The sequence below is a fragment of the Amblyomma maculatum genome, unplaced genomic scaffold (assembly GCF_055883805.1).
Source record: "Amblyomma maculatum isolate TAMU_Amacu unplaced genomic scaffold, ASM5588380v1 scaffold_23, whole genome shotgun sequence".
Taxonomy (NCBI): domain Eukaryota; kingdom Metazoa; phylum Arthropoda; class Arachnida; order Ixodida; family Ixodidae; genus Amblyomma; species Amblyomma maculatum.
In genome coordinates this window covers 2,713,560-2,985,046 of record NW_028146748.1, presented here as the reverse complement: position 1 = coordinate 2,985,046, position 271,487 = coordinate 2,713,560, and the positions used below count along the sequence as shown (strand labels likewise).

Below are 271,487 nucleotides of genomic sequence, written 5' to 3'. Positions count from 1 at the left end.
TATTAAAAGTTTACCTAGCCATTGTGGTTGGTTTTACAGTGTGGTAATAATTAGTAATTATATTTACGCAACTGTAAATAATTAGTAATAACAGTTTACCTCGCAATTGTGGTTGGTTTTACAGAGTGTGGTTATAATTAGTAATTATATTCACGCAACTGTCAATAATTAGTAATAATTGTTTACCTAGCCAATGTGGTTGGTTTTAAAGAGTGTAGTAATTATTTACGACTGTAAATAATTATTAATAATTGTTTATGTAGCCAATGTGGTTGGTTTTACAGAGTGTGGTAATAATTAGTAAGTACACTATGCAACTATAAATAATTAGTAATAATTGTTTATCTAGCCAATGTGGTTGGTTTTACAGTGTGGTAATAATTAGTAATTATATTTTCGCAACTGTAAATAATTAGTAATAATAGTTTACCTAGCCATTGTGGTTGGTTTTGCAGAGTGTGGAAGTAATTGGTAATTATATTTACGCAAATGTAAATAATTAGTATTAAAAGTTTACCTAGCCATTGTGGTTGGTTTTACAGTGTGGTAATAATTAGTAATTATATTTACGCAACTGTAAATAATTAGTAATAATTGTTTACCTAGCCAATGTGGTTGGTTTTACAAAGTGTAGTAATTATTTACGCAACTGTAAATAATTATTAATAATTGTTTATGTAGCCAATGTGGTTGGTTTTACAGAGTGTGGTAATAATTAGTAAGTACACTATGCAACTATAAATAATTAGTAATAATTGTTTATCTAGCCAATGTGGTTGGTTTTACAGTGTGGTAATAATTAGTAATTATATTTTCGCAACTGTAAATAATTAGTAATAATAGTTTACCTAGCCATTGTGGTTGGTTTTGCAGAGTGTGGAAGTAATTGGTAATTATATTTACGCAAATGTAAATAATTAGTATTAAAAGTTTTCCTAGCCATTGTGGTTGGTTTTACAGTGTGGTAATAATTAGTAATTATATTTACGCAACTGTAAATAATTAGTAATAATTGTTTACCTAGCCAATGTGGTTGGTTTTACAGAGTGTAGTAATTATTTACGCAACTGTAAATAATTATTAATTATTGTTTATGTAGCCAATGTGGTTGGTTTTACAGAGTGTGGTAATAATTAGTAAGTATACTATGCAACTATAAATAATTAGTAATAATTGTTTATCTAGCCAATGTGGTTGGTTTTACAGTGTGGTAATAATTAGTAATTATATTTTCGCAACTGTAAATAATTAGTAATAGTTTACCTAGCCATTGTGGTTGGTTTTGCAGAGTGTGGAAGTAATTGGTAATTATATTTACGCAAATGTAAATAATTAGTATTAAAAGTTTACCTAGCCATTGTGGTTGGTTTTACAGTGTGGTAATAATTAGTAATTATATTTACGCAACTGTAAATAATTAGTAATAATTGTTTACCTAGCCAATGTGGTTGGTTTTACAGAGTGTAGTAATTATTTACGCAACTGTAAATAATTATTAATAATTGTTTATGTAGCCAATGTGGTTGGTTTTACAGAGTGTGGTAATAATTAGTAAGTATACTATGCAACTATAAATAATTAGTAATAAAAGTTTACCTAGCCATTGTGGTTGGTTTTACAGTGTGTTAATAATTAGTAATTATATTTACGCAACTGTAAATAATTAGTAATAATAGTTTACCTAGCAATTGTGGTTGGTTTTACAGAGTGTGGTTATAATTAGTAATTATATTCACGCAACTGTCAATAATTAGTAATAATTATTTACGCAACTGTAAATAATTATTAATAATTGTTTATGTAGCCAATGTGGTTGGTTTTACAGAGTGTGGTAATAATTAGTAAGTATACTATGCAACTATAAATAATTAGTAATAATTGTTTATCTAGCCAATGTGGTTGGTTTTACAGTGTGGTAATAATTAGTAATTATATTTTCGCAACTGTAAATAATTAGTAATAATAGTTTACCTAGCCATTGTGGTTGGTTTTACAGTGTGGAAGTAATTGGTAATTATATTTACGCAAATGTAAATAATTAGTATTAAAAGTTTACCTAGCCATTGTGGTTGGTTTTACAGTGTGGTAATAATTAGTAATTATATTTACGCAACTGTAAATAATTAGTAATAACAGTTTACCTAGCAATTGTGGTTGGTTTTACAGAGTGTGGTTATAATTAGTAATTATATTCACGCAACTGTCAATAATTAGTAATAATTGTTTACCTAGCCAATGTGGTTGGTTTTAAAGAGTGTAGTAATTATTTACGACTGTAAATAATTATTAATAATTGTTTATGTAGCCAATGTGGTTGGTTTTACAGAGTGTGGTAATAATTAGTAAGTACACTATGCAACTATAAATAATTAGTAATAATTGTTTATCTAGCCAATGTGGTTGGTTTTACAGTGTGGTAATAATTAGTAATTATATTTTCGCAACTGTAAATAATTAGTAATAATAGTTTACCTAGCCATTGTGGTTGGTTTTGCAGAGTGTGGAAGTAATTGGTAATTATATTTACGCAAATGTAAATAATTAGTATTAAAAGTTTACCTAGCCATTGTGGTTGGTTTTACAGTGTGGTAATAATTAGTAATTATATTTACGCAACTGTAAATAATTAGTAATAATTGTTTACCTAGCCAATGTGGTTGGTTTTACAAAGTGTAGTAATTATTTACGCAACTGTAAATAATTATTAATAATTGTTTATGTAGCCAATGTGGTTGGTTTTACAGAGTGTGGTAATAATTAGTAAGTACACTATGCAACTATAAATAATTAGTAATAATTGTTTATCTAGCCAATGTGGTTGGTTTTACAGTGTGGTAATAATTAGTAATTATATTTTCGCAACTGTAAATAATTAGTAATAATAGTTTACCTAGCCATTGTGGTTGGTTTTGCAGAGTGTGGAAGTAATTGGTAATTATATTTACGCAAATGTAAATAATTAGTATTAAAAGTTTACCTAGCCATTGTGGTTGGTTTTACAGTGTGGTAATAATTAGTAATTATATTTACGCAACTGTAAATAATTAGTAATAATTGTTTACCTAGCCAATGTGGTTGGTTTTACAGAGTGTAGTAATTATTTACGCAACTGTAAATAATTATTAATAATTGTTTATGTAGCCAATGTGGTTGGTTTTACAGAGTGTGGTAATAATTAGTAAGTATACTATGCAACTATAAATAATTAGTAATAAAAGTTTACCTAGCCATTGTGGTTGGTTTTACAGTGTGGTAATAATTAGTAATTATATTTACGCAACTGTAAATAATTAGTAATAATAGTTTACCTAGCAATTGTGGTTGGTTTTACAGAGTGTGGTTATAATTAGTAATTATATTCACGCAACTGTCAATAATTAGTAATAATTATTTACGCAACTGTAAATAATTATTAATAATTGTTTATGTAGCCAATGTGGTTGGTTTTACAGAGTGTGGTAATAATTAGTAAGTATACTATGCAACTATAAATAATTAGTAATAATTGTTTATCTAGCCAATGTGGTTGGTTTTACAGTGTGGTAATAATTAGTAATTATATTTTCGCAACTGTAAATAATTAGTAATAATAGTTTACCTAGCCATTGTGGTTGGTTTTACAGTGTGGAAGTAATTGGTAATTATATTTACGCAAATGTAAATAATTAGTATTAAAAGTTTACCTAGCCATTGTGGTTGGTTTTACAGTGTGGTAATAATTAGTAATTATATTTACGCAACTGTAAATAATTAGTAATAACAGTTTACCTAGCAATTGTGGTTGGTTTTACAGAGTGTGGTTATAATTAGTAATTATATTCACGCAACTGTCAATAATTAGTAATAATTGTTTACCTAGCCAATGTGGTTGGTTTTAAAGAGTGTAGTAATTATTTACGACTGTAAATAATTATTAATAATTGTTTATGTAGCCAATGTGGTTGGTTTTACAGAGTGTGGTAATAATTAGTAAGTACACTATGCAACTATAAATAATTAGTAATAATTGTTTATCTAGCCAATGTGGTTGGTTTTACAGTGTGGTAATAATTAGTAATTATATTTTCGCAACTGTAAATAATTAGTAATAATAGTTTACCTAGCCATTGTGGTTGGTTTTGCAGAGTGTGGAAGTAATTGGTAATTATATTTACGCAAATGTAAATAATTAGTATTAAAAGTTTACCTAGCCATTGTGGTTGGTTTTACAGTGTGGTAATAATTAGTAATTATATTTACGCAACTGTAAATAATTAGTAATAATTGTTTACCTAGCCAATGTGGTTGGTTTTACAAAGTGTAGTAATTATTTACGCAACTGTAAATAATTATTAATAATTGTTTATGTAGCCAATGTGGTTGGTTTTACAGAGTGTGGTAATAATTAGTAAGTACACTATGCAACTATAAATAATTAGTAATAATTGTTTATCTAGCCAATGTGGTTGGTTTTACAGTGTGGTAATAATTAGTAATTATATTTTCGCAACTGTAAATAATTAGTAATAATAGTTTACCTAGCCATTGTGGTTGGTTTTGCAGAGTGTGGAAGTAATTGGTAATTATATTTACGCAAATGTAAATAATTAGTATTAAAAGTTTTCCTAGCCATTGTGGTTGGTTTTACAGTGTGGTAATAATTAGTAATTATATTTACGCAACTGTAAATAATTAGTAATAATTGTTTACCTAGCCAATGTGGTTGGTTTTACAGAGTGTAGTAATTATTTACGCAACTGTAAATAATTATTAATAATTGTTTATGTAGCCAATGTGGTTGGTTTTACAGAGTGTGGTAATAATTAGTAAGTATACTATGCAACTATAAATAATTAGTAATAATTGTTTATCTAGCCAATGTGGTTGGTTTTACAGTGTGGTAATAATTAGTAATTATATTTTCGCAACTGTAAATAATTAGTAATAGTTTACCTAGCCATTGTGGTTGGTTTTGCAGAGTGTGGAAGTAATTGGTAATTATATTTACGCAAATGTAAATAATTAGTATTAAAAGTTTACCTAGCCATTGTGGTTGGTTTTACAGTGTGGTAATAATTAGTAATTATATTTACGCAACTGTAAATAATTAGTAATAATTGTTTACCTAGCCAATGTGGTTGGTTTTACAGAGTGTAGTAATTATTTACGCAACTGTAAATAATTATTAATAATTGTTTATGTAGCCAATGTGGTTGGTTTTACAGAGTGTGGTAATAATTAGTAAGTATACTATGCAACTATAAATAATTAGTAATAAAAGTTTACCTAGCCATTGTGGTTGGTTTTACAGTGTGTTAATAATTAGTAATTATATTTACGCAACTGTAAATAATTAGTAATAATAGTTTACCTAGCAATTGTGGTTGGTTTTACAGAGTGTGGTTATAATTAGTAATTATATTCACGCAACTGTCAATAATTAGTAATAATTATTTACGCAACTGTAAATAATTATTAATAATTGTTTATGTAGCCAATGTGGTTGGTTTTACAGAGTGTGGTAATAATTAGTAAGTATACTATGCAACTATAAATAATTAGTAATAATTGTTTATCTAGCCAATGTGGTTGGTTTTACAGTGTGGTAATAATTAGTAATTATATTTTCGCAACTGTAAATAATTAGTAATAATAGTTTACCTAGCCATTGTGGTTGGTTTTACAGTGTGGAAGTAATTGGTAATTATATTTACGCAAATGTAAATAATTAGTATTAAAAGTTTACCTAGCCATTGTGGTTGGTTTTACAGTGTGGTAATAATTAGTAATTATATTTACGCAACTGTAAATAATTAGTAATAACAGTTTACCTAGCAATTGTGGTTGGTTTTACAGAGTGTGGTTATAATTAGTAATTATATTCACGCAACTGTCAATAATTAGTAATAATTGTTTACCTAGCCAATGTGGTTGGTTTTAAAGAGTGTAGTAATTATTTACGACTGTAAATAATTATTAATAATTGTTTATGTAGCCAATGTGGTTGGTTTTACAGAGTGTGGTAATAATTAGTAAGTACACTATGCAACTATAAATAATTAGTAATAATTGTTTATCTAGCCAATGTGGTTGGTTTTACAGTGTGGTAATAATTAGTAATTATATTTTCGCAACTGTAAATAATTAGTAATAATAGTTTACCTAGCCATTGTGGTTGGTTTTGCAGAGTGTGGAAGTAATTGGTAATTATATTTACGCAAATGTAAATAATTAGTATTAAAAGTTTACCTAGCCATTGTGGTTGGTTTTACAGTGTGGTAATAATTAGTAATTATATTTACGCAACTGTAAATAATTAGTAATAATTGTTTACCTAGCCAATGTGGTTGGTTTTACAAAGTGTAGTAATTATTTACGCAACTGTAAATAATTATTAATAATTGTTTATGTAGCCAATGTGGTTGGTTTTACAGAGTGTGGTAATAATTAGTAAGTACACTATGCAACTATAAATAATTAGTAATAATTGTTTATCTAGCCAATGTGGTTGGTTTTACAGTGTGGTAATAATTAGTAATTATATTTTCGCAACTGTAAATAATTAGTAATAATAGTTTACCTAGCCATTGTGGTTGGTTTTGCAGAGTGTGGAAGTAATTGGTAATTATATTTACGCAAATGTAAATAATTAGTATTAAAAGTTTTCCTAGCCATTGTGGTTGGTTTTACAGTGTGGTAATAATTAGTAATTATATTTACGCAACTGTAAATAATTAGTAATAATTGTTTACCTAGCCAATGTGGTTGGTTTTACAGAGTGTAGTAATTATTTACGCAACTGTAAATAATTATTAATAATTGTTTATGTAGCCAATGTGGTTGGTTTTACAGAGTGTGGTAATAATTAGTAAGTATACTATGCAACTATAAATAATTAGTAATAATTGTTTATCTAGCCAATGTGGTTGGTTTTACAGTGTGGTAATAATTAGTAATTATATTTTCGCAACTGTAAATAATTAGTAATAGTTTACCTAGCCATTGTGGTTGGTTTTGCAGAGTGTGGAAGTAATTGGTAATTATATTTACGCAAATGTAAATAATTAGTATTAAAAGTTTACCTAGCCATTGTGGTTGGTTTTACAGTGTGGTAATAATTAGTAATTATATTTACGTAACTGTAAATAATTAGTAATAATTGTTTACCTAGCCAATGTGGTTGTTTTACAGAGTGTAGTAATTATTTACGCAACTGTAAATAATTATTAATAATTGTTTATGTAGCCAATGTGGTTGGTTTTACAGAGTGTGGTAATAATTAGTAAGTATACTATGCAACTATAAATAATTAGTAATAATTGTTTATCTAGCCAATGTGGTTGGTTTTACAGTGTGGTAATAATTAGTAATTATATTTTCGCAACTGTAAATAATTAGTAATAATTGTTTACCTAGCCAATATTGAGTAATTAGTGCAATAACCAGGACATAGCATATAAATAATTATTTACTTATTTATTTCCTTTTTAATTAGTAACTGCTCATTGATTGACATATGGACATATAAGCTATGCATTTGCACATACTGTGGTGTTGCTCTGTGATTGGTCGACACCTCCACGACGTCTTCCCTTCGCGACCAATAAGTGCTGTGGCAAAAATGTGACACTTTTGCTAACGACAACTATGAGGCAATAAAGGCTTTTGCCTTAATAGCAGTAGGTATCTGCAATAAAGCATTGCTTGCAAATGTACAAAACATTTCTGGAAAACACTGTTTTAACAGCTTGATATCAGTTGCCAGTTGTAATTTGTAACCCTGATATTATACTATTTTTTGTAATGCGGCAGAGCATTCTGGGCTTGCTGTACCTCTGCCACGGGTCTACCCGGTACTGCACTACTTCCGGGACTAGCTAAGCGACTCACGGTTTTTGGGGGAGGACAATCACAACTCAAAGATGAGGCCAACTAACTTTTTTCATTCGAGCTCACTGCTATCCATGTGCCTAACACAGCAATCCTCTCAATGCCTGTCTTATTGCATTGTTGGGCGCCTCGTGCATGCAGTGACACCTTGGGTTACTTTTTCCGCATGTCATTGCATGTGAGTCCATTATTTGAGGCAATAAAGAATGGTTTGATTAAGAATCCCCTTCAAGGGATGTGTCGAGATTTGGTAAACCATAGCTCAAGTGCTACAAACAAAAAACGGTGGACCGACGCTGTTTCTGCAACAACCGATAAGTGGCACCACTTGGGCATACATTTTTGATGGGATCGAACTGCAGTTCCTTGTCAATTTATCGCTTCTCGGCCTTTTGGCTAAGATCAAAGTGTAGTATCTGTTCTTAACAGCTTAATATCTGTTACGGGTTCTAATTGTACCCATGATATTAAACTGATTTTTGTAGCGCGGCGGAGTGTTCGGGGCTTGCTCCAACTCCGCCACGGGTCGACCCGGTACTGCACTACTTCCGGGACCGGCCCAGCATCTCCCCCTTTTGGGGGGAGAAGGCACAATTGAAAAAAAACAGAAAAACTGCTTTGTTTTGTTCTAGAAATTTTTGGACTTTTTTTTTCCGACTTTTTTTTCCGACTTTTTTTTACGACATTTTTTTCCGACTTTTTTTTCCGACTTTTTTTTCCGACTTTTTTTTCCGACTTTTTTTTCCGACTTTTTTTTCCGACTTTTTTTTCCGACTTTTACTGTTATGTGGTTGGTTTTACAGAGTGTAGTAATTATTTACGCAACTGTAAATAATTATTAATAATTGTTTATGTAGCCAATGTGGTTGGTTTTACAGAGTGTGGTAATAATTAGTAAGTATACTATGCAACTATAAATAATTAGTAATAAAAGTTTACCTAGCCATTGTGGTTGGTTTTACAGTGTGGTAATAATTAGTAATTATATTTACGCAACTGTAAATAATTAGTAATAATAGTTTACCTAGCAATTGTGGTTGGTTTTACAGAGTGTGGTTATAATTAGTAATTATATTCACGCAACTGTCAATAATTAGTAATAATTATTTACGCAACTGTAAATAATTATTAATAATTGTTTATGTAGCCAATGTGGTTGGTTTTACAGAGTGTGGTAATAATTAGTAAGTATACTATGCAACTATAAATAATTAGTAATAATTGTTTATCTAGCCAATGTGGTTGGTTTTACAGTGTGGTAATAATTAGTAATTATATTTTCGCAACTGTAAATAATTAGTAATAATAGTTTACCTAGCCATTGTGGTTGGTTTTGCAGAGTGTGGAAGTAATTGGTAATTATATTTACGCAAATGTAAATAATTAGTATTAAAAGTTTACCTAGCCATTGTGGTTGGTTTTACAGTGTGGTAATAATTAGTAATTATATTTACGCAACTGTAAATAATTAGTAATAATTGTTTACCTAGCCAATGTGGTTGGTTTTACAGAGTGTAGTAATTATTTACGCAACTGTAAATAATTATTAATAATTGTTTATGTAGCCAATGTGGTTGGTTTTACAGAGTGTGGTAATAATTAGTAAGTATACTATGCAACTATAAATAATTAGTAATAAAAGTTTACCTAGCCATTGTGGTTGGTTTTACAGTGTGGTAATAATTAGTAATTATATTTACGCAACTGTAAATAATTAGTAATAATAGTTTACCTAGCAATTGTGGTTGGTTTTACAGAGTGTGGTTATAATTAGTAATTATATTCACGCAACTGTCAATAATTAGTAATAATTATTTACGCAACTGTAAATAATTATTAATAATTGTTTATGTAGCCAATGTGGTTGGTTTTACAGAGTGTGGTAATAATTAGTAAGTATACTATGCAACTATAAATAATTAGTAATAATTGTTTATCTAGCCAATGTGGTTGGTTTTACAGTGTGGTAATAATTAGTAATTATATTTTCGCAACTGTAAATAATTAGTAATAATAGTTTACCTAGCCATTGTGGTTGGTTTTACAGTGTGGAAGTAATTGGTAATTATATTTACGCAAATGTAAATAATTAGTATTAAAAGTTTACCTAGCCATTGTGGTTGGTTTTACAGTGTGGTAATAATTAGTAATTATATTTACGCAACTGTAAATAATTAGTAATAACAGTTTACCTAGCAATTGTGGTTGGTTTTACAGAGTGTGGTTATAATTAGTAATTATATTCACGCAACTGTCAATAATTAGTAATAATTGTTTACCTAGCCAATGTGGTTGGTTTTAAAGAGTGTAGTAATTATTTACGACTGTAAATAATTATTAATAATTGTTTATGTAGCCAATGTGGTTGGTTTTACAGAGTGTGGTAATAATTAGTAAGTACACTATGCAACTATAAATAATTAGTAATAATTGTTTATCTAGCCAATGTGGTTGGTTTTACAGTGTGGTAATAATTAGTAATTATATTTTCGCAACTGTAAATAATTAGTAATAATAGTTTACCTAGCCATTGTGGTTGGTTTTGCAGAGTGTGGAAGTAATTGGTAATTATATTTACGCAAATGTAAATAATTAGTATTAAAAGTTTACCTAGCCATTGTGGTTGGTTTTACAGTGTGGTAATAATTAGTAATTATATTTACGCAACTGTAAATAATTAGTAATAATTGTTTACCTAGCCAATGTGGTTGGTTTTACAAAGTGTAGTAATTATTTACGCAACTGTAAATAATTATTAATAATTGTTTATGTAGCCAATGTGGTTGGTTTTACAGAGTGTGGTAATAATTAGTAAGTACACTATGCAACTATAAATAATTAGTAATAATTGTTTATCTAGCCAATGTGGTTGGTTTTACAGTGTGGTAATAATTAGTAATTATATTTTCGCAACTGTAAATAATTAGTAATAATAGTTTACCTAGCCATTGTGGTTGGTTTTGCAGAGTGTGGAAGTAATTGGTAATTATATTTACGCAAATGTAAATAATTAGTATTAAAAGTTTACCTAGCCATTGTGGTTGGTTTTACAGTGTGGTAATAATTAGTAATTATATTTACGCAACTGTAAATAATTAGTAATAATTGTTTACCTAGCCAATGTGGTTGGTTTTACAGAGTGTAGTAATTATTTACGCAACTGTAAATAATTATTAATAATTGTTTATGTAGCCAATGTGGTTGGTTTTACAGAGTGTGGTAATAATTAGTAAGTATACTATGCAACTATAAATAATTAGTAATAAAAGTTTACCTAGCCATTGTGGTTGGTTTTACAGTGTGGTAATAATTAGTAATTATATTTACGCAACTGTAAATAATTAGTAATAATAGTTTACCTAGCAATTGTGGTTGGTTTTACAGAGTGTGGTTATAATTAGTAATTATATTCACGCAACTGTCAATAATTAGTAATAATTATTTACGCAACTGTAAATAATTATTAATAATTGTTTATGTAGCCAATGTGGTTGGTTTTACAGAGTGTGGTAATAATTAGTAAGTATACTATGCAACTATAAATAATTAGTAATAATTGTTTATCTAGCCAATGTGGTTGGTTTTACAGTGTGGTAATAATTAGTAATTATATTTTCGCAACTGTAAATAATTAGTAATAATAGTTTACCTAGCCATTGTGGTTGGTTTTACAGTGTGGAAGTAATTGGTAATTATATTTACGCAAATGTAAATAATTAGTATTAAAAGTTTACCTAGCCATTGTGGTTGGTTTTACAGTGTGGTAATAATTAGTAATTATATTTACGCAACTGTAAATAATTAGTAATAACAGTTTACCTAGCAATTGTGGTTGGTTTTACAGAGTGTGGTTATAATTAGTAATTATATTCACGCAACTGTCAATAATTAGTAATAATTGTTTACCTAGCCAATGTGGTTGGTTTTAAAGAGTGTAGTAATTATTTACGACTGTAAATAATTATTAATAATTGTTTATGTAGCCAATGTGGTTGGTTTTACAGAGTGTGGTAATAATTAGTAAGTACACTATGCAACTATAAATAATTAGTAATAATTGTTTATCTAGCCAATGTGGTTGGTTTTACAGTGTGGTAATAATTAGTAATTATATTTTCGCAACTGTAAATAATTAGTAATAATAGTTTACCTAGCCATTGTGGTTGGTTTTGCAGAGTGTGGAAGTAATTGGTAATTATATTTACGCAAATGTAAATAATTAGTATTAAAAGTTTACCTAGCCATTGTGGTTGGTTTTACAGTGTGGTAATAATTAGTAATTATATTTACGCAACTGTAAATAATTAGTAATAATTGTTTACCTAGCCAATGTGGTTGGTTTTACAAAGTGTAGTAATTATTTACGCAACTGTAAATAATTATTAATAATTGTTTATGTAGCCAATGTGGTTGGTTTTACAGAGTGTGGTAATAATTAGTAAGTACACTATGCAACTATAAATAATTAGTAATAATTGTTTATCTAGCCAATGTGGTTGGTTTTACAGTGTGGTAATAATTAGTAATTATATTTTCGCAACTGTAAATAATTAGTAATAATAGTTTACCTAGCCATTGTGGTTGGTTTTGCAGAGTGTGGAAGTAATTGGTAATTATATTTACGCAAATGTAAATAATTAGTATTAAAAGTTTTCCTAGCCATTGTGGTTGGTTTTACAGTGTGGTAATAATTAGTAATTATATTTACGCAACTGTAAATAATTAGTAATAATTGTTTACCTAGCCAATGTGGTTGGTTTTACAGAGTGTAGTAATTATTTACGCAACTGTAAATAATTATTAATAATTGTTTATGTAGCCAATGTGGTTGGTTTTACAGAGTGTGGTAATAATTAGTAAGTATACTATGCAACTATAAATAATTAGTAATAAAAGTTTACCTAGCCATTGTGGTTGGTTTTACAGTGTGGTAATAATTAGTAATTATATTTACGCAACTGTAAATAATTAGTAATAATAGTTTACCTAGCAATTGTGGTTGGTTTTACAGAGTGTGGTTATAATTAGTAATTATATTCACGCAACTGTCAATAATTAGTAATAATTATTTACGCAACTGTAAATAATTATTAATAATTGTTTATGTAGCCAATGTGGTTGGTTTTACAGAGTGTGGTAATAATTAGTAAGTATACTATGCAACTATAAATAATTAGTAATAATTGTTTATCTAGCCAATGTGGTTGGTTTTACAGTGTGGTAATAATTAGTAATTATATTTTCGCAACTGTAAATAATTAGTAATAATAGTTTACCTAGCCATTGTGGTTGGTTTTACAGTGTGGAAGTAATTGGTAATTATATTTACGCAAATGTAAATAATTAGTATTAAAAGTTTACCTAGCCATTGTGGTTGGTTTTACAGTGTGGTAATAATTAGTAATTATATTTACGCAACTGTAAATAATTAGTAATAACAGTTTACCTAGCAATTGTGGTTGGTTTTACAGAGTGTGGTTATAATTAGTAATTATATTCACGCAACTGTCAATAATTAGTAATAATTGTTTACCTAGCCAATGTGGTTGGTTTTAAAGAGTGTAGTAATTATTTACGACTGTAAATAATTATTAATAATTGTTTATGTAGCCAATGTGGTTGGTTTTACAGAGTGTGGTAATAATTAGTAAGTACACTATGCAACTATAAATAATTAGTAATAATTGTTTATCTAGCCAATGTGGTTGGTTTTACAGTGTGGTAATAATTAGTAATTATATTTTCGCAACTGTAAATAATTAGTAATAATAGTTTACCTAGCCATTGTGGTTGGTTTTGCAGAGTGTGGAAGTAATTGGTAATTATATTTACGCAAATGTAAATAATTAGTATTAAAAGTTTACCTAGCCATTGTGGTTGGTTTTACAGTGTGGTAATAATTAGTAATTATATTTACGCAACTGTAAATAATTAGTAATAATTGTTTACCTAGCCAATGTGGTTGGTTTTACAAAGTGTAGTAATTATTTACGCAACTGTAAATAATTATTAATAATTGTTTATGTAGCCAATGTGGTTGGTTTTACAGAGTGTGGTAATAATTAGTAAGTACACTATGCAACTATAAATAATTAGTAATAATTGTTTATCTAGCCAATGTGGTTGGTTTTACAGTGTGGTAATAATTAGTAATTATATTTTCGCAACTGTAAATAATTAGTAATAATAGTTTACCTAGCCATTGTGGTTGGTTTTGCAGAGTGTGGAAGTAATTGGTAATTATATTTACGCAAATGTAAATAATTAGTATTAAAAGTTTTCCTAGCCATTGTGGTTGGTTTTACAGTGTGGTAATAATTAGTAATTATATTTACGCAACTGTAAATAATTAGTAATAATTGTTTACCTAGCCAATGTGGTTGGTTTTACAGAGTGTAGTAATTATTTACGCAACTGTAAATAATTATTAATAATTGTTTATGTAGCCAATGTGGTTGGTTTTACAGAGTGTGGTAATAATTAGTAAGTATACTATGCAACTATAAATAATTAGTAATAATTGTTTATCTAGCCAATGTGGTTGGTTTTACAGTGTGGTAATAATTAGTAATTATATTTTCGCAACTGTAAATAATTAGTAATAGTTTACCTAGCCATTGTGGTTGGTTTTGCAGAGTGTGGAAGTAATTGGTAATTATATTTACGCAAATGTAAATAATTAGTATTAAAAGTTTACCTAGCCATTGTGGTTGGTTTTACAGTGTGGTAATAATTAGTAATTATATTTACGCAACTGTAAATAATTAGTAATAATTGTTTACCTAGCCAATGTGGTTGGTTTTACAGAGTGTAGTAATTATTTACGCAACTGTAAATAATTATTAATAATTGTTTATGTAGCCAATGTGGTTGGTTTTACAGAGTGTGGTAATAATTAGTAAGTATACTATGCAACTATAAATAATTAGTAATAAAAGTTTACCTAGCCATTGTGGTTGGTTTTACAGTGTGTTAATAATTAGTAATTATATTTACGCAACTGTAAATAATTAGTAATAATAGTTTACCTAGCAATTGTGGTTGGTTTTACAGAGTGTGGTTATAATTAGTAATTATATTCACGCAACTGTCAATAATTAGTAATAATTATTTACGCAACTGTAAATAATTATTAATAATTGTTTATGTAGCCAATGTGGTTGGTTTTACAGAGTGTGGTAATAATTAGTAAGTATACTATGCAACTATAAATAATTAGTAATAATTGTTTATCTAGCCAATGTGGTTGGTTTTACAGTGTGGTAATAATTAGTAATTATATTTTCGCAACTGTAAATAATTAGTAATAATAGTTTACCTAGCCATTGTGGTTGGTTTTACAGTGTGGAAGTAATTGGTAATTATATTTACGCAAATGTAAATAATTAGTATTAAAAGTTTACCTAGCCATTGTGGTTGGTTTTACAGTGTGGTAATAATTAGTAATTATATTTACGCAACTGTAAATAATTAGTAATAACAGTTTACCTAGCAATTGTGGTTGGTTTTACAGAGTGTGGTTATAATTAGTAATTATATTCACGCAACTGTCAATAATTAGTAATAATTGTTTACCTAGCCAATGTGGTTGGTTTTAAAGAGTGTAGTAATTATTTACGACTGTAAATAATTATTAATAATTGTTTATGTAGCCAATGTGGTTGGTTTTACAGAGTGTGGTAATAATTAGTAAGTACACTATGCAACTATAAATAATTAGTAATAATTGTTTATCTAGCCAATGTGGTTGGTTTTACAGTGTGGTAATAATTAGTAATTATATTTTCGCAACTGTAAATAATTAGTAATAATAGTTTACCTAGCCATTGTGGTTGGTTTTGCAGAGTGTGGAAGTAATTGGTAATTATATTTACGCAAATGTAAATAATTAGTATTAAAAGTTTACCTAGCCATTGTGGTTGGTTTTACAGTGTGGTAATAATTAGTAATTATATTTACGCAACTGTAAATAATTAGTAATAATTGTTTACCTAGCCAATGTGGTTGGTTTTACAAAGTGTAGTAATTATTTACGCAACTGTAAATAATTATTAATAATTGTTTATGTAGCCAATGTGGTTGGTTTTACAGAGTGTGGTAATAATTAGTAAGTACACTATGCAACTATAAATAATTAGTAATAATTGTTTATCTAGCCAATGTGGTTGGTTTTACAGTGTGGTAATAATTAGTAATTATATTTTCGCAACTGTAAATAATTAGTAATAATAGTTTACCTAGCCATTGTGGTTGGTTTTGCAGAGTGTGGAAGTAATTGGTAATTATATTTACGCAAATGTAAATAATTAGTATTAAAAGTTTTCCTAGCCATTGTGGTTGGTTTTACAGTGTGGTAATAATTAGTAATTATATTTACGCAACTGTAAATAATTAGTAATAATTGTTTACCTAGCCAATGAGGTTGGTTTTACAGAGTGTAGTAATTATTTACGCAACTGTAAATAATTATTAATAATTGTTTATGTAGCCAATGTGGTTGGTTTTACAGAGTGTGGTAATAATTAGTAAGTATACTATGCAACTATAAATAATTAGTAATAATTGTTTATCTAGCCAATGTGGTTGGTTTTACAGTGTGGTAATAATTAGTAATTATATTTTCGCAACTGTAAATAATTAGTAATAGTTTACCTAGCCATTGTGGTTGGTTTTACAGAGTGTGGTTATAATTAGTAATTATATTCACGCAACTGTCAATAATTAGTAATAATTATTTACGCAACTGTAAATAATTATTAATAATTGTTTATGTAGCCAATGTGGTTGGTTTTACAGAGTGTGGTAATAATTAGTAAGTATACTATGCAACTATAAATAATTAGTAATAATTGTTTATCTAGCCAATGTGGTTGGTTTTACAGTGTGGTAATAATTAGTAATTATATTTTCGCAACTGTAAATAATTAGTAATAATAGTTTACCTAGCCATTGTGGTTGGTTTTGCAGAGTGTGGAAGTAATTGGTAATTATATTTACGCAAATGTAAATAATTAGTATTAAAAGTTTACCTAGCCATTGTGGTTGGTTTTACAGTGTGGTAATAATTAGTAATTATATTTACGCAACTGTAAATAATTAGTAATAATTGTTTACCTAGCCAATGTGGTTGGTTTTACAGAGTGTAGTAATTATTTACGCAACTGTAAATAATTATTAATAATTGTTTATGTAGCCAATGTGGTTGGTTTTACAGAGTGTGGTAATAATTAGTAAGTATACTATGCAACTATAAATAATTAGTAATAAAAGTTTACCTAGCCATTGTGGTTGGTTTTACAGTGTGGTAATAATTAGTAATTATATTTACGCAACTGTAAATAATTAGTAATAATAGTTTACCTAGCAATTGTGGTTGGTTTTACAGAGTGTGGTTATAATTAGTAATTATATTCACGCAACTGTCAATAATTAGTAATAATTATTTACGCAACTGTAAATAATTATTAATAATTGTTTATGTAGCCAATGTGGTTGGTTTTACAGAGTGTGGTAATAATTAGTAAGTATACTATGCAACTATAAATAATTAGTAATAATTGTTTATCTAGCCAATGTGGTTGGTTTTACAGTGTGGTAATAATTAGTAATTATATTTTCGCAACTGTAAATAATTAGTAATAATAGTTTACCTAGCCATTGTGGTTGGTTTTACAGTGTGGAAGTAATTGGTAATTATATTTACGCAAATGTAAATAATTAGTATTAAAAGTTTACCTAGCCATTGTGGTTGGTTTTACAGTGTGGTAATAATTAGTAATTATATTTACGCAACTGTAAATAATTAGTAATAACAGTTTACCTAGCAATTGTGGTTGGTTTTACAGAGTGTGGTTATAATTAGTAATTATATTCACGCAACTGTCAATAATTAGTAATAATTGTTTACCTAGCCAATGTGGTTGGTTTTAAAGAGTGTAGTAATTATTTACGACTGTAAATAATTATTAATAATTGTTTATGTAGCCAATGTGGTTGGTTTTACAGAGTGTGGTAATAATTAGTAAGTACACTATGCAACTATAAATAATTAGTAATAATTGTTTATCTAGCCAATGTGGTTGGTTTTACAGTGTGGTAATAATTAGTAATTATATTTTCGCAACTGTAAATAATTAGTAATAATAGTTTACCTAGCCATTGTGGTTGGTTTTGCAGAGTGTGGAAGTAATTGGTAATTATATTTACGCAAATGTAAATAATTAGTATTAAAAGTTTACCTAGCCATTGTGGTTGGTTTTACAGTGTGGTAATAATTAGTAATTATATTTACGCAACTGTAAATAATTAGTAATAATTGTTTACCTAGCCAATGTGGTTGGTTTTACAAAGTGTAGTAATTATTTACGCAACTGTAAATAATTATTAATAATTGTTTATGTAGCCAATGTGGTTGGTTTTACAGAGTGTGGTAATAATTAGTAAGTACACTATGCAACTATAAATAATTAGTAATAATTGTTTATCTAGCCAATGTGGTTGGTTTTACAGTGTGGTAATAATTAGTAATTATATTTTCGCAACTGTAAATAATTAGTAATAATAGTTTACCTAGCCATTGTGGTTGGTTTTGCAGAGTGTGGAAGTAATTGGTAATTATATTTACGCAAATGTAAATAATTAGTATTAAAAGTTTACCTAGCCATTGTGGTTGGTTTTACAGTGTGGTAATAATTAGTAATTATATTTACGCAACTGTAAATAATTAGTAATAATTGTTTACCTAGCCAATGTGGTTGGTTTTACAGAGTGTAGTAATTATTTACGCAACTGTAAATAATTATTAATAATTGTTTATGTAGCCAATGTGGTTGGTTTTACAGAGTGTGGTAATAATTAGTAAGTATACTATGCAACTATAAATAATTAGTAATAAAAGTTTACCTAGCCATTGTGGTTGGTTTTACAGTGTGGTAATAATTAGTAATTATATTTACGCAACTGTAAATAATTAGTAATAATAGTTTACCTAGCAATTGTGGTTGGTTTTACAGAGTGTGGTTATAATTAGTAATTATATTCACGCAACTGTCAATAATTAGTAATAATTATTTACGCAACTGTAAATAATTATTAATAATTGTTTATGTAGCCAATGTGGTTGGTTTTACAGAGTGTGGTAATAATTAGTAAGTATACTATGCAACTATAAATAATTAGTAATAATTGTTTATCTAGCCAATGTGGTTGGTTTTACAGTGTGGTAATAATTAGTAATTATATTTTCGCAACTGTAAATAATTAGTAATAATAGTTTACCTAGCCATTGTGGTTGGTTTTACAGTGTGGAAGTAATTGGTAATTATATTTACGCAAATGTAAATAATTAGTATTAAAAGTTTACCTAGCCATTGTGGTTGGTTTTACAGTGTGGTAATAATTAGTAATTATATTTACGCAACTGTAAATAATTAGTAATAACAGTTTACCTAGCAATTGTGGTTGGTTTTACAGAGTGTGGTTATAATTAGTAATTATATTCACGCAACTGTCAATAATTAGTAATAATTGTTTACCTAGCCAATGTGGTTGGTTTTAAAGAGTGTAGTAATTATTTACGACTGTAAATAATTATTAATAATTGTTTATGTAGCCAATGTGGTTGGTTTTACAGAGTGTGGTAATAATTAGTAAGTACACTATGCAACTATAAATAATTAGTAATAATTGTTTATCTAGCCAATGTGGTTGGTTTTACAGTGTGGTAATAATTAGTAATTATATTTTCGCAACTGTAAATAATTAGTAATAATAGTTTACCTAGCCATTGTGGTTGGTTTTGCAGAGTGTGGAAGTAATTGGTAATTATATTTACGCAAATGTAAATAATTAGTATTAAAAGTTTACCTAGCCATTGTGGTTGGTTTTACAGTGTGGTAATAATTAGTAATTATATTTACGCAACTGTAAATAATTAGTAATAATTGTTTACCTAGCCAATGTGGTTGGTTTTACAAAGTGTAGTAATTATTTACGCAACTGTAAATAATTATTAATAATTGTTTATGTAGCCAATGTGGTTGGTTTTACAGAGTGTGGTAATAATTAGTAAGTACACTATGCAACTATAAATAATTAGTAATAATTGTTTATCTAGCCAATGTGGTTGGTTTTACAGTGTGGTAATAATTAGTAATTATATTTTCGCAACTGTAAATAATTAGTAATAATAGTTTACCTAGCCATTGTGGTTGGTTTTGCAGAGTGTGGAAGTAATTGGTAATTATATTTACGCAAATGTAAATAATTAGTATTAAAAGTTTTCCTAGCCATTGTGGTTGGTTTTACAGTGTGGTAATAATTAGTAATTATATTTACGCAACTGTAAATAATTAGTAATAATTGTTTACCTAGCCAATGTGGTTGGTTTTACAGAGTGTAGTAATTATTTACGCAACTGTAAATAATTATTAATAATTGTTTATGTAGCCAATGTGGTTGGTTTTACAGAGTGTGGTAATAATTAGTAAGTATACTATGCAACTATAAATAATTAGTAATAATTGTTTATCTAGCCAATGTGGTTGGTTTTACAGTGTGGTAATAATTAGTAATTATATTTTCGCAACTGTAAATAATTAGTAATAGTTTACCTAGCCATTGTGGTTGGTTTTGCAGAGTGTGGAAGTAATTGGTAATTATATTTACGCAAATGTAAATAATTAGTATTAAAAGTTTACCTAGCCATTGTGGTTGGTTTTACAGTGTGGTAATAATTAGTAATTATATTTACGCAACTGTAAATAATTAGTAATAATTGTTTACCTAGCCAATGTGGTTGGTTTTACAGAGTGTAGTAATTATTTACGCAACTGTAAATAATTATTAATAATTGTTTATGTAGCCAATGTGGTTGGTTTTACAGAGTGTGGTAATAATTAGTAAGTATACTATGCAACTATAAATAATTAGTAATAAAAGTTTACCTAGCCATTGTGGTTGGTTTTACAGTGTGTTAATAATTAGTAATTATATTTACGCAACTGTAAATAATTAGTAATAATAGTTTACCTAGCAATTGTGGTTGGTTTTACAGAGTGTGGTTATAATTAGTAATTATATTCACGCAACTGTCAATAATTAGTAATAATTATTTACGCAACTGTAAATAATTATTAATAATTGTTTATGTAGCCAATGTGGTTGGTTTTACAGAGTGTGGTAATAATTAGTAAGTATACTATGCAACTATAAATAATTAGTAATAATTGTTTATCTAGCCAATGTGGTTGGTTTTACAGTGTGGTAATAATTAGTAATTATATTTTCGCAACTGTAAATAATTAGTAATAATAGTTTACCTAGCCATTGTGGTTGGTTTTACAGTGTGGAAGTAATTGGTAATTATATTTACGCAAATGTAAATAATTAGTATTAAAAGTTTACCTAGCCATTGTGGTTGGTTTTACAGTGTGGTAATAATTAGTAATTATATTTACGCAACTGTAAATAATTAGTAATAACAGTTTACCTAGCAATTGTGGTTGGTTTTACAGAGTGTGGTTATAATTAGTAATTATATTCACGCAACTGTCAATAATTAGTAATAATTGTTTACCTAGCCAATGTGGTTGGTTTTAAAGAGTGTAGTAATTATTTACGACTGTAAATAATTATTAATAATTGTTTATGTAGCCAATGTGGTTGGTTTTACAGAGTGTGGTAATAATTAGTAAGTACACTATGCAACTATAAATAATTAGTAATAATTGTTTATCTAGCCAATGTGGTTGGTTTTACAGTGTGGTAATAATTAGTAATTATATTTTCGCAACTGTAAATAATTAGTAATAATAGTTTACCTAGCCATTGTGGTTGGTTTTGCAGAGTGTGGAAGTAATTGGTAATTATATTTACGCAAATGTAAATAATTAGTATTAAAAGTTTACCTAGCCATTGTGGTTGGTTTTACAGTGTGGTAATAATTAGTAATTATATTTACGCAACTGTAAATAATTAGTAATAATTGTTTACCTAGCCAATGTGGTTGGTTTTACAAAGTGTAGTAATTATTTACGCAACTGTAAATAATTATTAATAATTGTTTATGTAGCCAATGTGGTTGGTTTTACAGAGTGTGGTAATAATTAGTAAGTACACTATGCAACTATAAATAATTAGTAATAATTGTTTATCTAGCCAATGTGGTTGGTTTTACAGTGTGGTAATAATTAGTAATTATATTTTCGCAACTGTAAATAATTAGTAATAATAGTTTACCTAGCCATTGTGGTTGGTTTTGCAGAGTGTGGAAGTAATTGGTAATTATATTTACGCAAATGTAAATAATTAGTATTAAAAGTTTTCCTAGCCATTGTGGTTGGTTTTACAGTGTGGTAATAATTAGTAATTATATTTACGCAACTGTAAATAATTAGTAATAATTGTTTACCTAGCCAATGAGGTTGGTTTTACAGAGTGTAGTAATTATTTACGCAACTGTAAATAATTATTAATAATTGTTTATGTAGCCAATGTGGTTGGTTTTACAGAGTGTGGTAATAATTAGTAAGTATACTATGCAACTATAAATAATTAGTAATAATTGTTTATCTAGCCAATGTGGTTGGTTTTACAGTGTGGTAATAATTAGTAATTATATTTTCGCAACTGTAAATAATTAGTAATAGTTTACCTAGCCATTGTGGTTGGTTTTGCAGAGTGTGGAAGTAATTGGTAATTATATTTACGCAAATGTAAATAATTAGTATTAAAAGTTTACCTAGCCATTGTGGTTGGTTTTACAGTGTGGTAATAATTAGTAATTATATTTACGTAACTGTAAATAATTAGTAATAATTGTTTACCTAGCCAATGTGGTTGGTTTTACAGAGTGTAGTAATTATTTACGCAACTGTAAATAATTATTAATAATTGTTTATGTAGCCAATGTGGTTGGTTTTACAGAGTGTGGTAATAATTAGTAAGTATACTATGCAACTATAAATAATTAGTAATAATTGTTTATCTAGCCAATGTGGTTGGTTTTACAGTGTGGTAATAATTAGTAATTATATTTTCGCAACTGTAAATAATTAGTAATAATTGTTTACCTAGCCAATATTGAGTAATTAGTGCAATAACCAGGACATAGCATATAAATAATTATTTACTTATTTATTTCCTTTTTAATTAGTAACTGCTCATTGATTGACATATGGACATATAAGCTATGCATTTGCACATACTGTGGTGTTGCTCTGTGATTGGTCGACACCTCCACGACATCTTCCCTTCGCGACCAATAAGTGCTGTGGCAAAAATGTGACACTTTTGCTAACGACAACTATGAGGCAATAAAGGCTTTTGCCTTAATAGCAGTAGGTATCTGCAATAAAGCATTGCTTGCAAATGTACAAAACATTTCTGGAAAACACTGTTTTAACAGCTTGATATCAGTTGCCAGTTGTAATTTGTAACCCTGATATTATACTATTTTTTGTAATGCGGCAGAGCATTCTGGGCTTGCTGTACCTCTGCCACGGGTCTACCCGGTACTGCACTACTTCCGGGACTAGCTAAGCGACTCACGGTTTTTGGGGGAGGACAATCACAACTCAAAGATGAGGCCAACTAACTTTTTTCATTCGAGCTCACTGCTATCCATGTGCCTAACACAGCAATCCTCTCAATGCCTGTCTTATTGCATTGTTGGGCGCCTCGTGCATGCAGTGACACCTTGGGTTACTTTTTCCGCATGTCATTGCATGTGAGTCCATTATTTGAGGCAATAAAGAATGGTTTGATTAAGAATCCCCTTCAAGGGATGTGTCGAGATTTGGTAAACCATAGCTCAAGTGCTACAAACAAAAAACGGTGGACCGACGCTGTTTCTGCAACAACCGATAAGTGGCACCACTTGGGCATACATTTTTGATGGGATCGAACTGCAGTTCCTTGTCAATTTATCGCTTCTCGGCCTTTTGGCTAAGATCAAAGTGTAGTATCTGTTCTTAACAGCTTAATATCTGTTACGGGTTCTAATTGTACCCATGATATTAAACTGATTTTTGTAGCGCGGCGGAGTGTTCGGGGCTTGCTCCAACTCCGCCACGGGTCGACCCGGTACTGCACTACTTCCGGGACCGGCCCAGCATCTCCCCCTTTTGGGGGGAGAAGGCACAATTGAAAAAAAACAGAAAAACTGCTTTGTTTTGTTCTAGAAATTTTTGGACTTTTTTTTTCCGACTTTTTTTTCCGGCTTTTTTTTCCGACTTTTTTTTCCGACTTTTTTTTCCGACTTTTTTTTCCGACTTTTTTTTCCGACTTTTTTTTCCGACTTTTTTTTCCGACTTTTTTTTCCGACTTTTACTGTTATGTGGTTGGTTTTACAGAGTGTAGTAATTATTTACGCAACTGTAAATAATTATTAATAATTGTTTATGTAGCCAATGTGGTTGGTTTTACAGAGTGTGGTAATAATTAGTAAGTATACTATGCAACTATAAATAATTAGTAATAAAAGTTTACCTAGCCATTGTGGTTGGTTTTACAGTGTGGTAATAATTAGTAATTATATTTACGCAACTGTAAATAATTAGTAATAATAGTTTACCTAGCAATTGTGGTTGGTTTTACAGAGTGTGGTTATAATTAGTAATTATATTCACGCAACTGTCAATAATTAGTAATAATTATTTACGCAACTGTAAATAATTATTAATAATTGTTTATGTAGCCAATGTGGTTGGTTTTACAGAGTGTGGTAATAATTAGTAAGTATACTATGCAACTATAAATAATTAGTAATAATTGTTTATCTAGCCAATGTGGTTGGTTTTACAGTGTGGTAATAATTAGTAATTATATTTTCGCAACTGTAAATAATTAGTAATAATAGTTTACCTAGCCATTGTGGTTGGTTTTGCAGAGTGTGGAAGTAATTGGTAATTATATTTACGCAAATGTAAATAATTAGTATTAAAAGTTTACCTAGCCATTGTGGTTGGTTTTACAGTGTGGTAATAATTAGTAATTATATTTACGCAACTGTAAATAATTAGTAATAATTGTTTACCTAGCCAATGTGGTTGGTTTTACAGAGTGTAGTAATTATTTACGCAACTGTAAATAATTATTAATAATTGTTTATGTAGCCAATGTGGTTGGTTTTACAGAGTGTGGTAATAATTAGTAAGTATACTATGCAACTATAAATAATTAGTAATAAAAGTTTACCTAGCCATTGTGGTTGGTTTTACAGTGTGGTAATAATTAGTAATTATATTTACGCAACTGTAAATAATTAGTAATAATAGTTTACCTAGCAATTGTGGTTGGTTTTACAGAGTGTGGTTATAATTAGTAATTATATTCACGCAACTGTCAATAATTAGTAATAATTATTTACGCAACTGTAAATAATTATTAATAATTGTTTATGTAGCCAATGTGGTTGGTTTTACAGAGTGTGGTAATAATTAGTAAGTATACTATGCAACTATAAATAATTAGTAATAATTGTTTATCTAGCCAATGTGGTTGGTTTTACAGTGTGGTAATAATTAGTAATTATATTTTCGCAACTGTAAATAATTAGTAATAATAGTTTACCTAGCCATTGTGGTTGGTTTTACAGTGTGGAAGTAATTGGTAATTATATTTACGCAAATGTAAATAATTAGTATTAAAAGTTTACCTAGCCATTGTGGTTGGTTTTACAGTGTGGTAATAATTAGTAATTATATTTACGCAACTGTAAATAATTAGTAATAACAGTTTACCTAGCAATTGTGGTTGGTTTTACAGAGTGTGGTTATAATTAGTAATTATATTCACGCAACTGTCAATAATTAGTAATAATTGTTTACCTAGCCAATGTGGTTGGTTTTAAAGAGTGTAGTAATTATTTACGACTGTAAATAATTATTAATAATTGTTTATGTAGCCAATGTGGTTGGTTTTACAGAGTGTGGTAATAATTAGTAAGTACACTATGCAACTATAAATAATTAGTAATAATTGTTTATCTAGCCAATGTGGTTGGTTTTACAGTGTGGTAATAATTAGTAATTATATTTTCGCAACTGTAAATAATTAGTAATAATAGTTTACCTAGCCATTGTGGTTGGTTTTGCAGAGTGTGGAAGTAATTGGTAATTATATTTACGCAAATGTAAATAATTAGTATTAAAAGTTTACCTAGCCATTGTGGTTGGTTTTACAGTGTGGTAATAATTAGTAATTATATTTACGCAACTGTAAATAATTAGTAATAATTGTTTACCTAGCCAATGTGGTTGGTTTTACAAAGTGTAGTAATTATTTACGCAACTGTAAATAATTATTAATAATTGTTTATGTAGCCAATGTGGTTGGTTTTACAGAGTGTGGTAATAATTAGTAAGTACACTATGCAACTATAAATAATTAGTAATAATTGTTTATCTAGCCAATGTGGTTGGTTTTACAGTGTGGTAATAATTAGTAATTATATTTTCGCAACTGTAAATAATTAGTAATAATAGTTTACCTAGCCATTGTGGTTGGTTTTGCAGAGTGTGGAAGTAATTGGTAATTATATTTACGCAAATGTAAATAATTAGTATTAAAAGTTTACCTAGCCATTGTGGTTGGTTTTACAGTGTGGTAATAATTAGTAATTATATTTACGCAACTGTAAATAATTAGTAATAATTGTTTACCTAGCCAATGTGGTTGGTTTTACAGAGTGTAGTAATTATTTACGCAACTGTAAATAATTATTAATAATTGTTTATGTAGCCAATGTGGTTGGTTTTACAGAGTGTGGTAATAATTAGTAAGTATACTATGCAACTATAAATAATTAGTAATAAAAGTTTACCTAGCCATTGTGGTTGGTTTTACAGTGTGGTAATAATTAGTAATTATATTTACGCAACTGTAAATAATTAGTAATAATAGTTTACCTAGCAATTGTGGTTGGTTTTACAGAGTGTGGTTATAATTAGTAATTATATTCACGCAACTGTCAATAATTAGTAATAATTATTTACGCAACTGTAAATAATTATTAATAATTGTTTATGTAGCCAATGTGGTTGGTTTTACAGAGTGTGGTAATAATTAGTAAGTATACTATGCAACTATAAATAATTAGTAATAATTGTTTATCTAGCCAATGTGGTTGGTTTTACAGTGTGGTAATAATTAGTAATTATATTTTCGCAACTGTAAATAATTAGTAATAATAGTTTACCTAGCCATTGTGGTTGGTTTTACAGTGTGGAAGTAATTGGTAATTATATTTACGCAAATGTAAATAATTAGTATTAAAAGTTTACCTAGCCATTGTGGTTGGTTTTACAGTGTGGTAATAATTAGTAATTATATTTACGCAACTGTAAATAATTAGTAATAACAGTTTACCTAGCAATTGTGGTTGGTTTTACAGAGTGTGGTTATAATTAGTAATTATATTCACGCAACTGTCAATAATTAGTAATAATTGTTTACCTAGCCAATGTGGTTGGTTTTAAAGAGTGTAGTAATTATTTACGACTGTAAATAATTATTAATAATTGTTTATGTAGCCAATGTGGTTGGTTTTACAGAGTGTGGTAATAATTAGTAAGTACACTATGCAACTATAAATAATTAGTAATAATTGTTTATCTAGCCAATGTGGTTGGTTTTACAGTGTGGTAATAATTAGTAATTATATTTTCGCAACTGTAAATAATTAGTAATAATAGTTTACCTAGCCATTGTGGTTGGTTTTGCAGAGTGTGGAAGTAATTGGTAATTATATTTACGCAAATGTAAATAATTAGTATTAAAAGTTTACCTAGCCATTGTGGTTGGTTTTACAGTGTGGTAATAATTAGTAATTATATTTACGCAACTGTAAATAATTAGTAATAATTGTTTACCTAGCCAATGTGGTTGGTTTTACAAAGTGTAGTAATTATTTACGCAACTGTAAATAATTATTAATAATTGTTTATGTAGCCAATGTGGTTGGTTTTACAGAGTGTGGTAATAATTAGTAAGTACACTATGCAACTATAAATAATTAGTAATAATTGTTTATCTAGCCAATGTGGTTGGTTTTACAGTGTGGTAATAATTAGTAATTATATTTTCGCAACTGTAAATAATTAGTAATAATAGTTTACCTAGCCATTGTGGTTGGTTTTGCAGAGTGTGGAAGTAATTGGTAATTATATTTACGCAAATGTAAATAATTAGTATTAAAAGTTTTCCTAGCCATTGTGGTTGGTTTTACAGTGTGGTAATAATTAGTAATTATATTTACGCAACTGTAAATAATTAGTAATAATTGTTTACCTAGCCAATGTGGTTGGTTTTACAGAGTGTAGTAATTATTTACGCAACTGTAAATAATTATTAATAATTGTTTATGTAGCCAATGTGGTTGGTTTTACAGAGTGTGGTAATAATTAGTAAGTATACTATGCAACTATAAATAATTAGTAATAATTGTTTATCTAGCCAATGTGGTTGGTTTTACAGTGTGGTAATAATTAGTAATTATATTTTCGCAACTGTAAATAATTAGTAATAGTTTACCTAGCCATTGTGGTTGGTTTTGCAGAGTGTGGAAGTAATTGGTAATTATATTTACGCAAATGTAAATAATTAGTATTAAAAGTTTACCTAGCCATTGTGGTTGGTTTTACAGTGTGGTAATAATTAGTAATTATATTTACGCAACTGTAAATAATTAGTAATAATTGTTTACCTAGCCAATGTGGTTGGTTTTACAGAGTGTAGTAATTATTTACGCAACTGTAAATAATTATTAATAATTGTTTATGTAGCCAATGTGGTTGGTTTTACAGAGTGTGGTAATAATTAGTAAGTATACTATGCAACTATAAATAATTAGTAATAAAAGTTTACCTAGCCATTGTGGTTGGTTTTACAGTGTGTTAATAATTAGTAATTATATTTACGCAACTGTAAATAATTAGTAATAATAGTTTACCTAGCAATTGTGGTTGGTTTTACAGAGTGTGGTTATAATTAGTAATTATATTCACGCAACTGTCAATAATTAGTAATAATTATTTACGCAACTGTAAATAATTATTAATAATTGTTTATGTAGCCAATGTGGTTGGTTTTACAGAGTGTGGTAATAATTAGTAAGTATACTATGCAACTATAAATAATTAGTAATAATTGTTTATCTAGCCAATGTGGTTGGTTTTACAGTGTGGTAATAATTAGTAATTATATTTTCGCAACTGTAAATAATTAGTAATAATAGTTTACCTAGCCATTGTGGTTGGTTTTACAGTGTGGAAGTAATTGGTAATTATATTTACGCAAATGTAAATAATTAGTATTAAAAGTTTACCTAGCCATTGTGGTTGGTTTTACAGTGTGGTAATAATTAGTAATTATATTTACGCAACTGTAAATAATTAGTAATAACAGTTTACCTAGCAATTGTGGTTGGTTTTACAGAGTGTGGTTATAATTAGTAATTATATTCACGCAACTGTCAATAATTAGTAATAATTGTTTACCTAGCCAATGTGGTTGGTTTTAAAGAGTGTAGTAATTATTTACGACTGTAAATAATTATTAATAATTGTTTATGTAGCCAATGTGGTTGGTTTTACAGAGTGTGGTAATAATTAGTAAGTACACTATGCAACTATAAATAATTAGTAATAATTGTTTATCTAGCCAATGTGGTTGGTTTTACAGTGTGGTAATAATTAGTAATTATATTTTCGCAACTGTAAATAATTAGTAATAATAGTTTACCTAGCCATTGTGGTTGGTTTTGCAGAGTGTGGAAGTAATTGGTAATTATATTTACGCAAATGTAAATAATTAGTATTAAAAGTTTACCTAGCCATTGTGGTTGGTTTTACAGTGTGGTAATAATTAGTAATTATATTTACGCAACTGTAAATAATTAGTAATAATTGTTTACCTAGCCAATGTGGTTGGTTTTACAAAGTGTAGTAATTATTTACGCAACTGTAAATAATTATTAATAATTGTTTATGTAGCCAATGTGGTTGGTTTTACAGAGTGTGGTAATAATTAGTAAGTACACTATGCAACTATAAATAATTAGTAATAATTGTTTATCTAGCCAATGTGGTTGGTTTTACAGTGTGGTAATAATTAGTAATTATATTTTCGCAACTGTAAATAATTAGTAATAATAGTTTACCTAGCCATTGTGGTTGGTTTTGCAGAGTGTGGAAGTAATTGGTAATTATATTTACGCAAATGTAAATAATTAGTATTAAAAGTTTTCCTAGCCATTGTGGTTGGTTTTACAGTGTGGTAATAATTAGTAATTATATTTACGCAACTGTAAATAATTAGTAATAATTGTTTACCTAGCCAATGTGGTTGGTTTTACAGAGTGTAGTAATTATTTACGCAACTGTAAATAATTATTAATAATTGTTTATGTAGCCAATGTGGTTGGTTTTACAGAGTGTGGTAATAATTAGTAAGTATACTATGCAACTATAAATAATTAGTAATAATTGTTTATCTAGCCAATGTGGTTGGTTTTACAGTGTGGTAATAATTAGTAATTATATTTTCGCAACTGTAAATAATTAGTAATAGTTTACCTAGCCATTGTGGTTGGTTTTGCAGAGTGTGGAAGTAATTGGTAATTATATTTACGCAAATGTAAATAATTAGTATTAAAAGTTTACCTAGCCATTGTGGTTGGTTTTACAGTGTGGTAATAATTAGTAATTATATTTACGTAACTGTAAATAATTAGTAATAATTGTTTACCTAGCCAATGTGGTTGGTTTTACAGAGTGTAGTAATTATTTACGCAACTGTAAATAATTATTAATAATTGTTTATGTAGCCAATGTGGTTGGTTTTACAGAGTGTGGTAATAATTAGTAAGTATACTATGCAACTATAAATAATTAGTAATAATTGTTTATCTAGCCAATGTGGTTGGTTTTACAGTGTGGTAATAATTAGTAATTATATTTTCGCAACTGTAAATAATTAGTAATAATTGTTTACCTAGCCAATATTGAGTAATTAGTGCAATAACCAGGACATAGCATATAAATAATTATTTACTTATTTATTTCCTTTTTAATTAGTAACTGCTCATTGATTGACATATGGACATATAAGCTATGCATTTGCACATACTGTGGTGTTGCTCTGTGATTGGTCGACACCTCCACGACGTCTTCCCTTCGCGACCAATAAGTGCTGTGGCAAAAATGTGACACTTTTGCTAACGACAACTATGAGGCAATAAAGGCTTTTGCCTTAATAGCAGTAGGTATCTGCAATAAAGCATTGCTTGCAAATGTACAAAACATTTCTGGAAAACACTGTTTTAACAGCTTGATATCAGTTGCCAGTTGTAATTTGTAACCCTGATATTATACTATTTTTTGTAATGCGGCAGAGCATTCTGGGCTTGCTGTACCTCTGCCACGGGTCTACCCGGTACTGCACTACTTCCGGGACTAGCTAAGCGACTCACGGTTTTTGGGGGAGGACAATCACAACTCAAAGATGAGGCCAACTAACTTTTTTCATTCGAGCTCACTGCTATCCATGTGCCTAACACAGCAATCCTCTCAATGCCTGTCTTATTGCATTGTTGGGCGCCTCGTGCATGCAGTGACACCTTGGGTTACTTTTTCCGCATGTCATTGCATGTGAGTCCATTATTTGAGGCAATAAAGAATGGTTTGATTAAGAATCCCCTTCAAGGGATGTGTCGAGATTTGGTAAACCATAGCTCAAGTGCTACAAACAAAAAACGGTGGACCGACGCTGTTTCTGCAACAACCGATAAGTGGCACCACTTGGGCATACATTTTTGATGGGATCGAACTGCAGTTCCTTGTCAATTTATCGCTTCTCGGCCTTTTGGCTAAGATCAAAGTGTAGTATCTGTTCTTAACAGCTTAATATCTGTTACGGGTTCTAATTGTACCCATGATATTAAACTGATTTTTGTAGCGCGGCGGAGTGTTCGGGGCTTGCTCCAACTCCGCCACGGGTCGACCCGGTACTGCACTACTTCCGGGACCGGCCCAGCATCTCCCCCTTTTGGGGGGAGAAGGCACAATTGAAAAAAAACAGAAAAACTGCTTTGTTTTGTTCTAGAAATTTTTGGACTTTTTTTTTCCGACTTTTTTTTCCGACTTTTTTTTCCGACTTTTTTTTCCGACTTTTTTTTCCGACTTTTTTTTCCGACTTTTTTTTCCGACTTTTTTTTCCGACTTTTTTTTCCGACTTTTTTTTCCGACTTTTTTTTCCGACTTTTACTGTTATGTGGTTGGTTTTACAGAGTGTAGTAATTATTTACGCAACTGTAAATAATTATTAATAATTGTTTATGTAGCCAATGTGGTTGGTTTTACAGAGTGTGGTAATAATTAGTAAGTATACTATGCAACTATAAATAATTAGTAATAAAAGTTTACCTAGCCATTGTGGTTGGTTTTACAGTGTGGTAATAATTAGTAATTATATTTACGCAACTGTAAATAATTAGTAATAATAGTTTACCTAGCAATTGTGGTTGGTTTTACAGAGTGTGGTTATAATTAGTAATTATATTCACGCAACTGTCAATAATTAGTAATAATTATTTACGCAACTGTAAATAATTATTAATAATTGTTTATGTAGCCAATGTGGTTGGTTTTACAGAGTGTGGTAATAATTAGTAAGTATACTATGCAACTATAAATAATTAGTAATAATTGTTTATCTAGCCAATGTGGTTGGTTTTACAGTGTGGTAATAATTAGTAATTATATTTTCGCAACTGTAAATAATTAGTAATAATAGTTTACCTAGCCATTGTGGTTGGTTTTGCAGAGTGTGGAAGTAATTGGTAATTATATTTACGCAAATGTAAATAATTAGTATTAAAAGTTTACCTAGCCATTGTGGTTGGTTTTACAGTGTGGTAATAATTAGTAATTATATTTACGCAACTGTAAATAATTAGTAATAATTGTTTACCTAGCCAATGTGGTTGGTTTTACAGAGTGTAGTAATTATTTACGCAACTGTAAATAATTATTAATAATTGTTTATGTAGCCAATGTGGTTGGTTTTACAGAGTGTGGTAATAATTAGTAAGTATACTATGCAACTATAAATAATTAGTAATAAAAGTTTACCTAGCCATTGTGGTTGGTTTTACAGTGTGGTAATAATTAGTAATTATATTTACGCAACTGTAAATAATTAGTAATAATAGTTTACCTAGCAATTGTGGTTGGTTTTACAGAGTGTGGTTATAATTAGTAATTATATTCACGCAACTGTCAATATTTAGTAATAATTATTTACGCAACTGTAAATAATTATTAATAATTGTTTATGTAGCCAATGTGGTTGGTTTTACAGAGTGTGGTAATAATTAGTAAGTATACTATGCAACTATAAATAATTAGTAATAATTGTTTATCTAGCCAATGTGGTTGGTTTTACAGTGTGGTAATAATTAGTAATTATATTTTCGCAACTGTAAATAATTAGTAATAATAGTTTACCTAGCCATTGTGGTTGGTTTTACAGTGTGGAAGTAATTGGTAATTATATTTACGCAAATGTAAATAATTAGTATTAAAAGTTTACCTAGCCATTGTGGTTGGTTTTACAGTGTGGTAATAATTAGTAATTATATTTACGCAACTGTAAATAATTAGTAATAACAGTTTACCTAGCAATTGTGGTTGGTTTTACAGAGTGTGGTTATAATTAGTAATTATATTCACGCAACTGTCAATAATTAGTAATAATTGTTTACCTAGCCAATGTGGTTGGTTTTAAAGAGTGTAGTAATTATTTACGACTGTAAATAATTATTAATAATTGTTTATGTAGCCAATGTGGTTGGTTTTACAGAGTGTGGTAATAATTAGTAAGTACACTATGCAACTATAAATAATTAGTAATAATTGTTTATCTAGCCAATGTGGTTGGTTTTACAGTGTGGTAATAATTAGTAATTATATTTTCGCAACTGTAAATAATTAGTAATAATAGTTTACCTAGCCATTGTGGTTGGTTTTGCAGAGTGTGGAAGTAATTGGTAATTATATTTACGCAAATGTAAATAATTAGTATTAAAAGTTTACCTAGCCATTGTGGTTGGTTTTACAGTGTGGTAATAATTAGTAATTATATTTACGCAACTGTAAATAATTAGTAATAATTGTTTACCTAGCCAATGTGGTTGGTTTTACAAAGTGTAGTAATTATTTACGCAACTGTAAATAATTATTAATAATTGTTTATGTAGCCAATGTGGTTGGTTTTACAGAGTGTGGTAATAATTAGTAAGTACACTATGCAACTATAAATAATTAGTAATAATTGTTTATCTAGCCAATGTGGTTGGTTTTACAGTGTGGTAATAATTAGTAATTATATTTTCGCAACTGTAAATAATTAGTAATAATAGTTTACCTAGCCATTGTGGTTGGTTTTGCAGAGTGTGGAAGTAATTGGTAATTATATTTACGCAAATGTAAATAATTAGTATTAAAAGTTTTCCTAGCCATTGTGGTTGGTTTTACAGTGTGGTAATAATTAGTAATTATATTTACGCTACTGTAAATAATTAGTAATAATTGTTTACCTAGCCAATGTGGTTGGTTTTACAGAGTGTAGTAATTATTTACGCAACTGTAAATAATTATTAATAATTGTTTATGTAGCCAATGTGGTTGGTTTTACAGAGTGTGGTAATAATTACTAAGTATACTATGCAACTATAAATAATTAGTAATAATTGTTTATCTAGCCAATGTGGTTGGTTTTACAGTGTGGTAATAATTAGTAATTATATTTTCGCAACTGTAAATAATTAGTAATAGTTTACCTAGCCATTGTGGTTGGTTTTGCAGAGTGTGGAAGTAATTGGTAATTATATTTACGCAAATGTAAATAATTAGTATTAAAAGTTTACCTAGCCATTGTGGTTGGTTTTACAGTGTGGTAATAATTAGTAATTATATTTACGTAACTGTAAATAATTAGTAATAATTGTTTACCTAGCCAATGTGGTTGGTTTTACAGAGTGTAGTAATTATTTACGCAACTGTAAATAATTATTAATAATTGTTTATGTAGCCAATGTGGTTGGTTTTACAGAGTGTGGTAATAATTAGTAAGTATACTATGCAACTATAAATAATTAGTAATAATTGTTTATCTAGCCAATGTGGTTGGTTTTACAGTGTGGTAATAATTAGTAATTATATTTTCGCAACTGTAAATAATTAGTAATAATTGTTTACCTAGCCAATATTGAGTAATTAGTGCAATAACCAGGACATAGCATATAAATAATTATTTACTTATTTATTTCCTTTTTAATTAGTAACTGCTCATTGATTGACATATGGACATATAAGCTATGCATTTGCACATACTGTGGTGTTGCTCTGTGATTGGTCGACACCTCCACGACGTCTTCCCTTCGCGACCAATAAGTGCTGTGGCAAAAATGTGACACTTTTGCTAACGACAACTATGAGGCAATAAAGGCTTTTGCCTTAATAGCAGTAGGTATCTGCAATAAAGCATTGCTTGCAAATGTACAAAACATTTCTGGAAAACACTGTTTTAACAGCTTGATATCAGTTGCCAGTTGTAATTTGTAACCCTGATATTATACTATTTTTTGTAATGCGGCAGAGCATTCTGGGCTTGCTGTACCTCTGCCACGGGTCTACCCGGTACTGCACTACTTCCGGGACTAGCTAAGCGACTCACGGTTTTTGGGGGAGGACAATCACAACTCAAAGATGAGGCCAACTAACTTTTTTCATTCGAGCTCACTGCTATCCATGTGCCTAACACAGCAATCCTCTCAATGCCTGTCTTATTGCATTGTTGGGCGCCTCGTGCATGCAGTGACACCTTGGGTTACTTTTTCCGCATGTCATTGCATGTGAGTCCATTATTTGAGGCAATAAAGAATGGTTTGATTAAGAATCCCCTTCAAGGGATGTGTCGAGATTTGGTAAACCATAGCTCAAGTGCTACAAACAAAAAACGGTGGACCGACGCTGTTTCTGCAACAACCGATAAGTGGCACCACTTGGGCATACATTTTTGATGGGATCGAACTGCAGTTCCTTGTCAATTTATCGCTTCTCGGCCTTTTGGCTAAGATCAAAGTGTAGTATCTGTTCTTAACAGCTTAATATCTGTTACGGGTTCTAATTGTACCCATGATATTAAACTGATTTTTGTAGCGCGGCGGAGTGTTCGGGGCTTGCTCCAACTCCGCCACGGGTCGACCCGGTACTGCACTACTTCCGGGACCGGCCCAGCATCTCCCCCTTTTGGGGGGAGAAGGCACAATTGAAAAAAAACAGAAAAACTGCTTTGTTTTGTTCTAGAAATTTTTGGACTTTTTTTTCCGACTTTTTTTTCCGACTTTTTTTTCCGACTTTTTTTTCCGACTTTTTTTTCCGACTTTTTTTTCCGACTTTTTTTTCCGACTTTTTTTTCCGACTTTTACTGTTATGTGGTTGGTTTTACAGAGTGTAGTAATTATTTACGCAACTGTAAATAATTATTAATAATTGTTTATGTAGCCAATGTGGTTGGTTTTACAGAGTGTGGTAATAATTAGTAAGTATACTATGCAACTATAAATAATTAGTAATAAAAGTTTACCTAGCCATTGTGGTTGGTTTTACAGTGTGGTAATAATTAGTAATTATATTTACGCAACTGTAAATAATTAGTAATAATAGTTTACCTAGCAATTGTGGTTGGTTTTACAGAGTGTGGTTATAATTAGTAATTATATTCACGCAACTGTCAATAATTAGTAATAATTATTTACGCAACTGTAAATAATTATTAATAATTGTTTATGTAGCCAATGTGGTTGGTTTTACAGAGTGTGGTAATAATTAGTAAGTATACTATGCAACTATAAATAATTAGTAATAATTGTTTATCTAGCCAATGTGGTTGGTTTTACAGTGTGGTAATAATTAGTAATTATATTTTCGCAACTGTAAATAATTAGTAATAATAGTTTACCTAGCCATTGTGGTTGGTTTTACAGTGTGGAAGTAATTGGTAATTATATTTACGCAAATGTAAATAATTAGTATTAAAAGTTTACCTAGCCATTGTGGTTGGTTTTACAGTGTGGTAATAATTAGTAATTATATTTACGCAACTGTAAATAATTAGTAATAACAGTTTACCTAGCAATTGTGGTTGGTTTTACAGAGTGTGGTTATAATTAGTAATTATATTCACGCAACTGTCAATAATTAGTAATAATTGTTTACCTAGCCAATGTGGTTGGTTTTAAAGAGTGTAGTAATTATTTACGACTGTAAATAATTATTAATAATTGTTTATGTAGCCAATGTGGTTGGTTTTACAGAGTGTGGTAATAATTAGTAAGTACACTATGCAACTATAAATAATTAGTAATAATTGTTTATCTAGCCAATGTGGTTGGTTTTACAGTGTGGTAATAATTAGTAATTATATTTTCGCAACTGTAAATAATTAGTAATAATAGTTTACCTAGCCATTGTGGTTGGTTTTGCAGAGTGTGGAAGTAATTGGTAATTATATTTACGCAAATGTAAATAATTAGTATTAAAAGTTTACCTAGCCATTGTGGTTGGTTTTACAGTGTGGTAATAATTAGTAATTATATTTACGCAACTGTAAATAATTAGTAATAATTGTTTACCTAGCCAATGTGGTTGGTTTTACAAAGTGTAGTAATTATTTACGCAACTGTAAATAATTATTAATAATTGTTTATGTAGCCAATGTGGTTGGTTTTACAGAGTGTGGTAATAATTAGTAAGTACACTATGCAACTATAAATAATTAGTAATAATTGTTTATCTAGCCAATGTGGTTGGTTTTACAGTGTGGTAATAATTAGTAATTATATTTTCGCAACTGTAAATAATTAGTAATAATAGTTTACCTAGCCATTGTGGTTGGTTTTGCAGAGTGTGGAAGTAATTGGTAATTATATTTACGCAAATGTAAATAATTAGTATTAAAAGTTTTCCTAGCCATTGTGGTTGGTTTTACAGTGTGGTAATAATTAGTAATTATATTTACGCAACTGTAAATAATTAGTAATAATTGTTTACCTAGCCAATGTGGTTGGTTTTACAGAGTGTAGTAATTATTTACGCAACTGTAAATAATTATTAATAATTGTTTATGTAGCCAATGTGGTTGGTTTTACAGAGTGTGGTAATAATTACTAAGTATACTATGCAACTATAAATAATTAGTAATAATTGTTTATCTAGCCAATGTGGTTGGTTTTACAGTGTGGTAATAATTAGTAATTATATTTTCGCAACTGTAAATAATTAGTAATAGTTTACCTAGCCATTGTGGTTGGTTTTGCAGAGTGTGGAAGTAATTGGTAATTATATTTACGCAAATGTAAATAATTAGTATTAAAAGTTTACCTAGCCATTGTGGTTGGTTTTACAGTGTGGTAATAATTAGTAATTATATTTACGTAACTGTAAATAATTAGTAATAATTGTTTACCTAGCCAATGTGGTTGGTTTTACAGAGTGTAGTAATTATTTACGCAACTGTAAATAATTATTAATAATTGTTTATGTAGCCAATGTGGTTGGTTTTACAGAGTGTGGTAATAATTAGTAAGTATACTATGCAACTATAAATAATTAGTAATAATTGTTTATCTAGCCAATGTGGTTGGTTTTACAGTGTGGTAATAATTAGTAATTATATTTTCGCAACTGTAAATAATTAGTAATAATTGTTTACCTAGCCAATATTGAGTAATTAGTGCAATAACCAGGACATAGCATATAAATAATTATTTACTTATTTATTTCCTTTTTAATTAGTAACTGCTCATTGATTGACATATGGACATATAAGCTATGCATTTGCACATACTGTGGTGTTGCTCTGTGATTGGTCGACACCTCCACGACGTCTTCCCTTCGCGACCAATAAGTGCTGTGGCAAAAATGTGACACTTTTGCTAACGACAACTATGAGGCAATAAAGGCTTTTGCCTTAATAGCAGTAGGTATCTGCAATAAAGCATTGCTTGCAAATGTACAAAACATTTCTGGAAAACACTGTTTTAACAGCTTGATATCAGTTGCCAGTTGTAATTTGTAACCCTGATATTATACTATTTTTTGTAATGCGGCAGAGCATTCTGGGCTTGCTGTACCTCTGCCACGGGTCTACCCGGTACTGCACTACTTCCGGGACTAGCTAAGCGACTCACGGTTTTTGGGGGAGGACAATCACAACTCAAAGATGAGGCCAACTAACTTTTTTCATTCGAGCTCACTGCTATCCATGTGCCTAACACAGCAATCCTCTCAATGCCTGTCTTATTGCATTGTTGGGCGCCTCGTGCATGCAGTGACACCTTGGGTTACTTTTTCCGCATGTCATTGCATGTGAGTCCATTATTTGAGGCAATAAAGAATGGTTTGATTAAGAATCCCCTTCAAGGGATGTGTCGAGATTTGGTAAACCATAGCTCAAGTGCTACAAACAAAAAACGGTGGACCGACGCTGTTTCTGCAACAACCGATAAGTGGCACCACTTGGGCATACATTTTTGATGGGATCGAACTGCAGTTCCTTGTCAATTTATCGCTTCTCGGCCTTTTGGCTAAGATCAAAGTGTAGTATCTGTTCTTAACAGCTTAATATCTGTTACGGGTTCTAATTGTACCCATGATATTAAACTGATTTTTGTAGCGCGGCGGAGTGTTCGGGGCTTGCTCCAACTCCGCCACGGGTCGACCCGGTACTGCACTACTTCCGGGACCGGCCCAGCATCTCCCCCTTTTGGGGGGAGAAGGCACAATTGAAAAAAAACAGAAAAACTGCTTTGTTTTGTTCTAGAAATTTTTGGACTTTTTTTTCCGACTTTTTTTTCCGACTTTTTTTTCCGACTTTTTTTTCCGACTTTTTTTTCCGACTTTTTTTTCCGACTTTTTTTTCCGACTTTTTTTTCCGACTTTTACTGTTATGTGGTTGGTTTTACAGAGTGTAGTAATTATTTACGCAACTGTAAATAATTATTAATAATTGTTTATGTAGCCAATGTGGTTGGTTTTACAGAGTGTGGTAATAATTAGTAAGTATACTATGCAACTATAAATAATTAGTAATAAAAGTTTACCTAGCCATTGTGGTTGGTTTTACAGTGTGGTAATAATTAGTAATTATATTTACGCAACTGTAAATAATTAGTAATAATAGTTTACCTAGCAATTGTGGTTGGTTTTACAGAGTGTGGTTATAATTAGTAATTATATTCACGCAACTGTCAATAATTAGTAATAATTATTTACGCAACTGTAAATAATTATTAATAATTGTTTATGTAGCCAATGTGGTTGGTTTTACAGAGTGTGGTAATAATTAGTAAGTATACTATGCAACTATAAATAATTAGTAATAATTGTTTATCTAGCCAATGTGGTTGGTTTTACAGTGTGGTAATAATTAGTAATTATATTTTCGCAACTGTAAATAATTAGTAATAATAGTTTACCTAGCCATTGTGGTTGGTTTTACAGTGTGGAAGTAATTGGTAATTATATTTACGCAAATGTAAATAATTAGTATTAAAAGTTTACCTAGCCATTGTGGTTGGTTTTACAGTGTGGTAATAATTAGTAATTATATTTACGCAACTGTAAATAATTAGTAATAACAGTTTACCTAGCAATTGTGGTTGGTTTTACAGAGTGTGGTTATAATTAGTAATTATATTCACGCAACTGTCAATAATTAGTAATAATTGTTTACCTAGCCAATGTGGTTGGTTTTAAAGAGTGTAGTAATTATTTACGACTGTAAATAATTATTAATAATTGTTTATGTAGCCAATGTGGTTGGTTTTACAGAGTGTGGTAATAATTAGTAAGTACACTATGCAACTATAAATAATTAGTAATAATTGTTTATCTAGCCAATGTGGTTGGTTTTACAGTGTGGTAATAATTAGTAATTATATTTTCGCAACTGTAAATAATTAGTAATAATAGTTTACCTAGCCATTGTGGTTGGTTTTGCAGAGTGTGGAAGTAATTGGTAATTATATTTACGCAAATGTAAATAATTAGTATTAAAAGTTTACCTAGCCATTGTGGTTGGTTTTACAGTGTGGTAATAATTAGTAATTATATTTACGCAACTGTAAATAATTAGTAATAATTGTTTACCTAGCCAATGTGGTTGGTTTTACAAAGTGTAGTAATTATTTACGCAACTGTAAATAATTATTAATAATTGTTTATGTAGCCAATGTGGTTGGTTTTACAGAGTGTGGTAATAATTAGTAAGTACACTATGCAACTATAAATAATTAGTAATAATTGTTTATCTAGCCAATGTGGTTGGTTTTACAGTGTGGTAATAATTAGTAATTATATTTTCGCAACTGTAAATAATTAGTAATAATAGTTTACCTAGCCATTGTGGTTGGTTTTGCAGAGTGTGGAAGTAATTGGTAATTATATTTACGCAAATGTAAATAATTAGTATTAAAAGTTTTCCTAGCCATTGTGGTTGGTTTTACAGTGTGGTAATAATTAGTAATTATATTTACGCAACTGTAAATAATTAGTAATAATTGTTTACCTAGCCAATGTGGTTGGTTTTACAGAGTGTAGTAATTATTTACGCAACTGTAAATAATTATTAATAATTGTTTATGTAGCCAATGTGGTTGGTTTTACAGAGTGTGGTAATAATTAGTAAGTATACTATGCAACTATAAATAATTAGTAATAATTGTTTATCTAGCCAATGTGGTTGGTTTTACAGTGTGGTAATAATTAGTAATTATATTTTCGCAACTGTAAATAATTAGTAATAGTTTACCTAGCCATTGTGGTTGGTTTTGCAGAGTGTGGAAGTAATTGGTAATTATATTTACGCAAATGTAAATAATTAGTATTAAAAGTTTACCTAGCCATTGTGGTTGGTTTTACAGTGTGGTAATAATTAGTAATTATATTTACGTAACTGTAAATAATTAGTAATAATTGTTTACCTAGCCAATGTGGTTGGTTTTACAGAGTGTAGTAATTATTTACGCAACTGTAAATAATTATTAATAATTGTTTATGTAGCCAATGTGGTTGGTTTTACAGAGTGTGGTAATAATTAGTAAGTATACTATGCAACTATAAATAATTAGTAATAATTGTTTATCTAGCCAATGTGGTTGGTTTTACAGTGTGGTAATAATTAGTAATTATATTTTCGCAACTGTAAATAATTAGTAATAATTGTTTACCTAGCCAATATTGAGTAATTAGTGCAATAACCAGGACATAGCATATAAATAATTATTTACTTATTTATTTCCTTTTTAATTAGTAACTGCTCATTGATTGACATATGGACATATAAGCTATGCATTTGCACATACTGTGGTGTTGCTCTGTGATTGGTCGACACCTCCACGACGTCTTCCCTTCGCGACCAATAAGTGCTGTGGCAAAAATGTGACACTTTTGCTAACGACAACTATGAGGCAATAAAGGCTTTTGCCTTAATAGCAGTAGGTATCTGCAATAAAGCATTGCTTGCAAATGTACAAAACATTTCTGGAAAACACTGTTTTAACAGCTTGATATCAGTTGCCAGTTGTAATTTGTAACCCTGATATTATACTATTTTTTGTAATGCGGCAGAGCATTCTGGGCTTGCTGTACCTCTGCCACGGGTCTACCCGGTACTGCACTACTTCCGGGACTAGCTAAGCGACTCACGGTTTTTGGGGGAGGACAATCACAACTCAAAGATGAGGCCAACTAACTTTTTTCATTCGAGCTCACTGCTATCCATGTGCCTAACACAGCAATCCTCTCAATGCCTGTCTTATTGCATTGTTGGGCGCCTCGTGCATGCAGTGACACCTTGGGTTACTTTTTCCGCATGTCATTGCATGTGAGTCCATTATTTGAGGCAATAAAGAATGGTTTGATTAAGAATCCCCTTCAAGGGATGTGTCGAGATTTGGTAAACCATAGCTCAAGTGCTACAAACAAAAAACGGTGGACCGACGCTGTTTCTGCAACAACCGATAAGTGGCACCACTTGGGCATACATTTTTGATGGGATCGAACTGCAGTTCCTTGTCAATTTATCGCTTCTCGGCCTTTTGGCTAAGATCAAAGTGTAGTATCTGTTCTTAACAGCTTAATATCTGTTACGGGTTCTAATTGTACCCATGATATTAAACTGATTTTTGTAGCGCGGCGGAGTGTTCGGGGCTTGCTCCAACTCCGCCACGGGTCGACCCGGTACTGCACTACTTCCGGGACCGGCCCAGCATCTCCCCCTTTTGGGGGGAGAAGGCACAATTGAAAAAAAACAGAAAAACTGCTTTGTTTTGTTCTAGAAATTTTTGGACTTTTTTTTTCCGACTTTTTTTTCCGACTTTTTTTTCCGACTTTTTTTTCCGACTTTTTTTTCCGACTTTTTTTTCCGACTTTTTTTTCCGACTTTTTTTTCCGACTTTTTTTTCCGACTTTTTTTTCCGACTTTTTTTTCCGACTTTTACTGTTATGTGGTTGGTTTTACAGAGTGTAGTAATTATTTACGCAACTGTAAATAATTATTAATAATTGTTTATGTAGCCAATGTGGTTGGTTTTACAGAGTGTGGTAATAATTAGTAAGTATACTATGCAACTATAAATAATTAGTAATAAAAGTTTACCTAGCCATTGTGGTTGGTTTTACAGTGTGGTAATAATTAGTAATTATATTTACGCAACTGTAAATAATTAGTAATAATAGTTTACCTAGCAATTGTGGTTGGTTTTACAGAGTGTGGTTATAATTAGTAATTATATTCACGCAACTGTCAATAATTAGTAATAATTATTTACGCAACTGTAAATAATTATTAATAATTGTTTATGTAGCCAATGTGGTTGGTTTTACAGAGTGTGGTAATAATTAGTAAGTATACTATGCAACTATAAATAATTAGTAATAATTGTTTATCTAGCCAATGTGGTTGGTTTTACAGTGTGGTAATAATTAGTAATTATATTTTCGCAACTGTAAATAATTAGTAATAATAGTTTACCTAGCCATTGTGGTTGGTTTTGCAGAGTGTGGAAGTAATTGGTAATTATATTTACGCAAATGTAAATAATTAGTATTAAAAGTTTACCTAGCCATTGTGGTTGGTTTTACAGTGTGGTAATAATTAGTAATTATATTTACGCAACTGTAAATAATTAGTAATAATTGTTTACCTAGCCAATGTGGTTGGTTTTACAGAGTGTAGTAATTATTTACGCAACTGTAAATAATTATTAATAATTGTTTATGTAGCCAATGTGGTTGGTTTTACAGAGTGTGGTAATAATTAGTAAGTATACTATGCAACTATAAATAATTAGTAATAAAAGTTTACCTAGCCATTGTGGTTGGTTTTACAGTGTGGTAATAATTAGTAATTATATTTACGCAACTGTAAATAATTAGTAATAATAGTTTACCTAGCAATTGTGGTTGGTTTTACAGAGTGTGGTTATAATTAGTAATTATATTCACGCAACTGTCAATATTTAGTAATAATTATTTACGCAACTGTAAATAATTATTAATAATTGTTTATGTAGCCAATGTGGTTGGTTTTACAGAGTGTGGTAATAATTAGTAAGTATACTATGCAACTATAAATAATTAGTAATAATTGTTTATCTAGCCAATGTGGTTGGTTTTACAGTGTGGTAATAATTAGTAATTATATTTTCGCAACTGTAAATAATTAGTAATAATAGTTTACCTAGCCATTGTGGTTGGTTTTACAGTGTGGAAGTAATTGGTAATTATATTTACGCAAATGTAAATAATTAGTATTAAAAGTTTACCTAGCCATTGTGGTTGGTTTTACAGTGTGGTAATAATTAGTAATTATATTTACGCAACTGTAAATAATTAGTAATAACAGTTTACCTAGCAATTGTGGTTGGTTTTACAGAGTGTGGTTATAATTAGTAATTATATTCACGCAACTGTCAATAATTAGTAATAATTGTTTACCTAGCCAATGTGGTTGGTTTTAAAGAGTGTAGTAATTATTTACGACTGTAAATAATTATTAATAATTGTTTATGTAGCCAATGTGGTTGGTTTTACAGAGTGTGGTAATAATTAGTAAGTACACTATGCAACTATAAATAATTAGTAATAATTGTTTATCTAGCCAATGTGGTTGGTTTTACAGTGTGGTAATAATTAGTAATTATATTTTCGCAACTGTAAATAATTAGTAATAATAGTTTACCTAGCCATTGTGGTTGGTTTTGCAGAGTGTGGAAGTAATTGGTAATTATATTTACGCAAATGTAAATAATTAGTATTAAAAGTTTACCTAGCCATTGTGGTTGGTTTTACAGTGTGGTAATAATTAGTAATTATATTTACGCAACTGTAAATAATTAGTAATAATTGTTTACCTAGCCAATGTGGTTGGTTTTACAAAGTGTAGTAATTATTTACGCAACTGTAAATAATTATTAATAATTGTTTATGTAGCCAATGTGGTTGGTTTTACAGAGTGTGGTAATAATTAGTAAGTACACTATGCAACTATAAATAATTAGTAATAATTGTTTATCTAGCCAATGTGGTTGGTTTTACAGTGTGGTAATAATTAGTAATTATATTTTCGCAACTGTAAATAATTAGTAATAATAGTTTACCTAGCCATTGTGGTTGGTTTTGCAGAGTGTGGAAGTAATTGGTAATTATATTTACGCAAATGTAAATAATTAGTATTAAAAGTTTTCCTAGCCATTGTGGTTGGTTTTACAGTGTGGTAATAATTAGTAATTATATTTACGCAACTGTAAATAATTAGTAATAATTGTTTACCTAGCCAATGTGGTTGGTTTTACAGAGTGTAGTAATTATTTACGCAACTGTAAATAATTATTAATAATTGTTTATGTAGCCAATGTGGTTGGTTTTACAGAGTGTGGTAATAATTACTAAGTATACTATGCAACTATAAATAATTAGTAATAATTGTTTATCTAGCCAATGTGGTTGGTTTTACAGTGTGGTAATAATTAGTAATTATATTTTCGCAACTGTAAATAATTAGTAATAGTTTACCTAGCCATTGTGGTTGGTTTTGCAGAGTGTGGAAGTAATTGGTAATTATATTTACGCAAATGTAAATAATTAGTATTAAAAGTTTACCTAGCCATTGTGGTTGGTTTTACAGTGTGGTAATAATTAGTAATTATATTTACGTAACTGTAAATAATTAGTAATAATTGTTTACCTAGCCAATGTGGTTGGTTTTACAGAGTGTAGTAATTATTTACGCAACTGTAAATAATTATTAATAATTGTTTATGTAGCCAATGTGGTTGGTTTTACAGAGTGTGGTAATAATTAGTAAGTATACTATGCAACTATAAATAATTAGTAATAATTGTTTATCTAGCCAATGTGGTTGGTTTTACAGTGTGGTAATAATTAGTAATTATATTTTCGCAACTGTAAATAATTAGTAATAATTGTTTACCTAGCCAATATTGAGTAATTAGTGCAATAACCAGGACATAGCATATAAATAATTATTTACTTATTTATTTCCTTTTTAATTAGTAACTGCTCATTGATTGACATATGGACATATAAGCTATGCATTTGCACATACTGTGGTGTTGCTCTGTGATTGGTCGACACCTCCACGACGTCTTCCCTTCGCGACCAATAAGTGCTGTGGCAAAAATGTGACACTTTTGCTAACGACAACTATGAGGCAATAAAGGCTTTTGCCTTAATAGCAGTAGGTATCTGCAATAAAGCATTGCTTGCAAATGTACAAAACATTTCTGGAAAACACTGTTTTAACAGCTTGATATCAGTTGCCAGTTGTAATTTGTAACCCTGATATTATACTATTTTTTGTAATGCGGCAGAGCATTCTGGGCTTGCTGTACCTCTGCCACGGGTCTACCCGGTACTGCACTACTTCCGGGACTAGCTAAGCGACTCACGGTTTTTGGGGGAGGACAATCACAACTCAAAGATGAGGCCAACTAACTTTTTTCATTCGAGCTCACTGCTATCCATGTGCCTAACACAGCAATCCTCTCAATGCCTGTCTTATTGCATTGTTGGGCGCCTCGTGCATGCAGTGACACCTTGGGTTACTTTTTCCGCATGTCATTGCATGTGAGTCCATTATTTGAGGCAATAAAGAATGGTTTGATTAAGAATCCCCTTCAAGGGATGTGTCGAGATTTGGTAAACCATAGCTCAAGTGCTACAAACAAAAAACGGTGGACCGACGCTGTTTCTGCAACAACCGATAAGTGGCACCACTTGGGCATACATTTTTGATGGGATCGAACTGCAGTTCCTTGTCAATTTATCGCTTCTCGGCCTTTTGGCTAAGATCAAAGTGTAGTATCTGTTCTTAACAGCTTAATATCTGTTACGGGTTCTAATTGTACCCATGATATTAAACTGATATTAAACCCATGATATTAAAGCTTCTCGGCCTTTTGGCTAAGATCGGCCTTTTGGCTAAGATCAAAGTGTAGTACTGTACCTTCGGGTCAGTATATCTCGGCCTTTGGCCGAGTGTTGCGCTTTGACTGATGCCAGGGGTCGGGATTCTACTCAAGGTCTTGGTTCTTAGAACCAGCCTTTAACCATTCCCTTTCCGGGAATGCTTGGGACCCCCCTTGCCCTTCGGATGATTGGGTGCCCTGAATGGCTGGCGTGAGGGCTCGGTGCTCCGGCACCGGTTCTTCATGCCACCGTCACGACACTGCCCGATCGGCTGATCTCTTGTGCGGCCGGGTCTTTTGTATGCCACTGCAATTGGTCTCCCATTTGCATTGACATTCCGAAGACTTGGTAAACCTGGAGATCCCCCCCCCTATGGATGTTCCCGCTCTAGGGGAACCCATGACCATTTTCTTGTTCCAATGTCCCAAGCATTGTCGAAAGCCATCTCTGTTCTTAACAGCTTAATATCTGTTACGGGTTCTAATTGTACCCATGATATTAAACTGATTTTTGTAGCGCGGCGGAGTGTTCGGGGCTTGCTCCAACTCCGCCACGGGTCGACCCGGTACTGCACTACTTCCGGGACCGGCCCAGCATCTCCCCCTTTTGGGGGGAGAAGGCACAATTGAAAAAAAACAGAAAAACTGCTTTGTTTTGTTCTAGAAATTTTTGGACTTTTTTTTCCGACTTTTTTTCCGACTTTTTTTTCCGACTTTTTTTTCCGACTTTTTTTTCCGACTTTTTTTTCCGACTTTTTTTTCCGACTTTTTTTTCCGACTTTTACTGTTATGTGGTTGGTTTTACAGAGTGTAGTAATTATTTACGCAACTGTAAATAATTATTAATAATTGTTTATGTAGCCAATGTGGTTGGTTTTACAGAGTGTGGTAATAATTAGTAAGTATACTATGCAACTATAAATAATTAGTAATAAAAGTTTACCTAGCCATTGTGGTTGGTTTTACAGTGTGGTAATAATTAGTAATTATATTTACGCAACTGTAAATAATTAGTAATAATAGTTTACCTAGCAATTGTGGTTGGTTTTACAGAGTGTGGTTATAATTAGTAATTATATTCACGCAACTGTCAATAATTAGTAATAATTATTTACGCAACTGTAAATAATTATTAATAATTGTTTATGTAGCCAATGTGGTTGGTTTTACAGAGTGTGGTAATAATTAGTAAGTATACTATGCAACTATAAATAATTAGTAATAATTGTTTATCTAGCCAATGTGGTTGGTTTTACAGTGTGGTAATAATTAGTAATTATATTTTCGCAACTGTAAATAATTAGTAATAATAGTTTACCTAGCCATTGTGGTTGGTTTTGCAGAGTGTGGAAGTAATTGGTAATTATATTTACGCAAATGTAAATAATTAGTATTAAAAGTTTACCTAGCCATTGTGGTTGGTTTTACAGTGTGGTAATAATTAGTAATTATATTTACGCAACTGTAAATAATTAGTAATAATTGTTTACCTAGCCAATGTGGTTGGTTTTACAGAGTGTAGTAATTATTTACGCAACTGTAAATAATTATTAATAATTGTTTATGTAGCCAATGTGGTTGGTTTTACAGAGTGTGGTAATAATTAGTAAGTATACTATGCAACTATAAATAATTAGTAATAAAAGTTTACCTAGCCATTGTGGTTGGTTTTACAGTGTGGTAATAATTAGTAATTATATTTACGCAACTGTAAATAATTAGTAATAATAGTTTACCTAGCAATTGTGGTTGGTTTTACAGAGTGTGGTTATAATTAGTAATTATATTCACGCAACTGTCAATAATTAGTAATAATTATTTACGCAACTGTAAATAATTATTAATAATTGTTTATGTAGCCAATGTGGTTGGTTTTACAGAGTGTGGTAATAATTAGTAAGTATACTATGCAACTATAAATAATTAGTAATAATTGTTTATCTAGCCAATGTGGTTGGTTTTACAGTGTGGTAATAATTAGTAATTATATTTTCGCAACTGTAAATAATTAGTAATAATAGTTTACCTAGCCATTGTGGTTGGTTTTACAGTGTGGAAGTAATTGGTAATTATATTTACGCAAATGTAAATAATTAGTATTAAAAGTTTACCTAGCCATTGTGGTTGGTTTTACAGTGTGGTAATAATTAGTAATTATATTTACGCAACTGTAAATAATTAGTAATAACAGTTTACCTAGCAATTGTGGTTGGTTTTACAGAGTGTGGTTATAATTAGTAATTATATTCACGCAACTGTCAATAATTAGTAATAATTGTTTACCTAGCCAATGTGGTTGGTTTTAAAGAGTGTAGTAATTATTTACGACTGTAAATAATTATTAATAATTGTTTATGTAGCCAATGTGGTTGGTTTTACAGAGTGTGGTAATAATTAGTAAGTACACTATGCAACTATAAATAATTAGTAATAATTGTTTATCTAGCCAATGTGGTTGGTTTTACAGTGTGGTAATAATTAGTAATTATATTTTCGCAACTGTAAATAATTAGTAATAATAGTTTACCTAGCCATTGTGGTTGGTTTTGCAGAGTGTGGAAGTAATTGGTAATTATATTTACGCAAATGTAAATAATTAGTATTAAAAGTTTACCTAGCCATTGTGGTTGGTTTTACAGTGTGGTAATAATTAGTAATTATATTTACGCAACTGTAAATAATTAGTAATAATTGTTTACCTAGCCAATGTGGTTGGTTTTACAAAGTGTAGTAATTATTTACGCAACTGTAAATAATTATTAATAATTGTTTATGTAGCCAATGTGGTTGGTTTTACAGAGTGTGGTAATAATTAGTAAGTACACTATGCAACTATAAATAATTAGTAATAATTGTTTATCTAGCCAATGTGGTTGGTTTTACAGTGTGGTAATAATTAGTAATTATATTTTCGCAACTGTAAATAATTAGTAATAATAGTTTACCTAGCCATTGTGGTTGGTTTTGCAGAGTGTGGAAGTAATTGGTAATTATATTTACGCAAATGTAAATAATTAGTATTAAAAGTTTTCCTAGCCATTGTGGTTGGTTTTACAGTGTGGTAATAATTAGTAATTATATTTACGCAACTGTAAATAATTAGTAATAATTGTTTACCTAGCCAATGTGGTTGGTTTTACAGAGTGTAGTAATTATTTACGCAACTGTAAATAATTATTAATAATTGTTTATGTAGCCAATGTGGTTGGTTTTACAGAGTGTGGTAATAATTACTAAGTATACTATGCAACTATAAATAATTAGTAATAATTGTTTATCTAGCCAATGTGGTTGGTTTTACAGTGTGGTAATAATTAGTAATTATATTTTCGCAACTGTAAATAATTAGTAATAGTTTACCTAGCCATTGTGGTTGGTTTTGCAGAGTGTGGAAGTAATTGGTAATTATATTTACGCAAATGTAAATAATTAGTATTAAAAGTTTACCTAGCCATTGTGGTTGGTTTTACAGTGTGGTAATAATTAGTAATTATATTTACGTAACTGTAAATAATTAGTAATAATTGTTTACCTAGCCAATGTGGTTGGTTTTACAGAGTGTAGTAATTATTTACGCAACTGTAAATAATTATTAATAATTGTTTATGTAGCCAATGTGGTTGGTTTTACAGAGTGTGGTAATAATTAGTAAGTATACTATGCAACTATAAATAATTAGTAATAATTGTTTATCTAGCCAATGTGGTTGGTTTTACAGTGTGGTAATAATTAGTAATTATATTTTCGCAACTGTAAATAATTAGTAATAATTGTTTACCTAGCCAATATTGAGTAATTAGTGCAATAACCAGGACATAGCATATAAATAATTATTTACTTATTTATTTCCTTTTTAATTAGTAACTGCTCATTGATTGACATATGGACATATAAGCTATGCATTTGCACATACTGTGGTGTTGCTCTGTGATTGGTCGACACCTCCACGACGTCTTCCCTTCGCGACCAATAAGTGCTGTGGCAAAAATGTGACACTTTTGCTAACGACAACTATGAGGCAATAAAGGCTTTTGCCTTAATAGCAGTAGGTATCTGCAATAAAGCATTGCTTGCAAATGTACAAAACATTTCTGGAAAACACTGTTTTAACAGCTTGATATCAGTTGCCAGTTGTAATTTGTAACCCTGATATTATACTATTTTTTGTAATGCGGCAGAGCATTCTGGGCTTGCTGTACCTCTGCCACGGGTCTACCCGGTACTGCACTACTTCCGGGACTAGCTAAGCGACTCACGGTTTTTGGGGGAGGACAATCACAACTCAAAGATGAGGCCAACTAACTTTTTTCATTCGAGCTCACTGCTATCCATGTGCCTAACACAGCAATCCTCTCAATGCCTGTCTTATTGCATTGTTGGGCGCCTCGTGCATGCAGTGACACCTTGGGTTACTTTTTCCGCATGTCATTGCATGTGAGTCCATTATTTGAGGCAATAAAGAATGGTTTGATTAAGAATCCCCTTCAAGGGATGTGTCGAGATTTGGTAAACCATAGCTCAAGTGCTACAAACAAAAAACGGTGGACCGACGCTGTTTCTGCAACAACCGATAAGTGGCACCACTTGGGCATACATTTTTGATGGGATCGAACTGCAGTTCCTTGTCAATTTATCGCTTCTCGGCCTTTTGGCTAAGATCAAAGTGTAGCACGCAGGCAGCCAGTACGAGCCATGTACCCGGCGCTGCAGAGCCTGCGCCTCCTGCTCTGGGAATACCTGTCAGAGCGGCTCGAACTAGACGGGGAGGCGCGGTTTCTGCAGCGTTGGCACACACGGTTCTTTGTTGTGAGACCAAATGGGCTAACGATGCCGACATTGTTGTATTGATGACCACATGTAACGCGCGTTGGATCATAACATGTATGCATGTACATCCCCCCCCCTTTTTTTTTCCCTTTCCCCTTCTAGTGCATTGGGATGGAGAGATTTGAGTGGTTCTCCCATTATTATTGTATATCCCTTTTTTGTACCAATTGATTGAAATTGTATAAAGGATAAGCAGACTCTGATACGAAGATAAGACTGTTAATGTAAAGTGACTTACAACATCTGTATTGTATTGGCACATTATTCGGTATCCTTTACATATAAGTGTATGTATATTGTGGTTCACATTGTCAATGTATCGTGCTCTATCAGTTTGGAAGTCAATAAACTTCTCTTTGTGTGTAGTATCTGTTCTTAACAGCTTAATATCTGTTACGGGTTCTAATTGTACCCATGATATTAAACTGATTTTTGTAGCGCGGCGGAGTGTTCGGGGCTTGCTCCAACTCCGCCACGGGTCGACCCGGTACTGCACTACTTCCGGGACCGGCCCAGCATCTCCCCCTTTTGGGGGGAGAAGGCACAATTGAAAAAAAACAGAAAAACTGCTTTGTTTTGTTCTAGAAATTTTTGGACTTTTTTTTCCGACTTTTTTTTCCGACTTTTTTTTCCGACTTTTTTTTCCGACTTTTTTTTCCGACTTTTTTTTCCGACTTTTTTTTCCGACTTTTTTTTCCGACTTTTTTTTCCGACTTTTACTGTTATGTGGTTGGTTTTACAGAGTGTAGTAATTATTTACGCAACTGTAAATAATTATTAATAATTGTTTATGTAGCCAATGTGGTTGGTTTTACAGAGTGTGGTAATAATTAGTAAGTATACTATGCAACTATAAATAATTAGTAATAAAAGTTTACCTAGCCATTGTGGTTGGTTTTACAGTGTGGTAATAATTAGTAATTATATTTACGCAACTGTAAATAATTAGTAATAATAGTTTACCTAGCAATTGTGGTTGGTTTTACAGAGTGTGGTTATAATTAGTAATTATATTCACGCAACTGTCAATAATTAGTAATAATTATTTACGCAACTGTAAATAATTATTAATAATTGTTTATGTAGCCAATGTGGTTGGTTTTACAGAGTGTGGTAATAATTAGTAAGTATACTATGCAACTATAAATAATTAGTAATAATTGTTTATCTAGCCAATGTGGTTGGTTTTACAGTGTGGTAATAATTAGTAATTATATTTTCGCAACTGTAAATAATTAGTAATAATAGTTTACCTAGCCATTGTGGTTGGTTTTACAGTGTGGAAGTAATTGGTAATTATATTTACGCAAATGTAAATAATTAGTATTAAAAGTTTACCTAGCCATTGTGGTTGGTTTTACAGTGTGGTAATAATTAGTAATTATATTTACGCAACTGTAAATAATTAGTAATAACAGTTTACCTAGCAATTGTGGTTGGTTTTACAGAGTGTGGTTATAATTAGTAATTATATTCACGCAACTGTCAATAATTAGTAATAATTGTTTACCTAGCCAATATGGTTGGTTTTAAAGAGTGTAGTAATTATTTACGACTGTAAATAATTATTAATAATTGTTTATGTAGCCAATGTGGTTGGTTTTACAGAGTGTGGTAATAATTAGTAAGTACACTATGCAACTATAAATAATTAGTAATAATTGTTTATCTAGCCAATGTGGTTGGTTTTACAGTGTGGTAATAATTAGTAATTATATTTTCGCAACTGTAAATAATTAGTAATAATAGTTTACCTAGCCATTGTGGTTGGTTTTGCAGAGTGTGGAAGTAATTGGTAATTATATTTACGCAAATGTAAATAATTAGTATTAAAAGTTTACCTAGCCATTGTGGTTGGTTTTACAGTGTGGTAATAATTAGTAATTATATTTACGCAACTGTAAATAATTAGTAATAATTGTTTACCTAGCCAATGTGGTTGGTTTTACAGAGTGTAGTAATTATTTACGCAACTGTAAATAATTATTAATAATTGTTTATGTAGCCAATGTGGTTGGTTTTACAGAGTGTGGTAATAATTAGTAAGTATACTATGCAACTATAAATAATTAGTAATAATTGTTTATCTAGCCAATGTGGTTGGTTTTACAGTGTGGTAATAATTAGTAATTATATTTTCGCAACTGTAAATAATTAGTAATAGTTTACCTAGCCATTGTGGTTGGTTTTGCAGAGTGTGGAAGTAATTGGTAATTATATTTACGCAAATGTAAATAATTAGTATTAAAAGTTTACCTAGCCATTGTGGTTGGTTTTACAGTGTGGTAATAATTAGTAATTATATTTACGCAACTGTAAATAATTAGTAATAATTGTTTACCTAGCCAATGTGGTTGGTTTTACAGAGTGTAGTAATTATTTACGCAACTGTAAATAATTATTAATAATTGTTTATGTAGCCAATGTGGTTGGTTTTACAGAGTGTGGTAATAATTAGTAAGTATACTATGCAACTATAAATAATTAGTAATAAAAGTTTACCTAGCCATTGTGGTTGGTTTTACAGTGTGGTAATAATTAGTAATTATATTTACGCAACTGTAAATAATTAGTAATAATAGTTTACCTAGCAATTGTGGTTGGTTTTACAGAGTGTGGTTATAATTAGTAATTATATTCACGCAACTGTCAATAATTAGTAATAATTATTTACGCAACTGTAAATAATTATTAATAATTGTTTATGTAGCCAATGTGGTTGGTTTTACAGAGTGTGGTAATAATTAGTAAGTATACTATGCAACTATAAATAATTAGTAATAATTGTTTATCTAGCCAATGTGGTTGGTTTTACAGTGTGGTAATAATTAGTAATTATATTTTCGCAACTGTAAATAATTAGTAATAATAGTTTACCTAGCCATTGTGGTTGGTTTTGCAGAGTGTGGAAGTAATTGGTAATTATATTTACGCAAATGTAAATAATTAGTATTAAAAGTTTACCTAGCCATTGTGGTTGGTTTTACAGTGTGGTAATAATTAGTAATTATATTTACGCAACTGTAAATAATTAGTAATAATTGTTTACCTAGCCAATGTGGTTGGTTTTACAGAGTGTAGTAATTATTTACGCAACTGTAAATAATTATTAATAATTGTTTATGTAGCCAATGTGGTTGGTTTTACAGAGTGTGGTAATAATTAGTAAGTATACTATGCAACTATAAATAATTAGTAATAAAAGTTTACCTAGCCATTGTGGTTGGTTTTACAGTGTGGTAATAATTAGTAATTATATTTACGCAACTGTAAATAATTAGTAATAATAGTTTACCTAGCAATTGTGGTTGGTTTTACAGAGTGTGGTTATAATTAGTAATTATATTCACGCAACTGTCAATAATTAGTAATAATTATTTACGCAACTGTAAATAATTATTAATAATTGTTTATGTAGCCAATGTGGTTGGTTTTACAGAGTGTGGTAATAATTAGTAAGTATACTATGCAACTATAAATAATTAGTAATAATTGTTTATCTAGCCAATGTGGTTGGTTTTACAGTGTGGTAATAATTAGTAATTATATTTTCGCAACTGTAAATAATTAGTAATAATAGTTTACCTAGCCATTGTGGTTGGTTTTACAGTGTGGAAGTAATTGGTAATTATATTTACGCAAATGTAAATAATTAGTATTAAAAGTTTACCTAGCCATTGTGGTTGGTTTTACAGTGTGGTAATAATTAGTAATTATATTTACGCAACTGTAAATAATTAGTAATAACAGTTTACCTAGCAATTGTGGTTGGTTTTACAGAGTGTGGTTATAATTAGTAATTATATTCACGCAACTGTCAATAATTAGTAATAATTGTTTACCTAGCCAATGTGGTTGGTTTTAAAGAGTGTAGTAATTATTTACGACTGTAAATAATTATTAATAATTGTTTATGTAGCCAATGTGGTTGGTTTTACAGAGTGTGGTAATAATTAGTAAGTACACTATGCAACTATAAATAATTAGTAATAATTGTTTATCTAGCCAATGTGGTTGGTTTTACAGTGTGGTAATAATTAGTAATTATATTTTCGCAACTGTAAATAATTAGTAATAATAGTTTACCTAGCCATTGTGGTTGGTTTTGCAGAGTGTGGAAGTAATTGGTAATTATATTTACGCAAATGTAAATAATTAGTATTAAAAGTTTACCTAGCCATTGTGGTTGGTTTTACAGTGTGGTAATAATTAGTAATTATATTTACGCAACTGTAAATAATTAGTAATAATTGTTTACCTAGCCAATGTGGTTGGTTTTACAAAGTGTAGTAATTATTTACGCAACTGTAAATAATTATTAATAATTGTTTATGTAGCCAATGTGGTTGGTTTTACAGAGTGTGGTAATAATTAGTAAGTACACTATGCAACTATAAATAATTAGTAATAATTGTTTATCTAGCCAATGTGGTTGGTTTTACAGTGTGGTAATAATTAGTAATTATATTTTCGCAACTGTAAATAATTAGTAATAATAGTTTACCTAGCCATTGTGGTTGGTTTTGCAGAGTGTGGAAGTAATTGGTAATTATATTTACGCAAATGTAAATAATTAGTATTAAAAGTTTTCCTAGCCATTGTGGTTGGTTTTACAGTGTGGTAATAATTAGTAATTATATTTACGCAACTGTAAATAATTAGTAATAATTGTTTACCTAGCCAATGTGGTTGGTTTTACAGAGTGTAGTAATTATTTACGCAACTGTAAATAATTATTAATAATTGTTTATGTAGCCAATGTGGTTGGTTTTACAGAGTGTGGTAATAATTACTAAGTATACTATGCAACTATAAATAATTAGTAATAATTGTTTATCTAGCCAATGTGGTTGGTTTTACAGTGTGGTAATAATTAGTAATTATATTTTCGCAACTGTAAATAATTAGTAATAGTTTACCTAGCCATTGTGGTTGGTTTTGCAGAGTGTGGAAGTAATTGGTAATTATATTTACGCAAATGTAAATAATTAGTATTAAAAGTTTACCTAGCCATTGTGGTTGGTTTTACAGTGTGGTAATAATTAGTAATTATATTTACGTAACTGTAAATAATTAGTAATAATTGTTTACCTAGCCAATGTGGTTGGTTTTACAGAGTGTAGTAATTATTTACGCAACTGTAAATAATTATTAATAATTGTTTATGTAGCCAATGTGGTTGGTTTTACAGAGTGTGGTAATAATTAGTAAGTATACTATGCAACTATAAATAATTAGTAATAATTGTTTATCTAGCCAATGTGGTTGGTTTTACAGTGTGGTAATAATTAGTAATTATATTTTCGCAACTGTAAATAATTAGTAATAATTGTTTACCTAGCCAATATTGAGTAATTAGTGCAATAACCAGGACATAGCATATAAATAATTATTTACTTATTTATTTCCTTTTTAATTAGTAACTGCTCATTGATTGACATATGGACATATAAGCTATGCATTTGCACATACTGTGGTGTTGCTCTGTGATTGGTCGACACCTCCACGACGTCTTCCCTTCGCGACCAATAAGTGCTGTGGCAAAAATGTGACACTTTTGCTAACGACAACTATGAGGCAATAAAGGCTTTTGCCTTAATAGCAGTAGGTATCTGCAATAAAGCATTGCTTGCAAATGTACAAAACATTTCTGGAAAACACTGTTTTAACAGCTTGATATCAGTTGCCAGTTGTAATTTGTAACCCTGATATTATACTATTTTTTGTAATGCGGCAGAGCATTCTGGGCTTGCTGTACCTCTGCCACGGGTCTACCCGGTACTGCACTACTTCCGGGACTAGCTAAGCGACTCACGGTTTTTGGGGGAGGACAATCACAACTCAAAGATGAGGCCAACTAACTTTTTTCATTCGAGCTCACTGCTATCCATGTGCCTAACACAGCAATCCTCTCAATGCCTGTCTTATTGCATTGTTGGGCGCCTCGTGCATGCAGTGACACCTTGGGTTACTTTTTCCGCATGTCATTGCATGTGAGTCCATTATTTGAGGCAATAAAGAATGGTTTGATTAAGAATCCCCTTCAAGGGATGTGTCGAGATTTGGTAAACCATAGCTCAAGTGCTACAAACAAAAAACGGTGGACCGACGCTGTTTCTGCAACAACCGATAAGTGGCACCACTTGGGCATACATTTTTGATGGGATCGAACTGCAGTTCCTTGTCAATTTATCGCTTCTCGGCCTTTTGGCTAAGATCAAAGTGTAGTATCTGTTCTTAACAGCTTAATATCTGTTACGGGTTCTAATTGTACCCATGATATTAAACTGATTTTTGTAGCGCGGCGGAGTGTTCGGGGCTTGCTCCAACTCCGCCACGGGTCGACCCGGTACTGCACTACTTCCGGGACCGGCCCAGCATCTCCCCCTTTTGGGGGGAGAAGGCACAATTGAAAAAAAACAGAAAAACTGCTTTGTTTTGTTCTAGAAATTTTTGGACTTTTTTTTTCCGACTTTTTTTTCCGACTTTTTTTTCCGACTTTTTTTTCCGACTTTTTTTTCCGACTTTTTTTTCCGACTTTTTTTTCCGACTTTTTTTTCCGACTTTTTTTTCCGACTTTTTTTTCCGACTTTTTTTTCCGACTTTTTTTTCCGACTTTTTTTTCCGACTTTTTTTTCCGACTTTTTTTTCCGACTTTTACTGTTATGTGGTTGGTTTTACAGAGTGTAGTAATTATTTACGCAACTGTAAATAATTATTAATAATTGTTTATGTAGCCAATGTGGTTGGTTTTACAGAGTGTGGTAATAATTAGTAAGTATACTATGCAACTATAAATAATTAGTAATAAAAGTTTACCTAGCCATTGTGGTTGGTTTTACAGTGTGGTAATAATTAGTAATTATATTTACGCAACTGTAAATAATTAGTAATAATAGTTTACCTAGCAATTGTGGTTGGTTTTACAGAGTGTGGTTATAATTAGTAATTATATTCACGCAACTGTCAATAATTAGTAATAATTATTTACGCAACTGTAAATAATTATTAATAATTGTTTATGTAGCCAATGTGGTTGGTTTTACAGAGTGTGGTAATAATTAGTAAGTATACTATGCAACTATAAATAATTAGTAATAATTGTTTATCTAGCCAATGTGGTTGGTTTTACAGTGTGGTAATAATTAGTAATTATATTTTCGCAACTGTAAATAATTAGTAATAATAGTTTACCTAGCCATTGTGGTTGGTTTTGCAGAGTGTGGAAGTAATTGGTAATTATATTTACGCAAATGTAAATAATTAGTATTAAAAGTTTACCTAGCCATTGTGGTTGGTTTTACAGTGTGGTAATAATTAGTAATTATATTTACGCAACTGTAAATAATTAGTAATAATTGTTTACCTAGCCAATGTGGTTGGTTTTACAGAGTGTAGTAATTATTTACGCAACTGTAAATAATTATTAATAATTGTTTATGTAGCCAATGTGGTTGGTTTTACAGAGTGTGGTAATAATTAGTAAGTATACTATGCAACTATAAATAATTAGTAATAAAAGTTTACCTAGCCATTGTGGTTGGTTTTACAGTGTGGTAATAATTAGTAATTATATTTACGCAACTGTAAATAATTAGTAATAATAGTTTACCTAGCAATTGTGGTTGGTTTTACAGAGTGTGGTTATAATTAGTAATTATATTCACGCAACTGTCAATATTTAGTAATAATTATTTACGCAACTGTAAATAATTATTAATAATTGTTTATGTAGCCAATGTGGTTGGTTTTACAGAGTGTGGTAATAATTAGTAAGTATACTATGCAACTATAAATAATTAGTAATAATTGTTTATCTAGCCAATGTGGTTGGTTTTACAGTGTGGTAATAATTAGTAATTATATTTTCGCAACTGTAAATAATTAGTAATAATAGTTTACCTAGCCATTGTGGTTGGTTTTACAGTGTGGAAGTAATTGGTAATTATATTTACGCAAATGTAAATAATTAGTATTAAAAGTTTACCTAGCCATTGTGGTTGGTTTTACAGTGTGGTAATAATTAGTAATTATATTTACGCAACTGTAAATAATTAGTAATAACAGTTTACCTAGCAATTGTGGTTGGTTTTACAGAGTGTGGTTATAATTAGTAATTATATTCACGCAACTGTCAATAATTAGTAATAATTGTTTACCTAGCCAATGTGGTTGGTTTTAAAGAGTGTAGTAATTATTTACGACTGTAAATAATTATTAATAATTGTTTATGTAGCCAATGTGGTTGGTTTTACAGAGTGTGGTAATAATTAGTAAGTACACTATGCAACTATAAATAATTAGTAATAATTGTTTATCTAGCCAATGTGGTTGGTTTTACAGTGTGGTAATAATTAGTAATTATATTTTCGCAACTGTAAATAATTAGTAATAATAGTTTACCTAGCCATTGTGGTTGGTTTTGCAGAGTGTGGAAGTAATTGGTAATTATATTTACGCAAATGTAAATAATTAGTATTAAAAGTTTACCTAGCCATTGTGGTTGGTTTTACAGTGTGGTAATAATTAGTAATTATATTTACGCAACTGTAAATAATTAGTAATAATTGTTTACCTAGCCAATGTGGTTGGTTTTACAAAGTGTAGTAATTATTTACGCAACTGTAAATAATTATTAATAATTGTTTATGTAGCCAATGTGGTTGGTTTTACAGAGTGTGGTAATAATTAGTAAGTACACTATGCAACTATAAATAATTAGTAATAATTGTTTATCTAGCCAATGTGGTTGGTTTTACAGTGTGGTAATAATTAGTAATTATATTTTCGCAACTGTAAATAATTAGTAATAATAGTTTACCTAGCCATTGTGGTTGGTTTTGCAGAGTGTGGAAGTAATTGGTAATTATATTTACGCAAATGTAAATAATTAGTATTAAAAGTTTTCCTAGCCATTGTGGTTGGTTTTACAGTGTGGTAATAATTAGTAATTATATTTACGCAACTGTAAATAATTAGTAATAATTGTTTACCTAGCCAATGTGGTTGGTTTTACAGAGTGTAGTAATTATTTACGCAACTGTAAATAATTATTAATAATTGTTTATGTAGCCAATGTGGTTGGTTTTACAGAGTGTGGTAATAATTACTAAGTATACTATGCAACTATAAATAATTAGTAATAATTGTTTATCTAGCCAATGTGGTTGGTTTTACAGTGTGGTAATAATTAGTAATTATATTTTCGCAACTGTAAATAATTAGTAATAGTTTACCTAGCCATTGTGGTTGGTTTTGCAGAGTGTGGAAGTAATTGGTAATTATATTTACGCAAATGTAAATAATTAGTATTAAAAGTTTACCTAGCCATTGTGGTTGGTTTTACAGTGTGGTAATAATTAGTAATTATATTTACGTAACTGTAAATAATTAGTAATAATTGTTTACCTAGCCAATGTGGTTGGTTTTACAGAGTGTAGTAATTATTTACGCAACTGTAAATAATTATTAATAATTGTTTATGTAGCCAATGTGGTTGGTTTTACAGAGTGTGGTAATAATTAGTAAGTATACTATGCAACTATAAATAATTAGTAATAATTGTTTATCTAGCCAATGTGGTTGGTTTTACAGTGTGGTAATAATTAGTAATTATATTTTCGCAACTGTAAATAATTAGTAATAATTGTTTACCTAGCCAATATTGAGTAATTAGTGCAATAACCAGGACATAGCATATAAATAATTATTTACTTATTTATTTCCTTTTTAATTAGTAACTGCTCATTGATTGACATATGGACATATAAGCTATGCATTTGCACATACTGTGGTGTTGCTCTGTGATTGGTCGACACCTCCACGACGTCTTCCCTTCGCGACCAATAAGTGCTGTGGCAAAAATGTGACACTTTTGCTAACGACAACTATGAGGCAATAAAGGCTTTTGCCTTAATAGCAGTAGGTATCTGCAATAAAGCATTGCTTGCAAATGTACAAAACATTTCTGGAAAACACTGTTTTAACAGCTTGATATCAGTTGCCAGTTGTAATTTGTAACCCTGATATTATACTATTTTTTGTAATGCGGCAGAGCATTCTGGGCTTGCTGTACCTCTGCCACGGGTCTACCCGGTACTGCACTACTTCCGGGACTAGCTAAGCGACTCACGGTTTTTGGGGGAGGACAATCACAACTCAAAGATGAGGCCAACTAACTTTTTTCATTCGAGCTCACTGCTATCCATGTGCCTAACACAGCAATCCTCTCAATGCCTGTCTTATTGCATTGTTGGGCGCCTCGTGCATGCAGTGACACCTTGGGTTACTTTTTCCGCATGTCATTGCATGTGAGTCCATTATTTGAGGCAATAAAGAATGGTTTGATTAAGAATCCCCTTCAAGGGATGTGTCGAGATTTGGTAAACCATAGCTCAAGTGCTACAAACAAAAAACGGTGGACCGACGCTGTTTCTGCAACAACCGATAAGTGGCACCACTTGGGCATACATTTTTGATGGGATCGAACTGCAGTTCCTTGTCAATTTATCGCTTCTCGGCCTTTTGGCTAAGATCAAAGTGTAGTATCTGTTCTTAACAGCTTAATATCTGTTACGGGTTCTAATTGTACCCATGATATTAAACTGATTTTTGTAGCGCGGCGGAGTGTTCGGGGCTTGCTCCAACTCCGCCACGGGTCGACCCGGTACTGCACTACTTCCGGGACCGGCCCAGCATCTCCCCCTTTTGGGGGGAGAAGGCACAATTGAAAAAAAACAGAAAAACTGCTTTGTTTTGTTCTAGAAATTTTTGGACTTTTTTTTCCGACTTTTTTTTCCGACTTTTTTTTCCGACTTTTTTTTCCGACTTTTTTTTCCGACTTTTTTTTCCGACTTTTTTTTCCGACTTTTTTTTCCGACTTTTACTGTTATGTGGTTGGTTTTACAGAGTGTAGTAATTATTTACGCAACTGTAAATAATTATTAATAATTGTTTATGTAGCCAATGTGGTTGGTTTTACAGAGTGTGGTAATAATTAGTAAGTATACTATGCAACTATAAATAATTAGTAATAAAAGTTTACCTAGCCATTGTGGTTGGTTTTACAGTGTGGTAATAATTAGTAATTATATTTACGCAACTGTAAATAATTAGTAATAATAGTTTACCTAGCAATTGTGGTTGGTTTTACAGAGTGTGGTTATAATTAGTAATTATATTCACGCAACTGTCAATAATTAGTAATAATTATTTACGCAACTGTAAATAATTATTAATAATTGTTTATGTAGCCAATGTGGTTGGTTTTACAGAGTGTGGTAATAATTAGTAAGTATACTATGCAACTATAAATAATTAGTAATAATTGTTTATCTAGCCAATGTGGTTGGTTTTACAGTGTGGTAATAATTAGTAATTATATTTTCGCAACTGTAAATAATTAGTAATAATAGTTTACCTAGCCATTGTGGTTGGTTTTGCAGAGTGTGGAAGTAATTGGTAATTATATTTACGCAAATGTAAATAATTAGTATTAAAAGTTTACCTAGCCATTGTGGTTGGTTTTACAGTGTGGTAATAATTAGTAATTATATTTACGCAACTGTAAATAATTAGTAATAATTGTTTACCTAGCCAATGTGGTTGGTTTTACAGAGTGTAGTAATTATTTACGCAACTGTAAATAATTATTAATAATTGTTTATGTAGCCAATGTGGTTGGTTTTACAGAGTGTGGTAATAATTAGTAAGTATACTATGCAACTATAAATAATTAGTAATAAAAGTTTACCTAGCCATTGTGGTTGGTTTTACAGTGTGGTAATAATTAGTAATTATATTTACGCAACTGTAAATAATTAGTAATAATAGTTTACCTAGCAATTGTGGTTGGTTTTACAGAGTGTGGTTATAATTAGTAATTATATTCACGCAACTGTCAATAATTAGTAATAATTATTTACGCAACTGTAAATAATTATTAATAATTGTTTATGTAGCCAATGTGGTTGGTTTTACAGAGTGTGGTAATAATTAGTAAGTATACTATGCAACTATAAATAATTAGTAATAATTGTTTATCTAGCCAATGTGGTTGGTTTTACAGTGTGGTAATAATTAGTAATTATATTTTCGCAACTGTAAATAATTAGTAATAATAGTTTACCTAGCCATTGTGGTTGGTTTTACAGTGTGGAAGTAATTGGTAATTATATTTACGCAAATGTAAATAATTAGTATTAAAAGTTTACCTAGCCATTGTGGTTGGTTTTACAGTGTGGTAATAATTAGTAATTATATTTACGCAACTGTAAATAATTAGTAATAACAGTTTACCTAGCAATTGTGGTTGGTTTTACAGAGTGTGGTTATAATTAGTAATTATATTCACGCAACTGTCAATAATTAGTAATAATTGTTTACCTAGCCAATGTGGTTGGTTTTAAAGAGTGTAGTAATTATTTACGACTGTAAATAATTATTAATAATTGTTTATGTAGCCAATGTGGTTGGTTTTACAGAGTGTGGTAATAATTAGTAAGTACACTATGCAACTATAAATAATTAGTAATAATTGTTTATCTAGCCAATGTGGTTGGTTTTACAGTGTGGTAATAATTAGTAATTATATTTTCGCAACTGTAAATAATTAGTAATAGTTTACCTAGCCATTGTGGTTGGTTTTGCAGAGTGTGGAAGTAATTGGTAATTATATTTACGCAAATGTAAATAATTAGTATTAAAAGTTTACCTAGCCATTGTGGTTGGTTTTACAGTGTGGTAATAATTAGTAATTATATTTACGTAACTGTAAATAATTAGTAATAATTGTTTACCTAGCCAATGTGGTTGGTTTTACAGAGTGTAGTAATTATTTACGCAACTGTAAATAATTATTAATAATTGTTTATGTAGCCAATGTGGTTGGTTTTACAGAGTGTGGTAATAATTAGTAAGTATACTATGCAACTATAAATAATTAGTAATAATTGTTTATCTAGCCAATGTGGTTGGTTTTACAGTGTGGTAATAATTAGTAATTATATTTTCGCAACTGTAAATAATTAGTAATAATTGTTTACCTAGCCAATATTGAGTAATTAGTGCAATACCCAGGACATAGCATATAAATAATTATTTACTTATTTATTTCCTTTTTAATTAGTAACTGCTCATTGATTGACATATGGACATATAAGCTATGCATTTGCACATACTGTGGTGTTGCTCTGTGATTGGTCGACACCTCCACGACGTCTTCCCTTCGCGACCAATAAGTGCTGTGGCAAAAATGTGACACTTTTGCTAACGACAACTATGAGGCAATAAAGGCTTTTGCCTTAATAGCAGTAGGTATCTGCAATAAAGCATTGCTTGCAAATGTACAAAACATTTCTGGAAAACACTGTTTTAACAGCTTGATATCAGTTGCCAGTTGTAATTTGTAACCCTGATATTATACTATTTTTTGTAATGCGGCAGAGCATTCTGGGCTTGCTGTACCTCTGCCACGGGTCTACCCGGTACTGCACTACTTCCGGGACTAGCTAAGCGACTCACGGTTTTTGGGGGAGGACAATCACAACTCAAAGATGAGGCCAACTAACTTTTTTCATTCGAGCTCACTGCTATCCATGTGCCTAACACAGCAATCCTCTCAATGCCTGTCTTATTGCATTGTTGGGCGCCTCGTGCATGCAGTGACACCTTGGGTTACTTTTTCCGCATGTCATTGCATGTGAGTCCATTATTTGAGGCAATAAAGAATGGTTTGATTAAGAATCCCCTTCAAGGGATGTGTCGAGATTTGGTAAACCATAGCTCAAGTGCTACAAACAAAAAACGGTGGACCGACGCTGTTTCTGCAACAACCGATAAGTGGCACCACTTGGGCATACATTTTTGATGGGATCGAACTGCAGTTCCTTGTCAATTTATCGCTTCTCGGCCTTTTGGCTAAGATCAAAGTGTAGTATCTGTTCTTAACAGCTTAATATCTGTTACGGGTTCTAATTGTACCCATGATATTAAACTGATTTTTGTAGCGCGGCGGAGTGTTCGGGGCTTGCTCCAACTCCGCCACGGGTCGACCCGGTACTGCACTACTTCCGGGACCGGCCCAGCATCTCCCCCTTTTGGGGGGAGAAGGCACAATTGAAAAAAAACAGAAAAACTGCTTTGTTTTGTTCTAGAAATTTTTGGACTTTTTTTTCCGACTTTTTTTTCCGACTTTTTTTTCCGACTTTTTTTTCCGACTTTTTTTTCCGACTTTTTTTTCCGACTTTTTTTTCCGACTTTTTTTTCCGACTTTTACTGTTATGTGGTTGGTTTTACAGAGTGTAGTAATTATTTACGCAACTGTAAATAATTATTAATAATTGTTTATGTAGCCAATGTGGTTGGTTTTACAGAGTGTGGTAATAATTAGTAAGTATACTATGCAACTATAAATAATTAGTAATAAAAGTTTACCTAGCCATTGTGGTTGGTTTTACAGTGTGGTAATAATTAGTAATTATATTTACGCAACTGTAAATAATTAGTAATAATAGTTTACCTAGCAATTGTGGTTGGTTTTACAGAGTGTGGTTATAATTAGTAATTATATTCACGCAACTGTCAATAATTAGTAATAATTATTTACGCAACTGTAAATAATTATTAATAATTGTTTATGTAGCCAATGTGGTTGGTTTTACAGAGTGTGGTAATAATTAGTAAGTATACTATGCAACTATAAATAATTAGTAATAATTGTTTATCTAGCCAATGTGGTTGGTTTTACAGTGTGGTAATAATTAGTAATTATATTTTCGCAACTGTAAATAATTAGTAATAATAGTTTACCTAGCCATTGTGGTTGGTTTTGCAGAGTGTGGAAGTAATTGGTAATTATATTTACGCAAATGTAAATAATTAGTATTAAAAGTTTACCTAGCCATTGTGGTTGGTTTTACAGTGTGGTAATAATTAGTAATTATATTTACGCAACTGTAAATAATTAGTAATAATTGTTTACCTAGCCAATGTGGTTGGTTTTACAGAGTGTAGTAATTATTTACGCAACTGTAAATAATTATTAATAATTGTTTATGTAGCCAATGTGGTTGGTTTTACAGAGTGTGGTAATAATTAGTAAGTATACTATGCAACTATAAATAATTAGTAATAAAAGTTTACCTAGCCATTGTGGTTGGTTTTACAGTGTGGTAATAATTAGTAATTATATTTACGCAACTGTAAATAATTAGTAATAATAGTTTACCTAGCAATTGTGGTTGGTTTTACAGAGTGTGGTTATAATTAGTAATTATATTCACGCAACTGTCAATATTTAGTAATAATTATTTACGCAACTGTAAATAATTATTAATAATTGTTTATGTAGCCAATGTGGTTGGTTTTACAGAGTGTGGTAATAATTAGTAAGTATACTATGCAACTATAAATAATTAGTAATAATTGTTTATCTAGCCAATGTGGTTGGTTTTACAGTGTGGTAATAATTAGTAATTATATTTTCGCAACTGTAAATAATTAGTAATAATAGTTTACCTAGCCATTGTGGTTGGTTTTACAGTGTGGAAGTAATTGGTAATTATATTTACGCAAATGTAAATAATTAGTATTAAAAGTTTACCTAGCCATTGTGGTTGGTTTTACAGTGTGGTAATAATTAGTAATTATATTTACGCAACTGTAAATAATTAGTAATAACAGTTTACCTAGCAATTGTGGTTGGTTTTACAGAGTGTGGTTATAATTAGTAATTATATTCACGCAACTGTCAATAATTAGTAATAATTGTTTACCTAGCCAATGTGGTTGGTTTTAAAGAGTGTAGTAATTATTTACGACTGTAAATAATTATTAATAATTGTTTATGTAGCCAATGTGGTTGGTTTTACAGAGTGTGGTAATAATTAGTAAGTACACTATGCAACTATAAATAATTAGTAATAATTGTTTATCTAGCCAATGTGGTTGGTTTTACAGTGTGGTAATAATTAGTAATTATATTTTCGCAACTGTAAATAATTAGTAATAATAGTTTACCTAGCCATTGTGGTTGGTTTTGCAGAGTGTGGAAGTAATTGGTAATTATATTTACGCAAATGTAAATAATTAGTATTAAAAGTTTACCTAGCCATTGTGGTTGGTTTTACAGTGTGGTAATAATTAGTAATTATATTTACGCAACTGTAAATAATTAGTAATAATTGTTTACCTAGCCAATGTGGTTGGTTTTACAAAGTGTAGTAATTATTTACGCAACTGTAAATAATTATTAATAATTGTTTATGTAGCCAATGTGGTTGGTTTTACAGAGTGTGGTAATAATTAGTAAGTACACTATGCAACTATAAATAATTAGTAATAATTGTTTATCTAGCCAATGTGGTTGGTTTTACAGTGTGGTAATAATTAGTAATTATATTTTCGCAACTGTAAATAATTAGTAATAATAGTTTACCTAGCCATTGTGGTTGGTTTTGCAGAGTGTGGAAGTAATTGGTAATTATATTTACGCAAATGTAAATAATTAGTATTAAAAGTTTTCCTAGCCATTGTGGTTGGTTTTACAGTGTGGTAATAATTAGTAATTATATTTACGCAACTGTAAATAATTAGTAATAATTGTTTACCTAGCCAATGTGGTTGGTTTTACAGAGTGTAGTAATTATTTACGCAACTGTAAATAATTATTAATAATTGTTTATGTAGCCAATGTGGTTGGTTTTACAGAGTGTGGTAATAATTACTAAGTATACTATGCAACTATAAATAATTAGTAATAATTGTTTATCTAGCCAATGTGGTTGGTTTTACAGTGTGGTAATAATTAGTAATTATATTTTCGCAACTGTAAATAATTAGTAATAGTTTACCTAGCCATTGTGGTTGGTTTTGCAGAGTGTGGAAGTAATTGGTAATTATATTTACGCAAATGTAAATAATTAGTATTAAAAGTTTACCTAGCCATTGTGGTTGGTTTTACAGTGTGGTAATAATTAGTAATTATATTTACGTAACTGTAAATAATTAGTAATAATTGTTTACCTAGCCAATGTGGTTGGTTTTACAGAGTGTAGTAATTATTTACGCAACTGTAAATAATTATTAATAATTGTTTATGTAGCCAATGTGGTTGGTTTTACAGAGTGTGGTAATAATTAGTAAGTATACTATGCAACTATAAATAATTAGTAATAATTGTTTATCTAGCCAATGTGGTTGGTTTTACAGTGTGGTAATAATTAGTAATTATATTTTCGCAACTGTAAATAATTAGTAATAATTGTTTACCTAGCCAATATTGAGTAATTAGTGCAATAACCAGGACATAGCATATAAATAATTATTTACTTATTTATTTCCTTTTTAATTAGTAACTGCTCATTGATTGACATATGGACATATAAGCTATGCATTTGCACATACTGTGGTGTTGCTCTGTGATTGGTCGACACCTCCACGACGTCTTCCCTTCGCGACCAATAAGTGCTGTGGCAAAAATGTGACACTTTTGCTAACGACAACTATGAGGCAATAAAGGCTTTTGCCTTAATAGCAGTAGGTATCTGCAATAAAGCATTGCTTGCAAATGTACAAAACATTTCTGGAAAACACTGTTTTAACAGCTTGATATCAGTTGCCAGTTGTAATTTGTAACCCTGATATTATACTATTTTTTGTAATGCGGCAGAGCATTCTGGGCTTGCTGTACCTCTGCCACGGGTCTACCCGGTACTGCACTACTTCCGGGACTAGCTAAGCGACTCACGGTTTTTGGGGGAGGACAATCACAACTCAAAGATGAGGCCAACTAACTTTTTTCATTCGAGCTCACTGCTATCCATGTGCCTAACACAGCAATCCTCTCAATGCCTGTCTTATTGCATTGTTGGGCGCCTCGTGCATGCAGTGACACCTTGGGTTACTTTTTCCGCATGTCATTGCATGTGAGTCCATTATTTGAGGCAATAAAGAATGGTTTGATTAAGAATCCCCTTCAAGGGATGTGTCGAGATTTGGTAAACCATAGCTCAAGTGCTACAAACAAAAAACGGTGGACCGACGCTGTTTCTGCAACAACCGATAAGTGGCACCACTTGGGCATACATTTTTGATGGGATCGAACTGCAGTTCCTTGTCAATTTATCGCTTCTCGGCCTTTTGGCTAAGATCAAAGTGTTATTGAACGGGGAGTTGCTCCCCAATTTTGCGGTAACCCGAGGAGTGCGGCAGGGTTGCCCATTGTCTCCAGCACTGTTTGTCCTGTCACTGGACCCACTGCTGCGGCGCGTCGTCAGCGAGCGTCGCATCCGCGGCTTTCCGGGGATAGGACAAGACGAGGTGAAGATAATGGCGTACGCCGATGATATCTCCCTGTTTGTGCGTGATGGACAAAGCCTGCAGAGGTTCATGACAGTCTTTAGAGAATATGCAGCGCTCTCGGGAGCAAAACTGAATGTAGGAAAAAGTCACGCTCTCCGCTTTGGCAGCTTCCAAGAGGCACTACCAGAACCGATCCCCTTGGTAGAAGCTGTTAGGGTACTGGGAGTACTCTTTCAAGAAGGAGGAGTATCCCCAGCTACTTGGACCCTGAGTATCGACAAAGCCAACAGGGTTTTCGCAAACGCTGCGCGGTTTGACTTGTCAACGGCCGCCAAAATTGCGGTAATTAAGAACAGCGCGCTTGCCTTTGCGTTCTACGTGGCAAGAGTGGCAGTGATGCCAAGGCGCACGGCAGGGAGACTCTCCTCCCTTGTAGGCACTTTCCTCTGGGGAGGACAGACAGCCCTAGTGGCGCGACATCTTGTGCAACTTCCCCGTAGTAGAGGAGGCCTCGGTGTACCGTGCGTCCAAACGGTTGCGCGGACTATGCTGACCAAGCTTGTCGTCGGCCTTTTGGACCAAGCAGATTACCCAGGACGGCCCCTGCTCTTGTACTGGCTAAGCACTGCGAGGAGGGCCTTCACCCCTCAAAGACATTTGGGGCCGCGAGCAGAAACGCCGCACCCTTTCTACCAAGCGGCCGCCAGGTTCCAGGAAACGCTTAATGTAGAGCTGCCAGAGGTAAACATAGAGGAAGTGCCGCCAACCGAGATAAGCGCCCTCATGGCGTGTGCTCGCCTCAGCGCAGAAGAGGCGGAGCGAACCGATTCTAGGAGATGGAGAACATGGACCGCAAGCACAATGCCAGACCAAGTTAAAGACTTCGAGTGGCGACAGCGGTGGGGCGTACTCCCGACCCGGGATCGCCTCTATCGATGGGGGGTTGTCCCCAACAATCAGTGCCCGCAGTGCGGAGCACCGGAGATTGGCGATCATTTCGCTTTTGAGTGTCGGGTGTCAAAGGTTATGTGGCACCTAGTACACCGTATGTTTTCGGTGCGGAGAAACCAACCGCGGGGTGCATTCGCGCGGCTAGTTGTGGCATGTACCCTTTTTGTCTTGTGGAAGCGCCGCTGCCTGGCGGAAGCACGCAGGCAGCCAGTACGAGCCATGTACCCGGCGCTGCAGAGCCTGCGCCTCCTGCTCTGGGAATACCTGTCAGAGCGGCTCGAACTAGACGGGGAGGCGCGGTTTCTGCAGCGTTGGCACACACGGTTCTTTGTTGTGAGACCAAATGGGCTAACGATGCCGACATTGTTGTATTGATGACCACATGTAACGCGCGTTGGATCATAACATGTATGCATGTACATCCCCCCCCTTTTTTTCCCTTTCCCCTTCTAGTGCATTGGGATGGAGAGATTTGAGTGGTTCTCCCATTATTATTGTATATCCCTTTTTTGTACCAATTGATTGAAATTGTATAAAGGATAAGCAGACTCTGATACGAAGATAAGACTGTTAATGTAAAGTGACTTACAACATCTGTATTGTATTGGCACATTATTCGGTATCCTTTACATATAAGTGTATGTATATTGTGGTTCACATTGTCAATGTATCGTGCTCTATCAGTTTGGAAGTCAATAAACTTCTCTTTGTGTGTAGTATCTGTTCTTAACAGCTTAATATCTGTTACGGGTTCTAATTGTACCCATGATATTAAACTGATTTTTGTAGCGCGGCGGAGTGTTCGGGGCTTGCTCCAACTCCGCCACGGGTCGACCCGGTACTGCACTACTTCCGGGACCGGCCCAGCATCTCCCCCTTTTGGGGGGAGAAGGCACAATTGAAAAAAAACAGAAAAACTGCTTTGTTTTGTTCTAGAAATTTTTGGACTTTTTTTTCCGACTTTTTTTTCCGACTTTTTTTTCCGACTTTTTTTTCCGACTTTTTTTTCCGACTTTTTTTTCCGACTTTTTTTTCCGACTTTTTTTTCCGACTTTTACTGTTATGTGGTTGGTTTTACAGAGTGTAGTAATTATTTACGCAACTGTAAATAATTATTAATAATTGTTTATGTAGCCAATGTGGTTGGTTTTACAGAGTGTGGTAATAATTAGTAAGTATACTATGCAACTATAAATAATTAGTAATAAAAGTTTACCTAGCCATTGTGGTTGGTTTTACAGTGTGGTAATAATTAGTAATTATATTTACGCAACTGTAAATAATTAGTAATAATAGTTTACCTAGCAATTGTGGTTGGTTTTACAGAGTGTGGTTATAATTAGTAATTATATTCACGCAACTGTCAATAATTAGTAATAATTATTTACGCAACTGTAAATAATTATTAATAATTGTTTATGTAGCCAATGTGGTTGGTTTTACAGAGTGTGGTAATAATTAGTAAGTATACTATGCAACTATAAATAATTAGTAATAATTGTTTATCTAGCCAATGTGGTTGGTTTTACAGTGTGGTAATAATTAGTAATTATATTTTCGCAACTGTAAATAATTAGTAATAATAGTTTACCTAGCCATTGTGGTTGGTTTTGCAGAGTGTGGAAGTAATTGGTAATTATATTTACGCAAATGTAAATAATTAGTATTAAAAGTTTACCTAGCCATTGTGGTTGGTTTTACAGTGTGGTAATAATTAGTAATTATATTTACGCAACTGTAAATAATTAGTAATAATTGTTTACCTAGCCAATGTGGTTGGTTTTACAGAGTGTAGTAATTATTTACGCAACTGTAAATAATTATTAATAATTGTTTATGTAGCCAATGTGGTTGGTTTTACAGAGTGTGGTAATAATTAGTAAGTATACTATGCAACTATAAATAATTAGTAATAAAAGTTTACCTAGCCATTGTGGTTGGTTTTACAGTGTGGTAATAATTAGTAATTATATTTACGCAACTGTAAATAATTAGTAATAATAGTTTACCTAGCAATTGTGGTTGGTTTTACAGAGTGTGGTTATAATTAGTAATTATATTCACGCAACTGTCAATAATTAGTAATAATTATTTACGCAACTGTAAATAATTATTAATAATTGTTTATGTAGCCAATGTGGTTGGTTTTACAGAGTGTGGTAATAATTAGTAAGTATACTATGCAACTATAAATAATTAGTAATAATTGTTTATCTAGCCAATGTGGTTGGTTTTACAGTGTGGTAATAATTAGTAATTATATTTTCGCAACTGTAAATAATTAGTAATAATAGTTTACCTAGCCATTGTGGTTGGTTTTACAGTGTGGAAGTAATTGGTAATTATATTTACGCAAATGTAAATAATTAGTATTAAAAGTTTACCTAGCCATTGTGGTTGGTTTTACAGTGTGGTAATAATTAGTAATTATATTTACGCAACTGTAAATAATTAGTAATAACAGTTTACCTAGCAATTGTGGTTGGTTTTACAGAGTGTGGTTATAATTAGTAATTATATTCACGCAACTGTCAATAATTAGTAATAATTGTTTACCTAGCCAATGTGGTTGGTTTTAAAGAGTGTAGTAATTATTTACGACTGTAAATAATTATTAATAATTGTTTATGTAGCCAATGTGGTTGGTTTTACAGAGTGTGGTAATAATTAGTAAGTACACTATGCAACTATAAATAATTAGTAATAATTGTTTATCTAGCCAATGTGGTTGGTTTTACAGTGTGGTAATAATTAGTAATTATATTTTCGCAACTGTAAATAATTAGTAATAATAGTTTACCTAGCCATTGTGGTTGGTTTTGCAGAGTGTGGAAGTAATTGGTAATTATATTTACGCAAATGTAAATAATTAGTATTAAAAGTTTACCTAGCCATTGTGGTTGGTTTTACAGTGTGGTAATAATTAGTAATTATATTTACGCAACTGTAAATAATTAGTAATAATTGTTTACCTAGCCAATGTGGTTGGTTTTACAAAGTGTAGTAATTATTTACGCAACTGTAAATAATTATTAATAATTGTTTATGTAGCCAATGTGGTTGGTTTTACAGAGTGTGGTAATAATTAGTAAGTACACTATGCAACTATAAATAATTAGTAATAATTGTTTATCTAGCCAATGTGGTTGGTTTTACAGTGTGGTAATAATTAGTAATTATATTTTCGCAACTGTAAATAATTAGTAATAATAGTTTACCTAGCCATTGTGGTTGGTTTTGCAGAGTGTGGAAGTAATTGGTAATTATATTTACGCAAATGTAAATAATTAGTATTAAAAGTTTTCCTAGCCATTGTGGTTGGTTTTACAGTGTGGTAATAATTAGTAATTATATTTACGCAACTGTAAATAATTAGTAATAATTGTTTACCTAGCCAATGTGGTTGGTTTTACAGAGTGTAGTAATTATTTACGCAACTGTAAATAATTATTAATAATTGTTTATGTAGCCAATGTGGTTGGTTTTACAGAGTGTGGTAATAATTACTAAGTATACTATGCAACTATAAATAATTAGTAATAATTGTTTATCTAGCCAATGTGGTTGGTTTTACAGTGTGGTAATAATTAGTAATTATATTTTCGCAACTGTAAATAATTAGTAATAGTTTACCTAGCCATTGTGGTTGGTTTTGCAGAGTGTGGAAGTAATTGGTAATTATATTTACGCAAATGTAAATAATTAGTATTAAAAGTTTACCTAGCCATTGTGGTTGGTTTTACAGTGTGGTAATAATTAGTAATTATATTTACGTAACTGTAAATAATTAGTAATAATTGTTTACCTAGCCAATGTGGTTGGTTTTACAGAGTGTAGTAATTATTTACGCAACTGTAAATAATTATTAATAATTGTTTATGTAGCCAATGTGGTTGGTTTTACAGAGTGTGGTAATAATTAGTAAGTATACTATGCAACTATAAATAATTAGTAATAATTGTTTATCTAGCCAATGTGGTTGGTTTTACAGTGTGGTAATAATTAGTAATTATATTTTCGCAACTGTAAATAATTAGTAATAATTGTTTACCTAGCCAATATTGAGTAATTAGTGCAATAACCAGGACATAGCATATAAATAATTATTTACTTATTTATTTCCTTTTTAATTAGTAACTGCTCATTGATTGACATATGGACATATAAGCTATGCATTTGCACATACTGTGGTGTTGCTCTGTGATTGGTCGACACCTCCACGACGTCTTCCCTTCGCGACCAATAAGTGCTGTGGCAAAAATGTGACACTTTTGCTAACGACAACTATGAGGCAATAAAGGCTTTTGCCTTAATAGCAGTAGGTATCTGCAATAAAGCATTGCTTGCAAATGTACAAAACATTTCTGGAAAACACTGTTTTAACAGCTTGATATCAGTTGCCAGTTGTAATTTGTAACCCTGATATTATACTATTTTTTGTAATGCGGCAGAGCATTCTGGGCTTGCTGTACCTCTGCCACGGGTCTACCCGGTACTGCACTACTTCCGGGACTAGCTAAGCGACTCACGGTTTTTGGGGGAGGACAATCACAACTCAAAGATGAGGCCAACTAACTTTTTTCATTCGAGCTCACTGCTATCCATGTGCCTAACACAGCAATCCTCTCAATGCCTGTCTTATTGCATTGTTGGGCGCCTCGTGCATGCAGTGACACCTTGGGTTACTTTTTCCGCATGTCATTGCATGTGAGTCCATTATTTGAGGCAATAAAGAATGGTTTGATTAAGAATCCCCTTCAAGGGATGTGTCGAGATTTGGTAAACCATAGCTCAAGTGCTACAAACAAAAAACGGTGGACCGACGCTGTTTCTGCAACAACCGATAAGTGGCACCACTTGGGCATACATTTTTGATGGGATCGAACTGCAGTTCCTTGTCAATTTATCGCTTCTCGGCCTTTTGGCTAAGATCAAAGTGTAGTATCTGTTCTTAACAGCTTAATATCTGTTACGGGTTCTAATTGTACCCATGATATTAAACTGATTTTTGTAGCGCGGCGGAGTGTTCGGGGCTTGCTCCAACTCCGCCACGGGTCGACCCGGTACTGCACTACTTCCGGGACCGGCCCAGCATCTCCCCCTTTTGGGGGGAGAAGGCACAATTGAAAAAAAACAGAAAAACTGCTTTGTTTTGTTCTAGAAATTTTTGGACTTTTTTTTCCGACTTTTTTTTCCGACTTTTTTTTCCGACTTTTTTTTCCGACTTTTTTTTCCGACTTTTTTTTCCGACTTTTTTTTCCGACTTTTTTTTCCGACTTTTTTTTCCGACTTTTACTGTTATGTGGTTGGTTTTACAGAGTGTAGTAATTATTTACGCAACTGTAAATAATTATTAATAATTGTTTATGTAGCCAATGTGGTTGGTTTTACAGAGTGTGGTAATAATTAGTAAGTATACTATGCAACTATAAATAATTAGTAATAAAAGTTTACCTAGCCATTGTGGTTGGTTTTACAGTGTGGTAATAATTAGTAATTATATTTACGCAACTGTAAATAATTAGTAATAATAGTTTACCTAGCAATTGTGGTTGGTTTTACAGAGTGTGGTTATAATTAGTAATTATATTCACGCAACTGTCAATAATTAGTAATAATTATTTACGCAACTGTAAATAATTATTAATAATTGTTTATGTAGCCAATGTGGTTGGTTTTACAGAGTGTGGTAATAATTAGTAAGTATACTATGCAACTATAAATAATTAGTAATAATTGTTTATCTAGCCAATGTGGTTGGTTTTACAGTGTGGTAATAATTAGTAATTATATTTTCGCAACTGTAAATAATTAGTAATAATAGTTTACCTAGCCATTGTGGTTGGTTTTACAGTGTGGAAGTAATTGGTAATTATATTTACGCAAATGTAAATAATTAGTATTAAAAGTTTACCTAGCCATTGTGGTTGGTTTTACAGTGTGGTAATAATTAGTAATTATATTTACGCAACTGTAAATAATTAGTAATAACAGTTTACCTAGCAATTGTGGTTGGTTTTACAGAGTGTGGTTATAATTAGTAATTATATTCACGCAACTGTCAATAATTAGTAATAATTGTTTACCTAGCCAATATGGTTGGTTTTAAAGAGTGTAGTAATTATTTACGACTGTAAATAATTATTAATAATTGTTTATGTAGCCAATGTGGTTGGTTTTACAGAGTGTGGTAATAATTAGTAAGTACACTATGCAACTATAAATAATTAGTAATAATTGTTTATCTAGCCAATGTGGTTGGTTTTACAGTGTGGTAATAATTAGTAATTATATTTTCGCAACTGTAAATAATTAGTAATAATAGTTTACCTAGCCATTGTGGTTGGTTTTGCAGAGTGTGGAAGTAATTGGTAATTATATTTACGCAAATGTAAATAATTAGTATTAAAAGTTTACCTAGCCATTGTGGTTGGTTTTACAGTGTGGTAATAATTAGTAATTATATTTACGCAACTGTAAATAATTAGTAATAATTGTTTACCTAGCCAATGTGGTTGGTTTTACAGAGTGTAGTAATTATTTACGCAACTGTAAATAATTATTAATAATTGTTTATGTAGCCAATGTGGTTGGTTTTACAGAGTGTGGTAATAATTAGTAAGTATACTATGCAACTATAAATAATTAGTAATAATTGTTTATCTAGCCAATGTGGTTGGTTTTACAGTGTGGTAATAATTAGTAATTATATTTTCGCAACTGTAAATAATTAGTAATAGTTTACCTAGCCATTGTGGTTGGTTTTGCAGAGTGTGGAAGTAATTGGTAATTATATTTACGCAAATGTAAATAATTAGTATTAAAAGTTTACCTAGCCATTGTGGTTGGTTTTACAGTGTGGTAATAATTAGTAATTATATTTACGCAACTGTAAATAATTAGTAATAATTGTTTACCTAGCCAATGTGGTTGGTTTTACAGAGTGTAGTAATTATTTACGCAACTGTAAATAATTATTAATAATTGTTTATGTAGCCAATGTGGTTGGTTTTACAGAGTGTGGTAATAATTAGTAAGTATACTATGCAACTATAAATAATTAGTAATAAAAGTTTACCTAGCCATTGTGGTTGGTTTTACAGTGTGGTAATAATTAGTAATTATATTTACGCAACTGTAAATAATTAGTAATAATAGTTTACCTAGCAATTGTGGTTGGTTTTACAGAGTGTGGTTATAATTAGTAATTATATTCACGCAACTGTCAATAATTAGTAATAATTATTTACGCAACTGTAAATAATTATTAATAATTGTTTATGTAGCCAATGTGGTTGGTTTTACAGAGTGTGGTAATAATTAGTAAGTATACTATGCAACTATAAATAATTAGTAATAATTGTTTATCTAGCCAATGTGGTTGGTTTTACAGTGTGGTAATAATTAGTAATTATATTTTCGCAACTGTAAATAATTAGTAATAATAGTTTACCTAGCCATTGTGGTTGGTTTTGCAGAGTGTGGAAGTAATTGGTAATTATATTTACGCAAATGTAAATAATTAGTATTAAAAGTTTACCTAGCCATTGTGGTTGGTTTTACAGTGTGGTAATAATTAGTAATTATATTTACGCAACTGTAAATAATTAGTAATAATTGTTTACCTAGCCAATGTGGTTGGTTTTACAGAGTGTAGTAATTATTTACGCAACTGTAAATAATTATTAATAATTGTTTATGTAGCCAATGTGGTTGGTTTTACAGAGTGTGGTAATAATTAGTAAGTATACTATGCAACTATAAATAATTAGTAATAAAAGTTTACCTAGCCATTGTGGTTGGTTTTACAGTGTGGTAATAATTAGTAATTATATTTACGCAACTGTAAATAATTAGTAATAATAGTTTACCTAGCAATTGTGGTTGGTTTTACAGAGTGTGGTTATAATTAGTAATTATATTCACGCAACTGTCAATAATTAGTAATAATTATTTACGCAACTGTAAATAATTATTAATAATTGTTTATGTAGCCAATGTGGTTGGTTTTACAGAGTGTGGTAATAATTAGTAAGTATACTATGCAACTATAAATAATTAGTAATAATTGTTTATCTAGCCAATGTGGTTGGTTTTACAGTGTGGTAATAATTAGTAATTATATTTTCGCAACTGTAAATAATTAGTAATAATAGTTTACCTAGCCATTGTGGTTGGTTTTACAGTGTGGAAGTAATTGGTAATTATATTTACGCAAATGTAAATAATTAGTATTAAAAGTTTACCTAGCCATTGTGGTTGGTTTTACAGTGTGGTAATAATTAGTAATTATATTTACGCAACTGTAAATAATTAGTAATAACAGTTTACCTAGCAATTGTGGTTGGTTTTACAGAGTGTGGTTATAATTAGTAATTATATTCACGCAACTGTCAATAATTAGTAATAATTGTTTACCTAGCCAATATGGTTGGTTTTAAAGAGTGTAGTAATTATTTACGACTGTAAATAATTATTAATAATTGTTTATGTAGCCAATGTGGTTGGTTTTACAGAGTGTGGTAATAATTAGTAAGTACACTATGCAACTATAAATAATTAGTAATAATTGTTTATCTAGCCAATGTGGTTGGTTTTACAGTGTGGTAATAATTAGTAATTATATTTTCGCAACTGTAAATAATTAGTAATAATAGTTTACCTAGCCATTGTGGTTGGTTTTGCAGAGTGTGGAAGTAATTGGTAATTATATTTACGCAAATGTAAATAATTAGTATTAAAAGTTTACCTAGCCATTGTGGTTGGTTTTACAGTGTGGTAATAATTAGTAATTATATTTACGCAACTGTAAATAATTAGTAATAATTGTTTACCTAGCCAATGTGGTTGGTTTTACAGAGTGTAGTAATTATTTACGCAACTGTAAATAATTATTAATAATTGTTTATGTAGCCAATGTGGTTGGTTTTACAGAGTGTGGTAATAATTAGTAAGTATACTATGCAACTATAAATAATTAGTAATAATTGTTTATCTAGCCAATGTGGTTGGTTTTACAGTGTGGTAATAATTAGTAATTATATTTTCGCAACTGTAAATAATTAGTAATAGTTTACCTAGCCATTGTGGTTGGTTTTGCAGAGTGTGGAAGTAATTGGTAATTATATTTACGCAAATGTAAATAATTAGTATTAAAAGTTTACCTAGCCATTGTGGTTGGTTTTACAGTGTGGTAATAATTAGTAATTATATTTACGCAACTGTAAATAATTAGTAATAATTGTTTACCTAGCCAATGTGGTTGGTTTTACAGAGTGTAGTAATTATTTACGCAACTGTAAATAATTATTAATAATTGTTTATGTAGCCAATGTGGTTGGTTTTACAGAGTGTGGTAATAATTAGTAAGTATACTATGCAACTATAAATAATTAGTAATAAAAGTTTACCTAGCCATTGTGGTTGGTTTTACAGTGTGGTAATAATTAGTAATTATATTTACGCAACTGTAAATAATTAGTAATAATAGTTTACCTAGCAATTGTGGTTGGTTTTACAGAGTGTGGTTATAATTAGTAATTATATTCACGCAACTGTCAATAATTAGTAATAATTATTTACGCAACTGTAAATAATTATTAATAATTGTTTATGTAGCCAATGTGGTTGGTTTTACAGAGTGTGGTAATAATTAGTAAGTATACTATGCAACTATAAATAATTAGTAATAATTGTTTATCTAGCCAATGTGGTTGGTTTTACAGTGTGGTAATAATTAGTAATTATATTTTCGCAACTGTAAATAATTAGTAATAATAGTTTACCTAGCCATTGTGGTTGGTTTTGCAGAGTGTGGAAGTAATTGGTAATTATATTTACGCAAATGTAAATAATTAGTATTAAAAGTTTACCTAGCCATTGTGGTTGGTTTTACAGTGTGGTAATAATTAGTAATTATATTTACGCAACTGTAAATAATTAGTAATAATTGTTTACCTAGCCAATGTGGTTGGTTTTACAGAGTGTAGTAATTATTTACGCAACTGTAAATAATTATTAATAATTGTTTATGTAGCCAATGTGGTTGGTTTTACAGAGTGTGGTAATAATTAGTAAGTATACTATGCAACTATAAATAATTAGTAATAAAAGTTTACCTAGCCATTGTGGTTGGTTTTACAGTGTGGTAATAATTAGTAATTATATTTTCGCAACTGTAAATAATTAGTAATAATAGTTTACCTAGCCATTGTGGTTGGTTTTACAGTGTGGAAGTAATTGGTAATTATATTTACGCAAATGTAAATAATTAGTATTAAAAGTTTACCTAGCCATTGTGGTTGGTTTTACAGTGTGGTAATAATTAGTAATTATATTTACGCAACTGTAAATAATTAGTAATAACAGTTTACCTAGCAATTGTGGTTGGTTTTACAGAGTGTGGTTATAATTAGTAATTATATTCACGCAACTGTCAATAATTAGTAATAATTGTTTACCTAGCCAATGTGGTTGGTTTTAAAGAGTGTAGTAATTATTTACGACTGTAAATAATTATTAATAATTGTTTATGTAGCCAATGTGGTTGGTTTTACAGAGTGTGGTAATAATTAGTAAGTACACTATGCAACTATAAATAATTAGTAATAATTGTTTATCTAGCCAATGTGGTTGGTTTTACAGTGTGGTAATAATTAGTAATTATATTTTCGCAACTGTAAATAATTAGTAATAATAGTTTACCTAGCCATTGTGGTTGGTTTTGCAGAGTGTGGAAGTAATTGGTAATTATATTTACGCAAATGTAAATAATTAGTATTAAAAGTTTACCTAGCCATTGTGGTTGGTTTTACAGTGTGGTAATAATTAGTAATTATATTTACGCAACTGTAAATAATTAGTAATAATTGTTTACCTAGCCAATGTGGTTGGTTTTACAAAGTGTAGTAATTATTTACGCAACTGTAAATAATTATTAATAATTGTTTATGTAGCCAATGTGGTTGGTTTTACAGAGTGTGGTAATAATTAGTAAGTACACTATGCAACTATAAATAATTAGTAATAATTGTTTATCTAGCCAATGTGGTTGGTTTTACAGTGTGGTAATAATTAGTAATTATATTTTCGCAACTGTAAATAATTAGTAATAATAGTTTACCTAGCCATTGTGGTTGGTTTTGCAGAGTGTGGAAGTAATTGGTAATTATATTTACGCAAATGTAAATAATTAGTATTAAAAGTTTTCCTAGCCATTGTGGTTGGTTTTACAGTGTGGTAATAATTAGTAATTATATTTACGCAACTGTAAATAATTAGTAATAATTGTTTACCTAGCCAATGTGGTTGGTTTTACAGAGTGTAGTAATTATTTACGCAACTGTAAATAATTATTAATAATTGTTTATGTAGCCAATGTGGTTGGTTTTACAGAGTGTGGTAATAATTACTAAGTATACTATGCAACTATAAATAATTAGTAATAATTGTTTATCTAGCCAATGTGGTTGGTTTTACAGTGTGGTAATAATTAGTAATTATATTTTCGCAACTGTAAATAATTAGTAATAGTTTACCTAGCCATTGTGGTTGGTTTTGCAGAGTGTGGAAGTAATTGGTAATTATATTTACGCAAATGTAAATAATTAGTATTAAAAGTTTACCTAGCCATTGTGGTTGGTTTTACAGTGTGGTAATAATTAGTAATTATATTTACGTAACTGTAAATAATTAGTAATAATTGTTTACCTAGCCAATGTGGTTGGTTTTACAGAGTGTAGTAATTATTTACGCAACTGTAAATAATTATTAATAATTGTTTATGTAGCCAATGTGGTTGGTTTTACAGAGTGTGGTAATAATTAGTAAGTATACTATGCAACTATAAATAATTAGTAATAATTGTTTATCTAGCCAATGTGGTTGGTTTTACAGTGTGGTAATAATTAGTAATTATATTTTCGCAACTGTAAATAATTAGTAATAATTGTTTACCTAGCCAATATTGAGTAATTAGTGCAATAACCAGGACATAGCATATAAATAATTATTTACTTATTTATTTCCTTTTTAATTAGTAACTGCTCATTGATTGACATATGGACATATAAGCTATGCATTTGCACATACTGTGGTGTTGCTCTGTGATTGGTCGACACCTCCACGACGTCTTCCCTTCGCGACCAATAAGTGCTGTGGCAAAAATGTGACACTTTTGCTAACGACAACTATGAGGCAATAAAGGCTTTTGCCTTAATAGCAGTAGGTATCTGCAATAAAGCATTGCTTGCAAATGTACAAAACATTTCTGGAAAACACTGTTTTAACAGCTTGATATCAGTTGCCAGTTGTAATTTGTAACCCTGATATTATACTATTTTTTGTAATGCGGCAGAGCATTCTGGGCTTGCTGTACCTCTGCCACGGGTCTACCCGGTACTGCACTACTTCCGGGACTAGCTAAGCGACTCACGGTTTTTGGGGGAGGACAATCACAACTCAAAGATGAGGCCAACTAACTTTTTTCATTCGAGCTCACTGCTATCCATGTGCCTAACACAGCAATCCTCTCAATGCCTGTCTTATTGCATTGTTGGGCGCCTCGTGCATGCAGTGACACCTTGGGTTACTTTTTCCGCATGTCATTGCATGTGAGTCCATTATTTGAGGCAATAAAGAATGGTTTGATTAAGAATCCCCTTCAAGGGATGTGTCGAGATTTGGTAAACCATAGCTCAAGTGCTACAAACAAAAAACGGTGGACCGACGCTGTTTCTGCAACAACCGATAAGTGGCACCACTTGGGCATACATTTTTGATGGGATCGAACTGCAGTTCCTTGTCAATTTATCGCTTCTCGGCCTTTTGGCTAAGATCAAAGTGTAGTATCTGTTCTTAACAGCTTAATATCTGTTACGGGTTCTAATTGTACCCATGATATTAAACTGATTTTTGTAGCGCGGCGGAGTGTTCGGGGCTTGCTCCAACTCCGCCACGGGTCGACCCGGTACTGCACTACTTCCGGGACCGGCCCAGCATCTCCCCCTTTTGGGGGGAGAAGGCACAATTGAAAAAAAACAGAAAAACTGCTTTGTTTTGTTCTAGAAATTTTTGGACTTTTTTTTTCCGACTTTTTTTTCCGACTTTTTTTTCCGACTTTTTTTTCCGACTTTTTTTTCCGACTTTTTTTTCCGACTTTTTTTTCCGACTTTTTTTTCCGACTTTTACTGTTATGTGGTTGGTTTTACAGAGTGTAGTAATTATTTACGCAACTGTAAATAATTATTAATAATTGTTTATGTAGCCAATGTGGTTGGTTTTACAGAGTGTGGTAATAATTAGTAAGTATACTATGCAACTATAAATAATTAGTAATAAAAGTTTACCTAGCCATTGTGGTTGGTTTTACAGTGTGGTAATAATTAGTAATTATATTTACGCAACTGTAAATAATTAGTAATAATAGTTTACCTAGCAATTGTGGTTGGTTTTACAGAGTGTGGTTATAATTAGTAATTATATTCACGCAACTGTCAATAATTAGTAATAATTATTTACGCAACTGTAAATAATTATTAATAATTGTTTATGTAGCCAATGTGGTTGGTTTTACAGAGTGTGGTAATAATTAGTAAGTATACTATGCAACTATAAATAATTAGTAATAATTGTTTATCTAGCCAATGTGGTTGGTTTTACAGTGTGGTAATAATTAGTAATTATATTTTCGCAACTGTAAATAATTAGTAATAATAGTTTACCTAGCCATTGTGGTTGGTTTTACAGTGTGGAAGTAATTGGTAATTATATTTACGCAAATGTAAATAATTAGTATTAAAAGTTTACCTAGCCATTGTGGTTGGTTTTACAGTGTGGTAATAATTAGTAATTATATTTACGCAACTGTAAATAATTAGTAATAACAGTTTACCTAGCAATTGTGGTTGGTTTTACAGAGTGTGGTTATAATTAGTAATTATATTCACGCAACTGTCAATAATTAGTAATAATTGTTTACCTAGCCAATATGGTTGGTTTTAAAGAGTGTAGTAATTATTTACGACTGTAAATAATTATTAATAATTGTTTATGTAGCCAATGTGGTTGGTTTTACAGAGTGTGGTAATAATTAGTAAGTACACTATGCAACTATAAATAATTAGTAATAATTGTTTATCTAGCCAATGTGGTTGGTTTTACAGTGTGGTAATAATTAGTAATTATATTTTCGCAACTGTAAATAATTAGTAATAATAGTTTACCTAGCCATTGTGGTTGGTTTTGCAGAGTGTGGAAGTAATTGGTAATTATATTTACGCAAATGTAAATAATTAGTATTAAAAGTTTACCTAGCCATTGTGGTTGGTTTTACAGTGTGGTAATAATTAGTAATTATATTTACGCAACTGTAAATAATTAGTAATAATTGTTTACCTAGCCAATGTGGTTGGTTTTACAGAGTGTAGTAATTATTTACGCAACTGTAAATAATTATTAATAATTGTTTATGTAGCCAATGTGGTTGGTTTTACAGAGTGTGGTAATAATTAGTAAGTATACTATGCAACTATAAATAATTAGTAATAATTGTTTATCTAGCCAATGTGGTTGGTTTTACAGTGTGGTAATAATTAGTAATTATATTTTCGCAACTGTAAATAATTAGTAATAGTTTACCTAGCCATTGTGGTTGGTTTTGCAGAGTGTGGAAGTAATTGGTAATTATATTTACGCAAATGTAAATAATTAGTATTAAAAGTTTACCTAGCCATTGTGGTTGGTTTTACAGTGTGGTAATAATTAGTAATTATATTTACGCAACTGTAAATAATTAGTAATAATTGTTTACCTAGCCAATGTGGTTGGTTTTACAGAGTGTAGTAATTATTTACGCAACTGTAAATAATTATTAATAATTGTTTATGTAGCCAATGTGGTTGGTTTTACAGAGTGTGGTAATAATTAGTAAGTATACTATGCAACTATAAATAATTAGTAATAAAAGTTTACCTAGCCATTGTGGTTGGTTTTACAGTGTGGTAATAATTAGTAATTATATTTACGCAACTGTAAATAATTAGTAATAATAGTTTACCTAGCAATTGTGGTTGGTTTTACAGAGTGTGGTTATAATTAGTAATTATATTCACGCAACTGTCAATAATTAGTAATAATTATTTACGCAACTGTAAATAATTATTAATAATTGTTTATGTAGCCAATGTGGTTGGTTTTACAGAGTGTGGTAATAATTAGTAAGTATACTATGCAACTATAAATAATTAGTAATAATTGTTTATCTAGCCAATGTGGTTGGTTTTACAGTGTGGTAATAATTAGTAATTATATTTTCGCAACTGTAAATAATTAGTAATAATAGTTTACCTAGCCATTGTGGTTGGTTTTGCAGAGTGTGGAAGTAATTGGTAATTATATTTACGCAAATGTAAATAATTAGTATTAAAAGTTTACCTAGCCATTGTGGTTGGTTTTACAGTGTGGTAATAATTAGTAATTATATTTACGCAACTGTAAATAATTAGTAATAATTGTTTACCTAGCCAATGTGGTTGGTTTTACAGAGTGTAGTAATTATTTACGCAACTGTAAATAATTATTAATAATTGTTTATGTAGCCAATGTGGTTGGTTTTACAGAGTGTGGTAATAATTAGTAAGTATACTATGCAACTATAAATAATTAGTAATAAAAGTTTACCTAGCCATTGTGGTTGGTTTTACAGTGTGGTAATAATTAGTAATTATATTTACGCAACTGTAAATAATTAGTAATAATAGTTTACCTAGCAATTGTGGTTGGTTTTACAGAGTGTGGTTATAATTAGTAATTATATTCACGCAACTGTCAATAATTAGTAATAATTATTTACGCAACTGTAAATAATTATTAATAATTGTTTATGTAGCCAATGTGGTTGGTTTTACAGAGTGTGGTAATAATTAGTAAGTATACTATGCAACTATAAATAATTAGTAATAATTGTTTATCTAGCCAATGTGGTTGGTTTTACAGTGTGGTAATAATTAGTAATTATATTTTCGCAACTGTAAATAATTAGTAATAATAGTTTACCTAGCCATTGTGGTTGGTTTTACAGTGTGGAAGTAATTGGTAATTATATTTACGCAAATGTAAATAATTAGTATTAAAAGTTTACCTAGCCATTGTGGTTGGTTTTACAGTGTGGTAATAATTAGTAATTATATTTACGCAACTGTAAATAATTAGTAATAACAGTTTACCTAGCAATTGTGGTTGGTTTTACAGAGTGTGGTTATAATTAGTAATTATATTCACGCAACTGTCAATAATTAGTAATAATTGTTTACCTAGCCAATATGGTTGGTTTTAAAGAGTGTAGTAATTATTTACGACTGTAAATAATTATTAATAATTGTTTATGTAGCCAATGTGGTTGGTTTTACAGAGTGTGGTAATAATTAGTAAGTACACTATGCAACTATAAATAATTAGTAATAATTGTTTATCTAGCCAATGTGGTTGGTTTTACAGTGTGGTAATAATTAGTAATTATATTTTCGCAACTGTAAATAATTAGTAATAATAGTTTACCTAGCCATTGTGGTTGGTTTTGCAGAGTGTGGAAGTAATTGGTAATTATATTTACGCAAATGTAAATAATTAGTATTAAAAGTTTACCTAGCCATTGTGGTTGGTTTTACAGTGTGGTAATAATTAGTAATTATATTTACGCAACTGTAAATAATTAGTAATAATTGTTTACCTAGCCAATGTGGTTGGTTTTACAGAGTGTAGTAATTATTTACGCAACTGTAAATAATTATTAATAATTGTTTATGTAGCCAATGTGGTTGGTTTTACAGAGTGTGGTAATAATTAGTAAGTATACTATGCAACTATAAATAATTAGTAATAATTGTTTATCTAGCCAATGTGGTTGGTTTTACAGTGTGGTAATAATTAGTAATTATATTTTCGCAACTGTAAATAATTAGTAATAGTTTACCTAGCCATTGTGGTTGGTTTTGCAGAGTGTGGAAGTAATTGGTAATTATATTTACGCAAATGTAAATAATTAGTATTAAAAGTTTACCTAGCCATTGTGGTTGGTTTTACAGTGTGGTAATAATTAGTAATTATATTTACGCAACTGTAAATAATTAGTAATAATTGTTTACCTAGCCAATGTGGTTGGTTTTACAGAGTGTAGTAATTATTTACGCAACTGTAAATAATTATTAATAATTGTTTATGTAGCCAATGTGGTTGGTTTTACAGAGTGTGGTAATAATTAGTAAGTATACTATGCAACTATAAATAATTAGTAATAAAAGTTTACCTAGCCATTGTGGTTGGTTTTACAGTGTGGTAATAATTAGTAATTATATTTACGCAACTGTAAATAATTAGTAATAATAGTTTACCTAGCAATTGTGGTTGGTTTTACAGAGTGTGGTTATAATTAGTAATTATATTCACGCAACTGTCAATAATTAGTAATAATTATTTACGCAACTGTAAATAATTATTAATAATTGTTTATGTAGCCAATGTGGTTGGTTTTACAGAGTGTGGTAATAATTAGTAAGTATACTATGCAACTATAAATAATTAGTAATAATTGTTTATCTAGCCAATGTGGTTGGTTTTACAGTGTGGTAATAATTAGTAATTATATTTTCGCAACTGTAAATAATTAGTAATAATAGTTTACCTAGCCATTGTGGTTGGTTTTGCAGAGTGTGGAAGTAATTGGTAATTATATTTACGCAAATGTAAATAATTAGTATTAAAAGTTTTCCTAGCCATTGTGGTTGGTTTTACAGTGTGGTAATAATTAGTAATTATATTTACGCAACTGTAAATAATTAGTAATAATTGTTTACCTAGCCAATGTGGTTGGTTTTACAGAGTGTAGTAATTATTTACGCAACTGTAAATAATTATTAATAATTGTTTATGTAGCCAATGTGGTTGGTTTTACAGAGTGTGGTAATAATTACTAAGTATACTATGCAACTATAAATAATTAGTAATAATTGTTTATCTAGCCAATGTGGTTGGTTTTACAGTGTGGTAATAATTAGTAATTATATTTTCGCAACTGTAAATAATTAGTAATAGTTTACCTAGCCATTGTGGTTGGTTTTGCAGAGTGTGGAAGTAATTGGTAATTATATTTACGCAAATGTAAATAATTAGTATTAAAAGTTTACCTAGCCATTGTGGTTGGTTTTACAGTGTGGTAATAATTAGTAATTATATTTACGTAACTGTAAATAATTAGTAATAATTGTTTACCTAGCCAATGTGGTTGGTTTTACAGAGTGTAGTAATTATTTACGCAACTGTAAATAATTATTAATAATTGTTTATGTAGCCAATGTGGTTGGTTTTACAGAGTGTGGTAATAATTAGTAAGTATACTATGCAACTATAAATAATTAGTAATAATTGTTTATCTAGCCAATGTGGTTGGTTTTACAGTGTGGTAATAATTAGTAATTATATTTTCGCAACTGTAAATAATTAGTAATAATTGTTTACCTAGCCAATATTGAGTAATTAGTGCAATAACCAGGACATAGCATATAAATAATTATTTACTTATTTATTTCCTTTTTAATTAGTAACTGCTCATTGATTGACATATGGACATATAAGCTATGCATTTGCACATACTGTGGTGTTGCTCTGTGATTGGTCGACACCTCCACGACGTCTTCCCTTCGCGACCAATAAGTGCTGTGGCAAAAATGTGACACTTTTGCTAACGACAACTATGAGGCAATAAAGGCTTTTGCCTTAATAGCAGTAGGTATCTGCAATAAAGCATTGCTTGCAAATGTACAAAACATTTCTGGAAAACACTGTTTTAACAGCTTGATATCAGTTGCCAGTTGTAATTTGTAACCCTGATATTATACTATTTTTTGTAATGCGGCAGAGCATTCTGGGCTTGCTGTACCTCTGCCACGGGTCTACCCGGTACTGCACTACTTCCGGGACTAGCTAAGCGACTCACGGTTTTTGGGGGAGGACAATCACAACTCAAAGATGAGGCCAACTAACTTTTTTCATTCGAGCTCACTGCTATCCATGTGCCTAACACAGCAATCCTCTCAATGCCTGTCTTATTGCATTGTTGGGCGCCTCGTGCATGCAGTGACACCTTGGGTTACTTTTTCCGCATGTCATTGCATGTGAGTCCATTATTTGAGGCAATAAAGAATGGTTTGATTAAGAATCCCCTTCAAGGGATGTGTCGAGATTTGGTAAACCATAGCTCAAGTGCTACAAACAAAAAACGGTGGACCGACGCTGTTTCTGCAACAACCGATAAGTGGCACCACTTGGGCATACATTTTTGATGGGATCGAACTGCAGTTCCTTGTCAATTTATCGCTTCTCGGCCTTTTGGCTAAGATCAAAGTGTAGTAATCGCTTCTCGGCCTTTTGGCTAAGATCAAAGTGTAGTAATCGCTTCTCGGCCTTTTGGCTAAGATCAAAGTGTAGTACTGTACCTTCGGGTCAGTATATCTCGGCCTTTGGCTGAGTGTTGCGCTTTGACTGATGCCAGGGGTCGGGATTCTACTCAAGGTCTTGGTTCTTAGAACCAGCCTTTAACCATTCCCTTTCCGGGAATGCTTGGGACCCCCCTTGCCCTTCGGATGATTGGGTGCCCTGAATGGCTGGCGTGAGGGCTCGGTGCTCCGGCACCGGTTCTTCATGCCACCGTCACGACACTGCCCGATCGGCTGATCTCTTGTGCGGCCGGGTCTTTTGTATGCCACTGCAATTGGTCTCCCATTTGCATTGACATTCCGAAGACTTGGTAAACCTGGAGATCCCCCCCCCTATGGATGTTCCCGCTCTAGGGGAACCCATGACCATTTTCTTGTTCCAATGTCCCAAGCATTGTCGAAAGCCATCTGTTCTTAACAGCTTAATATCTGTTACGGGTTCTAATTGTACCCATGATATTAAACTGATTTTTGTAGCGCGGCGGAGTGTTCGGGGCTTGCTCCAACTCCGCCACGGGTCGACCCGGTACTGCACTACTTCCGGGACCGGCCCAGCATCTCCCCCTTTTGGGGGGAGAAGGCACAATTGAAAAAAAACAGAAAAACTGCTTTGTTTTGTTCTAGAAATTTTTGGACTTTTTTTTCCGACTTTTTTTTCCGACTTTTTTTTCCGACTTTTTTTTCCGACTTTTTTTTCCGACTTTTTTTTCCGACTTTTTTTTCCGACTTTTTTTTCCGACTTTTTTTTCCGACTTTTTTTTCCGACTTTTTTTTCCGACTTTTACTGTTATGTGGTTGGTTTTACAGAGTGTAGTAATTATTTACGCAACTGTAAATAATTATTAATAATTGTTTATGTAGCCAATGTGGTTGGTTTTACAGAGTGTGGTAATAATTAGTAAGTATACTATGCAACTATAAATAATTAGTAATAAAAGTTTACCTAGCCATTGTGGTTGGTTTTACAGTGTGGTAATAATTAGTAATTATATTTACGCAACTGTAAATAATTAGTAATAATAGTTTACCTAGCAATTGTGGTTGGTTTTACAGAGTGTGGTTATAATTAGTAATTATATTCACGCAACTGTCAATAATTAGTAATAATTATTTACGCAACTGTAAATAATTATTAATAATTGTTTATGTAGCCAATGTGGTTGGTTTTACAGAGTGTGGTAATAATTAGTAAGTATACTATGCAACTATAAATAATTAGTAATAATTGTTTATCTAGCCAATGTGGTTGGTTTTACAGTGTGGTAATAATTAGTAATTATATTTTCGCAACTGTAAATAATTAGTAATAATAGTTTACCTAGCCATTGTGGTTGGTTTTACAGTGTGGAAGTAATTGGTAATTATATTTACGCAAATGTAAATAATTAGTATTAAAAGTTTACCTAGCCATTGTGGTTGGTTTTACAGTGTGGTAATAATTAGTAATTATATTTACGCAACTGTAAATAATTAGTAATAACAGTTTACCTAGCAATTGTGGTTGGTTTTACAGAGTGTGGTTATAATTAGTAATTATATTCACGCAACTGTCAATAATTAGTAATAATTGTTTACCTAGCCAATATGGTTGGTTTTAAAGAGTGTAGTAATTATTTACGACTGTAAATAATTATTAATAATTGTTTATGTAGCCAATGTGGTTGGTTTTACAGAGTGTGGTAATAATTAGTAAGTACACTATGCAACTATAAATAATTAGTAATAATTGTTTATCTAGCCAATGTGGTTGGTTTTACAGTGTGGTAATAATTAGTAATTATATTTTCGCAACTGTAAATAATTAGTAATAATAGTTTACCTAGCCATTGTGGTTGGTTTTGCAGAGTGTGGAAGTAATTGGTAATTATATTTACGCAAATGTAAATAATTAGTATTAAAAGTTTACCTAGCCATTGTGGTTGGTTTTACAGTGTGGTAATAATTAGTAATTATATTTACGCAACTGTAAATAATTAGTAATAATTGTTTACCTAGCCAATGTGGTTGGTTTTACAGAGTGTAGTAATTATTTACGCAACTGTAAATAATTATTAATAATTGTTTATGTAGCCAATGTGGTTGGTTTTACAGAGTGTGGTAATAATTAGTAAGTATACTATGCAACTATAAATAATTAGTAATAATTGTTTATCTAGCCAATGTGGTTGGTTTTACAGTGTGGTAATAATTAGTAATTATATTTTCGCAACTGTAAATAATTAGTAATAGTTTACCTAGCCATTGTGGTTGGTTTTGCAGAGTGTGGAAGTAATTGGTAATTATATTTACGCAAATGTAAATAATTAGTATTAAAAGTTTACCTAGCCATTGTGGTTGGTTTTACAGTGTGGTAATAATTAGTAATTATATTTACGCAACTGTAAATAATTAGTAATAATTGTTTACCTAGCCAATGTGGTTGGTTTTACAGAGTGTAGTAATTATTTACGCAACTGTAAATAATTATTAATAATTGTTTATGTAGCCAATGTGGTTGGTTTTACAGAGTGTGGTAATAATTAGTAAGTATACTATGCAACTATAAATAATTAGTAATAAAAGTTTACCTAGCCATTGTGGTTGGTTTTACAGTGTGGTAATAATTAGTAATTATATTTACGCAACTGTAAATAATTAGTAATAATAGTTTACCTAGCAATTGTGGTTGGTTTTACAGAGTGTGGTTATAATTAGTAATTATATTCACGCAACTGTCAATAATTAGTAATAATTATTTACGCAACTGTAAATAATTATTAATAATTGTTTATGTAGCCAATGTGGTTGGTTTTACAGAGTGTGGTAATAATTAGTAAGTATACTATGCAACTATAAATAATTAGTAATAATTGTTTATCTAGCCAATGTGGTTGGTTTTACAGTGTGGTAATAATTAGTAATTATATTTTCGCAACTGTAAATAATTAGTAATAATAGTTTACCTAGCCATTGTGGTTGGTTTTGCAGAGTGTGGAAGTAATTGGTAATTATATTTACGCAAATGTAAATAATTAGTATTAAAAGTTTACCTAGCCATTGTGGTTGGTTTTACAGTGTGGTAATAATTAGTAATTATATTTACGCAACTGTAAATAATTAGTAATAATTGTTTACCTAGCCAATGTGGTTGGTTTTACAGAGTGTAGTAATTATTTACGCAACTGTAAATAATTATTAATAATTGTTTATGTAGCCAATGTGGTTGGTTTTACAGAGTGTGGTAATAATTAGTAAGTATACTATGCAACTATAAATAATTAGTAATAAAAGTTTACCTAGCCATTGTGGTTGGTTTTACAGTGTGGTAATAATTAGTAATTATATTTTCGCAACTGTAAATAATTAGTAATAATAGTTTACCTAGCCATTGTGGTTGGTTTTACAGTGTGGAAGTAATTGGTAATTATATTTACGCAAATGTAAATAATTAGTATTAAAAGTTTACCTAGCCATTGTGGTTGGTTTTACAGTGTGGTAATAATTAGTAATTATATTTACGCAACTGTAAATAATTAGTAATAACAGTTTACCTAGCAATTGTGGTTGGTTTTACAGAGTGTGGTTATAATTAGTAATTATATTCACGCAACTGTCAATAATTAGTAATAATTGTTTACCTAGCCAATGTGGTTGGTTTTAAAGAGTGTAGTAATTATTTACGACTGTAAATAATTATTAATAATTGTTTATGTAGCCAATGTGGTTGGTTTTACAGAGTGTGGTAATAATTAGTAAGTACACTATGCAACTATAAATAATTAGTAATAATTGTTTATCTAGCCAATGTGGTTGGTTTTACAGTGTGGTAATAATTAGTAATTATATTTTCGCAACTGTAAATAATTAGTAATAATAGTTTACCTAGCCATTGTGGTTGGTTTTGCAGAGTGTGGAAGTAATTGGTAATTATATTTACGCAAATGTAAATAATTAGTATTAAAAGTTTACCTAGCCATTGTGGTTGGTTTTACAGTGTGGTAATAATTAGTAATTATATTTACGCAACTGTAAATAATTAGTAATAATTGTTTACCTAGCCAATGTGGTTGGTTTTACAAAGTGTAGTAATTATTTACGCAACTGTAAATAATTATTAATAATTGTTTATGTAGCCAATGTGGTTGGTTTTACAGAGTGTGGTAATAATTAGTAAGTACACTATGCAACTATAAATAATTAGTAATAATTGTTTATCTAGCCAATGTGGTTGGTTTTACAGTGTGGTAATAATTAGTAATTATATTTTCGCAACTGTAAATAATTAGTAATAATAGTTTACCTAGCCATTGTGGTTGGTTTTGCAGAGTGTGGAAGTAATTGGTAATTATATTTACGCAAATGTAAATAATTAGTATTAAAAGTTTTCCTAGCCATTGTGGTTGGTTTTACAGTGTGGTAATAATTAGTAATTATATTTACGCAACTGTAAATAATTAGTAATAATTGTTTACCTAGCCAATGTGGTTGGTTTTACAGAGTGTAGTAATTATTTACGCAACTGTAAATAATTATTAATAATTGTTTATGTAGCCAATGTGGTTGGTTTTACAGAGTGTGGTAATAATTACTAAGTATACTATGCAACTATAAATAATTAGTAATAATTGTTTATCTAGCCAATGTGGTTGGTTTTACAGTGTGGTAATAATTAGTAATTATATTTTCGCAACTGTAAATAATTAGTAATAGTTTACCTAGCCATTGTGGTTGGTTTTGCAGAGTGTGGAAGTAATTGGTAATTATATTTACGCAAATGTAAATAATTAGTATTAAAAGTTTACCTAGCCATTGTGGTTGGTTTTACAGTGTGGTAATAATTAGTAATTATATTTACGTAACTGTAAATAATTAGTAATAATTGTTTACCTAGCCAATGTGGTTGGTTTTACAGAGTGTAGTAATTATTTACGCAACTGTAAATAATTATTAATAATTGTTTATGTAGCCAATGTGGTTGGTTTTACAGAGTGTGGTAATAATTAGTAAGTATACTATGCAACTATAAATAATTAGTAATAATTGTTTATCTAGCCAATGTGGTTGGTTTTACAGTGTGGTAATAATTAGTAATTATATTTTCGCAACTGTAAATAATTAGTAATAATTGTTTACCTAGCCAATATTGAGTAATTAGTGCAATAACCAGGACATAGCATATAAATAATTATTTACTTATTTATTTCCTTTTTAATTAGTAACTGCTCATTGATTGACATATGGACATATAAGCTATGCATTTGCACATACTGTGGTGTTGCTCTGTGATTGGTCGACACCTCCACGACGTCTTCCCTTCGCGACCAATAAGTGCTGTGGCAAAAATGTGACACTTTTGCTAACGACAACTATGAGGCAATAAAGGCTTTTGCCTTAATAGCAGTAGGTATCTGCAATAAAGCATTGCTTGCAAATGTACAAAACATTTCTGGAAAACACTGTTTTAACAGCTTGATATCAGTTGCCAGTTGTAATTTGTAACCCTGATATTATACTATTTTTTGTAATGCGGCAGAGCATTCTGGGCTTGCTGTACCTCTGCCACGGGTCTACCCGGTACTGCACTACTTCCGGGACTAGCTAAGCGACTCACGGTTTTTGGGGGAGGACAATCACAACTCAAAGATGAGGCCAACTAACTTTTTTCATTCGAGCTCACTGCTATCCATGTGCCTAACACAGCAATCCTCTCAATGCCTGTCTTATTGCATTGTTGGGCGCCTCGTGCATGCAGTGACACCTTGGGTTACTTTTTCCGCATGTCATTGCATGTGAGTCCATTATTTGAGGCAATAAAGAATGGTTTGATTAAGAATCCCCTTCAAGGGATGTGTCGAGATTTGGTAAACCATAGCTCAAGTGCTACAAACAAAAAACGGTGGACCGACGCTGTTTCTGCAACAACCGATAAGTGGCACCACTTGGGCATACATTTTTGATGGGATCGAACTGCAGTTCCTTGTCAATTTATCGCTTCTCGGCCTTTTGGCTAAGATCAAAGTGTAGTATCTGTTCTTAACAGCTTAATATCTGTTACGGGTTCTAATTGTACCCATGATATTAAACTGATTTTTGTAGCGCGGCGGAGTGTTCGGGGCTTGCTCCAACTCCGCCACGGGTCGACCCGGTACTGCACTACTTCCGGGACCGGCCCAGCATCTCCCCCTTTTGGGGGGAGAAGGCACAATTGAAAAAAAACAGAAAAACTGCTTTGTTTTGTTCTAGAAATTTTTGGACTTTTTTTTCCGACTTTTTTTTCCGACTTTTTTTTCCGACTTTTTTTTCCGACTTTTTTTTCCGACTTTTTTTTCCGACTTTTTTTTCCGACTTTTTTTTCCGACTTTTACTGTTATGTGGTTGGTTTTACAGAGTGTAGTAATTATTTACGCAACTGTAAATAATTATTAATAATTGTTTATGTAGCCAATGTGGTTGGTTTTACAGAGTGTGGTAATAATTAGTAAGTATACTATGCAACTATAAATAATTAGTAATAAAAGTTTACCTAGCCATTGTGGTTGGTTTTACAGTGTGGTAATAATTAGTAATTATATTTACGCAACTGTAAATAATTAGTAATAATAGTTTACCTAGCAATTGTGGTTGGTTTTACAGAGTGTGGTTATAATTAGTAATTATATTCACGCAACTGTCAATAATTAGTAATAATTATTTACGCAACTGTAAATAATTATTAATAATTGTTTATGTAGCCAATGTGGTTGGTTTTACAGAGTGTGGTAATAATTAGTAAGTATACTATGCAACTATAAATAATTAGTAATAATTGTTTATCTAGCCAATGTGGTTGGTTTTACAGTGTGGTAATAATTAGTAATTATATTTTCGCAACTGTAAATAATTAGTAATAATAGTTTACCTAGCCATTGTGGTTGGTTTTACAGTGTGGAAGTAATTGGTAATTATATTTACGCAAATGTAAATAATTAGTATTAAAAGTTTACCTAGCCATTGTGGTTGGTTTTACAGTGTGGTAATAATTAGTAATTATATTTACGCAACTGTAAATAATTAGTAATAACAGTTTACCTAGCAATTGTGGTTGGTTTTACAGAGTGTGGTTATAATTAGTAATTATATTCACGCAACTGTCAATAATTAGTAATAATTGTTTACCTAGCCAATATGGTTGGTTTTAAAGAGTGTAGTAATTATTTACGACTGTAAATAATTATTAATAATTGTTTATGTAGCCAATGTGGTTGGTTTTACAGAGTGTGGTAATAATTAGTAAGTACACTATGCAACTATAAATAATTAGTAATAATTGTTTATCTAGCCAATGTGGTTGGTTTTACAGTGTGGTAATAATTAGTAATTATATTTTCGCAACTGTAAATAATTAGTAATAATAGTTTACCTAGCCATTGTGGTTGGTTTTGCAGAGTGTGGAAGTAATTGGTAATTATATTTACGCAAATGTAAATAATTAGTATTAAAAGTTTACCTAGCCATTGTGGTTGGTTTTACAGTGTGGTAATAATTAGTAATTATATTTACGCAACTGTAAATAATTAGTAATAATTGTTTACCTAGCCAATGTGGTTGGTTTTACAGAGTGTAGTAATTATTTACGCAACTGTAAATAATTATTAATAATTGTTTATGTAGCCAATGTGGTTGGTTTTACAGAGTGTGGTAATAATTAGTAAGTATACTATGCAACTATAAATAATTAGTAATAATTGTTTATCTAGCCAATGTGGTTGGTTTTACAGTGTGGTAATAATTAGTAATTATATTTTCGCAACTGTAAATAATTAGTAATAGTTTACCTAGCCATTGTGGTTGGTTTTGCAGAGTGTGGAAGTAATTGGTAATTATATTTACGCAAATGTAAATAATTAGTATTAAAAGTTTACCTAGCCATTGTGGTTGGTTTTACAGTGTGGTAATAATTAGTAATTATATTTACGCAACTGTAAATAATTAGTAATAATTGTTTACCTAGCCAATGTGGTTGGTTTTACAGAGTGTAGTAATTATTTACGCAACTGTAAATAATTATTAATAATTGTTTATGTAGCCAATGTGGTTGGTTTTACAGAGTGTGGTAATAATTAGTAAGTATACTATGCAACTATAAATAATTAGTAATAAAAGTTTACCTAGCCATTGTGGTTGGTTTTACAGTGTGGTAATAATTAGTAATTATATTTACGCAACTGTAAATAATTAGTAATAATAGTTTACCTAGCAATTGTGGTTGGTTTTACAGAGTGTGGTTATAATTAGTAATTATATTCACGCAACTGTCAATAATTAGTAATAATTATTTACGCAACTGTAAATAATTATTAATAATTGTTTATGTAGCCAATGTGGTTGGTTTTACAGAGTGTGGTAATAATTAGTAAGTATACTATGCAACTATAAATAATTAGTAATAATTGTTTATCTAGCCAATGTGGTTGGTTTTACAGTGTGGTAATAATTAGTAATTATATTTTCGCAACTGTAAATAATTAGTAATAATAGTTTACCTAGCCATTGTGGTTGGTTTTGCAGAGTGTGGAAGTAATTGGTAATTATATTTACGCAAATGTAAATAATTAGTATTAAAAGTTTACCTAGCCATTGTGGTTGGTTTTACAGTGTGGTAATAATTAGTAATTATATTTACGCAACTGTAAATAATTAGTAATAATTGTTTACCTAGCCAATGTGGTTGGTTTTACAGAGTGTAGTAATTATTTACGCAACTGTAAATAATTATTAATAATTGTTTATGTAGCCAATGTGGTTGGTTTTACAGAGTGTGGTAATAATTAGTAAGTATACTATGCAACTATAAATAATTAGTAATAAAAGTTTACCTAGCCATTGTGGTTGGTTTTACAGTGTGGTAATAATTAGTAATTATATTTACGCAACTGTAAATAATTAGTAATAATAGTTTACCTAGCAATTGTGGTTGGTTTTACAGAGTGTGGTTATAATTAGTAATTATATTCACGCAACTGTCAATAATTAGTAATAATTATTTACGCAACTGTAAATAATTATTAATAATTGTTTATGTAGCCAATGTGGTTGGTTTTACAGAGTGTGGTAATAATTAGTAAGTATACTATGCAACTATAAATAATTAGTAATAATTGTTTATCTAGCCAATGTGGTTGGTTTTACAGTGTGGTAATAATTAGTAATTATATTTTCGCAACTGTAAATAATTAGTAATAATAGTTTACCTAGCCATTGTGGTTGGTTTTACAGTGTGGAAGTAATTGGTAATTATATTTACGCAAATGTAAATAATTAGTATTAAAAGTTTACCTAGCCATTGTGGTTGGTTTTACAGTGTGGTAATAATTAGTAATTATATTTACGCAACTGTAAATAATTAGTAATAACAGTTTACCTAGCAATTGTGGTTGGTTTTACAGAGTGTGGTTATAATTAGTAATTATATTCACGCAACTGTCAATAATTAGTAATAATTGTTTACCTAGCCAATATGGTTGGTTTTAAAGAGTGTAGTAATTATTTACGACTGTAAATAATTATTAATAATTGTTTATGTAGCCAATGTGGTTGGTTTTACAGAGTGTGGTAATAATTAGTAAGTACACTATGCAACTATAAATAATTAGTAATAATTGTTTATCTAGCCAATGTGGTTGGTTTTACAGTGTGGTAATAATTAGTAATTATATTTTCGCAACTGTAAATAATTAGTAATAATAGTTTACCTAGCCATTGTGGTTGGTTTTGCAGAGTGTGGAAGTAATTGGTAATTATATTTACGCAAATGTAAATAATTAGTATTAAAAGTTTACCTAGCCATTGTGGTTGGTTTTACAGTGTGGTAATAATTAGTAATTATATTTACGCAACTGTAAATAATTAGTAATAATTGTTTACCTAGCCAATGTGGTTGGTTTTACAGAGTGTAGTAATTATTTACGCAACTGTAAATAATTATTAATAATTGTTTATGTAGCCAATGTGGTTGGTTTTACAGAGTGTGGTAATAATTAGTAAGTATACTATGCAACTATAAATAATTAGTAATAATTGTTTATCTAGCCAATGTGGTTGGTTTTACAGTGTGGTAATAATTAGTAATTATATTTTCGCAACTGTAAATAATTAGTAATAGTTTACCTAGCCATTGTGGTTGGTTTTGCAGAGTGTGGAAGTAATTGGTAATTATATTTACGCAAATGTAAATAATTAGTATTAAAAGTTTACCTAGCCATTGTGGTTGGTTTTACAGTGTGGTAATAATTAGTAATTATATTTACGCAACTGTAAATAATTAGTAATAATTGTTTACCTAGCCAATGTGGTTGGTTTTACAGAGTGTAGTAATTATTTACGCAACTGTAAATAATTATTAATAATTGTTTATGTAGCCAATGTGGTTGGTTTTACAGAGTGTGGTAATAATTAGTAAGTATACTATGCAACTATAAATAATTAGTAATAAAAGTTTACCTAGCCATTGTGGTTGGTTTTACAGTGTGGTAATAATTAGTAATTATATTTACGCAACTGTAAATAATTAGTAATAATAGTTTACCTAGCAATTGTGGTTGGTTTTACAGAGTGTGGTTATAATTAGTAATTATATTCACGCAACTGTCAATAATTAGTAATAATTATTTACGCAACTGTAAATAATTATTAATAATTGTTTATGTAGCCAATGTGGTTGGTTTTACAGAGTGTGGTAATAATTAGTAAGTATACTATGCAACTATAAATAATTAGTAATAATTGTTTATCTAGCCAATGTGGTTGGTTTTACAGTGTGGTAATAATTAGTAATTATATTTTCGCAACTGTAAATAATTAGTAATAATAGTTTACCTAGCCATTGTGGTTGGTTTTGCAGAGTGTGGAAGTAATTGGTAATTATATTTACGCAAATGTAAATAATTAGTATTAAAAGTTTTCCTAGCCATTGTGGTTGGTTTTACAGTGTGGTAATAATTAGTAATTATATTTACGCAACTGTAAATAATTAGTAATAATTGTTTACCTAGCCAATGTGGTTGGTTTTACAGAGTGTAGTAATTATTTACGCAACTGTAAATAATTATTAATAATTGTTTATGTAGCCAATGTGGTTGGTTTTACAGAGTGTGGTAATAATTACTAAGTATACTATGCAACTATAAATAATTAGTAATAATTGTTTATCTAGCCAATGTGGTTGGTTTTACAGTGTGGTAATAATTAGTAATTATATTTTCGCAACTGTAAATAATTAGTAATAGTTTACCTAGCCATTGTGGTTGGTTTTGCAGAGTGTGGAAGTAATTGGTAATTATATTTACGCAAATGTAAATAATTAGTATTAAAAGTTTACCTAGCCATTGTGGTTGGTTTTACAGTGTGGTAATAATTAGTAATTATATTTACGTAACTGTAAATAATTAGTAATAATTGTTTACCTAGCCAATGTGGTTGGTTTTACAGAGTGTAGTAATTATTTACGCAACTGTAAATAATTATTAATAATTGTTTATGTAGCCAATGTGGTTGGTTTTACAGAGTGTGGTAATAATTAGTAAGTATACTATGCAACTATAAATAATTAGTAATAATTGTTTATCTAGCCAATGTGGTTGGTTTTACAGTGTGGTAATAATTAGTAATTATATTTTCGCAACTGTAAATAATTAGTAATAATTGTTTACCTAGCCAATATTGAGTAATTAGTGCAATAACCAGGACATAGCATATAAATAATTATTTACTTATTTATTTCCTTTTTAATTAGTAACTGCTCATTGATTGACATATGGACATATAAGCTATGCATTTGCACATACTGTGGTGTTGCTCTGTGATTGGTCGACACCTCCACGACGTCTTCCCTTCGCGACCAATAAGTGCTGTGGCAAAAATGTGACACTTTTGCTAACGACAACTATGAGGCAATAAAGGCTTTTGCCTTAATAGCAGTAGGTATCTGCAATAAAGCATTGCTTGCAAATGTACAAAACATTTCTGGAAAACACTGTTTTAACAGCTTGATATCAGTTGCCAGTTGTAATTTGTAACCCTGATATTATACTATTTTTTGTAATGCGGCAGAGCATTCTGGGCTTGCTGTACCTCTGCCACGGGTCTACCCGGTACTGCACTACTTCCGGGACTAGCTAAGCGACTCACGGTTTTTGGGGGAGGACAATCACAACTCAAAGATGAGGCCAACTAACTTTTTTCATTCGAGCTCACTGCTATCCATGTGCCTAACACAGCAATCCTCTCAATGCCTGTCTTATTGCATTGTTGGGCGCCTCGTGCATGCAGTGACACCTTGGGTTACTTTTTCCGCATGTCATTGCATGTGAGTCCATTATTTGAGGCAATAAAGAATGGTTTGATTAAGAATCCCCTTCAAGGGATGTGTCGAGATTTGGTAAACCATAGCTCAAGTGCTACAAACAAAAAACGGTGGACCGACGCTGTTTCTGCAACAACCGATAAGTGGCACCACTTGGGCATACATTTTTGATGGGATCGAACTGCAGTTCCTTGTCAATTTATCGCTTCTCGGCCTTTTGGCTAAGATCAAAGTGTAGTAATCGCTTCTCGGCCTTTTGGCTAAGATCAAAGTGTAGTAATCGCTTCTCGGCCTTTTGGCTAAGATCAAAGTGTAGTACTGTACCTTCGGGTCAGTATATCTCGGCCTTTGGCTGAGTGTTGCGCTTTGACTGATGCCAGGGGTCGGGATTCTACTCAAGGTCTTGGTTCTTAGAACCAGCCTTTAACCATTCCCTTTCCGGGAATGCTTGGGACCCCCCTTGCCCTTCGGATGATTGGGTGCCCTGAATGGCTGGCGTGAGGGCTCGGTGCTCCGGCACCGGTTCTTCATGCCACCGTCACGACACTGCCCGATCGGCTGATCTCTTGTGCGGCCGGGTCTTTTGTATGCCACTGCAATTGGTCTCCCATTTGCATTGACATTCCGAAGACTTGGTAAACCTGGAGATCCCCCCCCCTATGGATGTTCCCGCTCTAGGGGAACCCATGACCATTTTCTTGTTCCAATGTCCCAAGCATTGTCGAAAGCCATCTGTTCTTAACAGCTTAATATCTGTTACGGGTTCTAATTGTACCCATGATATTAAACTGATTTTTGTAGCGCGGCGGAGTGTTCGGGGCTTGCTCCAACTCCGCCACGGGTCGACCCGGTACTGCACTACTTCCGGGACCGGCCCAGCATCTCCCCCTTTTGGGGGGAGAAGGCACAATTGAAAAAAAACAGAAAAACTGCTTTGTTTTGTTCTAGAAATTTTTGGACTTTTTTTTCCGACTTTTTTTTCCGACTTTTTTTTCCGACTTTTTTTTCCGACTTTTTTTTCCGACTTTTTTTTCCGACTTTTTTTTCCGACTTTTTTTTCCGACTTTTTTTTCCGACTTTTTTTTCCGACTTTTTTTTCCGACTTTTACTGTTATGTGGTTGGTTTTACAGAGTGTAGTAATTATTTACGCAACTGTAAATAATTATTAATAATTGTTTATGTAGCCAATGTGGTTGGTTTTACAGAGTGTGGTAATAATTAGTAAGTATACTATGCAACTATAAATAATTAGTAATAAAAGTTTACCTAGCCATTGTGGTTGGTTTTACAGTGTGGTAATAATTAGTAATTATATTTACGCAACTGTAAATAATTAGTAATAATAGTTTACCTAGCAATTGTGGTTGGTTTTACAGAGTGTGGTTATAATTAGTAATTATATTCACGCAACTGTCAATAATTAGTAATAATTATTTACGCAACTGTAAATAATTATTAATAATTGTTTATGTAGCCAATGTGGTTGGTTTTACAGAGTGTGGTAATAATTAGTAAGTATACTATGCAACTATAAATAATTAGTAATAATTGTTTATCTAGCCAATGTGGTTGGTTTTACAGTGTGGTAATAATTAGTAATTATATTTTCGCAACTGTAAATAATTAGTAATAATAGTTTACCTAGCCATTGTGGTTGGTTTTACAGTGTGGAAGTAATTGGTAATTATATTTACGCAAATGTAAATAATTAGTATTAAAAGTTTACCTAGCCATTGTGGTTGGTTTTACAGTGTGGTAATAATTAGTAATTATATTTACGCAACTGTAAATAATTAGTAATAACAGTTTACCTAGCAATTGTGGTTGGTTTTACAGAGTGTGGTTATAATTAGTAATTATATTCACGCAACTGTCAATAATTAGTAATAATTGTTTACCTAGCCAATATGGTTGGTTTTAAAGAGTGTAGTAATTATTTACGACTGTAAATAATTATTAATAATTGTTTATGTAGCCAATGTGGTTGGTTTTACAGAGTGTGGTAATAATTAGTAAGTACACTATGCAACTATAAATAATTAGTAATAATTGTTTATCTAGCCAATGTGGTTGGTTTTACAGTGTGGTAATAATTAGTAATTATATTTTCGCAACTGTAAATAATTAGTAATAATAGTTTACCTAGCCATTGTGGTTGGTTTTGCAGAGTGTGGAAGTAATTGGTAATTATATTTACGCAAATGTAAATAATTAGTATTAAAAGTTTACCTAGCCATTGTGGTTGGTTTTACAGTGTGGTAATAATTAGTAATTATATTTACGCAACTGTAAATAATTAGTAATAATTGTTTACCTAGCCAATGTGGTTGGTTTTACAGAGTGTAGTAATTATTTACGCAACTGTAAATAATTATTAATAATTGTTTATGTAGCCAATGTGGTTGGTTTTACAGAGTGTGGTAATAATTAGTAAGTATACTATGCAACTATAAATAATTAGTAATAATTGTTTATCTAGCCAATGTGGTTGGTTTTACAGTGTGGTAATAATTAGTAATTATATTTTCGCAACTGTAAATAATTAGTAATAGTTTACCTAGCCATTGTGGTTGGTTTTGCAGAGTGTGGAAGTAATTGGTAATTATATTTACGCAAATGTAAATAATTAGTATTAAAAGTTTACCTAGCCATTGTGGTTGGTTTTACAGTGTGGTAATAATTAGTAATTATATTTACGCAACTGTAAATAATTAGTAATAATTGTTTACCTAGCCAATGTGGTTGGTTTTACAGAGTGTAGTAATTATTTACGCAACTGTAAATAATTATTAATAATTGTTTATGTAGCCAATGTGGTTGGTTTTACAGAGTGTGGTAATAATTAGTAAGTATACTATGCAACTATAAATAATTAGTAATAAAAGTTTACCTAGCCATTGTGGTTGGTTTTACAGTGTGGTAATAATTAGTAATTATATTTACGCAACTGTAAATAATTAGTAATAATAGTTTACCTAGCAATTGTGGTTGGTTTTACAGAGTGTGGTTATAATTAGTAATTATATTCACGCAACTGTCAATAATTAGTAATAATTATTTACGCAACTGTAAATAATTATTAATAATTGTTTATGTAGCCAATGTGGTTGGTTTTACAGAGTGTGGTAATAATTAGTAAGTATACTATGCAACTATAAATAATTAGTAATAATTGTTTATCTAGCCAATGTGGTTGGTTTTACAGTGTGGTAATAATTAGTAATTATATTTTCGCAACTGTAAATAATTAGTAATAATAGTTTACCTAGCCATTGTGGTTGGTTTTACAGTGTGGAAGTAATTGGTAATTATATTTACGCAAATGTAAATAATTAGTATTAAAAGTTTACCTAGCCATTGTGGTTGGTTTTACAGTGTGGTAATAATTAGTAATTATATTTTCGCAACTGTAAATAATTAGTAATAATAGTTTACCTAGCAATTGTGGTTGGTTTTACAGAGTGTGGTTATAATTAGTAATTATATTCACGCAACTGTCAATAATTAGTAATAATTGTTTACCTAGCCAATGTGGTTGGTTTTAAAGAGTGTAGTAATTATTTACGACTGTAAATAATTATTAATAATTGTTTATGTAGCCAATGTGGTTGGTTTTACAGAGTGTGGTAATAATTAGTAAGTACACTATGCAACTATAAATAATTAGTAATAATTGTTTATCTAGCCAATGTGGTTGGTTTTACAGTGTGGTAATAATTAGTAATTATATTTTCGCAACTGTAAATAATTAGTAATAATAGTTTACCTAGCCATTGTGGTTGGTTTTGCAGAGTGTGGAAGTAATTGGTAATTATATTTACGCAAATGTAAATAATTAGTATTAAAAGTTTACCTAGCCATTGTGGTTGGTTTTACAGTGTGGTAATAATTAGTAATTATATTTACGCAACTGTAAATAATTAGTAATAATTGTTTACCTAGCCAATGTGGTTGGTTTTACAAAGTGTAGTAATTATTTACGCAACTGTAAATAATTATTAATAATTGTTTATGTAGCCAATGTGGTTGGTTTTACAGAGTGTGGTAATAATTAGTAAGTACACTATGCAACTATAAATAATTAGTAATAATTGTTTATCTAGCCAATGTGGTTGGTTTTACAGTGTGGTAATAATTAGTAATTATATTTTCGCAACTGTAAATAATTAGTAATAATAGTTTACCTAGCCATTGTGGTTGGTTTTGCAGAGTGTGGAAGTAATTGGTAATTATATTTACGCAAATGTAAATAATTAGTATTAAAAGTTTTCCTAGCCATTGTGGTTGGTTTTACAGTGTGGTAATAATTAGTAATTATATTTACGCAACTGTAAATAATTAGTAATAATTGTTTACCTAGCCAATGTGGTTGGTTTTACAGAGTGTAGTAATTATTTACGCAACTGTAAATAATTATTAATAATTGTTTATGTAGCCAATGTGGTTGGTTTTACAGAGTGTGGTAATAATTAGTAAGTATACTATGCAACTATAAATAATTAGTAATAATTGTTTATCTAGCCAATGTGGTTGGTTTTACAGTGTGGTAATAATTAGTAATTATATTTTCGCAACTGTAAATAATTAGTAATAGTTTACCTAGCCATTGTGGTTGGTTTTGCAGAGTGTGGAAGTAATTGGTAATTATATTTACGCAAATGTAAATAATTAGTATTAAAAGTTTACCTAGCCATTGTGGTTGGTTTTACAGTGTGGTAATAATTAGTAATTATATTTACGTAACTGTAAATAATTAGTAATAATTGTTTACCTAGCCAATGTGGTTGGTTTTACAGAGTGTAGTAATTATTTACGCAACTGTAAATAATTATTAATAATTGTTTATGTAGCCAATGTGGTTGGTTTTACAGAGTGTGGTAATAATTAGTAAGTATACTATGCAACTATAAATAATTAGTAATAATTGTTTATCTAGCCAATGTGGTTGGTTTTACAGTGTGGTAATAATTAGTAATTATATTTTCGCAACTGTAAATAATTAGTAATAATTGTTTACCTAGCCAATATTGAGTAATTAGTGCAATAACCAGGACATAGCATATAAATAATTATTTACTTATTTATTTCCTTTTTAATTAGTAACTGCTCATTGATTGACATATGGACATATAAGCTATGCATTTGCACATACTGTGGTGTTGCTCTGTGATTGGTCGACACCTCCACGACGTCTTCCCTTCGCGACCAATAAGTGCTGTGGCAAAAATGTGACACTTTTGCTAACGACAACTATGAGGCAATAAAGGCTTTTGCCTTAATAGCAGTAGGTATCTGCAATAAAGCATTGCTTGCAAATGTACAAAACATTTCTGGAAAACACTGTTTTAACAGCTTGATATCAGTTGCCAGTTGTAATTTGTAACCCTGATATTATACTATTTTTTGTAATGCGGCAGAGCATTCTGGGCTTGCTGTACCTCTGCCACGGGTCTACCCGGTACTGCACTACTTCCGGGACTAGCTAAGCGACTCACGGTTTTTGGGGGAGGACAATCACAACTCAAAGATGAGGCCAACTAACTTTTTTCATTCGAGCTCACTGCTATCCATGTGCCTAACACAGCAATCCTCTCAATGCCTGTCTTATTGCATTGTTGGGCGCCTCGTGCATGCAGTGACACCTTGGGTTACTTTTTCCGCATGTCATTGCATGTGAGTCCATTATTTGAGGCAATAAAGAATGGTTTGATTAAGAATCCCCTTCAAGGGATGTGTCGAGATTTGGTAAACCATAGCTCAAGTGCTACAAACAAAAAACGGTGGACCGACGCTGTTTCTGCAACAACCGATAAGTGGCACCACTTGGGCATACATTTTTGATGGGATCGAACTGCAGTTCCTTGTCAATTTATCGCTTCTCGGCCTTTTGGCTAAGATCAAAGTGTAGTAGTATCCTGGACCCCTGGACCCCCTGCTGTTCCTGGACCCCCTGCTGACCCTGGACCCCCCTGCTGACCCTGGACCTCTGGACTCATGGACCATCCGGACCTGCTGTTCTTGGAACCCCTGCTGTCCCTGGATTCCCGGTTGCTGTGAGAGCTTGGTGAGAGCTCTCTTTTTTTACTAGTTCATTTAGTGTTTCCTATCCCCATTGTTGGCTTGTTTATGTAGTATCTGGCAGTGTTTTTTGTCCTTCAAGTGTTCTTTTTGCTTAATTTGCTAGTTTTTTTTTTTTGTCCTTCTAGTTTTCCTTTTTTTTCTTTTTTTTTTGCTTGTTCTTTAACCTCTCCGTTCTGTTTGTGCTCACATTCTTTGCAATCGGTTTATTCATGTAGTGCTTTCTGCCCTTAAACTTTTTTTTTTCTTTTTCCGTCTTTGCTAGTTTTTTTTTTTTTTTTTTTTTTACTTTTTTGTTTGTGTTCAAATTCTTTGCCATCCTTGTTGGTTTGTTCATGTAGTATCTGCCGCTGTTTCTCTCCGGTTGTGCCTTTAATTATTATTATTTTATTACTTTTTGTTGCATTGCCACCAGTTTTTTTTTTTTTTTTTTTTTCTTTTTTTTTTGAGAGCTTAGTGCGAATTCTTTGCATGTGTGCCCTTTTATTTTAGTTGAGGTGCTGATCTATTGGGTTCCTGCAATGTGATTTCATTGACAAGAGCCGTTTTCCAGTCAAGTGTGGTGTTTCCCATGTCTCGCTCCCGTTAAACCTCTTTTTTTTTTTCTTTGAGCTTGGTGAGGGCTCTTTGCCGCGTCTGCCTGGTAATTGAGTGACGATTTTTATTAGTTGCTGCGTTGCTCTTTTTCACTTGTATTGTGTTGAGGGTGATTTGTGTGTGGTGTTTACTGGTGTTTCTCTCCTGTTCAGCTCCATCTTTTGTTTTGCTTTGCTACGAGCTTGGTGAGGGCTCTCATATTGTTTTTTTTTTTTTTTTTTTTTGGTGTTGAGCATTCTCTTTTTTTTTTTTTTCTGCGCGCACTTTGGTTTTTCAGTCTCATTATTAGTGTATGTTAGCTGTTCTTTCTGGATAGTCTTTTTCCCCGTGGGAGCTGCAGCGCTGACCTCTTCTGCGGAAGGAAATCCATCATCGCAGTATGTCGCGCGGATACACCCCGCCATTTCTTCCAGACGACCGCCGCCGCTAGAAGTGATGTCATCGCCCCCGACAAGCAGCGCCTTCACCGCCAGCAGAAGCCGCATTCCAGTCCGATCGCCGTCCACCAGTCCAAGCCCGGCCAACAATCAAGAACCGCCACAGCCCGGATCGCAACCTCGCCGTGATGGGAACAGCCTTACGCTGTTCTTTCCGCTGGCGAGGACGTTCCGATGTACGGAAGAGGGATGCGCTACCGCGTACTCCCCGGTATTGTGGACGTCCAGGCGGCAGTCCCTGACTCGGCATCTTGAAAGTGAGCATGGGGTGCGCATAAGCCAGGTCACGCATTTTTGCACTCTCTGCCACAGAGAGGTCGGTCCTCGGCCAAAAGCGCATCCCTGTCTTACTGGAGAGAAGCTCGAGGTGGCCAGCACTGACTTGCACAGCCACAAGTGCGGTGATTGCCAGCTCTCTTTTCCATCGAAAAGAGGGCTGGAAAATCATCACATGTGGCACCGCAAACAGACTGCCATGCAGGGATTACCGCCTCGTCCCGTGCCACCGTTAACGGCGACGAGAAGACTAAGACGGACACCATCACGGGATGCCAGACCACCGGATCTAGAGCCCCCACAAGCAGAGGACATCAGCCAAGATGCAAGGACACCACCAGCAACGCCTCAACAAGACACCAATGGGGAGGAAGCGGGCCAGGAAGAGCCACGACCGCTCACCCCCATCTCTCCTCCCCCAGAGAGCAGCACCACGAGAGCAGCAACACCAGCACTAATTTTTCCCACCTCCCCATCCCAGCAGGATGACCAGGGAACTCCCGTGCCTGCCAGCAGCACACCCAACAGCAGCAGGGAGATGGAGAATTCACAAGATTCTCCTTCCTTGCAGGCAGGCGACGGACTACAGGCTCACCTGTCAACAATCAGCGAGGAAAGCAATACATCGCAGCTTCAAGACGACGACGGCGGCGGCCACCATGACGCAACTGCCACCCAGGGAGCACTAACTGATTCTCTTTCTGATGAACTGGAGTGCGAGGGCATACTCGTCGACCACACCAGGCGCCTCCGGTGTTTGCTGCGTGAGCCTGTGTCTGCTGAGGGTTGGGATGGTTTTCTTTCCATCTTGGAGGAGGCCATCACCGAGGTTGGAAAGGCGGTAAAGCTGCCAAAGGCTCCGGCCGGAGGTAAGCCGCGCCGTCCGACCAACCCCGACAACGCTCAGCAGATCCAGTCTCTTTACCGCAGGAATCGCCGCCGAGCAGTACGCCTGATTGTGGACGGCGAGTCGCCTATGTGCACGGTTCCTTTACAGGATCTCGAGAACCACTTCACTGCAATGTGGGGCCCCAAGGAGGTGGACACCAGCCTTCTTCTCAACAAGGCCAAGAGCAGCGACCTCACGGAATTCCCTCTAGACAAGTTCACCGAAGAGGAGGTCCTGACGAAGCTGAGGAAATGTGAGAACACCGCGCCCGGCAACGACCGAATCACCTACCAGCACTGGAAGACGACAGACCCTGAAGCAGCCTTCCTGACAGCAGCATTCAACGCCTGCCTCAAGTTCAAGAGAGTGCCCCCAGCATGGAAGGAGTCCCGGACCATCCTCATCCACAAGAAGGGACCTGCGGAGGACGTCACGAACTGGCGCCCCATCGCACTCGGGTCGACGATTTCAAAGCTGTATGCTGGGTGTCTCGCCACTCGGCTGCAGCGATGGATCGCTGAACACGAGCTGCTCTCTCGTTGTCAAAAGGGGTTCCTGCCGCACGATGGTGTGTTTGAGCACAACTTCGTGCTGCAGGAGCGCCTTGACGCAGCGAGGGGTGGCGGTGGGGAGCTGTGCGTGGCGTTCCTTGACTTCAGCAACGCCTTTGGATCTGTCGCCCACAACGCCCTCATCGACGCACTACGTGGAGCAGGCGCCGGCAGCGACTTCTGTTCGATCGTCGCTGACCTCTACAGGGACAACACCACCACCATCATAGGACAAGAAGGATCAACACGGCCGATCGACATTTCTGCAGGGATTCGACAGGGATGCCCACTGAGCGGGCTCTTGTTTAATTTTGTCATTGACCCTGTTTTGCGTGCTGTGCAGGGAGGCGAGAGGCAGCACAACATCCTGGCCTACGCCGATGACCTCACCCCCCTGGCCAATGACCCGGAGATGCTTCAAGCCCGCATTAATACTGGTGAATCCCTTTCTTCTAGGCTGGGACTACAGCTTAACCCAGCGAAGTGCCGCACTCTTCATCTGAGCGGCAAAACACCGGTTGGTACAAGACTGACTCCTTTCTTTATTGCAGGAGCTGAGATCCCAATTATCCAGGATTTTGAAAGCCAGACGTTCCTGGGCCGCCCTGTGGGGTTCAACGTCTTCCCGGACAGAGCTACTGTAGACCAGGCCATCAACACCGGCCGCCGCCTGCTTAGCTCAATGCTCGCCCCTTGGCAGAGATTGGACGCTGTGAAAACATTTGTATATCCAGCGCTCAATTTCTCCATGCGGTGCGGTGTGTTGGGCAAGTCAGAGTGGGCGCGCCTCGACGATGCACTGCGGCCACTAATCAAAAAATCCCTTTATCTTCCAGGAACCGCAGCCAATGAATACCTCTACGGCAGCGCAGCATCGGGCTCGGTCGGCATCCCCCTCGCAGCGGAGCTGAGCGACATCTGCCGCATTGACAATGCATTTAAGCTCCTCTCCTCTCTTGATCTAGAGGTGCGAGATCTAGCACTGCATGCCGTTACTGCCATCACGACGAAGAGACTACGCCGACCAGCCACGGATGAGGACATCGCTGCCTACCTGACAGGGGAGACGGAGGGAGACTTCCGAGCTAGGGCAACGCAGCTTCAGTCTGTATGGACGGAGGCTCGCAAGGCTTCCCGGCGCCTGGCGGTCACGTGGGAGATGCAGGAGGGGGGCCCCAGCATCACTCGCGCCGACGTGACCGTCACGCAGAAGCAGCGCACGAAAGTGGTGAGGACACTTCGGAGCATCGCTATGCGCGCACGAGATCACAATCTCCACGAAAAGCCTAACCAGGGGAAAGTGATGGAGTGCGTAGCAGCCGACCGTAGCAGTTCCCACTTCATGAGGACGGGGCGCTTCACTCGCTTCTGCGATTGGCGCTTCGTGCACCGTGCGAGGCTGAACCTGCTGCCCCTCAATGGAGCCAGGCCGTGGGATGTCGCTGCTGACCAGCGGTGTCGGAGATGCGGGCAAGACAAGGAATCCCTCCCGCATGTTCTCTGCCACTGCATGCGCCAGAGCGTCGCCTACACCAGCCGACACAACAGGATCGTCGACCGGCTGAAGACAGCCGCTGAGAAGCGATTCACCGTCACCCATGAGAACCGGCCCGTGGGTGACACGAACCTCCGCCCAGATCTTGTTCTGGCGCGCGGGGAAACGGCGATTGTCATTGATGTCACATGCCCCTTTGACAATCGCAAAACCGCCTTCGATGCTGCACGGGAGAGTAAGGTCGCCAAGTACGAACCCGTTCGCCAATACCTGCTCCGGAAATTCCAGCGGGTCAGCATTGAGGCAGTCGTTGTTGGGGCCCTGGGCTCCTGGGACCCCAACAATGACAAAGTGATGAGGCGCCTCTGTAGCAAACGCTACATGCGTCTCTTCAAGAAGCTGGCGGTGAGCGATACCATCGCAGCTTCTCGTGAAGTCTATGCTAAACACGTAGCTGCAAATTGAAGGGCTCGCACTTCGGTGGACTTCAGCAGCTCGAGTTAGAAAGACTTCCTACATGCACAACAATACACTCACCCCACAGCAGGAATAAAACTTTACAGATGAGATTTCCCCTAAAAAGGAATGAACAACAACAGTAGGTGTCTGCAATAAAACTGCTAGGAAATGTACAAAACATTTCTGAAAAACACTCTGTTCTTAACAGCTTAATATCTGTTACGGGTTCTAATTGTACCCATGATATTAAACTGATTTTTGTAGCGCGGCGGAGTGTTCGGGGCTTGCTCCAACTCCGCCACGGGTCGACCCGGTACTGCACTACTTCCGGGACCGGCCCAGCATCTCCCCCTTTTGGGGGGAGAAGGCACAATTGAAAAAAAACAGAAAAACTGCTTTGTTTTGTTCTAGAAATTTTTGGACTTTTTTTTTCCGACTTTTTTTTCCGACTTTTTTTTCCGACTTTTTTTTCCGACTTTTTTTTCCGACTTTTTTTTCCGACTTTTTTTTCCGACTTTTACTGTTATGTGGTTGGTTTTACAGAGTGTAGTAATTATTTACGCAACTGTAAATAATTATTAATAATTGTTTATGTAGCCAATGTGGTTGGTTTTACAGAGTGTGGTAATAATTAGTAAGTATACTATGCAACTATAAATAATTAGTAATAAAAGTTTACCTAGCCATTGTGGTTGGTTTTACAGTGTGGTAATAATTAGTAATTATATTTACGCAACTGTAAATAATTAGTAATAATAGTTTACCTAGCAATTGTGGTTGGTTTTACAGAGTGTGGTTATAATTAGTAATTATATTCACGCAACTGTCAATAATTAGTAATAATTATTTACGCAACTGTAAATAATTATTAATAATTGTTTATGTAGCCAATGTGGTTGGTTTTACAGAGTGTGGTAATAATTAGTAAGTATACTATGCAACTATAAATAATTAGTAATAATTGTTTATCTAGCCAATGTGGTTGGTTTTACAGTGTGGTAATAATTAGTAATTATATTTTCGCAACTGTAAATAATTAGTAATAATAGTTTACCTAGCCATTGTGGTTGGTTTTACAGTGTGGAAGTAATTGGTAATTATATTTACGCAAATGTAAATAATTAGTATTAAAAGTTTACCTAGCCATTGTGGTTGGTTTTACAGTGTGGTAATAATTAGTAATTATATTTACGCAACTGTAAATAATTAGTAATAACAGTTTACCTAGCAATTGTGGTTGGTTTTACAGAGTGTGGTTATAATTAGTAATTATATTCACGCAACTGTCAATAATTAGTAATAATTGTTTACCTAGCCAATATGGTTGGTTTTAAAGAGTGTAGTAATTATTTACGACTGTAAATAATTATTAATAATTGTTTATGTAGCCAATGTGGTTGGTTTTACAGAGTGTGGTAATAATTAGTAAGTACACTATGCAACTATAAATAATTAGTAATAATTGTTTATCTAGCCAATGTGGTTGGTTTTACAGTGTGGTAATAATTAGTAATTATATTTTCGCAACTGTAAATAATTAGTAATAATAGTTTACCTAGCCATTGTGGTTGGTTTTGCAGAGTGTGGAAGTAATTGGTAATTATATTTACGCAAATGTAAATAATTAGTATTAAAAGTTTACCTAGCCATTGTGGTTGGTTTTACAGTGTGGTAATAATTAGTAATTATATTTACGCAACTGTAAATAATTAGTAATAATTGTTTACCTAGCCAATGTGGTTGGTTTTACAGAGTGTAGTAATTATTTACGCAACTGTAAATAATTATTAATAATTGTTTATGTAGCCAATGTGGTTGGTTTTACAGAGTGTGGTAATAATTAGTAAGTATACTATGCAACTATAAATAATTAGTAATAATTGTTTATCTAGCCAATGTGGTTGGTTTTACAGTGTGGTAATAATTAGTAATTATATTTTCGCAACTGTAAATAATTAGTAATAGTTTACCTAGCCATTGTGGTTGGTTTTGCAGAGTGTGGAAGTAATTGGTAATTATATTTACGCAAATGTAAATAATTAGTATTAAAAGTTTACCTAGCCATTGTGGTTGGTTTTACAGTGTGGTAATAATTAGTAATTATATTTACGCAACTGTAAATAATTAGTAATAATTGTTTACCTAGCCAATGTGGTTGGTTTTACAGAGTGTAGTAATTATTTACGCAACTGTAAATAATTATTAATAATTGTTTATGTAGCCAATGTGGTTGGTTTTACAGAGTGTGGTAATAATTAGTAAGTATACTATGCAACTATAAATAATTAGTAATAAAAGTTTACCTAGCCATTGTGGTTGGTTTTACAGTGTGGTAATAATTAGTAATTATATTTACGCAACTGTAAATAATTAGTAATAATAGTTTACCTAGCAATTGTGGTTGGTTTTACAGAGTGTGGTTATAATTAGTAATTATATTCACGCAACTGTCAATAATTAGTAATAATTATTTACGCAACTGTAAATAATTATTAATAATTGTTTATGTAGCCAATGTGGTTGGTTTTACAGAGTGTGGTAATAATTAGTAAGTATACTATGCAACTATAAATAATTAGTAATAATTGTTTATCTAGCCAATGTGGTTGGTTTTACAGTGTGGTAATAATTAGTAATTATATTTTCGCAACTGTAAATAATTAGTAATAATAGTTTACCTAGCCATTGTGGTTGGTTTTACAGTGTGGAAGTAATTGGTAATTATATTTACGCAAATGTAAATAATTAGTATTAAAAGTTTACCTAGCCATTGTGGTTGGTTTTACAGTGTGGTAATAATTAGTAATTATATTTTCGCAACTGTAAATAATTAGTAATAATAGTTTACCTAGCAATTGTGGTTGGTTTTACAGAGTGTGGTTATAATTAGTAATTATATTCACGCAACTGTCAATAATTAGTAATAATTGTTTACCTAGCCAATGTGGTTGGTTTTAAAGAGTGTAGTAATTATTTACGACTGTAAATAATTATTAATAATTGTTTATGTAGCCAATGTGGTTGGTTTTACAGAGTGTGGTAATAATTAGTAAGTACACTATGCAACTATAAATAATTAGTAATAATTGTTTATCTAGCCAATGTGGTTGGTTTTACAGTGTGGTAATAATTAGTAATTATATTTTCGCAACTGTAAATAATTAGTAATAATAGTTTACCTAGCCATTGTGGTTGGTTTTGCAGAGTGTGGAAGTAATTGGTAATTATATTTACGCAAATGTAAATAATTAGTATTAAAAGTTTACCTAGCCATTGTGGTTGGTTTTACAGTGTGGTAATAATTAGTAATTATATTTACGCAACTGTAAATAATTAGTAATAATTGTTTACCTAGCCAATGTGGTTGGTTTTACAAAGTGTAGTAATTATTTACGCAACTGTAAATAATTATTAATAATTGTTTATGTAGCCAATGTGGTTGGTTTTACAGAGTGTGGTAATAATTAGTAAGTACACTATGCAACTATAAATAATTAGTAATAATTGTTTATCTAGCCAATGTGGTTGGTTTTACAGTGTGGTAATAATTAGTAATTATATTTTCGCAACTGTAAATAATTAGTAATAATAGTTTACCTAGCCATTGTGGTTGGTTTTGCAGAGTGTGGAAGTAATTGGTAATTATATTTACGCAAATGTAAATAATTAGTATTAAAAGTTTTCCTAGCCATTGTGGTTGGTTTTACAGTGTGGTAATAATTAGTAATTATATTTACGCAACTGTAAATAATTAGTAATAATTGTTTACCTAGCCAATGTGGTTGGTTTTACAGAGTGTAGTAATTATTTACGCAACTGTAAATAATTATTAATAATTGTTTATGTAGCCAATGTGGTTGGTTTTACAGAGTGTGGTAATAATTAGTAAGTATACTATGCAACTATAAATAATTAGTAATAATTGTTTATCTAGCCAATGTGGTTGGTTTTACAGTGTGGTAATAATTAGTAATTATATTTTCGCAACTGTAAATAATTAGTAATAGTTTACCTAGCCATTGTGGTTGGTTTTGCAGAGTGTGGAAGTAATTGGTAATTATATTTACGCAAATGTAAATAATTAGTATTAAAAGTTTACCTAGCCATTGTGGTTGGTTTTACAGTGTGGTAATAATTAGTAATTATATTTACGTAACTGTAAATAATTAGTAATAATTGTTTACCTAGCCAATGTGGTTGGTTTTACAGAGTGTAGTAATTATTTACGCAACTGTAAATAATTATTAATAATTGTTTATGTAGCCAATGTGGTTGGTTTTACAGAGTGTGGTAATAATTAGTAAGTATACTATGCAACTATAAATAATTAGTAATAATTGTTTATCTAGCCAATGTGGTTGGTTTTACAGTGTGGTAATAATTAGTAATTATATTTTCGCAACTGTAAATAATTAGTAATAATTGTTTACCTAGCCAATATTGAGTAATTAGTGCAATAACCAGGACATAGCATATAAATAATTATTTACTTATTTATTTCCTTTTTAATTAGTAACTGCTCATTGATTGACATATGGACATATAAGCTATGCATTTGCACATACTGTGGTGTTGCTCTGTGATTGGTCGACACCTCCACGACGTCTTCCCTTCGCGACCAATAAGTGCTGTGGCAAAAATGTGACACTTTTGCTAACGACAACTATGAGGCAATAAAGGCTTTTGCCTTAATAGCAGTAGGTATCTGCAATAAAGCATTGCTTGCAAATGTACAAAACATTTCTGGAAAACACTGTTTTAACAGCTTGATATCAGTTGCCAGTTGTAATTTGTAACCCTGATATTATACTATTTTTTGTAATGCGGCAGAGCATTCTGGGCTTGCTGTACCTCTGCCACGGGTCTACCCGGTACTGCACTACTTCCGGGACTAGCTAAGCGACTCACGGTTTTTGGGGGAGGACAATCACAACTCAAAGATGAGGCCAACTAACTTTTTTCATTCGAGCTCACTGCTATCCATGTGCCTAACACAGCAATCCTCTCAATGCCTGTCTTATTGCATTGTTGGGCGCCTCGTGCATGCAGTGACACCTTGGGTTACTTTTTCCGCATGTCATTGCATGTGAGTCCATTATTTGAGGCAATAAAGAATGGTTTGATTAAGAATCCCCTTCAAGGGATGTGTCGAGATTTGGTAAACCATAGCTCAAGTGCTACAAACAAAAAACGGTGGACCGACGCTGTTTCTGCAACAACCGATAAGTGGCACCACTTGGGCATACATTTTTGATGGGATCGAACTGCAGTTCCTTGTCAATTTATCGCTTCTCGGCCTTTTGGCTAAGATCAAAGTGTAGTAGTATCCTGGACCCCTGGACCCCCTGCTGTTCCTGGACCCCCTGCTGACCCTGGACCCCCCTGCTGACCCTGGACCTCTGGACTCATGGACCATCCGGACCTGCTGTTCTTGGAACCCCTGCTGTCCCTGGATTCCCGGTTGCTGTGAGAGCTTGGTGAGAGCTCTCTTTTTTTACTAGTTCATTTAGTGTTTCCTATCCCCATTGTTGGCTTGTTTATGTAGTATCTGGCAGTGTTTTTTGTCCTTCAAGTGTTCTTTTTGCTTAATTTGCTAGTTTTTTTTTTTTGTCCTTCTAGTTTTCCTTTTTTTTCTTTTTTTTTTTGCTTGTTCTTTAACCTCTCCGTTCTGTTTGTGCTCACATTCTTTGCAATCGGTTTATTCATGTAGTGCTTTCTGCCCTTAAACTTTTTTTTTTCTTTTTCCGTCTTTGCTAGTTTTTTTTTTTTTTTTTTTTTTTACTTTTTTGTTTGTGTTCAAATTCTTTGCCATCCTTGTTGGTTTGTTCATGTAGTATCTGCCGCTGTTTCTCTCCGGTTGTGCCTTTAATTATTATTATTTTATTACTTTTTGTTGCATTGCCACCAGTTTTTTTTTTTTTTTTTTTCTTTTTTTTTTGAGAGCTTAGTGCGAATTCTTTGCATGTGTGCCCTTTTATTTTAGTTGAGGTGCTGATCTATTGGGTTCCTGCAATGTGATTTCATTGACAAGAGCCGTTTTCCAGTCAAGTGTGGTGTTTCCCATGTCTCGCTCCCGTTAAACCTCTTTTTTTTTTTTCTTTGAGCTTGGTGAGGGCTCTTTGCCGCGTCTGCCTGGTAATTGAGTGACGATTTTTATTAGTTGCTGCGTTGCTCTTTTTCACTTGTATTGTGTTGAGGGTGATTTGTGTGTGGTGTTTACTGGTGTTTCTCTCCTGTTCAGCTCCATCTTTTGTTTTGCTTTGCTACGAGCTTGGTGAGGGCTCTCATATTGTTTTTTTTTTTTTTTTTTTTTGGTGTTGAGCATTCTCTTTTTTTTTTTTTTTCTGCGCGCACTTTGGTTTTTCAGTCTCATTATTAGTGTATGTTAGCTGTTCTTTCTGGATAGTCTTTTTCCCCGTGGGAGCTGCAGCGCTGACCTCTTCTGCGGAAGGAAATCCATCATCGCACTATGTCGCGCGGATACACCCCGCCATTTCTTCCAGACGACCGCCGCCGCTAGAAGTGATGTCATCGCCCCCGACAAGCAGCGCCTTCACCGCCAGCAGAAGCCGCATTCCAGTCCGATCGCCGTCCACCAGTCCAAGCCCGGCCAACAATCAAGAACCGCCACAGCCCGGATCGCAACCTCGCCGTGATGGGAACAGCCTTACGCTGTTCTTTCCGCTGGCGAGGACGTTCCGATGTACGGAAGAGGGATGCGCTACCGCGTACTCCCCGGTATTGTGGACGTCCAGGCGGCAGTCCCTGACTCGGCATCTTGAAAGTGAGCATGGGGTGCGCATAAGCCAGGTCACGCATTTTTGCACTCTCTGCCACAGAGAGGTCGGTCCTCGGCCAAAAGCGCATCCCTGTCTTACTGGAGAGAAGCTCGAGGTGGCCAGCACTGACTTGCACAGCCACAAGTGCGGTGATTGCCAGCTCTCTTTTCCATCGAAAAGAGGGCTGGAAAATCATCACATGTGGCACCGCAAACAGACTGCCATGCAGGGATTACCGCCTCGTCCCGTGCCACCGTTAACGGCGACGAGAAGACTAAGACGGACACCATCACGGGATGCCAGACCACCGGATCTAGAGCCCCCACAAGCAGAGGACATCAGCCAAGATGCAAGGACACCACCAGCAACGCCTCAACAAGACACCAATGGGGAGGAAGCGGGCCAGGAAGAGCCACGACCGCTCACCCCCATCTCTCCTCCCCCAGAGAGCAGCACCACGAGAGCAGCAACACCAGCACTAATTTTTCCCACCTCCCCATCCCAGCAGGATGACCAGGGAACTCCCGTGCCTGCCAGCAGCACACCCAACAGCAGCAGGGAGATGGAGAATTCACAAGATTCTCCTTCCTTGCAGGCAGGCGACGGACTACAGGCTCACCTGTCAACAATCAGCGAGGAAAGCAATACATCGCAGCTTCAAGACGACGACGGCGGCGGCCACCATGACGCAACTGCCACCCAGGGAGCACTAACTGATTCTCTTTCTGATGAACTGGAGTGCGAGGGCATACTCGTCGACCACACCAGGCGCCTCCGGTGTTTGCTGCGTGAGCCTGTGTCTGCTGAGGGTTGGGATGGTTTTCTTTCCATCTTGGAGGAGGCCATCACCGAGGTTGGAAAGGCGGTAAAGCTGCCAAAGGCTCCGGCCGGAGGTAAGCCGCGCCGTCCGACCAACCCCGACAACGCTCAGCAGATCCAGTCTCTTTACCGCAGGAATCGCCGCCGAGCAGTACGCCTGATTGTGGACGGCGAGTCGCCTATGTGCACGGTTCCTTTACAGGATCTCGAGAACCACTTCACTGCAATGTGGGGCCCCAAGGAGGTGGACACCAGCCTTCTTCTCAACAAGGCCAAGAGCAGCGACCTCACGGAATTCCCTCTAGACAAGTTCACCGAAGAGGAGGTCCTGACGAAGCTGAGGAAATGTGAGAACACCGCGCCCGGCAACGACCGAATCACCTACCAGCACTGGAAGACGACAGACCCTGAAGCAGCCTTCCTGACAGCAGCATTCAACGCCTGCCTCAAGTTCAAGAGAGTGCCCCCAGCATGGAAGGAGTCCCGGACCATCCTCATCCACAAGAAGGGACCTGCGGAGGACGTCACGAACTGGCGCCCCATCGCACTCGGGTCGACGATTTCAAAGCTGTATGCTGGGTGTCTCGCCACTCGGCTGCAGCGATGGATCGCTGAACACGAGCTGCTCTCTCGTTGTCAAAAGGGGTTCCTGCCGCACGATGGTGTGTTTGAGCACAACTTCGTGCTGCAGGAGCGCCTTGACGCAGCGAGGGGTGGCGGTGGGGAGCTGTGCGTGGCGTTCCTTGACTTCAGCAACGCCTTTGGATCTGTCGCCCACAACGCCCTCATCGACGCACTACGTGGAGCAGGCGCCGGCAGCGACTTCTGTTCGATCGTCGCTGACCTCTACAGGGACAACACCACCACCATCATAGGACAAGAAGGATCAACACGGCCGATCGACATTTCTGCAGGGATTCGACAGGGATGCCCACTGAGCGGGCTCTTGTTTAATTTTGTCATTGACCCTGTTTTGCGTGCTGTGCAGGGAGGCGAGAGGCAGCACAACATCCTGGCCTACGCCGATGACCTCACCCCCCTGGCCAATGACCCGGAGATGCTTCAAGCCCGCATTAATACTGGTGAATCCCTTTCTTCTAGGCTGGGACTACAGCTTAACCCAGCGAAGTGCCGCACTCTTCATCTGAGCGGCAAAACACCGGTTGGTACAAGACTGACTCCTTTCTTTATTGCAGGAGCTGAGATCCCAATTATCCAGGATTTTGAAAGCCAGACGTTCCTGGGCCGCCCTGTGGGGTTCAACGTCTTCCCGGACAGAGCTACTGTAGACCAGGCCATCAACACCGGCCGCCGCCTGCTTAGCTCAATGCTCGCCCCTTGGCAGAGATTGGACGCTGTGAAAACATTTGTATATCCAGCGCTCAATTTCTCCATGCGGTGCGGTGTGTTGGGCAAGTCAGAGTGGGCGCGCCTCGACGATGCACTGCGGCCACTAATCAAAAAATCCCTTTATCTTCCAGGAACCGCAGCCAATGAATACCTCTACGGCAGCGCAGCATCGGGCTCGGTCGGCATCCCCCTCGCAGCGGAGCTGAGCGACATCTGCCGCATTGACAATGCATTTAAGCTCCTCTCCTCTCTTGATCTAGAGGTGCGAGATCTAGCACTGCATGCCGTTACTGCCATCACGACGAAGAGACTACGCCGACCAGCCACGGATGAGGACATCGCTGCCTACCTGACAGGGGAGACGGAGGGAGACTTCCGAGCTAGGGCAACGCAGCTTCAGTCTGTATGGACGGAGGCTCGCAAGGCTTCCCGGCGCCTGGCGGTCACGTGGGAGATGCAGGAGGGGGGCCCCAGCATCACTCGCGCCGACGTGACCGTCACGCAGAAGCAGCGCACGAAAGTGGTGAGGACACTTCGGAGCATCGCTATGCGCGCACGAGATCACAATCTCCACGAAAAGCCTAACCAGGGGAAAGTGATGGAGTGCGTAGCAGCCGACCGTAGCAGTTCCCACTTCATGAGGACGGGGCGCTTCACTCGCTTCTGCGATTGGCGCTTCGTGCACCGTGCGAGGCTGAACCTGCTGCCCCTCAATGGAGCCAGGCCGTGGGATGTCGCTGCTGACCAGCGGTGTCGGAGATGCGGGCAAGACAAGGAATCCCTCCCGCATGTTCTCTGCCACTGCATGCGCCAGAGCGTCGCCTACACCAGCCGACACAACAGGATCGTCGACCGGCTGAAGACAGCCGCTGAGAAGCGATTCACCGTCACCCATGAGAACCGGCCCGTGGGTGACACGAACCTCCGCCCAGATCTTGTTCTGGCGCGCGGGGAAACGGCGATTGTCATTGATGTCACATGCCCCTTTGACAATCGCAAAACCGCCTTCGATGCTGCACGGGAGAGTAAGGTCGCCAAGTACGAACCCGTTCGCCAATACCTGCTCCGGAAATTCCAGCGGGTCAGCATTGAGGCAGTCGTTGTTGGGGCCCTGGGCTCCTGGGACCCCAACAATGACAAAGTGATGAGGCGCCTCTGTAGCAAACGCTACATGCGTCTCTTCAAGAAGCTGGCGGTGAGCGATACCATCGCAGCTTCTCGTGAAGTCTATGCTAAACACGTAGCTGCAAATTGAAGGGCTCGCACTTCGGTGGACTTCAGCAGCTCGAGTTAGAAAGACTTCCTACATGCACAACAATACACTCACCCCACAGCAGGAATAAAACTTTACAGATGAGATTTCCCCTAAAAAGGAATGAACAACAACAGTAGGTGTCTGCAATAAAACTGCTAGGAAATGTACAAAACATTTCTGAAAAACACTCTGTTCTTAACAGCTTAATATCTGTTACGGGTTCTAATTGTACCCATGATATTAAACTGATTTTTGTAGCGCGGCGGAGTGTTCGGGGCTTGCTCCAACTCCGCCACGGGTCGACCCGGTACTGCACTACTTCCGGGACCGGCCCAGCATCTCCCCCTTTTGGGGGGAGAAGGCACAATTGAAAAAAAACAGAAAAACTGCTTTGTTTTGTTCTAGAAATTTTTGGACTTTTTTTTTCCGACTTTTTTTTCCGACTTTTTTTTCCGACTTTTTTTTCCGACTTTTTTTTCCGACTTTTTTTTCCGACTTTTACTGTTATGTGGTTGGTTTTACAGAGTGTAGTAATTATTTACGCAACTGTAAATAATTATTAATAATTGTTTATGTAGCCAATGTGGTTGGTTTTACAGAGTGTGGTAATAATTAGTAAGTATACTATGCAACTATAAATAATTAGTAATAAAAGTTTACCTAGCCATTGTGGTTGGTTTTACAGTGTGGTAATAATTAGTAATTATATTTACGCAACTGTAAATAATTAGTAATAATAGTTTACCTAGCAATTGTGGTTGGTTTTACAGAGTGTGGTTATAATTAGTAATTATATTCACGCAACTGTCAATAATTAGTAATAATTATTTACGCAACTGTAAATAATTATTAATAATTGTTTATGTAGCCAATGTGGTTGGTTTTACAGAGTGTGGTAATAATTAGTAAGTATACTATGCAACTATAAATAATTAGTAATAATTGTTTATCTAGCCAATGTGGTTGGTTTTACAGTGTGGTAATAATTAGTAATTATATTTTCGCAACTGTAAATAATTAGTAATAATAGTTTACCTAGCCATTGTGGTTGGTTTTGCAGAGTGTGGAAGTAATTGGTAATTATATTTACGCAAATGTAAATAATTAGTATTAAAAGTTTACCTAGCCATTGTGGTTGGTTTTACAGTGTGGTAATAATTAGTAATTATATTTACGCAACTGTAAATAATTAGTAATAATAGTTTACCTAGCAATTGTGGTTGGTTTTACAGAGTGTGGTTATAATTAGTAATTATATTCACGCAACTGTCAATAATTAGTAATAATTATTTACGCAACTGTAAATAATTATTAATAATTGTTTATGTAGCCAATGTGGTTGGTTTTACAGAGTGTGGTAATAATTAGTAAGTATACTATGCAACTATAAATAATTAGTAATAATTGTTTATCTAGCCAATGTGGTTGGTTTTACAGTGTGGTAATAATTAGTAATTATATTTTCGCAACTGTAAATAATTAGTAATAATAGTTTACCTAGCCATTGTGGTTGGTTTTGCAGAGTGTGGAAGTAATTGGTAATTATATTTACGCAAATGTAAATAATTAGTATTAAAAGTTTACCTAGCCATTGTGGTTGGTTTTACAGTGTGGTAATAATTAGTAATTATATTTACGCAACTGTAAATAATTAGTAATAATTGTTTACCTAGCCAATGTGGTTGGTTTTACAGAGTGTAGTAATTATTTACGCAACTGTAAATAATTATTAATAATTGTTTATGTAGCCAATGTGGTTGGTTTTACAGAGTGTGGTAATAATTAGTAAGTATACTATGCAACTATAAATAATTAGTAATAAAAGTTTACCTAGCCATTGTGGTTGGTTTTACAGTGTGGTAATAATTAGTAATTATATTTACGCAACTGTAAATAATTAGTAATAATAGTTTACCTAGCAATTGTGGTTGGTTTTACAGAGTGTGGTTATAATTAGTAATTATATTCACGCAACTGTCAATAATTAGTAATAATTATTTACGCAACTGTAAATAATTATTAATAATTGTTTATGTAGCCAATGTGGTTGGTTTTACAGAGTGTGGTAATAATTAGTAAGTATACTATGCAACTATAAATAATTAGTAATAATTGTTTATCTAGCCAATGTGGTTGGTTTTACAGTGTGGTAATAATTAGTAATTATATTTTCGCAACTGTAAATAATTAGTAATAATAGTTTACCTAGCCATTGTGGTTGGTTTTACAGTGTGGAAGTAATTGGTAATTATATTTACGCAAATGTAAATAATTAGTATTAAAAGTTTACCTAGCCATTGTGGTTGGTTTTACAGTGTGGTAATAATTAGTAATTATATTTACGCAACTGTAAATAATTAGTAATAATTGTTTACCTAGCCAATATTGAGTAATTAGTGCAATAACCAGGACATAGCATATAAATAATTATTTACTTATTTATTTCCTTTTTAATTAGTAACTGCTCATTGATTGACATATGGACATATAAGCTATGCATTTGCACATACTGTGGTGTTGCTCTGTGATTGGTCGACACCTCCACGACGTCTTCCCTTCGCGACCAATAAGTGCTGTGGCAAAAATGTGACACTTTTGCTAACGACAACTATGAGGCAATAAAGGCTTTTGCCTTAATAGCAGTAGGTATCTGCAATAAAGCATTGCTTGCAAATGTACAAAACATTTCTGGAAAACACTGTTTTAACAGCTTGATATCAGTTGCCAGTTGTAATTTGTAACCCTGATATTATACTATTTTTTGTAATGCGGCAGAGCATTCTGGGCTTGCTGTACCTCTGCCACGGGTCTACCCGGTACTGCACTACTTCCGGGACTAGCTAAGCGACTCACGGTTTTTGGGGGAGGACAATCACAACTCAAAGATGAGGCCAACTAACTTTTTTCATTCGAGCTCACTGCTATCCATGTGCCTAACACAGCAATCCTCTCAATGCCTGTCTTATTGCATTGTTGGGCGCCTCGTGCATGCAGTGACACCTTGGGTTACTTTTTCCGCATGTCATTGCATGTGAGTCCATTATTTGAGGCAATAAAGAATGGTTTGATTAAGAATCCCCTTCAAGGGATGTGTCGAGATTTGGTAAACCATAGCTCAAGTGCTACAAACAAAAAACGGTGGACCGACGCTGTTTCTGCAACAACCGATAAGTGGCACCACTTGGGCATACATTTTTGATGGGATCGAACTGCAGTTCCTTGTCAATTTATCGCTTCTCGGCCTTTTGGCTAAGATCAAAGTGTAGTATCTGTTCTTAACAGCTTAATATCTGTTACGGGTTCTAATTGTACCCATGATATTAAACTGATTTTTGTAGCGCGGCGGAGTGTTCGGGGCTTGCTCCAACTCCGCCACGGGTCGACCCGGTACTGCACTACTTCCGGGACCGGCCCAGCATCTCCCCCTTTTGGGGGGAGAAGGCACAATTGAAAAAAAAACAGAAAAACTGCTTTGTTTTGTTCTAGAAATTTTTGGACTTTTTTTTTCCGACTTTTTTTTCCGACTTTTTTTTCCGACTTTTTTTTCCGACTTTTTTTTCCGACTTTTTTTTCCGACTTTTACTGTTATGTGGTTGGTTTTACAGAGTGTAGTAATTATTTACGCAACTGTAAATAATTATTAATAATTGTTTATGTAGCCAATGTGGTTGGTTTTACAGAGTGTGGTAATAATTAGTAAGTATACTATGCAACTATAAATAATTAGTAATAAAAGTTTACCTAGCCATTGTGGTTGGTTTTACAGTGTGGTAATAATTAGTAATTATATTTACGCAACTGTAAATAATTAGTAATAATAGTTTACCTAGCAATTGTGGTTGGTTTTACAGAGTGTGGTTATAATTAGTAATTATATTCACGCAACTGTCAATAATTAGTAATAATTATTTACGCAACTGTAAATAATTATTAATAATTGTTTATGTAGCCAATGTGGTTGGTTTTACAGAGTGTGGTAATAATTAGTAAGTATACTATGCAACTATAAATAATTAGTAATAATTGTTTATCTAGCCAATGTGGTTGGTTTTACAGTGTGGTAATAATTAGTAATTATATTTTCGCAACTGTAAATAATTAGTAATAATAGTTTACCTAGCCATTGTGGTTGGTTTTACAGTGTGGAAGTAATTGGTAATTATATTTACGCAAATGTAAATAATTAGTATTAAAAGTTTACCTAGCCATTGTGGTTGGTTTTACAGTGTGGTAATAATTAGTAATTATATTTACGCAACTGTAAATAATTAGTAATAATAGTTTACCTAGCAATTGTGGTTGGTTTTACAGAGTGTGGTTATAATTAGTAATTATATTCACGCAACTGTCAATAATTAGTAATAATTATTTACGCAACTGTAAATAATTATTAATAATTGTTTATGTAGCCAATGTGGTTGGTTTTACAGAGTGTGGTAATAATTAGTAAGTATACTATGCAACTATAAATAATTAGTAATAATTGTTTATCTAGCCAATGTGGTTGGTTTTACAGTGTGGTAATAATTAGTAATTATATTTTCGCAACTGTAAATAATTAGTAATAATAGTTTACCTAGCCATTGTGGTTGGTTTTGCAGAGTGTGGAAGTAATTGGTAATTATATTTACGCAAATGTAAATAATTAGTATTAAAAGTTTACCTAGCCATTGTGGTTGGTTTTACAGTGTGGTAATAATTAGTAATTATATTTACGCAACTGTAAATAATTAGTAATAATTGTTTACCTAGCCAATGTGGTTGGTTTTACAGAGTGTAGTAATTATTTACGCAACTGTAAATAATTATTAATAATTGTTTATGTAGCCAATGTGGTTGGTTTTACAGAGTGTGGTAATAATTAGTAAGTATACTATGCAACTATAAATAATTAGTAATAAAAGTTTACCTAGCCATTGTGGTTGGTTTTACAGTGTGGTAATAATTAGTAATTATATTTACGCAACTGTAAATAATTAGTAATAATAGTTTACCTAGCAATTGTGGTTGGTTTTACAGAGTGTGGTTATAATTAGTAATTATATTCACGCAACTGTCAATAATTAGTAATAATTATTTACGCAACTGTAAATAATTATTAATAATTGTTTATGTAGCCAATGTGGTTGGTTTTACAGAGTGTGGTAATAATTAGTAAGTATACTATGCAACTATAAATAATTAGTAATAATTGTTTATCTAGCCAATGTGGTTGGTTTTACAGTGTGGTAATAATTAGTAATTATATTTTCGCAACTGTAAATAATTAGTAATAATAGTTTACCTAGCCATTGTGGTTGGTTTTACAGTGTGGAAGTAATTGGTAATTATATTTACGCAAATGTAAATAATTAGTATTAAAAGTTTACCTAGTCATTGTGGTTGGTTTTACAGTGTGGTAATAATTAGTAATTATATTTACGCAACTGTAAATAATTAGTAATAATTGTTTACCTAGCCAATATTGAGTAATTAGTGCAATAACCAGGACATAGCATATAAATAATTATTTACTTATTTATTTCCTTTTTAATTAGTAACTGCTCATTGATTGACATATGGACATATAAGCTATGCATTTGCACATACTGTGGTGTTGCTCTGTGATTGGTCGACACCTCCACGACGTCTTCCCTTCGCGACCAATAAGTGCTGTGGCAAAAATGTGACACTTTTGCTAACGACAACTATGAGGCAATAAAGGCTTTTGCCTTAATAGCAGTAGGTATCTGCAATAAAGCATTGCTTGCAAATGTACAAAACATTTCTGGAAAACACTGTTTTAACAGCTTGATATCAGTTGCCAGTTGTAATTTGTAACCCTGATATTATACTATTTTTTGTAATGCGGCAGAGCATTCTGGGCTTGCTGTACCTCTGCCACGGGTCTACCCGGTACTGCACTACTTCCGGGACTAGCTAAGCGACTCACGGTTTTTGGGGGAGGACAATCACAACTCAAAGATGAGGCCAACTAACTTTTTTCATTCGAGCTCACTGCTATCCATGTGCCTAACACAGCAATCCTCTCAATGCCTGTCTTATTGCATTGTTGGGCGCCTCGTGCATGCAGTGACACCTTGGGTTACTTTTTCCGCATGTCATTGCATGTGAGTCCATTATTTGAGGCAATAAAGAATGGTTTGATTAAGAATCCCCTTCAAGGGATGTGTCGAGATTTGGTAAACCATAGCTCAAGTGCTACAAACAAAAAACGGTGGACCGACGCTGTTTCTGCAACAACCGATAAGTGGCACCACTTGGGCATACATTTTTGATGGGATCGAACTGCAGTTCCTTGTCAATTTATCGCTTCTCGGCCTTTTGGCTAAGATCAAAGTGTAGTATCTGTTCTTAACAGCTTAATATCTGTTACGGGTTCTAATTGTACCCATGATATTAAACTGATTTTTGTAGCGCGGCGGAGTGTTCGGGGCTTGCTCCAACTCCGCCACGGGTCGACCCGGTACTGCACTACTTCCGGGACCGGCCCAGCATCTCCCCCTTTTGGGGGGAGAAGGCACAATTGAAAAAAAACAGAAAAACTGCTTTGTTTTGTTCTAGAAATTTTTGGACTTTTTTTTTCCGACTTTTTTTTCCGACTTTTTTTTCCGACTTTTTTTTCCGACTTTTTTTTCCGACTTTTTTTTCCGACTTTTACTGTTATGTGGTTGGTTTTACAGAGTGTAGTAATTATTTACGCAACTGTAAATAATTATTAATAATTGTTTATGTAGCCAATGTGGTTGGTTTTACAGAGTGTGGTAATAATTAGTAAGTATACTATGCAACTATAAATAATTAGTAATAAAAGTTTACCTAGCCATTGTGGTTGGTTTTACAGTGTGGTAATAATTAGTAATTATATTTACGCAACTGTAAATAATTAGTAATAATAGTTTACCTAGCAATTGTGGTTGGTTTTACAGAGTGTGGTTATAATTAGTAATTATATTCACGCAACTGTCAATAATTAGTAATAATTATTTACGCAACTGTAAATAATTATTAATAATTGTTTATGTAGCCAATGTGGTTGGTTTTACAGAGTGTGGTAATAATTAGTAAGTATACTATGCAACTATAAATAATTAGTAATAATTGTTTATCTAGCCAATGTGGTTGGTTTTACAGTGTGGTAATAATTAGTAATTATATTTTCGCAACTGTAAATAATTAGTAATAATAGTTTACCTAGCCATTGTGGTTGGTTTTGCAGAGTGTGGAAGTAATTGGTAATTATATTTACGCAAATGTAAATAATTAGTATTAAAAGTTTACCTAGCCATTGTGGTTGGTTTTACAGTGTGGTAATAATTAGTAATTATATTTACGCAACTGTAAATAATTAGTAATAATAGTTTACCTAGCAATTGTGGTTGGTTTTACAGAGTGTGGTTATAATTAGTAATTATATTCACGCAACTGTCAATAATTAGTAATAATTATTTACGCAACTGTAAATAATTATTAATAATTGTTTATGTAGCCAATGTGGTTGGTTTTACAGAGTGTGGTAATAATTAGTAAGTATACTATGCAACTATAAATAATTAGTAATAATTGTTTATCTAGCCAATGTGGTTGGTTTTACAGTGTGGTAATAATTAGTAATTATATTTTCGCAACTGTAAATAATTAGTAATAATAGTTTACCTAGCCATTGTGGTTGGTTTTGCAGAGTGTGGAAGTAATTGGTAATTATATTTACGCAAATGTAAATAATTAGTATTAAAAGTTTACCTAGCCATTGTGGTTGGTTTTACAGTGTGGTAATAATTAGTAATTATATTTACGCAACTGTAAATAATTAGTAATAATTGTTTACCTAGCCAATGTGGTTGGTTTTACAGAGTGTAGTAATTATTTACGCAACTGTAAATAATTATTAATAATTGTTTATGTAGCCAATGTGGTTGGTTTTACAGAGTGTGGTAATAATTAGTAAGTATACTATGCAACTATAAATAATTAGTAATAAAAGTTTACCTAGCCATTGTGGTTGGTTTTACAGTGTGGTAATAATTAGTAATTATATTTACGCAACTGTAAATAATTAGTAATAATAGTTTACCTAGCAATTGTGGTTGGTTTTACAGAGTGTGGTTATAATTAGTAATTATATTCACGCAACTGTCAATAATTAGTAATAATTATTTACGCAACTGTAAATAATTATTAATAATTGTTTATGTAGCCAATGTGGTTGGTTTTACAGAGTGTGGTAATAATTAGTAAGTATACTATGCAACTATAAATAATTAGTAATAATTGTTTATCTAGCCAATGTGGTTGGTTTTACAGTGTGGTAATAATTAGTAATTATATTTTCGCAACTGTAAATAATTAGTAATAATAGTTTACCTAGCCATTGTGGTTGGTTTTACAGTGTGGAAGTAATTGGTAATTATATTTACGCAAATGTAAATAATTAGTATTAAAAGTTTACCTAGCCATTGTGGTTGGTTTTACAGTGTGGTAATAATTAGTAATTATATTTACGCAACTGTAAATAATTAGTAATAATTGTTTACCTAGCCAATATTGAGTAATTAGTGCAATAACCAGGACATAGCATATAAATAATTATTTACTTATTTATTTCCTTTTTAATTAGTAACTGCTCATTGATTGACATATGGACATATAAGCTATGCATTTGCACATACTGTGGTGTTGCTCTGTGATTGGTCGACACCTCCACGACGTCTTCCCTTCGCGACCAATAAGTGCTGTGGCAAAAATGTGACACTTTTGCTAACGACAACTATGAGGCAATAAAGGCTTTTGCCTTAATAGCAGTAGGTATCTGCAATAAAGCATTGCTTGCAAATGTACAAAACATTTCTGGAAAACACTGTTTTAACAGCTTGATATCAGTTGCCAGTTGTAATTTGTAACCCTGATATTATACTATTTTTTGTAATGCGGCAGAGCATTCTGGGCTTGCTGTACCTCTGCCACGGGTCTACCCGGTACTGCACTACTTCCGGGACTAGCTAAGCGACTCACGGTTTTTGGGGGAGGACAATCACAACTCAAAGATGAGGCCAACTAACTTTTTTCATTCGAGCTCACTGCTATCCATGTGCCTAACACAGCAATCCTCTCAATGCCTGTCTTATTGCATTGTTGGGCGCCTCGTGCATGCAGTGACACCTTGGGTTACTTTTTCCGCATGTCATTGCATGTGAGTCCATTATTTGAGGCAATAAAGAATGGTTTGATTAAGAATCCCCTTCAAGGGATGTGTCGAGATTTGGTAAACCATAGCTCAAGTGCTACAAACAAAAAACGGTGGACCGACGCTGTTTCTGCAACAACCGATAAGTGGCACCACTTGGGCATACATTTTTGATGGGATCGAACTGCAGTTCCTTGTCAATTTATCGCTTCTCGGCCTTTTGGCTAAGATCAAAGTGTAGTATCTGTTCTTAACAGCTTAATATCTGTTACGGGTTCTAATTGTACCCATGATATTAAACTGATTTTTGTAGCGCGGCGGAGTGTTCGGGGCTTGCTCCAACTCCGCCACGGGTCGACCCGGTACTGCACTACTTCCGGGACCGGCCCAGCATCTCCCCCTTTTGGGGGGAGAAGGCACAATTGAAAAAAAAACAGAAAAACTGCTTTGTTTTGTTCTAGAAATTTTTGGACTTTTTTTTTCCGACTTTTTTTTCCGACTTTTTTTTCCGACTTTTTTTTCTGACTTTTACTGTTATGTGGTTGGTTTTACAGAGTGTAGTAATTATTTACGCAACTGTAAATAATTATTAATAATTGTTTATGTAGCCAATGTGGTTGGTTTTACAGAGTGTGGTAATAATTAGTAAGTATACTATGCAACTATAAATAATTAGTAATAAAAGTTTACCTAGCCATTGTGGTTGGTTTTACAGTGTGGTAATAATTAGTAATTATATTTACGCAACTGTAAATAATTAGTAATAATAGTTTACCTAGCAATTGTGGTTGGTTTTACAGAGTGTGGTTATAATTAGTAATTATATTCACGCAACTGTCAATAATTAGTAATAATTATTTACGCAACTGTAAATAATTATTAATAATTGTTTATGTAGCCAATGTGGTTGGTTTTACAGAGTGTGGTAATAATTAGTAAGTATACTATGCAACTATAAATAATTAGTAATAATTGTTTATCTAGCCAATGTGGTTGGTTTTACAGTGTGGTAATAATTAGTAATTATATTTTCGCAACTGTAAATAATTAGTAATAATAGTTTACCTAGCCATTGTGGTTGGTTTTACAGTGTGGAAGTAATTGGTAATTATATTTACGCAAATGTAAATAATTAGTATTAAAAGTTTACCTAGCCATTGTGGTTGGTTTTACAGTGTGGTAATAATTAGTAATTATATTTACGCAACTGTAAATAATTAGTAATAATAGTTTACCTAGCAATTGTGGTTGGTTTTACAGAGTGTGGTTATAATTAGTAATTATATTCACGCAACTGTCAATAATTAGTAATAATTATTTACGCAACTGTAAATAATTATTAATAATTGTTTATGTAGCCAATGTGGTTGGTTTTACAGAGTGTGGTAATAATTAGTAAGTATACTATGCAACTATAAATAATTAGTAATAATTGTTTATCTAGCCAATGTGGTTGGTTTTACAGTGTGGTAATAATTAGTAATTATATTTTCGCAACTGTAAATAATTAGTAATAATAGTTTACCTAGCCATTGTGGTTGGTTTTGCAGAGTGTGGAAGTAATTGGTAATTATATTTACGCAAATGTAAATAATTAGTATTAAAAGTTTACCTAGCCATTGTGGTTGGTTTTACAGTGTGGTAATAATTAGTAATTATATTTACGCAACTGTAAATAATTAGTAATAATTGTTTACCTAGCCAATGTGGTTGGTTTTACAGAGTGTAGTAATTATTTACGCAACTGTAAATAATTATTAATAATTGTTTATGTAGCCAATGTGGTTGGTTTTACAGAGTGTGGTAATAATTAGTAAGTATACTATGCAACTATAAATAATTAGTAATAAAAGTTTACCTAGCCATTGTGGTTGGTTTTACAGTGTGGTAATAATTAGTAATTATATTTACGCAACTGTAAATAATTAGTAATAATAGTTTACCTAGCAATTGTGGTTGGTTTTACAGAGTGTGGTTATAATTAGTAATTATATTCACGCAACTGTCAATAATTAGTAATAATTATTTACGCAACTGTAAATAATTATTAATAATTGTTTATGTAGCCAATGTGGTTGGTTTTACAGAGTGTGGTAATAATTAGTAAGTATACTATGCAACTATAAATAATTAGTAATAATTGTTTATCTAGCCAATGTGGTTGGTTTTACAGTGTGGTAATAATTAGTAATTATATTTTCGCAACTGTAAATAATTAGTAATAATAGTTTACCTAGCCATTGTGGTTGGTTTTACAGTGTGGAAGTAATTGGTAATTATATTTACGCAAATGTAAATAATTAGTATTAAAAGTTTACCTAGCCATTGTGGTTGGTTTTACAGTGTGGTAATAATTAGTAATTATATTTACGCAACTGTAAATAATTAGTAATAATTGTTTACCTAGCCAATATTGAGTAATTAGTGCAATAACCAGGACATAGCATATAAATAATTATTTACTTATTTATTTCCTTTTTAATTAGTAACTGCTCATTGATTGACATATGGACATATAAGCTATGCATTTGCACATACTGTGGTGTTGCTCTGTGATTGGTCGACACCTCCACGACGTCTTCCCTTCGCGACCAATAAGTGCTGTGGCAAAAATGTGACACTTTTGCTAACGACAACTATGAGGCAATAAAGGCTTTTGCCTTAATAGCAGTAGGTATCTGCAATAAAGCATTGCTTGCAAATGTACAAAACATTTCTGGAAAACACTGTTTTAACAGCTTGATATCAGTTGCCAGTTGTAATTTGTAACCCTGATATTATACTATTTTTTGTAATGCGGCAGAGCATTCTGGGCTTGCTGTACCTCTGCCACGGGTCTACCCGGTACTGCACTACTTCCGGGACTAGCTAAGCGACTCACGGTTTTTGGGGGAGGACAATCACAACTCAAAGATGAGGCCAACTAACTTTTTTCATTCGAGCTCACTGCTATCCATGTGCCTAACACAGCAATCCTCTCAATGCCTGTCTTATTGCATTGTTGGGCGCCTCGTGCATGCAGTGACACCTTGGGTTACTTTTTCCGCATGTCATTGCATGTGAGTCCATTATTTGAGGCAATAAAGAATGGTTTGATTAAGAATCCCCTTCAAGGGATGTGTCGAGATTTGGTAAACCATAGCTCAAGTGCTACAAACAAAAAACGGTGGACCGACGCTGTTTCTGCAACAACCGATAAGTGGCACCACTTGGGCATACATTTTTGATGGGATCGAACTGCAGTTCCTTGTCAATTTATCGCTTCTCGGCCTTTTGGCTAAGATCAAAGTGTAGTATCTGTTCTTAACAGCTTAATATCTGTTACGGGTTCTAATTGTACCCATGATATTAAACTGATTTTTGTAGCGCGGCGGAGTGTTCGGGGCTTGCTCCAACTCCGCCACGGGTCGACCCGGTACTGCACTACTTCCGGGACCGGCCCAGCATCTCCCCCTTTTGGGGGGAGAAGGCACAATTGAAAAAAAAACAGAAAAACTGCTTTGTTTTGTTCTAGAAATTTTTGGACTTTTTTTTTCCGACTTTTTTTTCCGACTTTTTTTTCCGACTTTTTTTTCCGACTTTTTTTTCCGACTTTTACTGTTATGTGGTTGGTTTTACAGAGTGTAGTAATTATTTACGCAACTGTAAATAATTATTAATAATTGTTTATGTAGCCAATGTGGTTGGTTTTACAGAGTGTGGTAATAATTAGTAAGTATACTATGCAACTATAAATAATTAGTAATAAAAGTTTACCTAGCCATTGTGGTTGGTTTTACAGTGTGGTAATAATTAGTAATTATATTTACGCAACTGTAAATAATTAGTAATAATAGTTTACCTAGCAATTGTGGTTGGTTTTACAGAGTGTGGTTATAATTAGTAATTATATTCACGCAACTGTCAATAATTAGTAATAATTATTTACGCAACTGTAAATAATTATTAATAATTGTTTATGTAGCCAATGTGGTTGGTTTTACAGAGTGTGGTAATAATTAGTAAGTATACTATGCAACTATAAATAATTAGTAATAATTGTTTATCTAGCCAATGTGGTTGGTTTTACAGTGTGGTAATAATTAGTAATTATATTTTCGCAACTGTAAATAATTAGTAATAATAGTTTACCTAGCCATTGTGGTTGGTTTTACAGTGTGGAAGTAATTGGTAATTATATTTACGCAAATGTAAATAATTAGTATTAAAAGTTTACCTAGCCATTGTGGTTGGTTTTACAGTGTGGTAATAATTAGTAATTATATTTACGCAACTGTAAATAATTAGTAATAATAGTTTACCTAGCAATTGTGGTTGGTTTTACAGAGTGTGGTTATAATTAGTAATTATATTCACGCAACTGTCAATAATTAGTAATAATTATTTACGCAACTGTAAATAATTATTAATAATTGTTTATGTAGCCAATGTGGTTGGTTTTACAGAGTGTGGTAATAATTAGTAAGTATACTATGCAACTATAAATAATTAGTAATAATTGTTTATCTAGCCAATGTGGTTGGTTTTACAGTGTGGTAATAATTAGTAATTATATTTTCGCAACTGTAAATAATTAGTAATAATAGTTTACCTAGCCATTGTGGTTGGTTTTGCAGAGTGTGGAAGTAATTGGTAATTATATTTACGCAAATGTAAATAATTAGTATTAAAAGTTTACCTAGCCATTGTGGTTGGTTTTACAGTGTGGTAATAATTAGTAATTATATTTACGCAACTGTAAATAATTAGTAATAATTGTTTACCTAGCCAATGTGGTTGGTTTTACAGAGTGTAGTAATTATTTACGCAACTGTAAATAATTATTAATAATTGTTTATGTAGCCAATGTGGTTGGTTTTACAGAGTGTGGTAATAATTAGTAAGTATACTATGCAACTATAAATAATTAGTAATAAAAGTTTACCTAGCCATTGTGGTTGGTTTTACAGTGTGGTAATAATTAGTAATTATATTTACGCAACTGTAAATAATTAGTAATAATAGTTTACCTAGCAATTGTGGTTGGTTTTACAGAGTGTGGTTATAATTAGTAATTATATTCACGCAACTGTCAATAATTAGTAATAATTATTTACGCAACTGTAAATAATTATTAATAATTGTTTATGTAGCCAATGTGGTTGGTTTTACAGAGTGTGGTAATAATTAGTAAGTATACTATGCAACTATAAATAATTAGTAATAATTGTTTATCTAGCCAATGTGGTTGGTTTTACAGTGTGGTAATAATTAGTAATTATATTTTCGCAACTGTAAATAATTAGTAATAATAGTTTACCTAGCCATTGTGGTTGGTTTTACAGTGTGGAAGTAATTGGTAATTATATTTACGCAAATGTAAATAATTAGTATTAAAAGTTTACCTAGTCATTGTGGTTGGTTTTACAGTGTGGTAATAATTAGTAATTATATTTACGCAACTGTAAATAATTAGTAATAATTGTTTACCTAGCCAATATTGAGTAATTAGTGCAATAACCAGGACATAGCATATAAATAATTATTTACTTATTTATTTCCTTTTTAATTAGTAACTGCTCATTGATTGACATATGGACATATAAGCTATGCATTTGCACATACTGTGGTGTTGCTCTGTGATTGGTCGACACCTCCACGACGTCTTCCCTTCGCGACCAATAAGTGCTGTGGCAAAAATGTGACACTTTTGCTAACGACAACTATGAGGCAATAAAGGCTTTTGCCTTAATAGCAGTAGGTATCTGCAATAAAGCATTGCTTGCAAATGTACAAAACATTTCTGGAAAACACTGTTTTAACAGCTTGATATCAGTTGCCAGTTGTAATTTGTAACCCTGATATTATACTATTTTTTGTAATGCGGCAGAGCATTCTGGGCTTGCTGTACCTCTGCCACGGGTCTACCCGGTACTGCACTACTTCCGGGACTAGCTAAGCGACTCACGGTTTTTGGGGGAGGACAATCACAACTCAAAGATGAGGCCAACTAACTTTTTTCATTCGAGCTCACTGCTATCCATGTGCCTAACACAGCAATCCTCTCAATGCCTGTCTTATTGCATTGTTGGGCGCCTCGTGCATGCAGTGACACCTTGGGTTACTTTTTCCGCATGTCATTGCATGTGAGTCCATTATTTGAGGCAATAAAGAATGGTTTGATTAAGAATCCCCTTCAAGGGATGTGTCGAGATTTGGTAAACCATAGCTCAAGTGCTACAAACAAAAAACGGTGGACCGACGCTGTTTCTGCAACAACCGATAAGTGGCACCACTTGGGCATACATTTTTGATGGGATCGAACTGCAGTTCCTTGTCAATTTATCGCTTCTCGGCCTTTTGGCTAAGATCAAAGTGTAGTATCTGTTCTTAACAGCTTAATATCTGTTACGGGTTCTAATTGTACCCATGATATTAAACTGATTTTTGTAGCGCGGCGGAGTGTTCGGGGCTTGCTCCAACTCCGCCACGGGTCGACCCGGTACTGCACTACTTCCGGGACCGGCCCAGCATCTCCCCCTTTTGGGGGGAGAAGGCACAATTGAAAAAAAACAGAAAAACTGCTTTGTTTTGTTCTAGAAATTTTTGGACTTTTTTTTTCCGACTTTTTTTTCCGACTTTTTTTTCCGACTTTTTTTTCCGACTTTTTTTTCCGACTTTTTTTTCCGACTTTTACTGTTATGTGGTTGGTTTTACAGAGTGTAGTAATTATTTACGCAACTGTAAATAATTATTAATAATTGTTTATGTAGCCAATGTGGTTGGTTTTACAGAGTGTGGTAATAATTAGTAAGTATACTATGCAACTATAAATAATTAGTAATAAAAGTTTACCTAGCCATTGTGGTTGGTTTTACAGTGTGGTAATAATTAGTAATTATATTTACGCAACTGTAAATAATTAGTAATAATAGTTTACCTAGCAATTGTGGTTGGTTTTACAGAGTGTGGTTATAATTAGTAATTATATTCACGCAACTGTCAATAATTAGTAATAATTATTTACGCAACTGTAAATAATTATTAATAATTGTTTATGTAGCCAATGTGGTTGGTTTTACAGAGTGTGGTAATAATTAGTAAGTATACTATGCAACTATAAATAATTAGTAATAATTGTTTATCTAGCCAATGTGGTTGGTTTTACAGTGTGGTAATAATTAGTAATTATATTTTCGCAACTGTAAATAATTAGTAATAATAGTTTACCTAGCCATTGTGGTTGGTTTTGCAGAGTGTGGAAGTAATTGGTAATTATATTTACGCAAATGTAAATAATTAGTATTAAAAGTTTACCTAGCCATTGTGGTTGGTTTTACAGTGTGGTAATAATTAGTAATTATATTTACGCAACTGTAAATAATTAGTAATAATAGTTTACCTAGCAATTGTGGTTGGTTTTACAGAGTGTGGTTATAATTAGTAATTATATTCACGCAACTGTCAATAATTAGTAATAATTATTTACGCAACTGTAAATAATTATTAATAATTGTTTATGTAGCCAATGTGGTTGGTTTTACAGAGTGTGGTAATAATTAGTAAGTATACTATGCAACTATAAATAATTAGTAATAATTGTTTATCTAGCCAATGTGGTTGGTTTTACAGTGTGGTAATAATTAGTAATTATATTTTCGCAACTGTAAATAATTAGTAATAATAGTTTACCTAGCCATTGTGGTTGGTTTTGCAGAGTGTGGAAGTAATTGGTAATTATATTTACGCAAATGTAAATAATTAGTATTAAAAGTTTACCTAGCCATTGTGGTTGGTTTTACAGTGTGGTAATAATTAGTAATTATATTTACGCAACTGTAAATAATTAGTAATAATTGTTTACCTAGCCAATGTGGTTGGTTTTACAGAGTGTAGTAATTATTTACGCAACTGTAAATAATTATTAATAATTGTTTATGTAGCCAATGTGGTTGGTTTTACAGAGTGTGGTAATAATTAGTAAGTATACTATGCAACTATAAATAATTAGTAATAAAAGTTTACCTAGCCATTGTGGTTGGTTTTACAGTGTGGTAATAATTAGTAATTATATTTACGCAACTGTAAATAATTAGTAATAATAGTTTACCTAGCAATTGTGGTTGGTTTTACAGAGTGTGGTTATAATTAGTAATTATATTCACGCAACTGTCAATAATTAGTAATAATTATTTACGCAACTGTAAATAATTATTAATAATTGTTTATGTAGCCAATGTGGTTGGTTTTACAGAGTGTGGTAATAATTAGTAAGTATACTATGCAACTATAAATAATTAGTAATAATTGTTTATCTAGCCAATGTGGTTGGTTTTACAGTGTGGTAATAATTAGTAATTATATTTTCGCAACTGTAAATAATTAGTAATAATAGTTTACCTAGCCATTGTGGTTGGTTTTACAGTGTGGAAGTAATTGGTAATTATATTTACGCAAATGTAAATAATTAGTATTAAAAGTTTACCTAGCCATTGTGGTTGGTTTTACAGTGTGGTAATAATTAGTAATTATATTTACGCAACTGTAAATAATTAGTAATAATTGTTTACCTAGCCAATATTGAGTAATTAGTGCAATAACCAGGACATAGCATATAAATAATTATTTACTTATTTATTTCCTTTTTAATTAGTAACTGCTCATTGATTGACATATGGACATATAAGCTATGCATTTGCACATACTGTGGTGTTGCTCTGTGATTGGTCGACACCTCCACGACGTCTTCCCTTCGCGACCAATAAGTGCTGTGGCAAAAATGTGACACTTTTGCTAACGACAACTATGAGGCAATAAAGGCTTTTGCCTTAATAGCAGTAGGTATCTGCAATAAAGCATTGCTTGCAAATGTACAAAACATTTCTGGAAAACACTGTTTTAACAGCTTGATATCAGTTGCCAGTTGTAATTTGTAACCCTGATATTATACTATTTTTTGTAATGCGGCAGAGCATTCTGGGCTTGCTGTACCTCTGCCACGGGTCTACCCGGTACTGCACTACTTCCGGGACTAGCTAAGCGACTCACGGTTTTTGGGGGAGGACAATCACAACTCAAAGATGAGGCCAACTAACTTTTTTCATTCGAGCTCACTGCTATCCATGTGCCTAACACAGCAATCCTCTCAATGCCTGTCTTATTGCATTGTTGGGCGCCTCGTGCATGCAGTGACACCTTGGGTTACTTTTTCCGCATGTCATTGCATGTGAGTCCATTATTTGAGGCAATAAAGAATGGTTTGATTAAGAATCCCCTTCAAGGGATGTGTCGAGATTTGGTAAACCATAGCTCAAGTGCTACAAACAAAAAACGGTGGACCGACGCTGTTTCTGCAACAACCGATAAGTGGCACCACTTGGGCATACATTTTTGATGGGATCGAACTGCAGTTCCTTGTCAATTTATCGCTTCTCGGCCTTTTGGCTAAGATCAAAGTGTAGTATCTGTTCTTAACAGCTTAATATCTGTTACGGGTTCTAATTGTACCCATGATATTAAACTGATTTTTGTAGCGCGGCGGAGTGTTCGGGGCTTGCTCCAACTCCGCCACGGGTCGACCCGGTACTGCACTACTTCCGGGACCGGCCCAGCATCTCCCCCTTTTGGGGGGAGAAGGCACAATTGAAAAAAAAACAGAAAAACTGCTTTGTTTTGTTCTAGAAATTTTTGGACTTTTTTTTTCCGACTTTTTTTTCCGACTTTTTTTTCCGACTTTTTTTTCTGACTTTTACTGTTATGTGGTTGGTTTTACAGAGTGTAGTAATTATTTACGCAACTGTAAATAATTATTAATAATTGTTTATGTAGCCAATGTGGTTGGTTTTACAGAGTGTGGTAATAATTAGTAAGTATACTATGCAACTATAAATAATTAGTAATAAAAGTTTACCTAGCCATTGTGGTTGGTTTTACAGTGTGGTAATAATTAGTAATTATATTTACGCAACTGTAAATAATTAGTAATAATAGTTTACCTAGCAATTGTGGTTGGTTTTACAGAGTGTGGTTATAATTAGTAATTATATTCACGCAACTGTCAATAATTAGTAATAATTATTTACGCAACTGTAAATAATTATTAATAATTGTTTATGTAGCCAATGTGGTTGGTTTTACAGAGTGTGGTAATAATTAGTAAGTATACTATGCAACTATAAATAATTAGTAATAATTGTTTATCTAGCCAATGTGGTTGGTTTTACAGTGTGGTAATAATTAGTAATTATATTTTCGCAACTGTAAATAATTAGTAATAATAGTTTACCTAGCCATTGTGGTTGGTTTTACAGTGTGGAAGTAATTGGTAATTATATTTACGCAAATGTAAATAATTAGTATTAAAAGTTTACCTAGCCATTGTGGTTGGTTTTACAGTGTGGTAATAATTAGTAATTATATTTACGCAACTGTAAATAATTAGTAATAATAGTTTACCTAGCAATTGTGGTTGGTTTTACAGAGTGTGGTTATAATTAGTAATTATATTCACGCAACTGTCAATAATTAGTAATAATTATTTACGCAACTGTAAATAATTATTAATAATTGTTTATGTAGCCAATGTGGTTGGTTTTACAGAGTGTGGTAATAATTAGTAAGTATACTATGCAACTATAAATAATTAGTAATAATTGTTTATCTAGCCAATGTGGTTGGTTTTACAGTGTGGTAATAATTAGTAATTATATTTTCGCAACTGTAAATAATTAGTAATAATAGTTTACCTAGCCATTGTGGTTGGTTTTGCAGAGTGTGGAAGTAATTGGTAATTATATTTACGCAAATGTAAATAATTAGTATTAAAAGTTTACCTAGCCATTGTGGTTGGTTTTACAGTGTGGTAATAATTAGTAATTATATTTACGCAACTGTAAATAATTAGTAATAATTGTTTACCTAGCCAATGTGGTTGGTTTTACAGAGTGTAGTAATTATTTACGCAACTGTAAATAATTATTAATAATTGTTTATGTAGCCAATGTGGTTGGTTTTACAGAGTGTGGTAATAATTAGTAAGTATACTATGCAACTATAAATAATTAGTAATAAAAGTTTACCTAGCCATTGTGGTTGGTTTTACAGTGTGGTAATAATTAGTAATTATATTTACGCAACTGTAAATAATTAGTAATAATAGTTTACCTAGCAATTGTGGTTGGTTTTACAGAGTGTGGTTATAATTAGTAATTATATTCACGCAACTGTCAATAATTAGTAATAATTATTTACGCAACTGTAAATAATTATTAATAATTGTTTATGTAGCCAATGTGGTTGGTTTTACAGAGTGTGGTAATAATTAGTAAGTATACTATGCAACTATAAATAATTAGTAATAATTGTTTATCTAGCCAATGTGGTTGGTTTTACAGTGTGGTAATAATTAGTAATTATATTTTCGCAACTGTAAATAATTAGTAATAATAGTTTACCTAGCCATTGTGGTTGGTTTTACAGTGTGGAAGTAATTGGTAATTATATTTACGCAAATGTAAATAATTAGTATTAAAAGTTTACCTAGCCATTGTGGTTGGTTTTACAGTGTGGTAATAATTAGTAATTATATTTACGCAACTGTAAATAATTAGTAATAATTGTTTACCTAGCCAATATTGAGTAATTAGTGCAATAACCAGGACATAGCATATAAATAATTATTTACTTATTTATTTCCTTTTTAATTAGTAACTGCTCATTGATTGACATATGGACATATAAGCTATGCATTTGCACATACTGTGGTGTTGCTCTGTGATTGGTCGACACCTCCACGACGTCTTCCCTTCGCGACCAATAAGTGCTGTGGCAAAAATGTGACACTTTTGCTAACGACAACTATGAGGCAATAAAGGCTTTTGCCTTAATAGCAGTAGGTATCTGCAATAAAGCATTGCTTGCAAATGTACAAAACATTTCTGGAAAACACTGTTTTAACAGCTTGATATCAGTTGCCAGTTGTAATTTGTAACCCTGATATTATACTATTTTTTGTAATGCGGCAGAGCATTCTGGGCTTGCTGTACCTCTGCCACGGGTCTACCCGGTACTGCACTACTTCCGGGACTAGCTAAGCGACTCACGGTTTTTGGGGGAGGACAATCACAACTCAAAGATGAGGCCAACTAACTTTTTTCATTCGAGCTCACTGCTATCCATGTGCCTAACACAGCAATCCTCTCAATGCCTGTCTTATTGCATTGTTGGGCGCCTCGTGCATGCAGTGACACCTTGGGTTACTTTTTCCGCATGTCATTGCATGTGAGTCCATTATTTGAGGCAATAAAGAATGGTTTGATTAAGAATCCCCTTCAAGGGATGTGTCGAGATTTGGTAAACCATAGCTCAAGTGCTACAAACAAAAAACGGTGGACCGACGCTGTTTCTGCAACAACCGATAAGTGGCACCACTTGGGCATACATTTTTGATGGGATCGAACTGCAGTTCCTTGTCAATTTATCGCTTCTCGGCCTTTTGGCTAAGATCAAAGTGTAGTATCTGTTCTTAACAGCTTAATATCTGTTACGGGTTCTAATTGTACCCATGATATTAAACTGATTTTTGTAGCGCGGCGGAGTGTTCGGGGCTTGCTCCAACTCCGCCACGGGTCGACCCGGTACTGCACTACTTCCGGGACCGGCCCAGCATCTCCCCCTTTTGGGGGGAGAAGGCACAATTGAAAAAAAAACAGAAAAACTGCTTTGTTTTGTTCTAGAAATTTTTGGACTTTTTTTTTCCGACTTTTTTTTCCGACTTTTTTTTCCGACTTTTTTTTCCGACTTTTTTTTCCGACTTTTACTGTTATGTGGTTGGTTTTACAGAGTGTAGTAATTATTTACGCAACTGTAAATAATTATTAATAATTGTTTATGTAGCCAATGTGGTTGGTTTTACAGAGTGTGGTAATAATTAGTAAGTATACTATGCAACTATAAATAATTAGTAATAAAAGTTTACCTAGCCATTGTGGTTGGTTTTACAGTGTGGTAATAATTAGTAATTATATTTACGCAACTGTAAATAATTAGTAATAATAGTTTACCTAGCAATTGTGGTTGGTTTTACAGAGTGTGGTTATAATTAGTAATTATATTCACGCAACTGTCAATAATTAGTAATAATTATTTACGCAACTGTAAATAATTATTAATAATTGTTTATGTAGCCAATGTGGTTGGTTTTACAGAGTGTGGTAATAATTAGTAAGTATACTATGCAACTATAAATAATTAGTAATAATTGTTTATCTAGCCAATGTGGTTGGTTTTACAGTGTGGTAATAATTAGTAATTATATTTTCGCAACTGTAAATAATTAGTAATAATAGTTTACCTAGCCATTGTGGTTGGTTTTACAGTGTGGAAGTAATTGGTAATTATATTTACGCAAATGTAAATAATTAGTATTAAAAGTTTACCTAGCCATTGTGGTTGGTTTTACAGTGTGGTAATAATTAGTAATTATATTTACGCAACTGTAAATAATTAGTAATAATAGTTTACCTAGCAATTGTGGTTGGTTTTACAGAGTGTGGTTATAATTAGTAATTATATTCACGCAACTGTCAATAATTAGTAATAATTATTTACGCAACTGTAAATAATTATTAATAATTGTTTATGTAGCCAATGTGGTTGGTTTTACAGAGTGTGGTAATAATTAGTAAGTATACTATGCAACTATAAATAATTAGTAATAATTGTTTATCTAGCCAATGTGGTTGGTTTTACAGTGTGGTAATAATTAGTAATTATATTTTCGCAACTGTAAATAATTAGTAATAATAGTTTACCTAGCCATTGTGGTTGGTTTTGCAGAGTGTGGAAGTAATTGGTAATTATATTTACGCAAATGTAAATAATTAGTATTAAAAGTTTACCTAGCCATTGTGGTTGGTTTTACAGTGTGGTAATAATTAGTAATTATATTTACGCAACTGTAAATAATTAGTAATAATTGTTTACCTAGCCAATGTGGTTGGTTTTACAGAGTGTAGTAATTATTTACGCAACTGTAAATAATTATTAATAATTGTTTATGTAGCCAATGTGGTTGGTTTTACAGAGTGTGGTAATAATTAGTAAGTATACTATGCAACTATAAATAATTAGTAATAAAAGTTTACCTAGCCATTGTGGTTGGTTTTACAGTGTGGTAATAATTAGTAATTATATTTACGCAACTGTAAATAATTAGTAATAATAGTTTACCTAGCAATTGTGGTTGGTTTTACAGAGTGTGGTTATAATTAGTAATTATATTCACGCAACTGTCAATAATTAGTAATAATTATTTACGCAACTGTAAATAATTATTAATAATTGTTTATGTAGCCAATGTGGTTGGTTTTACAGAGTGTGGTAATAATTAGTAAGTATACTATGCAACTATAAATAATTAGTAATAATTGTTTATCTAGCCAATGTGGTTGGTTTTACAGTGTGGTAATAATTAGTAATTATATTTTCGCAACTGTAAATAATTAGTAATAATAGTTTACCTAGCCATTGTGGTTGGTTTTACAGTGTGGAAGTAATTGGTAATTATATTTACGCAAATGTAAATAATTAGTATTAAAAGTTTACCTAGCCATTGTGGTTGGTTTTACAGTGTGGTAATAATTAGTAATTATATTTACGCAACTGTAAATAATTAGTAATAATTGTTTACCTAGCCAATATTGAGTAATTAGTGCAATAACCAGGACATAGCATATAAATAATTATTTACTTATTTATTTCCTTTTTAATTAGTAACTGCTCATTGATTGACATATGGACATATAAGCTATGCATTTGCACATACTGTGGTGTTGCTCTGTGATTGGTCGACACCTCCACGACGTCTTCCCTTCGCGACCAATAAGTGCTGTGGCAAAAATGTGACACTTTTGCTAACGACAACTATGAGGCAATAAAGGCTTTTGCCTTAATAGCAGTAGGTATCTGCAATAAAGCATTGCTTGCAAATGTACAAAACATTTCTGGAAAACACTGTTTTAACAGCTTGATATCAGTTGCCAGTTGTAATTTGTAACCCTGATATTATACTATTTTTTGTAATGCGGCAGAGCATTCTGGGCTTGCTGTACCTCTGCCACGGGTCTACCCGGTACTGCACTACTTCCGGGACTAGCTAAGCGACTCACGGTTTTTGGGGGAGGACAATCACAACTCAAAGATGAGGCCAACTAACTTTTTTCATTCGAGCTCACTGCTATCCATGTGCCTAACACAGCAATCCTCTCAATGCCTGTCTTATTGCATTGTTGGGCGCCTCGTGCATGCAGTGACACCTTGGGTTACTTTTTCCGCATGTCATTGCATGTGAGTCCATTATTTGAGGCAATAAAGAATGGTTTGATTAAGAATCCCCTTCAAGGGATGTGTCGAGATTTGGTAAACCATAGCTCAAGTGCTACAAACAAAAAACGGTGGACCGACGCTGTTTCTGCAACAACCGATAAGTGGCACCACTTGGGCATACATTTTTGATGGGATCGAACTGCAGTTCCTTGTCAATTTATCGCTTCTCGGCCTTTTGGCTAAGATCAAAGTGTAGTATCTGTTCTTAACAGCTTAATATCTGTTACGGGTTCTAATTGTACCCATGATATTAAACTGATTTTTGTAGCGCGGCGGAGTGTTCGGGGCTTGCTCCAACTCCGCCACGGGTCGACCCGGTACTGCACTACTTCCGGGACCGGCCCAGCATCTCCCCCTTTTGGGGGGAGAAGGCACAATTGAAAAAAAAAACAGAAAAACTGCTTTGTTTTGTTCTAGAAATTTTTGGACTTTTTTTTTCCGACTTTTTTTTCCGACTTTTTTTTCCGACTTTTTTTTCCGACTTTTTTTTCCGACTTTTACTGTTATGTGGTTGGTTTTACAGAGTGTAGTAATTATTTACGCAACTGTAAATAATTATTAATAATTGTTTATGTAGCCAATGTGGTTGGTTTTACAGAGTGTGGTAATAATTAGTAAGTATACTATGCAACTATAAATAATTAGTAATAAAAGTTTACCTAGCCATTGTGGTTGGTTTTACAGTGTGGTAATAATTAGTAATTATATTTACGCAACTGTAAATAATTAGTAATAATAGTTTACCTAGCAATTGTGGTTGGTTTTACAGAGTGTGGTTATAATTAGTAATTATATTCACGCAACTGTCAATAATTAGTAATAATTATTTACGCAACTGTAAATAATTATTAATAATTGTTTATGTAGCCAATGTGGTTGGTTTTACAGAGTGTGGTAATAATTAGTAAGTATACTATGCAACTATAAATAATTAGTAATAATTGTTTATCTAGCCAATGTGGTTGGTTTTACAGTGTGGTAATAATTAGTAATTATATTTTCGCAACTGTAAATAATTAGTAATAATAGTTTACCTAGCCATTGTGGTTGGTTTTGCAGAGTGTGGAAGTAATTGGTAATTATATTTACGCAAATGTAAATAATTAGTATTAAAAGTTTACCTAGCCATTGTGGTTGGTTTTACAGTGTGGTAATAATTAGTAATTATATTTACGCAACTGTAAATAATTAGTAATAATAGTTTACCTAGCAATTGTGGTTGGTTTTACAGAGTGTGGTTATAATTAGTAATTATATTCACGCAACTGTCAATAATTAGTAATAATTATTTACGCAACTGTAAATAATTATTAATAATTGTTTATGTAGCCAATGTGGTTGGTTTTACAGAGTGTGGTAATAATTAGTAAGTATACTATGCAACTATAAATAATTAGTAATAATTGTTTATCTAGCCAATGTGGTTGGTTTTACAGTGTGGTAATAATTAGTAATTATATTTTCGCAACTGTAAATAATTAGTAATAATAGTTTACCTAGCCATTGTGGTTGGTTTTGCAGAGTGTGGAAGTAATTGGTAATTATATTTACGCAAATGTAAATAATTAGTATTAAAAGTTTACCTAGCCATTGTGGTTGGTTTTACAGTGTGGTAATAATTAGTAATTATATTTACGCAACTGTAAATAATTAGTAATAATTGTTTACCTAGCCAATGTGGTTGGTTTTACAGAGTGTAGTAATTATTTACGCAACTGTAAATAATTATTAATAATTGTTTATGTAGCCAATGTGGTTGGTTTTACAGAGTGTGGTAATAATTAGTAAGTATACTATGCAACTATAAATAATTAGTAATAAAAGTTTACCTAGCCATTGTGGTTGGTTTTACAGTGTGGTAATAATTAGTAATTATATTTACGCAACTGTAAATAATTAGTAATAATAGTTTACCTAGCAATTGTGGTTGGTTTTACAGAGTGTGGTTATAATTAGTAATTATATTCACGCAACTGTCAATAATTAGTAATAATTATTTACGCAACTGTAAATAATTATTAATAATTGTTTATGTAGCCAATGTGGTTGGTTTTACAGAGTGTGGTAATAATTAGTAAGTATACTATGCAACTATAAATAATTAGTAATAATTGTTTATCTAGCCAATGTGGTTGGTTTTACAGTGTGGTAATAATTAGTAATTATATTTTCGCAACTGTAAATAATTAGTAATAATAGTTTACCTAGCCATTGTGGTTGGTTTTACAGTGTGGAAGTAATTGGTAATTATATTTACGCAAATGTAAATAATTAGTATTAAAAGTTTACCTAGCCATTGTGGTTGGTTTTACAGTGTGGTAATAATTAGTAATTATATTTACGCAACTGTAAATAATTAGTAATAATAGTTTACCTAGCAATTGTGGTTGGTTTTACAGAGTGTGGTTATAATTAGTAATTATATTCACGCAACTGTCAATAATTAGTAATAATTATTTACGCAACTGTAAATAATTATTAATAATTGTTTATGTAGCCAATGTGGTTGGTTTTACAGAGTGTGGTAATAATTAGTAAGTATACTATGCAACTATAAATAATTAGTAATAATTGTTTATCTAGCCAATGTGGTTGGTTTTACAGTGTGGTAATAATTAGTAATTATATTTTCGCAACTGTAAATAATTAGTAATAATAGTTTACCTAGCCATTGTGGTTGGTTTTGCAGAGTGTGGAAGTAATTGGTAATTATATTTACGCAAATGTAAATAATTAGTATTAAAAGTTTACCTAGCCATTGTGGTTGGTTTTACAGTGTGGTAATAATTAGTAATTATATTTACGCAACTGTAAATAATTAGTAATAATTGTTTACCTAGCCAATGTGGTTGGTTTTACAGAGTGTAGTAATTATTTACGCAACTGTAAATAATTATTAATAATTGTTTATGTAGCCAATGTGGTTGGTTTTACAGAGTGTGGTAATAATTAGTAAGTATACTATGCAACTATAAATAATTAGTAATAAAAGTTTACCTAGCCATTGTGGTTGGTTTTACAGTGTGGTAATAATTAGTAATTATATTTACGCAACTGTAAATAATTAGTAATAATAGTTTACCTAGCAATTGTGGTTGGTTTTACAGAGTGTGGTTATAATTAGTAATTATATTCACGCAACTGTCAATAATTAGTAATAATTATTTACGCAACTGTAAATAATTATTAATAATTGTTTATGTAGCCAATGTGGTTGGTTTTACAGAGTGTGGTAATAATTAGTAAGTATACTATGCAACTATAAATAATTAGTAATAATTGTTTATCTAGCCAATGTGGTTGGTTTTACAGTGTGGTAATAATTAGTAATTATATTTTCGCAACTGTAAATAATTAGTAATAATAGTTTACCTAGCCATTGTGGTTGGTTTTACAGTGTGGAAGTAATTGGTAATTATATTTACGCAAATGTAAATAATTAGTATTAAAAGTTTACCTAGCCATTGTGGTTGGTTTTACAGTGTGGTAATAATTAGTAATTATATTTACGCAACTGTAAATAATTAGTAATAATTGTTTACCTAGCCAATATTGAGTAATTAGTGCAATAACCAGGACATAGCATATAAATAATTATTTACTTATTTATTTCCTTTTTAATTAGTAACTGCTCATTGATTGACATATGGACATATAAGCTATGCATTTGCACATACTGTGGTGTTGCTCTGTGATTGGTCGACACCTCCACGACGTCTTCCCTTCGCGACCAATAAGTGCTGTGGCAAAAATGTGACACTTTTGCTAACGACAACTATGAGGCAATAAAGGCTTTTGCCTTAATAGCAGTAGGTATCTGCAATAAAGCATTGCTTGCAAATGTACAAAACATTTCTGGAAAACACTGTTTTAACAGCTTGATATCAGTTGCCAGTTGTAATTTGTAACCCTGATATTATACTATTTTTTGTAATGCGGCAGAGCATTCTGGGCTTGCTGTACCTCTGCCACGGGTCTACCCGGTACTGCACTACTTCCGGGACTAGCTAAGCGACTCACGGTTTTTGGGGGAGGACAATCACAACTCAAAGATGAGGCCAACTAACTTTTTTCATTCGAGCTCACTGCTATCCATGTGCCTAACACAGCAATCCTCTCAATGCCTGTCTTATTGCATTGTTGGGCGCCTCGTGCATGCAGTGACACCTTGGGTTACTTTTTCCGCATGTCATTGCATGTGAGTCCATTATTTGAGGCAATAAAGAATGGTTTGATTAAGAATCCCCTTCAAGGGATGTGTCGAGATTTGGTAAACCATAGCTCAAGTGCTACAAACAAAAAACGGTGGACCGACGCTGTTTCTGCAACAACCGATAAGTGGCACCACTTGGGCATACATTTTTGATGGGATCGAACTGCAGTTCCTTGTCAATTTATCGCTTCTCGGCCTTTTGGCTAAGATCAAAGTGTAGTATCCTGGACCCCTGGACCCCCTGCTGTTCCTGGACCCCCCTGCTGACCCTGGACCCCTGGACTCATGGACCATCCGGACCTGCTGTTCTTGGAACCCCTGCTGTCCCTGGATTCCCGGTTGCTGTGAGAGCTTGTTTTTTTTTTTTTTTTTTTTTTTCCGGACCTGCTGTTCTTGGAACCCCTGCTGTCCCTGGATTCCCGGTTGCTGTGAGAGCTTGGTGAGAGCTCTCTTTTTTTACTAGTTCATTTAGTGTTTCCTATCCCCATTGTTGGCTTGTTTATGTAGTGTCTGGCAGTGTTTTTTGTCCTTCAAGTGTTCTTTTTTCTTAATTTGCTAGTTTTTTTTTTTTTTTTGTCCTTCTAGTTTTCCTTTTTTTTTTTTTTTTTTTTTTTTTTGCTTGTTCTTTAACCTCTCCGTTCTGTTTGTGCTCACATTCTTTGCAATCGGTTTATTCATGTAGTGCTTTCTGCCCTTAAACTTTTTTTTTTTTTTTCTTTTTCCGTCTTTGCTAGTTTTTTTTTTTTTTTTTTTTTTTTTTTTTTTTTTGTTTGTGTTCAAATTCTTTGCCATCCTTGTTGGTTTGTTCATGTAGTATCTGCCGCTGTTTCTCGCCGGTTGTGCCTTTAATTATTATTATTTTATTACTTTTTGTTGCATTGCCACCAGTTTTTTTTTTTTTTTCTTTTTTTTTCCTTTTTTTTTGAGAGCTTAGTGCGAATTCTTTGCATGTGTGCCCTTTTATTTTAGTTGAGGTGCTGATTTATTGGGTTCCTGCAATGTGATTTCATTGACAAGAGCCGTTTTCCAGTCAAGTGTGGTGTTTCCCATGTTTCGCTCCCGTTAAACTTTTTTTTTTTTTTTTTTTTTTTCTTTGAGCCTGGTGAAGGCTCTTTGCTGCGTTTGCCTGGTAATTGAGTGACGATTTTTATTAGTTGCTGCGTTGCTCTTTTTCACTTGTATTGTGTTGAGGGTGATTTGTGTGTGGTGTTTACTGGTGTTTCTCTCCTGTTCAGCTCCATCTTTTGTTTTGCTTTGCTACGAGCTTGGTGAGGGCTCTCATATTGTTTTTTTTTTTTTTTGGTGTTGAGCATTCTCTCTTTTTTTTTTTTTCTGCGCGCACTTTGGTTTTTCAGTCTCATTATTAGTGTATGTTAGCTGTTCTTTCTGGATAGTCTTTTTCCCCGTGGGAGCTGCAGCGCTGACCTCTTCTGCGGAAGGAAATCCATTATCGCAGTATGTCGCGCGGATACACCCCGCCATTTCTTCCAGACGACCGCCGCCGCTAGAAGTGATGTCATCGCCCCCGACAAGCAGCGCCTTCACCGCCAGCAAAAGCCGCATTCCAGTCCGATCGCCGTCCACCAGTCCAAGCCCGGCCAACAATGAAGAACCGCCACAGCCCGGATCGCAACCTCGCCGTGATGGGAACAGCCTTACGCTGTTCTTTCCGCTGGCGAGGACGTTCCGATGTACGGAAGAGGGATGCGCTACCGCGTACTCCCCGGTATTGTGGACGTCCAGGCGGCAGTCCCTGACTCGGCATCTTGAAAGTGAGCATGGGGTGCGCATAAGCCAGGTCACGCATTTTTGCACTCTCTGCCACAGAGAGGTCGGTCCTCGGCCAAAAGCGCATCCCTGTCTTACTGGAGAGAAGCTCGAGGTGGCCAGCACTGACTTGCACAGCCACAAGTGCGGTGATTGCCAGCTCTCTTTTCCATCAAAAAGAGGGCTGGAAAATCATCACATGTGGCACCGCAAACAGACTGCCATGCAGGGATTACCGCCTCGTCCCGTGCCACCGTTAGCGGCGACGAGAAGACTAAGACGGACACCATCACGGGATGCCAGACCACCGGATCTAGAGCCCCCACAAGAAGAGGACATCAGCCAAGACGCAAGGACACCACCAGCAACGCCTCAACAAGACACCAATGGGGAGGAAGCGGGCCAGGAAGAGCCACGATCGCTCACCCCCATCTCTCCTCCTCCAGAGAGCAGCACCACAACGAGAGCAGCAACACCAGCACTAATTTTTCCCACCTCCCCATCCCAGCAGGATGACCAGGGAATTCCCGTGCCTGCCAGCAGCACACCCAACAGCAGCAGGGAGATGGAGAATTCACAAGATTCTCCTTCCTTGCAGGCAGGCGACGGACTACAGGCTCACCTGTCAACAATCAGCGAGGAAAGCAATACATCGCAGCTTCAAGACGACGACGGCGGCGGCCACCATGACGCAACTGCCACCCAGGGAGCACTAACTGATTCTCTTTCTGATGAACTGGAGTGCGAGGGCATACTCGTCGACCACACCAGGCGCCTCCGGTGTTTGCTGCGTGAGCCTGTGTCTGCTGAGGGTTGGGATGGTTTTCTTTCCATCTTGGAGGAGGCCATCACCGAGGTTGGAAAGGCGGTAAAGCTGCCGAAGGCTCCGGCCGGAGGTAAGCCGCGCCGTCCGACCAACCCCGACAACGCTCAGCAGATCCAGTCTCTTTACCGCAGGAATCGCCGCCGAGCAGTACGCCTGATTGTGGACGGCGAGTCGCCTATGTGCACGGTTCCTTTACAGGATCTCGAGAACCACTTCACTGCAATGTGGGGCCCCAAGGAGGTGGACACCAGCCTTCTTCTCAACAAGGCCAAGAGCGGCGACCTCACGGAATTCCCTCTAGACAAGTTCACCGAAGAGGAGGTCCTGACGAAGCTGAGGAAATGTGAGAACACCGCGCCCGGCAACGACCGAATCACCTACCAGCACTGGAAGACGACAGACCCTGAAGCAGCCTTCCTGACAGCAGCATTCAACGCCTGCCTCAAGTTCAAGAGAGTGCCCCCAGCATGGAAGGAGTCCCGGACCATCCTCATCCACAAGAAGGGACCTGCGGAGGACGTCACGAACTGGCGCCCCATCGCACTCGGGTCGACGATTTCAAAGCTGTATGCTGGGTGTCTCGCCACTCGGCTGCAGCGATGGATCGCTGAACACGAGCTGCTCTCTCGTTGTCAAAAGGGGTTCCTGCCGCACGATGGTGTGTTTGAGCACAACTTCGTGCTGCAGGAGCGCCTTGACGCAGCGAGGGGTGGCGGTGGGGAGCTGTGCGTGGCGTTCCTTGACTTCAGCAACGCCTTTGGATCTGTCGCCCACAACGCCCTCATCGACGCACTACGTGGAGCAGGCGCCGGCAACGACTTCTGTTCGATCGTCGCTGACCTCTACAGGGACAACACCACCACCATCATAGGACAAGAAGGATCAACACGGCCGATCGACATTTCTGCAGGGATTCGACAGGGATGCCCACTGAGCGGGCTCTTGTTTAATTTTGTCATTGACCCTGTTTTGCGTGCTGTGCAGGGAGGCGAGAGGCAGCACAACATCCTGGCCTACGCCGATGACCTCACCCCCCTGGCCAATGACCCGGAGATGCTTCAAGCCCGCATTAATACTGTTGAATCCCTTTCTTCTAGGCTGGGACTACAGCTTAACCCAGCGAAGTGCCGCACTCTTCATCTGAGCGGCAAAACACCGGTTGGTACAAGACTGACCCCTTTCTTTATTGCAGGAGCTGAGATCCCAATTATCCAGGATTTTGAAAGCCAGACGTTCCTGGGCCGCCCTGTGGGGTTCAACGTCTTCCCGGACAGAGCTACTGTGGACCAGGCCATCAACACCGGCCGCCGCCTGCTTAGCTCAATGCTCGCCCCTTGGCAGAGATTGGACGCTGTGAAAACATTTGTATATCCAGCGCTCAATTTCTCCATGCGGTGCGGTGTGTTGGGCAAGTCAGAGTGGGCGCGCCTCGACGATGCACTGCGGCCACTAATCAAAAAATCCCTTTATCTTCCAGGAACCGCAGCCAATGAATACCTCTACGGCAGCGCAGCATCGGGCTCGGTCGGCATCCCCCTCGCAGCGGAGCTGAGCGACATCTGCCGCATTGACAATGCATTTAAGCTCCTCTCCTCTCTTGATCTAGAGGTGCGAGATCTAGCGCTGCATGCCGTTACTGCCATCACGACGAAGAGACTACGCCGACCAGCCACGGATGAGGACATCGCTGCCTACCTGACAGGGGAGACGGAGGGAGACTTCCGAGCTAGGGCAACGCAGCTTCAGTCTGTATGGACGGAGGCTCGCAAGGCTTCCCGGCGCCTGGCGGTCACGTGGGAGATGCAGGAGGGGGGCCCCAGCATCACTCGCGCCGACGTGACCGTCACGCAGAAGCAGCGCACGAAAGTGGTGAGGACACTTCGGAGCATCGCTATGCGCGCACGAGATCACAATCTCCACGAAAAGCCTAACCAGGGGAAAGTGATGGAGTGCGTAGCAGCCGACCGTAGCAGTTCCCACTTCATGAGGACGGGGCGCTTCACTCGCTTCTGCGATTGGCGTTTCGTGCACCGTGCGAGGCTGAACCTGCTGCCCCTCAACGGAGCCAGGCCGTGGGATGTCGCTGCTGACCAGCGGTGTCGGAGATGCGGGCAAGACAAGGAATCCCTCCCGCATGTTCTCTGCCACTGCATGCGCCAGAGCGTCGCCTACACCAGCCGACACAACAGGATCGTCGACCGGCTGAAGACAGCCGCTGAGAAGCGATTCACCGTCACCCATGAGAACCGGCCCGTGGGTGACACGAACCTCCGCCCAGATCTTGTTCTGGCGCGCGGGGAAACGGCGATTGTCATTGATGTCACATGCCCCTTTGACAATCGCAAAACCGCCTTCGATGCTGCACGGGAGAGTAAGGTCGCCAAGTACGAACCCGTTCGCCAATACCTGCTCCGGAAATTCCAGCGGGTCAGCATTGAGGCAGTCGTTGTTGGGGCCCTGGGCTCCTGGGACCCCAACAATGACAAAGTGATGAGGCGCCTCTGTAGCAAACGCTACATGCGTCTCTTCAAGAAGCTGGCGGTGAGCGATACCATCGCAGCTTCTCGTGAAGTCTATGCTAAACACGTAGCTGCAAATTGAAGGGCTCGCACTTCGGTGGACTTCAGCAGCTCGAGTTAGAAAGACTTCCTACACGCACAACAATACACTCACCCCACAGCAGGAATAAAACTTTACAGATGAGATTTCCCCTAAAAAGGAATGAACAACAACAGTAGGTGTCTGCAATAAAACTGCTAGGAAATGTACAAAACATTTCTGAAAAACACTCTGTTCTTAACAGCTTAATATCTGTTACGGGTTCTAATTGTACCCATGATATTAAACTGATTTTTGTAGCGCGGCGGAGTGTTCGGGGCTTGCTCCAACTCCGCCACGGGTCGACCCGGTACTGCACTACTTCCGGGACCGGCCCAGCATCTCCCCCTTTTGGGGGGAGAAGGCACAATTGAAAAAAAAACAGAAAAACTGCTTTGTTTTGTTCTAGAAATTTTTGGACTTTTTTTTTCCGACTTTTTTTTCCGACTTTTTTTTCCGACTTTTTTTTCCGACTTTTTTTTCCGACTTTTACTGTTATGTGGTTGGTTTTACAGAGTGTAGTAATTATTTACGCAACTGTAAATAATTATTAATAATTGTTTATGTAGCCAATGTGGTTGGTTTTACAGAGTGTGGTAATAATTAGTAAGTATACTATGCAACTATAAATAATTAGTAATAAAAGTTTACCTAGCCATTGTGGTTGGTTTTACAGTGTGGTAATAATTAGTAATTATATTTACGCAACTGTAAATAATTAGTAATAATAGTTTACCTAGCAATTGTGGTTGGTTTTACAGAGTGTGGTTATAATTAGTAATTATATTCACGCAACTGTCAATAATTAGTAATAATTATTTACGCAACTGTAAATAATTATTAATAATTGTTTATGTAGCCAATGTGGTTGGTTTTACAGAGTGTGGTAATAATTAGTAAGTATACTATGCAACTATAAATAATTAGTAATAATTGTTTATCTAGCCAATGTGGTTGGTTTTACAGTGTGGTAATAATTAGTAATTATATTTTCGCAACTGTAAATAATTAGTAATAATAGTTTACCTAGCCATTGTGGTTGGTTTTACAGTGTGGAAGTAATTGGTAATTATATTTACGCAAATGTAAAATAATTAGTATTAAAAGTTTACCTAGCCATTGTGGTTGGTTTTACAGTGTGGTAATAATTAGTAATTATATTTACGCAACTGTAAATAATTAGTAATAATAGTTTACCTAGCAATTGTGGTTGGTTTTACAGAGTGTGGTTATAATTAGTAATTATATTCACGCAACTGTCAATAATTAGTAATAATTATTTACGCAACTGTAAATAATTATTAATAATTGTTTATGTAGCCAATGTGGTTGGTTTTACAGAGTGTGGTAATAATTAGTAAGTATACTATGCAACTATAAATAATTAGTAATAATTGTTTATCTAGCCAATGTGGTTGGTTTTACAGTGTGGTAATAATTAGTAATTATATTTTCGCAACTGTAAATAATTAGTAATAATAGTTTACCTAGCCATTGTGGTTGGTTTTGCAGAGTGTGGAAGTAATTGGTAATTATATTTACGCAAATGTAAATAATTAGTATTAAAAGTTTACCTAGCCATTGTGGTTGGTTTTACAGTGTGGTAATAATTAGTAATTATATTTACGCAACTGTAAATAATTAGTAATAATTGTTTACCTAGCCAATGTGGTTGGTTTTACAGAGTGTAGTAATTATTTACGCAACTGTAAATAATTATTAATAATTGTTTATGTAGCCAATGTGGTTGGTTTTACAGAGTGTGGTAATAATTAGTAAGTATACTATGCAACTATAAATAATTAGTAATAAAAGTTTACCTAGCCATTGTGGTTGGTTTTACAGTGTGGTAATAATTAGTAATTATATTTACGCAACTGTAAATAATTAGTAATAATAGTTTACCTAGCAATTGTGGTTGGTTTTACAGAGTGTGGTTATAATTAGTAATTATATTCACGCAACTGTCAATAATTAGTAATAATTATTTACGCAACTGTAAATAATTATTAATAATTGTTTATGTAGCCAATGTGGTTGGTTTTACAGAGTGTGGTAATAATTAGTAAGTATACTATGCAACTATAAATAATTAGTAATAATTGTTTATCTAGCCAATGTGGTTGGTTTTACAGTGTGGTAATAATTAGTAATTATATTTTCGCAACTGTAAATAATTAGTAATAATAGTTTACCTAGCCATTGTGGTTGGTTTTACAGTGTGGAAGTAATTGGTAATTATATTTACGCAAATGTAAATAATTAGTATTAAAAGTTTACCTAGCCATTGTGGTTGGTTTTACAGTGTGGTAATAATTAGTAATTATATTTACGCAACTGTAAATAATTAGTAATAATTGTTTACCTAGCCAATATTGAGTAATTAGTGCAATAACCAGGACATAGCATATAAATAATTATTTACTTATTTATTTCCTTTTTAATTAGTAACTGCTCATTGATTGACATATGGACATATAAGCTATGCATTTGCACATACTGTGGTGTTGCTCTGTGATTGGTCGACACCTCCACGACGTCTTCCCTTCGCGACCAATAAGTGCTGTGGCAAAAATGTGACACTTTTGCTAACGACAACTATGAGGCAATAAAGGCTTTTGCCTTAATAGCAGTAGGTATCTGCAATAAAGCATTGCTTGCAAATGTACAAAACATTTCTGGAAAACACTGTTTTAACAGCTTGATATCAGTTGCCAGTTGTAATTTGTAACCCTGATATTATACTATTTTTTGTAATGCGGCAGAGCATTCTGGGCTTGCTGTACCTCTGCCACGGGTCTACCCGGTACTGCACTACTTCCGGGACTAGCTAAGCGACTCACGGTTTTTGGGGGAGGACAATCACAACTCAAAGATGAGGCCAACTAACTTTTTTCATTCGAGCTCACTGCTATCCATGTGCCTAACACAGCAATCCTCTCAATGCCTGTCTTATTGCATTGTTGGGCGCCTCGTGCATGCAGTGACACCTTGGGTTACTTTTTCCGCATGTCATTGCATGTGAGTCCATTATTTGAGGCAATAAAGAATGGTTTGATTAAGAATCCCCTTCAAGGGATGTGTCGAGATTTGGTAAACCATAGCTCAAGTGCTACAAACAAAAAACGGTGGACCGACGCTGTTTCTGCAACAACCGATAAGTGGCACCACTTGGGCATACATTTTTGATGGGATCGAACTGCAGTTCCTTGTCAATTTATCGCTTCTCGGCCTTTTGGCTAAGATCAAAGTGTAGTATCTGTTCTTAACAGCTTAATATCTGTTACGGGTTCTAATTGTACCCATGATATTAAACTGATTTTTGTAGCGCGGCGGAGTGTTCGGGGCTTGCTCCAACTCCGCCACGGGTCGACCCGGTACTGCACTACTTCCGGGACCGGCCCAGCATCTCCCCCTTTTGGGGGGAGAAGGCACAATTGAAAAAAAAACAGAAAAACTGCTTTGTTTTGTTCTAGAAATTTTTGGACTTTTTTTTTCCGACTTTTTTTTCCGACTTTTTTTTCCGACTTTTTTTTCCGACTTTTTTTTCCGACTTTTACTGTTATGTGGTTGGTTTTACAGAGTGTAGTAATTATTTACGCAACTGTAAATAATTATTAATAATTGTTTATGTAGCCAATGTGGTTGGTTTTACAGAGTGTGGTAATAATTAGTAAGTATACTATGCAACTATAAATAATTAGTAATAAAAGTTTACCTAGCCATTGTGGTTGGTTTTACAGTGTGGTAATAATTAGTAATTATATTTACGCAACTGTAAATAATTAGTAATAATAGTTTACCTAGCAATTGTGGTTGGTTTTACAGAGTGTGGTTATAATTAGTAATTATATTCACGCAACTGTCAATAATTAGTAATAATTATTTACGCAACTGTAAATAATTATTAATAATTGTTTATGTAGCCAATGTGGTTGGTTTTACAGAGTGTGGTAATAATTAGTAAGTATACTATGCAACTATAAATAATTAGTAATAATTGTTTATCTAGCCAATGTGGTTGGTTTTACAGTGTGGTAATAATTAGTAATTATATTTTCGCAACTGTAAATAATTAGTAATAATAGTTTACCTAGCCATTGTGGTTGGTTTTACAGTGTGGAAGTAATTGGTAATTATATTTACGCAAATGTAAATAATTAGTATTAAAAGTTTACCTAGCCATTGTGGTTGGTTTTACAGTGTGGTAATAATTAGTAATTATATTTACGCAACTGTAAATAATTAGTAATAATAGTTTACCTAGCAATTGTGGTTGGTTTTACAGAGTGTGGTTATAATTAGTAATTATATTCACGCAACTGTCAATAATTAGTAATAATTATTTACGCAACTGTAAATAATTATTAATAATTGTTTATGTAGCCAATGTGGTTGGTTTTACAGAGTGTGGTAATAATTAGTAAGTATACTATGCAACTATAAATAATTAGTAATAATTGTTTATCTAGCCAATGTGGTTGGTTTTACAGTGTGGTAATAATTAGTAATTATATTTTCGCAACTGTAAATAATTAGTAATAATAGTTTACCTAGCCATTGTGGTTGGTTTTGCAGAGTGTGGAAGTAATTGGTAATTATATTTACGCAAATGTAAATAATTAGTATTAAAAGTTTACCTAGCCATTGTGGTTGGTTTTACAGTGTGGTAATAATTAGTAATTATATTTACGCAACTGTAAATAATTAGTAATAATTGTTTACCTAGCCAATGTGGTTGGTTTTACAGAGTGTAGTAATTATTTACGCAACTGTAAATAATTATTAATAATTGTTTATGTAGCCAATGTGGTTGGTTTTACAGAGTGTGGTAATAATTAGTAAGTATACTATGCAACTATAAATAATTAGTAATAAAAGTTTACCTAGCCATTGTGGTTGGTTTTACAGTGTGGTAATAATTAGTAATTATATTTACGCAACTGTAAATAATTAGTAATAATAGTTTACCTAGCAATTGTGGTTGGTTTTACAGAGTGTGGTTATAATTAGTAATTATATTCACGCAACTGTCAATAATTAGTAATAATTATTTACGCAACTGTAAATAATTATTAATAATTGTTTATGTAGCCAATGTGGTTGGTTTTACAGAGTGTGGTAATAATTAGTAAGTATACTATGCAACTATAAATAATTAGTAATAATTGTTTATCTAGCCAATGTGGTTGGTTTTACAGTGTGGTAATAATTAGTAATTATATTTTCGCAACTGTAAATAATTAGTAATAATAGTTTACCTAGCCATTGTGGTTGGTTTTACAGTGTGGAAGTAATTGGTAATTATATTTACGCAAATGTAAATAATTAGTATTAAAAGTTTACCTAGCCATTGTGGTTGGTTTTACAGTGTGGTAATAATTAGTAATTATATTTACGCAACTGTAAATAATTAGTAATAATTGTTTACCTAGCCAATATTGAGTAATTAGTGCAATAACCAGGACATAGCATATAAATAATTATTTACTTATTTATTTCCTTTTTAATTAGTAACTGCTCATTGATTGACATATGGACATATAAGCTATGCATTTGCACATACTGTGGTGTTGCTCTGTGATTGGTCGACACCTCCACGACGTCTTCCCTTCGCGACCAATAAGTGCTGTGGCAAAAATGTGACACTTTTGCTAACGACAACTATGAGGCAATAAAGGCTTTTGCCTTAATAGCAGTAGGTATCTGCAATAAAGCATTGCTTGCAAATGTACAAAACATTTCTGGAAAACACTGTTTTAACAGCTTGATATCAGTTGCCAGTTGTAATTTGTAACCCTGATATTATACTATTTTTTGTAATGCGGCAGAGCATTCTGGGCTTGCTGTACCTCTGCCACGGGTCTACCCGGTACTGCACTACTTCCGGGACTAGCTAAGCGACTCACGGTTTTTGGGGGAGGACAATCACAACTCAAAGATGAGGCCAACTAACTTTTTTCATTCGAGCTCACTGCTATCCATGTGCCTAACACAGCAATCCTCTCAATGCCTGTCTTATTGCATTGTTGGGCGCCTCGTGCATGCAGTGACACCTTGGGTTACTTTTTCCGCATGTCATTGCATGTGAGTCCATTATTTGAGGCAATAAAGAATGGTTTGATTAAGAATCCCCTTCAAGGGATGTGTCGAGATTTGGTAAACCATAGCTCAAGTGCTACAAACAAAAAACGGTGGACCGACGCTGTTTCTGCAACAACCGATAAGTGGCACCACTTGGGCATACATTTTTGATGGGATCGAACTGCAGTTCCTTGTCAATTTATCGCTTCTCGGCCTTTTGGCTAAGATCAAAGTGTAGTATCTGTTCTTAACAGCTTAATATCTGTTACGGGTTCTAATTGTACCCATGATATTAAACTGATTTTTGTAGCGCGGCGGAGTGTTCGGGGCTTGCTCCAACTCCGCCACGGGTCGACCCGGTACTGCACTACTTCCGGGACCGGCCCAGCATCTCCCCCTTTTGGGGGGAGAAGGCACAATTGAAAAAAAAACAGAAAAACTGCTTTGTTTTGTTCTAGAAATTTTTGGACTTTTTTTTTCCGACTTTTTTTTCCGACTTTTTTTTCCGACTTTTTTTTCCGACTTTTTTTTCCGACTTTTTTTTCCGACTTTTACTGTTATGTGGTTGGTTTTACAGAGTGTAGTAATTATTTACGCAACTGTAAATAATTATTAATAATTGTTTATGTAGCCAATGTGGTTGGTTTTACAGAGTGTGGTAATAATTAGTAAGTATACTATGCAACTATAAATAATTAGTAATAAAAGTTTACCTAGCCATTGTGGTTGGTTTTACAGTGTGGTAATAATTAGTAATTATATTTACGCAACTGTAAATAATTAGTAATAATAGTTTACCTAGCAATTGTGGTTGGTTTTACAGAGTGTGGTTATAATTAGTAATTATATTCACGCAACTGTCAATAATTAGTAATAATTATTTACGCAACTGTAAATAATTATTAATAATTGTTTATGTAGCCAATGTGGTTGGTTTTACAGAGTGTGGTAATAATTAGTAAGTATACTATGCAACTATAAATAATTAGTAATAATTGTTTATCTAGCCAATGTGGTTGGTTTTACAGTGTGGTAATAATTAGTAATTATATTTTCGCAACTGTAAATAATTAGTAATAATAGTTTACCTAGCCATTGTGGTTGGTTTTGCAGAGTGTGGAAGTAATTGGTAATTATATTTACGCAAATGTAAATAATTAGTATTAAAAGTTTACCTAGCCATTGTGGTTGGTTTTACAGTGTGGTAATAATTAGTAATTATATTTACGCAACTGTAAATAATTAGTAATAATAGTTTACCTAGCAATTGTGGTTGGTTTTACAGAGTGTGGTTATAATTAGTAATTATATTCACGCAACTGTCAATAATTAGTAATAATTATTTACGCAACTGTAAATAATTATTAATAATTGTTTATGTAGCCAATGTGGTTGGTTTTACAGAGTGTGGTAATAATTAGTAAGTATACTATGCAACTATAAATAATTAGTAATAATTGTTTATCTAGCCAATGTGGTTGGTTTTACAGTGTGGTAATAATTAGTAATTATATTTTCGCAACTGTAAATAATTAGTAATAATAGTTTACCTAGCCATTGTGGTTGGTTTTGCAGAGTGTGGAAGTAATTGGTAATTATATTTACGCAAATGTAAATAATTAGTATTAAAAGTTTACCTAGCCATTGTGGTTGGTTTTACAGTGTGGTAATAATTAGTAATTATATTTACGCAACTGTAAATAATTAGTAATAATTGTTTACCTAGCCAATGTGGTTGGTTTTACAGAGTGTAGTAATTATTTACGCAACTGTAAATAATTATTAATAATTGTTTATGTAGCCAATGTGGTTGGTTTTACAGAGTGTGGTAATAATTAGTAAGTATACTATGCAACTATAAATAATTAGTAATAAAAGTTTACCTAGCCATTGTGGTTGGTTTTACAGTGTGGTAATAATTAGTAATTATATTTACGCAACTGTAAATAATTAGTAATAATAGTTTACCTAGCAATTGTGGTTGGTTTTACAGAGTGTGGTTATAATTAGTAATTATATTCACGCAACTGTCAATAATTAGTAATAATTATTTACGCAACTGTAAATAATTATTAATAATTGTTTATGTAGCCAATGTGGTTGGTTTTACAGAGTGTGGTAATAATTAGTAAGTATACTATGCAACTATAAATAATTAGTAATAATTGTTTATCTAGCCAATGTGGTTGGTTTTACAGTGTGGTAATAATTAGTAATTATATTTTCGCAACTGTAAATAATTAGTAATAATAGTTTACCTAGCCATTGTGGTTGGTTTTACAGTGTGGAAGTAATTGGTAATTATATTTACGCAAATGTAAATAATTAGTATTAAAAGTTTACCTAGCCATTGTGGTTGGTTTTACAGTGTGGTAATAATTAGTAATTATATTTACGCAACTGTAAATAATTAGTAATAATTGTTTACCTAGCCAATATTGAGTAATTAGTGCAATAACCAGGACATAGCATATAAATAATTATTTACTTATTTATTTCCTTTTTAATTAGTAACTGCTCATTGATTGACATATGGACATATAAGCTATGCATTTGCACATACTGTGGTGTTGCTCTGTGATTGGTCGACACCTCCACGACGTCTTCCCTTCGCGACCAATAAGTGCTGTGGCAAAAATGTGACACTTTTGCTAACGACAACTATGAGGCAATAAAGGCTTTTGCCTTAATAGCAGTAGGTATCTGCAATAAAGCATTGCTTGCAAATGTACAAAACATTTCTGGAAAACACTGTTTTAACAGCTTGATATCAGTTGCCAGTTGTAATTTGTAACCCTGATATTATACTATTTTTTGTAATGCGGCAGAGCATTCTGGGCTTGCTGTACCTCTGCCACGGGTCTACCCGGTACTGCACTACTTCCGGGACTAGCTAAGCGACTCACGGTTTTTGGGGGAGGACAATCACAACTCAAAGATGAGGCCAACTAACTTTTTTCATTCGAGCTCACTGCTATCCATGTGCCTAACACAGCAATCCTCTCAATGCCTGTCTTATTGCATTGTTGGGCGCCTCGTGCATGCAGTGACACCTTGGGTTACTTTTTCCGCATGTCATTGCATGTGAGTCCATTATTTGAGGCAATAAAGAATGGTTTGATTAAGAATCCCCTTCAAGGGATGTGTCGAGATTTGGTAAACCATAGCTCAAGTGCTACAAACAAAAAACGGTGGACCGACGCTGTTTCTGCAACAACCGATAAGTGGCACCACTTGGGCATACATTTTTGATGGGATCGAACTGCAGTTCCTTGTCAATTTATCGCTTCTCGGCCTTTTGGCTAAGATCAAAGTGTAGTATCTGTTCTTAACAGCTTAATATCTGTTACGGGTTCTAATTGTACCCATGATATTAAACTGATTTTTGTAGCGCGGCGGAGTGTTCGGGGCTTGCTCCAACTCCGCCACGGGTCGACCCGGTACTGCACTACTTCCGGGACCGGCCCAGCATCTCCCCCTTTTGGGGGGAGAAGGCACAATTGAAAAAAAAACAGAAAAACTGCTTTGTTTTGTTCTAGAAATTTTTGGACTTTTTTTTTCCGACTTTTTTTTCCGACTTTTTTTTCCGACTTTTTTTTCCGACTTTTTTTTCCGACTTTTTTTTCCGACTTTTACTGTTATGTGGTTGGTTTTACAGAGTGTAGTAATTATTTACGCAACTGTAAATAATTATTAATAATTGTTTATGTAGCCAATGTGGTTGGTTTTACAGAGTGTGGTAATAATTAGTAAGTATACTATGCAACTATAAATAATTAGTAATAAAAGTTTACCTAGCCATTGTGGTTGGTTTTACAGTGTGGTAATAATTAGTAATTATATTTACGCAACTGTAAATAATTAGTAATAATAGTTTACCTAGCAATTGTGGTTGGTTTTACAGAGTGTGGTTATAATTAGTAATTATATTCACGCAACTGTCAATAATTAGTAATAATTATTTACGCAACTGTAAATAATTATTAATAATTGTTTATGTAGCCAATGTGGTTGGTTTTACAGAGTGTGGTAATAATTAGTAAGTATACTATGCAACTATAAATAATTAGTAATAATTGTTTATCTAGCCAATGTGGTTGGTTTTACAGTGTGGTAATAATTAGTAATTATATTTTCGCAACTGTAAATAATTAGTAATAATAGTTTACCTAGCCATTGTGGTTGGTTTTGCAGAGTGTGGAAGTAATTGGTAATTATATTTACGCAAATGTAAATAATTAGTATTAAAAGTTTACCTAGCCATTGTGGTTGGTTTTACAGTGTGGTAATAATTAGTAATTATATTTACGCAACTGTAAATAATTAGTAATAATAGTTTACCTAGCAATTGTGGTTGGTTTTACAGAGTGTGGTTATAATTAGTAATTATATTCACGCAACTGTCAATAATTAGTAATAATTATTTACGCAACTGTAAATAATTATTAATAATTGTTTATGTAGCCAATGTGGTTGGTTTTACAGAGTGTGGTAATAATTAGTAAGTATACTATGCAACTATAAATAATTAGTAATAATTGTTTATCTAGCCAATGTGGTTGGTTTTACAGTGTGGTAATAATTAGTAATTATATTTTCGCAACTGTAAATAATTAGTAATAATAGTTTACCTAGCCATTGTGGTTGGTTTTGCAGAGTGTGGAAGTAATTGGTAATTATATTTACGCAAATGTAAATAATTAGTATTAAAAGTTTACCTAGCCATTGTGGTTGGTTTTACAGTGTGGTAATAATTAGTAATTATATTTACGCAACTGTAAATAATTAGTAATAATTGTTTACCTAGCCAATGTGGTTGGTTTTACAGAGTGTAGTAATTATTTACGCAACTGTAAATAATTATTAATAATTGTTTATGTAGCCAATGTGGTTGGTTTTACAGAGTGTGGTAATAATTAGTAAGTATACTATGCAACTATAAATAATTAGTAATAAAAGTTTACCTAGCCATTGTGGTTGGTTTTACAGTGTGGTAATAATTAGTAATTATATTTACGCAACTGTAAATAATTAGTAATAATAGTTTACCTAGCAATTGTGGTTGGTTTTACAGAGTGTGGTTATAATTAGTAATTATATTCACGCAACTGTCAATAATTAGTAATAATTATTTACGCAACTGTAAATAATTATTAATAATTGTTTATGTAGCCAATGTGGTTGGTTTTACAGAGTGTGGTAATAATTAGTAAGTATACTATGCAACTATAAATAATTAGTAATAATTGTTTATCTAGCCAATGTGGTTGGTTTTACAGTGTGGTAATAATTAGTAATTATATTTTCGCAACTGTAAATAATTAGTAATAATAGTTTACCTAGCCATTGTGGTTGGTTTTACAGTGTGGAAGTAATTGGTAATTATATTTACGCAAATGTAAATAATTAGTATTAAAAGTTTACCTAGCCATTGTGGTTGGTTTTACAGTGTGGTAATAATTAGTAATTATATTTACGCAACTGTAAATAATTAGTAATAATAGTTTACCTAGCAATTGTGGTTGGTTTTACAGAGTGTGGTTATAATTAGTAATTATATTCACGCAACTGTCAATAATTAGTAATAATTATTTACGCAACTGTAAATAATTATTAATAATTGTTTATGTAGCCAATGTGGTTGGTTTTACAGAGTGTGGTAATAATTAGTAAGTATACTATGCAACTATAAATAATTAGTAATAATTGTTTATCTAGCCAATGTGGTTGGTTTTACAGTGTGGTAATAATTAGTAATTATATTTTCGCAACTGTAAATAATTAGTAATAATAGTTTACCTAGCCATTGTGGTTGGTTTTGCAGAGTGTGGAAGTAATTGGTAATTATATTTACGCAAATGTAAATAATTAGTATTAAAAGTTTACCTAGCCATTGTGGTTGGTTTTACAGTGTGGTAATAATTAGTAATTATATTTACGCAACTGTAAATAATTAGTAATAATTGTTTACCTAGCCAATGTGGTTGGTTTTACAGAGTGTAGTAATTATTTACGCAACTGTAAATAATTATTAATAATTGTTTATGTAGCCAATGTGGTTGGTTTTACAGAGTGTGGTAATAATTAGTAAGTATACTATGCAACTATAAATAATTAGTAATAAAAGTTTACCTAGCCATTGTGGTTGGTTTTACAGTGTGGTAATAATTAGTAATTATATTTACGCAACTGTAAATAATTAGTAATAATAGTTTACCTAGCAATTGTGGTTGGTTTTACAGAGTGTGGTTATAATTAGTAATTATATTCACGCAACTGTCAATAATTAGTAATAATTATTTACGCAACTGTAAATAATTATTAATAATTGTTTATGTAGCCAATGTGGTTGGTTTTACAGAGTGTGGTAATAATTAGTAAGTATACTATGCAACTATAAATAATTAGTAATAATTGTTTATCTAGCCAATGTGGTTGGTTTTACAGTGTGGTAATAATTAGTAATTATATTTTCGCAACTGTAAATAATTAGTAATAATAGTTTACCTAGCCATTGTGGTTGGTTTTACAGTGTGGAAGTAATTGGTAATTATATTTACGCAAATGTAAATAATTAGTATTAAAAGTTTACCTAGCCATTGTGGTTGGTTTTACAGTGTGGTAATAATTAGTAATTATATTTACGCAACTGTAAATAATTAGTAATAATTGTTTACCTAGCCAATATTGAGTAATTAGTGCAATAACCAGGACATAGCATATAAATAATTATTTACTTATTTATTTCCTTTTTAATTAGTAACTGCTCATTGATTGACATATGGACATATAAGCTATGCATTTGCACATACTGTGGTGTTGCTCTGTGATTGGTCGACACCTCCACGACGTCTTCCCTTCGCGACCAATAAGTGCTGTGGCAAAAATGTGACACTTTTGCTAACGACAACTATGAGGCAATAAAGGCTTTTGCCTTAATAGCAGTAGGTATCTGCAATAAAGCATTGCTTGCAAATGTACAAAACATTTCTGGAAAACACTGTTTTAACAGCTTGATATCAGTTGCCAGTTGTAATTTGTAACCCTGATATTATACTATTTTTTGTAATGCGGCAGAGCATTCTGGGCTTGCTGTACCTCTGCCACGGGTCTACCCGGTACTGCACTACTTCCGGGACTAGCTAAGCGACTCACGGTTTTTGGGGGAGGACAATCACAACTCAAAGATGAGGCCAACTAACTTTTTTCATTCGAGCTCACTGCTATCCATGTGCCTAACACAGCAATCCTCTCAATGCCTGTCTTATTGCATTGTTGGGCGCCTCGTGCATGCAGTGACACCTTGGGTTACTTTTTCCGCATGTCATTGCATGTGAGTCCATTATTTGAGGCAATAAAGAATGGTTTGATTAAGAATCCCCTTCAAGGGATGTGTCGAGATTTGGTAAACCATAGCTCAAGTGCTACAAACAAAAAACGGTGGACCGACGCTGTTTCTGCAACAACCGATAAGTGGCACCACTTGGGCATACATTTTTGATGGGATCGAACTGCAGTTCCTTGTCAATTTATCGCTTCTCGGCCTTTTGGCTAAGATCAAAGTGTAGTATCTGTTCTTAACAGCTTAATATCTGTTACGGGTTCTAATTGTACCCATGATATTAAACTGATTTTTGTAGCGCGGCGGAGTGTTCGGGGCTTGCTCCAACTCCGCCACGGGTCGACCCGGTACTGCACGACTTCCGGGACCGGCCCAGCATCTCCCCCTTTTGGGGGGAGAAGGCACAATTGAAAAAAAAACAGAAAAACTGCTTTGTTTTGTTCTAGAAATTTTTGGACTTTTTTTTTCCGACTTTTTTTTCCGACTTTTTTTTCCGACTTTTTTTTCCGACTTTTTTTTCCGACTTTTACTGTTATGTGGTTGGTTTTACAGAGTGTAGTAATTATTTACGCAACTGTAAATAATTATTAATAATTGTTTATGTAGCCAATGTGGTTGGTTTTACAGAGTGTGGTAATAATTAGTAAGTATACTATGCAACTATAAATAATTAGTAATAAAAGTTTACCTAGCCATTGTGGTTGGTTTTACAGTGTGGTAATAATTAGTAATTATATTTACGCAACTGTAAATAATTAGTAATAATAGTTTACCTAGCAATTGTGGTTGGTTTTACAGAGTGTGGTTATAATTAGTAATTATATTCACGCAACTGTCAATAATTAGTAATAATTATTTACGCAACTGTAAATAATTATTAATAATTGTTTATGTAGCCAATGTGGTTGGTTTTACAGAGTGTGGTAATAATTAGTAAGTATACTATGCAACTATAAATAATTAGTAATAATTGTTTATCTAGCCAATGTGGTTGGTTTTACAGTGTGGTAATAATTAGTAATTATATTTTCGCAACTGTAAATAATTAGTAATAATAGTTTACCTAGCCATTGTGGTTGGTTTTACAGTGTGGAAGTAATTGGTAATTATATTTACGCAAATGTAAATAATTAGTATTAAAAGTTTACCTAGCCATTGTGGTTGGTTTTACAGTGTGGTAATAATTAGTAATTATATTTACGCAACTGTAAATAATTAGTAATAATTGTTTACCTAGCCAATATTGAGTAATTAGTGCAATAACCAGGACATAGCATATAAATAATTATTTACTTATTTATTTCCTTTTTAATTAGTAACTGCTCATTGATTGACATATGGACATATAAGCTATGCATTTGCACATACTGTGGTGTTGCTCTGTGATTGGTCGACACCTCCACGACGTCTTCCCTTCGCGACCAATAAGTGCTGTGGCAAAAATGTGACACTTTTGCTAACGACAACTATGAGGCAATAAAGGCTTTTGCCTTAATAGCAGTAGGTATCTGCAATAAAGCATTGCTTGCAAATGTACAAAACATTTCTGGAAAACACTGTTTTAACAGCTTGATATCAGTTGCCAGTTGTAATTTGTAACCCTGATATTATACTATTTTTTGTAATGCGGCAGAGCATTCTGGGCTTGCTGTACCTCTGCCACGGGTCTACCCGGTACTGCACTACTTCCGGGACTAGCTAAGCGACTCACGGTTTTTGGGGGAGGACAATCACAACTCAAAGATGAGGCCAACTAACTTTTTTCATTCGAGCTCACTGCTATCCATGTGCCTAACACAGCAATCCTCTCAATGCCTGTCTTATTGCATTGTTGGGCGCCTCGTGCATGCAGTGACACCTTGGGTTACTTTTTCCGCATGTCATTGCATGTGAGTCCATTATTTGAGGCAATAAAGAATGGTTTGATTAAGAATCCCCTTCAAGGGATGTGTCGAGATTTGGTAAACCATAGCTCAAGTGCTACAAACAAAAAACGGTGGACCGACGCTGTTTCTGCAACAACCGATAAGTGGCACCACTTGGGCATACATTTTTGATGGGATCGAACTGCAGTTCCTTGTCAATTTATCGCTTCTCGGCCTTTTGGCTAAGATCAAAGTGTAGTATCCTGGACCCCTGGACCCCCTGCTGTTCCTGGACCCCCCTGCTGACCCTGGACCCCTGGACTCATGGACCATCCGGACCTGCTGTTCTTGGAACCCCTGCTGTCCCTGGATTCCCGGTTGCTGTGAGAGCTTGTTTTTTTTTTTTTTTTTTTTTTTCCGGACCTGCTGTTCTTGGAACCCCTGCTGTCCCTGGATTCCCGGTTGCTGTGAGAGCTTGGTGAGAGCTCTCTTTTTTTACTAGTTCATTTAGTGTTTCCTATCCCCATTGTTGGCTTGTTTATGTAGTGTCTGGCAGTGTTTTTTGTCCTTCAAGTGTTCTTTTTTCTTAATTTGCTAGTTTTTTTTTTTTTTTTGTCCTTCTAGTTTTCCTTTTTTTTTTTTTTTTTTTTTTTTTTGCTTGTTCTTTAACCTCTCCGTTCTGTTTGTGCTCACATTCTTTGCAATCGGTTTATTCATGTAGTGCTTTCTGCCCTTAAACTTTTTTTTTTTTTTTCTTTTTCCGTCTTTGCTAGTTTTTTTTTTTTTTTTTTTTTTTTTTTTTTTTTTGTTTGTGTTCAAATTCTTTGCCATCCTTGTTGGTTTGTTCATGTAGTATCTGCCGCTGTTTCTCGCCGGTTGTGCCTTTAATTATTATTATTTTATTACTTTTTGTTGCATTGCCACCAGTTTTTTTTTTTTTTTCTTTTTTTTTCCTTTTTTTTTGAGAGCTTAGTGCGAATTCTTTGCATGTGTGCCCTTTTATTTTAGTTGAGGTGCTGATTTATTGGGTTCCTGCAATGTGATTTCATTGACAAGAGCCGTTTTCCAGTCAAGTGTGGTGTTTCCCATGTTTCGCTCCCGTTAAACTTTTTTTTTTTTTTTTTTTTTTTCTTTGAGCCTGGTGAAGGCTCTTTGCTGCGTTTGCCTGGTAATTGAGTGACGATTTTTATTAGTTGCTGCGTTGCTCTTTTTCACTTGTATTGTGTTGAGGGTGATTTGTGTGTGGTGTTTACTGGTGTTTCTCTCCTGTTCAGCTCCATCTTTTGTTTTGCTTTGCTACGAGCTTGGTGAGGGCTCTCATATTGTTTTTTTTTTTTTTTGGTGTTGAGCATTCTCTCTTTTTTTTTTTTTCTGCGCGCACTTTGGTTTTTCAGTCTCATTATTAGTGTATGTTAGCTGTTCTTTCTGGATAGTCTTTTTCCCCGTGGGAGCTGCAGCGCTGACCTCTTCTGCGGAAGGAAATCCATTATCGCAGTATGTCGCGCGGATACACCCCGCCATTTCTTCCAGACGACCGCCGCCGCTAGAAGTGATGTCATCGCCCCCGACAAGCAGCGCCTTCACCGCCAGCAAAAGCCGCATTCCAGTCCGATCGCCGTCCACCAGTCCAAGCCCGGCCAACAATGAAGAACCGCCACAGCCCGGATCGCAACCTCGCCGTGATGGGAACAGCCTTACGCTGTTCTTTCCGCTGGCGAGGACGTTCCGATGTACGGAAGAGGGATGCGCTACCGCGTACTCCCCGGTATTGTGGACGTCCAGGCGGCAGTCCCTGACTCGGCATCTTGAAAGTGAGCATGGGGTGCGCATAAGCCAGGTCACGCATTTTTGCACTCTCTGCCACAGAGAGGTCGGTCCTCGGCCAAAAGCGCATCCCTGTCTTACTGGAGAGAAGCTCGAGGTGGCCAGCACTGACTTGCACAGCCACAAGTGCGGTGATTGCCAGCTCTCTTTTCCATCAAAAAGAGGGCTGGAAAATCATCACATGTGGCACCGCAAACAGACTGCCATGCAGGGATTACCGCCTCGTCCCGTGCCACCGTTAGCGGCGACGAGAAGACTAAGACGGACACCATCACGGGATGCCAGACCACCGGATCTAGAGCCCCCACAAGAAGAGGACATCAGCCAAGACGCAAGGACACCACCAGCAACGCCTCAACAAGACACCAATGGGGAGGAAGCGGGCCAGGAAGAGCCACGATCGCTCACCCCCATCTCTCCTCCTCCAGAGAGCAGCACCACAACGAGAGCAGCAACACCAGCACTAATTTTTCCCACCTCCCCATCCCAGCAGGATGACCAGGGAATTCCCGTGCCTGCCAGCAGCACACCCAACAGCAGCAGGGAGATGGAGAATTCACAAGATTCTCCTTCCTTGCAGGCAGGCGACGGACTACAGGCTCACCTGTCAACAATCAGCGAGGAAAGCAATACATCGCAGCTTCAAGACGACGACGGCGGCGGCCACCATGACGCAACTGCCACCCAGGGAGCACTAACTGATTCTCTTTCTGATGAACTGGAGTGCGAGGGCATACTCGTCGACCACACCAGGCGCCTCCGGTGTTTGCTGCGTGAGCCTGTGTCTGCTGAGGGTTGGGATGGTTTTCTTTCCATCTTGGAGGAGGCCATCACCGAGGTTGGAAAGGCGGTAAAGCTGCCGAAGGCTCCGGCCGGAGGTAAGCCGCGCCGTCCGACCAACCCCGACAACGCTCAGCAGATCCAGTCTCTTTACCGCAGGAATCGCCGCCGAGCAGTACGCCTGATTGTGGACGGCGAGTCGCCTATGTGCACGGTTCCTTTACAGGATCTCGAGAACCACTTCACTGCAATGTGGGGCCCCAAGGAGGTGGACACCAGCCTTCTTCTCAACAAGGCCAAGAGCGGCGACCTCACGGAATTCCCTCTAGACAAGTTCACCGAAGAGGAGGTCCTGACGAAGCTGAGGAAATGTGAGAACACCGCGCCCGGCAACGACCGAATCACCTACCAGCACTGGAAGACGACAGACCCTGAAGCAGCCTTCCTGACAGCAGCATTCAACGCCTGCCTCAAGTTCAAGAGAGTGCCCCCAGCATGGAAGGAGTCCCGGACCATCCTCATCCACAAGAAGGGACCTGCGGAGGACGTCACGAACTGGCGCCCCATCGCACTCGGGTCGACGATTTCAAAGCTGTATGCTGGGTGTCTCGCCACTCGGCTGCAGCGATGGATCGCTGAACACGAGCTGCTCTCTCGTTGTCAAAAGGGGTTCCTGCCGCACGATGGTGTGTTTGAGCACAACTTCGTGCTGCAGGAGCGCCTTGACGCAGCGAGGGGTGGCGGTGGGGAGCTGTGCGTGGCGTTCCTTGACTTCAGCAACGCCTTTGGATCTGTCGCCCACAACGCCCTCATCGACGCACTACGTGGAGCAGGCGCCGGCAACGACTTCTGTTCGATCGTCGCTGACCTCTACAGGGACAACACCACCACCATCATAGGACAAGAAGGATCAACACGGCCGATCGACATTTCTGCAGGGATTCGACAGGGATGCCCACTGAGCGGGCTCTTGTTTAATTTTGTCATTGACCCTGTTTTGCGTGCTGTGCAGGGAGGCGAGAGGCAGCACAACATCCTGGCCTACGCCGATGACCTCACCCCCCTGGCCAATGACCCGGAGATGCTTCAAGCCCGCATTAATACTGTTGAATCCCTTTCTTCTAGGCTGGGACTACAGCTTAACCCAGCGAAGTGCCGCACTCTTCATCTGAGCGGCAAAACACCGGTTGGTACAAGACTGACCCCTTTCTTTATTGCAGGAGCTGAGATCCCAATTATCCAGGATTTTGAAAGCCAGACGTTCCTGGGCCGCCCTGTGGGGTTCAACGTCTTCCCGGACAGAGCTACTGTGGACCAGGCCATCAACACCGGCCGCCGCCTGCTTAGCTCAATGCTCGCCCCTTGGCAGAGATTGGACGCTGTGAAAACATTTGTATATCCAGCGCTCAATTTCTCCATGCGGTGCGGTGTGTTGGGCAAGTCAGAGTGGGCGCGCCTCGACGATGCACTGCGGCCACTAATCAAAAAATCCCTTTATCTTCCAGGAACCGCAGCCAATGAATACCTCTACGGCAGCGCAGCATCGGGCTCGGTCGGCATCCCCCTCGCAGCGGAGCTGAGCGACATCTGCCGCATTGACAATGCATTTAAGCTCCTCTCCTCTCTTGATCTAGAGGTGCGAGATCTAGCGCTGCATGCCGTTACTGCCATCACGACGAAGAGACTACGCCGACCAGCCACGGATGAGGACATCGCTGCCTACCTGACAGGGGAGACGGAGGGAGACTTCCGAGCTAGGGCAACGCAGCTTCAGTCTGTATGGACGGAGGCTCGCAAGGCTTCCCGGCGCCTGGCGGTCACGTGGGAGATGCAGGAGGGGGGCCCCAGCATCACTCGCGCCGACGTGACCGTCACGCAGAAGCAGCGCACGAAAGTGGTGAGGACACTTCGGAGCATCGCTATGCGCGCACGAGATCACAATCTCCACGAAAAGCCTAACCAGGGGAAAGTGATGGAGTGCGTAGCAGCCGACCGTAGCAGTTCCCACTTCATGAGGACGGGGCGCTTCACTCGCTTCTGCGATTGGCGTTTCGTGCACCGTGCGAGGCTGAACCTGCTGCCCCTCAACGGAGCCAGGCCGTGGGATGTCGCTGCTGACCAGCGGTGTCGGAGATGCGGGCAAGACAAGGAATCCCTCCCGCATGTTCTCTGCCACTGCATGCGCCAGAGCGTCGCCTACACCAGCCGACACAACAGGATCGTCGACCGGCTGAAGACAGCCGCTGAGAAGCGATTCACCGTCACCCATGAGAACCGGCCCGTGGGTGACACGAACCTCCGCCCAGATCTTGTTCTGGCGCGCGGGGAAACGGCGATTGTCATTGATGTCACATGCCCCTTTGACAATCGCAAAACCGCCTTCGATGCTGCACGGGAGAGTAAGGTCGCCAAGTACGAACCCGTTCGCCAATACCTGCTCCGGAAATTCCAGCGGGTCAGCATTGAGGCAGTCGTTGTTGGGGCCCTGGGCTCCTGGGACCCCAACAATGACAAAGTGATGAGGCGCCTCTGTAGCAAACGCTACATGCGTCTCTTCAAGAAGCTGGCGGTGAGCGATACCATCGCAGCTTCTCGTGAAGTCTATGCTAAACACGTAGCTGCAAATTGAAGGGCTCGCACTTCGGTGGACTTCAGCAGCTCGAGTTAGAAAGACTTCCTACACGCACAACAATACACTCACCCCACAGCAGGAATAAAACTTTACAGATGAGATTTCCCCTAAAAAGGAATGAACAACAACAGTAGGTGTCTGCAATAAAACTGCTAGGAAATGTACAAAACATTTCTGAAAAACACTCTGTTCTTAACAGCTTAATATCTGTTACGGGTTCTAATTGTACCCATGATATTAAACTGATTTTTGTAGCGCGGCGGAGTGTTCGGGGCTTGCTCCAACTCCGCCACGGGTCGACCCGGTACTGCACTACTTCCGGGACCGGCCCAGCATCTCCCCCTTTTGGGGGGAGAAGGCACAATTGAAAAAAAAACAGAAAAACTGCTTTGTTTTGTTCTAGAAATTTTTGGACTTTTTTTTTCCGACTTTTTTTTCCGACTTTTTTTTCCGACTTTTTTTTCCGACTTTTTTTTCCGACTTTTACTGTTATGTGGTTGGTTTTACAGAGTGTAGTAATTATTTACGCAACTGTAAATAATTATTAATAATTGTTTATGTAGCCAATGTGGTTGGTTTTACAGAGTGTGGTAATAATTAGTAAGTATACTATGCAACTATAAATAATTAGTAATAAAAGTTTACCTAGCCATTGTGGTTGGTTTTACAGTGTGGTAATAATTAGTAATTATATTTACGCAACTGTAAATAATTAGTAATAATAGTTTACCTAGCAATTGTGGTTGGTTTTACAGAGTGTGGTTATAATTAGTAATTATATTCACGCAACTGTCAATAATTAGTAATAATTATTTACGCAACTGTAAATAATTATTAATAATTGTTTATGTAGCCAATGTGGTTGGTTTTACAGAGTGTGGTAATAATTAGTAAGTATACTATGCAACTATAAATAATTAGTAATAATTGTTTATCTAGCCAATGTGGTTGGTTTTACAGTGTGGTAATAATTAGTAATTATATTTTCGCAACTGTAAATAATTAGTAATAATAGTTTACCTAGCCATTGTGGTTGGTTTTACAGTGTGGAAGTAATTGGTAATTATATTTACGCAAATGTAAAATAATTAGTATTAAAAGTTTACCTAGCCATTGTGGTTGGTTTTACAGTGTGGTAATAATTAGTAATTATATTTACGCAACTGTAAATAATTAGTAATAATAGTTTACCTAGCAATTGTGGTTGGTTTTACAGAGTGTGGTTATAATTAGTAATTATATTCACGCAACTGTCAATAATTAGTAATAATTATTTACGCAACTGTAAATAATTATTAATAATTGTTTATGTAGCCAATGTGGTTGGTTTTACAGAGTGTGGTAATAATTAGTAAGTATACTATGCAACTATAAATAATTAGTAATAATTGTTTATCTAGCCAATGTGGTTGGTTTTACAGTGTGGTAATAATTAGTAATTATATTTTCGCAACTGTAAATAATTAGTAATAATAGTTTACCTAGCCATTGTGGTTGGTTTTGCAGAGTGTGGAAGTAATTGGTAATTATATTTACGCAAATGTAAATAATTAGTATTAAAAGTTTACCTAGCCATTGTGGTTGGTTTTACAGTGTGGTAATAATTAGTAATTATATTTACGCAACTGTAAATAATTAGTAATAATTGTTTACCTAGCCAATGTGGTTGGTTTTACAGAGTGTAGTAATTATTTACGCAACTGTAAATAATTATTAATAATTGTTTATGTAGCCAATGTGGTTGGTTTTACAGAGTGTGGTAATAATTAGTAAGTATACTATGCAACTATAAATAATTAGTAATAAAAGTTTACCTAGCCATTGTGGTTGGTTTTACAGTGTGGTAATAATTAGTAATTATATTTACGCAACTGTAAATAATTAGTAATAATAGTTTACCTAGCAATTGTGGTTGGTTTTACAGAGTGTGGTTATAATTAGTAATTATATTCACGCAACTGTCAATAATTAGTAATAATTATTTACGCAACTGTAAATAATTATTAATAATTGTTTATGTAGCCAATGTGGTTGGTTTTACAGAGTGTGGTAATAATTAGTAAGTATACTATGCAACTATAAATAATTAGTAATAATTGTTTATCTAGCCAATGTGGTTGGTTTTACAGTGTGGTAATAATTAGTAATTATATTTTCGCAACTGTAAATAATTAGTAATAATAGTTTACCTAGCCATTGTGGTTGGTTTTACAGTGTGGAAGTAATTGGTAATTATATTTACGCAAATGTAAATAATTAGTATTAAAAGTTTACCTAGCCATTGTGGTTGGTTTTACAGTGTGGTAATAATTAGTAATTATATTTACGCAACTGTAAATAATTAGTAATAATTGTTTACCTAGCCAATATTGAGTAATTAGTGCAATAACCAGGACATAGCATATAAATAATTATTTACTTATTTATTTCCTTTTTAATTAGTAACTGCTCATTGATTGACATATGGACATATAAGCTATGCATTTGCACATACTGTGGTGTTGCTCTGTGATTGGTCGACACCTCCACGACGTCTTCCCTTCGCGACCAATAAGTGCTGTGGCAAAAATGTGACACTTTTGCTAACGACAACTATGAGGCAATAAAGGCTTTTGCCTTAATAGCAGTAGGTATCTGCAATAAAGCATTGCTTGCAAATGTACAAAACATTTCTGGAAAACACTGTTTTAACAGCTTGATATCAGTTGCCAGTTGTAATTTGTAACCCTGATATTATACTATTTTTTGTAATGCGGCAGAGCATTCTGGGCTTGCTGTACCTCTGCCACGGGTCTACCCGGTACTGCACTACTTCCGGGACTAGCTAAGCGACTCACGGTTTTTGGGGGAGGACAATCACAACTCAAAGATGAGGCCAACTAACTTTTTTCATTCGAGCTCACTGCTATCCATGTGCCTAACACAGCAATCCTCTCAATGCCTGTCTTATTGCATTGTTGGGCGCCTCGTGCATGCAGTGACACCTTGGGTTACTTTTTCCGCATGTCATTGCATGTGAGTCCATTATTTGAGGCAATAAAGAATGGTTTGATTAAGAATCCCCTTCAAGGGATGTGTCGAGATTTGGTAAACCATAGCTCAAGTGCTACAAACAAAAAACGGTGGACCGACGCTGTTTCTGCAACAACCGATAAGTGGCACCACTTGGGCATACATTTTTGATGGGATCGAACTGCAGTTCCTTGTCAATTTATCGCTTCTCGGCCTTTTGGCTAAGATCAAAGTGTAGTATCTGTTGGTATCCTTTACATATAAGTGTATGTATATTGTGGTTCACATTGTCAATGTATCGTGCTCTATCAGTTTGGAAGTCAATAAACTTCTCTTTGTGTGTGTAGTATCTGTTCTTAACAGCTTAATATCTGTTACGGGTTCTAATTGTACCCATGATATTAAACTGATTTTTGTAGCGCGGCGGAGTGTTCGGGGCTTGCTCCAACTCCGCCACGGGTCGACCCGGTACTGCACTACTTCCGGGACCGGCCCAGCATCTCCCCCTTTTGGGGGGAGAAGGCACAATTGAAAAAAAAACAGAAAAACTGCTTTGTTTTGTTCTAGAAATTTTTGGACTTTTTTTTTCCGACTTTTTTTTCCGACTTTTTTTTCCGACTTTTTTTTCCGACTTTTTTTTCCGACTTTTTTTTCCGACTTTTACTGTTATGTGGTTGGTTTTACAGAGTGTAGTAATTATTTACGCAACTGTAAATAATTATTAATAATTGTTTATGTAGCCAATGTGGTTGGTTTTACAGAGTGTGGTAATAATTAGTAAGTATACTATGCAACTATAAATAATTAGTAATAAAAGTTTACCTAGCCATTGTGGTTGGTTTTACAGTGTGGTAATAATTAGTAATTATATTTACGCAACTGTAAATAATTAGTAATAATAGTTTACCTAGCAATTGTGGTTGGTTTTACAGAGTGTGGTTATAATTAGTAATTATATTCACGCAACTGTCAATAATTAGTAATAATTATTTACGCAACTGTAAATAATTATTAATAATTGTTTATGTAGCCAATGTGGTTGGTTTTACAGAGTGTGGTAATAATTAGTAAGTATACTATGCAACTATAAATAATTAGTAATAATTGTTTATCTAGCCAATGTGGTTGGTTTTACAGTGTGGTAATAATTAGTAATTATATTTTCGCAACTGTAAATAATTAGTAATAATAGTTTACCTAGCCATTGTGGTTGGTTTTACAGTGTGGAAGTAATTGGTAATTATATTTACGCAAATGTAAATAATTAGTATTAAAAGTTTACCTAGCCATTGTGGTTGGTTTTACAGTGTGGTAATAATTAGTAATTATATTTACGCAACTGTAAATAATTAGTAATAATAGTTTACCTAGCAATTGTGGTTGGTTTTACAGAGTGTGGTTATAATTAGTAATTATATTCACGCAACTGTCAATAATTAGTAATAATTATTTACGCAACTGTAAATAATTATTAATAATTGTTTATGTAGCCAATGTGGTTGGTTTTACAGAGTGTGGTAATAATTAGTAAGTATACTATGCAACTATAAATAATTAGTAATAATTGTTTATCTAGCCAATGTGGTTGGTTTTACAGTGTGGTAATAATTAGTAATTATATTTTCGCAACTGTAAATAATTAGTAATAATAGTTTACCTAGCCATTGTGGTTGGTTTTGCAGAGTGTGGAAGTAATTGGTAATTATATTTACGCAAATGTAAATAATTAGTATTAAAAGTTTACCTAGCCATTGTGGTTGGTTTTACAGTGTGGTAATAATTAGTAATTATATTTACGCAACTGTAAATAATTAGTAATAATTGTTTACCTAGCCAATGTGGTTGGTTTTACAGAGTGTAGTAATTATTTACGCAACTGTAAATAATTATTAATAATTGTTTATGTAGCCAATGTGGTTGGTTTTACAGAGTGTGGTAATAATTAGTAAGTATACTATGCAACTATAAATAATTAGTAATAAAAGTTTACCTAGCCATTGTGGTTGGTTTTACAGTGTGGTAATAATTAGTAATTATATTTACGCAACTGTAAATAATTAGTAATAATAGTTTACCTAGCAATTGTGGTTGGTTTTACAGAGTGTGGTTATAATTAGTAATTATATTCACGCAACTGTCAATAATTAGTAATAATTATTTACGCAACTGTAAATAATTATTAATAATTGTTTATGTAGCCAATGTGGTTGGTTTTACAGAGTGTGGTAATAATTAGTAAGTATACTATGCAACTATAAATAATTAGTAATAATTGTTTATCTAGCCAATGTGGTTGGTTTTACAGTGTGGTAATAATTAGTAATTATATTTTCGCAACTGTAAATAATTAGTAATAATAGTTTACCTAGCCATTGTGGTTGGTTTTACAGTGTGGAAGTAATTGGTAATTATATTTACGCAAATGTAAATAATTAGTATTAAAAGTTTACCTAGCCATTGTGGTTGGTTTTACAGTGTGGTAATAATTAGTAATTATATTTACGCAACTGTAAATAATTAGTAATAATAGTTTACCTAGCAATTGTGGTTGGTTTTACAGAGTGTGGTTATAATTAGTAATTATATTCACGCAACTGTCAATAATTAGTAATAATTATTTACGCAACTGTAAATAATTATTAATAATTGTTTATGTAGCCAATGTGGTTGGTTTTACAGAGTGTGGTAATAATTAGTAAGTATACTATGCAACTATAAATAATTAGTAATAATTGTTTATCTAGCCAATGTGGTTGGTTTTACAGTGTGGTAATAATTAGTAATTATATTTTCGCAACTGTAAATAATTAGTAATAATAGTTTACCTAGCCATTGTGGTTGGTTTTGCAGAGTGTGGAAGTAATTGGTAATTATATTTACGCAAATGTAAATAATTAGTATTAAAAGTTTACCTAGCCATTGTGGTTGGTTTTACAGTGTGGTAATAATTAGTAATTATATTTACGCAACTGTAAATAATTAGTAATAATTGTTTACCTAGCCAATGTGGTTGGTTTTACAGAGTGTAGTAATTATTTACGCAACTGTAAATAATTATTAATAATTGTTTATGTAGCCAATGTGGTTGGTTTTACAGAGTGTGGTAATAATTAGTAAGTATACTATGCAACTATAAATAATTAGTAATAAAAGTTTACCTAGCCATTGTGGTTGGTTTTACAGTGTGGTAATAATTAGTAATTATATTTACGCAACTGTAAATAATTAGTAATAATAGTTTACCTAGCAATTGTGGTTGGTTTTACAGAGTGTGGTTATAATTAGTAATTATATTCACGCAACTGTCAATAATTAGTAATAATTATTTACGCAACTGTAAATAATTATTAATAATTGTTTATGTAGCCAATGTGGTTGGTTTTACAGAGTGTGGTAATAATTAGTAAGTATACTATGCAACTATAAATAATTAGTAATAATTGTTTATCTAGCCAATGTGGTTGGTTTTACAGTGTGGTAATAATTAGTAATTATATTTTCGCAACTGTAAATAATTAGTAATAATAGTTTACCTAGCCATTGTGGTTGGTTTTACAGTGTGGAAGTAATTGGTAATTATATTTACGCAAATGTAAATAATTAGTATTAAAAGTTTACCTAGCCATTGTGGTTGGTTTTACAGTGTGGTAATAATTAGTAATTATATTTACGCAACTGTAAATAATTAGTAATAATTGTTTACCTAGCCAATATTGAGTAATTAGTGCAATAACCAGGACATAGCATATAAATAATTATTTACTTATTTATTTCCTTTTTAATTAGTAACTGCTCATTGATTGACATATGGACATATAAGCTATGCATTTGCACATACTGTGGTGTTGCTCTGTGATTGGTCGACACCTCCACGACGTCTTCCCTTCGCGACCAATAAGTGCTGTGGCAAAAATGTGACACTTTTGCTAACGACAACTATGAGGCAATAAAGGCTTTTGCCTTAATAGCAGTAGGTATCTGCAATAAAGCATTGCTTGCAAATGTACAAAACATTTCTGGAAAACACTGTTTTAACAGCTTGATATCAGTTGCCAGTTGTAATTTGTAACCCTGATATTATACTATTTTTTGTAATGCGGCAGAGCATTCTGGGCTTGCTGTACCTCTGCCACGGGTCTACCCGGTACTGCACTACTTCCGGGACTAGCTAAGCGACTCACGGTTTTTGGGGGAGGACAATCACAACTCAAAGATGAGGCCAACTAACTTTTTTCATTCGAGCTCACTGCTATCCATGTGCCTAACACAGCAATCCTCTCAATGCCTGTCTTATTGCATTGTTGGGCGCCTCGTGCATGCAGTGACACCTTGGGTTACTTTTTCCGCATGTCATTGCATGTGAGTCCATTATTTGAGGCAATAAAGAATGGTTTGATTAAGAATCCCCTTCAAGGGATGTGTCGAGATTTGGTAAACCATAGCTCAAGTGCTACAAACAAAAAACGGTGGACCGACGCTGTTTCTGCAACAACCGATAAGTGGCACCACTTGGGCATACATTTTTGATGGGATCGAACTGCAGTTCCTTGTCAATTTATCGCTTCTCGGCCTTTTGGCTAAGATCAAAGTGTAGTATCTGTTCTTAACAGCTTAATATCTGTTACGGGTTCTAATTGTACCCATGATATTAAACTGATTTTTGTAGCGCGGCGGAGTGTTCGGGGCTTGCTCCAACTCCGCCACGGGTCGACCCGGTACTGCACGACTTCCGGGACCGGCCCAGCATCTCCCCCTTTTGGGGGGAGAAGGCACAATTGAAAAAAAAACAGAAAAACTGCTTTGTTTTGTTCTAGAAATTTTTGGACTTTTTTTTTCCGACTTTTTTTTCCGACTTTTTTTTCCGACTTTTTTTTCCGACTTTTTTTTCCGACTTTTACTGTTATGTGGTTGGTTTTACAGAGTGTAGTAATTATTTACGCAACTGTAAATAATTATTAATAATTGTTTATGTAGCCAATGTGGTTGGTTTTACAGAGTGTGGTAATAATTAGTAAGTATACTATGCAACTATAAATAATTAGTAATAAAAGTTTACCTAGCCATTGTGGTTGGTTTTACAGTGTGGTAATAATTAGTAATTATATTTACGCAACTGTAAATAATTAGTAATAATAGTTTACCTAGCAATTGTGGTTGGTTTTACAGAGTGTGGTTATAATTAGTAATTATATTCACGCAACTGTCAATAATTAGTAATAATTATTTACGCAACTGTAAATAATTATTAATAATTGTTTATGTAGCCAATGTGGTTGGTTTTACAGAGTGTGGTAATAATTAGTAAGTATACTATGCAACTATAAATAATTAGTAATAATTGTTTATCTAGCCAATGTGGTTGGTTTTACAGTGTGGTAATAATTAGTAATTATATTTTCGCAACTGTAAATAATTAGTAATAATAGTTTACCTAGCCATTGTGGTTGGTTTTACAGTGTGGAAGTAATTGGTAATTATATTTACGCAAATGTAAATAATTAGTATTAAAAGTTTACCTAGCCATTGTGGTTGGTTTTACAGTGTGGTAATAATTAGTAATTATATTTACGCAACTGTAAATAATTAGTAATAATAGTTTACCTAGCAATTGTGGTTGGTTTTACAGAGTGTGGTTATAATTAGTAATTATATTCACGCAACTGTCAATAATTAGTAATAATTATTTACGCAACTGTAAATAATTATTAATAATTGTTTATGTAGCCAATGTGGTTGGTTTTACAGAGTGTGGTAATAATTAGTAAGTATACTATGCAACTATAAATAATTAGTAATAATTGTTTATCTAGCCAATGTGGTTGGTTTTACAGTGTGGTAATAATTAGTAATTATATTTTCGCAACTGTAAATAATTAGTAATAATAGTTTACCTAGCCATTGTGGTTGGTTTTGCAGAGTGTGGAAGTAATTGGTAATTATATTTACGCAAATGTAAATAATTAGTATTAAAAGTTTACCTAGCCATTGTGGTTGGTTTTACAGTGTGGTAATAATTAGTAATTATATTTACGCAACTGTAAATAATTAGTAATAATTGTTTACCTAGCCAATGTGGTTGGTTTTACAGAGTGTAGTAATTATTTACGCAACTGTAAATAATTATTAATAATTGTTTATGTAGCCAATGTGGTTGGTTTTACAGAGTGTGGTAATAATTAGTAAGTATACTATGCAACTATAAATAATTAGTAATAAAAGTTTACCTAGCCATTGTGGTTGGTTTTACAGTGTGGTAATAATTAGTAATTATATTTACGCAACTGTAAATAATTAGTAATAATAGTTTACCTAGCAATTGTGGTTGGTTTTACAGAGTGTGGTTATAATTAGTAATTATATTCACGCAACTGTCAATAATTAGTAATAATTATTTACGCAACTGTAAATAATTATTAATAATTGTTTATGTAGCCAATGTGGTTGGTTTTACAGAGTGTGGTAATAATTAGTAAGTATACTATGCAACTATAAATAATTAGTAATAATTGTTTATCTAGCCAATGTGGTTGGTTTTACAGTGTGGTAATAATTAGTAATTATATTTTCGCAACTGTAAATAATTAGTAATAATAGTTTACCTAGCCATTGTGGTTGGTTTTACAGTGTGGAAGTAATTGGTAATTATATTTACGCAAATGTAAATAATTAGTATTAAAAGTTTACCTAGCCATTGTGGTTGGTTTTACAGTGTGGTAATAATTAGTAATTATATTTACGCAACTGTAAATAATTAGTAATAATAGTTTACCTAGCAATTGTGGTTGGTTTTACAGAGTGTGGTTATAATTAGTAATTATATTCACGCAACTGTCAATAATTAGTAATAATTATTTACGCAACTGTAAATAATTATTAATAATTGTTTATGTAGCCAATGTGGTTGGTTTTACAGAGTGTGGTAATAATTAGTAAGTATACTATGCAACTATAAATAATTAGTAATAATTGTTTATCTAGCCAATGTGGTTGGTTTTACAGTGTGGTAATAATTAGTAATTATATTTTCGCAACTGTAAATAATTAGTAATAATAGTTTACCTAGCCATTGTGGTTGGTTTTGCAGAGTGTGGAAGTAATTGGTAATTATATTTACGCAAATGTAAATAATTAGTATTAAAAGTTTACCTAGCCATTGTGGTTGGTTTTACAGTGTGGTAATAATTAGTAATTATATTTACGCAACTGTAAATAATTAGTAATAATTGTTTACCTAGCCAATGTGGTTGGTTTTACAGAGTGTAGTAATTATTTACGCAACTGTAAATAATTATTAATAATTGTTTATGTAGCCAATGTGGTTGGTTTTACAGAGTGTGGTAATAATTAGTAAGTATACTATGCAACTATAAATAATTAGTAATAAAAGTTTACCTAGCCATTGTGGTTGGTTTTACAGTGTGGTAATAATTAGTAATTATATTTACGCAACTGTAAATAATTAGTAATAATAGTTTACCTAGCAATTGTGGTTGGTTTTACAGAGTGTGGTTATAATTAGTAATTATATTCACGCAACTGTCAATAATTAGTAATAATTATTTACGCAACTGTAAATAATTATTAATAATTGTTTATGTAGCCAATGTGGTTGGTTTTACAGAGTGTGGTAATAATTAGTAAGTATACTATGCAACTATAAATAATTAGTAATAATTGTTTATCTAGCCAATGTGGTTGGTTTTACAGTGTGGTAATAATTAGTAATTATATTTTCGCAACTGTAAATAATTAGTAATAATAGTTTACCTAGCCATTGTGGTTGGTTTTACAGTGTGGAAGTAATTGGTAATTATATTTACGCAAATGTAAATAATTAGTATTAAAAGTTTACCTAGCCATTGTGGTTGGTTTTACAGTGTGGTAATAATTAGTAATTATATTTACGCAACTGTAAATAATTAGTAATAATTGTTTACCTAGCCAATATTGAGTAATTAGTGCAATAACCAGGACATAGCATATAAATAATTATTTACTTATTTATTTCCTTTTTAATTAGTAACTGCTCATTGATTGACATATGGACATATAAGCTATGCATTTGCACATACTGTGGTGTTGCTCTGTGATTGGTCGACACCTCCACGACGTCTTCCCTTCGCGACCAATAAGTGCTGTGGCAAAAATGTGACACTTTTGCTAACGACAACTATGAGGCAATAAAGGCTTTTGCCTTAATAGCAGTAGGTATCTGCAATAAAGCATTGCTTGCAAATGTACAAAACATTTCTGGAAAACACTGTTTTAACAGCTTGATATCAGTTGCCAGTTGTAATTTGTAACCCTGATATTATACTATTTTTTGTAATGCGGCAGAGCATTCTGGGCTTGCTGTACCTCTGCCACGGGTCTACCCGGTACTGCACTACTTCCGGGACTAGCTAAGCGACTCACGGTTTTTGGGGGAGGACAATCACAACTCAAAGATGAGGCCAACTAACTTTTTTCATTCGAGCTCACTGCTATCCATGTGCCTAACACAGCAATCCTCTCAATGCCTGTCTTATTGCATTGTTGGGCGCCTCGTGCATGCAGTGACACCTTGGGTTACTTTTTCCGCATGTCATTGCATGTGAGTCCATTATTTGAGGCAATAAAGAATGGTTTGATTAAGAATCCCCTTCAAGGGATGTGTCGAGATTTGGTAAACCATAGCTCAAGTGCTACAAACAAAAAACGGTGGACCGACGCTGTTTCTGCAACAACCGATAAGTGGCACCACTTGGGCATACATTTTTGATGGGATCGAACTGCAGTTCCTTGTCAATTTATCGCTTCTCGGCCTTTTGGCTAAGATCAAAGTGTAGTATCTGTTCTTAACAGCTTAATATCTGTTACGGGTTCTAATTGTACCCATGATATTAAACTGATTTTTGTAGCGCGGCGGAGTGTTCGGGGCTTGCTCCAACTCCGCCACGGGTCGACCCGGTACTGCACGACTTCCGGGACCGGCCCAGCATCTCCCCCTTTTGGGGGGAGAAGGCACAATTGAAAAAAAAACAGAAAAACTGCTTTGTTTTGTTCTAGAAATTTTTGGACTTTTTTTTTCCGACTTTTTTTTCCGACTTTTTTTTCCGACTTTTTTTTCCGACTTTTTTTTCCGACTTTTACTGTTATGTGGTTGGTTTTACAGAGTGTAGTAATTATTTACGCAACTGTAAATAATTATTAATAATTGTTTATGTAGCCAATGTGGTTGGTTTTACAGAGTGTGGTAATAATTAGTAAGTATACTATGCAACTATAAATAATTAGTAATAAAAGTTTACCTAGCCATTGTGGTTGGTTTTACAGTGTGGTAATAATTAGTAATTATATTTACGCAACTGTAAATAATTAGTAATAATAGTTTACCTAGCAATTGTGGTTGGTTTTACAGAGTGTGGTTATAATTAGTAATTATATTCACGCAACTGTCAATAATTAGTAATAATTATTTACGCAACTGTAAATAATTATTAATAATTGTTTATGTAGCCAATGTGGTTGGTTTTACAGAGTGTGGTAATAATTAGTAAGTATACTATGCAACTATAAATAATTAGTAATAATTGTTTATCTAGCCAATGTGGTTGGTTTTACAGTGTGGTAATAATTAGTAATTATATTTTCGCAACTGTAAATAATTAGTAATAATAGTTTACCTAGCCATTGTGGTTGGTTTTACAGTGTGGAAGTAATTGGTAATTATATTTACGCAAATGTAAATAATTAGTATTAAAAGTTTACCTAGCCATTGTGGTTGGTTTTACAGTGTGGTAATAATTAGTAATTATATTTACGCAACTGTAAATAATTAGTAATAATTGTTTACCTAGCCAATATTGAGTAATTAGTGCAATAACCAGGACATAGCATATAAATAATTATTTACTTATTTATTTCCTTTTTAATTAGTAACTGCTCATTGATTGACATATGGACATATAAGCTATGCATTTGCACATACTGTGGTGTTGCTCTGTGATTGGTCGACACCTCCACGACGTCTTCCCTTCGCGACCAATAAGTGCTGTGGCAAAAATGTGACACTTTTGCTAACGACAACTATGAGGCAATAAAGGCTTTTGCCTTAATAGCAGTAGGTATCTGCAATAAAGCATTGCTTGCAAATGTACAAAACATTTCTGGAAAACACTGTTTTAACAGCTTGATATCAGTTGCCAGTTGTAATTTGTAACCCTGATATTATACTATTTTTTGTAATGCGGCAGAGCATTCTGGGCTTGCTGTACCTCTGCCACGGGTCTACCCGGTACTGCACTACTTCCGGGACTAGCTAAGCGACTCACGGTTTTTGGGGGAGGACAATCACAACTCAAAGATGAGGCCAACTAACTTTTTTCATTCGAGCTCACTGCTATCCATGTGCCTAACACAGCAATCCTCTCAATGCCTGTCTTATTGCATTGTTGGGCGCCTCGTGCATGCAGTGACACCTTGGGTTACTTTTTCCGCATGTCATTGCATGTGAGTCCATTATTTGAGGCAATAAAGAATGGTTTGATTAAGAATCCCCTTCAAGGGATGTGTCGAGATTTGGTAAACCATAGCTCAAGTGCTACAAACAAAAAACGGTGGACCGACGCTGTTTCTGCAACAACCGATAAGTGGCACCACTTGGGCATACATTTTTGATGGGATCGAACTGCAGTTCCTTGTCAATTTATCGCTTCTCGGCCTTTTGGCTAAGATCAAAGTGTAGTATCTGTTCTTAACAGCTTAATATCTGTTACGGGTTCTAATTGTACCCATGATATTAAACTGATTTTTGTAGCGCGGCGGAGTGTTCGGGGCTTGCTCCAACTCCGCCACGGGTCGACCCGGTACTGCACTACTTCCGGGACCGGCCCAGCATCTCCCCCTTTTGGGGGGAGAAGGCACAATTGAAAAAAAAACAGAAAAACTGCTTTGTTTTGTTCTAGAAATTTTTGGACTTTTTTTTTCCGACTTTTTTTTCCGACTTTTTTTTCCGACTTTTTTTTCCGACTTTTTTTTCCGACTTTTACTGTTATGTGGTTGGTTTTACAGAGTGTAGTAATTATTTACGCAACTGTAAATAATTATTAATAATTGTTTATGTAGCCAATGTGGTTGGTTTTACAGAGTGTGGTAATAATTAGTAAGTATACTATGCAACTATAAATAATTAGTAATAAAAGTTTACCTAGCCATTGTGGTTGGTTTTACAGTGTGGTAATAATTAGTAATTATATTTACGCAACTGTAAATAATTAGTAATAATAGTTTACCTAGCAATTGTGGTTGGTTTTACAGAGTGTGGTTATAATTAGTAATTATATTCACGCAACTGTCAATAATTAGTAATAATTATTTACGCAACTGTAAATAATTATTAATAATTGTTTATGTAGCCAATGTGGTTGGTTTTACAGAGTGTGGTAATAATTAGTAAGTATACTATGCAACTATAAATAATTAGTAATAATTGTTTATCTAGCCAATGTGGTTGGTTTTACAGTGTGGTAATAATTAGTAATTATATTTTCGCAACTGTAAATAATTAGTAATAATAGTTTACCTAGCCATTGTGGTTGGTTTTACAGTGTGGAAGTAATTGGTAATTATATTTACGCAAATGTAAATAATTAGTATTAAAAGTTTACCTAGCCATTGTGGTTGGTTTTACAGTGTGGTAATAATTAGTAATTATATTTACGCAACTGTAAATAATTAGTAATAATAGTTTACCTAGCAATTGTGGTTGGTTTTACAGAGTGTGGTTATAATTAGTAATTATATTCACGCAACTGTCAATAATTAGTAATAATTATTTACGCAACTGTAAATAATTATTAATAATTGTTTATGTAGCCAATGTGGTTGGTTTTACAGAGTGTGGTAATAATTAGTAAGTATACTATGCAACTATAAATAATTAGTAATAATTGTTTATCTAGCCAATGTGGTTGGTTTTACAGTGTGGTAATAATTAGTAATTATATTTTCGCAACTGTAAATAATTAGTAATAATAGTTTACCTAGCCATTGTGGTTGGTTTTGCAGAGTGTGGAAGTAATTGGTAATTATATTTACGCAAATGTAAATAATTAGTATTAAAAGTTTACCTAGCCATTGTGGTTGGTTTTACAGTGTGGTAATAATTAGTAATTATATTTACGCAACTGTAAATAATTAGTAATAATTGTTTACCTAGCCAATGTGGTTGGTTTTACAGAGTGTAGTAATTATTTACGCAACTGTAAATAATTATTAATAATTGTTTATGTAGCCAATGTGGTTGGTTTTACAGAGTGTGGTAATAATTAGTAAGTATACTATGCAACTATAAATAATTAGTAATAAAAGTTTACCTAGCCATTGTGGTTGGTTTTACAGTGTGGTAATAATTAGTAATTATATTTACGCAACTGTAAATAATTAGTAATAATAGTTTACCTAGCAATTGTGGTTGGTTTTACAGAGTGTGGTTATAATTAGTAATTATATTCACGCAACTGTCAATAATTAGTAATAATTATTTACGCAACTGTAAATAATTATTAATAATTGTTTATGTAGCCAATGTGGTTGGTTTTACAGAGTGTGGTAATAATTAGTAAGTATACTATGCAACTATAAATAATTAGTAATAATTGTTTATCTAGCCAATGTGGTTGGTTTTACAGTGTGGTAATAATTAGTAATTATATTTTCGCAACTGTAAATAATTAGTAATAATAGTTTACCTAGCCATTGTGGTTGGTTTTACAGTGTGGAAGTAATTGGTAATTATATTTACGCAAATGTAAATAATTAGTATTAAAAGTTTACCTAGCCATTGTGGTTGGTTTTACAGTGTGGTAATAATTAGTAATTATATTTACGCAACTGTAAATAATTAGTAATAATTGTTTACCTAGCCAATATTGAGTAATTAGTGCAATAACCAGGACATAGCATATAAATAATTATTTACTTATTTATTTCCTTTTTAATTAGTAACTGCTCATTGATTGACATATGGACATATAAGCTATGCATTTGCACATACTGTGGTGTTGCTCTGTGATTGGTCGACACCTCCACGACGTCTTCCCTTCGCGACCAATAAGTGCTGTGGCAAAAATGTGACACTTTTGCTAACGACAACTATGAGGCAATAAAGGCTTTTGCCTTAATAGCAGTAGGTATCTGCAATAAAGCATTGCTTGCAAATGTACAAAACATTTCTGGAAAACACTGTTTTAACAGCTTGATATCAGTTGCCAGTTGTAATTTGTAACCCTGATATTATACTATTTTTTGTAATGCGGCAGAGCATTCTGGGCTTGCTGTACCTCTGCCACGGGTCTACCCGGTACTGCACTACTTCCGGGACTAGCTAAGCGACTCACGGTTTTTGGGGGAGGACAATCACAACTCAAAGATGAGGCCAACTAACTTTTTTCATTCGAGCTCACTGCTATCCATGTGCCTAACACAGCAATCCTCTCAATGCCTGTCTTATTGCATTGTTGGGCGCCTCGTGCATGCAGTGACACCTTGGGTTACTTTTTCCGCATGTCATTGCATGTGAGTCCATTATTTGAGGCAATAAAGAATGGTTTGATTAAGAATCCCCTTCAAGGGATGTGTCGAGATTTGGTAAACCATAGCTCAAGTGCTACAAACAAAAAACGGTGGACCGACGCTGTTTCTGCAACAACCGATAAGTGGCACCACTTGGGCATACATTTTTGATGGGATCGAACTGCAGTTCCTTGTCAATTTATCGCTTCTCGGCCTTTTGGCTAAGATCAAAGTGTAGTATCTGTTCTTAACAGCTTAATATCTGTTACGGGTTCTAATTGTACCCATGATATTAAACTGATTTTTGTAGCGCGGCGGAGTGTTCGGGGCTTGCTCCAACTCCGCCACGGGTCGACCCGGTACTGCACTACTTCCGGGACCGGCCCAGCATCTCCCCCTTTTGGGGGGAGAAGGCACAATTGAAAAAAAAACAGAAAAACTGCTTTGTTTTGTTCTAGAAATTTTTGGACTTTTTTTTTCCGACTTTTTTTTCCGACTTTTTTTTCCGACTTTTTTTTCCGACTTTTTTTTCCGACTTTTACTGTTATGTGGTTGGTTTTACAGAGTGTAGTAATTATTTACGCAACTGTAAATAATTATTAATAATTGTTTATGTAGCCAATGTGGTTGGTTTTACAGAGTGTGGTAATAATTAGTAAGTATACTATGCAACTATAAATAATTAGTAATAAAAGTTTACCTAGCCATTGTGGTTGGTTTTACAGTGTGGTAATAATTAGTAATTATATTTACGCAACTGTAAATAATTAGTAATAATAGTTTACCTAGCAATTGTGGTTGGTTTTACAGAGTGTGGTTATAATTAGTAATTATATTCACGCAACTGTCAATAATTAGTAATAATTATTTACGCAACTGTAAATAATTATTAATAATTGTTTATGTAGCCAATGTGGTTGGTTTTACAGAGTGTGGTAATAATTAGTAAGTATACTATGCAACTATAAATAATTAGTAATAATTGTTTATCTAGCCAATGTGGTTGGTTTTACAGTGTGGTAATAATTAGTAATTATATTTTCGCAACTGTAAATAATTAGTAATAATAGTTTACCTAGCCATTGTGGTTGGTTTTACAGTGTGGAAGTAATTGGTAATTATATTTACGCAAATGTAAATAATTAGTATTAAAAGTTTACCTAGCCATTGTGGTTGGTTTTACAGTGTGGTAATAATTAGTAATTATATTTACGCAACTGTAAATAATTAGTAATAATAGTTTACCTAGCAATTGTGGTTGGTTTTACAGAGTGTGGTTATAATTAGTAATTATATTCACGCAACTGTCAATAATTAGTAATAATTATTTACGCAACTGTAAATAATTATTAATAATTGTTTATGTAGCCAATGTGGTTGGTTTTACAGAGTGTGGTAATAATTAGTAAGTATACTATGCAACTATAAATAATTAGTAATAATTGTTTATCTAGCCAATGTGGTTGGTTTTACAGTGTGGTAATAATTAGTAATTATATTTTCGCAACTGTAAATAATTAGTAATAATAGTTTACCTAGCCATTGTGGTTGGTTTTGCAGAGTGTGGAAGTAATTGGTAATTATATTTACGCAAATGTAAATAATTAGTATTAAAAGTTTACCTAGCCATTGTGGTTGGTTTTACAGTGTGGTAATAATTAGTAATTATATTTACGCAACTGTAAATAATTAGTAATAATTGTTTACCTAGCCAATGTGGTTGGTTTTACAGAGTGTAGTAATTATTTACGCAACTGTAAATAATTATTAATAATTGTTTATGTAGCCAATGTGGTTGGTTTTACAGAGTGTGGTAATAATTAGTAAGTATACTATGCAACTATAAATAATTAGTAATAAAAGTTTACCTAGCCATTGTGGTTGGTTTTACAGTGTGGTAATAATTAGTAATTATATTTACGCAACTGTAAATAATTAGTAATAATAGTTTACCTAGCAATTGTGGTTGGTTTTACAGAGTGTGGTTATAATTAGTAATTATATTCACGCAACTGTCAATAATTAGTAATAATTATTTACGCAACTGTAAATAATTATTAATAATTGTTTATGTAGCCAATGTGGTTGGTTTTACAGAGTGTGGTAATAATTAGTAAGTATACTATGCAACTATAAATAATTAGTAATAATTGTTTATCTAGCCAATGTGGTTGGTTTTACAGTGTGGTAATAATTAGTAATTATATTTTCGCAACTGTAAATAATTAGTAATAATAGTTTACCTAGCCATTGTGGTTGGTTTTACAGTGTGGAAGTAATTGGTAATTATATTTACGCAAATGTAAATAATTAGTATTAAAAGTTTACCTAGCCATTGTGGTTGGTTTTACAGTGTGGTAATAATTAGTAATTATATTTACGCAACTGTAAATAATTAGTAATAACAGTTTACCTAGCAATTGTGGTTGGTTTTACAGAGTGTGGTTATAATTAGTAATTATATTCACGCAACTGTCAATAATTAGTAATAATTGTTTACCTAGCCAATGTGGTTGGTTTTAAAGAGTGTAGTAATTATTTACGACTGTAAATAATTATTAATAATTGTTTATGTAGCCAATGTGGTTGGTTTTACAGAGTGTGGTAATAATTAGTAAGTACACTATGCAACTATAAATAATTAGTAATAATTGTTTATCTAGCCAATGTGGTTGGTTTTACAGTGTGGTAATAATTAGTAATTATATTTTCGCAACTGTAAATAATTAGTAATAATAGTTTACCTAGCCATTGTGGTTGGTTTTGCAGAGTGTGGAAGTAATTGGTAATTATATTTACGCAAATGTAAATAATTAGTATTAAAAGTTTACCTAGCCATTGTGGTTGGTTTTACAGTGTGGTAATAATTAGTAATTATATTTACGCAACTGTAAATAATTAGTAATAATTGTTTACCTAGCCAATGTGGTTGGTTTTACAAAGTGTAGTAATTATTTACGCAACTGTAAATAATTATTAATAATTGTTTATGTAGCCAATGTGGTTGGTTTTACAGAGTGTGGTAATAATTAGTAAGTACACTATGCAACTATAAATAATTAGTAATAATTGTTTATCTAGCCAATGTGGTTGGTTTTACAGTGTGGTAATAATTAGTAATTATATTTTCGCAACTGTAAATAATTAGTAATAATAGTTTACCTAGCCATTGTGGTTGGTTTTGCAGAGTGTGGAAGTAATTGGTAATTATATTTACGCAAATGTAAATAATTAGTATTAAAAGTTTTCCTAGCCATTGTGGTTGGTTTTACAGTGTGGTAATAATTAGTAATTATATTTACGCAACTGTAAATAATTAGTAATAATTGTTTACCTAGCCAATGTGGTTGGTTTTACAGAGTGTAGTAATTATTTACGCAACTGTAAATAATTATTAATAATTGTTTATGTAGCCAATGTGGTTGGTTTTACAGAGTGTGGTAATAATTAGTAAGTATACTATGCAACTATAAATAATTAGTAATAATTGTTTATCTAGCCAATGTGGTTGGTTTTACAGTGTGGTAATAATTAGTAATTATATTTTCGCAACTGTAAATAATTAGTAATAGTTTACCTAGCCATTGTGGTTGGTTTTGCAGAGTGTGGAAGTAATTGGTAATTATATTTACGCAAATGTAAATAATTAGTATTAAAAGTTTACCTAGCCATTGTGGTTGGTTTTACAGTGTGGTAATAATTAGTAATTATATTTACGTAACTGTAAATAATTAGTAATAATTGTTTACCTAGCCAATGTGGTTGGTTTTACAGAGTGTAGTAATTATTTACGCAACTGTAAATAATTATTAATAATTGTTTATGTAGCCAATGTGGTTGGTTTTACAGAGTGTGGTAATAATTAGTAAGTATACTATGCAACTATAAATAATTAGTAATAATTGTTTATCTAGCCAATGTGGTTGGTTTTACAGTGTGGTAATAATTAGTAATTATATTTTCGCAACTGTAAATAATTAGTAATAATTGTTTACCTAGCCAATATTGAGTAATTAGTGCAATAACCAGGACATAGCATATAAATAATTATTTACTTATTTATTTCCTTTTTAATTAGTAACTGCTCATTGATTGACATATGGACATATAAGCTATGCATTTGCACATACTGTGGTGTTGCTCTGTGATTGGTCGACACCTCCACGACGTCTTCCCTTCGCGACCAATAAGTGCTGTGGCAAAAATGTGACACTTTTGCTAACGACAACTATGAGGCAATAAAGGCTTTTGCCTTAATAGCAGTAGGTATCTGCAATAAAGCATTGCTTGCAAATGTACAAAACATTTCTGGAAAACACTGTTTTAACAGCTTGATATCAGTTGCCAGTTGTAATTTGTAATCCTGATATTATACTATTTTTTGTAATGCGGCAGAGCATTCTGGGCTTGCTGTACCTCTGCCACGGGTCTACCCGGTACTGCACTACTTCCGGGACTAGCTAAGCGACTCACGGTTTTTGGGGGAGGACAATCACAACTCAAAGATGAGGCCAACTAACTTTTTTCATTCGAGCTCACTGCTATCCATGTGCCTAACACAGCAATCCTCTCAATGCCTGTCTTATTGCATTGTTGGGCGCCTCGTGCATGCAGTGACACCTTGGGTTACTTTTTCCGCATGTCATTGCATGTGAGTCCATTATTTGAGGCAATAAAGAATGGTTTGATTAAGAATCCCCTTCAAGGGATGTGTCGAGATTTGGTAAACCATAGCTCAAGTGCTACAAACAAAAAACGGTGGACCGACGCTGTTTCTGCAACAACCGATAAGTGGCACCACTTGGGCATACATTTTTGATGGGATCGAACTGCAGTTCCTTGTCAATTTATCGCTTCTCGGCCTTTTGGCTAAGATCAAAGTGTAGTAGGCCTTTTGGCTAAGATCAAAGTGTAGTAAAGTGTAGTAGTATCCTGGACCCCTGGACCCCCTGCTGTTCCTGGACCCCCTGCTGACCCTGGACCCCCCTGCTGACCCTGGACCCCTGGACTCATGGACCATCCGGACCTGCTGTTCTTGGAACCCCTGCTGTCCCTGGATTCCCGGTTGCTGTGAGAGCTTGGTGAGAGCTCTCTTTTTTTACTAGTTCATTTAGTGTTTCCTATCCCCATTGTTGGCTTGTTTATGTAGTATCTGGCAGTGTTTTTTGTCCTTCAAGTGTTCTTCGTGCTTAATTTGCTAGTTTTTTTTTTTTTTTTTTGTCCTTCTAGTTTTCCTTTTTTTTTCTTTTTTTTGCTTGTTCTTTAACCTCTCCGTTCTGTTTGTGCTCACATTCTTTGCAATCGGTTTATTCATGTAGTGCTTTCTGCCCTTAAACTTTTTCTTTTTCCGTCTTTGCTAGTTTTTTTTTTTTTACTTTTTTGTTTGTGTTCAAATTCTTTGCCATCCTTGTTGGTTTGTTCATGTAGTATCTGCCGCTGTTTCTCTCCGGTTGTGCCTTTAATTATTATTATTTTATTACTTTTTGTTGCATTGCCACCAGTTTTTTTTTTTTTTTTTTTTTGAGAGCTTAGTGCGAATTCTTTGCATGTGTGCCCTTTTATTTTAGTTGAGGTGCTGATTTATTGGGTTCCTGCAATGTGATTTCATTGACAAGAGCCGTTTTCCAGTCAAGTGTGGTGTTTCCCATGTCTCGCTCCCGTTAAACCTCTTTTTTTTTTTCTTTGAGCTTGGTGAGGGCTTTTTGCCGCGTCTGCCTGGTAATTGAGTGACGATTTTTATTAGTTGCTGCGTTGCTCTTTTTCACTTGTATTGTGTTGAGGGTGATTTGTGTGTGGTGTTTACTGGTGTTTCTCTCCTGTTCAGCTCCATCTTTTGTTTTGCTTTGCTACGAGCTTGGTGAGGGCTCTCATATTGTTTTATTTTTTTTTTTGGTGTTGAGCATTCTCTTTTTTTTTTTTTTTTTCCTGCGCGCACTTTGGTTTTTCAGTCTCATTATTAGTGTATGTTAGCTGTTCTTTCTGGATAGTCTTTTTCCCCGTGGGAGCTGCAGCGCTGACCTCTTCTGCGGAAGGAAATCCATTATCGCAGTATGTCGCGCGGATACACCCCGCCATTTCTTCCAGACGACCGCCGCCGCTAGAAGTGATGTCATCGCCCCCGACAAGCAGCGCCTTCACCGCCAGCAGAAGCCGCATTCCAGTCCGATCGCCGTCCACCAGTCCAAGCCCGGCCAACAATCAAGAACCGCCACAGCCCGGATCGCAACCTCGCCGTGATGGGAACAGCCTTACGCTGTTCTTTCCGCTGGCGAGGACGTTCCGATGTACGGAAGAGGGATGCGCTACCGCGTACTCCCCGGTATTGTGGACGTCCAGGCGGCAGTCCCTGACTCGGCATCTTGAAAGTGAGCATGGGGTGCGCATAAGCCAGGTCACGCATTTTTGCACTCTCTGCCACAGAGAGGTCGGTCCTCGGCCAAAAGCGCATCCCTGTCTTACTGGAGAGAAGCTCGAGGTGGCCAGCACTGACTTGCACAGCCACAAGTGCGGTGATTGCCAGCTCTCTTTTCCATCGAAAAGAGGGCTGGAAAATCATCACATGTGGCACCGCAAACAGACTGCCATGCAGGGATTACCGCCTCGTCCCGTGCCACCGTTAGCGGCGACGAGAAGACTAAGACGGACACCATCACAGGATGCCAGACCACCGGATCTAGAGCCCCCACAAGAAGAGGACATCAGCCAAGATGCAAGGACACCACCAGCAACGCCTCAACAAGACACCAATGGGGAGGAAGCGGGCCAGGAAGAGCCACGACCGCTCACCCCCATCTCTCCTCCCCCAGAGAGCAGCACCACAACGAGAGCAGCAACACCAGCACTAATTTTTCCCACCTCCCCATCCCAGCAGGATGACCAGGGAATTCCCGTGCCTGCCAGCAGCACACCCAACAGCAGCAGGGAGATGGAGAATTCACAAGATTCTCCTTCCTTGCAGGCAGGCGACGGACTACAGGCTCACCTGTCAACAATCAGCGAGGAAAGCAATACATCGCAGCTTCAAGACGACGACGGCGGCGGCCACCATGACGCAACTGCCACCCAGGGAGCACTAACTGATTCTCTTTCTGATGAACTGGAGTGCGAGGGCATACTCGTCGACCACACCAGGCGCCTCCGGTGTTTGCTGCGTGAGCCTGCGTCTGCTGAGGGTTGGGATGGTTTTCTTTCCATCTTGGAGGAGGCCATCACCGAGGTTGGAAAGGCGGTAAAGCTGCCAAAGGCTCCGGCCGGAGGTAAGCCGCGCCGTCCGACCAACCCCGACAACACTCAGCAGATCCAGTCTCTTTACCGCAGGAATCGCCGCCGAGCAGTACGCCTGATTGTGGACGGCGAGTCGCCTATGTGCACGGTTCCTTTACAGGATCTCGAGAACCACTTCACTGCAATGTGGGGCCCCAAGGAGGTGGACACCAGCCTTCTTCTCAACAAGGCCAAGAGCAGCGACCTCACGGAATTCCCTCTAGACAAGTTCACCGAAGAGGAGGTCTTGACGAAGCTGAGGAAATGTGAGAACACCGCGCCCGGCAACGACCGAATCACCTACCAGCACTGGAAGACGACAGACCCTGAAGCAGCCTTCCTGACAGCAGCATTCAACGCCTGCCTCAAGTTCAAGAGAGTGCCCCCAGCATGGAAGGAGTCCCGGACCATCCTCATCCACAAGAAGGGACCTGCGGAGGACGTCACGAACTGGCGCCCCATCGCACTCGGGTCGACGATTTCAAAGCTGTATGCTGGGTGTCTCGCCACTCGGCTGCAGCGATGGATCGCTGAACACGAGCTGCTCTCTCGTTGTCAAAAGGGGTTCCTGCCGCACGATGGTGTGTTTGAGCACAACTTCGTGCTGCAGGAGCGCCTTGACGCAGCGAGGGGTGGCGGTGGGGAGCTGTGCGTGGCGTTCCTTGACTTCAGCAACGCCTTTGGATCTGTCGCCCACAACGCCCTCATCGACGCACTACGTGGAGCAGGCGCCGGCAGCGACTTCTGTTCGATCGTCGCTGACCTCTACAGGGACAACACCACCACCATCATAGGACAAGAAGGATCAACACGGCCGATCGACATTTCTGCAGGGATTCGACAGGGATGCCCACTGAGCGGGCTCTTGTTTAATTTTGTCATTGACCCTGTTTTGCGTGCTGTGCAGGGAGGCGAGAGGCAGCACAACATCCTGGCCTACGCCGATGACCTCACCCCCCTGGCCAATGACCCGGAGATGCTTCAAGCCCGCATTAATACTGTTGAATCCCTTTCTTCTAGGCTGGGACTACAGCTTAACCCAGCGAAGTGCCGCACTCTTCATCTGAGCGGCAAAACACCGGTTGGTACAAGACTGACTCCTTTCTTTATTGCAGGAGCTGAGATCCCAATTATCCAGGATTTTGAAAGCCAGACGTTCCTGGGCCGCCCTGTGGGGTTCAACGTCTTCCCGGACAGAGCTACTGTGGACCAGGCCATCAACACCGGCCGCCGCCTGCTTAGCTCAATGCTCGCCCCTTGGCAGAGATTGGACGCTGTGAAAACATTTGTATATCCAGCGCTCAATTTCTCCATGCGGTGCGGTGTGTTGGGCAAGTCAGAGTGGGCGCGCCTCGACGATGCACTGCGGCCACTAATCAAAAAATCCCTTTATCTTCCAGGAACCGCAGCCAATGAATACCTCTACGGCAGCGCAGCATCGGGCTCGGTCGGCATCCCCCTCGCAGCGGAGCTGAGCGACATCTGCCGCATTGACAATGCATTTAAGCTCCTCTCCTCTCTTGATCTAGAGGTGCGAGATCTAGCGCTGCATGCCGTTACTGCCATCACGACGAAGAGACTACGCCGACCAGCCACGGATGAGGACATCGCTGCCTACCTGACAGGGGAGACGGAGGGAGACTTCCGAGCTAGGGCAACGCAGCTTCAGTCTGTATGGACGGAGGCTCGCAAGGCTTCCCGGCGCCTGGCGGTCACGTGGGAGATGCAGGAGGGGGGCCCCAGCATCACTCGCGCCGACGTGACCGTCACGCAGAAGCAGCGCACGAAAGTGGTGAGGACACTTCGGAGCATCGCTATGCGCGCACGAGATCACAATCTCCACGAAAAGCCTAACCAGGGGAAAGTGATGGAGTGCGTAGCAGCCGACCGTAGCAGTTCCCACTTCACGAGGACGGGGCGCTTCACTCGCTTCTGCGATTGGCGCTTCGTGCACCGTGCGAGGCTGAACCTGCTGCCCCTCAACGGAGCCAGGCCGTGGGATGTCGCTGCTGACCAGCGGTGTCGGAGATGCGGGCAAGACAAGGAATCCCTCCCGCATGTTCTCTGCCACTGCATGCGCCAGAGCGTCGCCTACACCAGCCGACACAACAGGATCGTCGACCGGCTGAAGACAGCCGCTGAGAAGCGATTCACCGTCACCCATGAGAACCGGCCCGTGGGTGACACGAACCTCCGCCCAGATCTTGTTCTGGCGCGCGGTGAAACGGCGATTGTCATTGATGTCACATGCCCCTTTGACAATCGCAAAACCGCCTTCGATGCTGCACGGGAGAGTAAGGTCGCCAAGTACGAACCCGTTCGCCAATACCTGCTCCGGAAATTCCAGCGGGTCAGCATTGAGGCAGTCGTTGTTGGGGCCCTGGGCTCCTGGGACCCCAACAATGACAAAGTGATGAGGCGCCTCTGTAGCAAACGCTACATGCGTCTCTTCAAGAAGCTGGCGGTGAGCGATACCATCGCAGCTTCTCGTGAAGTCTATGCTAAACACGTAGCTGCAAATTGAAGGGCTCGCACTTCGGTGGACTTCAGCAGCTCGAGTTAGAAAGACTTCCTACACGCACAACAATACACTCACCCCACAGCAGGAATAAAACTTTACAGATGAGATTTCCCCTAAAAAGGAATGAACAACAACAGTAGGTGTCTGCAATAAAACTGCTAGGAAATGTACAAAACATTTCTGAAAAACACTCTGTTCTTAACAGCTTAATATCTGTTACGGGTTCTAATTGTACCCATGATATTAAACTGATTTTTGTAGCGCGGCGGAGTGTTCGGGGCTTGCTCCAACTCCGCCACGGGTCGACCCGGTACTGCACTACTTCCGGGACCGGCCCAGCATCTCCCCCTTTTGGGGGGAGAAGGCACAATTGAAAAAAAACAGAAAAACTGCTTTGTTTTGTTCTAGAAATTTTTGGACTTTTTTTTTCCGACTTTTTTTTCCGACTTTTTTTTCCGACTTTTTTTTCCGACTTTTTTTTCCGACTTTTTTTTCCGACTTTTTTTTCCGACTTTTTTTTCCGACTTTTACTGTTATGTGGTTGGTTTTACAGAGTGTAGTAATTATTTACGCAACTGTAAATAATTATTAATAATTGTTTATGTAGCCAATGTGGTTGGTTTTACAGAGTGTGGTAATAATTAGTAAGTATACTATGCAACTATAAATAATTAGTAATAAAAGTTTACCTAGCCATTGTGGTTGGTTTTACAGTGTGGTAATAATTAGTAATTATATTTACGCAACTGTAAATAATTAGTAATAATAGTTTACCTAGCAATTGTGGTTGGTTTTACAGAGTGTGGTTATAATTAGTAATTATATTCACGCAACTGTCAATAATTAGTAATAATTATTTACGCAACTGTAAATAATTATTAATAATTGTTTATGTAGCCAATGTGGTTGGTTTTACAGAGTGTGGTAATAATTAGTAAGTATACTATGCAACTATAAATAATTAGTAATAATTGTTTATCTAGCCAATGTGGTTGGTTTTACAGTGTGGTAATAATTAGTAATTATATTTTCGCAACTGTAAATAATTAGTAATAATAGTTTACCTAGCCATTGTGGTTGGTTTTACAGTGTGGAAGTAATTGGTAATTATATTTACGCAAATGTAAATAATTAGTATTAAAAGTTTACCTAGCCATTGTGGTTGGTTTTACAGTGTGGTAATAATTAGTAATTATATTTACGCAACTGTAAATAATTAGTAATAACAGTTTACCTAGCAATTGTGGTTGGTTTTACAGAGTGTGGTTATAATTAGTAATTATATTCACGCAACTGTCAATAATTAGTAATAATTGTTTACCTAGCCAATATGGTTGGTTTTAAAGAGTGTAGTAATTATTTACGACTGTAAATAATTATTAATAATTGTTTATGTAGCCAATGTGGTTGGTTTTACAGAGTGTGGTAATAATTAGTAAGTACACTATGCAACTATAAATAATTAGTAATAATTGTTTATCTAGCCAATGTGGTTGGTTTTACAGTGTGGTAATAATTAGTAATTATATTTTCGCAACTGTAAATAATTAGTAATAATAGTTTACCTAGCCATTGTGGTTGGTTTTGCAGAGTGTGCAAGTAATTGGTAATTATATTTACGCAAATGTAAATAATTAGTATTAAAAGTTTACCTAGCCATTGTGGTTGGTTTTACAGTGTGGTAATAATTAGTAATTATATTTACGCAACTGTAAATAATTAGTAATAATTGTTTACCTAGCCAATGTGGTTGGTTTTACAGAGTGTAGTAATTATTTACGCAACTGTAAATAATTATTAATAATTGTTTATGTAGCCAATGTGGTTGGTTTTACAGAGTGTGGTAATAATTAGTAAGTATACTATGCAACTATAAATAATTAGTAATAATTGTTTATCTAGCCAATGTGGTTGGTTTTACAGTGTGGTAATAATTAGTAATTATATTTTCGCAACTGTAAATAATTAGTAATAGTTTACCTAGCCATTGTGGTTGGTTTTGCAGAGTGTGGAAGTAATTGGTAATTATATTTACGCAAATGTAAATAATTAGTATTAAAAGTTTACCTAGCCATTGTGGTTGGTTTTACAGTGTGGTAATAATTAGTAATTATATTTACGCAACTGTAAATAATTAGTAATAATTGTTTACCTAGCCAATGTGGTTGGTTTTACAGAGTGTAGTAATTATTTACGCAACTGTAAATAATTATTAATAATTGTTTATGTAGCCAATGTGGTTGGTTTTACAGAGTGTGGTAATAATTAGTAAGTATACTATGCAACTATAAATAATTAGTAATAAAAGTTTACCTAGCCATTGTGGTTGGTTTTACAGTGTGGTAATAATTAGTAATTATATTTACGCAACTGTAAATAATTAGTAATAATAGTTTACCTAGCAATTGTGGTTGGTTTTACAGAGTGTGGTTATAATTAGTAATTATATTCACGCAACTGTCAATAATTAGTAATAATTATTTACGCAACTGTAAATAATTATTAATAATTGTTTATGTAGCCAATGTGGTTGGTTTTACAGAGTGTGGTAATAATTAGTAAGTATACTATGCAACTATAAATAATTAGTAATAATTGTTTATCTAGCCAATGTGGTTGGTTTTACAGTGTGGTAATAATTAGTAATTATATTTTCGCAACTGTAAATAATTAGTAATAATAGTTTACCTAGCCATTGTGGTTGGTTTTACAGTGTGGAAGTAATTGGTAATTATATTTACGCAAATGTAAATAATTAGTATTAAAAGTTTACCTAGCCATTGTGGTTGGTTTTACAGTGTGGTAATAATTAGTAATTATATTTACGCAACTGTAAATAATTAGTAATAACAGTTTACCTAGCAATTGTGGTTGGTTTTACAGAGTGTGGTTATAATTAGTAATTATATTCACGCAACTGTCAATAATTAGTAATAATTGTTTACCTAGCCAATATGGTTGGTTTTAAAGAGTGTAGTAATTATTTACGACTGTAAATAATTATTAATAATTGTTTATGTAGCCAATGTGGTTGGTTTTACAGAGTGTGGTAATAATTAGTAAGTACACTATGCAACTATAAATAATTAGTAATAATTGTTTATCTAGCCAATGTGGTTGGTTTTACAGTGTGGTAATAATTAGTAATTATATTTTCGCAACTGTAAATAATTAGTAATAATAGTTTACCTAGCCATTGTGGTTGGTTTTGCAGAGTGTGCAAGTAATTGGTAATTATATTTACGCAAATGTAAATAATTAGTATTAAAAGTTTACCTAGCCATTGTGGTTGGTTTTACAGTGTGGTAATAATTAGTAATTATATTTACGCAACTGTAAATAATTAGTAATAATTGTTTACCTAGCCAATGTGGTTGGTTTTACAGAGTGTAGTAATTATTTACGCAACTGTAAATAATTATTAATAATTGTTTATGTAGCCAATGTGGTTGGTTTTACAGAGTGTGGTAATAATTAGTAAGTATACTATGCAACTATAAATAATTAGTAATAATTGTTTATCTAGCCAATGTGGTTGGTTTTACAGTGTGGTAATAATTAGTAATTATATTTTCGCAACTGTAAATAATTAGTAATAGTTTACCTAGCCATTGTGGTTGGTTTTGCAGAGTGTGGAAGTAATTGGTAATTATATTTACGCAAATGTAAATAATTAGTATTAAAAGTTTACCTAGCCATTGTGGTTGGTTTTACAGTGTGGTAATAATTAGTAATTATATTTACGCAACTGTAAATAATTAGTAATAATTGTTTACCTAGCCAATGTGGTTGGTTTTACAGAGTGTAGTAATTATTTACGCAACTGTAAATAATTATTAATAATTGTTTATGTAGCCAATGTGGTTGGTTTTACAGAGTGTGGTAATAATTAGTAAGTATACTATGCAACTATAAATAATTAGTAATAAAAGTTTACCTAGCCATTGTGGTTGGTTTTACAGTGTGGTAATAATTAGTAATTATATTTACGCAACTGTAAATAATTAGTAATAATAGTTTACCTAGCAATTGTGGTTGGTTTTACAGAGTGTGGTTATAATTAGTAATTATATTCACGCAACTGTCAATAATTAGTAATAATTATTTACGCAACTGTAAATAATTATTAATAATTGTTTATGTAGCCAATGTGGTTGGTTTTACAGAGTGTGGTAATAATTAGTAAGTATACTATGCAACTATAAATAATTAGTAATAATTGTTTATCTAGCCAATGTGGTTGGTTTTACAGTGTGGTAATAATTAGTAATTATATTTTCGCAACTGTAAATAATTAGTAATAATAGTTTACCTAGCCATTGTGGTTGGTTTTACAGTGTGGAAGTAATTGGTAATTATATTTACGCAAATGTAAATAATTAGTATTAAAAGTTTACCTAGCCATTGTGGTTGGTTTTACAGTGTGGTAATAATTAGTAATTATATTTACGCAACTGTAAATAATTAGTAATAACAGTTTACCTAGCAATTGTGGTTGGTTTTACAGAGTGTGGTTATAATTAGTAATTATATTCACGCAACTGTCAATAATTAGTAATAATTGTTTACCTAGCCAATGTGGTTGGTTTTAAAGAGTGTAGTAATTATTTACGACTGTAAATAATTATTAATAATTGTTTATGTAGCCAATGTGGTTGGTTTTACAGAGTGTGGTAATAATTAGTAAGTACACTATGCAACTATAAATAATTAGTAATAATTGTTTATCTAGCCAATGTGGTTGGTTTTACAGTGTGGTAATAATTAGTAATTATATTTTCGCAACTGTAAATAATTAGTAATAATAGTTTACCTAGCCATTGTGGTTGGTTTTGCAGAGTGTGGAAGTAATTGGTAATTATATTTACGCAAATGTAAATAATTAGTATTAAAAGTTTACCTAGCCATTGTGGTTGGTTTTACAGTGTGGTAATAATTAGTAATTATATTTACGCAACTGTAAATAATTAGTAATAATTGTTTACCTAGCCAATGTGGTTGGTTTTACAAAGTGTAGTAATTATTTACGCAACTGTAAATAATTATTAATAATTGTTTATGTAGCCAATGTGGTTGGTTTTACAGAGTGTGGTAATAATTAGTAAGTACACTATGCAACTATAAATAATTAGTAATAATTGTTTATCTAGCCAATGTGGTTGGTTTTACAGTGTGGTAATAATTAGTAATTATATTTTCGCAACTGTAAATAATTAGTAATAATAGTTTACCTAGCCATTGTGGTTGGTTTTGCAGAGTGTGGAAGTAATTGGTAATTATATTTACGCAAATGTAAATAATTAGTATTAAAAGTTTACCTAGCCATTGTGGTTGGTTTTACAGTGTGGTAATAATTAGTAATTATATTTACGCAACTGTAAATAATTAGTAATAATTGTTTACCTAGCCAATGTGGTTGGTTTTACAGAGTGTAGTAATTATTTACGCAACTGTAAATAATTATTAATAATTGTTTATGTAGCCAATGTGGTTGGTTTTACAGAGTGTGGTAATAATTAGTAAGTATACTATGCAACTATAAATAATTAGTAATAAAAGTTTACCTAGCCATTGTGGTTGGTTTTACAGTGTGGTAATAATTAGTAATTATATTTACGCAACTGTAAATAATTAGTAATAATAGTTTACCTAGCAATTGTGGTTGGTTTTACAGAGTGTGGTTATAATTAGTAATTATATTCACGCAACTGTCAATAATTAGTAATAATTATTTACGCAACTGTAAATAATTATTAATAATTGTTTATGTAGCCAATGTGGTTGGTTTTACAGAGTGTGGTAATAATTAGTAAGTATACTATGCAACTATAAATAATTAGTAATAATTGTTTATCTAGCCAATGTGGTTGGTTTTACAGTGTGGTAATAATTAGTAATTATATTTTCGCAACTGTAAATAATTAGTAATAATAGTTTACCTAGCCATTGTGGTTGGTTTTACAGTGTGGAAGTAATTGGTAATTATATTTACGCAAATGTAAATAATTAGTATTAAAAGTTTACCTAGCCATTGTGGTTGGTTTTACAGTGTGGTAATAATTAGTAATTATATTTACGCAACTGTAAATAATTAGTAATAACAGTTTACCTAGCAATTGTGGTTGGTTTTACAGAGTGTGGTTATAATTAGTAATTATATTCACGCAACTGTCAATAATTAGTAATAATTGTTTACCTAGCCAATGTGGTTGGTTTTAAAGAGTGTAGTAATTATTTACGACTGTAAATAATTATTAATAATTGTTTATGTAGCCAATGTGGTTGGTTTTACAGAGTGTGGTAATAATTAGTAAGTACACTATGCAACTATAAATAATTAGTAATAATTGTTTATCTAGCCAATGTGGTTGGTTTTACAGTGTGGTAATAATTAGTAATTATATTTTCGCAACTGTAAATAATTAGTAATAATAGTTTACCTAGCCATTGTGGTTGGTTTTGCAGAGTGTGGAAGTAATTGGTAATTATATTTACGCAAATGTAAATAATTAGTATTAAAAGTTTACCTAGCCATTGTGGTTGGTTTTACAGTGTGGTAATAATTAGTAATTATATTTACGCAACTGTAAATAATTAGTAATAATTGTTTACCTAGCCAATGTGGTTGGTTTTACAAAGTGTAGTAATTATTTACGCAACTGTAAATAATTATTAATAATTGTTTATGTAGCCAATGTGGTTGGTTTTACAGAGTGTGGTAATAATTAGTAAGTACACTATGCAACTATAAATAATTAGTAATAATTGTTTATCTAGCCAATGTGGTTGGTTTTACAGTGTGGTAATAATTAGTAATTATATTTTCGCAACTGTAAATAATTAGTAATAATAGTTTACCTAGCCATTGTGGTTGGTTTTGCAGAGTGTGGAAGTAATTGGTAATTATATTTACGCAAATGTAAATAATTAGTATTAAAAGTTTTCCTAGCCATTGTGGTTGGTTTTACAGTGTGGTAATAATTAGTAATTATATTTACGCAACTGTAAATAATTAGTAATAATTGTTTACCTAGCCAATGTGGTTGGTTTTACAGAGTGTAGTAATTATTTACGCAACTGTAAATAATTATTAATAATTGTTTATGTAGCCAATGTGGTTGGTTTTACAGAGTGTGGTAATAATTAGTAAGTATACTATGCAACTATAAATAATTAGTAATAATTGTTTATCTAGCCAATGTGGTTGGTTTTACAGTGTGGTAATAATTAGTAATTATATTTTCGCAACTGTAAATAATTAGTAATAGTTTACCTAGCCATTGTGGTTGGTTTTGCAGAGTGTGGAAGTAATTGGTAATTATATTTACGCAAATGTAAATAATTAGTATTAAAAGTTTACCTAGCCATTGTGGTTGGTTTTACAGTGTGGTAATAATTAGTAATTATATTTACGTAACTGTAAATAATTAGTAATAATTGTTTACCTAGCCAATGTGGTTGGTTTTACAGAGTGTAGTAATTATTTACGCAACTGTAAATAATTATTAATAATTGTTTATGTAGCCAATGTGGTTGGTTTTACAGAGTGTGGTAATAATTAGTAAGTATACTATGCAACTATAAATAATTAGTAATAATTGTTTATCTAGCCAATGTGGTTGGTTTTACAGTGTGGTAATAATTAGTAATTATATTTTCGCAACTGTAAATAATTAGTAATAATTGTTTACCTAGCCAATATTGAGTAATTAGTGCAATAACCAGGACATAGCATATAAATAATTATTTACTTATTTATTTCCTTTTTAATTAGTAACTGCTCATTGATTGACATATGGACATATAAGCTATGCATTTGCACATACTGTGGTGTTGCTCTGTGATTGGTCGACACCTCCACGACGTCTTCCCTTCGCGACCAATAAGTGCTGTGGCAAAAATGTGACACTTTTGCTAACGACAACTATGAGGCAATAAAGGCTTTTGCCTTAATAGCAGTAGGTATCTGCAATAAAGCATTGCTTGCAAATGTACAAAACATTTCTGGAAAACACTGTTTTAACAGCTTGATATCAGTTGCCAGTTGTAATTTGTAACCCTGATATTATACTATTTTTTGTAATGCGGCAGAGCATTCTGGGCTTGCTGTACCTCTGCCACGGGTCTACCCGGTACTGCACTACTTCCGGGACTAGCTAAGCGACTCACGGTTTTTGGGGGAGGACAATCACAACTCAAAGATGAGGCCAACTAACTTTTTTCATTCGAGCTCACTGCTATCCATGTGCCTAACACAGCAATCCTCTCAATGCCTGTCTTATTGCATTGTTGGGCGCCTCGTGCATGCAGTGACACCTTGGGTTACTTTTTCCGCATGTCATTGCATGTGAGTCCATTATTTGAGGCAATAAAGAATGGTTTGATTAAGAATCCCCTTCAAGGGATGTGTCGAGATTTGGTAAACCATAGCTCAAGTGCTACAAACAAAAAACGGTGGACCGACGCTGTTTCTGCAACAACCGATAAGTGGCACCACTTGGGCATACATTTTTGATGGGATCGAACTGCAGTTCCTTGTCAATTTATCGCTTCTCGGCCTTTTGGCTAAGATCAAAGTGTAGTAGACAGACCCTGAAGCAGCCTTCCTGACAGCAGCATTCAACGCCTGCCTCAAGTTCAAGAGAGTGCCCCCAGCATGGAAGGAGTCCCGGACCATCCTCATCCACAAGAAGGGACCTGCGGAGGACGTCACAAACTGGCGCCCCATCGCACTCGGGTCGACGATTTCAAAGCTGTATGCTGGGTGTCTCGCCACTCGGCTGCAGCGATGGATCGCTGAACACGAGCTGCTCTCTCGTTGTCAAAAGGGGTTCCTGCCGCACGATGGTGTGTTTGAGCACAACTTCGTGCTGCAGGAGCGCCTTGACGCAGCGAGGGGTGGCGGTGGGGAGCTGTGCGTGGCGTTCCTTGACTTCAGCAACGCCTTTGGATCTGTCGCCCACAACGCCCTCATCGACGCACTACGTGGAGCAGGCGCCGGCAGCGACTTCTGTTCGATCGTCGCTGACCTCTACAGGGACAACACCACCACCATCATAGGACAAGAAGGATCAACACGGCCGATCGACATTTCTGCAGGGATTCGACAGGGATGCCCACTGAGCGGGCTCTTGTTTAATTTTGTCATTGACCCTGTTTTGCGTGCTGTGCAGGGAGGCGAGAGGCAGCACAACATCCTGGCCTACGCCGATGACCTCACCCCCCTGGCCAATGACCCGGAGATGCTTCAAGCCCGCATTAATACTGTTGAATCCCTTTCTTCTAGGCTGGGACTACAGCTTAACCCAGCGAAGTGCCGCACTCTTCATCTGAGCGGCAAAACACCGGTTGGTACAAGACTGACTCCTTTTTTTATTGCAGGAGCTGAGATCCCAATTATCCAGGATTTTGAAAGCCAGACGTTCCTGGGCCGCCCTGTGGGGTTCAACGTCTTCCCGGACAGAGCTACTGTGGACCAGGCCATCAACACCGGCCGCCGCCTGCTTAGCTCAATGCTCGCCCCTTGGCAGAGATTGGACGCTGTGAAAACATTTGTATATCCAGCGCTCAATTTCTCCATGCGGTGCGGTGTGTTGGGCAAGTCAGAGTGGGCGCGCCTCGACGATGCACTGCGGCCACTAATCAAAAAATCCCTTTATCTTCCAGGAATCGCAGCCAATGAATACCTCTACGGCAGCGCAGCATCGGGCTCGGTCGGCATCCCCCTCGCAGCGGAGCTGAGCGACATCTGCCGCATTGACAATGCATTTAAGCTCCTCTCCTCTCTTGATCTAGAGGTGCGAGATCTAGCGCTGCATGCCGTTACTGCCATCACGACGAAGAGACTACGCCGACCAGCCACGGATGAGGACATCGCTGCCTACCTGACAGGGGAGACGGAGGGAGACTTCCGAGCTAGGGCAACGCAGCTTCAGTCTGTATGGACGGAGGCTCGCAAGGCTTCCCGGCGCCTGGCGGTCACGTGGGAGATGCAGGAGGGGGGCCCCAGCATCACTCGCGCCGACGTGACCGTCACGCAGAAGCAGCGCACGAAAGTGGTGAGGACACTTCGGAGCATCGCTATGCGCGCACGAGATCACAATCTCCACGAAAAGCCTAACCAGGGGAAAGTGATGGAGTGCGTAGCAGCCGACCGTAGCAGTTCCCACTTCATGAGGACGGGGCGCTTCACTCGCTTCTGCGATTGGCGCTTCGTGCACCGTGCGAGGCTGAACCTGCTGCCCCTCAACGGAGCCAGGCCGTGGGATGTCGCTGCTGACCAGCGGTGTCGGAGATGCGGGCAAGACAAGGAATCCCTCCCGCATGTTCTCTGTCACTGCATGCGCCAGAGCGTCGCCTACACCAGCCGACACAACAGGATCGTCGACCGGCTGAAGACAGCCGCTGAGAAGCGATTCACCGTCACCCATGAGAACCGGCCCGTGGGTGACACGAACCTCCGCCCAGATCTTGTTCTGGCGCGCGGGGAAACGGCGATTGTCATTGATGTCACATGCCCCTTTGACAATCGCAAAACCGCCTTCGATGCTGCACGGGAGAGTAAGGTCGCCAAGTACGAACCCGTTCGCCAATACCTGCTCCGGAAATTCCAGCGGGTCAGCATTGAGGCAGTCGTTGTTGGGGCCCTGGGCTCCTGGGACCCCAACAATGACAAAGTGATGAGGCGCCTCTGTAGCAAACGCTACATGCGTCTCTTCAAGAAGCTGGCGGTGAGCGATACCATCGCAGCTTCTCGTGAAGTCTATGCTAAACACGTAGCTGCAAATTGAAGGGCTCGCACTTCGGTGGACTTCAGCAGCTCGAGTTAGAAAGACTTCCTACACGCACAACAATACACTCACCCCACAGCAGGAATAAAACTTTGCAGATGAGATTTCCCCTAAAAAGGAATGAACAACAACAGTAGGTGTCTGCAATAAAACTGCTAGGAAATGTACAAAACATTTCTGAAAAACACTCTGTTCTTAACAGCTTAATATCTGTTACGGGTTCTAATTGTACCTATGATATTAAACTGATTTTTGTAGCGCGGCGGAGTGTTCGGGGCTTGCTCCAACTCCGCCACGGGTCGACCCGGTACTGCACTACTTCCGGGACCGGCCCAGCATCTCCCCCTTTTGGGGGGAGAAGGCACAATTGAAAAAAAACAGAAAAACTGCTTTGTTTTGTTCTAGAAATTTTTGGACTTTTTTTTTCCGACTTTTTTTTCCGACTTTTTTTTCCGACTTTTTTTTCCGACTTTTTTTTCCGACTTTTTTTTCCGACTTTTTTTTCCGACTTTTTTTTCCGACTTTTTTTTCCGACTTTTTTTTCCGACTTTTTTTTCCGACTTTTACTGTTATGTGGTTGGTTTTACAGAGTGTAGTAATTATTTACGCAACTGTAAATAATTATTAATAATTGTTTATGTAGCCAATGTGGTTGGTTTTACAGAGTGTGGTAATAATTAGTAAGTATACTATGCAACTATAAATAATTAGTAATAAAAGTTTACCTAGCCATTGTGGTTGGTTTTACAGTGTGGTAATAATTAGTAATTATATTTACGCAACTGTAAATAATTAGTAATAATAGTTTACCTAGCAATTGTGGTTGGTTTTACAGAGTGTGGTTATAATTAGTAATTATATTCACGCAACTGTCAATAATTAGTAATAATTATTTACGCAACTGTAAATAATTATTAATAATTGTTTATGTAGCCAATGTGGTTGGTTTTACAGAGTGTGGTAATAATTAGTAAGTATACTATGCAACTATAAATAATTAGTAATAAAAGTTTACCTAGCCATTGTGGTTGGTTTTACAGTGTGGTAATAATTAGTAATTATATTTACGCAACTGTAAATAATTAGTAATAATAGTTTACCTAGCAATTGTGGTTGGTTTTACAGAGTGTGGTTATAATTAGTAATTATATTCACGCAACTGTCAATAATTAGTAATAATTATTTACGCAACTGTAAATAATTATTAATAATTGTTTATGTAGCCAATGTGGTTGGTTTTACAGAGTGTGGTAATAATTAGTAAGTATACTATGCAACTATAAATAATTAGTAATAATTGTTTATCTAGCCAATGTGGTTGGTTTTACAGTGTGGTAATAATTAGTAATTATATTTTCGCAACTGTAAATAATTAGTAATAATAGTTTACCTAGCCATTGTGGTTGGTTTTACAGTGTGGAAGTAATTGGTAATTATATTTACGCAAATGTAAATAATTAGTATTAAAAGTTTACCTAGCCATTGTGGTTGGTTTTACAGTGTGGTAATAATTAGTAATTATATTTACGCAACTGTAAATAATTAGTAATAATAGTTTACCTAGCAATTGTGGTTGGTTTTACAGAGTGTGGTTATAATTAGTAATTATATTCACGCAACTGTCAATAATTAGTAATAATTATTTACGCAACTGTAAATAATTATTAATAATTGTTTATGTAGCCAATGTGGTTGGTTTTACAGAGTGTGGTAATAATTAGTAAGTATACTATGCAACTATAAATAATTAGTAATAATTGTTTATCTAGCCAATGTGGTTGGTTTTACAGTGTGGTAATAATTAGTAATTATATTTTCGCAACTGTAAATAATTAGTAATAATAGTTTACCTAGCCATTGTGGTTGGTTTTGCAGAGTGTGGAAGTAATTGGTAATTATATTTACGCAAATGTAAATAATTAGTATTAAAAGTTTACCTAGCCATTGTGGTTGGTTTTACAGTGTGGTAATAATTAGTAATTATATTTACGCAACTGTAAATAATTAGTAATAATTGTTTACCTAGCCAATGTGGTTGGTTTTACAGAGTGTAGTAATTATTTACGCAACTGTAAATAATTATTAATAATTGTTTATGTAGCCAATGTGGTTGGTTTTACAGAGTGTGGTAATAATTAGTAAGTATACTATGCAACTATAAATAATTAGTAATAAAAGTTTACCTAGCCATTGTGGTTGGTTTTACAGTGTGGTAATAATTAGTAATTATATTTACGCAACTGTAAATAATTAGTAATAATAGTTTACCTAGCAATTGTGGTTGGTTTTACAGAGTGTGGTTATAATTAGTAATTATATTCACGCAACTGTCAATAATTAGTAATAATTATTTACGCAACTGTAAATAATTATTAATAATTGTTTATGTAGCCAATGTGGTTGGTTTTACAGAGTGTGGTAATAATTAGTAAGTATACTATGCAACTATAAATAATTAGTAATAATTGTTTATCTAGCCAATGTGGTTGGTTTTACAGTGTGGTAATAATTAGTAATTATATTTTCGCAACTGTAAATAATTAGTAATAATAGTTTACCTAGCCATTGTGGTTGGTTTTACAGTGTGGAAGTAATTGGTAATTATATTTACGCAAATGTAAATAATTAGTATTAAAAGTTTACCTAGCCATTGTGGTTGGTTTTACAGTGTGGTAATAATTAGTAATTATATTTACGCAACTGTAAATAATTAGTAATAACAGTTTACCTAGCAATTGTGGTTGGTTTTACAGAGTGTGGTTATAATTAGTAATTATATTCACGCAACTGTCAATAATTAGTAATAATTGTTTACCTAGCCAATATGGTTGGTTTTAAAGAGTGTAGTAATTATTTACGACTGTAAATAATTATTAATAATTGTTTATGTAGCCAATGTGGTTGGTTTTACAGAGTGTGGTAATAATTAGTAAGTACACTATGCAACTATAAATAATTAGTAATAATTGTTTATCTAGCCAATGTGGTTGGTTTTACAGTGTGGTAATAATTAGTAATTATATTTTCGCAACTGTAAATAATTAGTAATAATAGTTTACCTAGCCATTGTGGTTGGTTTTGCAGAGTGTGCAAGTAATTGGTAATTATATTTACGCAAATGTAAATAATTAGTATTAAAAGTTTACCTAGCCATTGTGGTTGGTTTTACAGTGTGGTAATAATTAGTAATTATATTTACGCAACTGTAAATAATTAGTAATAATTGTTTACCTAGCCAATGTGGTTGGTTTTACAGAGTGTAGTAATTATTTACGCAACTGTAAATAATTATTAATAATTGTTTATGTAGCCAATGTGGTTGGTTTTACAGAGTGTGGTAATAATTAGTAAGTATACTATGCAACTATAAATAATTAGTAATAATTGTTTATCTAGCCAATGTGGTTGGTTTTACAGTGTGGTAATAATTAGTAATTATATTTTCGCAACTGTAAATAATTAGTAATAGTTTACCTAGCCATTGTGGTTGGTTTTGCAGAGTGTGGAAGTAATTGGTAATTATATTTACGCAAATGTAAATAATTAGTATTAAAAGTTTACCTAGCCATTGTGGTTGGTTTTACAGTGTGGTAATAATTAGTAATTATATTTACGCAACTGTAAATAATTAGTAATAATTGTTTACCTAGCCAATGTGGTTGGTTTTACAGAGTGTAGTAATTATTTACGCAACTGTAAATAATTATTAATAATTGTTTATGTAGCCAATGTGGTTGGTTTTACAGAGTGTGGTAATAATTAGTAAGTATACTATGCAACTATAAATAATTAGTAATAAAAGTTTACCTAGCCATTGTGGTTGGTTTTACAGTGTGGTAATAATTAGTAATTATATTTACGCAACTGTAAATAATTAGTAATAATAGTTTACCTAGCAATTGTGGTTGGTTTTACAGAGTGTGGTTATAATTAGTAATTATATTCACGCAACTGTCAATAATTAGTAATAATTATTTACGCAACTGTAAATAATTATTAATAATTGTTTATGTAGCCAATGTGGTTGGTTTTACAGAGTGTGGTAATAATTAGTAAGTATACTATGCAACTATAAATAATTAGTAATAATTGTTTATCTAGCCAATGTGGTTGGTTTTACAGTGTGGTAATAATTAGTAATTATATTTTCGCAACTGTAAATAATTAGTAATAATAGTTTACCTAGCCATTGTGGTTGGTTTTACAGTGTGGAAGTAATTGGTAATTATATTTACGCAAATGTAAATAATTAGTATTAAAAGTTTACCTAGCCATTGTGGTTGGTTTTACAGTGTGGTAATAATTAGTAATTATATTTACGCAACTGTAAATAATTAGTAATAACAGTTTACCTAGCAATTGTGGTTGGTTTTACAGAGTGTGGTTATAATTAGTAATTATATTCACGCAACTGTCAATAATTAGTAATAATTGTTTACCTAGCCAATGTGGTTGGTTTTAAAGAGTGTAGTAATTATTTACGACTGTAAATAATTATTAATAATTGTTTATGTAGCCAATGTGGTTGGTTTTACAGAGTGTGGTAATAATTAGTAAGTACACTATGCAACTATAAATAATTAGTAATAATTGTTTATCTAGCCAATGTGGTTGGTTTTACAGTGTGGTAATAATTAGTAATTATATTTTCGCAACTGTAAATAATTAGTAATAATAGTTTACCTAGCCATTGTGGTTGGTTTTGCAGAGTGTGGAAGTAATTGGTAATTATATTTACGCAAATGTAAATAATTAGTATTAAAAGTTTACCTAGCCATTGTGGTTGGTTTTACAGTGTGGTAATAATTAGTAATTATATTTACGCAACTGTAAATAATTAGTAATAATTGTTTACCTAGCCAATGTGGTTGGTTTTACAAAGTGTAGTAATTATTTACGCAACTGTAAATAATTATTAATAATTGTTTATGTAGCCAATGTGGTTGGTTTTACAGAGTGTGGTAATAATTAGTAAGTACACTATGCAACTATAAATAATTAGTAATAATTGTTTATCTAGCCAATGTGGTTGGTTTTACAGTGTGGTAATAATTAGTAATTATATTTTCGCAACTGTAAATAATTAGTAATAATAGTTTACCTAGCCATTGTGGTTGGTTTTGCAGAGTGTGGAAGTAATTGGTAATTATATTTACGCAAATGTAAATAATTAGTATTAAAAGTTTTCCTAGCCATTGTGGTTGGTTTTACAGTGTGGTAATAATTAGTAATTATATTTACGCAACTGTAAATAATTAGTAATAATTGTTTACCTAGCCAATGTGGTTGGTTTTACAGAGTGTAGTAATTATTTACGCAACTGTAAATAATTATTAATAATTGTTTATGTAGCCAATGTGGTTGGTTTTACAGAGTGTGGTAATAATTAGTAAGTATACTATGCAACTATAAATAATTAGTAATAATTGTTTATCTAGCCAATGTGGTTGGTTTTACAGTGTGGTAATAATTAGTAATTATATTTTCGCAACTGTAAATAATTAGTAATAGTTTACCTAGCCATTGTGGTTGGTTTTGCAGAGTGTGGAAGTAATTGGTAATTATATTTACGCAAATGTAAATAATTAGTATTAAAAGTTTACCTAGCCATTGTGGTTGGTTTTACAGTGTGGTAATAATTAGTAATTATATTTACGTAACTGTAAATAATTAGTAATAATTGTTTACCTAGCCAATGTGGTTGGTTTTACAGAGTGTAGTAATTATTTACGCAACTGTAAATAATTATTAATAATTGTTTATGTAGCCAATGTGGTTGGTTTTACAGAGTGTGGTAATAATTAGTAAGTATACTATGCAACTATAAATAATTAGTAATAATTGTTTATCTAGCCAATGTGGTTGGTTTTACAGTGTGGTAATAATTAGTAATTATATTTTCGCAACTGTAAATAATTAGTAATAATTGTTTACCTAGCCAATATTGAGTAATTAGTGCAATAACCAGGACATAGCATATAAATAATTATTTACTTATTTATTTCCTTTTTAATTAGTAACTGCTCATTGATTGACATATGGACATATAAGCTATGCATTTGCACATACTGTGGTGTTGCTCTGTGATTGGTCGACACCTCCACGACGTCTTCCCTTCGCGACCAATAAGTGCTGTGGCAAAAATGTGACACTTTTGCTAACGACAACTATGAGGCAATAAAGGCTTTTGCCTTAATAGCAGTAGGTATCTGCAATAAAGCATTGCTTGCAAATGTACAAAACATTTCTGGAAAACACTGTTTTAACAGCTTGATATCAGTTGCCAGTTGTAATTTGTAACCCTGATATTATACTATTTTTTGTAATGCGGCAGAGCATTCTGGGCTTGCTGTACCTCTGCCACGGGTCTACCCGGTACTGCACTACTTCCGGGACTAGCTAAGCGACTCACGGTTTTTGGGGGAGGACAATCACAACTCAAAGATGAGGCCAACTAACTTTTTTCATTCGAGCTCACTGCTATCCATGTGCCTAACACAGCAATCCTCTCAATGCCTGTCTTATTGCATTGTTGGGCGCCTCGTGCATGCAGTGACACCTTGGGTTACTTTTTCCGCATGTCATTGCATGTGAGTCCATTATTTGAGGCAATAAAGAATGGTTTGATTAAGAATCCCCTTCAAGGGATGTGTCGAGATTTGGTAAACCATAGCTCAAGTGCTACAAACAAAAAACGGTGGACCGACGCTGTTTCTGCAACAACCGATAAGTGGCACCACTTGGGCATACATTTTTGATGGGATCGAACTGCAGTTCCTTGTCAATTTATCGCTTCTCGGCCTTTTGGCTAAGATCAAAGTGTAGTATCTGTGTATATCGCTGTGTATCTCGCTTCTCGGCCTTTTGGCTAAGATCAAAGTGTAGTATCGGCCTTTTGGCTAAGATCAAAGTGTAGTAGTATCCTGGACCCCTGGACCCCCTGCTGTTCCTGGACCCCCTGCTGACCCTGGACCCCCCTGCTGACCCTGGACCCCTGGACTCATGGACCATCCGGACCTGCTGTTCTTGGAACCCCTGCTGTCCCTGGATTCCCGGTTGCTGTGAGAGCTTGGTGAGAGCTCTCTTTTTTTTACTAGTTCATTTAGTGTTTCCTATCCCCATTGTTGGCTTGTTTATGTAGTATCTGGCAGTGTTTTTTGTCCTTCAAGTGTTCTTTTTTCTTAATTTGCTAGTTTTTTTTTTTTTTTTTGTCCTTCTAGTTTTCCTTTTTTTTTTTTGCTTGTTCTTTAACCTCTCCGTTCTGTTTGTGCTCACATTCTTTGCAATCGGTTTATTCATGTAGTGCTTTCTGCCCTTAAACTTTTTTTTTCTTTTTACGTCTTTGCTAGTTTTTTTTTTTTTTTTACTTTTTTGTTTGTGTTCAAATTCTTTGCCATCCTTGTTGGTTTGTTCATGTAGTATCTGCCGCTGTTTCTCGCCGGTTGTGCCTTTAATTATTATTATTTTATTACTTTTTGTTGCATTGCCACCAGTTTTTTTTTTTCTTTTTTTTTTGAGAGCTTAGTGCGAATTCTTTGCATGTGTGCCCTTTTATTTTAGTTGAGGTGCTGATTTATTGGGTTCCTGCAATGTGATTTCATTGACAAGAGCCGTTTTCCAGTCAAGTGTGGTGTTTCCCATGTTTCGCTCCCGTTAAACTTTTTTTTTTTTTTTTTTTGAGCTTGGTGAGGGCTCTTTGCCGCGTTTGCCTGGTAATTGAGTGACGATTTTTATTAGTTGCTGCGTTGCTCTTTTTCACTTGTATTGTGTTGAGGGTGATTTGTGTGTGGTGTTTACTGGTGTTTCTCTCCTGTTCAGCTCCATCTTTTGTTTTGCTTTGCTACGAGCTTGGTGAGGGCTCTCATATTGTTTTTTTTTTTTTTTTTTTGGTGTTGAGCATTCTCTCTCTTTTTTTTTTTTTTTCTGTGCGCACTTTGGTTTTTCAGTCTCATTATTAGTGTATGTTAGTTGTTCTTTCTGGATAGTCTTTTTCCCCGTGGGAGCTGCAGCGCTGACCTCTTCTGCGGAAGGAAATCCATTATCGCAGTATGTCGCGCGGATACACCCCGCCATTTCTTCCAGACGACCGCCGCTGCTAGAAGTGATGTCATCGCCTCCGACAAGCAGCGCCTTCACCGCCAGCAGAAGCCGCATCCCAGTCCGATCGCCGTCTACCAGTCCAAGCCCGGCCAACAATGAAGAACCGCCACAGCCCGGATCGCAACCTCGCCGTGATGGGAACAGCCTTACGCTGTTCTTTCCGCTGGCGAGGACGTTCCGATGTACGGAAGAGGGATGCGCTACCGCGTACTCCCCGGTATTGTGGACGTCCAGGCGGCAGTCCCTGACTCGGCATCTTGAAAGTGAGCATGGGGTGCGCATAAGCCAGGTCACGCATTTTTGCACTCTCTGCCACAGAGAGGTCGGTCCTCGGCCAAAAGCGCATCCCTGTCTTACTGGAGAGAAGCTCGAGGTGGCCAGCACTGACTTGCACAGCCACAAGTGCGGTGATTGCCAGCTCTCTTTTCCATCGAAAAGAGGGCTGGAAAATCATCACATGTGGCACCGCAAACAGACTGCCATGCAGGGATTACCGCCTCGTCCCGTGCCACCGTTAGCGGCGACGAGAAGACTAAGAAGGACACCATCCCGGGACGCCAGACCACCGGATCTAGAGCCCCCACAAGAAGAGGACATCAGCCAAGACGCAAGGACACCACCAGCAACGCCTCAACAAGACACCAATGTGGAGGAAGCGGGCCAGGAAGAGCCACGAACGCTAACCCCCATCTCTCCTCCTCCAGAGAGCAGCACCACGAGAGCAGCAACACCAGCACTAATTTTTCCCACCTCCCCATCCCAGCAGGATGACCAGGGAATTCCCGTGCCTGCCAGCAGCACACCCAACAGCAGCAGGGAGATGGAGAATTCACAAGATTCTCCTTCCTTGCAGGTAGGCGACGGACAACAGGCTCACCTGTCAACAATCAGCGAGGAAAGCAATACATCGCAGCTTCAAGACGACGACGGCGGCGGGCACCATGACGCAACTGCCACCCAGGGAGCACTAACTGATTCTCTTTCTGATGAACTGGAGTGCGAGGGCATACTCGTCGACCACACCAGGCGCCTCCGGTGTTTGCTGCGTGAGCCTGCGTCTGCTGAGGGTTGGGATGGTTTTCTTTCCATCTTGGAGGAGGCCATCACCGAGGTTGGAAAGGCGGTAAAGCTGCCGAAGGCTCCGGCCGGAGGTAAGCCGCGCCGTCCGACCAACCCCGACAACGCTCAGCAGATCCAGTCTCTTTACCGCAGGAATCGCCGCCGAGCAGTACGCCTGATTGTGGACGGCGAGTCGCCTATGTGCACGGTTCCTTTACAGGATCTCGAGGACCACTTCACTGCAACGTGGGGCCCCAAGGAGGTGGACACCAGCCTTCTTCTCAACAAGGCCAAGAGCAGCGACCTCACGGAATTCCCTCTAGACAAGTTCACCGAAGAGGAGGTCCTGACGAAGCTGAGGAAATGTGAGAACACCGCGCCCGGCAACGACCGAATCACCTACCAGCACTGGAAGACGACAGACCCTGAAGCAGCCTTCCTGACAGCAGTATTCAACGCCTGCCTCAAGTTCAAGAGAGTGCCCCCAGCATGGAAGGAGTCCCGGACCATCCTCATCCACAAGAAGGGACCTGTGGAGGACGTCACGAACTGGCGCCCCATCGCACTCGGGTCGACGATTTCAAAGCTGTATGCTGGGTGTCTCGCCACTCGGCTGCAGCGATGGATCGCTGAACACGAGCTGCTCTCTCGTTGTCAAAAGGGGTTCCTGCCGCACGATGGTGTGTTTGAGCACAACTTCGTGCTGCAGGAGCGCCTTGACGCAGCGAGGGGTGGCGGTGGGGAGCTGTGCGTGGCGTTCCTTGACTTCAGCAACGCCTTTGGATCTGTCGCCCACAATGCCCTCATCGACGCACTACGTGGAGCAGGCGCCGGCAGCGACTTCTGTTCGATCGTCGCTGACCTCTACAGGGACAACACCACCACCATCGTAGGACAAGAAGGGTCAACACGGCCGATCGCTATTTCTGCAGGGATTCGACAGGGATGCCCACTGAGCGGGCTATTGTTTAATTTTGTCATTGACCCTGTTTTGCGTGCTGTGCAGGGAGGCGAGAGGCAGCACAACATCCTGGCCTACGCCGATGACCTCACCCCCCTGGCCAATGACCCGGAGATGCTTCAAGCCCGCATTAATACTGTTGAATCCCTTTCTTCTAGGCTGGGATTACAGCTTAACCCAGCGAAGTGCCGCACTCTTCATCTGAGCGGCAAAACACCGGTTGGTACAAGACTGACCCCTTTCTTTATTGCAGGAGCTGAGATCCCAATTATCCAGGATTTTGAAAGCCAGACGTTCCTGGGCCGCCCTGTAGGGTTCAACGTCTTCCCGGACAGAGCTACTGTGGACCAGGCCATCAACACCGGCCGCCGCCTGCTTAGCTCAATGCTCGCCCCTTGGCAGAGATTGGACGCTGTGAAAACATTTGTATATCCAGCGCTCAATTTCTCCATGCGGTGCGGTGTGTTGGGCAAGTCAGAGTGGGCACGCCTCGACGATGCACTGCGGCCACTAATCAAAAAATCCCTTTATCTTCCAGGAACCGCAGCCAATGAATACCTCTACGGCAGTGCAGCATCGGGCTCGGTCGGCATCCCCCTCGCAGCGGAGCTGAGCGACATCTGCCGCATTGACAATGCATTTAAGCTCCTCTCCTCTCTTGATCTAGAGGTGCGAGATCTAGCGCTGCATGCCGTTACTGCCATCACGACGAAGAGACTACGCCGACCAGCCACGGATGAGGACATCGCTGCCTACCTGACAGGGGAGACGGAGGGAGACTTCCGAGCTAGGGCAACGCAGCTTCAGTCTGTATGGACGGAGGCTCGCAAAGCTTCCCGGCGCCTGGCGGTCACGTGGGAGATGCAAGAGGGGGGCCCCAGCATCACTCGCGCCGACGTGACCGTCACGCAGAAGCAGCGCACGAAAGTGGTGAGGACACTTCGGAGCATCGCTATGCGCGCACGAGATCACAATCTCCACGAAAAGCCTAACCAGGGGAAAGTGATGGAGTGCGTAGCAGCCGACCGTAGCAGTTCCCACTTCATGAGGACGGGGCGCTTCACTCGCTTCTGCGATTGGCGCTTCGTGCACCGTGCGAGGCTGAACCTGCTGCCCCTCAACGGAGCCAGGCCGTGGGATGTCGCTGCTGACCAGCGGTGTCGGAGATGCGGGCAAGACAAGGAATCCCTCCCGCATGTTCTCTGCCACTGCATGCGCCAGAGCGTCGCCTACACCAGCCGACACAACAGGATCGTCGACCGGCTGAAGACAGCCGCTGAGAAGCGATTCACCGTCACCCATGAGAACCGGCCCGTGGGTGACACGAACCTCCGCCCAGATCTTGTTCTGGCGCGCGGGGAAACAGCGATTGTCATCGATGTCACATGTCCCTTTGACAATCGCAAAACCGCCTTCGATGCTGCACGGGAGAGTAAGATCGCCAAGTACGAACCCGTTCGCCAATACCTGCTCCGGAAATTCCAGCGGGTCAGCATCGAGGCAGTCGTTGTTGGGGCCCTGGGCTCCTGGGACCCCAACAATGACAAAGTGATGAGGCGCCTCTGTAGCAAACGCTACATGCGTCTCTTCAAGAAGCTGGCGGTGAGCGATACCATCGCAGCTTCTCGTGAAGTCTATGCTAAACACGTAGCTGCAAATTGAAGGGCTCGCACTTCGGTGGACTTCAGCAGCTCGAGTTAGAAAGACTTCCTACACGCACAACAATACACTCACCCCACACCAGGAATAAAACTTTACAGATGAGATTTCCCCTAAAAAGGAATGAACAACAACAGTAGGTGTCTGCAATAAAACTGCTAGGAAATGTACAAAACATTTCTGAAAAACACTCTGTGTAGTTTCTCTCAGGTGGTCCTGGTGCCTGGCCTGCTGCCTGGCGTCTGGGGCTCCTGCGGCTGGTGGCCTGGTGTGCTGCCTCCTGGTTCGGCGGGGTCCTGCTGCTCAGCGTCGTGCCCTGGTGCCTGGCCTGCTGCCTGGTGTCCTGGGCCCCTCCACCTGGCGGAACCCCCCCCTCCTGAGGTCCTGCTGCCCGCGGCCTGCAGTCCTCGGCCGGGTTTCCTGCCTGGCGCCCTGGTCCTGCAGTGATGGACCATCCACCTCCGAGCACTCGGCCCTCAAAGGCCCAGTGCTTCACCTTCCAGTTGCCGGAGCCCGCTCCGGCAGACGACATCATTGATGCCCTCGAGGGTGTCGTCGGTGTCGGGGGGCTGCAGTACTTGCAGCACCTCGGCGGAACCAAGTTCCTGGCTGCTGTTTCTTCAATGGCACAAGCCACCAAAGTTGTTGCCGCGGGCACTGTGCTCGTCGGCAGTCATCATGTGCCGCTGGTGCAGCTTGCTGCTCCAGTGGTTTTTGTTACTGTTTTTAGGCTGCCGCCATGTGTCAGCGACGATGCCCTGACTACAGCATTGACACCGTATGGAAAGGTGCGAGCCATCACGGAGCCCGGCTTCAAAGGGAAAAGCCATGTACGAAATGGGTGCCGCCTCGTTAAACTGGACATGGTACGAGCCCCACCGAATTTTCTCTCTGTCGCGGGCTATCGAGTTATGCTCGAATACCGCGGCATGAAGAGGGTATGCTCGCGGTGCGGAGGGGAAGGCCACATGGGTGCTGCCTGCCAAGCAACCAAGTGCGGACGCTGCTCAGCATACGGACACAGCACAGAGACTTGTAATACTGGTTGCAAGCGCTGTAGTGGGGCACATGCCACATCGGATTGTGTCCTGCCACGTACCTATGCTACGGCTGTAGCAGCGGCTGCTGCCGCTCACCGTGAAGGGCCAAGCGGTGCTGCTGTGTCTCTACAGGAACCATCGGACGGTGGCCACGAGTCCCGAGACTTCGAACCTGACGACGATAGATCCTCGACGATCACCATTGCTGCGGATGAGCAAGGAGCCGCCGCCAACCTGGATTCTGATGACGAGGAAGGGTCCCACTTACCGGAGCTTCCATCCTTGGAGGAGGCTTTGTTTGAGCAGGATCTTACCGCTGCACAACGGACACCATCTAAGACCTCCAGGGAATTGTCCGAGTCCTTAACAGAAGATTCTCCGCTGCATACACCTATTAAATTGCAGGTGGAACCAGGGAGAGCCAGGAGTGAAGAACGGCCTGTTCCTGGTTCATTGGCAGCCGCAATGCCCCAGCGACCAAATAGTGGGGACTCTTCGCTGCGGCCAATGCGGAAGACGTCCTGTGCAGACGAGGACCTGGTAAAGCGGACTCTTTCTTCGGACAGCGGATCGGGCCCGTGCGGTTCGGCGCCGAAGAAAAAGCCCAAGAAGGTGGACGGCAACGAGGCAGATGAAATGGACACCAGGCCGCCAGAGAACTAAGCAACATGGCGCCAGCAGAAGAGCGACAGGGCCGTAACGGTCCACATCCCTTCCCTTTGACCTTCAGTGGTCCCGGCGTCCATTCCAAGGCGCCATCAAGGGACCGTGCACCGTGCTGCACCGTGCTGTGAGTCTGTCTGCATCGTTTGTTTGTTCTATAGTTTCTCAGTTTGCTGTGTTATTTGAGTTCATTCCATTTATTTGTCATGGCTTCTTTTAAGTTTGTTACCTTTAACGTTAGAGGGTTTCGCAACCCTGACAAGCAGCGCGAAATTATTCATTTTGCGCGACTACACCAAATTGATGTCTTATTTTTGCAAGAGTGCAATTTACGCACTCCATCCGATGTACTATCTTTTCGTTCTCGCTTTCATGTTGATGCTTTTTTTTCGCTAACAGACTCACGGTGCTGTGGCGTAGGGGTTATTTTCATATCTCCCGCGTTTCGCAATGGAGCGCATTGCACATACGGTCCTGACGGGCGGGTTATTGCGGTGGATTTGTTCTTAGAAGGGCGGAAGACTCGTTTCGTGAACGTGTATGCTCCAGTTACAAGGGCACTCACCAATGACTTCTTCAAATCCATTGCGCCCTTCTTTCTGGATTCCACCCCTCATGTTTTGTTGGGAGATTTTAACTGTGTCCTAGATTCGGAGCGAGACCTTAGAGGACCAGGGCAGGGCTCATCCTGCTACCACGCAAAAGAGCTACGGAAACTCGTGCGCCAGGTCCACCTCTCGGATGCGTGGGTGGTGCTACATGGAGATGAATTTATGGCCACTCGCACGAGCACACGTAGCTCTAGCCGTATAGATAGAGTCTACGTCCCTCCCTGTTTGATGCCCCTCCTGGTCTCCTGCGAGGTGCTAAATCTCCCGCAAGATATGGCAAAGTTTAGTGATCATGTACCTGTCATGGCCACATTGAAATGTTCAGCAGGCCGCCCGACGCGCCCGAATCTGTGGCGTATGGACGCATCGTTAATGCTGGATGGCAAGAGTGTCAGCGACATTCGGGCGGAGGTGTCGAACTCTATTGCTGACATTAACCAGCTGTCACCCGAGGGGTGGGACAACCTCAAGACCGAATGGCGGGCAATTCTTGTTCGGGCAGGAAAGAAGAAAAGTGCACGGCGTACCGCTGCGCTGAACGATGTACTAAGAAGGATGAAGATAATTCAAAGGGCCGACGAGTTATCGTTCGCCATGCGAGAATACCTGGATATCTTGAGGATAAGATATCACCGCATCCTGCAAGATGGGTACCAGGATACACAAAGCAGGGATGCGCCGCCCACAGCCGAGTGCACGGCGGATTTGATGCACAGTCGAAGCACGCGCAGGCACGATGGCCGGACAGAACGGGTGGAGAGTGTGGACATGGGCGAGGGCACAATTTTGGAGGATCCGGCTGTGATCGCGCAAGTCTTTCGAGAACACTTTGCCGCGCGATTTACGTCGGCCTCCCGAAACGAAGCTGATGGAGAGACAGATATTGCCTCCTTCTGTGACGACTTACCAGCTCTGCCCGAAGCCGAGGGTGCGGCACTTAGTGCCCCAGCGTCACGCACAGAAGTGTTGGAAGCCTTAAGAGACATGACACACTCATCCGCGCCCGGTCCGGACGGCATTATGGCGGCCTTCTACTGGCAATTCTTTGATGTTCTTGGCGGCCTGATAACTACCTTGGTCAACATGGTCATCAGGGATGGACGGAAACCTGCATCCTTCTCAGCAGGACGCATAATTTTGATCCCCAAAGAAGGAGCATCGCCGTCATCTCCAGAGGCATGGCGACCAATAACGTTATTAAATAGTGATTACAAGTTGGTTACTTCTCTGCTTGCCAAGCGCCTCCGGCCCTTTTTGGCAGATTTAATCTGCCCCTATCAATCGTCGGCGGTACCGGGACGCTCCGTATTTGCAGCGCTCACGTTCACCCGGGACGTTTTCGCATATGCACAGGAGAAAAGAGTGAGCGGAGTGTTCGTTTCACTGGATCAGGCTAAGGCCTTCGACAGGGTCGAACACCCATATTTATATCAAGTTTTAAGGTCCTATGGGATCCCAGAAGAAGTCATAGGGATCATAAAGCTTCTGTATGAAGATGTGTCGTGTGACATGTTATTGAACGGGGAGTTGCTCCCCAATTTTGCGGTAACCCGAGGAGTGCGGCAGGGTTGCCCATTGTCTCCAGCACTGTTTGTCCTGTCACTGGACCCACTGCTGCGGCGCGTCGTCAGCGAGCGTCGCATCCGCGGCTTTCCGGGGATAGGACAAGACGAGGTGAAGATAATGGCGTACGCCGATGATATCTCCCTGTTTGTGCGTGATGGACAAAGCCTGCAGAGGTTCATGACAGTCTTTAGAGAATATGCATCGCTCTCGGGAGCAAAACTGAATGTAGGAAAAAGTCACGCTCTCCGCTTTGGCAGCTTCCAAGAGGCACTACCAGAACCGATCCCCTTGGTAGAAGCTGTTAGGGTACTGGGAGTACTCTTTCAAGAAGGAGGAGTATCCCCAGCTACTTGGACCCTGAGTATCGACAAAGCCAACAGGGTTTTCGCAAACGCTGCGCGGTTTGACTTGTCAACGGCCGCCAAAATTGCGGTAATTAAGAACAGCGCGCTTGCCTTTGCGTTCTACGTGGCAAGAGTGGCAGTGATGCCAAGGCGCACGGCAGGGAGACTCTCCTCCCTTGTAGGCACTTTCCTCTGGGGAGGACAGACAGCCCTAGTGGCGCGACATCTTGTGCAACTTCCCCGTAGTAGAGGAGGCCTCGGTGTACCGTGCGTCCAAACGGTTGCGCGGACTATGCTGACCAAGCTTGTCGTCGGCCTTTTGGACCAAGCAGATTACCCAGGACGGCCCCTACTCTTGTACTGGCTAAGCACTGCGAGGAGGGCCTTCACCCCTCAAAGACATTTGGGGCCGCGAGCAGAAACGCCGCACCCTTTCTACCAAGCGGCCGCCAGGTTCCAGGAAACGCTTAATGTAGAGCTGCCAGAGGTAAACATAGAGGAAGTGCCGCCAACCGAGATAAGCGCCCTCATGGCGTGTGCTCGCCTCAGCGCAGAAGAGGCGGAGCGAACCGATTCTAGGAGATGGAGAACATGGGCCGCAAGCACAATGCCAGACCAAGTTAAAGACTTCGAGTGGCGACAGCGGTGGGGCGTACTCCCGACTCGGGATCGCCTCTATCGATGGGGGGTTGTCCCCAACAATCAGTGCCCGCAGTGCGGAGCACCGGAGATTGGCGATCATTTCGCTTTTGAGTGTCGGGTGTCAAAGGTTATGTGGCACCTAGTACACCGTATGTTTTCGGTGCGGAGAAACCAACCGCGGGGTGCATTCGCGCGGCTAGTTGTGGCATGTACCCTTTTTGTCTTGTGGAAGCGCCGCTGCCTGGCGGAAGCACGCAGGCAGCCAGTACGAGCCATGTACCCGGCGCTGCAGAGCCTGCGCCTCCTGCTCTGGGAATACCTGTCAGAGCGGCTCGAACTAGACGGGGAGGCGCGGTTTCTGCAGCGTTGGCACACACGGTTCTTTGTTGTGAGACCAAATGGGCTAACGATGCCGACATTGTTGTATTGATGACCACATGTAACGCGCGTTGGATCATAACATGTATGCATGTACATCCCCCCCCCCTTTTTTTTCCCTTTCCCCTTCTAGTGCATTGGGATGGAGAGATTTGAGTGGTTCTCCCATTATTATTGTATATCCCTTTTTTGTACCAATTGATTGAAATTGTATAAAGGATAAGCAGACTCGGATACGAAGATAAGACTGTTAATGTAAAGTGACTTACAACATCTGTATTGTATTGGCACGTATATTGTGGTTCACATTGTCAATGTATCGTGCTCTATCAGTTTGGAAGTCAATAAACTTCTCTTTGTATAGTATCTGTTCTTAACAGCTTAATATCTGTTACGGGTTCTAATTGTACCCATGATATTAAACTGATTTTTGTAGCGCGGCGGAGTGTTCGGGGCTTGCTCCAACTCCGCCACGGGTCGACCCGGTACTGCACTACTTCCGGGACCGGCCCAGCATCTCCCCCTTTTGGGGGGAGAAGGCACAATTGAAAAAAAACAGAAAAACTGCTTTGTTTTGTTCTAGAAATTTTTGGACTTTTTTTTTCCGACTTTTTTTTCCGACTTTTTTTTCCGACTTTTTTTTCCGACTTTTTTTTCCGACTTTTTTTTCCGACTTTTTTTTCCGACTTTTTTTTCCGACTTTTTTTTCCGACTTTTACTGTTATGTGGTTGGTTTTACAGAGTGTAGTAATTATTTACGCAACTGTAAATAATTATTAATAATTGTTTATGTAGCCAATGTGGTTGGTTTTACAGAGTGTGGTAATAATTAGTAAGTATACTATGCAACTATAAATAATTAGTAATAAAAGTTTACCTAGCCATTGTGGTTGGTTTTACAGTGTGGTAATAATTAGTAATTATATTTACGCAACTGTAAATAATTAGTAATAATAGTTTACCTAGCAATTGTGGTTGGTTTTACAGAGTGTGGTTATAATTAGTAATTATATTCACGCAACTGTCAATAATTAGTAATAATTATTTACGCAACTGTAAATAATTATTAATAATTGTTTATGTAGCCAATGTGGTTGGTTTTACAGAGTGTGGTAATAATTAGTAAGTATACTATGCAACTATAAATAATTAGTAATAATTGTTTATCTAGCCAATGTGGTTGGTTTTACAGTGTGGTAATAATTAGTAATTATATTTTCGCAACTGTAAATAATTAGTAATAATAGTTTACCTAGCCATTGTGGTTGGTTTTACAGTGTGGAAGTAATTGGTAATTATATTTACGCAAATGTAAATAATTAGTATTAAAAGTTTACCTAGCCATTGTGGTTGGTTTTACAGTGTGGTAATAATTAGTAATTATATTTACGCAACTGTAAATAATTAGTAATAACAGTTTACCTAGCAATTGTGGTTGGTTTTACAGAGTGTGGTTATAATTAGTAATTATATTCACGCAACTGTCAATAATTAGTAATAATTGTTTACCTAGCCAATATGGTTGGTTTTAAAGAGTGTAGTAATTATTTACGACTGTAAATAATTATTAATAATTGTTTATGTAGCCAATGTGGTTGGTTTTACAGAGTGTGGTAATAATTAGTAAGTACACTATGCAACTATAAATAATTAGTAATAATTGTTTATCTAGCCAATGTGGTTGGTTTTACAGTGTGGTAATAATTAGTAATTATATTTTCGCAACTGTAAATAATTAGTAATAATAGTTTACCTAGCCATTGTGGTTGGTTTTGCAGAGTGTGCAAGTAATTGGTAATTATATTTACGCAAATGTAAATAATTAGTATTAAAAGTTTACCTAGCCATTGTGGTTGGTTTTACAGTGTGGTAATAATTAGTAATTATATTTACGCAACTGTAAATAATTAGTAATAATTGTTTACCTAGCCAATGTGGTTGGTTTTACAGAGTGTAGTAATTATTTACGCAACTGTAAATAATTATTAATAATTGTTTATGTAGCCAATGTGGTTGGTTTTACAGAGTGTGGTAATAATTAGTAAGTATACTATGCAACTATAAATAATTAGTAATAATTGTTTATCTAGCCAATGTGGTTGGTTTTACAGTGTGGTAATAATTAGTAATTATATTTTCGCAACTGTAAATAATTAGTAATAGTTTACCTAGCCATTGTGGTTGGTTTTGCAGAGTGTGGAAGTAATTGGTAATTATATTTACGCAAATGTAAATAATTAGTATTAAAAGTTTACCTAGCCATTGTGGTTGGTTTTACAGTGTGGTAATAATTAGTAATTATATTTACGCAACTGTAAATAATTAGTAATAATTGTTTACCTAGCCAATGTGGTTGGTTTTACAGAGTGTAGTAATTATTTACGCAACTGTAAATAATTATTAATAATTGTTTATGTAGCCAATGTGGTTGGTTTTACAGAGTGTGGTAATAATTAGTAAGTATACTATGCAACTATAAATAATTAGTAATAAAAGTTTACCTAGCCATTGTGGTTGGTTTTACAGTGTGGTAATAATTAGTAATTATATTTACGCAACTGTAAATAATTAGTAATAATAGTTTACCTAGCAATTGTGGTTGGTTTTACAGAGTGTGGTTATAATTAGTAATTATATTCACGCAACTGTCAATAATTAGTAATAATTATTTACGCAACTGTAAATAATTATTAATAATTGTTTATGTAGCCAATGTGGTTGGTTTTACAGAGTGTGGTAATAATTAGTAAGTATACTATGCAACTATAAATAATTAGTAATAATTGTTTATCTAGCCAATGTGGTTGGTTTTACAGTGTGGTAATAATTAGTAATTATATTTTCGCAACTGTAAATAATTAGTAATAATAGTTTACCTAGCCATTGTGGTTGGTTTTACAGTGTGGAAGTAATTGGTAATTATATTTACGCAAATGTAAATAATTAGTATTAAAAGTTTACCTAGCCATTGTGGTTGGTTTTACAGTGTGGTAATAATTAGTAATTATATTTACGCAACTGTAAATAATTAGTAATAACAGTTTACCTAGCAATTGTGGTTGGTTTTACAGAGTGTGGTTATAATTAGTAATTATATTCACGCAACTGTCAATAATTAGTAATAATTGTTTACCTAGCCAATGTGGTTGGTTTTAAAGAGTGTAGTAATTATTTACGACTGTAAATAATTATTAATAATTGTTTATGTAGCCAATGTGGTTGGTTTTACAGAGTGTGGTAATAATTAGTAAGTACACTATGCAACTATAAATAATTAGTAATAATTGTTTATCTAGCCAATGTGGTTGGTTTTACAGTGTGGTAATAATTAGTAATTATATTTTCGCAACTGTAAATAATTAGTAATAATAGTTTACCTAGCCATTGTGGTTGGTTTTGCAGAGTGTGGAAGTAATTGGTAATTATATTTACGCAAATGTAAATAATTAGTATTAAAAGTTTACCTAGCCATTGTGGTTGGTTTTACAGTGTGGTAATAATTAGTAATTATATTTACGCAACTGTAAATAATTAGTAATAATTGTTTACCTAGCCAATGTGGTTGGTTTTACAAAGTGTAGTAATTATTTACGCAACTGTAAATAATTATTAATAATTGTTTATGTAGCCAATGTGGTTGGTTTTACAGAGTGTGGTAATAATTAGTAAGTACACTATGCAACTATAAATAATTAGTAATAATTGTTTATCTAGCCAATGTGGTTGGTTTTACAGTGTGGTAATAATTAGTAATTATATTTTCGCAACTGTAAATAATTAGTAATAATAGTTTACCTAGCCATTGTGGTTGGTTTTGCAGAGTGTGGAAGTAATTGGTAATTATATTTACGCAAATGTAAATAATTAGTATTAAAAGTTTACCTAGCCATTGTGGTTGGTTTTACAGTGTGGTAATAATTAGTAATTATATTTACGCAACTGTAAATAATTAGTAATAATTGTTTACCTAGCCAATGTGGTTGGTTTTACAGAGTGTAGTAATTATTTACGCAACTGTAAATAATTATTAATAATTGTTTATGTAGCCAATGTGGTTGGTTTTACAGAGTGTGGTAATAATTAGTAAGTATACTATGCAACTATAAATAATTAGTAATAAAAGTTTACCTAGCCATTGTGGTTGGTTTTACAGTGTGGTAATAATTAGTAATTATATTTACGCAACTGTAAATAATTAGTAATAATAGTTTACCTAGCAATTGTGGTTGGTTTTACAGAGTGTGGTTATAATTAGTAATTATATTCACGCAACTGTCAATAATTAGTAATAATTATTTACGCAACTGTAAATAATTATTAATAATTGTTTATGTAGCCAATGTGGTTGGTTTTACAGAGTGTGGTAATAATTAGTAAGTATACTATGCAACTATAAATAATTAGTAATAATTGTTTATCTAGCCAATGTGGTTGGTTTTACAGTGTGGTAATAATTAGTAATTATATTTTCGCAACTGTAAATAATTAGTAATAATAGTTTACCTAGCCATTGTGGTTGGTTTTACAGTGTGGAAGTAATTGGTAATTATATTTACGCAAATGTAAATAATTAGTATTAAAAGTTTACCTAGCCATTGTGGTTGGTTTTACAGTGTGGTAATAATTAGTAATTATATTTACGCAACTGTAAATAATTAGTAATAACAGTTTACCTAGCAATTGTGGTTGGTTTTACAGAGTGTGGTTATAATTAGTAATTATATTCACGCAACTGTCAATAATTAGTAATAATTGTTTACCTAGCCAATGTGGTTGGTTTTAAAGAGTGTAGTAATTATTTACGACTGTAAATAATTATTAATAATTGTTTATGTAGCCAATGTGGTTGGTTTTACAGAGTGTGGTAATAATTAGTAAGTACACTATGCAACTATAAATAATTAGTAATAATTGTTTATCTAGCCAATGTGGTTGGTTTTACAGTGTGGTAATAATTAGTAATTATATTTTCGCAACTGTAAATAATTAGTAATAATAGTTTACCTAGCCATTGTGGTTGGTTTTGCAGAGTGTGGAAGTAATTGGTAATTATATTTACGCAAATGTAAATAATTAGTATTAAAAGTTTACCTAGCCATTGTGGTTGGTTTTACAGTGTGGTAATAATTAGTAATTATATTTACGCAACTGTAAATAATTAGTAATAATTGTTTACCTAGCCAATGTGGTTGGTTTTACAAAGTGTAGTAATTATTTACGCAACTGTAAATAATTATTAATAATTGTTTATGTAGCCAATGTGGTTGGTTTTACAGAGTGTGGTAATAATTAGTAAGTATACTATGCAACTATAAATAATTAGTAATAAAAGTTTACCTAGCCATTGTGGTTGGTTTTACAGTGTGGTAATAATTAGTAATTATATTTACGCAACTGTAAATAATTAGTAATAATAGTTTACCTAGCAATTGTGGTTGGTTTTACAGAGTGTGGTTATAATTAGTAATTATATTCACGCAACTGTCAATAATTAGTAATAATTATTTACGCAACTGTAAATAATTATTAATAATTGTTTATGTAGCCAATGTGGTTGGTTTTACAGAGTGTGGTAATAATTAGTAAGTATACTATGCAACTATAAATAATTAGTAATAATTGTTTATCTAGCCAATGTGGTTGGTTTTACAGTGTGGTAATAATTAGTAATTATATTTTCGCAACTGTAAATAATTAGTAATAATAGTTTACCTAGCCATTGTGGTTGGTTTTACAGTGTGGAAGTAATTGGTAATTATATTTACGCAAATGTAAATAATTAGTATTAAAAGTTTACCTAGCCATTGTGGTTGGTTTTACAGTGTGGTAATAATTAGTAATTATATTTACGTAACTGTAAATAATTAGTAATAATTGTTTACCTAGCCAATGTGGTTGGTTTTACAGAGTGTAGTAATTATTTACGCAACTGTAAATAATTATTAATAATTGTTTATGTAGCCAATGTGGTTGGTTTTACAGAGTGTGGTAATAATTAGTAAGTATACTATGCAACTATAAATAATTAGTAATAATTGTTTATCTAGCCAATGTGGTTGGTTTTACAGTGTGGTAATAATTAGTAATTATATTTTCGCAACTGTAAATAATTAGTAATAATTGTTTACCTAGCCAATATTGAGTAATTAGTGCAATAACCAGGACATAGCATATAAATAATTATTTACTTATTTATTTCCTTTTTAATTAGTAACTGCTCATTGATTGACATATGGACATATAAGCTATGCATTTGCACATACTGTGGTGTTGCTCTGTGATTGGTCGACACCTCCACGACGTCTTCCCTTCGCGACCAATAAGTGCTGTGGCAAAAATGTGACACTTTTGCTAACGACAACTATGAGGCAATAAAGGCTTTTGCCTTAATAGCAGTAGGTATCTGCAATAAAGCATTGCTTGCAAATGTACAAAACATTTCTGGAAAACACTGTTTTAACAGCTTGATATCAGTTGCCAGTTGTAATTTGTAACCCTGATATTATACTATTTTTTGTAATGCGGCAGAGCATTCTGGGCTTGCTGTACCTCTGCCACGGGTCTACCCGGTACTGCACTACTTCCGGGACTAGCTAAGCGACTCACGGTTTTTGGGGGAGGACAATCACAACTCAAAGATGAGGCCAACTAACTTTTTTCATTCGAGCTCACTGCTATCCATGTGCCTAACACAGCAATCCTCTCAATGCCTGTCTTATTGCATTGTTGGGCGCCTCGTGCATGCAGTGACACCTTGGGTTACTTTTTCCGCATGTCATTGCATGTGAGTCCATTATTTGAGGCAATAAAGAATGGTTTGATTAAGAATCCCCTTCAAGGGATGTGTCGAGATTTGGTAAACCATAGCTCAAGTGCTACAAACAAAAAACGGTGGACCGACGCTGTTTCTGCAACAACCGATAAGTGGCACCACTTGGGCATACATTTTTGATGGGATCGAACTGCAGTTCCTTGTCAATTTATCGCTTCTCGGCCTTTTGGCTAAGATCAAAGTGTAGTATCTGTGTAGTTTCTCTCAGGTGGTCCTGCTGCCCTGGTGCCTGGCCTGCTGCCTGGCGTCTGGGGCTCCTGCGGCTGGTGGCCTGGTGTGCTGCCTCCTGGTTCGGCGGGGTCCTGCTGCTCAGCGTCGTGCCCTGGTGCCTGGCCTGCTGCCTGGTGTCCTGGGCCCCTCCACCTGGCGGAACCCCCCCCTCCTGAGGTCCTGCTGCCCGCGGCCTGCAGTCCTCGGCCGGGTTTCCTGCCTGGCGCCCTGGTCCTGCAGTGATGGACCATCCACCTCCGAGCACTCGGCCCTCAAAGGCCCAGTGCTTCACCTTCCAGTTGCCGGAGCCCGCTCCGGCAGACGACATCATTGATGCCCTCGAGGGTGTCGTCGGTGTCGGGGGGCTGCAGTACTTGCAGCACCTCGGCGGAACCAAGTTCCTGGCTGCTGTTTCTTCAATGGCACAAGCCACCAAAGTTGTTGCCGCGGGCACTGTGCTCGTCGGCAGTCATCATGTGCCGCTGGTGCAGCTTGCTGCTCCAGTGGTTTTTGTTACTGTTTTTAGGCTGCCGCCATGTGTCAGCGACGATGCCCTGACTACAGCATTGACACCGTATGGAAAGGTGCGAGCCATCACGGAGCCCGGCTTCAAAGGGAAAAGCCATGTACGAAATGGGTGCCGCCTCGTTAAACTGGACATGGTACGAGCCCCACCGAATTTTCTCTCTGTCGCGGGCTATCGAGTTATGCTCGAATACCGCGGCATGAAGAGGGTATGCTCGCGGTGCGGAGGGGAAGGCCACATGGGTGCTGCCTGCCAAGCAACCAAGTGCGGACGCTGCTCAGCATACGGACACAGCACAGAGACTTGTAATACTGGTTGCAAGCGCTGTAGTGGGGCACATGCCACATCGGATTGTGTCCTGCCACGTACCTATGCTACGGCTGTAGCAGCGGCTGCTGCCGCTCACCGTGAAGGGCCAAGCGGTGCTGCTGTGTCTCTACAGGAACCATCGGACGGTGGCCACGAGTCCCGAGACTTCGAACCTGACGACGATAGATCCTCGACGATCACCATTGCTGCGGATGAGCAAGGAGCCGCCGCCAACCTGGATTCTGATGACGAGGAAGGGTCCCACTTACCGGAGCTTCCATCCTTGGAGGAGGCTTTGTTTGAGCAGGATCTTACCGCTGCACAACGGACACCATCTAAGACCTCCAGGGAATTGTCCGAGTCCTTAACAGAAGATTCTCCGCTGCATACACCTATTAAATTGCAGGTGGAACCAGGGAGAGCCAGGAGTGAAGAACGGCCTGTTCCTGGTTCATTGGCAGCCGCAATGCCCCAGCGACCAAATAGTGGGGACTCTTCGCTGCGGCCAATGCGGAAGACGTCCTGTGCAGACGAGGACCTGGTAAAGCGGACTCTTTCTTCGGACAGCGGATCGGGCCCGTGCGGTTCGGCGCCGAAGAAAAAGCCCAAGAAGGTGGACGGCAACGAGGCAGATGAAATGGACACCAGGCCGCCAGAGAACTAAGCAACATGGCGCCAGCAGAAGAGCGACAGGGCCGTAACGGTCCACATCCCTTCCCTTTGACCTTCAGTGGTCCCGGCGTCCATTCCAAGGCGCCATCAAGGGACCGTGCACCGTGCTGCACCGTGCTGTGAGTCTGTCTGCATCGTTTGTTTGTTCTATAGTTTCTCAGTTTGCTGTGTTATTTGAGTTCATTCCATTTATTTGTCATGGCTTCTTTTAAGTTTGTTACCTTTAACGTTAGAGGGTTTCGCAACCCTGACAAGCAGCGCGAAATTATTCATTTTGCGCGACTACACCAAATTGATGTCTTATTTTTGCAAGAGTGCAATTTACGCACTCCATCCGATGTACTATCTTTTCGTTCTCGCTTTCATGTTGATGCTTTTTTTTCGCTAACAGACTCACGGTGCTGTGGCGTAGGGGTTATTTTCATATCTCCCGCGTTTCGCAATGGAGCGCATTGCACATACGGTCCTGACGGGCGGGTTATTGCGGTGGATTTGTTCTTAGAAGGGCGGAAGACTCGTTTCGTGAACGTGTATGCTCCAGTTACAAGGGCACTCACCAATGACTTCTTCAAATCCATTGCGCCCTTCTTTCTGGATTCCACCCCTCATGTTTTGTTGGGAGATTTTAACTGTGTCCTAGATTCGGAGCGAGACCTTAGAGGACCAGGGCAGGGCTCATCCTGCTACCACGCAAAAGAGCTACGGAAACTCGTGCGCCAGGTCCACCTCTCGGATGCGTGGGTGGTGCTACATGGAGATGAATTTATGGCCACTCGCACGAGCACACGTAGCTCTAGCCGTATAGATAGAGTCTACGTCCCTCCCTGTTTGATGCCCCTCCTGGTCTCCTGCGAGGTGCTAAATCTCCCGCAAGATATGGCAAAGTTTAGTGATCATGTACCTGTCATGGCCACATTGAAATGTTCAGCAGGCCGCCCGACGCGCCCGAATCTGTGGCGTATGGACGCATCGTTAATGCTGGATGGCAAGAGTGTCAGCGACATTCGGGCGGAGGTGTCGAACTCTATTGCTGACATTAACCAGCTGTCACCCGAGGGGTGGGACAACCTCAAGACCGAATGGCGGGCAATTCTTGTTCGGGCAGGAAAGAAGAAAAGTGCACGGCGTACCGCTGCGCTGAACGATGTACTAAGAAGGATGAAGATAATTCAAAGGGCCGACGAGTTATCGTTCGCCATGCGAGAATACCTGGATATCTTGAGGATAAGATATCACCGCATCCTGCAAGATGGGTACCAGGATACACAAAGCAGGGATGCGCCGCCCACAGCCGAGTGCACGGCGGATTTGATGCACAGTCGAAGCACGCGCAGGCACGATGGCCGGACAGAACGGGTGGAGAGTGTGGACATGGGCGAGGGCACAATTTTGGAGGATCCGGCTGTGATCGCGCAAGTCTTTCGAGAACACTTTGCCGCGCGATTTACGTCGGCCTCCCGAAACGAAGCTGATGGAGAGACAGATATTGCCTCCTTCTGTGACGACTTACCAGCTCTGCCCGAAGCCGAGGGTGCGGCACTTAGTGCCCCAGCGTCACGCACAGAAGTGTTGGAAGCCTTAAGAGACATGACACACTCATCCGCGCCCGGTCCGGACGGCATTATGGCGGCCTTCTACTGGCAATTCTTTGATGTTCTTGGCGGCCTGATAACTACCTTGGTCAACATGGTCATCAGGGATGGACGGAAACCTGCATCCTTCTCAGCAGGACGCATAATTTTGATCCCCAAAGAAGGAGCATCGCCGTCATCTCCAGAGGCATGGCGACCAATAACGTTATTAAATAGTGATTACAAGTTGGTTACTTCTCTGCTTGCCAAGCGCCTCCGGCCCTTTTTGGCAGATTTAATCTGCCCCTATCAATCGTCGGCGGTACCGGGACGCTCCGTATTTGCAGCGCTCACGTTCACCCGGGACGTTTTCGCATATGCACAGGAGAAAAGAGTGAGCGGAGTGTTCGTTTCACTGGATCAGGCTAAGGCCTTCGACAGGGTCGAACACCCATATTTATATCAAGTTTTAAGGTCCTATGGGATCCCAGAAGAAGTCATAGGGATCATAAAGCTTCTGTATGAAGATGTGTCGTGTGACATGTTATTGAACGGGGAGTTGCTCCCCAATTTTGCGGTAACCCGAGGAGTGCGGCAGGGTTGCCCATTGTCTCCAGCACTGTTTGTCCTGTCACTGGACCCACTGCTGCGGCGCGTCGTCAGCGAGCGTCGCATCCGCGGCTTTCCGGGGATAGGACAAGACGAGGTGAAGATAATGGCGTACGCCGATGATATCTCCCTGTTTGTGCGTGATGGACAAAGCCTGCAGAGGTTCATGACAGTCTTTAGAGAATATGCATCGCTCTCGGGAGCAAAACTGAATGTAGGAAAAAGTCACGCTCTCCGCTTTGGCAGCTTCCAAGAGGCACTACCAGAACCGATCCCCTTGGTAGAAGCTGTTAGGGTACTGGGAGTACTCTTTCAAGAAGGAGGAGTATCCCCAGCTACTTGGACCCTGAGTATCGACAAAGCCAACAGGGTTTTCGCAAACGCTGCGCGGTTTGACTTGTCAACGGCCGCCAAAATTGCGGTAATTAAGAACAGCGCGCTTGCCTTTGCGTTCTACGTGGCAAGAGTGGCAGTGATGCCAAGGCGCACGGCAGGGAGACTCTCCTCCCTTGTAGGCACTTTCCTCTGGGGAGGACAGACAGCCCTAGTGGCGCGACATCTTGTGCAACTTCCCCGTAGTAGAGGAGGCCTCGGTGTACCGTGCGTCCAAACGGTTGCGCGGACTATGCTGACCAAGCTTGTCGTCGGCCTTTTGGACCAAGCAGATTACCCAGGACGGCCCCTACTCTTGTACTGGCTAAGCACTGCGAGGAGGGCCTTCACCCCTCAAAGACATTTGGGGCCGCGAGCAGAAACGCCGCACCCTTTCTACCAAGCGGCCGCCAGGTTCCAGGAAACGCTTAATGTAGAGCTGCCAGAGGTAAACATAGAGGAAGTGCCGCCAACCGAGATAAGCGCCCTCATGGCGTGTGCTCGCCTCAGCGCAGAAGAGGCGGAGCGAACCGATTCTAGGAGATGGAGAACATGGGCCGCAAGCACAATGCCAGACCAAGTTAAAGACTTCGAGTGGCGACAGCGGTGGGGCGTACTCCCGACTCGGGATCGCCTCTATCGATGGGGGGTTGTCCCCAACAATCAGTGCCCGCAGTGCGGAGCACCGGAGATTGGCGATCATTTCGCTTTTGAGTGTCGGGTGTCAAAGGTTATGTGGCACCTAGTACACCGTATGTTTTCGGTGCGGAGAAACCAACCGCGGGGTGCATTCGCGCGGCTAGTTGTGGCATGTACCCTTTTTGTCTTGTGGAAGCGCCGCTGCCTGGCGGAAGCACGCAGGCAGCCAGTACGAGCCATGTACCCGGCGCTGCAGAGCCTGCGCCTCCTGCTCTGGGAATACCTGTCAGAGCGGCTCGAACTAGACGGGGAGGCGCGGTTTCTGCAGCGTTGGCACACACGGTTCTTTGTTGTGAGACCAAATGGGCTAACGATGCCGACATTGTTGTATTGATGACCACATGTAACGCGCGTTGGATCATAACATGTATGCATGTACATCCCCCCCCCCTTTTTTTTCCCTTTCCCCTTCTAGTGCATTGGGATGGAGAGATTTGAGTGGTTCTCCCATTATTATTGTATATCCCTTTTTTGTACCAATTGATTGAAATTGTATAAAGGATAAGCAGACTCGGATACGAAGATAAGACTGTTAATGTAAAGTGACTTACAACATCTGTATTGTATTGGCACGTATATTGTGGTTCACATTGTCAATGTATCGTGCTCTATCAGTTTGGAAGTCAATAAACTTCTCTTTGTATAGTATCTGTTCTTAACAGCTTAATATCTGTTACGGGTTCTAATTGTACCCATGATATTAAACTGATTTTTGTAGCGCGGCGGAGTGTTCGGGGCTTGCTCCAACTCCGCCACGGGTCGACCCGGTACTGCACTACTTCCGGGACCGGCCCAGCATCTCCCCCTTTTGGGGGGAGAAGGCACAATTGAAAAAAAACAGAAAAACTGCTTTGTTTTGTTCTAGAAATTTTTGGACTTTTTTTTTCCGACTTTTTTTTCCGACTTTTTTTTCCGACTTTTTTTTCCGACTTTTTTTTCCGACTTTTTTTTCCGACTTTTTTTTCCGACTTTTTTTTCCGACTTTTTTTTCCGACTTTTACTGTTATGTGGTTGGTTTTACAGAGTGTAGTAATTATTTACGCAACTGTAAATAATTATTAATAATTGTTTATGTAGCCAATGTGGTTGGTTTTACAGAGTGTGGTAATAATTAGTAAGTATACTATGCAACTATAAATAATTAGTAATAAAAGTTTACCTAGCCATTGTGGTTGGTTTTACAGTGTGGTAATAATTAGTAATTATATTTACGCAACTGTAAATAATTAGTAATAATAGTTTACCTAGCAATTGTGGTTGGTTTTACAGAGTGTGGTTATAATTAGTAATTATATTCACGCAACTGTCAATAATTAGTAATAATTATTTACGCAACTGTAAATAATTATTAATAATTGTTTATGTAGCCAATGTGGTTGGTTTTACAGAGTGTGGTAATAATTAGTAAGTATACTATGCAACTATAAATAATTAGTAATAATTGTTTATCTAGCCAATGTGGTTGGTTTTACAGTGTGGTAATAATTAGTAATTATATTTTCGCAACTGTAAATAATTAGTAATAATAGTTTACCTAGCCATTGTGGTTGGTTTTACAGTGTGGAAGTAATTGGTAATTATATTTACGCAAATGTAAATAATTAGTATTAAAAGTTTACCTAGCCATTGTGGTTGGTTTTACAGTGTGGTAATAATTAGTAATTATATTTACGCAACTGTAAATAATTAGTAATAACAGTTTACCTAGCAATTGTGGTTGGTTTTACAGAGTGTGGTTATAATTAGTAATTATATTCACGCAACTGTCAATAATTAGTAATAATTGTTTACCTAGCCAATATGGTTGGTTTTAAAGAGTGTAGTAATTATTTACGACTGTAAATAATTATTAATAATTGTTTATGTAGCCAATGTGGTTGGTTTTACAGAGTGTGGTAATAATTAGTAAGTACACTATGCAACTATAAATAATTAGTAATAATTGTTTATCTAGCCAATGTGGTTGGTTTTACAGTGTGGTAATAATTAGTAATTATATTTTCGCAACTGTAAATAATTAGTAATAATAGTTTACCTAGCCATTGTGGTTGGTTTTGCAGAGTGTGCAAGTAATTGGTAATTATATTTACGCAAATGTAAATAATTAGTATTAAAAGTTTACCTAGCCATTGTGGTTGGTTTTACAGTGTGGTAATAATTAGTAATTATATTTACGCAACTGTAAATAATTAGTAATAATTGTTTACCTAGCCAATGTGGTTGGTTTTACAGAGTGTAGTAATTATTTACGCAACTGTAAATAATTATTAATAATTGTTTATGTAGCCAATGTGGTTGGTTTTACAGAGTGTGGTAATAATTAGTAAGTATACTATGCAACTATAAATAATTAGTAATAATTGTTTATCTAGCCAATGTGGTTGGTTTTACAGTGTGGTAATAATTAGTAATTATATTTTCGCAACTGTAAATAATTAGTAATAGTTTACCTAGCCATTGTGGTTGGTTTTGCAGAGTGTGGAAGTAATTGGTAATTATATTTACGCAAATGTAAATAATTAGTATTAAAAGTTTACCTAGCCATTGTGGTTGGTTTTACAGTGTGGTAATAATTAGTAATTATATTTACGCAACTGTAAATAATTAGTAATAATTGTTTACCTAGCCAATGTGGTTGGTTTTACAGAGTGTAGTAATTATTTACGCAACTGTAAATAATTATTAATAATTGTTTATGTAGCCAATGTGGTTGGTTTTACAGAGTGTGGTAATAATTAGTAAGTATACTATGCAACTATAAATAATTAGTAATAAAAGTTTACCTAGCCATTGTGGTTGGTTTTACAGTGTGGTAATAATTAGTAATTATATTTACGCAACTGTAAATAATTAGTAATAATAGTTTACCTAGCAATTGTGGTTGGTTTTACAGAGTGTGGTTATAATTAGTAATTATATTCACGCAACTGTCAATAATTAGTAATAATTATTTACGCAACTGTAAATAATTATTAATAATTGTTTATGTAGCCAATGTGGTTGGTTTTACAGAGTGTGGTAATAATTAGTAAGTATACTATGCAACTATAAATAATTAGTAATAATTGTTTATCTAGCCAATGTGGTTGGTTTTACAGTGTGGTAATAATTAGTAATTATATTTTCGCAACTGTAAATAATTAGTAATAATAGTTTACCTAGCCATTGTGGTTGGTTTTACAGTGTGGAAGTAATTGGTAATTATATTTACGCAAATGTAAATAATTAGTATTAAAAGTTTACCTAGCCATTGTGGTTGGTTTTACAGTGTGGTAATAATTAGTAATTATATTTACGCAACTGTAAATAATTAGTAATAACAGTTTACCTAGCAATTGTGGTTGGTTTTACAGAGTGTGGTTATAATTAGTAATTATATTCACGCAACTGTCAATAATTAGTAATAATTGTTTACCTAGCCAATGTGGTTGGTTTTAAAGAGTGTAGTAATTATTTACGACTGTAAATAATTATTAATAATTGTTTATGTAGCCAATGTGGTTGGTTTTACAGAGTGTGGTAATAATTAGTAAGTACACTATGCAACTATAAATAATTAGTAATAATTGTTTATCTAGCCAATGTGGTTGGTTTTACAGTGTGGTAATAATTAGTAATTATATTTTCGCAACTGTAAATAATTAGTAATAATAGTTTACCTAGCCATTGTGGTTGGTTTTGCAGAGTGTGGAAGTAATTGGTAATTATATTTACGCAAATGTAAATAATTAGTATTAAAAGTTTACCTAGCCATTGTGGTTGGTTTTACAGTGTGGTAATAATTAGTAATTATATTTACGCAACTGTAAATAATTAGTAATAATTGTTTACCTAGCCAATGTGGTTGGTTTTACAAAGTGTAGTAATTATTTACGCAACTGTAAATAATTATTAATAATTGTTTATGTAGCCAATGTGGTTGGTTTTACAGAGTGTGGTAATAATTAGTAAGTACACTATGCAACTATAAATAATTAGTAATAATTGTTTATCTAGCCAATGTGGTTGGTTTTACAGTGTGGTAATAATTAGTAATTATATTTTCGCAACTGTAAATAATTAGTAATAATAGTTTACCTAGCCATTGTGGTTGGTTTTGCAGAGTGTGGAAGTAATTGGTAATTATATTTACGCAAATGTAAATAATTAGTATTAAAAGTTTACCTAGCCATTGTGGTTGGTTTTACAGTGTGGTAATAATTAGTAATTATATTTACGCAACTGTAAATAATTAGTAATAATTGTTTACCTAGCCAATGTGGTTGGTTTTACAGAGTGTAGTAATTATTTACGCAACTGTAAATAATTATTAATAATTGTTTATGTAGCCAATGTGGTTGGTTTTACAGAGTGTGGTAATAATTAGTAAGTATACTATGCAACTATAAATAATTAGTAATAAAAGTTTACCTAGCCATTGTGGTTGGTTTTACAGTGTGGTAATAATTAGTAATTATATTTACGCAACTGTAAATAATTAGTAATAATAGTTTACCTAGCAATTGTGGTTGGTTTTACAGAGTGTGGTTATAATTAGTAATTATATTCACGCAACTGTCAATAATTAGTAATAATTATTTACGCAACTGTAAATAATTATTAATAATTGTTTATGTAGCCAATGTGGTTGGTTTTACAGAGTGTGGTAATAATTAGTAAGTATACTATGCAACTATAAATAATTAGTAATAATTGTTTATCTAGCCAATGTGGTTGGTTTTACAGTGTGGTAATAATTAGTAATTATATTTTCGCAACTGTAAATAATTAGTAATAATAGTTTACCTAGCCATTGTGGTTGGTTTTACAGTGTGGAAGTAATTGGTAATTATATTTACGCAAATGTAAATAATTAGTATTAAAAGTTTACCTAGCCATTGTGGTTGGTTTTACAGTGTGGTAATAATTAGTAATTATATTTACGCAACTGTAAATAATTAGTAATAACAGTTTACCTAGCAATTGTGGTTGGTTTTACAGAGTGTGGTTATAATTAGTAATTATATTCACGCAACTGTCAATAATTAGTAATAATTGTTTACCTAGCCAATGTGGTTGGTTTTAAAGAGTGTAGTAATTATTTACGACTGTAAATAATTATTAATAATTGTTTATGTAGCCAATGTGGTTGGTTTTACAGAGTGTGGTAATAATTAGTAAGTACACTATGCAACTATAAATAATTAGTAATAATTGTTTATCTAGCCAATGTGGTTGGTTTTACAGTGTGGTAATAATTAGTAATTATATTTTCGCAACTGTAAATAATTAGTAATAATAGTTTACCTAGCCATTGTGGTTGGTTTTGCAGAGTGTGGAAGTAATTGGTAATTATATTTACGCAAATGTAAATAATTAGTATTAAAAGTTTACCTAGCCATTGTGGTTGGTTTTACAGTGTGGTAATAATTAGTAATTATATTTACGCAACTGTAAATAATTAGTAATAATTGTTTACCTAGCCAATGTGGTTGGTTTTACAAAGTGTAGTAATTATTTACGCAACTGTAAATAATTATTAATAATTGTTTATGTAGCCAATGTGGTTGGTTTTACAGAGTGTGGTAATAATTAGTAAGTATACTATGCAACTATAAATAATTAGTAATAAAAGTTTACCTAGCCATTGTGGTTGGTTTTACAGTGTGGTAATAATTAGTAATTATATTTACGCAACTGTAAATAATTAGTAATAATAGTTTACCTAGCAATTGTGGTTGGTTTTACAGAGTGTGGTTATAATTAGTAATTATATTCACGCAACTGTCAATAATTAGTAATAATTATTTACGCAACTGTAAATAATTATTAATAATTGTTTATGTAGCCAATGTGGTTGGTTTTACAGAGTGTGGTAATAATTAGTAAGTATACTATGCAACTATAAATAATTAGTAATAATTGTTTATCTAGCCAATGTGGTTGGTTTTACAGTGTGGTAATAATTAGTAATTATATTTTCGCAACTGTAAATAATTAGTAATAATAGTTTACCTAGCCATTGTGGTTGGTTTTACAGTGTGGAAGTAATTGGTAATTATATTTACGCAAATGTAAATAATTAGTATTAAAAGTTTACCTAGCCATTGTGGTTGGTTTTACAGTGTGGTAATAATTAGTAATTATATTTACGCAACTGTAAATAATTAGTAATAACAGTTTACCTAGCAATTGTGGTTGGTTTTACAGAGTGTGGTTATAATTAGTAATTATATTCACGCAACTGTCAATAATTAGTAATAATTGTTTACCTAGCCAATATGGTTGGTTTTAAAGAGTGTAGTAATTATTTACGACTGTAAATAATTATTAATAATTGTTTATGTAGCCAATGTGGTTGGTTTTACAGAGTGTGGTAATAATTAGTAAGTACACTATGCAACTATAAATAATTAGTAATAATTGTTTATCTAGCCAATGTGGTTGGTTTTACAGTGTGGTAATAATTAGTAATTATATTTTCGCAACTGTAAATAATTAGTAATAATAGTTTACCTAGCCATTGTGGTTGGTTTTGCAGAGTGTGGAAGTAATTGGTAATTATATTTACGCAAATGTAAATAATTAGTATTAAAAGTTTACCTAGCCATTGTGGTTGGTTTTACAGTGTGGTAATAATTAGTAATTATATTTACGCAACTGTAAATAATTAGTAATAATTGTTTACCTAGCCAATGTGGTTGGTTTTACAGAGTGTAGTAATTATTTACGCAACTGTAAATAATTATTAATAATTGTTTATGTAGCCAATGTGGTTGGTTTTACAGAGTGTGGTAATAATTAGTAAGTATACTATGCAACTATAAATAATTAGTAATAATTGTTTATCTAGCCAATGTGGTTGGTTTTACAGTGTGGTAATAATTAGTAATTATATTTTCGCAACTGTAAATAATTAGTAATAGTTTACCTAGCCATTGTGGTTGGTTTTGCAGAGTGTGGAAGTAATTGGTAATTATATTTACGCAAATGTAAATAATTAGTATTAAAAGTTTACCTAGCCATTGTGGTTGGTTTTACAGTGTGGTAATAATTAGTAATTATATTTACGCAACTGTAAATAATTAGTAATAATTGTTTACCTAGCCAATGTGGTTGGTTTTACAGAGTGTAGTAATTATTTACGCAACTGTAAATAATTATTAATAATTGTTTATGTAGCCAATGTGGTTGGTTTTACAGAGTGTGGTAATAATTAGTAAGTATACTATGCAACTATAAATAATTAGTAATAAAAGTTTACCTAGCCATTGTGGTTGGTTTTACAGTGTGGTAATAATTAGTAATTATATTTACGCAACTGTAAATAATTAGTAATAATAGTTTACCTAGCAATTGTGGTTGGTTTTACAGAGTGTGGTTATAATTAGTAATTATATTCACGCAACTGTCAATAATTAGTAATAATTATTTACGCAACTGTAAATAATTATTAATAATTGTTTATGTAGCCAATGTGGTTGGTTTTACAGAGTGTGGTAATAATTAGTAAGTATACTATGCAACTATAAATAATTAGTAATAATTGTTTATCTAGCCAATGTGGTTGGTTTTACAGTGTGGTAATAATTAGTAATTATATTTTCGCAACTGTAAATAATTAGTAATAATAGTTTACCTAGCCATTGTGGTTGGTTTTACAGTGTGGAAGTAATTGGTAATTATATTTACGCAAATGTAAATAATTAGTATTAAAAGTTTACCTAGCCATTGTGGTTGGTTTTACAGTGTGGTAATAATTAGTAATTATATTTACGCAACTGTAAATAATTAGTAATAACAGTTTACCTAGCAATTGTGGTTGGTTTTACAGAGTGTGGTTATAATTAGTAATTATATTCACGCAACTGTCAATAATTAGTAATAATTGTTTACCTAGCCAATATGGTTGGTTTTAAAGAGTGTAGTAATTATTTACGACTGTAAATAATTATTAATAATTGTTTATGTAGCCAATGTGGTTGGTTTTACAGAGTGTGGTAATAATTAGTAAGTACACTATGCAACTATAAATAATTAGTAATAATTGTTTATCTAGCCAATGTGGTTGGTTTTACAGTGTGGTAATAATTAGTAATTATATTTTCGCAACTGTAAATAATTAGTAATAATAGTTTACCTAGCCATTGTGGTTGGTTTTGCAGAGTGTGGAAGTAATTGGTAATTATATTTACGCAAATGTAAATAATTAGTATTAAAAGTTTACCTAGCCATTGTGGTTGGTTTTACAGTGTGGTAATAATTAGTAATTATATTTACGCAACTGTAAATAATTAGTAATAATTGTTTACCTAGCCAATGTGGTTGGTTTTACAGAGTGTAGTAATTATTTACGCAACTGTAAATAATTATTAATAATTGTTTATGTAGCCAATGTGGTTGGTTTTACAGAGTGTGGTAATAATTAGTAAGTATACTATGCAACTATAAATAATTAGTAATAATTGTTTATCTAGCCAATGTGGTTGGTTTTACAGTGTGGTAATAATTAGTAATTATATTTTCGCAACTGTAAATAATTAGTAATAGTTTACCTAGCCATTGTGGTTGGTTTTGCAGAGTGTGGAAGTAATTGGTAATTATATTTACGCAAATGTAAATAATTAGTATTAAAAGTTTACCTAGCCATTGTGGTTGGTTTTACAGTGTGGTAATAATTAGTAATTATATTTACGCAACTGTAAATAATTAGTAATAATTGTTTACCTAGCCAATGTGGTTGGTTTTACAGAGTGTAGTAATTATTTACGCAACTGTAAATAATTATTAATAATTGTTTATGTAGCCAATGTGGTTGGTTTTACAGAGTGTGGTAATAATTAGTAAGTATACTATGCAACTATAAATAATTAGTAATAAAAGTTTACCTAGCCATTGTGGTTGGTTTTACAGTGTGGTAATAATTAGTAATTATATTTACGCAACTGTAAATAATTAGTAATAATAGTTTACCTAGCAATTGTGGTTGGTTTTACAGAGTGTGGTTATAATTAGTAATTATATTCACGCAACTGTCAATAATTAGTAATAATTATTTACGCAACTGTAAATAATTATTAATAATTGTTTATGTAGCCAATGTGGTTGGTTTTACAGAGTGTGGTAATAATTAGTAAGTATACTATGCAACTATAAATAATTAGTAATAATTGTTTATCTAGCCAATGTGGTTGGTTTTACAGTGTGGTAATAATTAGTAATTATATTTTTGCAACTGTAAATAATTAGTAATAATAGTTTACCTAGCCATTGTGGTTGGTTTTACAGTGTGGAAGTAATTGGTAATTATATTTACGCAAATGTAAATAATTAGTATTAAAAGTTTACCTAGCCATTGTGGTTGGTTTTACAGTGTGGTAATAATTAGTAATTATATTTACGCAACTGTAAATAATTAGTAATAACAGTTTACCTAGCAATTGTGGTTGGTTTTACAGTGTGGAAGTAATTGGTAATTATATTTACGCAAATGTAAATAATTAGTATTAAAAGTTTACCTAGCCATTGTGGTTGGTTTTACAGTGTGGTAATAATTAGTAATTATATTTACGCAACTGTAAATAATTAGTAATAACAGTTTACCTAGCAATTGTGGTTGGTTTTACAGAGTGTGGTTATAATTAGTAATTATATTCACGCAACTGTCAATAATTAGTAATAATTGTTTACCTAGCCAATATGGTTGGTTTTAAAGAGTGTAGTAATTATTTACGACTGTAAATAATTATTAATAATTGTTTATGTAGCCAATGTGGTTGGTTTTACAGAGTGTGGTAATAATTAGTAAGTACACTATGCAACTATAAATAATTAGTAATAATTGTTTATCTAGCCAATGTGGTTGGTTTTACAGTGTGGTAATAATTAGTAATTATATTTTCGCAACTGTAAATAATTAGTAATAATAGTTTACCTAGCCATTGTGGTTGGTTTTGCAGAGTGTGCAAGTAATTGGTAATTATATTTACGCAAATGTAAATAATTAGTATTAAAAGTTTACCTAGCCATTGTGGTTGGTTTTACAGTGTGGTAATAATTAGTAATTATATTTACGCAACTGTAAATAATTAGTAATAATTGTTTACCTAGCCAATGTGGTTGGTTTTACAGAGTGTAGTAATTATTTACGCAACTGTAAATAATTATTAATAATTGTTTATGTAGCCAATGTGGTTGGTTTTACAGAGTGTGGTAATAATTAGTAAGTATACTATGCAACTATAAATAATTAGTAATAATTGTTTATCTAGCCAATGTGGTTGGTTTTACAGTGTGGTAATAATTAGTAATTATATTTTCGCAACTGTAAATAATTAGTAATAGTTTACCTAGCCATTGTGGTTGGTTTTGCAGAGTGTGGAAGTAATTGGTAATTATATTTACGCAAATGTAAATAATTAGTATTAAAAGTTTACCTAGCCATTGTGGTTGGTTTTACAGTGTGGTAATAATTAGTAATTATATTTACGCAACTGTAAATAATTAGTAATAATTGTTTACCTAGCCAATGTGGTTGGTTTTACAGAGTGTAGTAATTATTTACGCAACTGTAAATAATTATTAATAATTGTTTATGTAGCCAATGTGGTTGGTTTTACAGAGTGTGGTAATAATTAGTAAGTATACTATGCAACTATAAATAATTAGTAATAAAAGTTTACCTAGCCATTGTGGTTGGTTTTACAGTGTGGTAATAATTAGTAATTATATTTACGCAACTGTAAATAATTAGTAATAATAGTTTACCTAGCAATTGTGGTTGGTTTTACAGAGTGTGGTTATAATTAGTAATTATATTCACGCAACTGTCAATAATTAGTAATAATTATTTACGCAACTGTAAATAATTATTAATAATTGTTTATGTAGCCAATGTGGTTGGTTTTACAGAGTGTGGTAATAATTAGTAAGTATACTATGCAACTATAAATAATTAGTAATAATTGTTTATCTAGCCAATGTGGTTGGTTTTACAGTGTGGTAATAATTAGTAATTATATTTTCGCAACTGTAAATAATTAGTAATAATAGTTTACCTAGCCATTGTGGTTGGTTTTACAGTGTGGAAGTAATTGGTAATTATATTTACGCAAATGTAAATAATTAGTATTAAAAGTTTACCTAGCCATTGTGGTTGGTTTTACAGTGTGGTAATAATTAGTAATTATATTTACGCAACTGTAAATAATTAGTAATAACAGTTTACCTAGCAATTGTGGTTGGTTTTACAGAGTGTGGTTATAATTAGTAATTATATTCACGCAACTGTCAATAATTAGTAATAATTGTTTACCTAGCCAATGTGGTTGGTTTTAAAGAGTGTAGTAATTATTTACGACTGTAAATAATTATTAATAATTGTTTATGTAGCCAATGTGGTTGGTTTTACAGAGTGTGGTAATAATTAGTAAGTACACTATGCAACTATAAATAATTAGTAATAATTGTTTATCTAGCCAATGTGGTTGGTTTTACAGTGTGGTAATAATTAGTAATTATATTTTCGCAACTGTAAATAATTAGTAATAATAGTTTACCTAGCCATTGTGGTTGGTTTTGCAGAGTGTGGAAGTAATTGGTAATTATATTTACGCAAATGTAAATAATTAGTATTAAAAGTTTACCTAGCCATTGTGGTTGGTTTTACAGTGTGGTAATAATTAGTAATTATATTTACGCAACTGTAAATAATTAGTAATAATTGTTTACCTAGCCAATGTGGTTGGTTTTACAAAGTGTAGTAATTATTTACGCAACTGTAAATAATTATTAATAATTGTTTATGTAGCCAATGTGGTTGGTTTTACAGAGTGTGGTAATAATTAGTAAGTACACTATGCAACTATAAATAATTAGTAATAATTGTTTATCTAGCCAATGTGGTTGGTTTTACAGTGTGGTAATAATTAGTAATTATATTTTCGCAACTGTAAATAATTAGTAATAATAGTTTACCTAGCCATTGTGGTTGGTTTTGCAGAGTGTGGAAGTAATTGGTAATTATATTTACGCAAATGTAAATAATTAGTATTAAAAGTTTTCCTAGCCATTGTGGTTGGTTTTACAGTGTGGTAATAATTAGTAATTATATTTACGCAACTGTAAATAATTAGTAATAATTGTTTACCTAGCCAATGTGGTTGGTTTTACAGAGTGTAGTAATTATTTACGCAACTGTAAATAATTATTAATAATTGTTTATGTAGCCAATGTGGTTGGTTTTACAGAGTGTGGTAATAATTAGTAAGTATACTATGCAACTATAAATAATTAGTAATAATTGTTTATCTAGCCAATGTGGTTGGTTTTACAGTGTGGTAATAATTAGTAATTATATTTTCGCAACTGTAAATAATTAGTAATAGTTTACCTAGCCATTGTGGTTGGTTTTGCAGAGTGTGGAAGTAATTGGTAATTATATTTACGCAAATGTAAATAATTAGTATTAAAAGTTTACCTAGCCATTGTGGTTGGTTTTACAGTGTGGTAATAATTAGTAATTATATTTACGTAACTGTAAATAATTAGTAATAATTGTTTACCTAGCCAATGTGGTTGGTTTTACAGAGTGTAGTAATTATTTACGCAACTGTAAATAATTATTAATAATTGTTTATGTAGCCAATGTGGTTGGTTTTACAGAGTGTGGTAATAATTAGTAAGTATACTATGCAACTATAAATAATTAGTAATAATTGTTTATCTAGCCAATGTGGTTGGTTTTACAGTGTGGTAATAATTAGTAATTATATTTTCGCAACTGTAAATAATTAGTAATAATTGTTTACCTAGCCAATATTGAGTAATTAGTGCAATAACCAGGACATAGCATATAAATAATTATTTACTTATTTATTTCCTTTTTAATTAGTAACTGCTCATTGATTGACATATGGACATATAAGCTATGCATTTGCACATACTGTGGTGTTGCTCTGTGATTGGTCGACACCTCCACGACGTCTTCCCTTCGCGACCAATAAGTGCTGTGGCAAAAATGTGACACTTTTGCTAACGACAACTATGAGGCAATAAAGGCTTTTGCCTTAATAGCAGTAGGTATCTGCAATAAAGCATTGCTTGCAAATGTACAAAACATTTCTGGAAAACACTGTTTTAACAGCTTGATATCAGTTGCCAGTTGTAATTTGTAACCCTGATATTATACTATTTTTTGTAATGCGGCAGAGCATTCTGGGCTTGCTGTACCTCTGCCACGGGTCTACCCGGTACTGCACTACTTCCGGGACTAGCTAAGCGACTCACGGTTTTTGGGGGAGGACAATCACAACTCAAAGATGAGGCCAACTAACTTTTTTCATTCGAGCTCACTGCTATCCATGTGCCTAACACAGCAATCCTCTCAATGCCTGTCTTATTGCATTGTTGGGCGCCTCGTGCATGCAGTGACACCTTGGGTTACTTTTTCCGCATGTCATTGCATGTGAGTCCATTATTTGAGGCAATAAAGAATGGTTTGATTAAGAATCCCCTTCAAGGGATGTGTCGAGATTTGGTAAACCATAGCTCAAGTGCTACAAACAAAAAACGGTGGACCGACGCTGTTTCTGCAACAACCGATAAGTGGCACCACTTGGGCATACATTTTTGATGGGATCGAACTGCAGTTCCTTGTCAATTTATCGCTTCTCGGCCTTTTGGCTAAGATCAAAGTGTAGTAGCTTCTCGGCCTTTTGGCTAAGATCAAAGTGTAGTACTGTACCTTCGGGTCAGTATATCTCGGCCTTTGGCCGAGTGTTGCACTTTGACTGATGCCAGGGGTCGGGATTCTACTCAAGGTCTTGGTTCTTAGAACCAGCCTTTAACCATTCCCTTTCCGGGAATGCTTGGGACCCCCCTTGCCCTTCGGATGATTGGGTGCCCTGAATGGCTGGCGTGAGGGCTCGGTGCTCCGGCACCGGTTCTTCATGCCACCGTCACGACACTGCCCGATCGGCTGATCTCTTGTGCGGCCGGGTCTTTTGTATGCCACTGCAATTGGTCTCCCATTTGCATTGACATTCCGAAGACTTGGTAAACCTGGAGATCCCCCCCCCTATGGATGTTCCCGCTCTAGGGGAACCCATGACCATTTTCTTGTTCCAATGTCCCAGGCATTGTCGAAAGCCATCTCTGTTCTTAACAGCTTAATATCTGTTACGGGTTCTAATTGTACCCATGATATTAAACTGATTTTTGTAGCGCGGCGGAGTGTTCGGGGCTTGCTCCAACTCCGCCACGGGTCGACCCGGTACTGCACTACTTCCGGGACCGGCCCAGCATCTCCCCCTTTTGGGGGGAGAAGGCACAATTGAAAAAAAACAGAAAAACTGCTTTGTTTTGTTCTAGAAATTTTTGGACTTTTTTTTTCCGACTTTTTTTTCCGACTTTTTTTTCCGACTTTTTTTTCCGACTTTTTTTTCCGACTTTTTTTTCCGACTTTTTTTTCCGACTTTTTTTTCCGACTTTTTTTTCCGACTTTTTTTTCCGACTTTTTTTTCCGACTTTTTTTTCCGACTTTTACTGTTATGTGGTTGGTTTTACAGAGTGTAGTAATTATTTACGCAACTGTAAATAATTATTAATAATTGTTTATGTAGCCAATGTGGTTGGTTTTACAGAGTGTGGTAATAATTAGTAAGTATACTATGCAACTATAAATAATTAGTAATAAAAGTTTACCTAGCCATTGTGGTTGGTTTTACAGTGTGGTAATAATTAGTAATTATATTTACGCAACTGTAAATAATTAGTAATAATAGTTTACCTAGCAATTGTGGTTGGTTTTACAGAGTGTGGTTATAATTAGTAATTATATTCACGCAACTGTCAATAATTAGTAATAATTATTTACGCAACTGTAAATAATTATTAATAATTGTTTATGTAGCCAATGTGGTTGGTTTTACAGAGTGTGGTAATAATTAGTAAGTATACTATGCAACTATAAATAATTAGTAATAATTGTTTATCTAGCCAATGTGGTTGGTTTTACAGTGTGGTAATAATTAGTAATTATATTTTCGCAACTGTAAATAATTAGTAATAATAGTTTACCTAGCCATTGTGGTTGGTTTTACAGTGTGGAAGTAATTGGTAATTATATTTACGCAAATGTAAATAATTAGTATTAAAAGTTTACCTAGCCATTGTGGTTGGTTTTACAGTGTGGTAATAATTAGTAATTATATTTACGCAACTGTAAATAATTAGTAATAACAGTTTACCTAGCAATTGTGGTTGGTTTTACAGAGTGTGGTTATAATTAGTAATTATATTCACGCAACTGTCAATAATTAGTAATAATTGTTTACCTAGCCAATATGGTTGGTTTTAAAGAGTGTAGTAATTATTTACGACTGTAAATAATTATTAATAATTGTTTATGTAGCCAATGTGGTTGGTTTTACAGAGTGTGGTAATAATTAGTAAGTACACTATGCAACTATAAATAATTAGTAATAATTGTTTATCTAGCCAATGTGGTTGGTTTTACAGTGTGGTAATAATTAGTAATTATATTTTCGCAACTGTAAATAATTAGTAATAATAGTTTACCTAGCCATTGTGGTTGGTTTTGCAGAGTGTGGAAGTAATTGGTAATTATATTTACGCAAATGTAAATAATTAGTATTAAAAGTTTACCTAGCCATTGTGGTTGGTTTTACAGTGTGGTAATAATTAGTAATTATATTTACGCAACTGTAAATAATTAGTAATAATTGTTTACCTAGCCAATGTGGTTGGTTTTACAGAGTGTAGTAATTATTTACGCAACTGTAAATAATTATTAATAATTGTTTATGTAGCCAATGTGGTTGGTTTTACAGAGTGTGGTAATAATTAGTAAGTATACTATGCAACTATAAATAATTAGTAATAATTGTTTATCTAGCCAATGTGGTTGGTTTTACAGTGTGGTAATAATTAGTAATTATATTTTCGCAACTGTAAATAATTAGTAATAGTTTACCTAGCCATTGTGGTTGGTTTTGCAGAGTGTGGAAGTAATTGGTAATTATATTTACGCAAATGTAAATAATTAGTATTAAAAGTTTACCTAGCCATTGTGGTTGGTTTTACAGTGTGGTATTAATTAGTAATTATATTTACGCAACTGTAAATAATTAGTAATAATTGTTTACCTAGCCAATGTGGTTGGTTTTACAGAGTGTAGTAATTATTTACGCAACTGTAAATAATTATTAATAATTGTTTATGTAGCCAATGTGGTTGGTTTTACAGAGTGTGGTAATAATTAGTAAGTATACTATGCAACTATAAATAATTAGTAATAAAAGTTTACCTAGCCATTGTGGTTGGTTTTACAGTGTGGTAATAATTAGTAATTATATTTACGCAACTGTAAATAATTAGTAATAATAGTTTACCTAGCAATTGTGGTTGGTTTTACAGAGTGTGGTTATAATTAGTAATTATATTCACGCAACTGTCAATAATTAGTAATAATTATTTACGCAACTGTAAATAATTATTAATAATTGTTTATGTAGCCAATGTGGTTGGTTTTACAGAGTGTGGTAATAATTAGTAAGTATACTATGCAACTATAAATAATTAGTAATAATTGTTTATCTAGCCAATGTGGTTGGTTTTACAGTGTGGTAATAATTAGTAATTATATTTTCGCAACTGTAAATAATTAGTAATAATAGTTTACCTAGCCATTGTGGTTGGTTTTACAGTGTGGAAGTAATTGGTAATTATATTTACGCAAATGTAAATAATTAGTATTAAAAGTTTACCTAGCCATTGTGGTTGGTTTTACAGTGTGGTAATAATTAGTAATTATATTTACGCAACTGTAAATAATTAGTAATAACAGTTTACCTAGCAATTGTGGTTGGTTTTACAGAGTGTGGTTATAATTAGTAATTATATTCACGCAACTGTCAATAATTAGTAATAATTGTTTACCTAGCCAATGTGGTTGGTTTTAAAGAGTGTAGTAATTATTTACGACTGTAAATAATTATTAATAATTGTTTATGTAGCCAATGTGGTTGGTTTTACAGAGTGTGGTAATAATTAGTAAGTACACTATGCAACTATAAATAATTAGTAATAATTGTTTATCTAGCCAATGTGGTTGGTTTTACAGTGTGGTAATAATTAGTAATTATATTTTCGCAACTGTAAATAATTAGTAATAATAGTTTACCTAGCCATTGTGGTTGGTTTTGCAGAGTGTGGAAGTAATTGGTAATTATATTTACGCAAATGTAAATAATTAGTATTAAAAGTTTACCTAGCCATTGTGGTTGGTTTTACAGTGTGGTAATAATTAGTAATTATATTTACGCAACTGTAAATAATTAGTAATAATTGTTTACCTAGCCAATGTGGTTGGTTTTACAAAGTGTAGTAATTATTTACGCAACTGTAAATAATTATTAATAATTGTTTATGTAGCCAATGTGGTTGGTTTTACAGAGTGTGGTAATAATTAGTAAGTATACTATGCAACTATAAATAATTAGTAATAAAAGTTTACCTAGCCATTGTGGTTGGTTTTACAGTGTGGTAATAATTAGTAATTATATTTACGCAACTGTAAATAATTAGTAATAATAGTTTACCTAGCAATTGTGGTTGGTTTTACAGAGTGTGGTTATAATTAGTAATTATATTCACGCAACTGTCAATAATTAGTAATAATTATTTACGCAACTGTAAATAATTATTAATAATTGTTTATGTAGCCAATGTGGTTGGTTTTACAGAGTGTGGTAATAATTAGTAAGTATACTATGCAACTATAAATAATTAGTAATAATTGTTTATCTAGCCAATGTGGTTGGTTTTACAGTGTGGTAATAATTAGTAATTATATTTTCGCAACTGTAAATAATTAGTAATAATAGTTTACCTAGCCATTGTGGTTGGTTTTACAGTGTGGAAGTAATTGGTAATTATATTTACGCAAATGTAAATAATTAGTATTAAAAGTTTACCTAGCCATTGTGGTTGGTTTTACAGTGTGGTAATAATTAGTAATTATATTTACGCAACTGTAAATAATTAGTAATAACAGTTTACCTAGCAATTGTGGTTGGTTTTACAGAGTGTGGTTATAATTAGTAATTATATTCACGCAACTGTCAATAATTAGTAATAATTGTTTACCTAGCCAATATGGTTGGTTTTAAAGAGTGTAGTAATTATTTACGACTGTAAATAATTATTAATAATTGTTTATGTAGCCAATGTGGTTGGTTTTACAGAGTGTGGTAATAATTAGTAAGTACACTATGCAACTATAAATAATTAGTAATAATTGTTTATCTAGCCAATGTGGTTGGTTTTACAGTGTGGTAATAATTAGTAATTATATTTTCGCAACTGTAAATAATTAGTAATAATAGTTTACCTAGCCATTGTGGTTGGTTTTGCAGAGTGTGGAAGTAATTGGTAATTATATTTACGCAAATGTAAATAATTAGTATTAAAAGTTTACCTAGCCATTGTGGTTGGTTTTACAGTGTGGTAATAATTAGTAATTATATTTACGCAACTGTAAATAATTAGTAATAATTGTTTACCTAGCCAATGTGGTTGGTTTTACAGAGTGTAGTAATTATTTACGCAACTGTAAATAATTATTAATAATTGTTTATGTAGCCAATGTGGTTGGTTTTACAGAGTGTGGTAATAATTAGTAAGTATACTATGCAACTATAAATAATTAGTAATAATTGTTTATCTAGCCAATGTGGTTGGTTTTACAGTGTGGTAATAATTAGTAATTATATTTTCGCAACTGTAAATAATTAGTAATAGTTTACCTAGCCATTGTGGTTGGTTTTGCAGAGTGTGGAAGTAATTGGTAATTATATTTACGCAAATGTAAATAATTAGTATTAAAAGTTTACCTAGCCATTGTGGTTGGTTTTACAGTGTGGTAATAATTAGTAATTATATTTACGCAACTGTAAATAATTAGTAATAATTGTTTACCTAGCCAATGTGGTTGGTTTTACAGAGTGTAGTAATTATTTACGCAACTGTAAATAATTTTTAATAATTGTTTATGTAGCCAATGTGGTTGGTTTTACAGAGTGTGGTAATAATTAGTAAGTATACTATGCAACTATAAATAATTAGTAATAAAAGTTTACCTAGCCATTGTGGTTGGTTTTACAGTGTGGTAATAATTAGTAATTATATTTACGCAACTGTAAATAATTAGTAATAATAGTTTACCTAGCAATTGTGGTTGGTTTTACAGAGTGTGGTTATAATTAGTAATTATATTCACGCAACTGTCAATAATTAGTAATAATTATTTACGCAACTGTAAATAATTATTAATAATTGTTTATGTAGCCAATGTGGTTGGTTTTACAGAGTGTGGTAATAATTAGTAAGTATACTATGCAACTATAAATAATTAGTAATAATTGTTTATCTAGCCAATGTGGTTGGTTTTACAGTGTGGTAATAATTAGTAATTATATTTTCGCAACTGTAAATAATTAGTAATAATAGTTTACCTAGCCATTGTGGTTGGTTTTACAGTGTGGAAGTAATTGGTAATTATATTTACGCAAATGTAAATAATTAGTATTAAAAGTTTACCTAGCCATTGTGGTTGGTTTTACAGTGTGGTAATAATTAGTAATTATATTTACGCAACTGTAAATAATTAGTAATAACAGTTTACCTAGCAATTGTGGTTGGTTTTACAGAGTGTGGTTATAATTAGTAATTATATTCACGCAACTGTCAATAATTAGTAATAATTGTTTACCTAGCCAATATGGTTGGTTTTAAAGAGTGTAGTAATTATTTACGACTGTAAATAATTATTAATAATTGTTTATGTAGCCAATGTGGTTGGTTTTACAGAGTGTGGTAATAATTAGTAAGTACACTATGCAACTATAAATAATTAGTAATAATTGTTTATCTAGCCAATGTGGTTGGTTTTACAGTGTGGTAATAATTAGTAATTATATTTTCGCAACTGTAAATAATTAGTAATAATAGTTTACCTAGCCATTGTGGTTGGTTTTGCAGAGTGTGGAAGTAATTGGTAATTATATTTACGCAAATGTAAATAATTAGTATTAAAAGTTTACCTAGCCATTGTGGTTGGTTTTACAGTGTGGTAATAATTAGTAATTATATTTACGCAACTGTAAATAATTAGTAATAATTGTTTACCTAGCCAATGTGGTTGGTTTTACAGAGTGTAGTAATTATTTACGCAACTGTAAATAATTATTAATAATTGTTTATGTAGCCAATGTGGTTGGTTTTACAGAGTGTGGTAATAATTAGTAAGTATACTATGCAACTATAAATAATTAGTAATAATTGTTTATCTAGCCAATGTGGTTGGTTTTACAGTGTGGTAATAATTAGTAATTATATTTTCGCAACTGTAAATAATTAGTAATAGTTTACCTAGCCATTGTGGTTGGTTTTGCAGAGTGTGGAAGTAATTGGTAATTATATTTACGCAAATGTAAATAATTAGTATTAAAAGTTTACCTAGCCATTGTGGTTGGTTTTACAGTGTGGTAATAATTAGTAATTATATTTACGCAACTGTAAATAATTAGTAATAATTGTTTACCTAGCCAATGTGGTTGGTTTTACAGAGTGTAGTAATTATTTACGCAACTGTAAATAATTATTAATAATTGTTTATGTAGCCAATGTGGTTGGTTTTACAGAGTGTGGTAATAATTAGTAAGTATACTATGCAACTATAAATAATTAGTAATAAAAGTTTACCTAGCCATTGTGGTTGGTTTTACAGTGTGGTAATAATTAGTAATTATATTTACGCAACTGTAAATAATTAGTAATAATAGTTTACCTAGCAATTGTGGTTGGTTTTACAGAGTGTGGTTATAATTAGTAATTATATTCACGCAACTGTCAATAATTAGTAATAATTATTTACGCAACTGTAAATAATTATTAATAATTGTTTATGTAGCCAATGTGGTTGGTTTTACAGAGTGTGGTAATAATTAGTAAGTATACTATGCAACTATAAATAATTAGTAATAATTGTTTATCTAGCCAATGTGGTTGGTTTTACAGTGTGGTAATAATTAGTAATTATATTTTCGCAACTGTAAATAATTAGTAATAATAGTTTACCTAGCCATTGTGGTTGGTTTTACAGTGTGGAAGTAATTGGTAATTATATTTACGCAAATGTAAATAATTAGTATTAAAAGTTTACCTAGCCATTGTGGTTGGTTTTACAGTGTGGTAATAATTAGTAATTATATTTACGCAACTGTAAATAATTAGTAATAACAGTTTACCTAGCAATTGTGGTTGGTTTTACAGAGTGTGGTTATAATTAGTAATTATATTCACGCAACTGTCAATAATTAGTAATAATTGTTTACCTAGCCAATATGGTTGGTTTTAAAGAGTGTAGTAATTATTTACGACTGTAAATAATTATTAATAATTGTTTATGTAGCCAATGTGGTTGGTTTTACAGAGTGTGGTAATAATTAGTAAGTACACTATGCAACTATAAATAATTAGTAATAATTGTTTATCTAGCCAATGTGGTTGGTTTTACAGTGTGGTAATAATTAGTAATTATATTTTCGCAACTGTAAATAATTAGTAATAATAGTTTACCTAGCCATTGTGGTTGGTTTTGCAGAGTGTGGAAGTAATTGGTAATTATATTTACGCAAATGTAAATAATTAGTATTAAAAGTTTACCTAGCCATTGTGGTTGGTTTTACAGTGTGGTAATAATTAGTAATTATATTTACGCAACTGTAAATAATTAGTAATAATTGTTTACCTAGCCAATGTGGTTGGTTTTACAGAGTGTAGTAATTATTTACGCAACTGTAAATAATTATTAATAATTGTTTATGTAGCCAATGTGGTTGGTTTTACAGAGTGTGGTAATAATTAGTAAGTATACTATGCAACTATAAATAATTAGTAATAATTGTTTATCTAGCCAATGTGGTTGGTTTTACAGTGTGGTAATAATTAGTAATTATATTTTCGCAACTGTAAATAATTAGTAATAGTTTACCTAGCCATTGTGGTTGGTTTTGCAGAGTGTGGAAGTAATTGGTAATTATATTTACGCAAATGTAAATAATTAGTATTAAAAGTTTACCTAGCCATTGTAGTTGGTTTTACAGTGTGGTAATAATTAGTAATTATATTTACGCAACTGTAAATAATTAGTAATAATTGTTTACCTAGCCAATGTGGTTGGTTTTACAGAGTGTAGTAATTATTTACGCAACTGTAAATAATTATTAATAATTGTTTATGTAGCCAATGTGGTTGGTTTTACAGAGTGTGGTAATAATTAGTAAGTATACTATGCAACTATAAATAATTAGTAATAAAAGTTTACCTAGCCATTGTGGTTGGTTTTACAGTGTGGTAATAATTAGTAATTATATTTACGCAACTGTAAATAATTAGTAATAATAGTTTACCTAGCAATTGTGGTTGGTTTTACAGAGTGTGGTTATAATTAGTAATTATATTCACGCAACTGTCAATAATTAGTAATAATTATTTACGCAACTGTAAATAATTATTAATAATTGTTTATGTAGCCAATGTGGTTGGTTTTACAGAGTGTGGTAATAATTAGTAAGTATACTATGCAACTATAAATAATTAGTAATAATTGTTTATCTAGCCAATGTGGTTGGTTTTACAGTGTGGTAATAATTAGTAATTATATTTTCGCAACTGTAAATAATTAGTAATAATAGTTTACCTAGCCATTGTGGTTGGTTTTACAGTGTGGAAGTAATTGGTAATTATATTTACGCAAATGTAAATAATTAGTATTAAAAGTTTACCTAGCCATTGTGGTTGGTTTTACAGTGTGGTAATAATTAGTAATTATATTTACGCAACTGTAAATAATTAGTAATAACAGTTTACCTAGCAATTGTGGTTGGTTTTACAGAGTGTGGTTATAATTAGTAATTATATTCACGCAACTGTCAATAATTAGTAATAATTGTTTACCTAGCCAATGTGGTTGGTTTTAAAGAGTGTAGTAATTATTTACGACTGTAAATAATTATTAATAATTGTTTATGTAGCCAATGTGGTTGGTTTTACAGAGTGTGGTAATAATTAGTAAGTACACTATGCAACTATAAATAATTAGTAATAATTGTTTATCTAGCCAATGTGGTTGGTTTTACAGTGTGGTAATAATTAGTAATTATATTTTCGCAACTGTAAATAATTAGTAATAATAGTTTACCTAGCCATTGTGGTTGGTTTTGCAGAGTGTGGAAGTAATTGGTAATTATATTTACGCAAATGTAAATAATTAGTATTAAAAGTTTACCTAGCCATTGTGGTTGGTTTTACAGTGTGGTAATAATTAGTAATTATATTTACGCAACTGTAAATAATTAGTAATAATTGTTTACCTAGCCAATGTGGTTGGTTTTACAAAGTGTAGTAATTATTTACGCAACTGTAAATAATTATTAATAATTGTTTATGTAGCCAATGTGGTTGGTTTTACAGAGTGTGGTAATAATTAGTAAGTATACTATGCAACTATAAATAATTAGTAATAAAAGTTTACCTAGCCATTGTGGTTGGTTTTACAGTGTGGTAATAATTAGTAATTATATTTACGCAACTGTAAATAATTAGTAATAATAGTTTACCTAGCAATTGTGGTTGGTTTTACAGAGTGTGGTTATAATTAGTAATTATATTCACGCAACTGTCAATAATTAGTAATAATTATTTACGCAACTGTAAATAATTATTAATAATTGTTTATGTAGCCAATGTGGTTGGTTTTACAGAGTGTGGTAATAATTAGTAAGTATACTATGCAACTATAAATAATTAGTAATAATTGTTTATCTAGCCAATGTGGTTGGTTTTACAGTGTGGTAATAATTAGTAATTATATTTTCGCAACTGTAAATAATTAGTAATAATAGTTTACCTAGCCATTGTGGTTGGTTTTACAGTGTGGAAGTAATTGGTAATTATATTTACGCAAATGTAAATAATTAGTATTAAAAGTTTACCTAGCCATTGTGGTTGGTTTTACAGTGTGGTAATAATTAGTAATTATATTTACGCAACTGTAAATAATTAGTAATAACAGTTTACCTAGCAATTGTGGTTGGTTTTACAGAGTGTGGTTATAATTAGTAATTATATTCACGCAACTGTCAATAATTAGTAATAATTGTTTACCTAGCCAATATGGTTGGTTTTAAAGAGTGTAGTAATTATTTACGACTGTAAATAATTATTAATAATTGTTTATGTAGCCAATGTGGTTGGTTTTACAGAGTGTGGTAATAATTAGTAAGTACACTATGCAACTATAAATAATTAGTAATAATTGTTTATCTAGCCAATGTGGTTGGTTTTACAGTGTGGTAATAATTAGTAATTATATTTTCGCAACTGTAAATAATTAGTAATAATAGTTTACCTAGCCATTGTGGTTGGTTTTGCAGAGTGTGGAAGTAATTGGTAATTATATTTACGCAAATGTAAATAATTAGTATTAAAAGTTTACCTAGCCATTGTGGTTGGTTTTACAGTGTGGTAATAATTAGTAATTATATTTACGCAACTGTAAATAATTAGTAATAATTGTTTACCTAGCCAATGTGGTTGGTTTTACAGAGTGTAGTAATTATTTACGCAACTGTAAATAATTATTAATAATTGTTTATGTAGCCAATGTGGTTGGTTTTACAGAGTGTGGTAATAATTAGTAAGTATACTATGCAACTATAAATAATTAGTAATAATTGTTTATCTAGCCAATGTGGTTGGTTTTACAGTGTGGTAATAATTAGTAATTATATTTTCGCAACTGTAAATAATTAGTAATAGTTTACCTAGCCATTGTGGTTGGTTTTGCAGAGTGTGGAAGTAATTGGTAATTATATTTACGCAAATGTAAATAATTAGTATTAAAAGTTTACCTAGCCATTGTGGTTGGTTTTACAGTGTGGTAATAATTAGTAATTATATTTACGCAACTGTAAATAATTAGTAATAATTGTTTACCTAGCCAATATTGAGTAATTAGTGCAATAACCAGGACATAGCATATAAATAATTATTTACTTATTTATTTCCTTTTTAATTAGTAACTGCTCATTGATTGACATATGGACATATAAGCTATGCATTTGCACATACTGTGGTGTTGCTCTGTGATTGGTCGACACCTCCACGACGTCTTCCCTTCGCGACCAATAAGTGCTGTGGCAAAAATGTGACACTTTTGCTAACGACAACTATGAGGCAATAAAGGCTTTTGCCTTAATAGCAGTAGGTATCTGCAATAAAGCATTGCTTGCAAATGTACAAAACATTTCTGGAAAACACTGTTTTAACAGCTTGATATCAGTTGCCAGTTGTAATTTGTAACCCTGATATTATACTATTTTTTGTAATGCGGCAGAGCATTCTGGGCTTGCTGTACCTCTGCCACGGGTCTACCCGGTACTGCACTACTTCCGGGACTAGCTAAGCGACTCACGGTTTTTGGGGGAGGACAATCACAACTCAAAGATGAGGCCAACTAACTTTTTTCATTCGAGCTCACTGCTATCCATGTGCCTAACACAGCAATCCTCTCAATGCCTGTCTTATTGCATTGTTGGGCGCCTCGTGCATGCAGTGACACCTTGGGTTACTTTTTCCGCATGTCATTGCATGTGAGTCCATTATTTGAGGCAATAAAGAATGGTTTGATTAAGAATCCCCTTCAAGGGATGTGTCGAGATTTGGTAAACCATAGCTCAAGTGCTACAAACAAAAAACGGTGGACCGACGCTGTTTCTGCAACAACCGATAAGTGGCACCACTTGGGCATACATTTTTGATGGGATCGAACTGCAGTTCCTTGTCAATTTATCGCTTCTCGGCCTTTTGGCTAAGATCAAAGTGTAGTATCTGTTCTTAACAGCTTAATATCTGTTACGGGTTCTAATTGTACCCATGATATTAAACTGATTTTTGTAGCGCGGCGGAGTGTTCGGGGCTTGCTCCAACTCCGCCACGGGTCGACCCGGTACTGCACTACTTCCGGGACCGGCCCAGCATCTCCCCCTTTTGGGGGGAGAAGGCACAATTGAAAAAAAACAGAAAAACTGCTTTGTTTTGTTCTAGAAATTTTTGGACTTTTTTTTTCCGACTTTCTTTTTCCGACTTTTTTTTCCGACTTTTTTTTCCGACTTTTTTTTCCGACTTTTTTTTCCGACTTTTTTTTCCGACTTTTTTTTCCGACTTTTACTGTTATGTGGTTGGTTTTACAGAGTGTAGTAATTATTTACGCAACTGTAAATAATTATTAATAATTGTTTATGTAGCCAATGTGGTTGGTTTTACAGAGTGTGGTAATAATTAGTAAGTATACTATGCAACTATAAATAATTAGTAATAAAAGTTTACCTAGCCATTGTGGTTGGTTTTACAGTGTGGTAATAATTAGTAATTATATTTACGCAACTGTAAATAATTAGTAATAATAGTTTACCTAGCAATTGTGGTTGGTTTTACAGAGTGTGGTTATAATTAGTAATTATATTCACGCAACTGTCAATAATTAGTAATAATTATTTACGCAACTGTAAATAATTATTAATAATTGTTTATGTAGCCAATGTGGTTGGTTTTACAGAGTGTGGTAATAATTAGTAAGTATACTATGCAACTATAAATAATTAGTAATAATTGTTTATCTAGCCAATGTGG

The 271,487-nt window shown here is 34.7% G+C and overlaps 35 non-coding genes and 60 pseudogenes across 35 annotated transcripts; all 95 read left to right on the top strand.

Annotated features, from left to right (window-relative positions):
• The first annotated feature begins 7,695 nt into the window (after positions 1–7,695).
• On the top strand, positions 7,696–7,866 carry LOC146171328 (U2 spliceosomal RNA; annotated as a pseudogene).
• A 379-nt stretch (positions 7,867–8,245) lies between these two features.
• Positions 8,246–8,437, top strand: LOC146171327 (U2 spliceosomal RNA). Its single transcript, XR_014702953.1, has one exon. It is a non-coding gene; the product is annotated as a U2 spliceosomal RNA (small nuclear RNA).
• Positions 8,438–23,244: 14,807 nt separating this feature from the next.
• LOC146171326 (U2 spliceosomal RNA) lies at positions 23,245–23,415 on the top strand (annotated as a pseudogene).
• Positions 23,416–23,794: 379 nt separating this feature from the next.
• LOC146171325 (U2 spliceosomal RNA) lies at positions 23,795–23,986 on the top strand. Its single transcript, XR_014702951.1, has one exon. It is a non-coding gene; the product is annotated as a U2 spliceosomal RNA (small nuclear RNA).
• Positions 23,987–31,165: 7,179 nt separating this feature from the next.
• Positions 31,166–31,336, top strand: LOC146171324 (U2 spliceosomal RNA; annotated as a pseudogene).
• A 379-nt stretch (positions 31,337–31,715) lies between these two features.
• LOC146171323 (U2 spliceosomal RNA) lies at positions 31,716–31,907 on the top strand. Its single transcript, XR_014702949.1, has one exon. It is a non-coding gene; the product is annotated as a U2 spliceosomal RNA (small nuclear RNA).
• A 3,523-nt stretch (positions 31,908–35,430) lies between these two features.
• Positions 35,431–35,601, top strand: LOC146171322 (U2 spliceosomal RNA; annotated as a pseudogene).
• Positions 35,602–35,980: 379 nt separating this feature from the next.
• On the top strand, positions 35,981–36,172 carry LOC146171321 (U2 spliceosomal RNA). Its single transcript, XR_014702947.1, has one exon. It is a non-coding gene; the product is annotated as a U2 spliceosomal RNA (small nuclear RNA).
• Positions 36,173–38,947: 2,775 nt separating this feature from the next.
• Positions 38,948–39,118, top strand: LOC146171320 (U2 spliceosomal RNA; annotated as a pseudogene).
• A 379-nt stretch (positions 39,119–39,497) lies between these two features.
• LOC146171319 (U2 spliceosomal RNA) lies at positions 39,498–39,689 on the top strand. Its single transcript, XR_014702946.1, has one exon. It is a non-coding gene; the product is annotated as a U2 spliceosomal RNA (small nuclear RNA).
• A 2,775-nt stretch (positions 39,690–42,464) lies between these two features.
• Positions 42,465–42,635, top strand: LOC146171318 (U2 spliceosomal RNA; annotated as a pseudogene).
• A 379-nt stretch (positions 42,636–43,014) lies between these two features.
• Positions 43,015–43,206, top strand: LOC146171317 (U2 spliceosomal RNA). Its single transcript, XR_014702945.1, has one exon. It is a non-coding gene; the product is annotated as a U2 spliceosomal RNA (small nuclear RNA).
• A 3,523-nt stretch (positions 43,207–46,729) lies between these two features.
• Positions 46,730–46,900, top strand: LOC146171316 (U2 spliceosomal RNA; annotated as a pseudogene).
• Positions 46,901–47,279: 379 nt separating this feature from the next.
• On the top strand, positions 47,280–47,391 carry LOC146171315 (U2 spliceosomal RNA; annotated as a pseudogene).
• Positions 47,392–47,829: 438 nt separating this feature from the next.
• LOC146171314 (U2 spliceosomal RNA) lies at positions 47,830–48,022 on the top strand. Its single transcript, XR_014702920.1, has one exon. It is a non-coding gene; the product is annotated as a U2 spliceosomal RNA (small nuclear RNA).
• Positions 48,023–51,504: 3,482 nt separating this feature from the next.
• LOC146171313 (U2 spliceosomal RNA) lies at positions 51,505–51,675 on the top strand (annotated as a pseudogene).
• A 924-nt stretch (positions 51,676–52,599) lies between these two features.
• On the top strand, positions 52,600–52,770 carry LOC146171312 (U2 spliceosomal RNA; annotated as a pseudogene).
• A 5,120-nt stretch (positions 52,771–57,890) lies between these two features.
• Positions 57,891–58,061, top strand: LOC146171311 (U2 spliceosomal RNA; annotated as a pseudogene).
• Positions 58,062–58,440: 379 nt separating this feature from the next.
• LOC146171310 (U2 spliceosomal RNA) lies at positions 58,441–58,632 on the top strand. The gene has a single exon (XR_014702944.1). It is a non-coding gene; the product is annotated as a U2 spliceosomal RNA (small nuclear RNA).
• Positions 58,633–62,207: 3,575 nt separating this feature from the next.
• Positions 62,208–62,378, top strand: LOC146171309 (U2 spliceosomal RNA; annotated as a pseudogene).
• A 379-nt stretch (positions 62,379–62,757) lies between these two features.
• Positions 62,758–62,949, top strand: LOC146171308 (U2 spliceosomal RNA). The gene has a single exon (XR_014702939.1). It is a non-coding gene; the product is annotated as a U2 spliceosomal RNA (small nuclear RNA).
• Positions 62,950–65,596: 2,647 nt separating this feature from the next.
• LOC146171307 (U2 spliceosomal RNA) lies at positions 65,597–65,767 on the top strand (annotated as a pseudogene).
• Positions 65,768–66,146: 379 nt separating this feature from the next.
• LOC146171306 (U2 spliceosomal RNA) lies at positions 66,147–66,338 on the top strand. The gene has a single exon (XR_014702936.1). It is a non-coding gene; the product is annotated as a U2 spliceosomal RNA (small nuclear RNA).
• Positions 66,339–69,821: 3,483 nt separating this feature from the next.
• On the top strand, positions 69,822–69,992 carry LOC146171305 (U2 spliceosomal RNA; annotated as a pseudogene).
• A 2,209-nt stretch (positions 69,993–72,201) lies between these two features.
• LOC146171304 (U2 spliceosomal RNA) lies at positions 72,202–72,372 on the top strand (annotated as a pseudogene).
• A 3,483-nt stretch (positions 72,373–75,855) lies between these two features.
• Positions 75,856–76,026, top strand: LOC146171303 (U2 spliceosomal RNA; annotated as a pseudogene).
• A 379-nt stretch (positions 76,027–76,405) lies between these two features.
• On the top strand, positions 76,406–76,597 carry LOC146171302 (U2 spliceosomal RNA). The gene has a single exon (XR_014702933.1). It is a non-coding gene; the product is annotated as a U2 spliceosomal RNA (small nuclear RNA).
• A 7,162-nt stretch (positions 76,598–83,759) lies between these two features.
• LOC146171301 (U2 spliceosomal RNA) lies at positions 83,760–83,930 on the top strand (annotated as a pseudogene).
• A 379-nt stretch (positions 83,931–84,309) lies between these two features.
• On the top strand, positions 84,310–84,501 carry LOC146171300 (U2 spliceosomal RNA). The gene has a single exon (XR_014702929.1). It is a non-coding gene; the product is annotated as a U2 spliceosomal RNA (small nuclear RNA).
• A 5,813-nt stretch (positions 84,502–90,314) lies between these two features.
• On the top strand, positions 90,315–90,485 carry LOC146171299 (U2 spliceosomal RNA; annotated as a pseudogene).
• A 457-nt stretch (positions 90,486–90,942) lies between these two features.
• Positions 90,943–91,124, top strand: LOC146171298 (U2 spliceosomal RNA; annotated as a pseudogene).
• A 232-nt stretch (positions 91,125–91,356) lies between these two features.
• On the top strand, positions 91,357–91,547 carry LOC146171297 (U2 spliceosomal RNA). The gene has a single exon (XR_014702932.1). It is a non-coding gene; the product is annotated as a U2 spliceosomal RNA (small nuclear RNA).
• Positions 91,548–96,403: 4,856 nt separating this feature from the next.
• LOC146171296 (U2 spliceosomal RNA) lies at positions 96,404–96,574 on the top strand (annotated as a pseudogene).
• A 379-nt stretch (positions 96,575–96,953) lies between these two features.
• Positions 96,954–97,145, top strand: LOC146171295 (U2 spliceosomal RNA). Its single transcript, XR_014702918.1, has one exon. It is a non-coding gene; the product is annotated as a U2 spliceosomal RNA (small nuclear RNA).
• A 5,812-nt stretch (positions 97,146–102,957) lies between these two features.
• LOC146171294 (U2 spliceosomal RNA) lies at positions 102,958–103,128 on the top strand (annotated as a pseudogene).
• Positions 103,129–103,585: 457 nt separating this feature from the next.
• LOC146171293 (U2 spliceosomal RNA) lies at positions 103,586–103,767 on the top strand (annotated as a pseudogene).
• Positions 103,768–103,999: 232 nt separating this feature from the next.
• Positions 104,000–104,190, top strand: LOC146171292 (U2 spliceosomal RNA). Its single transcript, XR_014702931.1, has one exon. It is a non-coding gene; the product is annotated as a U2 spliceosomal RNA (small nuclear RNA).
• A 4,438-nt stretch (positions 104,191–108,628) lies between these two features.
• LOC146171291 (U2 spliceosomal RNA) lies at positions 108,629–108,799 on the top strand (annotated as a pseudogene).
• A 5,464-nt stretch (positions 108,800–114,263) lies between these two features.
• LOC146171290 (U2 spliceosomal RNA) lies at positions 114,264–114,436 on the top strand (annotated as a pseudogene).
• Positions 114,437–118,823: 4,387 nt separating this feature from the next.
• LOC146171289 (U2 spliceosomal RNA) lies at positions 118,824–118,994 on the top strand (annotated as a pseudogene).
• Positions 118,995–124,460: 5,466 nt separating this feature from the next.
• On the top strand, positions 124,461–124,633 carry LOC146171288 (U2 spliceosomal RNA; annotated as a pseudogene).
• Positions 124,634–126,971: 2,338 nt separating this feature from the next.
• LOC146171287 (U2 spliceosomal RNA) lies at positions 126,972–127,142 on the top strand (annotated as a pseudogene).
• A 379-nt stretch (positions 127,143–127,521) lies between these two features.
• On the top strand, positions 127,522–127,713 carry LOC146171286 (U2 spliceosomal RNA). The gene has a single exon (XR_014702916.1). It is a non-coding gene; the product is annotated as a U2 spliceosomal RNA (small nuclear RNA).
• Positions 127,714–130,050: 2,337 nt separating this feature from the next.
• LOC146171285 (U2 spliceosomal RNA) lies at positions 130,051–130,221 on the top strand (annotated as a pseudogene).
• A 379-nt stretch (positions 130,222–130,600) lies between these two features.
• Positions 130,601–130,792, top strand: LOC146171284 (U2 spliceosomal RNA). Its single transcript, XR_014702914.1, has one exon. It is a non-coding gene; the product is annotated as a U2 spliceosomal RNA (small nuclear RNA).
• A 2,338-nt stretch (positions 130,793–133,130) lies between these two features.
• Positions 133,131–133,301, top strand: LOC146171283 (U2 spliceosomal RNA; annotated as a pseudogene).
• A 379-nt stretch (positions 133,302–133,680) lies between these two features.
• Positions 133,681–133,872, top strand: LOC146171282 (U2 spliceosomal RNA). The gene has a single exon (XR_014702913.1). It is a non-coding gene; the product is annotated as a U2 spliceosomal RNA (small nuclear RNA).
• Positions 133,873–136,183: 2,311 nt separating this feature from the next.
• On the top strand, positions 136,184–136,354 carry LOC146171281 (U2 spliceosomal RNA; annotated as a pseudogene).
• A 379-nt stretch (positions 136,355–136,733) lies between these two features.
• On the top strand, positions 136,734–136,925 carry LOC146171280 (U2 spliceosomal RNA). The gene has a single exon (XR_014702911.1). It is a non-coding gene; the product is annotated as a U2 spliceosomal RNA (small nuclear RNA).
• A 2,324-nt stretch (positions 136,926–139,249) lies between these two features.
• Positions 139,250–139,420, top strand: LOC146171279 (U2 spliceosomal RNA; annotated as a pseudogene).
• Positions 139,421–139,799: 379 nt separating this feature from the next.
• Positions 139,800–139,991, top strand: LOC146171278 (U2 spliceosomal RNA). Its single transcript, XR_014702909.1, has one exon. It is a non-coding gene; the product is annotated as a U2 spliceosomal RNA (small nuclear RNA).
• Positions 139,992–142,329: 2,338 nt separating this feature from the next.
• LOC146171277 (U2 spliceosomal RNA) lies at positions 142,330–142,500 on the top strand (annotated as a pseudogene).
• A 379-nt stretch (positions 142,501–142,879) lies between these two features.
• Positions 142,880–143,071, top strand: LOC146171276 (U2 spliceosomal RNA). The gene has a single exon (XR_014702907.1). It is a non-coding gene; the product is annotated as a U2 spliceosomal RNA (small nuclear RNA).
• A 2,311-nt stretch (positions 143,072–145,382) lies between these two features.
• Positions 145,383–145,553, top strand: LOC146171275 (U2 spliceosomal RNA; annotated as a pseudogene).
• A 379-nt stretch (positions 145,554–145,932) lies between these two features.
• Positions 145,933–146,124, top strand: LOC146171274 (U2 spliceosomal RNA). Its single transcript, XR_014702902.1, has one exon. It is a non-coding gene; the product is annotated as a U2 spliceosomal RNA (small nuclear RNA).
• Positions 146,125–148,448: 2,324 nt separating this feature from the next.
• On the top strand, positions 148,449–148,619 carry LOC146171273 (U2 spliceosomal RNA; annotated as a pseudogene).
• A 379-nt stretch (positions 148,620–148,998) lies between these two features.
• LOC146171272 (U2 spliceosomal RNA) lies at positions 148,999–149,190 on the top strand. Its single transcript, XR_014702892.1, has one exon. It is a non-coding gene; the product is annotated as a U2 spliceosomal RNA (small nuclear RNA).
• A 3,495-nt stretch (positions 149,191–152,685) lies between these two features.
• On the top strand, positions 152,686–152,856 carry LOC146171271 (U2 spliceosomal RNA; annotated as a pseudogene).
• Positions 152,857–158,414: 5,558 nt separating this feature from the next.
• On the top strand, positions 158,415–158,587 carry LOC146171270 (U2 spliceosomal RNA; annotated as a pseudogene).
• Positions 158,588–160,912: 2,325 nt separating this feature from the next.
• Positions 160,913–161,083, top strand: LOC146171269 (U2 spliceosomal RNA; annotated as a pseudogene).
• Positions 161,084–161,462: 379 nt separating this feature from the next.
• LOC146171268 (U2 spliceosomal RNA) lies at positions 161,463–161,654 on the top strand. Its single transcript, XR_014702888.1, has one exon. It is a non-coding gene; the product is annotated as a U2 spliceosomal RNA (small nuclear RNA).
• Positions 161,655–163,978: 2,324 nt separating this feature from the next.
• LOC146171267 (U2 spliceosomal RNA) lies at positions 163,979–164,149 on the top strand (annotated as a pseudogene).
• Positions 164,150–164,528: 379 nt separating this feature from the next.
• LOC146171266 (U2 spliceosomal RNA) lies at positions 164,529–164,720 on the top strand. Its single transcript, XR_014702977.1, has one exon. It is a non-coding gene; the product is annotated as a U2 spliceosomal RNA (small nuclear RNA).
• Positions 164,721–167,059: 2,339 nt separating this feature from the next.
• Positions 167,060–167,230, top strand: LOC146171265 (U2 spliceosomal RNA; annotated as a pseudogene).
• A 379-nt stretch (positions 167,231–167,609) lies between these two features.
• Positions 167,610–167,801, top strand: LOC146171264 (U2 spliceosomal RNA). Its single transcript, XR_014702967.1, has one exon. It is a non-coding gene; the product is annotated as a U2 spliceosomal RNA (small nuclear RNA).
• A 3,507-nt stretch (positions 167,802–171,308) lies between these two features.
• Positions 171,309–171,479, top strand: LOC146171263 (U2 spliceosomal RNA; annotated as a pseudogene).
• A 379-nt stretch (positions 171,480–171,858) lies between these two features.
• On the top strand, positions 171,859–172,050 carry LOC146171262 (U2 spliceosomal RNA). Its single transcript, XR_014702971.1, has one exon. It is a non-coding gene; the product is annotated as a U2 spliceosomal RNA (small nuclear RNA).
• Positions 172,051–173,206: 1,156 nt separating this feature from the next.
• Positions 173,207–173,377, top strand: LOC146171261 (U2 spliceosomal RNA; annotated as a pseudogene).
• Positions 173,378–178,935: 5,558 nt separating this feature from the next.
• LOC146171260 (U2 spliceosomal RNA) lies at positions 178,936–179,108 on the top strand (annotated as a pseudogene).
• A 2,325-nt stretch (positions 179,109–181,433) lies between these two features.
• Positions 181,434–181,604, top strand: LOC146171259 (U2 spliceosomal RNA; annotated as a pseudogene).
• Positions 181,605–181,983: 379 nt separating this feature from the next.
• On the top strand, positions 181,984–182,073 carry LOC146171258 (U2 spliceosomal RNA; annotated as a pseudogene).
• Positions 182,074–182,109: 36 nt separating this feature from the next.
• LOC146171257 (U2 spliceosomal RNA) lies at positions 182,110–182,284 on the top strand (annotated as a pseudogene).
• A 3,505-nt stretch (positions 182,285–185,789) lies between these two features.
• Positions 185,790–185,960, top strand: LOC146171256 (U2 spliceosomal RNA; annotated as a pseudogene).
• A 379-nt stretch (positions 185,961–186,339) lies between these two features.
• On the top strand, positions 186,340–186,531 carry LOC146171255 (U2 spliceosomal RNA). Its single transcript, XR_014702970.1, has one exon. It is a non-coding gene; the product is annotated as a U2 spliceosomal RNA (small nuclear RNA).
• A 3,492-nt stretch (positions 186,532–190,023) lies between these two features.
• Positions 190,024–190,194, top strand: LOC146171254 (U2 spliceosomal RNA; annotated as a pseudogene).
• Positions 190,195–190,573: 379 nt separating this feature from the next.
• Positions 190,574–190,765, top strand: LOC146171253 (U2 spliceosomal RNA). The gene has a single exon (XR_014702968.1). It is a non-coding gene; the product is annotated as a U2 spliceosomal RNA (small nuclear RNA).
• Positions 190,766–191,921: 1,156 nt separating this feature from the next.
• LOC146171252 (U2 spliceosomal RNA) lies at positions 191,922–192,092 on the top strand (annotated as a pseudogene).
• A 379-nt stretch (positions 192,093–192,471) lies between these two features.
• On the top strand, positions 192,472–192,663 carry LOC146171251 (U2 spliceosomal RNA). Its single transcript, XR_014702952.1, has one exon. It is a non-coding gene; the product is annotated as a U2 spliceosomal RNA (small nuclear RNA).
• Positions 192,664–194,987: 2,324 nt separating this feature from the next.
• Positions 194,988–195,158, top strand: LOC146171250 (U2 spliceosomal RNA; annotated as a pseudogene).
• Positions 195,159–195,537: 379 nt separating this feature from the next.
• On the top strand, positions 195,538–195,729 carry LOC146171249 (U2 spliceosomal RNA). The gene has a single exon (XR_014702923.1). It is a non-coding gene; the product is annotated as a U2 spliceosomal RNA (small nuclear RNA).
• A 3,906-nt stretch (positions 195,730–199,635) lies between these two features.
• Positions 199,636–199,806, top strand: LOC146171248 (U2 spliceosomal RNA; annotated as a pseudogene).
• A 5,485-nt stretch (positions 199,807–205,291) lies between these two features.
• LOC146171247 (U2 spliceosomal RNA) lies at positions 205,292–205,464 on the top strand (annotated as a pseudogene).
• Positions 205,465–213,115: 7,651 nt separating this feature from the next.
• LOC146171246 (U2 spliceosomal RNA) lies at positions 213,116–213,286 on the top strand (annotated as a pseudogene).
• Positions 213,287–216,078: 2,792 nt separating this feature from the next.
• Positions 216,079–216,251, top strand: LOC146171245 (U2 spliceosomal RNA; annotated as a pseudogene).
• Positions 216,252–222,148: 5,897 nt separating this feature from the next.
• Positions 222,149–222,319, top strand: LOC146171244 (U2 spliceosomal RNA; annotated as a pseudogene).
• A 379-nt stretch (positions 222,320–222,698) lies between these two features.
• On the top strand, positions 222,699–222,852 carry LOC146171243 (U2 spliceosomal RNA; annotated as a pseudogene).
• A 10,410-nt stretch (positions 222,853–233,262) lies between these two features.
• LOC146171242 (U2 spliceosomal RNA) lies at positions 233,263–233,452 on the top strand. The gene has a single exon (XR_014702893.1). It is a non-coding gene; the product is annotated as a U2 spliceosomal RNA (small nuclear RNA).
• Positions 233,453–239,365: 5,913 nt separating this feature from the next.
• LOC146171241 (U2 spliceosomal RNA) lies at positions 239,366–239,536 on the top strand (annotated as a pseudogene).
• Positions 239,537–239,915: 379 nt separating this feature from the next.
• LOC146171240 (U2 spliceosomal RNA) lies at positions 239,916–240,025 on the top strand (annotated as a pseudogene).
• A 5,319-nt stretch (positions 240,026–245,344) lies between these two features.
• LOC146171239 (U2 spliceosomal RNA) lies at positions 245,345–245,534 on the top strand. Its single transcript, XR_014702891.1, has one exon. It is a non-coding gene; the product is annotated as a U2 spliceosomal RNA (small nuclear RNA).
• A 12,291-nt stretch (positions 245,535–257,825) lies between these two features.
• On the top strand, positions 257,826–257,996 carry LOC146171238 (U2 spliceosomal RNA; annotated as a pseudogene).
• Positions 257,997–258,411: 415 nt separating this feature from the next.
• LOC146171237 (U2 spliceosomal RNA) lies at positions 258,412–258,593 on the top strand (annotated as a pseudogene).
• A 236-nt stretch (positions 258,594–258,829) lies between these two features.
• Positions 258,830–259,018, top strand: LOC146171236 (U2 spliceosomal RNA). The gene has a single exon (XR_014702917.1). It is a non-coding gene; the product is annotated as a U2 spliceosomal RNA (small nuclear RNA).
• Positions 259,019–270,096: 11,078 nt separating this feature from the next.
• LOC146171235 (U2 spliceosomal RNA) lies at positions 270,097–270,267 on the top strand (annotated as a pseudogene).
• Positions 270,268–270,646: 379 nt separating this feature from the next.
• Positions 270,647–270,838, top strand: LOC146171234 (U2 spliceosomal RNA). Its single transcript, XR_014702886.1, has one exon. It is a non-coding gene; the product is annotated as a U2 spliceosomal RNA (small nuclear RNA).
• Positions 270,839–271,487: the final 649 nt, after the last annotated feature.